This window comes from Oncorhynchus gorbuscha, linkage group LG03, assembly GCF_021184085.1.
Source record: "Oncorhynchus gorbuscha isolate QuinsamMale2020 ecotype Even-year linkage group LG03, OgorEven_v1.0, whole genome shotgun sequence".
NCBI classification, from domain to species: Eukaryota; Metazoa; Chordata; class Actinopteri; order Salmoniformes; family Salmonidae; genus Oncorhynchus; species Oncorhynchus gorbuscha.
Window position 1 is genome coordinate 50,588,429 of NC_060175.1, and position 288,358 is coordinate 50,876,786.

At 44.0% G+C, this 288,358-nt stretch overlaps 4 protein-coding genes across 9 annotated transcripts; 2 read left to right on the plus strand and 2 right to left on the minus strand.

The window, feature by feature from the left end:
• Positions 1-5,478: 5,478 nt before the first annotated feature.
• On the minus strand, positions 5,479-46,014 carry shq1 (SHQ1, H/ACA ribonucleoprotein assembly factor). The gene is given in 14 exon segments (XM_046342807.1): positions 5,479-5,931; positions 5,934-6,300; positions 6,302-6,431; positions 19,126-19,246; positions 22,236-22,359; positions 28,854-28,907; positions 30,055-30,212; positions 39,380-39,477; positions 39,611-39,723; positions 39,959-40,122; positions 41,119-41,241; positions 42,906-42,970; positions 43,162-43,350; positions 45,881-46,014. Coding segments are annotated over 13 exon segments (1,830 nt in total). The 5' UTR covers positions 43,305-43,350; positions 45,881-46,014; the 3' UTR covers positions 5,479-5,761.
• A 23,837-nt stretch (positions 46,015-69,851) lies between these two features.
• Positions 69,852-86,131, plus strand: LOC124031506 (glucoside xylosyltransferase 2-like). 2 transcript variants are annotated; one of them, XM_046342808.1, is made up of 7 exons: positions 69,852-70,254; positions 77,963-78,164; positions 80,835-80,978; positions 81,626-81,877; positions 82,325-82,448; positions 83,990-84,162; positions 84,554-86,131. In XM_046342808.1, exons 1-7 carry the CDS (start codon positions 69,989-69,991, stop codon positions 84,731-84,733), a joined length of 1,341 nt encoding a protein of 446 aa, XP_046198764.1. In that variant the 5' UTR covers positions 69,852-69,988; the 3' UTR covers positions 84,734-86,131. The 2 variants fall into 2 exon arrangements, with proteins under 2 accessions (XP_046198764.1, XP_046198765.1); XM_046342809.1 differs by having other exon boundaries at positions 80,847-80,978.
• A 3,499-nt stretch (positions 86,132-89,630) lies between these two features.
• ppp4r2b (protein phosphatase 4, regulatory subunit 2b) lies at positions 89,631-95,505 on the plus strand. 2 transcript variants are annotated; one of them, XM_046342810.1, is made up of 9 exons: positions 89,631-89,782; positions 91,223-91,304; positions 91,495-91,665; positions 92,273-92,366; positions 92,479-92,516; positions 93,438-93,512; positions 93,632-93,760; positions 93,855-94,111; positions 94,340-95,505. In XM_046342810.1, exons 1-9 carry the CDS (start codon positions 89,746-89,748, stop codon positions 94,684-94,686), a joined length of 1,230 nt encoding a protein of 409 aa, XP_046198766.1. In that variant the 5' UTR covers positions 89,631-89,745; the 3' UTR covers positions 94,687-95,505. The 2 variants fall into 2 exon arrangements, with proteins under 2 accessions (XP_046198766.1, XP_046198767.1); XM_046342811.1 differs by lacking the exon at positions 89,631-89,782 and adding an exon at positions 89,787-89,806.
• Positions 95,506-116,377: 20,872 nt separating this feature from the next.
• Positions 116,378-241,459, minus strand: LOC124031508 (E3 ubiquitin-protein ligase PDZRN3-B-like). 4 transcript variants are annotated; one of them, XM_046342813.1, is made up of 10 exons: positions 240,643-241,459; positions 236,922-237,008; positions 234,773-234,880; positions 122,686-122,939; positions 121,720-121,807; positions 120,015-120,113; positions 119,696-119,758; positions 119,505-119,606; positions 119,241-119,357; positions 116,378-118,927 (listed from the first exon to the last, which is right to left on the minus strand). In XM_046342813.1, exons 1-10 carry the CDS (start codon positions 241,354-241,356, stop codon positions 117,392-117,394), a joined length of 3,168 nt encoding a protein of 1,055 aa, XP_046198769.1. In that variant the 5' UTR covers positions 241,357-241,459; the 3' UTR covers positions 116,378-117,391. The 4 variants fall into 4 exon arrangements, with proteins under 4 accessions (XP_046198769.1, XP_046198771.1, XP_046198772.1 ...); XM_046342815.1 differs by lacking the exons at positions 234,773-234,880; positions 236,922-237,008; positions 240,643-241,459 and adding an exon at positions 163,050-163,175; XM_046342816.1 differs by lacking the exons at positions 234,773-234,880; positions 236,922-237,008; positions 240,643-241,459 and adding an exon at positions 153,017-153,147.
• Between the last annotated feature and the right edge of the window lie 46,899 nt (positions 241,460-288,358).

Here is a 288,358-nt window from a genome sequence, read left to right on the forward strand (position 1 = left end):
AACCACGTGCTACAATGATGCATGATCACTCCCTCGCTCACCCACTAAGCACTTGAGTTATATTGTAGACCACAGGAGGATGGTGGCACCTTAATTGGGGAGGACGGACTCATAGTAACGGCTGGAATGGAATAGACGGAATGCTAATCTAACTCAAACACATGGTTTCCCATGTGTTTGATATCATTCCATTCACTCCATTCCCGCCGTCCTCTTCTCAGCAGCCTCCTGTGTTGTTGACATCAAAGACCCTCTCCCATCAAAGCAGTTGTGGCCAACACTCCTCCTGGAGAGCTATACTTCTGATTGACACTGTTTTGAGCATGCCCTAGTGCTAGTACAGTATGTGGTAGATCACTGCAGAACTCGTACGCATGTGTATGAGGGCTCCTCCACATCAGTTCTGGTATGTGTATCGGTATGTAAGGAGTGTGACGGTTTGTCTCTGCCTGCTCTCTGGCCCTCCATCTATGCGCTGCTTGAGGCGCTATTATCGCTCAAACAAACAGCTCCTGTTCTCAGATCCACACAGAGCCCTGATCTATCTGCCTGACGTGATATGTGCTTCCTTGTTTGTTTTCTATCCTCACCCATGAGATGCAAGCACCTGATGATATTGAGCTGTGTAGACGACACTCCTCCACTCATGCCAAATAAATCAATCACCCCTCCTGCATGCTGCTGTGTCCCCGATTAGACACCAATCTCCTCTACTCCGCTCCGATCAATCTGATCTGGAGCTTCTGTAGGGGCTTACTGTACTGCTGCCTCTCAGAGCGAAAATAGCAAATCGCTTCCCGGCAAGGCACCCCAGCAGCTGACTGATAGAACAGAGGGGTCTTCAACCTTTTGTTGCTAAGGGACCCCCTCCGAGGGCAAACCGGCCACCCAGGGACCACCTCCCAGGCAAACCGGTCACCCAGGGACCCCCATCAAACATTAGCAAAAATGTTGTCTATCATCAGGTCAATGATCATGTCAAGGAGAAGTAATTTACATTTCAAAATTAATAGATTTGGTAGATAAGAGTTCAGGAGGGCCTTAGTGCTTCAGCAAAGAAAAGACAGCTCTAGACTGCAGCTGAATCTGGTAATGAATGATGTGGCTTTTGAACAAGTGGAGGAAACTAAATGACTTGGTGTTAACTGTCATGGTCAAAACATATAGATTAAATTGTTAGTAAAGATAGGGAGATGTGTGTCCATAAAAAAAAGAGATGCTGCGATTTTGACACCACACTCCAGAAATCAAGTCCTGCAGGCTCTAGTTTTGTCTTATCTTGATTATTGTCCAGTCATGAGGTGAAGTGCTGCAAAGAAAGACCTAGTTAAGCTGCAGCTGGCCCAGAACAGAGCGGCACATCTTGCTCTTCATTGCAATCAGAGGGCTAAAATAAATACTATGCATGCCAGTCTCTCTTAGCTAAGGGTTGAGGAAAGACTGAGGCTGAGTATAGCCCACGAAGATCTCCTCCACCACACAAGTCAGAAGAGGTGCAAAAACAGGAAGATCATGTCAGTGACTCAACCCACTCAAGTAGGGTATAACGAAAAAAGCCTGGCACGACATGATGCACCCTTCCTTGGGACGGCATGATAGTGCACTAGGAAGCTATTGACAAACCCCGTAATAGGCAGAGAATCCCAGTAGAGAAGGGAGCCGGCCAGGCAGAGACAGCAAGGGCGGTTCTTCACTCCAGTGCCTTGCCGTTTACCTTCGCACCCCTGGGCTGACCACACTCAATCAAATCAAATTTTATTGCTCACATACACATATTTATCAGATGTTTGTGTTCCTAGCTCCAACAGTCCAGTAGTATCTAAAGATTCACAACAACACAGAAATCTAAGAGTAAAAGAAAGGAATTAAGAAATATATAAATATTAGGATGAGCAATGTCTGTCTGAGTGGCATTGACTAAAATACAGTAGAATACAGTATATATATATATATATGAAATGAGTAAAACAGAATGTAAATATTATTAAAGTGACCAGTGATTCCATCTCTATGGACATTTATTTTTAAATCTTACCTTTATTTAACGAGGCAAGTCAGTTAATAACAAATTCTTATTTTCGATGACGGCCTAGGAACAGTGGATGTTCTTGTTCAGGGGCAGAACGACAGATTTTCATCTTGTCAGCTCGGGGATTTGATCTTGCAACCTTTCGGTGACAAGTCCAACGCTCTAACCACTAGGCTACCTGCCGCCCCATAGGGCAGCAACCTCTAAGGTACAGAGTTGAGTAACTGGGCGGAAGCCAGCTAGTAATAGCTATTTAACAGTCGGATGGCCTTGAGACTAAAAACAGCTTGGGTCTCTCGGTCCCAGCTTTGATGCACCTGTGCTGGCCTCGCCTTCTGTATGATAGCGGGGTGAACAGGCCATGAAAAACTTGAGTCTCCATTGATCCTAGGTCCTGGCAGTTCTGTGTAGATTTTGAGAAATACGCAGATTCAAAGGATTCCATAATTTGCTTTCTAATGATTATGATATTTAATCAAAAAAGTTAATGAATTCATCACTGCTGAAGTGAAGGCCATCCTCACTTATGGAATGCTGCTTTTTATAGTTAGCTTTGCGACAGTAACAAATAATACATTTAGGATTGTTTTTATTCTCAATGATGTTGGAAAAGTAGGCTGATCGAGCAGCAGTGAGGGCTCTTTGAAATTGCACGGTACGGTCTTTCCAAGCAAATCGAAAAACTTCCAGTTTGGTGGAGCACCATTTCCGTTTCAATTTTCTGGAAGCTTGCTTCAGGGCTCGGGTAATTTCTGTTGACCGGGGAGCTAATTTCTTGTGAAAAAAGGTTTTAGATCCTTTAGGTGGTTAACTGATTTTCATACTTCGACGTCCTTGGGTAGGTGGAGGGGGTCTGGAAAGGCATCTAGGAATACATGGGATGTCAGAATTTATAGCACGGCTTTTGACAATCCTTGGTTCGGATTTGAGCAGATTATTTGTTGCGACTGCAAACATAAAATGGTGGTCCGACAGTCCAGGATTATGGGGAAAGCCATTTAGATCCACAATATTTATTCCCAGAGACAAAACTAGATCCAGGGCATGACTGTGGCAATGCGTAGATCCGGAGACATGTTGGACAAAATCCACTGAGTTGATGATGGCTCCAAAAGCCTTTTGGTGTGGGTCTGTGGCCTTTTCCATGTGAATATTGAAGTCACCAAAAATGAGAATATTATCTGCCATGGCTACAAGGTCATATAGCAATTCAGGAAAGTCCGTGAGGAACGCTGTATACGACCCAGGAGGCCTGTAAACAGTAGCTATAAAAAGGCTGCATAGATTTCATGACAAGAAGCTCAAGACAGAAACGCAGTAATTATTTTTTTCCGTAATTTGGAAAGGTGGCAGGTTTCGGCGGCTCAGACCCAGTAACAAGTGGAGCAGACCCGAGAATGCTTGGGCTCTGACTCCGAGTCGTTGCTTAGTGGGGAAAACTGGTTTAACGTTTCGATCTATGAATGAGCAACAACGATTGAGCTGAAAGGATTTCTTTCCAGAAGTTATAAGAAAATTGTCCGGCTGAGGAAACTGTGCAGGGTGATTAACACTACAACCTGTATTTACTGGTGGCACAGACGCTGTACCATCCTTTCCTACACTTAAATTTGCCCTTGCCTAACGGCTGCTGCGTCTGAAGCAGAGCTTGCAAAGCGGCTATCCTCACCATAAGGGCGGTAGTTCTGTACTAAAGAGTACAGCGACCACAATGAGAATTATATATTTTTTTACCTTTTTAGAACTAGGCAAGTCAGTTCAGAATAAATTCTTATTTTCAATGACCGGCCTAGGAACAGTGGGTTCAGTCTATTAATGTTACGTATTGTGTCATATTTCATGTGGACCCCAGGAAGTAGCTGCTGCTTTCGCAACAGCTAATGGGAATCCTAATAAAATACCAAATATCAAGGAGCTCGACAAAAATGACAAATCATGAAACGGGCTTACCATGAAAAACATCCAAAAAGACTAATTCGAGGCAGAAAAGAGGCACTCAAAAAAAAAGTCAGAATACATTTTAGCTCACTTTAATCCATTGTTCAAGATCAGTACAGGTGACTGACATTTCTTCACTGAATAAAACTTCAGCTTGATGTCAAAACATCAGTTTCTTCATTATTTTCACCTTCCAATAATTAAGAGGAAGTGTAAACTCTAACATAGCCTATTAGCTGGAAAGGTAGTGTCAAACATATTTTTGCTAAGAGCAGCTGTTGAGCCGGATGAACAATGGTTAGCCATGTGTTGGCAAAAATGTATCTCCAAGTCAAGAAAGCTTACAAGCAGCCACTGGTAGCCTATTCGCGGGTGCTCAAAGCCTTTGTCAGATACTCCAGAGAGTGTCATTTGCTCAATATTAAGAGTTGAGAAATAAAGTTAACATATAATTATCCTCTTTTCTACTGTAGGCAGGTCATTCAAAATGGTTTATTCTGTTGTTTCTAGCGATATTCATTAATACAAAAATATGTAGATTTTCCAAGTACACATATATAGACATACAAAAGTACGTGGATATCCCCTCAAATTAGTTGAATTCGGCTATTTCAGCTACACCAGTTGCGTACAGGTGTATAAAATCGAGCACACAGCCATGCAATCTCCATAGTAAAACATTGGCAGTAGAATGGCCTTACTGAAGAGCTCAGGGATTTTCAACGTGGCATGGTCATAGAATGCCACCTTTCCAACAAGTTGGTTAGTCAAATTTCCGCCCTGCTCGAGCTGCCCCGATCAACTGTAAGTGCTGTTATTGTGAAGTGGAACGTATAGGAGCAACAACGGCTTAGCTGCGTAGTGGTAGGCCATACAAGTTCACAGAACGGGACAGCTGAACGATGAAGCGCGAAAAAATAGTCTGTCCTCGGTTGCAACACTCACTACCGAGTTCCAAACTGCTTCTGGAAGCAACGTGAGCACAATAACTGTTTGTCAGGAGCTTCATGAAATGGGTTTCCATGGCCGTGCAGCCACACACAACCCTAAGATCATCATGCACATGGCCAAGCGTCGGCTTGAGTGGTGTAAAGCTCGCTACCATCAGACTCTGGAGGGACAAATCTGGGTTTGGCGGATGCCAGGAGAATGCTATGTATCTCAATGCATAGTGCCAACCATTTTGTAATTTAAGTTCAGACAGTAACAATGTGTGAACACATTTTAAACTTAAGTTTTTAGTGTTGGCAGGGTACCATGAAGTGTACCAGTGTTGGCGGTAAAGTCACTGCATTCTACATGAGAAGTCAATGTCTCAAGAGAAATTCTGAAGCAGCAGCTGACATTTCCTGTTGGGGTCTGTCCCGTTTCTTATCTCCCAACAACCACCCCTTCTCCTTTCTTGGAAGGAAATGGTTGTGCATGAAATGCATATGCTAATCTAAGAGCCTTCAAACAAAGTGCAATGCAATGGCTGCATCCCCTTGAATAGATCTGAGTAATCTGCATAATTCATATAATCAGTTTTATTAACAAAATGCTGAGCTTGGTATGAAAAGCTTTGCACAAATACACAAAGTATGGAAGCTTTTGAAACTCCTCAAGTGAGCTATAACACTAAAATGAGCCATGCTATGTATCTATAAATTAATCAACATTTCCATTTTAGAAGTAGGAAAATACAAAAATAACAATACAGAAGTTATTATTGATTTTGGGCAAATAACCATCTGCGACATCAGCTGTCATGCATGCATGTAAAGTTCCTTAACGACATGTTTTCTGTGACATCTGCTAATAGTCATCCTCATCGATATCATCCTCATCAAGATCATCATCAGTATCTGTTTTGACAATCAGAAGAGGGTTTCTGCGAGGACTCAGCTCTAGGAAAGCCCCTGTGCGGGCAGTATCTGTTGCAGTGGCTGTGGCAGTCGCAGGCTGTGAACAGTCTCTCTCTGCCTTCCCTGTGCACTGCTCCTGGAATGCCTGCTGCCCTGAGGCTGTGCTGAAATCCACAGCCCCTTCTCCACCCTCTCTCCCAGCTCCTGGATCAGCTGTCTGGGGCAGGACACAGCAGATGGGAGGGTGCTGGGCTTCCTCTCGGATGATGTGAGAACAGCACAGGACTCCTGGTGGATGGGAGGAGCAGCAGGCCGGGGATGTATGGGGATGGCCTCGGCTCCCTCTCCTCCTCCATCTGTTCTGTCAGCACAGTCCTTCCCTTCAGCTTCAGAGTCCTCACTCTCCTCAGACGAGTCGCTGCTACTGTCGTTGCTGTCGGACTCCTCTCTGATGTGTGACAGAGGAGTTCTACTGGGGCTTTTCCCCCCCGTCCTCCACCTTCTCTTCTTCCTCTACCAGCGTCGCTGCCGTCTCCAGCACCTCCAACTCCAAATCCAGGTCTCTTTTCCGTAGGGATACTTTCCGTAAGGGATCGGCCAAAGCTGTCACCTTCCTGGACCTGACAAAGAGAGAAAAAGAGAACGGGATGAGACAGTCAGGAAAGTACAGCAAAGGTGGATCAGTTTCTCTTGTTAAACTTGGAAGCAAATATTTACAAACCCCCCCCCCCCCCCCCCAAAAAAAACTACAAAATCTATTTAAAGAGCTACTTGTCCAACACTGATGAGTAGTAGGTATTACGACTATGCTATATGTACGACTGCACTTCCTACAAAAAAAAATATAGCAACGAGATCTCAATCTACAAATCTAATATCCATTACCCAAATCCCAGCCTCATCTGAATGCTAAGTAGACAGCGATTCACAGAGGCATGAGCTCAATGAAATATGTAAATCATGTTTAATAATGTAGGAAGATGAGTGTGTCTGATATGCAGGTTCTGCCCCTCGAGTCTCCTACTGAAGCTCTCCCTGCAGGAGATAAGAGCAAGGCGGATGACAGAGTGATACATGCCTTATACATTATTCATGAAGCTAAACCAGCGCAGGATGTTGCCAAAACTCAAGTGGCTGCTATTCTTCCACGGTGCAGCCGATCGGCCTTCAATGCCATGATGATTACCAGCTGACCTCTGCGCGGCTCAGGACAGGTCCATTCAGGGAGGGATAAAGCACATGAGCCTGCGGTCATCCACAGCCATTCAGCTCCTCACACTCAGCCACACTGTGGCCCCTGCTGCCCTCCCTGGCCCAATTAACCGACTGCTGAGAGCCAAGATGGCTCCTTATTACCGCAAAGCCTTTAATTTACTCCCACCGTGGGGAGGAAACCGTTTACACAGCCAACAGAGGGATGTACTCATTTAGGACCTCGGGAGACTGTGTAAACAGACCGTATAGCTAGTTGCCGTACTCTATCAAAGAAGACATCTCTAAGGCCTACATGAATATCAAATGTCCATTCAGGAAATAAGGGGAGTAACAGTATTTGGAAAGAGACCAAACAATTAAAGGAGATCAGTTACTGACAATGAGTAAGGGATGACTAAGCATAAATACAACCCACAACACCCCCACCACCGCGTGTGCAGAGTCAGACCCCACAAGGAAACCGTCAAAAATCAGAACTTATCAAGAGTGGCCACAGTGGCTCACGGGTGTGCGTACCCATATACACACATGCAGTCATTTTTGGGGCCCATTTTTCCCCCCTTCCACACCTTGCGACCAAAACATTTTAGCAGCCCCCCTCCTGACGGCGAGCAGAAATACTTTTTTTGTTTAGGATTTCATTTCCTCCAATTGTCCACATTCTGCCATGGGACGTGGAGAAATGATTGCCATTTTAAAGCAAGTTCACTGCAATATCCCACATTCTGCCATGGGACGTGGAGAAATGATTGCCATTTTAAAGCAAGTTCACTGCAATATCCCACATTCTGCCATGGGACGTGGAGAAATGATTGCCATTTTAAAGCAAGTTCACTGCAATATCCCACATTCTGCCATGGGACGTGGAGAAATGATTGCCATTTTAAAGCAAGTTCACTGCAATATCCCACATTCTGCCATGGGACGTAGAGAAATGATTGCCATTTTAAAGCAAGTTCACTGCAATATCCCACATTCTGCCATGGGACGTGGAGAAATGATTGCCATTTTAAAGCAAGTTCACTGCAATATCCCACATTCTGCCATGGGACGTGGAGAAATGATTGCCATTTTAAAGCAAGTTCACTGCAATATCCCACATTCTGCCATGGGACGTGGAGAAATGATTGCCATTTTAAAGCAAGTTCACTGCAATATCCCACATTCTGCCATGGGACGTGGAGAAATGATTGCCATTTTAAAGCAAGTTCACTGCAATATCCCACATTCTGCCATGGGACGTGGAGAAATGATTGCCATTTTAAAGCAAGTTCACTGCAATATCCCACATTCTGCCATGGGACGTAGAGAAATGATTGCCATTTTAAAGCAAGTTCACTGCAATATCCCACATTCTGCCATGGGACGTGGAGAAATGATTGCCATTTTAAAGCAAGTTCACTGCAATATCCCACATTCTGCCATGGGACGTGGAGAAATGATTGCCATTTTTAGTATGATATCTGAGTGTGGCTAACAAAATCAAATCGGGGTCCCCCGGTCGGTAATCCGACTACGATTACAAGATTAGATAGCTGGCTAGACTAATTGACCAATCTAAAACATTTTAGCTGACATGGGCTAATTGAGTGATTTTCAGAGACTGACAAGAGAAAAACTGCTGATGCGCAACCAAATATCTGTGTTCTAAATTGCAACAGCAAATGGAGAGCCTGTGTGTATTCATTTTCACAGTACCAGTCAAAAGTTCAGACACACCTACGCATTCAAGGATTTATTTATTTGTATCATTTTCTACATTGTAGAATAATAATGAAGACAAAACGATGAAATACCACATATGGAATCATGTAGAAAACAAAAACAATGTTAAACAAATCAAAATATATCTTACATTTTAGATTCTTCAAAGAAGTCTACTCTTCAACCTTGATGACAGTTTTGCACTCTTGGCATTCTCTCAACCAGCTTCATGAGAAATGCTTTCCCAACAGTTTTGAAGGGGTTCCCACAAACATGGAGCACTTGTTGGCTGCTTTTTCTTCACTCTGTAGGCCAACTCATCCCAAACCATCTCAATTGGGTTGAGGTCGGGTGATTGTGGAGGCCAGGTCATCTGATGCAGCACTCAATCACTCTCCTTGGTCAAATAGCCCTTACACAGCCTGGAGGTGTGTTTTGGGTAATCGTCCCGTTGAAGAAAAAAAAAAAAGTGTCCCACTTAGCACAAACCAGACGGGATGGCGTATCGCTGCAGAACGCTGTGGTAGCCATGCTGGTTAAGTGTCCCTTGAATTCTAAATAAATTCACTGACAGCGTCACCAGAAAAGCACCCCACCACTTCTTCCATGCTTCACGGTGGGAACCACAGAAGACGGAGATCCGTTCACCTTCCTTCCCCGCATCTCACAGACATGGCGGTTAGAACCAAAAATCTCAAATTTGGACTCATCAGACCAAAAGGACAGATATCCAGTCTAATGCCAATTGCTTGTGTTTCTTGGCCCAAGCAAGTCTCTTATAATTGGTGTCCTTTAGTAGTGGTTTCTTTGCAGCAATTCAACCATGAAGGCCTGATTCACACAGTCTACTCTGAACAGTTGATGTTGAGATGTGTCTAACTTGAACTCTGTGAAGCATTTATTTGGGCTGCAATTTGAGGTGCAGTTAATTGGCGGAGTGCTGCAGAGATGGTTGTCCTTCTGGAAGGTTCTCTCATCTCCACAGAGGACCTCTGGAGCTCTGTCAGAGTGACCATCTGGTTCCAAGGCCCTTCTCCCCTGATTGCTCAGTGTGGGTGTGCGGCCAGCTCAAGGAAGAGTCTTGGTGGTTACAAACATCTTCCACTTAAGAATGATGAAGGCCACTGTGTTCTTGGGGACCTTCAATGCTGCAGACATTTTCATGGTACCCTTCCCCAGATCTGTGCCTTGACACAATTCTGTCTCGGAACTCTCTAGACAATTCCTTCAACCATATGGCTTGGTTTTTGCTCGGACAAAAACTGTCAACTGTGGGAGCAATTCGACCATGAAGACCTGATTCACGCAGTCTCCTCAGAACAGCAGATGTTGAGATGTAATTTCTGAGGCCGTTAACTAATGAACTTATCCTGTGAAGCAGAGGTAACTCTGGATCTTCCTTTCCTGTGGCGGTCCTCATGAGAGACAGTTTCATTATAGTGCTTGATGGTTTGTGACTGCACTTAAAGAAACGCTCAAAGTGCTTGAAATTTTCTAGACTGACCAGGTCTTAAAATAATAATGGGACTGTCATTTCTCTTTGACTATTTGAGCTATTCTTGCCATAATATGGACTTGGGTCTTTCACCAAATAGGGCTATCTTCTGTATACCACCCCTACCTTGTCACAACACAACTGATAGGCTCAAACGCATTAAGGAAAGAAAATCCACAAATTCACTCTTAACAAGGCACAACTGTTAATTGAAATGCATTCCAGGTGACTACCTTATGAAGCTGTTTGAGAGAATGCCAAAAGTGTGCAAAGCTGTCAAGGCAAAAGGGTGGCTACATTGAAGAATCTCAAATATAAAATATAGTCTGATTTGTTTAACATATGTGTTACTTCATATTGTTGATGTCTTCACTATTGTTCTACAACGTAGAAAATAGTAAAAAGAAAGAAAACTCATGAATGAGTAGGTGTCCAAACTTGACTGGAAAATTGGTTGTATAAATAAATACACACACTTCCCTGCAAAAGTTCGGGTCACTTAGAAATGTCCTTGTTTTTGAAAGAAAAGCAAGTTGTTTTGTCCATTAAAATAACATCAAATTGATCAGACATAGAGTGTAGACGTTGTTAATGTTGTAAATGACTATTATAGCTGGAAACATCTTATTTCTTAAACTGTTGTTCTGATTAAAGAAGCAATAAAACTGGCCTTCTTTAGACTAGTTGAGCATCTGGAGCATCAGCATTTGTGGATTCGATTACAGGCTCAAAATGGCCAAAAACAAAGACCTTTCTTCTGAAACTCGTCAGCCTTTAATTTCTCAGAACAAGAACAGCCTATTCCATGATGGAAATGGCCGAGAAACTGAAAATCTTGTACAATGCTGTGTACTATTCCCTTCACAGAACCGTGCAAACGGTCTCTAACCAGAATAGAAAGAGTGGGAGGCCCTAGGTTTTGGCCTTTTTAGGGAGTTTTTCCTAGCCACCGTGCTTCTACACCTGCATTGCTTGCTGTTTGGGGTTTTAGGCTGGGTTTCTGTACAGCACTTTGAGATATCAGCTGACACCTCACAAGTCCTCAACTAGCAGCCTCGTTCTCAACTAACATCAAGGCGGTGGCCCGTACCTGTAGGTTCATGCTCTACAACATCCGCAGAGTACGACCCTGCCTCACACAGGAAGCGGTGCAGGTCCTAATCCAGGCACTTGTCATCTCCCGTCTGGATTACTGCAACTCGCTGTTGGCTGGGCTCCCTGCCTGTGCCATTAAACCCCTACAACTCATCCAGAACGCCGCAGCCCGTCTAGTGTTCAACCTTCCCAAGTTCTCTCACGTCACCCCACTCCTCCGCTCTCTCCACTGGCTTCCAGTTGAAGCTTGCATCCGCTACAAGACCATGGTGCTTGCCTACGGAGCTGTGAGGGGAACGGCACCTCAGTACCTCCAGGCTCTGATCAGGCCCTACACCCAAATAAGGGCACTGCGTTCATCCACCTCTGGCCTGCTCGCCTCCCTACCACTGAGGAAGTACCGCTCAGCCCAGTCAAAACTGTTCGCTGCTCTGGCTCCCCAATGGTGGAACAAACTCCCTCACGACGCCAGGACAGCGGAGTCAATCACCACCTTCCGGAGACACCTGAAACCCCACCTCTTTAAGGAATACCTAGGATAGGATAAAGTAATCCTTCTCACCCCCCCCCTTAAAATATTTAGATGCACTATTGTAAAGTGGCTGTTCCACTGGATGTCATAAGGTGAATGCACCAATTTGTAAGTCGCTCTGGATAAGAGCGTCTGCTAAATGACTTAAAATGTAAATGTAAACAGTACCTGCAAAACACCAGTCTCAACGTCAACAGTGAAGAGGTGACTCCGAGATGCTGACCTTCTAGGCAGAGTTGCAAAATAAAAAGCCACATCTCAGACTGGCCAATAAAAATAAAATATTAATATGGGCAAAAGGACACTGGACAGAGGAACTCTGCCTAGAAGACCAGCATCCCAGAGTCACCGCTTCACTGTTGACTTTGAGAGTGGTGTTTGTGGGTACTATTTAATGAAGCTGCCAGTTGAGGACTTGTGACGCGTCTGTTGACTCATTAGTCCAGAGCACCTGCTGACATTTTTCTGAACCCCAGTTCCTGTGTTTTCATGCATAGTTTCCACGTCGGAGGTATGACTTTTGGTTCGCAAGTCTTCCATGAAGGCCACTTCTGTCTGACAGTAGATGGGTGTACCAGGGCCCCACTGTTTTCTGCCAATTCTGAGCTGATGGCACTGCTGGACATCGCCGATTGCGATGGGAAGGAAGCATGATACGTCTTATCTGCTGCAGTAAGTTTCCTTGGCCGACTACTGCATCTACGGTCCTCAACGTTGCCAGTTTCTTTGTGCTTCTTCAAAAGAGCAGCACATCTGGAAACCCCTGTCTGCCTTGACATGTCCATCTGCCTAGGAGAGACCTTGTTGATGCAGTATAACTACCTTGTGTCTTGTTGCTATGCTCAGTCTTGCCATGGTGTATGACTTTTGACAGTAAACTGGCTTCATCAATCTCACCTTGTTAGCCGAGTTTGGCTGTTCCTCAACCGGTTTTATTCCTTCTACACAGCTGTTTCTGTTTCAGTTTATTTTTTTATTTTTTTTAACTAAGCAAGTCAGTTAAGAACAAATTCTTATTTTGACGGCCTAGGAACAGTGGGTTAACTGCCTGTTCAGGGGCAGAACGACAGATTTGTACCTTGTCAGCTCGGGGGTTTAACCACTAGGCTACCCTGCCGCCCCAGTTAATGATTGTTTCAACCTACATATTGAATTGATAATCATTAGCACGTGTACTAATATATATATAGCGAGAGATAAAAAATAAAAAAAACAGACCATTTATTCTTCGGCAGATTGGCCGTACCGACTTCAAGACAACTTCTGTCTCTGGTTTACAAACAGTTTGGGCTCCACACTAATATGACCCCTCTGTGTAAAGGTGAGACTCTCACGAACATGTTGGTCACAAGAATTTCCCCACAGTACCAGATGAAAATATGAACGGAAGTATTTACTGAGAATGTTTAGTGCCTGATCCTTCTTTTCTCTCTCAGATATAGGACAGACACTTCAGACCTAACTTCCTATTGATGTTTTTTGGGGGCGACGATCTGTTGTTCCATGTAGAAAATCTGTTATACAATGCATTTGTAAGGGCTAATTGCAGTAATGCCAAACATTTTTTATTAAATCAAATAATGGTTTTATATATTTTTTATACTTCAGGGGGTCTTAAAATTCAAAATCAAATTGATAAATGATCCTTGGGAGGACCTTCTTAAAACAATTCCATATAGCTTAGTAGAACCCCTCCCCCTGCTTTGACAGGGCTTAAGCCCTTGCTGGAGTTGAGCAGGCTGGCTGACTAGCTCTGGCTGGAGAGCCTCCTGTAGCACTGCAACTTCAAAGCAGAGACCCTCCTCCATCCCCCACCTCCCGCATTCTCTTTCCCCCGTGGGAAGTCATTATTGAGTTAGCATTGGAGAGGCTACGTGCTTGTTCTCTCCCCTCGCTCCCCCTCTCCCTGCGCTGCAGTGCGAGAAGCTCAGCTTGTGGTGAGCACAAAGGCTGCTTTTGGAGGGAATAAATAACATTGTACACAGTTCAGTCATTACTAATGTCGTGGGCTCCCTTCATTAACTGAGGGGCAGCTTTTCAAGGTTGGAAAACTTCTGTCGCCACAAAGACGCTTCCATCTTTCAGACAACAAACAAGAGTCCTTGGAAGAGGACAGGGATCAGGGGGGTGGTGGGGGAGAAGGACAACTAGACAGTCAATTACAGACTTCCATTTCTACCAGCAGCCTCATGTTCAATGATGCCAGAAGACATTCGACACATGTTCCTACTCATACTTCTTAGTTAATCTTAAATGTACAAATTAATTTCACAAGATTTGTCAAGGGAGTGTATGTACATTATTCAATGGATATAGTGGATGGACAGTCAGACACTGTTTGCTAACTGTATGCCATTTGAATTTACCAACATCTCATTCAGGGAACAAAACGTAGGCGGTAGTTGTTTGTGACAAAGTTGGCTTGTTTTATAAGGCTGAAAGACTTATAAATGGATGCTTGGATTTCCTCTCTTCCTGAGTTTGATGGTTTGAGGGAGTGTGTGATGAAATGTGTTATGGAGTGTGTGACGGCGTGTGAGTAACACTGAAGACCTGTGTCCGAGGCATTAGGCCAGGGGTGTTGCAATCGGTCTTCAACGAGGTTCTGGAAAAGATTAGCCCTCCATCCATCGTTTTGGGATTTTTCAATGCTCCACGACTGTCTAGCTTTCATTTAGATGATTAGCGAGCTGGACACAATATATTTTAAAATAACTAAAACCAAAAATGTACTGAGTTTGATTCCCCCTCCCCCCAAAAAACATTTCAACCCACCTGCAGGCTGTATGTTTGACACCGCTGCATTAGGCTATATAACAGAGTAGGGACTGTAATCTAAGGAAGTGCTTTCTTGCTGTATAGAGAGACCATTAGTTAATGTGCAACATGAAGAGAGCTGGTAGAACTGCCTGCAGAGCTTGTTGTTTACCGACCCTCCTAATCAAAACAAGGACGCAAGGAGAGGAAGTTACCTCATACAAAGCCAGTCTGAATCACTCATTATTAGTGTAGCACGAATGCAACACTGTCAGTATTTCTCTCTCTCTCTGCGCGTGTGGTGAGCTGCCTGTGTAAGTACACAAAATCTGGACGTCATGCAGAGAGGAAATCTGTAGTACTTCTCCCCATTAGCTGTGAGACCGTCTTGGCTTTGTCGAGCCCAGCGGGACACAAAGACTATCTACTGTCTCTGTGGTGGGGAAGGCTCAAAACACACAGACCATATACACAGAGTACACATGGTCAGTGATTCCATGTCTATGTACATAGGGCAGCAGCCTCTAAGGTGCAGGGTAACAGTCACTTCGTGACAGGACCAGGTGAAAACTGTGATCCCCAATTGAGGTCACTTGTTAAATCCACTTCAAATCAGTGTAGATAAGAGGAGACAGGTTAAAGAATCATTTTTAAACCTCGAGACAATTGAGACATGGATTGTGTGTGTGTGCCATTCAGAGGGTGAATGGGTGAGACAAAATATTTAAGCGCCTTTGAACAGGGTGTGGTAGTAGGTCCCAGGCTCAAGAACTGCAACGCTGCTGGATTTCTCATGCTCAACAGTTTCCTGTGTGTATCAAGAATGGTCTACCACCCAAACGTGACACAAATATGGAAAGCATTAGAGTCAACATGGGCCAGCATCAATGTGGAACGCTGTTGACACCTTGAAGAGCCCATTCCCCAATGAGTTGGGGCTGCTGTGAGGGCAAAAAAAATCCCACATTAGGAAGGTATTCCTAATGTTTAGTATACTCAGTATACACCATCTACTACATCACAGGACCCAGGACCCGGTTCCAGACAGATGAGTGTGGGTAGAAATACACTAGCGGGTACATGAAAAGGATTAATACCAGAGAAAATGTATCCGAAGCTTTTTCACCTGCATTCCACCCTTTCTAAGAATAAAAAAGAGAACTGTACGATGATCAACTTACCATTCCTGCACACGCACTAGACACAGAGTTGCCAGTCCCTGGAGCATTAAAACCACCAGCAAGCCCCCACAAGGCTTTACCGACTCACTTATCTGACCACTGACCTTGTCGGGGGGGGGGGTCAGCTTGTAGGTTGTCCCTGTGGGGAGCCCGTGTCCCCTGAGGGCCTCCTGGGACTGTGGAGAAGAGAGCTCTCCTCTGGGCATTATCATGCACACAATGTGTGTAGAGGCTGAATGGATTGGTGTGAGCGAGAGAGAAAAAGATCCTCGTTTCCTCCTCCAAGACTAGCAAACCCTTGAGCTAGACACTCACAGGTTGCCATGGTTTTTTGCTCTGGAATTTAATCGACCCAATTAATTGATTGTGCGGCAGACAACGGGTAGAGGGGGTGGAATGTGTGAGCGCTGAAAGAGGAAGGGGAAGTTCGAGGCCGGCTGATTTCGCTGAGATAAAGTAACACAGATCTGATGGGATTTTTTGGACTGGTCACAGTCAATCTACATTGGTCTCCTTCCAAGCCTTTTGATGAGAGAAGAGGAAAGACTGAGAAAGAAAACGAGGAGTGGGTTTTCATTTCAGTCTAGCACCACTGCAGGGGTTCGGCATCGGATGATCATCAAAACCACCCATAGAAACTAATGGTAGAGAAGTTATTTTTATTTGATAGTGGCAATGCATCTGATGGTACAAAGATATCTGCAAATTACACAAAATTCCCTGGGTAATGTGGAAACGGTTGTAAGCGCGTTAATAATCCTCTTTGGTCAACATCCTTTATCAGGACAAATACAAAATGGTGTCAGAAGGATTTTCTCCACCCTCCTGTTGACCGGAGAGTGGACTGTCCACTTGTTTGTCTGTGTGCAGGAGTCTGTGGTGGGAGAGGGGTTCGCTGGAGTCTAAATCACTGTGAAGTCTTTATGATGCTGTAAATTTGACTCTGGTCTCAGCAGTCAGAGGGACTTTAAGAGCATGAACACATGTGGGACAGCCCAGAGAGAGCCAGACAGTATAAATCAACCCACTGAGCAACGCATTCATTAAATCGCTGTGTCCATCATGAGCAACTGATCGTGTCTGGGAGTCGACTGTGGGGACGACTGACAAGATACAGGATATAGATGACATCTTATCTTACCACAGGACTCACAGGAAGAGACGGCACAGTCACTTAGCAGGAATGACAAATGGGGGATATCTAGCAGGGGGGAGAGCAATGCTTACACAATCTGTCATCAAACCGGTCACATGCACAAACGTCTGCCACAACAAACCACAAGTGATAAGAGCACTGTCTATGCAAACCACAGCTGGCTGCTGCTTGAGTGCTGCCTGCCAGCTTTGTCATCTCCGATCTAGACTACTGCAACTCTGTTGGCTGGGCTCCCCGCTTGTGGCAGCAAACCCCTTCAACTTATCCAGAACGACGCAGCACGCCTGGTGTTCAATCTTCCAAAGCTCTCCCATGTCACCCTGGTCCTCCGCACACTCCACTGGATTCCAGTCTAAGCTCACATCATCTTCAAGACCCTGGTGCTTGCCTACAGAGCAGCGAAGGGAACTGCCCATTCCTACATTCAGACTATGATCAAACCCTACACCGCAACCCAAGCCCTCTGTTCTGCCACCTCTGGTCTCTTGGCCCTGCCACCCCTACAGGAGGGCAGTTCCCGCTCAGCCCAGTCAAAACTCTTCTTTGTCCTGGCACACCAAGTGTGGAACAAGCTTCCATCTAATGTCAAGACAGAGGAGTCCCTGCCCATCTTCCAAAAACGTCTGAACCCTATCTCTTGCTACGATTGGGATATGTTGTGGTTTCACCGTGAATGCACTGATGTAAGTCGCTCTGGGAAAAAAGTGTGCGCTAAATGACTTATGTAAATGCCTGCTAGCTCATAGAAAGACAGCTCTCCTCTCTGCTGCTTTGAATGGCAAGTGGACTGCTCGCTTTTATTCCACATTCAGAAGGGAAAGAAATGTAGTCTGTGCAGCACAACAATATAGGATAGGTATGAAATGTCAATCTGGGAATTGATTCACAGTAAAACAATGGAATGGAATGCCTGGGCTCTAGAGGTTTCCCCAGCCAGGTGCCCTGAGGCAGCATCTTCAACAGGAGAGGGTTAGTAACTCTTCCTGGATGCTGGACAGCCTCTGTCTCTATCTCTCCATCTCTCTGCTGACACCACAGCTGATATGAGCCAGGTCTCAGGGCAGAAAGAAAACAAGCTTTGCTTATCGACTGAAAAATGTAAACAGAAAAGGGAAATGTAACAATTCAATCATAGGTAAAGGTGGCGAGCACAAGGTCTAATCCATTTAATGATCGATGCAGGGTTGCAGCCAGTGGAAGCCAGCTTGTTGATAGGTCAAGCTGACATTTGGCTCCAATGTACAGCGGTGGAAGGGAAGAGAGGGAGGCGGATTGGAAAGCACTCAACCGCAGATGCCCTCCTGCCGTTTCATCTCCTTGACTGACTGAAATGAGACTGATTGAGTTTTCCAGTGGCTTGACAGTGATGCTGCTTCTGCTCAAAGCGTACGCTGAGCTGAGAGAGCACTCAAGACCAAGTCTCTCTGTTCTCTTCGTCTGCTGCAGCGAAACAGACAGACCGACCGGGACTGCAGCTCCGATCTCCACCATTGATTTTTATACATCTATTATTAATTGGCCATCGAGGCGTTTTCTTTTCCAGAGAGAAAAGCTCCATCAAACACCGGCAGAGCTTTTATCATGTCTGCATCTGGGCGCTGGGCCTACATCATCACCGGCGCACATTTTTCAAAATTCAGGCTTTTTCCAGACTAGCACACCACTCGGCTGAACCCCTGCCAAGAATCAAACAGAGCTCATTACCGAATAATGCCCTTGCAGGCTTACAACGTGTAAGTAATTGTAAAATATGTACACTGGTGAGGAAAGAGCCATGCATGCTATATCAATTAGGGAAGAAACTACACAGATCTCTCGAGAGTTGACACGCATCTTGTACTGCACAGTGCACTGTCCATCTGCTTCTTCTAATCTGTGTGTACTGTCACAGAGGCTTCAGTCTCAGTCACTGGGACTCCACTGCAGCACTGAGGGAGACAGTACAGTCCACACGCTCTCCAATGGCACCTTTGACATGGGAGAATGGATACGTCTCACAACGTCTCTGTCAGTCAAGTGGCCGTGCTGTGACAAATGACTCATCTAATCCTCTCCAGTGCAGCGCACTGAAGCAGCATGAAAGCCACTTTGCTTGGCCCCTGGACCTGGGAGGTAATTATGCTCTAGGGCTGAAGGTCCCTGCAGAGGGAGAGAGAGGATGGGGGGGTAGTGAACTTACTTGACCCTCTGGATCCAGACGCAGTAGTCTGTGATGTAGAGGTCGTTCAATATGTAGGCCGGTTCATTCTCCCGGAAGACTTTGTGAATATCCAACAAGCACTTCAGGATGCAGGCTTTCCCTGGACAGGAAAAACAGAAGGAGTAGAAATTGAAAAATGTTATTTTATGGCAATGTGAAGAATGGTAAATATAGCAGTGTTGCTAGCAGGGACTGAGGTCCCAAAAATCTCAATTGTTCCATGCAGCCTTCCTTCAAATTATAGGCTGAACAGGCTATGGAAGATCATGTGAGCATTGCAAGACTATCCTATTGCAGACTACTGACAGTCATTTACACTCATGACAGAGAGAGCAATTTATCAACTTTCAGGCCTCCTTTATCTAGTTTATATAGTCCAGAATTTTAACTCAAGTGGGCCAAGATAATGCAAAGGGTTCATTTCATACCGGTTTATGGAGAAAAAAATTGGGCCCGATTTTCCTCGAAGGGAAAGCCAAAGATTACCATTACAAAATGGGACACACCTGGAGGGAGCCACGTTTGATCCATTACATTTGCTGTCACAAGCCCCAGGTCGTATAAATAGCCCCTTTATGGGACAGAGCCGGCCCATTGCAGAGCACGGAGGTCTACAGACAATCCTTTTGTCCGGTATGCAACTTCAGGATTGGCTGGCAGCAGACAGACATTCCAGTCCATTCAAAACAAACAGCACACTCGCTCAGAGGAAAACCTTGCACAAACATTTGGTTCTCATTTAGAGCATGAGCGCTCACAGAGGACCAGGACCCTCAACTCTCCCTGCTTCCAAACTCACTGCAGACAGTAAGTCCTCCCTGCTTCCAAACTCACTGCATACACTAAGCCCTCCCTGCTTCCAAACTCACTGCAGACACAAAGCCCTCCCTGCTTCCAAACTCACTGCAGACACTAAGCCCTCCCTGCTTCCAAACTCACTGCAGACACGAAACCCTCCCTGCTTCCAAACTCACTGCAGACACTAAGCCCTCCCTGCTTCCAAACTCACCGCAGACACAAAACTCCCCCTGCTTCCAAACTCACTGCAGACACAAAGCCCTCCCTGCTTCCAAACTCACTGCAGACACAAAGCCCTCCCTGCTTCCAAACTCACTGCAGACACTAAGCCCTCCCTGCTTACAAACTCAACCCCACCAACCCCACCACATCCCTGGAGGTTTTAGATTGGGGATAGTCCAGTTGTTTCACCTCCAACAGTGCCACGTTATGAATCCTGCACTCGTCTGTTTTTCCCCGCTGATGACAAGTTGAGCCAGTTAAACACGGTGGCGAGCCGTGGCTGATCCCTGGAGAGGGGCAGACAGGCAGGCAGAGTCTGGCCCGGGTGGGGGGGGGCACAGCGACACAGCTGCCACACGGGCACTGGCCACTAACATCCATCATGGCAAGGTGACAAGACAGCATAAGCAACACATTTACACACACGTTCCAAACACTCCATGTGCATTCCTAATGCTGCGCAGAAAACATTCCATTGGCATCACTACCACACTGGACTTGGAAACAAAACACTTCAAGTGTTTCAACTACTGGGAGGGCCATGTGCACCCCAACAGTACTAGCTCATTACAGTGGAGACCCAAACCCGTTCTAGTGTCATATTTAAGTAAAGTAACTGCTCAATTATAGCCAGCTAAAATGGTACAAAGCCAAGAGACATGTACACAGGGAAATGTGAGTTAAGCTACACTGAGGAACCGCAATTCCGGAACATTTCCGGCTCGGTATAGGCTACCGAACTCCAGTGGGTCCTTCGGTCAGCTACACGACAGCGGCCATGCTAAAGCCTCCCTACCTAGGAGGCCCTGCTCTGCTCTCCCTGCCTGGCGGCCAATTGGTTCCAGCCACTTAGCAGGCAGCTGGATGAGCGCCTTGAGAAGGACCGTCCGTGATGCCAGAGGGCTGTTCAAATATTTACCCCGGATAACATTCCCTTTAAGGCCTTAACACGTGGCTCCCGCAAGGCATTAAATGGGTTTGTTTTCCTAATACCTGCCAATGTTTGCTTTCACAGCCATTTAAGTCAAGTGCCTTCAAATTAGAGCACACATTCCATTAGCCTTATCCTGACAAATGAATTAGCTGTGTGGAGTAAAGCTGTGAGGAAACGTGTCGTGCCCTCTCAAGACGTACGCCAGCCAGACTGCATTATTGTAGCTTTACAGTTCATTAACGAGAGCCCCATTACTCACTCTCACCTGATGCACGTAAATAAAGACATTTGCAGAGGCAAACTCATTGAAATGAAGAGGCACTTGCTATCGTTTGCCTGGTTAGACTAAATATCACCAATTAGGTTAGTTTGCATTTTCCAGCACATAAACAAAATGGGTATGTGACTGTTGAACAAATGTCCAGCATCAGGAGAGAGAATGAAAAGCGTCATTAGGCTACAACAGGTGAAGTTGTTTCTAGAGGATGCAGGTAGATGGTGTAGTGTATTACAGGGAAGCCCCCTTCACAGTGACAACCTGGGATTCTCGGATTCATTCAGCATGTCTGATCTAATCTGGAGTTTAAAAAGACTTAATTTGCTGTCATTTACAAGCATTCAAATCCCCACAAACCAGCTAATCTCACCCCACACACATCCTAAATATGTTTACATGGCAGAGCCTTCATCTAGCTATAAAGATGACTCTTTGCTAGGAGATAAAGTCAACAGTCCGTAAAGAACAAATCCACACTTCCTGCTTGGAGAGGTTGCTCTGCTTGTGGTGGTATAGTGATGTATGACTGTGGGTGCATGCTGGCTGTAAAGCAGTCCTTCTGTCAGTCTCCAAAGCACTGAACAGGCAAGCTGCAGCCCACAGCTACCATGCAAGCTTTGCCTTCAACCGAAATGCATCAAACCACATACGGTCCCTCAGGAGTCTCAGAAAACATTGGCCGGAGTCCAGAGACACATTAATTGGAAGGGAAACTAGGCCATATTGAGGGCTTTATAATTTGGGCATGACACGGAGGCTGCCAATACTGCTCTAACCAGCATTCACAAAGTGGCTATTGAGGTGTGGAGCTGCCTCAGGTCAGGGCGAGAGGTCACAGAGAGCATCGTCTAGACTCACCTGACTGGAAGACCCGAGCCGCATCCTGCACGGCTGCAGAGACCAGAGAAAAGTGCCTGTAGAGCGGGTAACACAACACCCTCCTCCCAAAGGACACCAAGACCTCCTGCATCGAGCTGTATGTCTGAAAGGCAACAACAAAAAAGACATGCTGCATTTTCCTCATGGCCACTCACTATAAAAAGACTAATCTTACAAAAAAGAAAAGGGACTTCACTTCCTCTTAAAATGTTTGGCAGCCTCTTGCTTTTCTCCTTCCCTCCAGCATGAAGCAGGCTAGGCCAGCCCACTCCTAATTGCAGTCATTGGTAAACTAATTACTCCTAACGACTTCCCTTTCATAGAGGGGGAAACGGGCGAGGAACTCTTAAACACCTTCTGCAGTCGCCGCCTCTTAATTGTTGCTGGTCCTTAATCACTGTGTAAACTCAAGGCTTTTCTCCGCTTTTCTCTGCACCAGTGGACAAAAGAGCTGAGAGAGAGCCCTCTGCTTTCTCTTTTTATTAATTCTCCCTAGCTTGTTAAAAGTGCACTCAGAGTGTGACTCGTTGCATGTCATCAGGGCTCATCCCCTCTCCCCCGGGGCTGTTTAGCAGCCTGCCTGTAAATAACACTCAGCCGCACAACAACCACCAACCTGGTCTGTCTGGTTAGGAGGCTGGTTAACATCGAGCAGATGGAGAGGGAGGGGAAAAGAGGGAGATAAGGGTGAGAGTGAGACGAGGGAGAGGAAGAATAAAGAGAAAGACAAAAACAGGGGGGGGGGAAACAGGGAAAGAGAGAGATGGGGGGAAGAGACCTAGTAAGGGAGAGGGTTAGAGAGAGAATGAGAGCAAAAGCGATAATGAGCAAAAGAGTGGATGAGAGCGAGTGAGACAGAGCAGACGAGAGAGAGTGAGTGGGTGGGTGGATGAGAGCGAGAGCGACTGAGAGGGCGCGTCCCGTCAGTCTCTCCCAGACAGATAGCTCTACTGACGAGGGCTTTCAGGCAGCTGCAGGATGTCATTACTACCTCCTCCATTATCACCATCATGGCCAAACTGCTACCGCTCAGACTGCGGCATCCGATTACCAGCCCTTATTGTCAGGTTCAGAGGGAAAATGCTACTGATTAAGGGGCTCGCACATCCCAAGGTATAAGACGAGCGGCACACACGCCCTGCTGCACGGTCCTCTACTGCACACACACAGTATCGATTGGCGAGCAGACGGCCATCTCACTCCCTCTCCGCCTGTCTGTCAGTTGGGAGCACACACACACACACACACACACCTGGGCCTGTTCACAGCCTTGGGGCACACCTTAATACTCCTACCTCTGACACACAAACTCACACACACAAACCTAAGAGGAACCAATTGTCATAGCTATACCCTGGCCTTCTCTTCGTCTACAAAACAATGCACTACCAGTGCACCAGATGGAGATGACAATCAGTTTGTTTATATACAGTGCATTCGGAAAGAATTCATCCCCGTTGACTTTTTCCACATTGGGTTACGTTACAGACGTATTCTACAATGGATTAAATGGATTTTTCCATCAATCTACCCACAACACCCAATAATGACAAAGCAAAAAGTGTTTAGAAAATGTTACAAATATATATATATTTGAAGTTTACACTGAAATATTACATTTACATAAGTATTCAGACCCTTTACTCAGTACTTTGTTGAAGCACCTTTGGCAGCGATTACAGCCTCTAGTCTTCTTGGGTATGACGCCACAAGCTTGGCACATCTGTATCTGTGGAGTTTCTCCCATTCTTCTCTGCAGATCCTCTCAAGCGCTGTCAGGTTGGATGGGGAGCATCATTGCACAGCCATTTCCAGGTCTCTCCAGTGATCTTTGATCGGGTTCAAGTCCAGGCTCTGGCTGGGCCACTCAAGGACATTCAGAGACTTGTCCCGAAGGCACTCCTGCGTTGTCTTGGCTGTGTTCTTTGCTCCGTTCATCTTTCCAACGGTCTTGACAAGACTCCCAGTCCCTGCCGCGGAAAAACATCCTCAAAGCATGATGCTGCCATTACCATGCTTCACCATAGGGATTGTCCCAGGTTTCCTCCAGACTTGACGCTTGTCATTGAGGCCAAATAGTTCAATCAGACCAGAGAATCTTGTTTCTCATGTTCCTTTAGGTGCCTTTTGGCAAACTCCAAGCGGTCATGTGCCTTTTACTGAGGAGTGGCTTCCATCTGGACACTCTACCATAAAGGCCTGATTGGCAGAGTGCTGCAGAGATGGTTGTCCTTCTGGAAGGTTCACCCATTGCCACAGAGGAACTCTGGAATCTGTCAGTGACCATTAGGTTCTTGGTCACCTCCCTGACAAAGGCCCTTCTCTCTCCGCTCAGTTTGGAAGGGCGGCCAGCTCTAGGAAAAGTCTTGGTGGTTCCAAACATATTTTTTTAATACTTTTCCCTCAGAGCTCTAGGGGAAATTCTTTCTACCTCATGACTTGGTTTTTTCTCTGACATGCACTGCCAACTGTGGGACCTTACATAGGCAGTTGTGTGCCTTACCAAATCATGTCCAATCATGGACAAAATGAACACCTATGTGAGAATGCTATTCATTGACTACAACTCAACATGCAACACCATAGTACCCTCAAAGCTCATCACTAAGCTAAGGAACCTGGGACTAAACACTCCACGTCCGTAGCCATGAAGTGCTTTGAAAGGCTGACAATGGCTCACATCAACACCATCATCCCAGAAACCCTAGACACACTCCAATTTGCATACTGCCCAAACAGATCCACAGATGATGCAATCTCTATTGCATTCCACACTGCCCTTTTCCACCTGGACAAAAGGAACACCTATGTGAGAATGCTATTCATTGACTACAGCTCAGCATGCAACACCATAGTACCCTCTAAGCTCATCACTAAGCTAAGGAACCTGGGACTAAACACCTCCCCCTGCAACTGGATCCTGGACTTCCTGACGGGCCACCCCCAGGTGGTGAGGGTAGGTAGCAACACATCTGCCACACAGATCCTCAACACTGGAGCCCCCCAGGGGTGCGTGCTCAGTCCCCTCCTGCTCCCTGTTCACCCACGACTGCATGGCCAGGCACGACTCCAACACCATCATTAAGTTTGCAGACGACAACAGTGGTAGGCCTGATCACAGACAACGATGAGACAGCCTATAGGGAGGTGGTCAGAGACCTGGCCGGGTGGTGCCAGAATAACAACCTATCCCTAAGCTAAGGAGAGGATTGTGGACTACAGGAAAAGGAGCACCGAGCACGCCCCCATTCTCATCGACGGGGCTGTAGTGGAGCAGCTCGAGAGCTTCAAGTTCCTTAGTGTCCACATCAACAACAAACTAGGAGTGCCAAGTCTAGGACAAAAAGGCTTCTCAACAGTTTTTACCCCCAAGCAATAAGACTCCTGAACAGGTAACCAAATGGTTACCGGGACTATCTGCATCGTTTGCCTGCCCCCCCCAACCCCTCTTTTACACTGCTGCTACTCTCTGTTTATCATATATGCATAGTCACTTTAACCATACCAACATGTACATACTACCTCAATTGGCCCGACCAACCACTGCTCCCGTACATTGGCTAACCGGGCTATCGGCATTGTATCCCACCACCACCTATTTTTATGCTACTGCTACTCTCTGTTCATCATATATGCATAGTCACTTTAACCATACCAACATGTACATACTACCTCAATAAGCCGGACTAACTGCTGTCTGTATATAGCCTTGCTACTCTTATTTTCAAATGTCTTTTTACTGTTGTTTTATTTCTTCACTTACCTACCTTCCTATACACACACCTTTTTTGGGTTAGAGCCTGTAAGTAAACATTTCACTGTAAGGTCTACACCTGTTGTATTCAGGGCATGTGACAAATAAACTTTTATTTGATTAGAGACCAATAAAGGTGTAGAAACATCTAAAGGATGATCAATGGAAACAGGATGCACCTGAGCTCAATTTTGAACCTCATAGCAAAGGGTTTGAATACTTAAGTAAATGTGAATAAAATGTAAGAAAGCTATTTTCACTTTGATGAGGAAAATGTTTTATTTAATCCATTTTAGAAGAAGGATGTAACGTAACAAAATTTGGAAAAGGTCAAGGGGTCTGAATACTTTCCGAATGCGCTGTATATACAGTACCAGTCAAAAGTTTCCACCTACTCCTTCCATGGCTTTTCTTTATTCTACAATGTAGAAAATAGTAAAAGTAATGAAGATATCAAAACTATTAAATAACACATTTAGTAACCCCCCAAAAAGTGTTAAATCAAAATATATTTTAGACTCTACAAAGTAGCCACCCTTTACCTTGATGACTGCTTTGCACAATCTTGGCATTTCTCAACCAGCTTCATATGGAATGCTTTTCCAACAGTTTTGAAAGAGTTCCCACATAATCTGAGCACCTGATGGCTGCTTCTCCTTCACTCTGCGGTCCAACTCATCCCAAACCATCTCAATTGGGTTGAGGTCAGGTGATTGTGGAGGCCAGGTCATCTGATGGAGCACTCCACCATTCTCCTTCTTGGACAAATAGCACTTACACAGCCTGGAGGTGTGTTGGGTAATTGTCATGTTGAAAAACAAATTATTGCCCCACTAAGCGCAAACCAGATGGGATGGTGTATCGCTGCAGAAAGCTGTGGTAGCCATGCTGGTTAAGTGTGCCTTGAATTCTAAATAAATCACTGACAGTGTCACCAGCAAAGCACCCCCACACCATCACACATCCTCCTCCAAGCTTCACTTTGGGAACTACACATGCAGAGATCCTCCGTTCACCTAATCTGCATCTCACAAAGACACAGAGGTTGGAACCAAAAATGTCAAATTTGGACCCATCAGATCAAAGGACAGATTTACACCGGTCTAATGTCCATTGCACGCATTTCTTGGCCCAAGCAAGTCTCTTCTTCTAATTGGTTTCCTTTAGTAGTGGTTTCTTTGCGGCAATTCGACCATGAAGGCCTGATTCACGTAGTCCCCTCTGAACAGTTGATGTTGAGATGTGTCTGTTACTTGAACTCTGTGAAGCATTTATTTGGACTGTAATTTCTGAGGCTGGTAAAGCCAATGAACTTATCAGTAGAGGTAATTCTGGGTCTTCCTTTCCTGTTTCATCATAGCGCTTGATGGTTTTTGCGACTGCACCTGAAGAAACTTTCAAAGTTCTTGAAATTTTCCAGATTGACTGACGTTCATGTCTTATAGTCGTTTCTCTTTGCTTATTTGAGCTGTTCTTGCCATAGTATGGACTTGGTCTTTTACCAAATAGGGCTACCTTCTGGACCACCCCTACCTTGTCACAACACAACTGATTGGCTCAAACGCATTAAGTAGGAAATAAATTCCACAAATTAACTTTTAACAAGGCACACCTGTTAATTGAAATGCATTCCAGGTGACTACCTCATGAAGGTGGTTGATAGAATACCAAGGGTGTGCAAAGCTGTCATCAAGGCAAAGGGTGGCTACTTTGAAGAATCTAAAAAGTAAAATGTGTTTTTGGTCACTACATGATTCCATGTGTTATTTCATAGTTTTGATGTCTTCACTAGTATTCTACAATGGAGAAAACAGTACAAATAAAGAAAAACCCTTGAATGAGTAGGTGTGTCCGAACCTTTGACTGGTACTGTGTGTGTGTGTGTGTATGTGTGTTATATAAACTGAAAATATAAACACACAAAATGCAACAATTCCAAAGATGTTACCGAGTTACAGTTCATGTAAGGAAAGCAGTCAATGTAAATAAATTAGCCCCTAATCTACAGATTTCACATGACTGGGCAGGGGTGCAGCCATGGGTGGGTATTGAACCACCCACTTCGGCTGCCAGCCACCCACCCCCCACTGGGGAGCCAGGCCCAGCCAATCATAATTTGGTTATCTCCAAAAGGGCTTTATTACTGACAGAACTACTCCTCAGCACTCCCCCTACCCCACCTCAAACAATACCGCAGGTGAAGAAGCCAGATGTGGTCTTCAGTTGTGAGGCCGGTTGGATGTACTGCCAAATTCTCTAAAATGACTTGAGGCAGATTATGGTAGAGAAATGAACATTAAATGATCTGGCAACAGCTCTGGTGGACATTCTTGCAGTCAGCATACCAATTGCACGCTTCCTCAAAACTTGAGACATCTGTGGCATTGTGTTGTGAGACAAATAGGCACATTTTAAAGTGGCCTTTTTTTGTCCCCAGCACAAGGTGCGCCTGTGTAATGATCATGCTGTTCACCTGTCAGGTGGATGGATTATCTTGGCAAAGGAGAAATTCTCACTAACAGTTTCTTGGATTTTCCTACTTCAGCTCATGGACCAACATTTTACATGTTGTGTTAATATATATTTTTTTATACAAGCTCTCCACCCAGCTGCAGCAAACTCAATCAAATGGTAATTTCCTAGGGCTGGTTGAGAGCTTTCCTCAGTCAGCGGCTGGAGCAGACACATTTAGATCAATAAAAGCCTTTAGCTCAAGATGGAGCCAGAAGCTGAAAACAGCCAGAATAGGGAAGCCGTGCCCAAGGTCATACTAAGGGATTTATTATTCCATGATAATTTGACTTTAATTGTCTTAAATAAGGGACTGCCTCCCCATTACTTACCTCAAGCCAGCAGAGAGTCCCACTTAGTTTTCTGATGGTCCACGGTGATTCAACCTGCAGTCATATAATGAGAGGACAGAGGTCAACTTCTACACGCGCTTTAGAGAATCAAGGTGGGCCTACAACACATGAGAAAGCAATGATACCAATAACAGGCAAACTCAGGCCACACTCTCTTTAACACTCCGTCCCTAGTGTCCATTACAGATACCTTACAACACGATCTCTGGAAAAGCAGCCTGCTCCTGGCTCTCTAAGGTGTATAAGGCCGTAACACCCCAGATGTTCATAGAACGTTCACAGATGACTTCACAGGTTGCTGTCTAAAGTACGTGTTTACGGCAGTACTAAGAATTACAGCTCCGGATATGACCCAATGATGTATAAAAACACATGAATGTGTGACCATGGTCTAACCTCACCATCTCCCATTGTAGACCTTAATTTAAGCAATAGGGCACAAGGAGGTGTAGTATATGGCCAATATACCACGGCGTGACGTGGAGTGCCTGGATACAGCCCTTAGCCGTGGTATTATTGGCTACACACACCACAAACCCGAGGTGTTCGAATGCTATTATAAACTGGTTACCAACGTAATTAGAGCAGTAAACATTTATTTTTTGTCATAGCTGTGGTTTACAATCTGATATTCAGGGTTCAAACGACCCAGTCTATAATCTATTTTAGAACGAGCAACTGGGTCGAGCCCATAGATATAAAACAAAAAGACTAAGACTGGGTCGCGTCTATGGCAACCTAACCGATAGGCAGCATGGGTAGCACCATAGATGTGTGCCGGGACTACATCTCGTGGAAGGATGAAATAGTATGAATTAATTCATTAGAATTAATTATTTTTTTTATAAACGCATGTCTGTCATTATTTGAATATGTTGGTAACCGGTTGTGTAAAAGTGATTATGTCCTCAAAGGAATTGTTTGGAGGATATACTGGCACGGTTTGGGAACAACACTCATGCCAATGCATCCTCCAAAACACCAGCTTCTTGGGCATTATCACTTAAACATCTATTTCCACCTGTGCAACAACAGACTGTGAGTTCTATGTATTACGGTTTAGTGACAGTAAGACAACATAAAAAAAAACTCAAGATCCCTGTAGGAACTTGGTGGAAGTCCATGTTAAAGCTTTGACCTGGAGGGAGATATAGAGGCTAACTGACGGTCGCTAACTCACGTTATGCTCTCCCTCTGTGGTGCGCAATTCGTAGCAGTATGCCAGGATGATGTCCACCAGGCTGAGCCACACCTGGAAACGGGACTTCTTGTCCAGGATGTAGGAATGGTTGGTAAACTTTCTTAGCTGCTCCTTCTCATCATCAGTGAAGGACACCGCTGAAAAACAACAGTCCACCCTTAGACTCACTGGGTTTCTACATGGGCCTAATCATGCCTGCAAACACATTCATTTCTAACAGTTCATGCACACATTCTACTATGAAGCAAAAGAGGGATCCATCATTTCTATTATGTTGCAGAGATGGCCCACGGCTTGAATTGTGTGAGGAAAACACTAGGTTATCAGTTCTTTTGGAAAGAATCAAAAGTCCCTGAGTTTTTTCCTCAGCTACTGATCAAGATACCCTCCACCCAAACTCAATTGGTAAAGTATAATGTGCAACGTTCAATGCTGAAAACAAAGATAAAGGTCTAGAAGAACAGATTCCAAGTCAGCACTTTTTCTGCAGCTTATGGAACAGCTGAAAGCAATCCTTCCCTTTGCCTATCGAGGACAGCCCCTATACTGAGCCCCTGAGTGTGTGGGCTTGACTGTGCGTGCACACACTACAGCAGCAGTTTCAAATGATCCTCTTGGCTCTGCTGGGAACTGGATTCCTGCTCCATTACATCAGGGCTAGATCCCTGCAGACGGTACCCCGATTCCCTTGCCAGTGCAGCTGCAGCAGCCCTGCCTGGCCAAGCGGAGCACACACGCACACCTCCCCCTTACCGCACCTCCCCGGGAGATCAGCCAGGACGCTGGGGAGAAACTCAGCGCCCCACTGGCCTACATCCAGCAGTCTGCCGAGTGTAGGAAACACAGACTATTGAGGGGGGGGTTTGTTACATAGCGGGATATTATTTTTAAAGATATGGTATTGTTTTGAAAATGTCGCAATAATCTTTTTGTGCTAGTTGGCTATACTTGCACAAAAACTCCAGTATTTTTCCATTATAGCTTGTTCTCCCATTATAGCTTGTTCTCCATCTTTGCAAATAGGGAGCCAATTTGTTCTCCAGAAACGGATCAAAACGTGTTCTCATGGCTCCCCTTTGTCCCTCTGCAGCAGACATACACTATATATGAAAAAGGATGTGGACACCCCTTCAAATGAGTGGATTCACCTATTTCAACATGTATGAGCACACAGCCATGCAATCTCCATAAACAAACATTGGCAGTAGAATGCGCTTACGTGGCACCCTCATAGCATGCCACCTTTCCAAAAAAGTCAGTTCGTGCTGAAGCGCATAAAAATCATCTGTCCTCAGTTAAAATTACCATGGTTGAGCAGTTGCACACAAGCCTCAGATCACCATGCGCGATGCCAAGCGTCGGCTGGAGTGGTAGAAAGCTCGCCGCCATTGGAGTCTGGAGCAGTGATGAATCACGCTTCACCATCTGGCAAGCCGACAGCTGAATCAGGGTTTGGCGGATGCCAGGAGAACGCTACCTGCTCTTAGGCATACAGTAGTGCCAACTGTAAAGTTTGGTGGTGGAGGAATACTGGGCCTGGGGCTGTTATTTATGTTTCGGGGTTGGACCATTAGTTCCAGTGAAGGGAAATATTAATGCTACAGCATACAATGACATTCTAGACGAGTCTGTGCTTCCAACTTGGCGGAAACAGTTTGGGGAAGGTCCTTTTCCAATTTGACAATGCCCCTGTGCAAAGACAGGTCCATACAGAAATGGTTTGTCGAGGTCAGTGTGGAAGAACTTGACTGGCCTGCACAGAGCCTTGACCTAAATCCCGTCGAACATCTTTGGGAACACCTTTAGGATGAATTGGAACGTCGACTGACAGCCAGGCCTAATCACTCAAAATCAGTGCCCGACCTTACTAATGCTCGTGGCTGAATGGAAGCAAGTCCCTGCAGCAATATTCCAAAATCTTGTAGGTCCAGTACATCACTGGGGTCAAGCTTCCTGCCATCCTGGACCTCTATACCAGACGGTGTCAGAGGAAGGCCCTAAACATTGTCAAAGACTCCAGCCACCATCGTCTCAAGGCAAGCAGTTCCGGAGCGCCAGGTCTAGTCTAGATCCACCTCTACCTCTAAAGCCATAAGACTCCTGAACAGCTAATCAAATGACTACCCAGACTACATGTATTGGGGATCAGGGAAAAGTGATATGGCTGCTGGCAAACAGGTTCCTTTGTTTATTTATTAGAACAGCAGTCCAGCTCTCATCAAGATGTTCCAAAAAGTGTATACAAGCGCTGTCATTCAGTGACATCTAGCGAGAGCATCAGTTGCTGTAACTCCTGTTTTTGTCCACATGTAATGGATCTAAAAATACATTTTAAAACAGGATGAACATGGGATTACTGCCAATAACAAGCTAACTGGGCCTGCATAATGCAGCCGCAGCGCTCCATTCATCCAAGAGACATCTGGATGAGATTAGAAGACCTAATGGGACAATCTGGAAGGCACTCACTGATCTCAGCTTTGATCCTAGCCAATCGAGTGTGTGTGTGTGTGTGTGTGTGTGTGTGTGTGTGTGTGTGTGTGTGTGTGTGTGTGTGTGTGTGTGTGTGTGTGTGGGGGGGGGGGGTCAGATGAATGGAGATTAATTTGTCACTTAGTTCCTCCAGTCTTCTGAGCAGTCTGCCCCCATTGTATGGCCCTACCCCAGGTACAGATGGCACAAGTGCCATGGAGCAAATATACCTCTGCTCAATGTGCACGAGGCTGGAAATTACCTACAACTCTACTTCACTCAGAGGCTTCTGACGTATGTCCTTGGTAGTACAGAACAAGGTCGTCAACACTCAATACTAAAGCGCAACTGTTTAAGATTGACATTTTCTGACGTTAAAGATCCTACGAGTCAATGCAATGAATGTAGTGATGAATCACAGACTGCCGCTGGCAGGTCAAACCAGCCATAAGAAGAGCCGCAGGCAGAGACAGGGCTGTCATGTTGGATTAACACCGCCCACTCAGTTCATGTGGACAGTTTGTGGCCTGTCAGTGCTCTGGCCTCGACCAGGGGAACACAGAGGGGGCACAAAGGTCCAGGGTGAGGTTTCTACTTAATTACCACTGGTGTCTACACCCATCTGTCAGCTGACATATACTGTATATCTCTGTCTTACGGGAGGCAAGGGGGGGAGACAAAAACAGAAAGAGGCCAAAATAGGGAAGCTTAACCTCTTGAACCTATGGGGGCGCTATTTCATTATTGGATAAAAATATTTTGTCACAAAAAGATGCTTGACTATGCATATAATTGACAGCTTTAGAAAGAAAACACTGACGTTTCAGAGTGTGAGTGCCACAGAACTGATGCTACAGGCAAAACCAAGATGAAACTTCAAACAGGAACTGAGCAGAATTTGAGGCTCTGTTTTCCATAGTCTCCTTATATGGCTGTGAATGTGCCCTGAATGAGCCTTTGCTTTCTGCCGTTTGCCCAAGGTGTCTGCAGCATTGTGATGATATTTGTAGGCATATCATTGGAAGATTGGCCATAAGAGACTACATTTACCAGGTGTCCGCCCGGTGTCCTTTGTCTAAATTGGTGCGTAATCTTCAGCTGCAGGCATTTTCCCATGGGATTCAGAAAAGAAAGCACACTTCCACGAACTATATATATCATCGAAGAGATATGTGAAAAACACCTTGAGGATTGATTCTAAACAACGTTTGCCATGTTTCAGTCGATATTATGGACTTAATTTGGAAAAAAGTTTGGCGTTTTGATGACTGAATTTTCGTTTTTTTTTTTGGTAACCAAACGTGATGTACCAAACGGAGCAATTTCTCCTATACAAAGAATATTTGTGGACAAACTGAACATTTGCTATCTAACAGAGTCTCATTGAAAACATCCGAAGTTCTTCAAAGGTAAATGATTTTTATTTGAATGCTTTTCTGGTTTTTGTGAAAATGTTGCCTGCTGAATGCTAACGCTAAATGCTACGCTAGCTATCAATACTGTTACACAAATGCTTGTTTTGCTATGGTTGAGAAGCATATTTTGAATATCTGAGATGACAGTGTTGTTAACAAAAGGCTAAGCTTGAGAGCTAGCAGATTTATTTCATTTCATTTGCGATTTTCATGAATAGCTAACGTTGCGTTATGGTAATGGGCTTGAGGCTGTAGTCACGATCCCGGATGGCTCGACGCAAGAAGTTAAGAATTTTGCTCCCACACATTATATACAGTACTAGTCAAACGTTTGGACACACCTACTCATTCAAAAGGTTCTTAATTTGGACTGTTGTCTACATTGTACAAAACTATTAAATAACACATATGGAATCATGTTGTAACCAAAAGTATTAAATAAAAATGTTATATTTTAGATTCTTCAAAGTAGCCACCGCTTGCCTTGACAGCTTTGCACACTCGTAGCATTCTCTCAACCAGCTTCATGACGAGTGCTTTTCCAACAGTCTTGAAGGAGTTCCCACATATGCTGAGCACTTGGCTGCTTTTCCTTTACTCTGCGTTCCAACTCATCCCAAACCATCTCAATTTGGATTGAGGTCGTGTGATTGTGGAGGCCAGGTCATCTGATGCAGCACTCCATCCCTCTCCTTCTTGGTCAAATAGCCCTTACACAGCCTGGAGGTGTGTTTTGGGTCATTGTCCTGATAAAAAAACAAATGATAGTTCCCCCCCCCTAAGTACAAACCAGATGGGATGGTGTATCGCTGCAGAATTCTGTGGTAGCCATGCTGGTTAAGTGTGCCTTGAATTCTAAATAAATCACTGACAGTGTCACCAGCAAAGCACCCCCACACCATCACACCTCCTCCTCCAGGCTTCACAGTGGGAACTACACACGCAGAGATCATCCATTCACCTACTCTGCGTCTCCCAAAGACACTGCGGTTGAAACCAAAAATGTCAAATTTGGACCCATCAGACCAAAGGACAGATTTCCACCGGTCTAATGCCCATTGCTCGTTGTTTCTTGGCCCGAGCAAGTCTCTTCTTCTAATTGGTGTCCTTTAGTAGTGGTTTCTTTGCAGATATCCGACCATAAAGGCCTGATTCACACAGTCTCCTCTGAACAGTTGATGTTGAGATGTGTCTATTACTTGAACTCTGAAGCATTTATATGGGCTGCAATATCTGAGGCTGGTACTCCAATTAACATATCCTCTGCAGTAGAGGTAACTCTGAGTCTTCCTTTCCTGTGGCGGTACTTATGAGAGCCTGTTTCATCATATCGCTTGTTGGTTTTTGCAACTGCACCTGAAGAAACGATCAAAGTTTTTGAAATGTTCCAGATTGACTGACCTTCATGTCTAAAAGTAATGGACTGTCGTTTATCTTTGCTTATTTGAGCTGTTCTTGCCATAGTTCTGGGACACTAAAGTCCATGGAGAACAAGAGCACCTCCTCCCAGCTGCCCACTGCACTGAGGCTAGGTAACACGGTCACCACCGATAAATCCATGATTATCGAAAACTTCCAACAAGCATTTCTCAACGGCTGGCCATGCCTTCCTCCTGGCTACTCCAACCTCGGCCAACAGCCCCCCCCCCCCCCACAGCTACTCGCCCAAGTCTCTACAGCTTCTCCTTTACCCAAATCCAGATAGCAGATGTTCTGAAAGAGCTGCAAAACCTGGACCCGTACAAATCAGCTGGGCGTGATGACAATCTGGACCCTCTATTTCTGAAACTATCCGTTGCATTGTCGCAACCCCTATTACCAGCCTGTTCAACCTCTCTTTTATATCGTCTGAGATCCCCAAGGATTGGAAAGCTGCCGCAGTCGTCCCCCTCTTCAAAGGGGGAGACATCCTGGAACAAAACTGTTACAGACTTATATCCATCCTGCCCTGCCTATCTAAGGTCTTCGAAAGCCAAGTCAACAAACAGGTCACTAACCATCTCGAATCCCATCGTACCTTCTCCGCTGTGCAATCTGGTTTCCGAGCCGGTCACGGGTGCACCTCAGCCACGCTCAAGGTACTAAACGATATCATAACAGCCATCAATAAAAGATAGTACTGTGCAGCCGTCTTCATCGACCTTGCCAAGGCTTTCGACTCTGTCAATCACCATATTCTTATCGGCAGACTCAGTAGCCTCAGTTTTTCTAATGACTGCCTTGCCTGGTTCACCAACTACATTTACATTACATTTACATTTAAGTCATTTAGCAGACGCTCTTATCCAGAGCGACTTACAAATTTCAGTGTGTCAAATCGGAGGGCATGCTGTCCGGTCCTCTGGCAGTCTCTATGGGGGCGCCACAGGGTTCAATTCTCGGGCCGACTCTTTTCTCTGTATATATCAATGATGTTGCTCTTGCTGCGGGCGATTCCCTGATCCACCTCTACGCAGACGACACCATTCTGTATACATCCGGCCCGTCCTTGGACACTGTGCTATCTAACCTCCAAACGAGCTTCAATGCCATACAACACTCCTTCCGTGGCCTCCAACTGCTCTTAAACGCTATTAAAACCAAATGCATGCTTTTCAACCATTCGCTGCCTGCACCCGCACGCCCGACTAGCATCACCACCCTGGATGGTTCCGACCTAGAATATGTGGACATCTATAAGTACCTAGGTGTCTGGCTAGACTGTAAACTCTCCTTCCAGACTCATATCAAACATCCCCAATCTAAAATCAAATCTAGAGTCGGCTTTCTATTCCGCAATAAAGCCTCCTTCACTCACGCCGCCAAACTTACCCTAGTAAAACGGACTATCCTACTGATCCTCAACTTCGGCGATGTCATCTACAAAATAGCTTCCAATACTCTACTCAGCAAACTGGATGCAGTTTATCACAGTGCCATCCGTTTTGTTACTAAAGCACCTTAGACCACCCACCACTGCGACCTGTATGCTCAAGTCGGCTGGCCCTCGCTACATATTCGTCGCCAGACCCACTGGCTCCAGGTCATCTACAAGTCCATGCTAGGTAAAGCTCCGCCTTATCTCAGTTCACTGGTCACGATGGCAACACCCACCCGTAGCACGCGCTCCAGCAGGTGTATCTCACTGATCATCCCTAAAGCCAACACCTCATTTGGCCGCCTTTCGTTCCAGTTCTCTGCTGCCTGTGACTGGAACGAATTGCAAAAATTGCTGAAGTTGAGACTTTTATCTCCCTCACCAACTTCAAACATCTGCTATCTGAGCAGCTAACCGATCGCTGCAACTGTACATATCTATCGGTAAATAGCCCACCCAATTTTACCTACCTCATCCCGATACTGTTTATATTTATTTACTTTTCTGCTCTTTTGCGCACCAATATCTCTACCTGTACATGACCATCTGATAATTTATCACTCCAGTGTTAGTCTGCAAAATTGTAATCATTCGCCTACCTCCTCATGCCTTTTGCACACAATGTATATAGACTTTTTTTCTACTGGGTTATTGACTTGTTAATTGTTTACTCCATGTGTAACTCTGTTGTCTGTTCACACTGCTGAGCTTTATCTTGGCCAGGTCGCAGTTGCAAATGAGAACTTGTTCTCAACTAGCCTACCTGGTTAAATAAAGGCGAAAAAAAATATTAAAAAATAATAATATGGAAATGGTCTTTTACCAAATAGGGCTATCTTCTGTATACCAGCCCTACCTTGTCACAACACAACTGATTGGCTCAAATGCATTAAGGAAAGAAATTCCACAAATTAACAAGGCACACCTGTTAATTGAAATGCATTCCAGGTGACTACCTCATGAAGCTGGGTGAGAGAATGCCAAGAGTGTGCAAAACGGTCATCAAGGCAAAGGGTGGCTACTTCGACGAATCTCAAATATAACACTTTTTTGGTTACTGCATGATTCCATGTGTTATTTCATAGTTGATGTCTTCACTATTATTCTTACAATGTAGAAAATAGTAACAGTAAATTAAACCTTCTCTTTCAAGGGTTGTGTCCAAACTTTTGATGGTACATATATAAAATGTGTTAAAATCATAAGCATGCTATCAAGATTTTACTACTAACGGCTACATTTGCTGACCAATACTCTTCCGACGGGCAGGAGAAGGCTAACGTGCATCCAGCTGTCAGTTAAGTCATTAGTTTAAATTTGTCCCCTTTATCTGCGCCGGGGCTCCGGCCGAGTACTCAGAATACCGAATGAGAAAAGGGAGTTCACAGAGTTGCAGGAAAACTTAATGCTGGACTCCTCCTGCCTACGGCTAATGGGCCGTGTATGAGTGCCGCGTAGTATTGACTGATGGCCGTTCGGCAGTGTGCGATCTCTCCTGTGCTAGGGCAGAGATGGGGATCCTGGCACTGTCAACCCAGCATATCCTCCTGTGATAATGTTTCATCTAAATCCTTTCCTGAGCGTACAGTACGACATCCTGTACTAACATAAGCTGTGGCTACGAGCCATGTGTTCGTTGATGCGGTGGGAGCAGAGGAATTAGCAGGCTGTTAGGAGATCTGGATGGCACAATTGAATTGTTCCATAAGCCCTTATCGCTCTCATCTGAGAGAGAAGAGAGGAAAACAAACCTGTAGAGCCCAGCCAGCCGTGGATCACACCTTTTAAATGACTCATTGATTTCTTATGTCATGGATTGATAAGAGATAAAGAAAATAAATAGGATTTGAGGGAGAGTGAGGTAATGGCGATACAAGTCTGGATGGGGGAAGGGAAATTGGGTTCAATTCTGCATTAAGGAAAGCCCTAAGAAATTATGATCTAGACTGAATATGTTCTTTAATGACCATTACAAAACTAACACTGTAGGCTTAATGCAAACTCAATCCAGTGAAATGTTAAACTAACTCCACGCCACAAACTCACAACTGACTCCACAAAACAATTCAACAATAATGGATATGTATACACACACGTTAAAACAGTAATTATTTATACATTAACACAAATGGGGTTTTCTGGGGGGTCACTTGTTTGACGCTTCTATAGCTCAGTTGGTAGAGCATGGCGTTTGTAACGCCAAGGTAGTGGGTTCGATCCCCGGGACCACCCATACGTAAAATGTATGCACACATGACTGTAAGTCGCTTTGGATAAAAGCGTCTGCTAAATGGCATATATTATTATTATTATTATTAAGTTCATTTTTTGTTGTCAGTATTTATACACCACCTGCTGGTGGAAATCTCTTACTGCTCTTTGTGTGATCTGAGCTTAAACTACAGGTTATCATTACTCTGTAATACAATGCTACTACATGAAATACATCATTTAACAGACATAAGAGCAACTTAATATCAAATTTTAGTACATGATTTGAAGATGAACTATCCCTTCATGTGTGGTAGTGATGGGATAGATAGGGAGGACTCCAGCTCACCTGCCTCTCCCTGCCGGATGGAGTCTGGGCACAGATCAGACCACCAAGGGCGGAACTTCAGCAGACCCTGGATCTCCTCGTCCTCAAACAGGTCAGCACTACAGACACAAACAGCTCAGTATCATAACAATGAAAGTGATAGAACACAATACAATAAATCTGTGACATCTGTGCATTTGTTAATATTGAACAATGATTTAATTAGTGGGTACTATTCTTTGGATAACTCACAGGTAATGGTCAGGGCAGAATATGGACGTCTCAGCATCCAGTCGTTTCCTTCTCCTCTCTGACCCTGTGGTTCTATCTGGGTTTTGGATGTCGATGACATCACTCAGCTCCTCCTGATTGGACAATACTCCATTAGATCTTCACATGCTGTACTTGATGTTATGTTTTCCTGGTCAGGTTATATGGTCAGGAAGAACTCCTGGCCCTACTTACGGGAACGATACCAATCGCATTATAAAACATAGCAATGCTTTCAAAGGATACCATTCCACTACTAATTTCTAGGAACCGTCTTCAAGAAGCACAGTGTCACTGTGCAGTACTGCCAAGGCCAATGAATGACCTTACCTGCAGTCGAGTGAACACTCCGGACCTCTGACTTCCAAAGCCATACTTCTGCAGTTCCTTCAGCTGCTCCTCTGAGGTGTCCATGTACACCTCCTGCTCAACCTGCCAGTCAAACTCCTCTTCGTCATCCTCTTCCTCACCGTCCAAAATACCACTGCACGCTTCTGTAATGTAAAGAAAGCATCAATGTCTTAATGAGAAACAAAACCATTCAGCCAAATCGTATTAAAACATAATCGATGACAAAAATCCAGTGTTTTTTTTTCTGTTCTCATTCCTTACTTCAGTGGTTTCGTTTACGAGACATATTTGAGCTTAACATGAACATCAATATGTCTTCCAGCAATATACTAGACTCTGGAGCAGTGGAAACGCCTTCTCTGGAGTGATGAATCAATCGTCACCATCTGGCAGTCCGACGGACTAATCTGGATTTGGCAGATGACAGGAGAACGCTACCTGCCCCAACGCATAGTGCCAAGTAAAAGGTTGTGGTGGAGGAATAATGTTCTTTTGCTGTTTTTCATGGTTTGGGTTTGGACCCTTAGTTCCAGTGAAGGGAAATATTAACGCTACAGAATACAATGACATTCTAGACGATTCTTTGCTTCCAACTTTGTGCCAACAGTTTGGGGAAGGCCCTTTCCTGTTTCAGCTTGACAATGCCCCCATGCACAAAGCGAGGTCCAGACAGAAATGGTTTCTCGAAAACGGTGTGGAAGAACTTCACTGGCCTGCGTAGAGCCCTGACGATTACATTTGGGATGAATTGGAACGCTGACTGCGAGCCAGGCCTAATTGCCCATCAACAGTGCCCAACCTCACTAATGCTCGTGGCTAAATGGAAGCAAGTCCCCGCAGCAATGTTCCAACATCTAGCATTCCCAGAAGATTGGAGGCTGTTATAGCAGCAAAAGGGGGACCAACTCCATATAATGATTTTGGAATGAGATGTAAGACAAGCAGGTGTCCACACATATATTTTCCTACTAGCAGACTTTGATGGCATCTACTTTAAGGGAAAATGTACTCGCTACGACTGTGATATGTGGTTGTCTCACCTAGGCATCTTAAGATGAATGCACTAATTGCAAGTCGCTTTGGATAAGAGCATCTGCTAAATGACTACAATGTAAATGTTATGGCACTTCAGTATATACCCATGTCTTCCACCAGAGGCTTGGCTGAGCGGGAGCCTTTGGGAGCCAGGAGACTAGTCAGCATCTGGAGCCCTTCAAAGTGTTCCCCTGCTGTCTCCTTAGGGACGTGCAGGGTAAAAAGACCTGGGACACACAAGAGAGAACATCAGGGAGCAGGTGAAACAATTGGCAGCGCTGCGGCAGAGATCTGCGGTTTGAGAAACGCAACAACTGAATGTGTATCTGTACAAAGAGTAGAGACGTAGACAATGTAGAAGCAAATCGGATAGCATGGTCTGCCTTTAAACAGTCCTGGAGCATTTTTCATCAAATAGACATGGCTCGTCACATGTAGAACAATGAATGCTCACGATAAATGCATGACTGTCTCTGCAGACATGTATTTAGTCAAAAGCAGAGGTTTACTTCTCTCAAAACAGCAATTAAAAGACAAAACCTATAAAATATATGACCATTCCACCTCTAGCCAAGGAGATAATTTCTAGGTCTTAATCCCTTTTAAAGACCTCATAAAACTTTCAACGCTTTGTTAGAGTATTTAACTTAAAAACGCTTTATGCTAGTTGGCTAATTGCCTTGGCTCTGGACCCCTTAAGAAGAGGCTGGCTGCCTTGGAGAGTCCAAAGGCAGTAGGGCTGGCTGATATATCGCAAAAACTGGTATATGGATTTTTACAATAGCGTCAATAACGATATGTTAACACAGTGCTGGATAAACATACAAATTTATCCAAATGGTACTACTTGAATGTGTATAAAACAAATCAGAATGGAGAAAGCCCATAAAATGTATTTGCTGCCATTCAAGGGTGATTCACTACTAATAAATAAAAAAATCTAACTTGTATAATTCAGAAGCATTAAATAGTGTCAAATAACACCGTACATGAGACAAATATGGTGATATGATATTTTGGCTATATTGCCCAGCCCCAAAAAAAGATGCATCGTAATGATTTCTAATTGAGAGTATAAACCGGGACTCCCATTAGAGAAGCTAAATTAGCAGCAGTTAGTGGCTTATTTAGACACGGTATGTCAAATAGGGTGTCGCTGATCCGAGGGCCAATGATGTGTCAGCGTGCATAAAGCGAACGCTTCACTAACCCAACATAATCAAGAGGGATAATTGGAAATTAAATTCATTAAAAGAATGATCCGAGTATTCCACTCCTAACTGAAAATAAATTGCTTTGAATCAAAGTAGCCGCATGAGAATGAGTTGGTAAATAGAATAAATACATGAATAAAAAGAGGCCAAGAGTCACTAGAAATGAGCAGAAATAAAAGTAGGGCTGCAGGAGGCACTCATTACATCACGGACGGGTCAAATGGCCCTCCATATCTAACAGCATAACCAGTAATTAAGTCTGTGTGGCCGTCTCTGTAGTGAGTGCTAAAGAGGCACCAGGGATCAATCCCACTGACTCTGCCATCAGCCCCATCACTCAGGGTCCTGCTACTCTCTGGCTAGCTGAGGTATTAACCACACACTGTGGAGTCTGGTGAGAGGATCCGCCTAACAACCAGTAATGCTGATTTGATTACTGGGAGGTCAAGAGGACACACGCACTGACAAAGATAGGGTCACATTTAGTTTCAATGAACGGGTCAATAAAGCACTATCAACAATGCATTAGGGGGTCTGTTTTCATCTGAATATGAAAGCCTGCATTATCTTTCAACCACACGCATCCATTCTAAAATGCAAAGAGTCAACTGCAAAACGACAAATGAATGATTCCTTATCAATAAAAATATGAACAAACTTTAAATAGCAAACATTACCTTTATCAATGTTGAAAGTGGCCTTTTCCCTCCCATCCTCCACTATCTTTCCAGGTAAGGTCAGTCTTGATAAGAGATACAAGTGTTAGAACTAAACAAGAAGGTAGCCTATCAGCCTGTTGACACAATTACAGCATATCATTGTGTAACTGTGTACATTTAATTACTACATATGTATATATATATATTTTAAAATATATATATATAAAATTAAATTAAAAAAAAACATGAATGAATAATGGCAGCACAAATTAACCTGAGGAAGTAAGGCTTGGCATAGAATTTGAAATCATCTCCATCGATGTAGAGATCAAACTCTGATGTTCTCGTGTAGGGCACACAGATGGTCAGGATTAGGAAAGTTGGGTCCTGGCTCAACTCAAACGCTGGAGTAATCATGATGAACAGAACACCGCAGGTGAGGATCTACAGGGGTCTGTGAGAGCTGTGGAAGTAGTGGGGGAGTTTGATTAGCCCACAAGGTATCATACACATTTTATAATGTTTAGCAGTAGCACTGCTTGACATCAAACTGATCTTCTCCTGAGCCCACTTATTTCTTCTTTACTCCTAGAATTGGGAAGTCACGGTGTTGATACTTCTGTACCAGCAGCCACTAACAGATCTGATCATCCAACTAATCAACTACCATGAACCTGATTAAATCAGGGATGCGTTCAGTATGACAGAACGGTGTTCAACGTTGAATCCAACGGAAACTGTACTGTACTGAACGACCAGTTGAAAAAAAAAAAACGATTTTGGCGGCTCAGAGTGTGATTATTACTAGAGGTGGACCGATTCTTCGGAATGGCCGATTAATTAGGGCCGATTTCAAGTTTTCATAACAATCGGTAATCGGCATTTTTGGACACCGATTGTGGCCGATTACATTGCACTCCACGAGGAGCATGCGTGGCAGACTGACTACCAGTTACGCAAGTGCAGCAAGAAGCCATGGTAAGTTGCTAGCTAGCATTAAACTTGTCTTATAAAAAACAATCAAACTACACGTGGTTCATGATATTACTAGTTTATCTAGCTTGTCCTGCGTTGCATATAATCAATGCAGTGCCTATTAATTTCTCAATTATAAATTGATTTTATTGATGTATTATATTAAGTTAAAATAAAGTTAATTCAGTATTGTTGTAATTGTCATTATTACAAATAAATAAATAACTACACAAAAACATATGATTAATCGGTATCGGCTTTTTTTGGTCCTCCAATAATCGGTATTGATGTTGAAAAATCAGTCGGTCGACCTCTAATTATTACCGTATGGTGTGTTGCACGAGTTTGGTCACACCCATATCGATCAGGACCACACATCTCAACACCACAAAACGAGAGCAAATGTACCTCAGACTGTTGAAGAACAGTGTGCACCGTTGTGAGGAAAAGTGTCGTTCAGTGCAAACATTCACACAACGTAGCAAATGTTGAGGCGGACTGAACGCACACCAGGTGTGTGAAGTACCTGACAACTATTGTCATGTAACTGACAGACATTTCCCTCCATTTCTCCCCAAATGAACTCTGTTTCCACAAAGTTTGTTACTAATGTTTGCTGACCTAACTATGCTATCGCTAGTCCCATCCAAAATTGTGATTCACTACACCGGAGTCTTGTTATCATTATAATAAAATAAAATACAAATTGAATGCTGCATTCATAACATCTAGTACCAGAATATGACAGGGAAAAATCCACTGGTAATTACTAGTGTGAAGCTCATCTACAGTCACTAAGCTATCATCTCAGAGATACAAGTTCTCCCACATGCTGAACTCTGGTGTCACATACTAAGGAAATTACCTCAATATTAGCATTTTCTGCAGTTAAAAACGTTTTTTTTCAACCTATTAATTTGGTTTATGAACCCTGCTATTTGTTTACCAGCATGAAAGCTCTACTGTTCAAACCCCCGAGCTGACAAGGTACAAATCTGTCGTTCTGCCCCTGAACAGGCAGTTAACCCACTGTTCCCAGGCCGTCATTGAAAATAAGAATTTGTTCTTAACTGACTTGCCTAGTTAAATTAAGGTAAAATAAATAAATAAAAAATAAAAAATGCCAATCAGCATTCTCAACAAATTCAAAGCATGTGAATGTACACAAGTCATTGCTCCCAGTTTACAAGAAGGATTTTCAGTTTCCAACAGTGCAATTTTAAGAAAAAAAAAATAGGTATTAGGTAAACAATAGATACGTAAAGAAATACACATTTTTAAAAGGTAGAATGACAGTAGCGAGGCTATATACAGGTGGTAGCCGTACAGAGTCAATGTACGGGTCACCGGTTAGTCGGCTAATTGAGGTGTAGGTATAGTTATAGCACCTATGCATATATTATAACCAGAGAGAAGAAGCAGCGTAAAAGAGGGAGCACTCTGGTTACACAGGCAGACCAATTTGGACCTGATCTACTGACTTGTCTCAACTGCTTCTTCAGAACCTCCTAAATAAGCTGCAGGGTCCTCTTTAACAGTCAGTACTGGGCTGGAACAAAAACCTGCGCCCCATGCCTAAATCCACAATAACACGTTTGAAAAGTGGCAAACTCCTCCACCTTGTGGTTAGTTTTGTAGCAAAGTGTACTGTGTTGTTTACCCTCCACGTGCCACTGACACACGGTCAGTAGCCTAACGCGTTAAAAAATCACGTTTAACTGTTTCAGTGGCACCCACTTAAAACGTTTCAAATACATTTCAAATGAATGGTCAAATACGACTTTGAATAGTATATAGGTAAGTGTGTTTAAGACCGAAGTAGCTTAGCTAGTTATCTAGCTACGTTTATTCAATATACTGTTATAAATTAGCTAGCTAGCTAACGGTAGGCCGATTTAATGTCTGGCCAGTTAGCCTGTAGCTTTCTACAGTACTGACACGTTAGCGATGTAGGCTGTTAGCATGCATTAACAATTTACAGTCAGTGAACTCAAAAATGTAAAAGAACACGAAATTACCTTATGAACTCGTCTCATTAGAAATCATCATGGCAAACTTGTGTGATGTGAACAGCACTTTAGCGTGGCATCATCATCAGCGGCTCGTCAGCAACACTAAAAATGTACTTCCGGGACAAGGAATTTCGAAAACGTTCAAAATTAAAGCCCCCCACGTAATTGTAGAAACGTTTCAATAACCTGTATTTATTCGTGATATATGAAAGGTAGTTGTCTAAACATGAACAATTATTCATATTTGTTCATATTCCATTGACGACCACAATGTGAATCACATATTGGCTTATAGAGCAAAAAATATTCTGGATGCTTTAGTAAAAGTATTGTAGGGAATACTCAGTAGGGTCTGTAGAATGACATATTTTTACTTTGTCAGCACAGGGATTCGATCCAGCAATCTTTCAGATACTGACCCAATGCTCTAACCACCAGGCTACCTGCCACCACAATGGCATACAAGACTACATGAGTTACATGAGTTTACATGAGTTATTGGTAAGGAAATCACTTGAAATAAGTTAAGACTTGAAGCTTGAATGATAGAGCAGACTGATGAAATTAAGTTATATGCTTAATAATGAAATATATTTATTTATAAATGTGTTATTTATTTCACATTGTGGTGGGGGCCATTATCGATAATTTGATATGATATCAATACCGTTTGATATCGATATGAGCAAGGCATATCATGATATTGGTTTATTCCTCCTGTTAACCTATACTATTATGTAAAAAAAAGCCTGCATCACTATCCCTGCATGCACAAAGCCCTCTCACAGACCTTCTTACAGGTAAAAACAAAAACAAAAACAGTCTGTTTAGCAAACTAAGGTGCCTGCTGAAGGGCCATCAATTGTGGATGGGCTTCAATTGTATTAAAACGGTTTAGGTAGGTCTATACTGTACCTACCGAAAAACACATGTCCCAATGGACAATCCGCAAGCAGATGTCTGGACTTCACAGAAAATTGATAATTCACACAATTGCAATGTATTTTCTATGAACCGATATACAGTAAAATCAAATAAAAGAATGCAACTCATATCAATCACTCATTTAATTTAGGGGGGGGGGGTGTTAGACAGCTGCACAACTGAACATATTGAACAGAAATGTGTCTTTCTCATTTAACATACCCTAATGAATCAGAGATGTGCGGGGGGCTGCCTTAATCAACATCACATCATCAATGCCCAGGGAGCAGTTGTGATTGGGGGTTAACTGTCGTGCTCAAGAACAGAGCATGTTGACTCCAAGATTCGATCCAGCAACATTCCGGTTACTGGTCCAATGCTCCTACCAGCCAGGCTACCTGCCACCCTCTGGATTCGATAAATAAGGGATTGCATCAAATTAATGTATCATAAAGTGTGTTCGACCATTCATTTTTTTTAAAGAAACATTTTATGAAATGGGGAACTGAAATAAATGAATGAATGTATTCTAGTGTGTTTTGCCCAAAAAATTGGTGACTGTGTTGACTTTTACCTGGTTGATATTATTTACGTTTAAATTGTAAATAAATACCATTTTTGTTTTGACTAGAAAGTTTGCCTTCTATGTTTGTTTTTTGAGTGTTGATAGTTTAGTGTGTGTACAGTCATTGTCTTCAGTACCATGGATAGCACCTGGTCATTTCAAGTTAGCCAATACGTAATTTATAGGCCTATAGTGTATTGCATTGGATCCAATGGAGTGGGTGGAGTAGAAAGTGCTGCTGGGCATATAGACCTCAGCCCCTGATGAAATAACACCATGTCTACATTCTACAGACCCTACTACGTATTCATAACTCCACTTTTACATTGGCACAAATAATACTTTTCCCTGTACAGTGCTATATTTTTTCCGTAATAGTGTCCAGGCACCCCATTTTAAGCTGTTTGCCAGCAACACTCAGTATTAGTCAGAGGCCCATGAAATGACACCTTATATAATTTACAGATCCTACTGAGTATTTCCTACAATACCGTTACTGCGACACCCAGAATAGTTTTTGCCCTATAATATATTGAGTCGCATTGTGGCCAATGGAATGGGCGGAGTTAAAGGCCAGCAACACCCTATATTATTCAGAGCCCTTTGAAATGACACTACATTTAGATTCTACAGACCCAACTTAGTATTCCTTACTCTACTTTTACATCTGCACATAGAATCGTTGTTTTCCTGTACAGTGCTATATTTGTACCATGTGGTGTCCAGGTACCCCTGCAAAAAAAAAAGGCCATCCTGCTCCTCTCCTCCTTACCTAATTTCCCATCACAGTCCCTTTAGTTTCCCTTAAATCTCATTAAATTGGCTGCTCAGGCTACGTAAATTAACCCTCAACCATCATAGCTTTGCCATTCACAACTAATCAGAAAGCTTGGAAATGCGCATCTGGACACTGCACCAGCCTACTCGGGTCAGAGTATTATCGTCATCCGAGGGTGGAAGACGCATTTTCCTGAGGACTTTTTAATATCGACAGAAACGCGAATGTCTGAATGTTGTGCGCGGATCTAAATGTAAATTGTAGGGGGGATTTATTTGGGATTTTAGATGCTGTAAAATAATAGGTAATTACCACGAATTACTTCATGTTACTTTGATAAGTTTCAGCCATATGTTCTACTGTATCGCTGTTAGTATTCTTTAATGTTAGAGTTTCCAATACTGCTTTGCATATTGTTTATCATATGCCATTTTATTCCATACTGCCATAAGTGCTATTATTGCATTAGTTGCACAAGTACTTTTTACAGAAGTGGTTTAATTGTTGTATTGATAAACATGGTATTTTGCATGCACATGCTAACACAGCGTTTTCCATAGTGGCCTTTATTAAGGTGTTTAGTTGCGATGCCATGGGCGAGCTTCTAGTCCTCCCAAACAGTTCTTGGAGCTTGCTCATGCGCAGAGTAACTTACGACCCTGTGGCGCCAGGGCAGATCTGATAAGGTCTTAGCCTGGCAGATTCTCTCTCACACAAGGCTGGGGCGAGAGGGTGCCATAAATCTGGACCCTTTGTCAATACAAGTGATTAGTTTATCACTCTCTCCAAGAGGTGAATGTTTAAGTTTACATTGAGGCTGTGCTTATAGACATGTTGTAAGTGTAATGCCATTTGTAATTTATTCATATACATATACAGTACCAGTCAAACGTTGACACACCTATTCATTCAAGGGTTTTCTTTATTTGTAGTGAAGACATGAAAACTATGAAATAACACATGGAATCATGTAGTAACCAAAAAAGTGCTAAACAAATCAACATATATTTTATATTTGAGATTCTTCGAAATAGCCACTCTTTGCCTTGATGACAGCTTTGCAACCTCTTGGCATTCTCTCAACAAGCTTCATGAGGTTGTCACCTGGAATGCATTTCAATTAACAGGTGTGCCTTGTTAAAATATAATTTGTGGAATTTCGTGCAGCACAAATAAATGCTTCACAGAGTTCAAGTAACAGACACATCTCAACATCAACTGTTCAGAGGAGACTCAGAATCAGGCCTTCATGGTCGAATTGCTGCAAAGAAACCACTACTAAAGGACACAAATTAGAAGAAGAGACTTTCTTGGGCCAAGAAACACAAGCAATGGACATTAGACCGGTGGAAATCTGTCCTTTGGTCTGATGAGTCCAAATTTGAGATTTTTGGTTCCAACCGCCTTGTCTTTGTGAGACACAGAGTAGGTGAACGGAGGATCTCTGCATGTGTGGTTCCCACCCCGAGGCATGAAGGAGGAGGTGTGATGGTGTGGGAGTGCTTTGCTGGTGACACTGTCAGTGATTTATTTAGAATTCAAGGCACACTTAACCAGCATTGCTACCACAGAATTCTGCAGCGATACACCATCCCATCTGGTTTGCGCTTAGTGGGACTATCATTTGTTTTTCAACAGGACACTGACCCAATACACCTCCATGCTATTTAAGGGCTATTTGACCAAGAAGGAGAGTGATGGAGTGCTACATCAGATGATCTGGCCTCCACAATCACCCGACCTCAACCCAATTGAGATGGTTTGGGATGAGTTGGACCGAGGGGTGAAGAAAAGCAGCCAACAAGTGCTCGGCATATGTGGGAACTCCTTCAAGACTGTTGGAAAAGCGTTCCACATGAAGCTGGTTGAGAGAATGCCAAGCGTGTGCAAAGCTGTCATCAAGGCAAAGGGTGGCTACTTTGAAGAATCTAAAATCTATTTTATTTTGTTTCACACTTTTTTCCTTCTATATGTGTTATTTCATAGTTTTGATGTCTTCACTATTATACTACAATGTAGAAAATGGTAAAAAGAAAATGAGTGAGTAGGGTGTGTCCCAACCTTTGACTGGTACTGTCTATATTGTATAGTTATAACTAATACTGTTTTACATGTGTGCATATCTTTGCCTTGATTACAGGAAGCCCTACACTGGCTTCCTGTCAAGGCAAGGGTTGATTTCAAGGTTTTACTGCTAACTGCATTGTTGCACAGTTAACCTACAATGCATTACATGGGCTTGCTCCTACCTATCTCTCTGATTTGTTTCTCTGATTTGGTCCTGCCGTACATACCTACACGTACGCTACGGTCACAAGACGCAGGCCTCCTAATTGTCCCTTTCTAAGCAAACAGCTGGAGGCAGGGCTTTCTCCTATAGAGCTCCATTTTTATGGAATGGTCTGCCTACCCATGTAAGAGACGCAAACTCGGTCTCAACCTTTAAGTCTTTACTGAAGACTCATCTCTTCAGTGGGTCATATGATTGAGTGTAGTCTGGCCCAGGAGTGGGAAGGTGAATGGAAAGGCTCTGGAGTAACGATCCGCCCTTGCTGTCTCTGCCTGGCCGGTTCCCCTCTTTCCACTGGGATTCTCTCCCTCTAACCCTATTACAGGGTCTGAGTCACTGGCTTACTGGGGCTCTTTCATACCGTCCCTAGGAGGGGTGCGTCACTTGAGTGGGCTGAGTCACTGATGTGATCTTCCTGTCTGGGTTGGTGCCCCCCCCCTGGGTTGTGCCATGGCGGAGATCTTTGTGGGCTATACTCGGCCTTGTCTCAGGATGGTACGTTGGTGGTTGAAGATATCCCTCTAGTGGTGTGGGGGCTGTGCTTTGGCAAAGTGGGTGGGGTTATATCCTTCCTGTTTGGCCCTGTCCGGGGGTGTTCTCGGATGGGGTCACAGTGTCTCCTGACCCTTCCTGTCTCAGCCTCCAGTATTTATGCTGCAGTAGTTTGTGTCGGGGCGCTAGGGTCAGTTTGTTATATCTGGAGTACTTCTCCTGTCCTATTCGGTGTCCTGTGTGAATTTAAGTGTGCTCTCTCTAATTCTCTCCTTCTCTCTTTCTTTCTCTCTCTCGGAGGACCTGAGCCCTAGGACCATGCCTCAGGACTACCTGACATGATGACTCCTTGCTGTCCCCAGTCCACCTGGCCGTGCTGCTGCTCCAGTTTCAACTGTTCTGCCTTATTATTATTGGACCATGCTGGTCATTTATGAACGTTTGAACATCTTGACCATGTTCTGTTATAATCTCCACCTGGGACAGCCAGAAGAGGACTGGCCACCCCACATAGCCTGGTTCCTCTCTAGGTTTCTTCCTAGGTTTTGGCCTTTCTAGGGAGTTTTTCCTAGCCACTGTGCTTCTACACCTGCATTGCTTGCTGTTTGGGGTTTTAGGCTGGGTTTCTGTACAGCACTTTGAGATATCAGCTGATGTACGAAGGGCTATATAAATACATTTGATTTGGTCTTATAGAATCACATCAGTAAGATTCCAAGTCATTCGGATTACCACAATCATATAAACAGCTTCAAATGGAAACAGCTGTGTGTGTGTGTGTGTGTGTGTGTGTGTGTGTGTGTGTGTGTGTGTGTGTGTGTGTGTGTGTGTGTGTGTGTGTGTGTGTGTGTGTGTGTGTGTGTGTGCGTGTGTGTGTGTGTGTGTGTGTGTGTGTGTGTGTGTGTGTGTGTGTGTGTGTGTGTGTGTGTGTGTGTGTGTGTGTGGTGACAATCAGGAGTACAGTGGTGGGCCTCAACATCATGTTCTAACCAGACAGCACTATAGAGAATCAAACCAATCATTTATAAGTATACAGCGGGTGAGGGCATTCACTGCCCACCGCTCAGACAGGGCATACCAGCCAACCATTTTTACATGGTCCTTCTTTAGTGACCAACAGTTTTTACAACACTATTGGTTGTAAGCTATTTGACCACAGTAAAGGTCCAGCAACAATCAGTATTATTCAATGCCCCATGAAATAACACCATATATAGATTCTACAGATCCAACGGAGTATTCACAACCTCACGTTCACATCGGCATATAGAATAGTATTTTCGCTATAAGCCAATATGTAATTTATAGACCTACAGTGTATTGCATTGGGACCAATGGAATGGGTGGATTACGGCTGCTGGGTATTTAGACCACAGTCATCTAAGAAATAACACCATAAAGACTCTAGTAGTGCTACATCTTTTGGGTCTGTGGAATATTATGTTCTTTACATTCATTTACTTAAGCTCCAACCATTTATCCTCCACCTTATAATAGAATTTTTATCATAGACTTTTATTTTTAAGACCAAAACAGAAAACCGGAAGTCTTAATGTTGCTGCCTGGACACAAATGTTTGCTGACTTGACGCTGATCTTAGCGTGTCCATGTTATACCGTAATATGTGAAATATAATAACATTAGAAAAATGTATTGTATTTGTTCTCACTAGTGACACCTGCTGAATCGGAGAGCATTTTAAAGAAGCTGGGAACAATAGCGAACAACTGCAGCCCAAAATTCGGGGCCAATGTACCAATGCAAGTATAATAGTACCAGTAAAAGTATAAAGAGGGGTAGATGCAGGAATACCCACATGCAGGAACTGACCAAATTGCAGGCCACAATTGCACCCTTCATAGCTGGGAATCCAGATGTGACCCGTTAATTATATAAGCCTACCTCAGTGGCGATACTGTCCCTCTGTTAGTTGTTATAGTGGAGTGATCTTTCATCCTCAATGATGAAGATTGCACAACCTGGCTGGGCTAGCTAGCTACAGGCATAGATAACTCGACTTCTTCTTACTTGGATATAAACTGCAACACTCACTCAACGGAGATGTGGAAGACGCACAATAACAGGTTTAACTGTGTGAATTAACGGTTTATTATCTCACTTGGGTAGACAGGCACACTAGCCCATAACACAACTGGAGGAGCATGTTAAAGCCATATGAGTGTTATATCCAGTGATATTTAGTACAACATGGTCTAAGACAGATATTTATAGAGCATCTTCACAGTTGACTGGAAGTAACACCAGTGGTGATTTTAGCATGTAAATCTTGCGGGGGCAAAAAATAATATGATTTTAGATGCATTTAATCAACACAACACTAAACAATGCATTAGTTGCACTATAATGGTGACAACCGGTTCCCACAAACTTTTAGGGCCTACATAAAGTTGTCCCAACAGCAGTCCCAACACCTTACCACTGCTCCACCTGGCCATCAGCCGAGCCTTGTCTGGCAGCAAAACAGTTAATTCAGCCTCATTTACTGCTTAAAAAAAATAGCTGATATGGCTGACTTGCTTAAATGCATGTGGTTTAAACTGACAATTAAGATGTAAAACCTATGGCATAAGGGGACGACGAGCGGATAAGAGGCAATCTGTAATTTATATTAAGACATTCATGAGCGAGTTAGGACAGACGTGATCAATATAACTATTTGTTCAGCATGTTTTAAATGTACAGTCTCAGAATTCAGAACATGGGCCGTTCTTACAGTATTCTCCCTGTACACCAAGTAAGAACCGTAGGAAAAATAAAGGGGGCATATAATCAGACAATGAAAGCTCTTATAATATTCGATGATGACATTTCTCTAAAACAAGCTATAGGTTACATGTGCACCACCAAGTCAGAACAGTATGCTGGGAGGGGGAAAAGGGACCAAATTATTAGGGTGAGGCACATAGGCTACTAACAGCTTACTACACAACATACTCTTAGTATTACTTTCTTACCTACAGTATAAATATCTCCCTTGCATATCACATAATCTATGCAGCAGCATACAAGACATTTTTTGACTCACCTTGTTTTGCTGTGCTCACTTGAACAGGAATGTTACGCGGCGGTCCTTTGTGGGCACATTTTTCATCAAACTTTGGCATCGAAGTCTGGCTTTCTCCGGATTTATGGTGCTTTCAAAACAACTGTAGCTTTCAAGACAATTTCCAACTTGTTGTGTAATGTTTATGTCCAATGCCCAATGAGCATTGATACGTTTTATCTATAATTTCTCTTCATAATTTCTCTTCATATGACACGGATTTGCCAGTAGATTGTCAACTTGATTCATGATGATGACATAGCTTGCTAGCTAAGATTTTGAAAGTATGATGTTGACATGATCAGTCCAATCAAAGCTACGGTAGATATAACGTGATTTGACGTCATTTTATCTGTGGCCAATGACCTTGAGCCTTATTGGATGGGCACTTCTAATGTAACTCTATGACAGCACCCAAGGGGCTTGAATTGTCAAGTTCTCCCCAAAGATTTTGCGGTGATGTAGTGTCCCCATGAGTGATAGAACACTTAGCCAATCACGGCGAAACTAGAGAAAATGACCAACTCCTACACTCTGTGTTTTCCACTGGCTGCCCCACCACCACAGAAAGCACTGAGCTATGCTGAAAGACCTGCATTTTGGAGCTGCCTTACTCAAGAAAGCAAAAAAGAGACCATGTTTGTATGCAGCACAATTTTTTGATAAACAGGTGGGGCTCAAAACAGGTTGGGTTCTGCGCTACCTGCCTTGAATGACAGGTCGCCACTGAGTAGCACTGTAATTACAGTAACCAAACTCTCTACAGTGCCCTCAGAAAGTATTCATACCCCTTGACTTATTCCACATTTTGTTGTGTTACAGCCTGAATTCAAAGTTGATTACATTGATTGTTTTATCACCCATCTACACACAATGCCCCATAATGACGAAGTGAAAACATGTTTTCACAAATGTATTGAAAATTAAATACAGAAATCTCATTTACATGAATATTCACAGCCTTGAGTCAACACCTTTGGCAGGGATTACAGCTGTGAATCTTTCTGGGTAAGTCTCTAAGAGCTTTGCACACCTGGATTGTACAATATGTCCACATTATTCTTTTAAAAATAAGTGAAACCCAGGCTACCTAAGTAGGATTCTCAATCAGAGACAACTAACGACACCTGCCTCTGATTGAGGTCCATACTAGGCCGAAACAGAAACCAAACATAGAAAAACAAACAGACTGCCCACCCCAACTCACTCCCTGACCATACTAAATAAAGACAAAACAAAGGAAATAAAGGTCAGAACGTGTCAGTACCCCCCTTCCCCCTCCCCTCCCCAAAGGTGCGGACTCCGGCCGCAAAACCTGAACCTATAGGGTAGGGTCTGGGTGGGCGTCTGTCCGCGGTGGCAGCTCTGGCGCGGGACGTGAACCCCACTTCACCACAGTTTTTGTCCTCCTCCTCAACCGCCCCCGTGGCCTCTTATGAGTGGCGACCCTTGCCGCCGACCTCCGACTGGCGGCTCAGGACAGACTGGCGGCTCTGGCGGCTCAGGACAGACTGGCAGCTCAGGACAGACAGGAGACTATGGCGGCTCAGGACAGACGGGAGACTCTGGGGCTCAGGACAGACGGGAGACTCTGGCAGCGCTGGAGAGGAGGAAGGCTCTAGCAGCGCTGGACAGGCGGGAACACCTGTAGGCAGAAGACAGAGAGACAGCCTGGTGCGGGGGGCTGCCACCGGAGGGCTGGTGCGTGGAGGTGGCACTGGATAGACCGGCACTGGAGCTCTTGAGCACCAAGCCTGCCCAACCTTACCTGGTTGAATGCTCCCGGTAGCCGGGCTGTGATGGCGAACCGGGGACACCATGCGTAAGGCTGGTGCCATGTACGCTGGCCGAGGAGACGCACTGGAGACCAGATGCGTAAAGCCGGCTTCATGGCACCTGGCTCGATGCCCACTCTAGCCCGGCTGATACAAGGAGCTGGAATGTACCGCACCGGGCTATGCACCGGAAGTTGGCGCTGGTCTCCTACCTGCCTTTGCCACACTCCCCGTGTGCCCTCCCCAGATGTAGAAGCACACACTCCCCATGTGCTTCTACATCTGCATTGCTTGCTGTTTGACGTTTCAGGCTGGGTTTCTGTGCAGCACTTTGTGACATCGGCTGATGTAAAAAGGGCTTTCTAAATACATTTGATTGATGACATGAGTTAAGTTCTATGCCACGTTTTTTGTAGTTTTACTTTAGTGCCTTATTGCAAACGGGATCCATGTTTTGGACATTTTGTATTCTGTACAGGCTTCCTTGTTTTCACTCTGTCATTTAGGTTGGTATTGTGGAATAGCGACAATGTCGTTGATCCATCCTCAATTTTCTCCTATCACAGCCATTAAACTCTGAAACTGTTTTAAAGTCACCATTGGTCTCATGGTGAAATACCTGAGGGGTTTCCTTATTTTCCGGCAAACGAGTTAGTAAGGACGCCTGTATCTTTGTAGTGACTGGGTGTAGTGTGTAGTGATACACCATATAAAGTGTAATTAATAACTTCACCATGCTCAACAGGATTTTCAATGCCTGCTTTTTTTTACCCATCTACCAACAGGTGCCATTCTTTGCGAGGCATTGGAAAACCGCCTTGGTCTTTATGGTTGAATCAGTGTTTGAATTTCACTGCCCGACTCAGGGACCTTAGAGATACTTCTATGTGTGGAGATGAGTAGTCATTCAAAAATCATGTTAAACACTATTATTTCACACAGAGTGAGTCCATGCAACTTCTTATGTGACTTGATAAGCAAATTTGTACTAATTGACAGTGTGAAAAGAATGAAGCCTGTACAGAATAAAGAAATATTCCAAAACATACATCATTTTTGCAACAAGGCATTCCAATGTTTCTTGCAACTATCTCCCCCTTACAAGCAATGTTTGAAATATGTTCTACCCATTTGTGGTTTTGAGTCAGTGACTCTTATCACAGAGTGAGATTTTAAATCACAGCTAAAACTGCAACAAAATGTGGCAAAGAAATTTACTTTATGTCCTGAATAAAAAAGCACTTTGTTTGGGGCAAATCCAACACAACACATCACTGAGTACCACACCTCATATTTTCAAGCATAGTGGTTGCTGCATCATGTTATAGGTATTCTTGTCATCGGCAAGGACTATGGAGTTGTTTTTCAGGATGAAAAAAGCAGAATAGAGCTAAGCACAGGATAAATCCTAGAGGAAAACCTGGTTCAGTCTGCTTTCCAACAGACACTGGGAGACAATTTCAATAACCTAAAACACAAGGCCAAATATGCACTGGAGCTGAATTTTGTAAATAATATTGTGCAAATATTGTACAATCCAGGTGTGCAAAGCTTTTATAGACTTACCCAGAAAAACACAAAGCTGTAATCTCTGCCAAATGTGATTCTAGCATGTATTGACTCAGGGGTGTGAATACTTACAGTGGAGCAAAAAAAGTATTTAGTCAGCCACCAATTGTGCAAGTTCTCCCACTTAAAAAGATGAGAGAGGCCTGTAATTTTCATCATAGATACACTATGACAGACAAAATTAGAAAAAAATCCAGAAAATCACATTGTAGGATTTTTAATGAATTTATTTGCAAATTATGGTGGACAATAAGTATTTGGATAATTTTACACGCCCAATTTTTCAGTTTTTGATTTGTTAAAAAAGTTTGAAATATCCAATAAATGTTGTTCCACTTCATGATTGTGTCCCACTTGTTGTTGATTCTTCACAAACAAATACAGTTTTATATCTTTATGTTTGAAGCCTGAAATGTGGCAAAAGGTCGCAAAGTTCAAGGGGGCCGAATACTTTCGCAAGGCACTGTATATAACAAAGTATTGAGATAAACTTTTATTATTGACCAAATACTTATTTTCCACCATAATTTGCAAATAAATTCCTAAAAAATCCTACAATGTGATTTTCTGGATTTTTTTTTCATTTTGTCTGTCATAGTTGACGTGTACCTATGATGAAAATTACAGGCCTCTCTCATCTTTTTAAGTGGGAGAACTTGAACAATTGGTGGCTGACTGAATACTTTTTTGCCCCACTGTAAATGTTTCCCCTTAAACCACTTGAGTGTTGCTTTAGCAGTATACTTAGGGTAATTATCCTGCTGGATGGTGAACCTCCGTACCAGTCTCAAATCTCTGGAAGACTGAAACAGGTTTCCCTCAAGAATTTCCCTGTATTTAGCGCCATCCATCATTCCTTCAATTCTGACCAGTTGTCCAGACCCTGCAGATGAAAAACATCTCCACAGCATGATGCTGCCACCACCCTGCTTCACTGTGGGGATGGTGTTCTCTGGGTGATGAGAGGTGTTGGGTTTGCGCCAGACATAGCATTTTCCTTGATGGCCAAAAAGCTACATTTTTGTCTCATCTGACCAGAGTACCTTCTTCCATATGTTTGGGGAGTCTCCCACGTGCCCTTTGTGAACACCAAACGTGTTTGCTTATTTTCTTCTGTAAGCAATGGCTTTTTTCTGGACAGATGCTCCGCAGCGGAGATTGGAGTTTAGCAGCTCCTTCGGGGTCATCTTTGCTCTCTTTGTTGCCTCTCTGATTAATGCCCTCCTTGCCTGGTCTGTGATGTTTGGTGGGCGGCCCTCTCTTGGCATGTTTGTTGTGGTGCCATAATCTTTACATTTTTAAATAATGGATTTAATGGTTCTCTGTGGGATGTTCAAAGTTTCAGATATTTTTTTATAACCCAACCCTGATCTGTACTTCTCCACAACTTTGTCTCTGACCGTATTAGAACCATGCGGACACCTCAGAGCGGTCGGGTAGGCTGTTTGGAGTGTTTAGATGGTTGGATTTTGGACCACGTGGACACCACACAGAGGGCCGACAGGCTGTTTGAAGACAAAGCTTCTGGAAGGCTGGATGTACCAGCATGGGAGAGTTGAACAAAGATCAGTGCGTATGTGTTGCATTCTTTCACCAAGGTGTAAAAGCAAGCAGAGCAGAAACGGGCTATTCTTTAGTTGACTGAATCAGCTGGCAAGGTAACTGCTGTTTAAAATCTCTACAGGATCAGTTACCCGAAATCGGGACAGTTGCTGCTCAGTATACGATGTGTCTAGAATGGCATTGTAAACAGCCAACTTTCAGGGACATAGACATGACTTATATCGTCAGAAAGCTTACATGATTCTTAATCTAACTGCAGTGTACAATTTACAGTAGCTATGACAGTGAAAAAATACCATGCTATTAATTGAGGATAGTGAACAACAACAAACCACTTTTATCAAGGCAACTGGTTTTATACATTCACCTCTGACACTAAATAAATGTACTTACATTCAGTAATCTTGCTCTGATTTGTCATCCTAAGGGTCACAGAGATAAAATGTAGCATAGTTTTGTTTGCTAAAATCCATTTTAATATTCTAACACGATCCATGTTGTATACAGTGTTTTGCATGAATTCCGACTCTTTCAACTTGCAACAAACAATTTACGAACTCTAATCTTCAAAAGCTTGTTAAACCCGGTCAATTTCTGTTTCTGTGCAATCCTTAGACACTCTAGAAGGCAACCAAACTTGTTTTATCCTTCTACATTACGTATTAGCTACACAGCACTTCAATTAGTCCATGAAGGTCAGCCATTATTACGCACCAATGAGATGAGAGGTGTTCTTGATTTGATTGACATTATCTTGGGCCAATGACCACTGATCGTTTTGAAGCATAGCTAGCTAGATAGTCAATAAGCTGGGTGTTCCCACAGTATGTGAGCACCCTTTGCATGACAAACAGCCATCATGCTAGAGCTCTGCGCAAAAGTGCTCCTTCTCAAGGGGAAAGCAAACAGGACACACGGTAGTTTACGTTACGCAGCGGTTTGTTCCTTTTTACAAACATATTTTTTTACAAAACTGGATAAGATTATTGCAGAAATTGACCAGGAGAGTGACACAGAATGAATGAATGAGGAGTCTGTGAGTGAACACAGTTTTGATTCCAGTGCGGAATACATTTTTTGGGAAAGAAAAGATCCACTTTTAGATAAGTAAGTAAAATATGTTTTTGCTTCTCATGCGAATGCAGTTGTTTAAATGGTTGCATATTCATTTGAGATTTTTCTTTGATATATACAGTGGGGAGAACAAGTATTTGATACACTGACGATTTTGCAGGTTTTCCTACTTACAAAGCATGTAGTCTGGAATTTTTATCATAGGTACACTTCAACCTTGAGAGACGGAATCTAAAACAAAAATCCAGAAAATCACATTGTATGATTTATAAGTAATTCATTTGCATTTTATTGCATGACATAAGTATTTGATACATCGGAAAAGCAGAACTTAATATTTGGTACAGAAACCTTTGTTTGCAATTACAGAGATCATAAGTTTCCTTTAGTTCTTGACCAGGTTTGCACAAACTGCAGCAGGGATTTTGGCCCACTCCTCCATACAGACCTTCTCCACATCCTTCAGTTTTCGGGACTGTCGCTGGGCAATACGGGCTTTCAGCTCCCTCCAAAGATGTTCTATTGGGTTTAGGTCTGGAGACTGGCTAGGCCACTCCAGGACCTTGAGATGCTTCTTACAGAGCCACTCCTTAGTTGTCCTGGCTGTGTGTTTCGGGTCGTTGTCAGGCTGGAAGACCCAGCCACAACCCATCTTCAATGCTCAAACTGAGGGAAGGACGTTGTTGGCCAAGATCTAGCGATACATGGCCCCATCCACCCTCCCCTCAATACGGTGCAGTCGTCCTGTCCCCTTTGCAGAAAAGCTTCTCCAAAGAATGATGTTTCCACCTCCATGCTTCACGGCTGGGATGGTGTTCTTGGGGTTGTACTCATCCTTCTTCTTCCTCCAAACACGGCGAGAGGAGTTTAGACCAAAAAGCTCTATTTTTGTCTCATCAGACCACATGACCTTCTCCCATTCCTCCTCTGGATCATCCAGATGGTACAGTGCCTTGCGAAAGTATTCGGCCCCATTGAACTTTGCGACCTTTTGCCACATTTCAGGCTTCAAACATAAAGATATAAAACTGTATTTTTTGTGAAGAATCAACAACAAGTGGGACACAATCATGAAGTGGAACGACATTTATTGGATATTTCAAACTTTTTTTAACAAATCAAAAACTGAAAAATTGGGCGTGCAAAATTATTCACTGGAGAGACGCTATCGGAGTCGGTGCAGCCAGCGGGTTTCTCCACGCATCGCGCCGACAGAAACAAACATCTATCTGGTAAGAAGAGGGGTGTGGGCGTATACTTTATGGTTAACGAGACGTGGTGTGGTCACAACAACATACAGGAACTCAAGTCCTTCTGTTCACCTGATTTAGAATTCCTCACAATCAAATGTCGACCGCATTATCTACCAAGGGAATTCTCTTCGATTATAATCACAGCCGTATATATTCCCCCCCAAGCAGACACATAGATGGCTCTGAACGAACTTTATTTGACTCTTTGCAAACTGGAATCCACATATCCTGAGGCTGCATTCATTGTAGCTGGGGATTTTAACAAGGCTAATCTGAAAACTCCCTAAATTGTATCAGCAATATCGATTGCGCAACCAGGGCTGGTAAAACCTTGGATCATTGCTATTCTAATTTCCGCGACGCATATAAGGCCCTCACCCGCCCTCCTTTCGGAATAGCTGACCACGACTCCATTTTGTTGCTCCCTGCCTACAGACAGAAGCTAAAACAAGAAGCTCCTGGTCCGACCAAGCTGAATATAGAACTCAACTACCCGGTCGCATTCACAGGTAGTATCACATTTTCACTTCATTTCATTACAGTACAACGGTTTGATTTGTTTGATCGTAGCTAGCTACTTAGCTAGCTACATAGCCGTCTTTGTATCAAAGATAATTGTGTAGTCTAGAGCGATTTTCTAGGTTCGCTAGCCATCTATTGTCGTTCTTTTAACGCAACGTAACGTAAACAACACTGCTAGCTAGCCTGCTAGCCCCCGAATAGCAACACTGCAGAAACTATTACACTCAACGGAACGACTTGATTAGTGTAGTGTCAACAACCCACCCACTGCCAGCTGGCCTACTTCAGCAGTACTGTATCATTTTAATCATTTTAGTCAATAAGATTCTTGCTACGTAGCTTAACTTTCTGAACATTCGAGACGTGTAGTCCACTTGTCATTCCAATCTCCTTTGCATTAGCGTAGCCTCTTCTGTAGCCTGTCAACTATGTGTCTGTTTATCCCTGTTCTCTCCTCTCTGCACAGACCATACAAACGCTCCTCACCGCGTGGCCGCGGCCACCCTACTCTGGTGGTCCCAGCGCGCACGACCCACGTGGAGTTCCAGGTCTCCGGTAGCCTCTGGAACTGCCAATCTGCGGTCAACAAGGCAGAGTTCATCTCAGCCTATGCCTCCCTCCAGTCCCTCGACTTCTTGGCACTGACGGAAACATGGATCACCACAGACAACACTGCTACTCCTACTGCTCTCTCTTCGTCCGCCCACGTGTTCTCGCACACCCCGAGAGCGTCTGGTCAGCGGGGTGGTGGCACCGGGATCCTCATCTCTCCCAAGTGGTCATTCTCTCTTTCTCCCCTTACCCATCTGTCTATCGCCTCCTTTGAATTCCATGCTGTCACAGTTACTAGCCCTTTCAAGCTTAACATCCTTATCATTTATCGCCCTCCAGGTTCCCTCGGAGAGTTCATCAATGAGCTTGATGCCTTGATAAGCTCCTTTCCTGAGGACGGCTCACCTCTCACAGTTCTGGGCGACTTTAACCTCCCCACGTCTACCTTTGACTCTTTCCTCTCTGCCTCCTTCTTTCCACTCCTCTCCTCTTTTGACCTCACCCTCTCACCTTCCCCCCTACTCACAAGGCAGGCAATACGCTCGACCTCATCTTTACTAGATGCTGTTCTTCCACTAACCTCATTGCAACTCCCCTCCAAGTCTCCGACCACTGCCTTGTATCCTTTTCCCTCTCGCTCTCATCCAACACCTCCCACACTGCCCCTACTCGGATGGTATCGCGCCGTCCCAACCTTTGCTCTCTCTCCCCCGCTACTCTCTCCTCTTCCATCCTATCATCTCTTCCCTCCGCTCAAACCTTCTCCCACCTATCTCCTGATTCTGCCTCCTCAACCCTCCTCTCCTCCCTCTCTGCATCCCTTGACTCTCTATGTCCCCTATCCTCCAGGCCGGCTCGGTCCTCCCTCCCGCTCCGTGGCTCGATGACTCATTGCGAGCTCACAGAACAGGGCTCCGGGCAGCCGAGCGGAAATGGAGGAAAACTCGCCTCCCTGCGGACCTGGCATCCTTTCACTCCCTCCTCTCTACATTTTCCTCCTCTGTCTCTGCTGCTAAAGCCACTTTCTACCACGCTAAATTCCAAGCATCTGCCTCTAACCCTAGGAAGCTCTTTGCCACCTTCTCCTCCCTCCTGAATCTTCCGCCCCCTCCCCCCCCTCCTCCCTCTCTGCAGATGACTTCGTCAACCATTTTGAAAAGAAGGTCGACGACATCCGATCCTCGTTTGCTAAGTCAAACGACACCGCTGGTTCTGCTCACACTGCCCTACCCTGTGCTCTGACCTCTTTCTCCCCTCTCTCTCCAGATGAAATCTCGCGTCTTGTGACGGCCGGCCGCCCAACAACCTGCCCGCTTGACCCTATCCCCTCCTCTCTTCTCCAGACCATTTCCGGAGACCTTCTCCCTTACCTCACCTCGCTCATCAACTCATCCCTGACCGCTGGCTACGTCCCTTCCGTCTTCAAGAGAGCGAGAGTTGCACCCCTTCTGAAAAAACCTACACTCGATCCCTCCGATGTCAACAATTACAGACCAGTATCCCTTCTTTCTTTTCTCTCCAAAACTCTTGAACGGTCCGTCCTTGGCCAGCTCTCCCGCTATCTCTCTCTGAATGACCTTCTTGATCCAAATCAGTCAGGTTTCAAGACTAGTCATTCAACTGAGACTGCTCTCCTCTGTATCACGGAGGCGCTCCGCACTGCTAAAGCTAACTCTCTCTCCTCTGCTCTCATCCTTCTAGATCTATCGGCTGCCTTCGATACTGTGAACCATCAGATCCTCCTCTCCACCCTCTCCAAGTTGGGCATCTCCGGCGCGGCCCACGCTTGGATTGCGTCCTACCTGACAGGTCGCTCCTACCAGGTGGCGTGGCGAGAATCTGTCTCCTCACCACGCGCTCTCACCACTGGTGTCCCCCAGGGCTCTGTTCTTGGCCCTCTCCTATTCTCGCTATACACCAAGTCACTTGGCTCTGTCATAACCTCACATGGTCTCTCTTATCATTGCTATGCAGACGACACACAATTAATCTTCTCCTTTCCCCCTTCTGATGACCAGGTGGCGAATCGCATCTCTGCATGTCTGGCAGACATATCAGTGTGGATGACGGATCACCACCTCAAGCTGAACCTCGGCAAGACGGAGCTGCTCTTCCTCCCGGGGAAGGACTGCCCGTTCCATGATCTCGCCATCACGGTTGACAACTCCATTGTGTCCTCCTCCCAGAGCGCCAAGAACCTTGGCGTGATCCTGGACAACACCCTGTCGTTCTCAACCAACATCAAGGCGGTGGCCCGTTCCTGTAGGTTCATGCTCTACAACATCCGCAGAGTACGACCCTGCCTCACACAGGAAGCGGCGCAGGTCCTAATCCAGGCACTTGTCATCTCCCGTCTGGATTACTGCAACTCGCTGTTGGCTGGGCTCCCTGCCTGTGCCATTAAACCCCTTCAACTCATCCAGAACGCCGCAGCCCGTCTGGTGTTCAACCTTCCCAAGTTCTCTCACGTCACCCCGCTCCTCCGTTCTCTCCACTGGCTTCCAGTTGAAGCTCGCATCCGCTACAAGACCATGGTGCTTGCCTACGGAGCTGTGAGGGGAACGGCACCTCAGTACCTCCAGGCTCTGATCAGGCCCTACACCCAAACAAGGGCACTGCGTTCATCCACCTCTGGCCTGCTCGCCTCCCTACCACTGAGGAAGTACAGCTCCCGCTCAGCCCAGTCAAAACTGTTCGCTGCCCTGGCCCCCCCAATGGTGGAACAAACTCCCTCACGACGCCAGGACAGCGGAGTCAATCACCACCTTCCGGAGACACCTGAAACCCCACCTCTTTAAGGAATACCTAGGATAGGATAAGTAATCCCTCTCACCCCACCCCCCCCCCCTAAGTTTTAGATGCACTATTGTTAAGTGACTGTCCCACTGGATGTCATAAGGTGAATGCACCAATTTGTAAGTCGCTCTGGATAAGAGCGTCTGCTAAATGACTTAAATGTAAATGTAAATGTAAAATGTAAATGAATCCACACTCCAAGACTGCTTCCATCACGTGGACTGGGATATGTTTCGTATTGCATCAGATAACAACATTGACGAATACGCTGATTCGGTGTGCGAGTTCATTAGAACTCGCACACCGTTGAATATGCGTTGAATATGTCGTTCCCATAGCAACGATTAAAACAGTCCCAAACCAGACACCGTGGATTGATGGCAGCATTCGCGTGAAACTGAAAGCGCGAACCACTGCTTTTAATCAGGGCAAGGTGACCAGAAACATGACCGAATACAAACAGTGTAGCTATTCCCTCCGCAAGGCAATCAAACAAGCTAAGCGTCAGTTTAGAGACAAAGTAGAATCGCAATTCAATGACTCAGACACAAGAGGTATGTGGCAGGGTTTACAGTCAATCACGGATTACAAAAAGAAAACCAGCCCAGTCAAGGACCAGGATGTCTTGCTCCCAGGCAGACTAAATAACTTTTTTGCCCACTTTGAGGACAATACAGTGCCACTGACACGTCCCGCAACCAAAACATGCAGACTCTCCTTCACTGCAGCCGAGGTGAGTAAAAGATTTAAACGTGTTAACCCTCGCAAGGCTGCAGGCCCAGACGGCATCCCCAGCCGCACCCTCAGAGCATGCGCAGACCAGCTGGATGGTGTGTTTACGGACATATTCAATCAATCCTTATCCCAGTCTGCTGTTCCCACATGCTTCAAGAGGGCCACCATTGTTCCCAGTCCCAAGAAAGCTAAGGTAACTGAGCTAAACGACTACCGCCCCGTAGCACTCACTTCCGTCATCATGAAGTGCTTTGAGAGACTAGTCAAGGACCATATCTCATCCACCCTACCTGACACCCTAGACCCACTCCAATTTTCTTACGCCCAAATAGGTCCACAGACGATGCAATCTCAACCACACTGCACACTGCCCTAACCCATCTGGACAAGAGGAATACCTATGTGAGAATGCTGTTCATCGACTACAGCTCAGCATTTAACACCACAGTACCCTCCAAACTCATCATTAAGCTTGAGACCCTGGGTCTCGAACCCGCCCCGTGTAACTGGGTACTGGACTTCCTGACGGGCCGCCCCCAGGTGGTGAGGGTAGGTAACAACATCTCCACCCCGCTGATCCTCAACACTGGGGCCCCACAAGGGTGCGTTCTGAGCCCTCTCCTGTACTCCTGTTCACCCACGACTGCGTGGCTACGCACGCCTCCAACTCAATCATCAAGTTTGTGGACAACACAACAGTGGTAGGCTTGATTACCAACAACGACGAGACGGCCTACAGGGAGGAGGTGAGGGCCCTCGGAGTGTGGTGTCAGAAAAATAACCTCACACTCAACGGTCAACAAAACTAAGGAGATGATTGTGGACTTCAGGAAACAGCAGAGCGAACACTATCCACATCCCCTATCCACATCGATGGGACAGTAGTGGAGAGGGTAGTAAGTTTTAAGTTCCTCGGCGTACACATCACAGAATTGGTCCATCCACACAGGATAAGAGCGTCTGCTAAATGACTTAAATGAAATGAAATGAAGAAGGAGGCTGAAGAAATTCGGCTTGTCACCAAAAGCACTCACAAACTTCTACAGATGCACAATCGAGAGCATCCTGTCGGGCTGTATCACCGCCTGGTATGGCAACTGCTCCGCCCACAACCGTAAGGCTCTCCAGAGTGTAGTGAGGTCTGCACAACGCATCACCGAGGGCAAACTACCTGCCCTCCAGGACACCTACACCACCCGATGTCACAGGAAGGCCATAAAGATCATCAAGGACAACAACCACCCGAGCCATTGCCTGTTCACCCCGCTATCATCCAGAAGGTGAGGTCAGTACAGGTGCATCAAAGCTGGGACCGAGAGACTGAAAAACAGCTTCTATCTCAAGGCCATCAGACTGTTAAAAAGCCACCGCTAACATTGAGTGGCTGCTGCCAACACACTGACTCAACTCCAGCCACTTTAATAATGGGAATTGATGGGAATTGATGCAAAATATATCACTAGCCACTTTAAACAATGCCACTTAATATAATGTTTACATACCCTACATTATTTATCTCATATGTATACGTATATACTGTACTCGATAACATCTACTGCATCTTGCCTATGCCGCTCTGTACCATCACTCATTCATATATCTTTATGTACATATTATTTATCCCTTTACACTTGTGTGTATAAGGTAGTAGTTTTGGAATTGTTAGTTAGATAACTCGTTAGTTATTACTGCATTGTCGGAACTAGAAGCACAAGCATTTTGCTACACTCGCATTAACATCTGCTAACCATGTGTATGTGACAAATACATTTGATTTGATTTGAATTCTTACTGGTTGGTAAGTGATCAAATACTTATGGCTTGCAATAAAATGCAAATTAATTACTTAAAAATCATACAGTGATTTTCTGGATTTTTGTTTTAGATTCCGTCTCTCACAGTTGAAGTGTACCTATGATAAAATTACAGACCTCTACATGCTTTGTAAGTAGGAACACCTGCAAAATCGTCAGTGTATCAGATACTTGTTCTCCCCACTGTATATGTATATATATATTCCTGAGGCATATAATGTATTAGCTTAGCCTATGTGTTGTCTATGACATGCTGTGGCTGTGGTTTGAGTGTTTTATTGCCAATTGGTCCACATATTTAATTATATTGATTGTGTTCCCCATACTCTATATAATATACAGTTGAAGATGGAAGTTTACATACACCTTAGCCAAATACATTTAAACTCAGTTTTTCACAATTCCTGACATTTTAATCCTTGACTTGTCTTAGGTCAGTTAGGATCACCCCTTTATTTTAAGAATGTGAAATGTCAGAAAAATATTAGAGATTTCTTTCTTCTTTTATTTCTTTCATTACATTCCCAAGGGGTCAGAAGTTTACAAACACTTGATTAGTATTTGGTAGCATTGCCTTTAAATTGTTTAACTTGGGTCAAACATTTCAGGGAGCCTTCCAAAAGCTTCCCACAATAATTTGGGTGAATTTTGGCCCATTCCTCCTGACTGAGCTGATGTAACTGTGTCAGGTTTGTAGGCCTCCTTGCTCACACACGCTTCTTCATGCCTTGAGATGTTGCTTCAATATATCCACATAATGCCATCTATTTTGTGAAGTGCACAAGTCCTTCTTGCAGCAAAGCACCCCACAACATGATGCTGCCACTCCATGCTTCACAGTTGGGATGGTGTTCTTCGGCTTGCATAACAATGGTCATTATGGTCAAACAGTTCTCTATTTTTGTTTCATCAGACCAGAGGACATTTCTCCAGAAAGTACGATCTTTGTCCCCATGTCCAGTTGCAAACCGTAGTCTAGCTTTTTTTATGGTGGTTTTGGAACAGTGGCTTCTTCCTTGCTGAGCGGCCTTTCAGGTTATGTCGATATAGGACATGTTTTACTGTGGATATAGATAATTTTCTACCCGTTTTCTCCAGCATCTTCACAAGGTCCTTTGCTGTTGTTCTGGGATTGATTTGCACTTTTCGCACCAAAGTACGTTCATCTCTAGGAGACAGAACACGTCTCCTTCCTGAGCGGTATGACGGCTGCGTGGTCCCGTGGTGTTAATACTTGCGTACTATTGTTTGTACAGATGAACGTGGTACCTTCAGGCATTTGGAAATTGCTCCCAAGGATGAACCAGACCTGTGGAGGTCTACAATGTTTTTTCTGATGTCTTGGCTGATTTCATTTGATTTTCCCATGATGTCAAGGAAAGAGGCACTGAGTTTGAACATCGCCCTTGAAATACATCCACAGGTACACCTCCAATTGACTCAAATGATGTCATTTAGCCTATCAGAAGCTTCTAAACCCATGACATAATTTTCTGGAATTTTCCAAGCTGTTTGAAGGCACAGTCAACTTATGTCCCCCTTACTTCTAAAACCAAAGTGGGCCCCGGACTAGATTATATGTGTTGAAAAGTTTTTTTTTCTCTCAGACGGGGTAATTCTTAACACAATTTCTGATATATTACATGTCATAACTGCTTTTATTTCCAATTAGACTGCTTTGGATTTCTTCCTGGCCACAATGGCTGCCAATTTTATACCATTCTGAAACATTGAACATTTATGACATAGCATAGCACCTCTAGTCATTTCCAGTGGTAAGTACATTATTACTGGTGTAGTGGTATTTTGACCAATCACACTATGTAGACTACAGTCACAGTAGTCCCCTGGAATTGCACTGTCCCATGAAACACAGTGATGTGTGAACATCTGAACTGTTATTCCTATCCATCACTGATGTTTTAAGATATCACAAGATGGGTGTCTCATTACTGGAAAAAACATGGCATGCTCTCCACAAGCCCCTCATTAATTCACTAAAATATATGCTCTCCCAGATCAAAGCACAATACGTGTGTTTGTCTGGTGTGGGTAGATTTTTCATCAATGCAATTTTGAAAAACCTAAATCCAGTTACTTGATGCATTGCGATGGATGAGTTCAATTTGAGACTTCAAACATCTCTTCTAGAGATTACGGTAAGAAACTATTAGACCCTCCTCCACTGAGTTCATGAATGTGCAAAGCTCCTCTTCGCTCTCTATCATCTGCAGCATAATGCAACAGAGCAGTAACGACAAAAATGTAAACTCTCGGCGTTATTGCCAATTCACAGACATGAAAGAGGAATCTTGTGCTCCTCCAAATCATTAGAACAAATTCCCACGATGAGAATTCACTGCAAAGTTGTTGTGATCACTGTCTGTTTAGGAGTTGTTCTACTTTTGTACTTTTTGGGAGGGAATGCTGCAGACGATTCGCCTTTGAAAGAAGTTGCGGAGGATTACTATTTCCCAACGTCCTCTGGGCTTGGAAACATTGTTGCATCGAAGTTAACAAAAAAGCCTCTCGATGAACTTCACATTCTACAGAAACAACCACTCACGGACCGAAAAGAAGCGAAAGTAGTCAGAGGCAATGCGATCGCAAAACGGTAAGCAATTTTCGGATCATTGCTTGTTGATGTGATTTATTAGCTTTTTCTCCACGCCTATTTTTTTCCCTTAAACCTTTTGGCACGCATTTAAAGACGTAATATGTCTCAAAAGTAATTTCTGCACTTTTAATCTACGGATTGCATTACTATCTGTTTACCGATATGTTTTTTATTGATTTTGTTCCTTTTGGAAGTTATGGAATGAGTCCACACGTATCCTTTCCCTCTTCATTCAGGAGACGTACTCCCCCATCGAAAACATACATGGGCTCAAATCTCAATTCAAGGACGTTGCCAACAAACAATGGCTTTATCTGTCACAAGAGGACCAAACATGCAATTGTCATTCAAATCGTATTTTTATTATCACATGTATTTCTCTTAATGACCGATCAATGTATTGATTGGATTTATTGCAGAGGTATTTGCACGCAGTCTCTCACCTATTCGGTGAGTTGTGTGCATATTTGATCGCATGATGAGCTCAAAATAATTGTTTGTGCTCCAATTTAAGAAAAAGGCTCGAGTGTAAAAATAATTGGAGTTTATCCCTTTTTAAGTCCTGTGGTTAACGGGTTTAAAGGTCACCTTGAGAGGTCTTCAATATGGTGTATAAATTAGTCCAAAGAGACTCACTGATTACACCGCTGGGGACTGACGAGCATAAATTTACATATCTTATAGAATTACTTGCATCCAGGACCTATGCCTTTATTGGGCAGTAGGTAGCCTAGTGGTTAGAGCTGCAAGATCGAATCCCCGAGCTGACAAGGTAAAAATCTGTCTTTCTGCCCCTGAACAAGGCAGTTAACAGACTGATCCTAGGCCGCCAATGAAAATAAGATTTGTTCTTTTAACTGACTTGCTTAGTTAAATAAAGGCAAAAAAACAAGTATTTGTCCCTTCAAAGTAAACAAGCACTTCTAGATATATAAATGAACAAAAATATAAAGGCAACATGTTGGTCCCATGTTTCATGAGTTGAAATAAAGGACCACAGAAATGTTCCATAAGTACAAAAAATGTATTTCTCTCATTTTGGCCACATTTGTTTAAATCCCTATTAGTGAGCGTTTCTCCTTTGCCAAGATAATTCATCCACCTGACGGATGTGACATGTCAAGAAACTGATTAAACGGCATGATAATTACACAGATGCACCTTGTGACGAGGACAATAAAAGGTCATTCTTAAATGTGCAGTTTTGTCACACAACGCCACAGATAAAGTTGAGGGCGCGTGCAATTAGCATGCTCACTGCAGGAATCTCCAGCAGAGCTGTTGCCAGAGTTGAATGTTAATTGATCTACCATAAGCCACCTCCAACGTCGTTTTGGAGCATCTGGCAGGCCTCACAACCGCAGACCACGTGTAACCACGCCAGCCCAGGACCTCCACATCCGGCTTCTTCACCTACGGGATCGTCTGAGACCAGCCACCTGGACAGCTGATGAAACTGTGGGTTTGCACAACCAAATAATTTCTGCACAAACTCTCATTGAACCTCATTTGCGTCCTCGTCTTGACCTGACTGCAGTTTGGTGTTGTAACCTACTTCAGTGGGCAAATGCTCACCTCTGATGACCACTGGCACGCTGGAGAAGTGTGCTCTTCACAGATGAATGCCCGGTTTTGCATCGTGTGGGCGAGTGGTTTGCTGACGTCAATGTTGTGAACAGAGTGCCCCATGGTTGCGTTGGGGTTATGGTATGGGCAAGCTACGGACAACGAACACAATTGCATTTTATCGATGAGAATTTGAATGCACAGCGATAACGTGACGAGATCCTGAGACCTATTGCCGTGCCGTTCATCCGCCGCCATCACCTCATGTTTAAGCATGATAATGCACGTCTCCATGTCGCAAGGATCTGTACACAATTCCTGGAAGCTGAAAATGTCCCAGTTCTTCCATGGCCTGCATACTCACCAGACATGTCACCCATTGAGCCTGTTTGGGATGCTCTGGATCGACGTGTACGCAGCATGTTCCAGTTCCCGCCAATATCCAGCAACCTGAAACAGCCATTAGGATTGGGACAACATTCCACAGGCCACAATCAACAGCCTGATCAACTCTATGTGATACTGACTGGTTTTCTGATCCATTCCCCTACCTTAAGTTATCTGTGATGCATACCTGTATTCCCATTGAAATGTGAAATTCATAGATTATGGCCCAATAAATGTATTTCAATGGACAGATTTTTCTTATGAACAGCAACTCAGTAAAATCTTTGAAATTGTTGCATTTTTATATTTTTTGTTCAGTGTAGATGATCTCAACTACTGGTCAAAACAATATGTCATCTCATGCTCTCACCCCCTCTTTCCTGTGCCTTCCGGATAATAACCAGGCAATGGTTTGTCGTCTTTCACCATTCCAGTCCAGGGGTGGAAACATTTAGTCTTATATTTGTCCTCTCTCAGGCAATCACGGATATGATAATATAATCCAGATTTGATAAAGGCAGTACTTTCTGTTGTAAAGCTTGCTTTCACCAACACCAGTGTTTCCCAGACTCGGTGCATGTTGTGTTTTTTGTCTTAACACTACACAGCTGATTCAAATGATCAAAGGTTGATGATTAGTTGATTATTTTAGATCAGCTGTGTAGTGTTTGGTGCAAAAACCAAAACGTGCACCACTTGGGGTCTCGAGAACCGAGTTTGGGAAATGCTGCCCTGCACTGTCCTGTTTGATCAGTGAACTGGTTGGAAGCGTTTCTAAAGCATTCAGACTGGACCATAGTGTCCTAGCAGTGACAACACCCACACACGTGTGCCCTCTACTGATAAGAGAAATGGGGTGACGGAGGAAATTGACTGAAGCAGGTTTCACCAACCATAACTCTCTGAAAAACAAAATGAAAAAAAAAAAAAGAGCCTTAGCTTTAGGCCCTTGACCATTGGTTGTGGTGAAAGAGAGGGATAGAATTGCCATAAGATATATGCTATTATGTTGTTTTGGTTACTCTTCCCTGCTCATCATTGTTTGTGGAATTTCCCCACATAGTTCTCAGTCAAGTGAAAAATGTACATATACGACACGTGTCGTCACAACACACTTTCCTTCATCATCTCGAATATTGTACAATGGTGTGCCCTGACCCAAACAAGGTATTCATTCTAATTGCAGTGACATTATGTAAAGCTAAATGTCATCTTGGATGACTAAAGACTGCTCTCTCTGTCTGCAGGTCTTGAAACATCCCTGCTTACCAAAGCATCCTGGTGAAGTTTTAAGGGACATTTTATGTGGGCCTTACCAAGGGGAAAAGCTTTTTTTTTTGCAGGAGAGTGAGCCAATGAAGGAGAAAGAGGGAGAAAGTACCTCCTGGGAGACATGGGCAGAGGCTGGCGTTGAGTAACTTGGGAAATCTGTTTATCAGAATACACATGGCAAGGGCTGATGATTCACTGAAAGAGAATGTAACTTTATTCAAATCCGTTATGCACAGGGAGGACTTTCATATTCAGAAAGGAAAGCAAGCACATTTTTGTTATTTTTTTCCAAAACCTCTGGTCAAATTCCCTTCTCACAGCCTTCATCCAAGCAAGCCTTCAGCTAATTGTAGTAGTGGGTCGTGTCTGATTCTGAATAGTGTAAGTCAATTCTGATAGATTTGTTGAACAAGGTAAGCTGTAGAACATCAGTGAAGATAGCAAAACTATGAAATAACACATGGAATCATGTAGTAAACAAAAGTGTTTCTTCAGAGTAGCCACCCTTTGCCTTGACTACAGCTTTGCACACTGTTGGCGTTCTCTCAACCAGCTTCAGGAGGTAGTCACCTGGAATGCATTTCAATTTACAGGGGGGCCTTGTTAAAAGTTAATTTGTGGAATTGATTTCCTTCTTAATGCATTTGAGCCAATCAGTTGTGTTGTGAAAAGATTAGGGGTGGTATACAGACGATAGCTCTATTTGGTAAAAGACCAAGTCCAATTTATGGCAAGAACAGAACAAATAAGTGAAATGACAGTCCATCATTACTTTTTAAGACATGAAGGTCAGTCAATCTGGAAAATGTCATGATCTTTGACAGTTTCTTCAAGTATAGTTGCAAAAACCATCAAGCGCTATGATGAAACTGGCTCTCATGAGCACCACCACAGGAGAGGAAGACCCAGAGTTACCTCTGCTGCAGAGGATACATTATTTCAAGTTAACTGCAGCTCAGATTGCAGCCCAAATAAAATGCTTCAGAGTTCAAGTAACAGACACATCTCAACATCATCTGTTCAGAGGAGACTGCGTGAATCAGGCCTTCATGGACGATTTGCTGCAAAGAAACCAGTACTAAAGGACACCAATTAGAAGAAGAGACTTGCTTGGGCCAATGAACATGAGCAATGGACAGTAAACCGGTGTAAATTTGTCCTTTGGTCTGAGGAGTCTATATTTGAGGTTTTTGGTTCCAAACGCCATGTCTTTATGAGACGCAGAGTAGGTGAATGGATGATCTCTGCATGTGTGGTTCCCACTGTGAAACATGGAGGAGGATGTGTGATGGTGTGGGGGTGCTTTGCTGGTGACACTGTCAGTGATTTATTTAGAATTCAAGGCACACTTAGCCATGCTGGTTACCACAGCACTCTGCAGCGATACCCCATCCCACCTGGTTTGTGCTTAGCGGGACTTTGGACAATGACCCAAAACACACCTCCAGGCTGTGTAAGGGCTATTTGACCAAGAAGGAGAGCGATGGAGTGCTGAATCAGATGACCTGGCCTCTATAATCACCTGACCTCAACCCAATTGAGATGGTTTGGGATGAGTTGGACCGCAGCGTGAAGAAAAAGCAGCCAACAAGTGCTCAACATGTGGGAACTCCTTCAAGACTGTTGAAAAGCATTCCTCATGAAGCTGGTTGAGAGAATGTCAAGTGTGTGCAAAGCTGTCAAGGCAAAGGGTGGCTACTTTTAAGAATCTAAAATATATAGTTTGATTTGTGTAACACTTTTTGGTTACTACATGATTCCATATGTGTTATTTCAAAGCTTTGATGTCTTCGCTATTATTCTACATTGCAATGAATAGAACGAATAAAATAAAACCCTTGAACTTTTGACTGGTATTGTCATTCTAACACTCATACTACCTCACATAAGCAGCATGTGCTTCTTAATGGGGCTTTGCTGTGTCTGTGTTCACAACATTCATTTTACTGGTCCAGGCCAGATATAAGCTCAGCAAAACAATAAGCGTCCCTTTTTCAGGACCCTGACTTTCAAAGCTAATTCGTAAAAATCCAAATAATTTCACAGAGCTTCATTTTAAAGGGTTTAAACACTGTTTCCCATGCCTGTTCAATGAACCATAAGTAATTAATGAACATGCACCTGTGGAACGGTCGTTAAGACACTAACAGCTTACAGACGGTAGGCAATTAAGCTCACAGTTATGAAAACTAAGGACAATAAAGACCCTTTCTATTGACTCTGAAAAACACCAAAAGAAAGATGCCCAGGGTCCCTGCTCATCTGTGTGAACGTGCCTTAGGCATGCTGCAAGGAGGCATGAGGACTGCAGATGTGGCCAGGGCAATAAATTGCAATGTCCGTACTGCGAGACGCCTAAAGACGGCGCTACAGGGAGACAGAACGGACAGCTGATCATCCTCGCAGTGGCAGACCACGTGTAACAACACCTGCACAGGATCGGTACATCCGAACATCACACCTGTGGGACAGGTACAGGATGGCAACAACAACTGCCCGAGTTACACCAGGAACACACAATCCCTCCATCAGTGCTCAGACTGTCCACAAAAGGCTGAGAGAGGCTGGGCTGTAGGCCTGTTGTAAGGCAGGTCCTCACCGGACATCACCGGCAACAATGTTATGCCTATGGGCACAAACCCACCGTCGCTGGACCAGACAGGACTAGCAAAAAGTGTGATTTTTTATTTATTTATTTGACCTTTATTTAACTCTGCAAGTCCGTTAAGAACAAATTCTTATTTTCAATGACGGCCTAGGAACAGTAGGTTAATTGCCTCGTTCAGCCTACATGCTACACTAGCCAAGTTATAAGTTATAGCTGTCGTCTATATTAGCCACAACTTACCGTTCTTTGTGCAGCTTCAAATGTCGAACAAAGTTCTAAATTGTTTCGCCTCCGTCTAATTTTCTTCCCGCATGTTTTGCAAGTTGCAATCCGTTTTTTTGTTGATACAGCGTCAGCGTCGTCTTTATATCCGAACATAATAATCCTGGGTATCATCTTTCCAAGGGCTCCATCTGAATTCACCCGCCTACTTTCCTCTGCACTGCCACGCGCAACTTTTTCTCAGCTGGTACAATTTGATTGGCTGCTGTCCGATTCAAACTGTAATCCGTTAAATGAAGAGTTGATGCACTGCACACTTTTTTTTTAACCGCATCATTTTTAATATTTGGGCTTGGGGAGGGTGTCAGGTCGAGTCATAAGGCTCAAGTCCAAGTTAAATCACAAGTCATTGGTGTCAAAGTCGAGTTGCAAGTCATCATATTTGTGGCTCAAGTCCAAGTGTGACTGGAGTCCACACCTCTGCCAGATCCTGACTGTTACTTTTGATTTTGACCCCTCCCCTTTGTTCAGGGACACATTATTCAATTTCTGTTAGTCACATGTCTGTGGAACTTGTTCAGTTTGTGTCTTAGTTGTTGAATCTTGTTATGTTCATACAAATATTTCCACATGTTAAGTTTGTTGAAAACAAACGCAGTTGACAGTGAGAGGACGTTTCTTTTGTTGCTGAGCTTAGTATGTATCATAGAACAACACATTTTAGGGTTAGGTTGCAGATTAAAAGAGAATATGCCTCTTCCTCAGTATTACATTCCCCCTACTAATATTGTGCACAGTACATGCTCATAAACATGAATTGTTCTTGAAAGAGCCATCAAAGACTAGAGGACCAGGTTTCTCTTGAGCCCATCAATCATAATCTGTGTTGCATGATTGTCCCTCAGCCATGCAGAAAATGAAGTGTCACGCTTGGAGACTGCCTGCAACCCACCTTTCCAAAATCCTTTCACAACTGATAGACAAAGGATGCTTTGTTCGAAAGGAGGATTTTTGTGGCCATGAGTTTGTATTCTTCCTTTGCTCATGCTAATGCCTACATTTACAGGTGTTATATAAATAAATAAAAAACACCCAGCCCATACAGTATATGCAAAGTGCAGCTCGGAGTATCTCGGTCTAGTTCTACATTGAGTTATAAAAATCATATATTTTTCAGACTTCATATTCAACTCTGCTGAATCCATTTGAATTTAATGGCAGTCTCTGCTGCTGTGCAGAGAGAATGATTTTTAAATCGGATATTGAAACTTGAGCACTAGAACAAAGCCCAGTGGATGTATACAGACCTACAGTACAGGGGGAGGGAGTTCTGCTCACTCTGAACACTCTTCAGGGACGTCTTAACGAAGGCCTTGAATATGGACGTGTTGGTTAGCTGTCTGTCAGTAGAAACAGTGTGATGTGCTGTCTGGAATGTATGTGTCTCAGGCATATCCTGTCATGTTCCTGCCGTGCCTCTTAAAAGAAAAAGCTGTAGATGTGTTCTCATGATTTTGCCGTTGATATGTCCTTGATAAAGTAGCAGCCTTGCTTTGGAGCGACATGGCTCTGCTGTTTGGATGTTATTTGATGAGGCTTCTGTAAACTGAGTCTTTAGCCTTGTTGCCCCTGTGTGTTCCCTTGTATCAGACAGAGGAGTGACATGGGACTGGGCAGGCTCTCATCGAAGCGCGCCCGAGCTGAAGAAGTCATGCACCTGGCCGTGGTGGCCTGCGGGAACCGCCTGGACGAGACGCTTACCATGGTCAAGTCGGCCCTTCTCTTCAGCATCAAGAGGATCAAGTTCCACATCTTTGCAGAGGACCCCTTGGCCTCTCAGTTTGAAAAGAAGGTAAGTACCCTCAGGCAGGTACTAGAGTACATAATCTAGGCTTTAGGTACGGTATGTTTCTGGAAAAGGAAAACACTAATTCTCAAAATATAGGCCTTATTGAATATTTTCAGAGACTCATGGTTCTCATGTATATCTTGGTTGCTGCTCAGGAATATACTACATTTACTATGAGATGTGAGCTTGTTTAAAAAATAAATTAAAAAACATGTAAGCTTTTTGAACTCCCACTTGCTTCAACATCTTACGGGCTTCAGACCCTTTTTATCTCAAGGCCGATCCTGTCACTCAGACATTTGTCTCACTGCGTTACCCAATGCAGTCATCTTTACTTTGTTTATTCACGAGCCAAGCTTTACAAAGTCAATGTGTTGGGCTACTGTGTAGCTGTAAATCTAAAGGTATACATACTGGTAAATGAAAACAGCATGCGTGTGTGAGGCTACATGCCCTTTGAGTGTTTATGGGGTATGGTCTGTGTAGCATGTGAACCTCCCCTTTTATAATTGGCTTCATGCTAGCCAGGAAGTTGAGTTAGTTAAACCCTAAAATCAGTAGCATATGTGCAGGAGATGGAACATTCCATGTCTGGCCTGCCTGCGCTGGTCAAAAAGGAGGTAGAAGAAAAGGGGTGAAAAGGGGTTCTGGCCTCGATCTATTTCTCCTAGTCGAACAGAAACCCAGCCAGCTCCGCCCACTGATCTTTGTTTTGATTTAATAATGCTGACGATTATGGAGGGCTTCAGAATCTTAACGGAGCAGAAAAGCGTAGGCCTCTCTGTGTGACAGAAGTGTTTACTTTGAGGGGGTAACCCTCAGGCTTGGACAGAATGGGCTTCAAATCGGCTACCTCTAGTTTAGGTTAGTTTCACTGGGTTAGGCGTAGTTGTAGCAACAGCTGGCAGCATTATGGTCAATGTACAACACCACTGCACTTACTGTAAAGACATGACTTCCTTAGATGTGTACAGTGCATTTGGAAAGTATTCAGACCCTTTGAATTTTTCCACATTTTGTTAGGTTACAGGCGTATTCTAAAAGTAATTTAAATAGTCCCCCCCCCCCATAATCAATTTACACAGAATACCCCATAATGACAAAGCAAAAGCAGGTATAGACATTTTCACTCATTTAAAAAAATATATTTACATAAGTATTCATATGCTTTACTCAGTACTTTGTTGAAGCACCTTTGGCAGTGATTATGGTCTCCAGACTTCTTGGGTATGACCCTACAAGCTTGGCACACCTGTATTTGGGGAGTTTCTCCCATTCTTCTCTGCAGTGAGCTTATGGGTTTTATTGACTGATCACAGGCTACCAAGTAGCCAATGGTGACTTTGAAGGAGCTTCAGGCCTTTATGACAAAGACTGGTCAATGTGTGCATGTGACCACAATATCACAAGCGCTCCACAAATCTGGCGTCTATGGGAGGGTGGCAAGAAGAAGAAGAAAAAACTCCTCAAAAAAAGCCACATTAAGTCTCATTTAAGCTTGGCCAAAAAGCACATTGTAGATTGAGGCCAAGTGGCAAAAAGTGCTGTGGTCAGATGAGACCAAAATTGAACTTTTTGGCCTTAACGCAAAACGATATGTCTGGCGAAAACCCAATACATCTTTCCAACCGAAGAACACCATGCCTACAGTAAACCACAGCGGTGGTACCATCCTGTTGTGGGTATGTTTCTCTTCAGCGGGGACTGGAGCACTTGTCAGGATAGAAGGGAAACTGGAAAGTGGAAAATACCGACAGATTCTTGAGAACCTGCAGCCCTCTGCCAGGAAGTTGAAAATGGGAAGATGGTTCACGTTTCAACATGACAATGACCCAAAGAACACCGCCAAAGCAACTGTACAGTGGCTGAAGGACAAGAAGGTGACTGTCCTTGAGTGGCCTAGTCAGAGCCCCGACCTAAATTCAGTTGAGAATCTGTGGAATGACTTGAGTGCAGTCCATGAGCGGTCACCATGCAATTTGACTGAGCTTGAAATATTCTGCAAGGAAGAATGGGCAAATACTGCACAGTCTAGGTGAGCAAAGTTTGAGACGTATTCACAGAGACTCATGGCTGTAATTCAAGCAAAAGGTGGTTCCACCAAGTATTAACTCAGGGTTGTTCACTTATCCAAATAGGGTATTTTAGTGTTTTTCATTTTCAGATTTGTTTTCTCCCACTTGCATGTTGTGGGTTACTGTAAGGCTGTAGGCAACAAAAGGTGAACATTTTGAAAGTGGGTGGTGACTTTCTATACCCACTGTAAATAAGGTATGTTTTTTATTTGTAATAAATTTGCAAAAATGTCTGAAACTGTTTTCGCTTTGTCATTTATGGGGTATTGTGTGCAGATTGCTGAGGATTATGATGATTTTTAAAATCCATTTTAGAATAAGGCTGTAACATAACAATGTGGAAAAAGTCAAGGGGTCTGAATACATTCTGAAGGCACCCGTATGTAGTCTTGAACACTCAGGAGTGTATCGTGTCAGAATAAGGAATATTTCCATTTGCTCTTTCAGTGACCTCTCTCCCATACACCTTGACTCAACCTTTCGAGTTGCAGATTTGTTACTTTGGAAGTTAGATATGTGATGATAAAGGAGACACCCTGTGATGGCTGTGCTACCTCTAACAGATGATGATGTCTGATGGTGTCTTGTAACGTTGTAGTTTCTCTTTCAGCTGAGCCAGTGGGACCGTGCTATCTCCAACAAGTTCCAGTACAGTATCTACCCAATCACGTTCTCTGTGGGGAATGCAGAGGAATGGAAAAAGCTGTTCAAGCCCTGCGCTGCCCAGAGGCTGTTTCTCCCTGTAAGGCTACAGCACATTGTCTCTCACCTCTCTGTGTACTATATCGTATTTATCAAACATATACACTGATTTAAACTGATATAGATATATATTAATCAGCAAATGTGTTTAGATAATTGTCCAGGTTATGTTTCCTATTTCTGTTCCACTCAGTGCTGCATTCTGACCCCAATGCATTTTCGATTAGATAAATAGGATGAGCTTAGTTTACGCAAGAATACGAGTGATATACCCAGAGAATAATGGTGTATCCTTTTATTATGGATTGTACTTGTATTACATTTGTATATAATCAATTACCTTAGCATGGTAATATATATGGATTTATTCATACCCATTGACCTTTACACACACACATTGCTTTATCTTCGTACACATTGCATTACACCATTGTAAAAAGTATTAAGCAATCCATGACTGCAGTTTGATTGATTGGCGGATGATTCTCTACAAACCACATACTTTGCAGGTGCCAAGTGATATTTGATTCTCATCAGGAACAGATTGCTTTGTGATTGCTCTCTTCCCTCAAGCCATTGTCAGTTTTTAGATGGCACTTACTGTATGTATGTATAAAGGTCTGTCACTGGAATAGGAAAAAATGTGGTATTCTGATTGTAACTTCCACGTGATTGTCGTGACAACAGGTGATCCTGAAGGACGTGGACTCTCTGCTCTACGTGGATACAGATGTGCTGTTCCTCAGGCCCATGGATGATATGTGGAGTTTCCTCAAGGCCTTCAACACCACCCAGCTTGCTGCTATGGCCCCAGAGCATGAGATCCCCAAGATTGGCTGGTACAGCCGCTTCGCACGCCACCCCTTCTATGGGGTCACCGGGGTCAACTCTGGAGTCATGCTGATGAACCTCACAAGGATCCGAAGAACTTTGTTCAAAGTAAGGATCATCAATCAATCAACATTTTGGTCATATTCCCCGTCCCGTGTCATTCACTACTGAGCATTTCTGCCCTGTTGTCCACCTCTGAGTTAAATCTCTAAGGAGAGTAGTTGTATCATTCAATCATATCTGTCTGAAGCCAGCCAGCTTAAGACATGGCACTTATTGACACTCCGTCTCAACAGTTGGGAGTGCTCAATGTAGCGTAAGGCAATGATTTAAGGCTCTGTGAGTGCCGCACTAACATTAGAGCAGTGCTTCAGCACACTCAAGCTCAAATTGGCATTTCCCTGCATCCAAGAAAGATCATTACAAATTGTAACTTGGGGAATACTTGGCTAAAACTCTGTAAATTCGCTCCTTTCAAATCGGGCATTTCTGTTGTGTAAGATGTGCAGCTGCTACTTGGGTTGTAGAGTAAACCAGTCCTTTTTCCTACTCCAGAACAGCATGATACCCAGTGGCCTGTCATGGGAGGACCTCCTCCACCCACTCTACCAGAAGTACAAGAACCACATCACTTGGGGCGACCAAGACCTCCTCAACATTATCTTCCACTACAACCCAGGTACACTCTACCACACCACAAATATACAAAAATGAAATGGTATATCATTTCACCGCCATTCATGTTGAAAGCAAGAGCTGTACTTAAGCTTGCATCAATTTATAATGTTTCCCCAAAACATGATTCCAAGGTTGGTTGCATAAATGTCATCTTGTATGGAATTCAATACAATTCCTTCAGGCAGGTGTCATTATTGGTTTTCCTGCTCTAATACAACCATAATAAAAAACTCCTGAATGAGGTCAATGCTGTGGAACTAAACAAGCCTGCGGCTGCAGCAAATTCAGTCACAAGTACCAAGTGTTCCAAGCCTTAAGTAGACTTGGCAGGAGCATTATTTGTCTGACAACATGAATGGAACCTGTCTGCTAAACAAGCATATCCCTAGCAGCATCCCCAAATGTTTTAAAGGGCCACGTGGAGGGAGCAGCCAGTCACTGAACGATCTGCATCCAACATGGAAAGACTTTAGTCTCTGTCATGTGTCTGATCTTTCTCCTTTTATGTCTGCCCGTTACCTGGTCTCAGAGCATTTAGTATTATTCTGTACGTAAATCCGAGACACTCCATTTAGTGTGATGTGTTACTTTTCATATGGTTCTATCAGATGGTTACTTAAGGCAAAAACGAAAGTGGGGTGGATGGATGGGATGGGTGAGTTTGAATCTCATCACGGACAACTTTAGTATTTTAGCTAATTATCAACTACTTTTGAGCAACTTTGAAACTACTTAGCTAATCCTTCCCCTAACTTTAACCATTTTAGCTAACTCTTCACCTAGGTTAAAGGGGAAGAGTTAAGGCTAACTCCTAAACTTAACCCTAACCCATCTAGCAACACAATGGTTGCGAGTTCAAATCTCATCACGGACAACTTTAGCATTTTAGCAACTAGCTACTTTTTAGCTACTTTGCAACTACTTAGCTAACCCTAGCTTTAACCCTTCACGTAACATTAACCTCGCAGCTTAACTAACGTTGGCGAGCTAGTTAACGTTAGCCACCTAGTTAGAATTAGTAACATGTTTGGCAAATTCAACATATTGTACAGTTAGCAAATTTGTAACATAATACAAAATGTAATCCGTAACATATATGAAATAGGTGATGGACATCCACAAATTAATACATACTATACAAACATCATACTAAATGTAGTGTCCCGGGTTTTACTTACAGAATAATACGAAATGCTCTGAGAGTAGGTTGCTGCCCTTGTTTCTGGATGAAGGGGATCCTCCGTTGGTGTTTTTCTCTATTCCCAAGCCAAGATTTAATGCATTTTTCAAAGGACTGGAATCATTTTAGTTGTGAAGCAAGCCATTTGATAATTGATATGTTTTGGGAACAGCAAAACATGAGTTCTGAACGATTATCATTGTTCAACCACAGGTTGAAGTAATTTGTTTTTTTTCTAAATGCTGTCTTTGGTACTAATCAGTTTATTTATTTTTTCAATACTGGTGTCACAGTATACACTATGGTAAGCTTTGAGACATTGTGAAGAGATCTGATGTAATGGTGTGTTCCTGTGTTTGCAGAGTCTCTGTACACCTTCCCATGCCAGTGGAACTACAGGCCTGATCACTGCATGTATGGGAGCAACTGTAAAGGAGCGGAACAGGAAGGCGTGTCCATTCTCCACGGGAACCGAGGAGTGTATCATGATGACAAGCAGCCAGCCTTTAAAGTAGTGTATGATGCAATACATGAGGTAAGAATAATCTATTCATTTGAGTGGATTGTTTCACTAAAAACTGCAAGTTTCGTTACTAGATTGCTACATCCTATGGGACAAAGGCAACAAAATATGAAGGGGGAGGATCTCAGAAAATGATCAACCTTGGTATTCAATCCTTCTGTCCTTTTCTCTCCTTGGAAATGCTGTGGGAAATGTTTAACATAAGGAAATCCTTGTCTCACCGCAACATCAGCCCCCTCTGCTGTCCATAGATAAGCCTTTTATTAACCAGACAATTTGATTCATATCCATCCCCTTCTACTGTACCTACTGTAAGCCACTGGCACAGTTGATTTATAAGAGGTTTGATAAGCTACCACAACTGGTGTCTAACCCTTAGGCCTGCAATGATTCTGTTTTACAGTACCCCTTTGAGGACAACATGTTCCAGTCGCTGTTCTATCCCCTCCAGACCAAGTTTCTGGACACTGTCAACACCCTGTGTGGTCGGATTCCCCAGGTGTTTCTCAAACAGGTCGAGAAGACCATGAGGACCGTGTACGAGAAGAAAGTGATCCGTCATGTGAAGCCGCCACCTAAATAACTACAGGAAACTGGATGGAGGAAGTTGTTTCTGACTATGGGAATCTTTCTGTGGAAGATGTGCAATGTCAGGAGTCCCCAGACCAGACTGCCATATTATGACTGAACTAGTGTGGAAACTGATTGATGGAATCGGAATGCGTTGCACACCACAGCGGATCACAAATGACATTCCATTTGATTGGAATGGTGGAATGGATCACGATGATCATGTAGGACAGGCATTCAGTGCTGGTCAATGATGCCGTGTGTGGGGTAAGCTTGCCTTATCACCCACTTAATTGTTTTTACAGAAACTGATTTACAGGTAAAAATGTGATTGGCTTCAAAATGAGTTTAATACCTTTTTTTAATTTTTAAAGTACAATGCTTTCTTCAGGTCGGGATTAAGTCCTGGTGGAGAGAATTAAGTGGGCATTTAAAAAAATGGCAGAGGTAATTTTGTTTCTCTTAATGTGCATGGAAGTGTCTGTCGTAACACCTTTATATCTGAGGCTTCTGGAAATGGTTTGAAATGTTCCTACTCTGCCTGGAGGTCTGCGCCTAACTGATCCTTTTCTGTCAAACAAAGCTAATGGGTCTTTGCTTAACCAGAGCTTTCTGTCAAAGACAAAAATCACTTGCATATCGGTACATGTGGGAATGAGTGGATGTGATTCAACTTGTCCAGTTCTCCAAATGCCAACGACAGTATCATGAACATATCATACACACTAGAAATTGACCATTCAGATTTTGTATTAGAAGATGTATTAGGTAAATGCCCTATTGCAGGGGCAGGCAACCCTGTTCCTGGCGTGCTGCAGGCACTTCATGTTGTTGCTTTAGCTGACCTGGAAGACTAGGTGTGTTGAATTTATGCAACGCCGAAGTGATCAGTTCGGTCAGGTGTGGTGCCTTAGTTGGAACAAAAATCCTGCAGTACTCCAGGAACAGGGTTGACTGCCCTATTGCATTGCTGTAATAGTTTGACGTGTACAAATAGAACAGGGCATGCATACCATTAGTCCTCGATTCAATTGTCAAAGCATTGCAAATCACTATATGAAAAAGCAGTGTAGTTGTCGCAGATCAAGACTACCAAAGTGCTAGTGCTTATAGTCGAACAGTATTTTCAAAACTATGTGCCATGTGAATTAATAAATGCTCTTAATTTTTTTTTATTGTTTGTGCAAGAAAAGGACAGTAAACTTAATGAAAGTGTCTTGCTATAAAGTCATACTATCAGTGAGTGATACAGTATGTGGACTCTGGGATTTATAATGTGACGTTCGTGTAGCCTATACTCCATCGGTTGTCATGTGTGTTTACCGGCAATCATTTAAACTGGAAACTCAAGATGGTTGTATTTATACATGCTTATGTTTACTCTTTTTCCAGAATAAAGAAAATGCCAACAGTTCTGTGTCTATATTAGTGGAACATGAGACATGCACAGCCTTGCAGCTATAGATTCCAGACATTTGAAATAAAACATGCAGGGGACACTCAGTGGTTTGTCAGATGTATGCCCACCCTGAAGTACATAACGTGGAGAAAGCAAGGCAATGCAATTGGAGGATTAGTATCTTATTATAGAAGAAACGCTCCAGATTGAAGGTGCTGGCATGAATGTACGGTGCGTTCGGAAAGTATTCAGACCCCTTGATTTTTTTCCACATTTTGTTACGTTACAGCCTTATTCTGAAATGGATTAAATTAATATCCTCTCTCAATCTACACACAATGCTTCATAATGACAAAGTGCAAAGTTATTTTTGCACATTTGATTTAAAGACACTTAAACTCTGATTTGCTTAAGTATTCAGACCCTTTGCGATGAGACTCAAATGAGCTCAGGTGCATCCTGTTTTCATTGATCATCCTTGATGTTTCTACAACTTGATTGGAGTCCACCTGTGGTTTATTCAATTGATTGGACATGATTTGGAAAGAAACATCTGCCTACAGTGCATTCAGAAAGTTTTCAGACCCCTTGACTTATTCCACATTTTGTTACGTTACAACCTAATACTAATGATAAAGCAAAAACATGTTTTTAGACATTTTTGCAAATGTATAAAAAATATGAAATATCATATTTGCATATGTATTCAGACCCTTTACTCAGTACTTTGTTGAAGCACCTTTGGTAGCTATTGATTACAGCCTCGTGTTCTTGGGTATGACGCTACAAGCTTAGCACCTGTATTTGGGGAGTTTCTCCCATTCTTCTCTGCAGATCCTCACAAGCTCTGTCAGGATGGATGGGGCGCGTCGCTGCACAGCTATTTTCAGGTCTCTCCAAAGATGTTCAATTGGGTTCAAGTCCAGGCTCTGGCCAGGACACACGGACATTCAGAGACTTGTCCCGAAGCCACTCCTGCGTTGTCTTTGCTGTGTGCGTAGGGTTGTTTTCCTGTTGGAAGGTGCGAAGGACCTTTCTGTACTTTGTTCTGTTCATCTTTCCCTCGATCCTGACTAGTCTCCCAGTCCCTGCAGCTGAAGAACATTCCCACAGCACGATGCTGCCACCATGGTTTACCGTGGGGATGGTGCCAGGCTTCCTCTATAAGTGAAGCTTGGCATTCAGGCCAAAGAGTTCAATATTGGTTTCATCAGACCAGAGCATCTTGTTTCTCCTAGTTAGAGTGCTTTAGGTGTCTTTTGGCAAACTCCAACCGGGCTGTCATGTGCCTTTTATTGAGGAGTGGCTTCCGACTGGCCACTCTACCGTAAAGACCTGATTGGTGGAGTGCAGCAGAGATACTTGTCCTTCTGGAATGTAGTGACAAAGATTTGTATAACTAAATCAAGATAGACCACAACTTTTCGTTTACAATGGGAACAAATGAGTCAAAGTGGGCAGAGTCAAGCACGGACTAGCGATATCCTATTGGCTCATTCTAGTAAACAGCTCCATGTCTGTTAGGGAACGCCTAATCTAAAGTGCGCGTGTGCAGTAACTCAATTCGTATTTGCACTCTTAAACGGAGCGATTTAAAAAAAAAACTTTTGCAAAGGGTAAAGTCTACAAAACTTAGTCCACTCTGTTCATATCATATTCTAGTTTTGGGAACAGACAACTGTATTGAAGTCAAATGTTTAATCGATGAGAAAAATTGCAGAATGTTGGCCAAAATCCATCTCTTTCCATCTTCTTCCACTGCCCGCCATATTTGATAGTGAGTGGAAACGCCAACCGGATGCTTCACATTTATACTTCCAGTGAAATATCTGTCTCATTATTCTAGCTGTGGTAGAGAAGCGGTATAATGCATTGAAACTATTGAACTCGACCCGAAACAATAGAATTGCCATGGAAACGTGTGGGGGGAAAGGACCGTGGGTCGAGATCCTGGGTCGCCTCATTTCCCCCAGCAAAATTGGCCTACATTTAGGTTCTTGTTTATGTGTATTTCACACTATCTTGAGGTAGAAATCGGAGTATTACGCTTGTATGGATGCCAAGTCAACCCTGATGTCTTTAACAATCGACTGCATTACAGTTAAAAACAGTATTGACTAGCACCACCGATTTCTGTATGCCAGTTTATACGAACGGAAGTTAGCATTTATCAGTCACTTCTTCTAAACCTGAAAATGGACCACTTGTATATGTTATACAGCCAAAAATAGTACATTCAAATCGGACTTTAGTAACCACATTGTGGGGTATGTTATAATACATCACAACATATTTGAAGAATATTCACTTTGTTAGATGATATGTGTTGAATGTACCCTCATCTGGTCTGCGTTCCGATTATCCTTAATGTATTTAGCAACTTGTTGAACAGCAGCGTGTACTCCCTGTACTTTCTGCATTCCAATGATCCTTTACTTAATGTATTTAGCAACTTGTTGAACAGCAGCGTGTACTCCCTGTACTTTCTGCATTCCAATGATCCTTTACTTAATGTATTTTGCAACTTGTTGAACAGCAGCGTGTACTCCCTGTACTTTCTGCATTCCAATGATCCTTTACTTAATGTATTTAGCAACTTGTTGAACAGCAGCGTGTACTCCCTGTACTTTCTGCATTCCAATGATCCTTTACTTAATGTATTTAGCAACTTGTTGAACAGCAGCGTGTACTCCCTGTACTTTCTGCATTCCAATGATCCTTTACTTAATGTATTTTGCAACTTGTTGAACAGCAGCGTGTACTCCCTGTACTTTCTGCATTCCAATGATCCTTTACTTAATGTATTTAGCAACTTGTTGAACAGCAGCGTGTACTCCCTGTACTTTCTGCATTCCAATGATCCTTTACTTAATGTATTTAGCAACTTGTTGAACAGCAGCGTGTACTCCCTGTACTTTCTGCATTCCAATGATCCTTTACTTAATGTATTTTGCAACTTGTTGAACAGCAGTGTGTACTCCTGTACTTTCTGCATTCCAATGATCCTTTACTTAATGTATTTAGCAACTTGTTGAACAGCAGCGTGTACTCCCTGTACTTTCTGCATTCCAATGATCCTTTACTTAATGTATTTAGCAACTTGTTGAACAGCAGCGTGTACTCCCTGTACTTTCTGCATTCCAATGATCCTTTACTTAATGTATTTTGCAACTTGTTGAACAGCAGCGTGTACTCCCTGTACTTTCTGCATTCCAATGATCCTTTACTTAATGTATTTTGCAACTTGTTGAACAGCAGCGTGTACTCCCTGTACTTTCTGCGTTCTGAACTGATCCGCAACGACCTCACGAGCGCCATATTAAAACGCTTCTTCTTCCCCTTACATGTTATGGGGCAGCGCTATCTGGGATGCTTTGGACGTCCATACCCTAACCAAAGATTTGTATAACTAAACCTACATCTCATTGTTATATCGCATTGTTAGAACCTTAATCCATACCATAATCCTTACATACTAACCTTAAAACCATTTTAGATTTAAACTTCAATGTGGGATATGGACGTCCCAAGGATCCCAGGGAGGACGAACCCACTATTTTTTTTGTGTTGAACGCAGCCACCACTAGTCTGCCTCTTGCTCCAAGAGATTGACAGAGGACAACAACATGATGGAAATTGACTCACTTCAAGAGGCGCTTAAAGGTTTTTGGGGTTCTTATGAATAACGTAATATTTAAAGAAAGTCAGACTTTTTGTTTTACTTTATTCTATACTACAGTGGTTATATTGCCAGAAGGTGTTGACTGTGGCTAACAATAGCTAGCTATAAGCGTATGTTAGCTAGTCAGCTAATGCTAACATTCGGAAGAATAAGCATAGTTGCTAACTAACGTTAGCGTTTCCCCTTTAGCTTAAAGGCAACTAGCTATCAATTCTCAAACCTCCAGAGGTTTATATATTTATTTCTGAATTCAACAATTTAACTAGCTAGTTAGCCATGGTGCTGTTGACAACTCCATCGCACTGCTAACGTTAGCTTAGCTAGCTAACGTTAGCAAACTAATGAACTGATTAAGTTAGCTACCGGTAGTCAGCAATGATGTATATATCATTGGTAGTTAGCTACCATTTCCAGTTAGTTGGCTTGTGAATTTTCTATTGACTACGCTAGTTAGCTAACTAGCCAGTAAGACAATATCATGAAGGTAAGCCCAACTAATTGTTGATGTTATGTAGCTAACTGACAAGTTGTCCAGCGAGCTAGCTAACATGCTAGCTTGCAAGTTTGAGTTCACTTAACTTGACCGATGACAATGGCCACACTTAGCTAGCTCGCTGGGTAGGTCGCTATAAAGGTTTATGAGAACACAATTACATTTTCAGTTGGTGTCACAGTTAGCAAGCTAGCTAAGTCGATCGGCTCTATTTGCTTTTTCCTTTCTTTCAGCTGGTGAGATAAATGGCTGAACAAATCAAATGTATTTATATAGCCCTGCTTACATCAGCAGATATATCAAAGTGATGTACAGAAACCCAGCCTAAAACCCCAAACAGCAAGCAATGCAGGTGTAGAAGCACAGTGGCTAGGAAAAACTCCCTAGAAAGGCCAAAACCTAGAGAGGAACCAGGCTATGAGGGGTGGCCAGTCCTCTTCTGGCTGTGCCAGGTGGAGATTTAAACAGAACATGGCCAAGATGTTCAAATGTTAATAAATGTCCAGCATTGACAAATAATAGTAATCACAGTGAACAGGTCAGGGTTACATAGGCGCAGGCAGAACAGTTGAAACTGGAGCAGTAGTACGGCCAGGTGGACTGGGGACAACAAGGAGTCATCATGCCAGGTAGTCCTGAGGCATGGTCCTAGGGCTCAGGTCTTCCGAGAGAAAGAGAGAATTAGAGAGAGCATACTTAAATTCACACAGGACACCGGATAAGACAGGAGAAATACTCCTGATATAAGAGACTGACCCTAGCCCACTGACACAAATTACTGCAGCATAAATAGCATGAACACACTGACAGTGTTGTAGTCACAAGTCATCATTAACGTTGTCAATGGTTTCATAATCAAGCCAATATATCCAAAGTTCCCTGCTCTGTTGTGTTGTGCTAATTGACTTGATATCACTGTTCTCTTTAGACTTTGACAATAAAGGGAAGAAAGAAGTGGCACCACTGCTCGACCAGTTTCTGTGTCATGTTGCGAAGACTGGAGAAACCATGTAAGGAATGTTCATATTGACAAGCTTGTAGCTACAGATATCATGCATGTGAGAGGATGAAGCATGCTCAGTGGGATAACTTCAACATCACTGGTTCAAATTATGAGGTGTAGTCCTAGATCATGCCTAGTCTTCTCTTCTGCATGTGCTGTATCACTTTTGTTAAGAGATCTGTGCTCTGTCTTTCCAGTGTTCAGTGGTCTCAGTTTAAAAGCTATTTCCTCTTCAAACTGGAGAAGGTGATGGACGACTTCAATGCCTCAGCACCCGATCAAAGAGGGGTAGCCAATCCCAATGTGGACTCCATTCCATTTGAGGACATGAAGGAGAGGATACTGAAGATTGTGAATGGATACAATGGGTAGGTACCAGTATAACCTTATAGAATCAACTGGTTTCTTGTGATCATGTCATGGCATCTAAAGAGTTAACGCTGCTGACTTTGTGGTGGTTGTACAAGGGCGCCATCTACTGGAGGCATTTCTAGGTGTCACATGTACTGTAGTGCTCAAATCTATTTGACATTTTTTTACCTTTATTTAACTAGGCAAGTCAGTTAAGAACAAATTCTTATTTACAATGATGTCCTAGGAACAGTGGGTTAACTACGTTGTTCAGGGGCAGAACAACATATTTTTACCTTGTCAGCTCGGTGATTCGATCTAGCAACCTTTCGGTTACTGACCCCTGGCCCAGCGCGCTAACCCCTGGCCCAGCGCGCTAACCCCTGGCCCAGCGCGCTAACCACTGGCCCAGCGCGCTAACCACTGGCCCAGCGCGCTAACCCCTGGCCCAGCGCGCTAACCCCTGGCCCAGTGCTCTAACCACTAGGCTACCTGCCTCCCCAATCACAACCATATTGTAAACACGCATGTCATTATAGTTTATTTTATATTTTATACCTTTTTTTTCTTGAGCTAGCCCTACCTCAGGTTTATTTAAATAACCTCTTGACTTACTTCCTTCAGAATTCCATTTACGATTCAGCGTTTGTGTGAGCTGCTTACAGAACCCAAGAGAAATTACACAGGGACAGAGAAATTCCTCAGAGGTGTTGAGAAGGTGAGTGGAGTAGTTGTGCAGTGTTATACTAGATTAGATGTGTATAGTCTCTATATGTTGTATAGTATTTATATTTTGAAGTGTTTGTGTTGAAGGGTTTTTCTTCTTCCAGAATGTGATGGTGGTCAGCTGTGTGCATCCTACTTCAGAGTAAGTGTTGTTTTTGTCCTTATTGTTATACGGACAATAATTATATAAATGAAACATTTTTACAAAGAGGTGATTCGTTGTATTTATACTGAACAAAAATATGAATGCAACATGCAACACTTTCAACGATTTTACTGAGTTCCAGTTCATATAAGGAAATCAGTCAATTGAAATAAATTCATTAGGCCTTAATCTATGGATTTCACAACTGGGCAGGGGCGCAGCCATGGATGGGCCTGGGAGAGCATAGGCCCACCCACCGGGGAGCTGGCCCAGCCAATCAGGATGAGTTTCCCCACATAAAATGGCTTTATTACAGACAGAAATACTCTTCGGTTTCATCAGCTGTCCGGGTGGCTGGTCTCAGATGATCCCGCAGGTGAAGAAGCTGGATGTGGATGTCCTGGGCTGGCGTGGTTACACGTGATCTGCGGTTGTGAGGCCAGTTGGAAGTACTGCCAAATTCTCGAAAATGACATTGGAGGCAGCTTATGGTAGAGAAATAAACGTTTCATTATCTGGCAACAGCTCTGGTGGATATCCTGCAGTCAGCATGCCAGTTGCATGCTCCCCCAATTTAAGACATCTGTGACATTGTGTTGTGTGCTGCACATTTTAGTGGCCTTTTATTTTACCCAGCACAAGGTGCACCTGTGGAATGATCATGCTGTTTAATCTGCTTCTTGATATGCCACACCTTTTAGGTGGATGGATTATATTGGCAAAGGAGAAATGCTTACTAACAGGGATGTAAACATTTTAGAGAAATAAGCTTTTTGTGTGTGGAACATTTCTGGTATCTTTTATTTCAGCTTATGAAACGTGGGATCAACACTTTACATGTTGCGTTTATATTTTTGTCCAGTATAGTTTATATGAAGTAAAATATTGTATTACTGTATGTTTCTCTCTGTCATGAAGGAAAAACGGATGCAGTGGTGTGAATAGAATGAATGGTGTTATGTTGCCTGGGAACGCATCTGCTTTTACAGAGAGGTAAAGCTCAAATGACAGGTTCCTATTTTCTCACCCTAGTTGCCTAAAGGTAAACCACTCACATTTCTGACACTTTTCTTACACTACATTTCTTTCACTCTTCCTCTATTTTCTTGCAGGAAAGTGAATGGCCCAGGGACCCCCAGGCCGCTGAACAGACCAAAGCTCTCTCTAGCGACAAACGGCCTACCGGACAGTACAGAAAACAAAGACCCTACCACAGAGCAGGGACATGACAAACCCTCCAGGTACTTCAGTTGCTACCTAACAGACTGTGTGATACTCACTTCCTACTTTTTTCTTTTGATGAATTGAATGTGTGATGAATCTTCGCTCTCTCAGTGAGGTGTCGGCATCAGGTACCCAGGGGAGCTCTGTGAAGAACAAGCACCATGACGACGAGGAAGAAGAGGATATGGAGGCGGAGCAACACGAGGTGAAGAGGCTCAAGTTCAGCAAAGAGGATGAGCAGGAGGGGGACACCCTCAGACACGGCAACAATGACAGTTTGTCGGAAGAGGCAGAGTCCATGGTCCAGGAGGAGGAAGACGAGAAGAGAAGTGAGGCTCCCAGTACTGCTGGGACTTGTGAAGACCACGGTAGGACTTGTTTTTCACTCTTTATTTTTGCCAATCATGCCAACATGCATTGCTGGTGCAATCCTTTGTGGATATTAGTACGTGTATGAGCAGGACCAGGAGTTGCCTGAATTGGCAGAATTCTGAGGGGTTCATCGCAGGTTCAGCTTATCTGCTTGCCAGATCTGCATCAACCCTTATGCAGCTAACATTACTAACTCTATTTCTGTGTCCTTGCCGGTCCCACAGAGCCATCGAGCACACAGTTGGAGCCATCAGCAGGGCCCGGGGAGGACGAGCAGGCAGAGAGGGAGGTTCCTTGTGGCTCCCAAGAGGAATGTAATGACATGGACCAGTCAGAACAGCAGGCCCCTGCTGGCGTCCTGGAGAGCCCCGAGGCCCGAGAAAGCGATGAGGGCAGTGACCCAGTCAGCAGCAGCAGTAGTGTCAGCAGCAGTAGCAGTGAGGAGAGTGGAGCCAGGGAAGAGAGAGCCTCTGCTCCCTCCAGCAGTACTTCTGAGCCACCTGCAGAGGGCGCCATGGAGAGCGGTAGCCTGGACACTGGGACCAGTGAGGAGCCCATGGAGCAGGACTAGGATCTCAGTATCCATCTGTTGACTATTCAGAACATCTGTCCTCAAGTCCAGCTTGAGTGTCACCGGTGAAGGGGATGCGCCATCCTGGTTCCCTAGATACTTTACGCCTTGTCTACATTTTGGGCACTCCTCAAAATGACCACCTGATGTGGGCATAAACATTTTTTTATTTTGAATCAAATACAAACTGGATTTTTTTTCCTACACTATTTAGAGTTTTCATTTTAAGGCTTGTGGTCTCTAGAGGTCTTTGTTTCAGCCTTGATCAGTCTTTGGGGTTGCAGATAATCTTTGTTGTGGCTGTGCTGATAGGTCGGGGTGTTCATCTGGCTTTTTTCCCTCATCAGTTTAAGCATTTGTCAGGAAAAGTAAATCAGGCAGTTTTTTCCCCTGTAGCCAGTTTGTCTCTGTGGATTATCACCTCTGCCACACCAGAGTCGAGACAAAGCTATCGCCGCTAATTAACTGCCTCATTATTTATGCTCAGTTAATCACTCCGGCGATGAACTAGCTAGAATCATTTCTGTTTCTGACTGAAGCACAAGCCTTAGCATCCAGCTCATACCACTGTTTTTACTCGTGCCGCCATCTTGGTTGTTGAAAAAATGTATATTTCCTTGTTTGTTTGTCCCCCCCCCCATAAATTTTCCTCGTGAGTTGGGAGTATTGAAATAGATTTTCCATATGTGTCCTTATTCTCCTTTTTAATTGCATCTATTTTCTTTGCGATGATACACTACCGACCCAACTCAGAGTAATATAACATGCTACCTTTTACCTTAAAATGTAACATATCATTTTGGGTGCATTGAACCATCATTTATATGAACATTTCAACTGAATTACTTATTTTGGAAAATATGTTTTTTGACAGCCAGTTATTTCATTTCCAAAACCAGCTGTAAGTACAAAGATGACTTCTGCTTTGTATTGTGATGTCACCAAGTTGTTTGACTGACAGATATCCAGAGCATTTACTGGTTACCAGCTTTACACCTGTTTCTGCAGCTGTACTTTTTGATATGTAGAATTTTAAATTTCTGTAAAGTAGATTTTTGTAGATTGTGATACAGTATATGTTCACTGCCTTTGTGAAACCATATATAATTGTATAGTTTGTGTATGCTCTGAATGATTGGGCTTTCAATGCGGTATTCAGATAAAGCAATAAATGTAAAAAAAATAATAATAATTGTGGTCATGCGTTCTTTCTTGAGGCCTTCCGTCTTGACATCTGCCAACTTATTCTAATAAATGTGTTGCTGAAGACGTGAGCTTCTTAATCCGGGTTAGCTATTATGTGGTCAAATGCTCAGTTCAAGGCGATCAGCAATCAACTGATTACCCTGTCAGATTTCTATGTCATGTTTGAACATGTATTTCCAGGTCCATATTGAGCTTGTATGAAATCCCGCTACGCCCTCCCAACGAATCATCAAAACAGGCGATGCGTCAATACAGGATCGAATCCTACCACACCCACTCTGATGCAGGGCTTGCAAACAGATGACAAAGGGAAACCCAGTCGGGAGCTTGCCTAGTGCCGCAAGCTTACCAGTCAAGATAAACAAACGTCTTCTACGCTCGCTTCGAGGCCAGCAACACTGCACCATGAATGAGAGCACCAGCTGGTCCTGTGATCACACTCTGTAGCCGATGTAAAACCTTTAAACATGTTAACATTCGGACAGATAACCAGGACACGAACTCGGAGCATGTGCTGACCAGCTGCCGGGTGTCTACACTGACATTTTCAACCACTCCCTGACCCAATCTGTAATACCTACATGTTTCAAGCAGACCACTATAGTCTGTCCAAGAACGACAAGGTATCCCGTCTAAATGACTATCGCCCTGCAGCATTCACATTTGTAGCCATGAAATGTTTTGAAAGGCTGGTCATGGTTCACATAAACAGCATCATTCCAGACACCCTGGACCCACCCCAATTTGCATACCACCCCAATCGATAAAAAAAATGTCTCAATCTCTTGCACTCCACACTGCCCTTTCCCACCTGGACAAGAGGAAAATCTATGTGAGAAGGCTATTCGTTGACAACAGCTCAGCGTTCAACACTGTAGTGCACTCCAAGCTCACCTCTTCAACTGGATCCTGGACTTTCTGATGGGGCGCCCCCAGCTGGTGAGGGTAGGCAACAAAACATGCACCACACTGACCCTCAAAACGGGGGCTCCCTCAGGTGCATGCTTAGTCCCTTTCTGAACTCCCTGTTCACCCACGACTCCAACACCATTAAGTTTTCCAACAACACGGCGTGTTAGGCCTGATCACCGACGACGATGAGACAGCCTTTAGGGATAAGGTCAGAGACCTTGCAGTGTGGTGGAAGGACAACAACCTCTCCCTCAATGCCACCAAGACAAATGAGCTGATCGTGGACTACAGGAAACGGAGGGCCGAGCAGGCCCCCATTCACATCAACAGAGCTGTACTGGAGCCCGTCAAGAGCTTCAAGTTCATTGGTGTCCACGTCACTAAGGATCTATCATGGTCCAAACACACCAGCAGTCGTGAAGAAGGCATGATAATGCCCCTTCCCATTCAGGAGGCTGAAAAGATTTGTCATGGTCCCTCAGATCCTCAAAAGGTTCTACAGCTGCACCATTGAGAGCACCTTAACTGGCTGCATCACCGCTTGGTATGGCATCCAACCGCAAGGCACTACAAAGGGTAGCCGAGCTCCCTGACATCCAGGACCTCTATACCAGGCGGTGTCAGAGGAAGGCCCCAAAAAATGTCATAGACTCCAGTCACAGAAGTCATAGACTGTTCTCTCTGCTATTGCACGGCAAACAATACCGATGCGCCAAGTCTGGGACAGGAACCTGAACCGCTTCTATCCCAAGCCATAAATAGTTAGTCCGGGTAGCTATTTGATTAATTAACTATCTGCATTGACCCTTTTTGCACCAACATTTTTGACTCATCACATACACTGCTGCTACTGTTTATTATTTGTCACTTTATTCCTAGTTATATGTATATCGCTACCTCAATTACCTCGCACCCCTGCACATCGACTCCGTACCCCGTGTATTTAGGCAAGTTATAATTTGTCACTGTGTATTTATTATTATGTGTTTTACTTTTCTATTATTTCTATTATTTTCGTTCTCTCTGCAAGTAACCATTTCACTGTTAGTCTACGCCGGTTGTTCATGAGACATTTGACGAATACTATTTTATTTGAATTGGCCTGAGCTCTTAAGATCGGAAGACTTAATGTCTAGGCTTTGGCTCAAAGGGCTAATGCAGTCATACATAGACAACCTGATACTTGCTCAGTTACTGTACATGATTTATGCTTTAAATCTGCAGTCAGTCTTTGAGACCATGCACAAAATGGATGAGAATTTGTGATGGTTCACTGGTGCCTTGAGTTTGTAGACCTTGACCAAACAGTAATCCAATCTGAACATAGCCTATGTCTTTCTCCCATGAGAATACAAGTAAACCAGGGGATCATAGTCTGGGGTTGGAAGAGCCTTTGTGACAACCCTGGGGCCCTCCTTTTTATACTTTAATAATGACTGATTCTCGCATGTCGTGTTTTTACAAAGGGGCAGCAAAGGTGTTTTTGTTGTTCGTCTTACAGCGTTCGACATGTCTGTCTCTTGGCTGCTGAAATTTACCCAAACTCTCTGAGGAAATAAAGAGTGGATTGTGTAAATCCGAGCAGCAGTGCTGTTCTGTGGGATGGGAGGCAGTGTTAAACTGTAGCCTTTGAAGAGACATCTCCAGGGAAATAAATGCCAGGCCACCCGGGGAATAAAGAGGTTCTTGCAATCAAATGAGCTATCATTTGATACCTCTCCAGAAATTGTAGAGTTTATAATCGAGTGACACAACACTGGTGACTCATTTGGGCTTCTTCTTTTAAAAGTTTATTCTCTTTGTTCTAAAAGTAAGTTCATGCTCAGGACTTTGCACTGAAGCTGTTACTTGCAGTAGGCCTTCCCCCCCCGTCATTCGGGGGTACTATGCCAAACTTAATTAAGTGCTGTGTTTTCTGTCTCAGTTAGATTTACACACGTCTGTTGCTGAAGGAGCCTCTCATTATTTCTCAGCTGTGTTTGAAAGCCTATCTTTAATATCAAGTGCGTATTGTTTGATCCCAGGGGACCTGGCTTCATTTCTTGGGAATAGAAGAAGGATAAGGAAGGTAAATATCCAGGCTGCTCATTGTCAGATCTGTATGTAGAGAAGCTTCATTAATCCCCTGACCCTCTGCCTCTCATAACATCACAAAGGCAACACATGGCACCAAGCCCAACAGCAAGCATTTCTTTAGGCTTTTGCCAAATTCAAGAAGTGTCGTAAACATTTTTATCGTGGCTTCCTAAGAGGAAATCACCTTGCACATGGTTGGTTTTGCGTTTTATGCATTTATAATTTTCCTTGTAAACTGGAGTTGATTGTTATTGGCACTTCTGTAGTTTAACTCAAACTGGGATGAAATGGAAATTGAGAAGCTCAATATTTGCTTTAATGAATTAATCACTAGCCAAGCGACGGTGCCAACTTTTACTCCTTGTCACTGGGCTCCAGCAAAACCCAAAGGAGTTATGTGTGTCCTTTGAATCTGAAGCAAGCTTATGGTAGTTAGGGGGGTTGTACAAATGTTTTAGATCTCTTTTTATGAATGCGACTCTGTATGTAAGTGATCTTTGTTTTCCTATTTCCTGAAAATGAAAGAAAAAAGTTTGGCTCTCTCAAGGACATCAGATAACCTGCTTTAAGACCTCAATTCACATGAACAAAGCCTTACTGTAGCCTTGCTGTTCTAGTCAAGAACAACCCTGGATGATATTTTACCCTACAGTATCTACAGTTGAAGTTGGAAGTTGATATACACTTAGGTTGGAGCCATTAAAACTCATTTTTCAACCACTCTACACATTTCTTGTTAACAAACAATAGTTTTGTCAAGTCGGTTAGGACATCTACTTTGTGCATGACACAAGTAATTTTTCCAACAATTGTTTACAGACAGTTTATATCACTTAGAATTCACTGTATCACAATTCCAGTGGGTCAGAACTTTACATACACTAAATTGACTGCCTTTAATAAACAGCTTGGAATATTCCAGAAAGTTATGTCATTGCTTTAGAAGCATCTGATCATTTGAGTCAATTGGGGGTGCATTTCAAGGCCTACATTCAAACTCAGTGCCTCTTTGCTTGACATCATGGGGAAATCAAAAGAAATCAGCCAAGACCTCAGAAAAAACATTGTAGACCGCCACAGGTCTGGTTCATCCATGGGAGCAATTTCCAAACGCCTGAAGATACAATGTTTATCTGGACAAACAATAGTATGTAAGTATTAAACACCATGGGACCCCGCAGCCGTCATACTGCTCAGGAAGGAGACGCGTTTTGTCTCCTAGAGATGAAGGTACTTTGGTGCGAAAAGTGGAAGTCAATCCCAGAACAACAGCAAAGGACCTTGTGAAGATGCTGGAGGAAACAGGTACAAAGGTATCTATATCCACAGTAAAACGAGTCCTATATCGACATAACCTCAGCAAGGAAAATGCCACTGCTCCAAAACCTCCATTAAAAAAGCCAGACTACAGTTTGCAACTGCACATGGGAACAAAGATGGTACTTTTTGGAGAAATGTCCTCTGGTCTGATGAAACAAAAATGGCCATAATGGCCATAAAGACCATTGTTATGTTCGGAGGGAAAAGGGGGAGGCTTGCAAGCCGAAGAACACCATTTCAACCGTGAAGCACAGAGGTGGCAGCATCATGTTGTGGGGGTGCTTTGCTGCAGGAGGGACTGGTGCACTTCACAAAATATAAAAATATCATGAGGCAGGAAAATTATGTGGATATATTGAAGACATCAGTCAGGAAGTTAAAGCTTGGTCGCAAATGGGTCTTCCAAATGGACAATGACCCCAAGCATACTTCCAAAGTTGTGGCAAAATGGTTTAAGGAAAACAAAGTCAAGGTATTGGAGTGGCCAACACAAAGCTCTGACCTCAAGCCTATAGAAAACTGAAAAAGCGGTGCGAGCAATGAGGCCTACAAACCTGACTCAGGAACACCAGTTCTGTCAGGAGGAATGGGCTGAAATTCACCCAACTTATTGTGGGAAGCGTGAGGGACGGCTACCCGAAACGTTTGATCCAAGTTAAACAATTTAAAGGCAATGCTACCAAATACTAATTGAGTGTATGTAAACTTCTGACCCACTGGGAATGTGATGAACTAAATAAAAGCTGAAAAATAATTATCTCTACTATTATTCTGACATTTTACATTCTTAAAATAAAGTGGTGGTCTTAACTGACCTAAAACAGGGAATTCTTACTGGGATTAAATGTCAGGAATTGTGAAAAACGGAGTTTAAATGTATTTGGCTAAGGTGTATGTAGACTTCCGACTTCAACTGTTTGTGATTTATTGGATACATTTTAAAAAGTTCCCAAATGTTCTACGGTCCAGAATGGAAGATCTGGATGTCTACTCCAGTGGCCGACTTTCAAATATCCTGACTCCTCGGTCGCATGTCACCAAACATTGATTTGAAGTACAGTAGAACTTTGACTTGCTCCAGTACATAATCAATCAAGCTAATTGCTTTTGACCTCTCTTGACAGTTTAATTATGACGAGATCCAGGACTTCTAACAGATTACAGATCGTGGCACAACAAGTGATGTTTATAATCTTGAACCAAATGCCAGCTTATGGTATATAACCAGTATATTTATCTATTGGTTGCTTGTACAGTACCATGAATCCCAAATTTACCTTGGTTGGTGTCTTTATAATGTGTCTTTAAAGTAAAGTCACGTTTTGACAGTTTCCTATATCCTATAATGTATTCTTTATACCTCAAGTTACATCATACTGTGCTTTAGTCACGTCAAGCGCTGGGAGTGGATCGAAAGTTCAGAGGCAGAGCACAGAGTTTGGACTTTAAAGGCAGCAGCATCTGAGCTATCGGTAGGATGTTCCCCTGACAGGGTCAGGCATCCCGGTGCGCAATCTCTGTGTCGTCCAATAGAGGGTACTATTTTGTTTCCATGGCAGATTTAACATGATTACCCTGGCCTGAAATGAAGATGCAGGCCCAGTACTGCCTGCAGCTGTTGATAGGAGCTGTGACACATTTCTCCCCGCCATGTTGTCACACTCTCCCACATCATAGGGACCACTCTACTTCCTGGGGCTGCTGGATCCAATGCAGTGAAGTCCTCCACAGGAACTTGTACTGAATGTGCCTCACTGTAATGTCATGTAGGCAAAGGCTAGAACCTATAATAGAATGGTTTTGAATATGCTCTAGATGTTTGTGAATTGATCTGATTCATAGGTGACTTATTTGCTCGTAATTCATGTCAATTCTGTACACCATTGTACTTATTTGATTCGAAAAAGGATAGGATTACAACAACAACAACAACAAAAACAAAACGAATCTAGGTCTTTGTTAAAAGTGTCAATTTGTCTGGTATGGTTGTACATCCCAAAGGCCCAGGATAAGTGTGTTATTTGTTGATCAATGTCAAGTTCCATTGTCTGGCATGCAGGGTCAAAGATTCTGCACTGCTCTGACAAATGGCAAGCATTACTAGTGGATGGTTGCCAGGTGATGTCCACTGTAGACAGACAGAACGGGAGTAAGAAAAGAGCTTGTTTTTCTCTCACTCCGCGGCTGGGATACTGCACCTGAATGCCCAGGGACAACAGAGGAAGAAGCACCAGACAAGTTCAACTTTACGACTTCACTAGAGCCGCCAAGTGGAGAGGAGACTAAATAGGAACACTGTGTAATGTCCTAGAATATGGACTGGAAGTCATCCTAGGCTGAGGCCCTGAGGTCTTGAGCCTGAGGTTTGGGTTGTGCTGCTTAATGCGTGGGTGTGAGTCCAAGCGGGCGCCATTCTCAGGTAACTGTTATTTGAACTGCCACTTACCTGTCAGACTGGCATCATCAGAGAGAGATGTAGAACATGGAGTTTTTCCATCTCTGTTTATTCTGGTGAAAAGAGAGAAACCAACAAAAGAGGGGGAAATGCTAAATGTATGTAAAAAAGACACAGCTATAAAGGACTCTTGACTAAATGTCAGTATAGCCTATATATCATTAATCTATGTGACACCTGCTCCTTGCCATCTGCTCTCCCATATGGACAGACAGGTGAGAGAGCATATTGGAGCATCGCTCTTAAAAGGCCCAGTGCAGTCAAAAATGTGATTTGCCTGTGTTTTATATAAAGTATGAGGTTGGATTTATACTGTGAAATTGTGAAAATGATGATACGGTTTTTTAAAGTGTAAGACTTGTCTGAAAAGACTACCTAACATTTCAGCCAGTTTTGGTGTAATGGAGGTTTTGCCTGCCTGGTGACAACACCAGGTGATAAATTAGTAAATAGACCAATAAGAAAAAGAGTTTCAAACATGTTTTCTCCTCCCCACTCAGACCACTCCTAGACAGTCCTAGCTAAAATCTTGCTGGAGAAATTGCTATTTGCTTTTTGACCATTTTAATTGTTACCCAGAAATGATGATTTTGAGATAAAAAGGGCTGCATTGGACCTTTAAACCCCAGATTCTTGGCCTTCTTCTCTATAGTCCTCAAAGGAGGTTGGTAGCGCCTTTAATTGGGAAGGATGGGCTCGTGGTAATGACTGGGGAGGATTGAGAGGAATGGGAACAAATACATCAAACACACAGTTTCCATATGTTTGACGCCATTCCATTCACTCCCTTCCAGGCATTATTATGAGCCGTCCTCCCCTCAGCAGCCTCCTGTGATAGTCATATGATACTACACCTGAATGCTTACAATGGTTTCAGAGCAATGCCTGCAGCCTTTGTCTGCTTTTAGACACTCCAGGGTCATACAATTGGTTATGGTTTATCACTGGAATAATCAGGTTTGCAATGACAACAACAAAAAAACTCAGGACCAACAAAAGCAATAAAATAATCACCATTTGTGCGATTAAAGATACGCTTACGCACAGAGTCCCAGGGGTTTTGTCTCAGAAGACTCCATATGTGTCTGGTGTGTGTGTTCGTGCGTGTGCATGCAAGTGTCTGCATGTGCAATACTGTCTACTGTCCATTCATGTTCCAGGCCATTTTACCCCCCTATTTATCTGTTCATCCCACCAATTCAACTTAAAACACCCGGTTCCTTGTTGTGGTTGATGCCTGGTGGTAGGAGGTGACGTTACAGAATCATGAAATTATAGTAATTCCTGCCCCAACCCCTGGCCTATTATAAGGCTCCTGATGAGTGTAAAACACAGTGAATGATGCAAATTGAGACGTCAATTATCTCTCGTTGCTATTTGATTAAAGCCCCTAATAAACTGCTGCCAGCATTCACTTGAAAAGAAAGGTTTCCAAAAAGGTGAGTCAGTATTAACTTCACATAAACCGTGTTGCAGCTGTTTGCCAATGAGCACGTTACTAAATAAAACATGCTTTCCTTGTTTAAAAGACAAAAAAAAACTATCTGTGAGTTTGTCTAATCGAGAATATTTTTCAGCACCAAAATCTTGGACCATTTTGAGCGGATATGAATTGCTAGTATTACCAGGGTCGCCACCAGGTTGTGGCCTGCAGCATAGGAATACTACAGTCTAATGAAGAGCACTAATTGTCTGCACATCGGTCCCTATCCGCATCTCCTCCATGCACTCCAGCTAATGGCACTGAAGGGTTTTGTTTATTATACAGACGGGGCTTTTAGGGACCATTTTGTAAGAGGCGTGCTGCTCTTCGCATTGGGTTGTAAAAAGTGTAAATGGGAGACTAATTAAATAAAGGCCAAACTTGTCCCTGACACTGGTGACAAGAGTGTGTGCGTGTGTATCCTGTTATAATTAGCCTGGCTGCCCGTTAGAATTAGACTTGGCTGAAGCCTGGCTGGCCGTTAGAATTAGCTTGGCTGCAGCCTGGCTTGGTGGCCGTTAGAATTAGCTTGGCTGTATCCTGGCTGGCTGGCTGTTAGAAGTAGCTTGGCTGTAGCCTGGCTGGCTGGTCGTTAGAATTAGCTTGGCTGTAGCCTGGCTGGCTGATCGTTAGAATTAGCGTGGCTGTAGCCTGGCTGGCTGGCCGTTAGAATAGGCTTGGCTGTAGCCTGGCTGGCCATTAGAATTAGCTTGGCTGTAGCCTGGCTGGCCGTTAGAATTAGCTTGGCTGTAGCCTGGCTGGCTGATCGTTAGAATTAGCTTGGCTGTAGCCTGGCTGGCCGTTAGAATTAGCTTGGCTGTAGCCTGGCTGGCTGATCGTTAGAATTAGCTTGGCTGTAGCCTGGCTGGCTGTTAGAATTAGCTTGGCTGTAGTCTGGCTGGCTGATCGTTAGAATTAGCTTGGCTGTAGACTGGCTGGCCGTTAGAATTAGCTTGGCTGTAGCCTGGCTGGCTGATCGTTAGAATTAGCTTGGCTGTAGCCTGGCTGGCTGATCGTTAGAATTAGCTTGGCTGTAGCCTGGCTGGCTGATTGTTAGAATTAGCTTGGCTGTAGCCTGGCTGGCCGTTAGAATTAGCTTGGCTGTAGCCTGGCTGATCGTTAGAATTAGCTTGGCTGTAGACTGGCTGGCTGGCCGTTGCATAACTATGAAGAGCACATTAGGCCACATAGACAAACGAGGCAGGGATGAGAGAACCCAAAAGGAAAACACCATTTCAACAGGAGTATATTTGGTTCTAGAAGTCTGCCTGTTACAGGGGTACTGTATGAAACACAACAAAACTAAGTAAACAGATTGTACACCACACCGTGTCCTTTATTGAAGTGCCACAATGATTCATGAGTGCCATGGTCATTTGGAGTTGAATTAGATCAAATTTGGTTGATAAAGTCCACAGAGCCATGCTGTTTTCATTTGTAGTTGTACCCTAGGCCTTTACCACATAGAAAGTAGTTTGATAAACGTATCTTTGTATACGCAGACTGACAAATTGAATGGAGTCTTTTAAGCTGGCCATTTAAGTTGTATTGATTGGACTGTTGTTGTGAGAACATGCCACGGGTGGATGGAGAATATAGCTTCATGTACTCCAGAGCTCCAAGAAGAATGTGCACAATGAGCAGTGATAATTTACTGCGACAATAGACCTTGAGTCCCATTTAGGGTTGCTGGAAGTATCCTAAATCAATGGCAGGAAATAACAATGTTTCTCCTGACTGCACACTAAGCCCATCACACCCCGCAGTTATGGGGATCAGCATATTTTGAGACTGACACCTATAATTACTGACAATACGTAATGGCAGATTTATCACAACTGTGCAGACGGGGCATTTAAGATAGTAGCTGGTTAAATGTTAAATCGATGACGTCGAAATATACCACGGACTGAATGTGCCAAACCCTGTGGATTTAGGAGTGTGTGCGGCTGTTAGAGCTGTGTCTGAGGTCTCTCTCCCGTCTCTGTGTTCCTCTGGTCAGCCTTACCTCATCCCCAGGAGGAACATTAGGACTTCTAATAGTCCATAAACTAGCCTGGGCCAGACACGCAAACCTCTGAGTCCTGCAGTTTAACAGTCAGAAATGGCAGTGACGTATAAATGGTAGACCAGTATATAGGGTCATGAGCAGGTTCTGACACAGTTTGGGATGTAACGAAGGGCTAAGTATTTGTATGTGTTATGATTCACACTATACCCGTGAAAAAACCATTTGAATATTTGATTTGACTATTGAAAGCAGTGTTTGGGTGAAGTCTTGTCACACGCTGAGATTTTAATGATTTGCTCCTGCCCCCGGCAGGGATATTCTAAAGGAGGCAAATGTGTCTCTATTTTCATGGGTATTTCCGTGTCTCGGAGGAATTTGTGGTTACTGTCATGCTGCATTTACGACCTGCCTCTCTGGACAAATATGTCCTTTGTAGCGTGGACATGGCAAGGAGCGCGAAATGATCAAGTACGAAGACAGGGAAACACCATCTAGTCGCGTATTACCTCATGGCTGAACTCCTGGATGAACCTTTAATCATTGGAAGGCTGGCTGTCTACCAGGCTCTGCAATGGTTGCAATAAATGTAATGAGATGTTCGCAACGGGCGTTGTAGAGTTGTTGTTGAAAGAGTACGCCATTCAAGGCCTTGTCATAGGGAAGTGCCAAAAGTGTCGTTTCTGTTACAACTCTTGGGAGGTGGTTATACCATTTGAAACATAAGCATATGCTGTAACTGCATTCCCCACCACAATACCTTTTAAGCTATTTTCAAGCCATTTACTGTGGGCTTAAAAGGCAGAATCTAGTCATGGTAAGCTAATCACGAGGGTTTGACACATAGCTAATTCTATGGTACGTCAGCCAATGAGTCACTGTCAGCCACTGATCCGTCCCCAAAACTTGAATTACGTATGGCTCAGTGTTGTTCCATGACAGCAATCCCTTTTATTTCCTTCTTTTTCTCTCTCAAACACACCAACACAAACAAAAGCGAGCATACACACGCACGCACGAACACACTGTCCTATTACAGCGTCCCTGTTAGTCTCTCTCTGGCTGGCTGTGTAGAGTTAGCTCAGCTCCTCAGGTCTCAGGGTAAGAAAAAGCAGAGGCAGTCTGATGACACCGCTCTGATGATATTGTCCTGGAAGATACTGCCAGGAGAGCCAGAGGAAACTACACTGGCCGTCTCACCTACCTGACAGTTCCATCACTGCCTCTCGCCGGGGGACTTGGATTGGCTCTGGGCAGTGGACTGGGTCTGCCCGGACAGTGGACTTGGACTGGCTCTGGGCAGTGGACTGGGTCTGCCCGGACAGTGGACTTGGATTGGCTCTGGGCAGTGGACTGGGTCTGCCCGGACAGTGGACTTGGATTGGCACTGGGCAATGGACTGGGTCTGCCCGGACAGTGGACTTGGATTGGCTCTGGGCAATGGACTGGGTCTGCCCGGACAGTGGACTTGGATTGGCTCTGGGCAATGGACTGGGTCTGCCCGGACAGTGGACTTGGATTGGCTCTGGGCAATGGACTGGGTCTGCCCGGACAGTGGACTTGGATTGGCTCTGGGCAGTGGACTGGGTCTGCCCGGACAGTGGACTTGGATTGGCTCTGGGCAGTGGACTGGGTCTGCCCGGACAGTGGACTTGGATTGACTCTGGGCAGTGGACTGGGTCTGCCCGGACAGTGGACTTGGATTGGCTCTGGGCAGTGGACTGGGTCTGCCCGGACAGTGGACTTGGATTGGCTCTGGGCAATGGGCGGGGCTGGCCGAAGATGGCTCACTTGGGCTGCGTTTACACAGGCAGCCCAATTCTTGCTTCCACGAAATGGTCTTTTGACCAATGACATCAGATCTTTTTCAGATCTTATTTGATTGGTCAAAAGACTAACTAGTGAAAAAAAATATCAAAATTGAGCTGCTTGTGTAAACGCAGCCTTGGCCTCGCTCTGTGTCCTGTCTGTGTGTGGGCTGTGGGAATATTCCTCGCTGCACACACTAGCTATATTGTTGATATAAGGTCATGATGACATTGTATAACTACACAATTAGTAGGCATAATGCTGCTTCATGAGCAGCGCATAAACGTCTCTCCTATCGTGGTACGTGTGTGTGTGTTTGCTTGTTTGTTTGTTATGTTGTTTGTCAGTCGTGTTTGTTCGTTTCATCAAATCACATTTCACTCTCAGGGATGATGTGGAGAGGGTATTTGAACATCAAATATTGTGAATGTTGTTGATGTTGTCAGACAAACATACCGACAGAGTGCAAATATCACAGCATTTCGGCAGACTATTCTTTTGGGACAGATTCAGACTTGGGAAATGTATGCCTTTTCTATGCACACCTTTCCTACACACTTTTGAGTAGTTTGTATTCAGACATACCTTATGCATGCGCATAAGGGCTTTGCAGGCATGGTTTCTTTGTGCACACTGAATGCATTAAATTGCAACCACTGAAAACCCTCCCAATTGCTGGCCAAAAGCTTTTCTCTTGGAGCTTTCATTCAATCGGGCTTTCAGTACATTTATCTGCATTGGAATTGTCGACAGACTCACTGGAATATATGAAGAAATATCAGAATATTAGGCATCAATGAAAGAAAGCCATGTAAATACACACATGTATGTCGTTTTCTGCATTTATTTTGCAAATAAATTCATTAAAAATCCTACAATTTGATTTTCTGGATTTTTTTGCATCTCATTTTGTCTGTCATAGTTGAAGTGTACCTATGATGAAAATTACAGGCCTCTCTCATCTTTTTAAGTGGGAGAACTTGCACAATTGGTGGCTGACTAAATACTTTTTTTGCCCCACTGTATGGTCTGCGTTCCGTAATGGCTCAAATAAGCTACATGTCCCAAATGACTGCACGGCTTGTAATACATTAGCCTGATATGATCTATTACTAGAAATCATGAATCACTTGGTAGGTTTGGCGCTATACTGTCATTTGCAGATGATTACAGAAGCCTATAGCTCGGGTCTCCACATTTCATCCTAAGTTATAAGACCAGCATTTCATAAACTTCACTCTGGAAAAGGTGATATGTTGATATGCTTCAGTTTGCTGCCATATGATTGGTTTCACCTTTGTTCCCAGCAATCATCAGGTAAAATAGTTCTAAAAAAAATTGTCATTCATATTTAAAATCCCGCTTATCCAAACGTCTTACTCATGATGAATAACAAATACGGTGGCTTTGATTAATCCTGAAAGTTGTCATATTCGAGTTCAACACACAAAATATTGGAAGGTGAAAGAAAGTGTACCAATAGGGGCCGAACAATAATCCTATAAATGCACCTTAATCCTCACTAATCACGGAACTGTATGACAACGGTCCAGCAGTCGGGAACTGCGTGCCAGGCTCCAGGTTTGACCTGCTACGTGTGGTCCAGTGGTCTGAGTTCCACAATAATTCAAATAGGCTACAGGTCCCAAAGTATTGCACAACGTTAGCCTAACATGATCCACGAATGCCAGCGACCCTCAGGAACAACGACACAGACATGACAGAGGAAAGAAAGGTCAATGGAATGGAATGCTGAAAAAAATACATGTATGTGGTTATTACTGACGGTGGCTCCCGACAGGGGCTAATATTTAACACGATACAATTTGTCAAATGAAATGGAGAAAAGCCCAGAAATATAGTCAAAACATTCTAAAGCACATACATCAACTCGGCAGGTTCAGCCCTACAGAAAAGGTTCCTTTTGGGTCTCCAAATTTCATCCATGCGAATTCTGAGGGCACACAATTAAAATGAGGGAATAATGGCACAGCTACAGTGCTTTCGTAAAGTAAAATTTTTCCACATTTTGTAACGTTACTGCTTATTCTAAATTGGATTACATCTACACACAATACCTCATAATGACAAAGCAAAAACATTTAAAAAAAAACATTTTTGGAAAATCAAAATCAAAATGAAATATCACATTGAAGCACCTTTGGCACTGATTACAGCATCGAGTCTTCTTGGGTATGGCCCTTCTCCCCTGATTGCTCAGTTTGGCCGGTCGGCCAGCTCTAGGAATAGTCTTGGTGGTTACAAATGTCTTCCATTTAAGAATGATATAGGACACTGTGTTCTTGGGGGACCTTCAATGCTGCAGAAATGTTTTGGTACCCTTCCCCAGGCCAGTGACTCGACACAATCCTGTCTGAAAAGCTCTACAGACAATTCCTTGGTTTTTGCTCTGACATGCACTGTCAACTGTGGGACCTTATATAGACAGCTGTGTGCCTTTCCAAATCATGTCCAATCAATTGAATTTACCACAGGTGGACACCAATCAAGTTGTAGAAACATCTCAAGGATGATCAATGGTAACAGGATGCACCTGAGCTCAATTCCGAGTCTCATTGCAAAGGGTATGAATACTTATGTAAATAAGGTATTTGTTTTAGATTTTTAATGAATTTGCAAATACTAAGAAAAAAAACAGTTTTCGCTTTGTCATTCAATGGGTATTGTGTGTAGATAAAAAATACATTTTGTTTTAGAATATGGCTGTAACCAAACAAAATGTGGAAAAAGTCAAGGGGTCTGAATACTTTCCGAAGGTACTGTATTTATAGCCTACTTCACTGTGGAATTGTATTTATTTAATGTAACCTTTATTTAACTAGGCAAGTCAGTTTATAACTTATTCTTATTTACAATGACGGCCTACACCTGCCAAACCCGGACGACGCTGGGACAATTGTGCGCCGCCCTACGGGACTCCCAATCACGGCCGGTTGTGATTCAGCCTGGATTCAAACCAGGGTGTCTGTAGTGACGTCTCTAGCATTGAGATGCAGTTTCTTAGACCACTGTGCCACTCAGGAGCCCCAAGGAAAAGGGCCCGAATTGCATGTGATGTTGATATGATTTTCAGTTTGCTTCCATATGGCTTGGATTCTTATTTGACTCCAGGGATCATAAGGAAAAATCATCTAAAACAATTGTTATGTGTATTTCCAATCCCCTTCTACAAACAGATTACTCATTTACCTAGCTTTTATCAATAGATCATCAATTTATAAATTATGGCGCATGGAGAATGCTGTTATTTCTATCACTTGATCAGAATTCCTCCATTTTTTTTGAAAATTCCACAGAAATTTGACAAAGAAATCCAATCCGAAGTCACATCAACTGAATCAAATATATATACACTGATTTGGTGCACACAGATGGCACGGGTTAAGTTCTAATAGCTCAGACCATAGGAAGATTACATCTGTGGAATGACAGGCACTACCCCTGCTCTCCATGCTCTGCTGCTTTCATCCAGTTGTCCTGAGCCTGCAATCTGGAAGGTCTATAATGGACGAATTAGCTGTAGCCCAATAAATCCATTCAGCAGGCCCACCGAGAGCAGTCAGAGGTCCCAGAGTAGGGGTATGTTCTAAACGGATCCACCCCTGAAATCTCCAATGTGGGAATTTGGGAGTGCTGAAGTACCAGTCTTAGACCACTGAGTTATGGCTCTGTGGCAATAAACAAAGAGACCCCTGAACTTAACAAGTCCATGGTAAGTTCAAGGGTCAAATAGGTAGTAAGAGATTTATGTCCCCTTGCCATTTTAGAGTCAGAGCCCTTTTTTCCCAGTAGTTATCTGTTTATGCACTTACGCAAAAGTGTCATTTATGACTACAATTTAACATGCTAAGGATAAAAATAACAAACATGCTCACAAATGTCATTTTAGTAATCTGTGGTTTAATTGAGCTGGAACTACCCAGAGGTTTACACAAAGAGCATAGGGAGCTCTGAATAACTCAGAATAGGCCAATTTTTGTGTGTGTGTGTGTGGGGGGGGGGGGGGGGGGTGGGTTGAATAAACCACAAAAGTCACAGTCTCTCTCTCCCTCTACCCCCCTCTCTCCCTCCCTCCCACATCCCCTCCTAGGCTATTTAGGAGAGAATCTCCGTTACATCCTCCTCGCTTCCTCTCTCCTCGCATCCTTCTCAAAACTCATTGGATGTAAGAGCCAGAGGTCCCTCCCCTCTGACCTTCTCCTCCGATGGATTTTGAGGAGGCAAGGACAGAGGACACGAGGAGTGTGTAACGGAGATTCTCCCCCAGGCGAAGGTAAAACATAGCCTCGTGGACTAGCTGGCCCTCAGGTCACTCCTCATCCCCGTTGTGGAGGTAAGGACCAGGGGCCATGTGGAACTGTGTTAGAGTTGTCAAATCCACAAGCGTCTCCTGACATTATACCTAAAGCTGCACGGAGTCGTTTTAAGATGAATCCCATACAGCCTTGTTTACAAGTTTGAGCCCTGGAATGTGAGATGTAATCCACACCAATTATTTCATTCAATTTGAGCATCATTATTTCTCGTGCCGAACTTCGAACGTGAGTGGGACTGGTCTGGCTTCGTGACATCCATCAAGAGTAGCTGCTCACTGATTCGACAGCTCCAACGCAGTTACACGTCAAACACTGCCAAAACATCAGCTCTGCGGTTGTCGGCTATCGCTGGTTAACGTTGGATCTGATTGAATCTGGGCCCTAAATAATATGGTGCTCTTCATCATGTATTTCTTTTGCTTAAAAGCTCTACTCCATCACACGAGACACGTCGTAGATGAACGCTCTCTGGGCTACAACAATGAATGATTGAAAACAAACATTTTGATATTGGCACGTCAGACTTACCCATATTCTTTTTTTTTTAGGTATATTGAAATGCCAGCAATAACAATAACTCATTGATATAATATGATGGACAGTGGTCTGTGCTGTTTGAGAATGAATTAGAGAACGTTTCAACAACCAACCACTCACTTGTACATGGTTGAGACTTGTACATATTTTTTTTTTTAAAATCTAATCTTGTGGATGTACAAGGCCCTTCATCATATTATATGAGGTCATTCATCTTGGTCATGTCTCCTGTCGCTCAAACCTCTCGTTTGTGTGAAAGCGAAATACGGTCCAGGTTGAATTATATGTATGCTGATGCATTCAGATACTGTATGTGCTCATCTATCCTCGTTGTATTGATTTGGTAAATCCATAGAAATGTTCAAAGAAAGTACACATCAACAATCCCCGGGATAAAGCTCCCTATAATTTGAAGGTTCTTTCAAGTGGGGGGGCGTTCATTTTTGGCAGACATTGTCTAGGGACAAATAGACTAATGTCTGATTCACATGGAAATAGGACATGGAAAAAGTGTTTGAATTGAAAATATGCAGCACGTGTACCTCTGCATCTCCCTACTGACTTGGACTCTCCAGTTTGCACACGTCTTTTCAAATATTACGCAGGATTTGATATCATACACTGTAGCCAGGGTAAATGGAAGGGCTCTTGAGGCATTGTAAATACTTACCTGTCAACACCACTGACAGGCAGACAATTCCACTAATAACAAGGGATTGTTTTCACTGTTTAGTAACACGTGATTCACTCAATATCAAAATAGTCCTGCTGAATGTACATTGATAATAAATATTTAATGTCAATGAAATTGAAATGGCAATTCTGCTAAAGAATCTGTTTCTCCACTGAACAGAAATCTAAACGCAACATGTATTGGTCCCATGTTCCATGAGCTGAAAAAATAAATACATCCATACACACAAAAAGCTTATTTCTCTCAAATTTTGTGCACAAATTTGATTACATCCTTATTGGTGAGCATTTCTCCTTTGCTAAGATAATCCATCCACCTGGCAGGTGTGACATATCAAGTAGCTGATTAAATAGCATGATCATTACACAGGTGCACCTTGTGCTGGTGACAATAAAAGGCCTCTTTAAATATGTGGTTTTGTCACACAACATAATGCCACAAGTTTGAGGGAGCGTGCAACTGGCATTCTGGCTGCAGGAATGTCCACAAGAGCTGTTTCCAGAGAATTCAATGTTAAGTTCTTTACCATATCCCTGTGCTAACCCCGAAGGTCAGCACCAACTGCAAAATATGCTAATTGTTTAGGTCACACTGTTTCAGCAACAGAACTCCGATAAAGATAGTGGAAAAAACAACTCCTACCTACCACAAACATTATAATTACATTGGAATGGACCAATTACATCTATATTTTAATATTTTCCAATTCACTAATGTTTAGACTGTTAAGTAGAGTTTTTACTACTCAATAGAAAACCACATAACAAAAACACACACATAATTTAATAGTTGTCCTTTTACATATCGAGGTCTCACCCAGTCAAATGCCCACCTGGGAAGGAATGACAATGTCCACGCCATTATCGCCAGACATTATTCATAGTCCTACCTGTAGTAAGTATTAAGTCAGACTGAAAAGGCCACCACACACTCCAGTATGTATTCCTCTGGCCCAGTCGCCGTTCACTAGTAAGATGTGTTCCTCTCAGCCTGAAGAATGTAAAACAGCAGCCGCCTCAACAGCAGCACCATCCAGCTAGGCAGTAAAGCTCCAGCCTTATCGGTTACACTGGTATTACACTGGAATGTCAGCCTTTCTCTGCGCTGCCCTTAAAACCAATAAGAACCACTATCCAGCCCAAACGGAGGACAGCCAGCATATTAAGAACGGACCAATTAAATTCATTCAAAGATGTAAAAATGAAATAAATAAATAATACTAGACACGGGAGCGAAAGTGTGTGATGGCCTAATCTCTCTACATCAAGGTGGGGACGGTCCAGAATTGATCGGGAGAGCTTTTTGTTTGCCCTGCGTGCCATATCGTTGCCTCCCATTAAGATAGTACGTACACAGCCTTGTACCCAGACATAAATCATAGAGCTTGGGCTCGCTGAGGCTTAAGAAGGAGCAATCAATTGCACACCAGCAGACGTAGAGGAAGTGCCTGAGCCCACTCCCTTAGCTACTCTTATTACCATAATCATCCCCCTTAAGTGATGCAGTCTGGGACACAGACACCACTGTGTGCCGCATTGAGACGCACTCACAAACATCCAAGGCAGTGTGACAATGAGGCTCATGGCAACATGGAACGACAAGAACAGAGTCAGATCAGTGTCCACAGGCTTGACTTCAGGGTCTGTACCAACATAGATACTGAACAACTATTCTATCACTGTGCTGTGAAGGTCAGGAGTATCTTACACACCAAATCATCTTGGACAAATCCGTGTAAAGTTGTATATCATCCACGCACTGATCAAGTTTGATGTGCCTCTGTCCTGTTTTCTTAACGAGACAGTGGTAGCTGAAACGATTCTGTTACCTTGTCTGAGAGTTAGGCTCTTTCTGTGAGGGGGGGGGGCAGGGTGAGTCAGTGGCCCCTGGATGGAGTGGTCAGTCAAGTGTGGACACCACTCAGCCATGATTCCACAGACTTTACGGCCCCATAGACAGGGGTGATTCAACGACATGGACAAATCCTCTTGCCAATAAATGGTTAATGACATTTCAAGAAGGGACAAAATGTAGTAGCATCACCCTAAGCACACAAGCACTGCAATTCTTCCATTTCAAAACTTGTCTCTTCCACTGAGACAAAATGGGACATCCAGCCTTTGTGTTCCCTTGAATCTGCTCAGCAGTCTGTGGAGAAGGGCAGGGCATCCCCAACAGAAGATTCAATCCACATCATGCCTATCATTAGTCATAGGGTGTTGTTAGAGTAGCGGCATAACTGCGGTGCAGTGGGAGGACAACATTGCCTTTCGGCCAATAGTTTAGCTGTATTTAAACCGGAGACAAGGATGAAAACGGGAGCCAAACATGCAGTCCTTAAAGTTCCTTTACACGTCTCACTCATTATTCTACAAAGAGAGTACGGGACAAGTGGGTCATGCAAACTGATAAAAGTGTGAGAGACCTACATGATTTGCTGGGTGTATTGAGACGCAGTGAAAAGAGATCCCCAGAGCACATACTCAATATCCTTCCTCTGTTCAAATGAACGGCGCTCCTCTTCCCGTGATTATGAGTGAGTTAGGAATTCTTTTTGGACCTCAGCTGAGATTAGTAGTGGTCAGTAGCTGAAAAAAACAACGCCATGAATTGTCAGGCTATTGTACGTTTGCTAGCTAATACTCTTTCTAAATGTTGTATTGAATTCCTGAATTTTGAATGTGGGTTAATGTTTCCCATATCACACTGGTCCTTTACTAAAGGCATCTTCAAAACATTGTGTGGAAGCTGTATACAAGTTGTGCTCTCCTTCACTCACCTGCCACCTACCAACACTGACTCAGCAGGTCTATCAAAGCACTCTTGCGAATAAAAACTAAATCCCACACCAGCGTTTTAAAGCTCATCAAATATAAAACAATAATTTATTATTTCTCTCATTTTACAAGACATCAAATTGGGTACCTAATTAAGGGTTTGTTAAGCCGTGTTATTTGGAGGCTTACAAAAGGTAAAGGCGACTACAATGTGCTCTTAAAAACAAAAAGAACACGGAAAGATTCTGATTTCAACAAATGATCTGCTCTATCCTGATACATACGCGAAGGTGGAATATGTAACAGACGATACACACTGGATGTATAACTTTTGAAAAACAGCCCCCTTTCATATCGTCAATAACGGAAGTGTTTTGTTTGCAGAGAACGAGGAGGTTTTAGTTACATTTACAAAAGTCCTCTCAGGATTATGTGTTGACCTTGAAGCTAAATATTTCTTTCAATAAGCAAAAGGTATGCATAACAGTCAAATACTGATAAGAGATACTTATTAAAAATGAAATAAAACCAAAAAAACATGTAAATGTTGGCTGCTGTTTACTTATGGCACAGTCTTTACACACTTTCAAAACCTTCCAAAACCAAAATATTGATATTGTTGTTACTATCAATATTATTCAAAAGAGTTTACAGTTGAGCAGACACTCTTATCCAGAGCGACTACAGGAGAGATTAGGGTTAAGTGTCTTGCTCCAGGGCATGTCGGCAAATTTTTCACCTAGTTGGCTCTGGGATTCAAACCAGCAACATTTAGGTTACTGGCCCAACGCTCTTAACCACTAGGCTACCTGCTGCCCCAATAGCAAGCACAAAGGTAGAAAAGTTACTTTTAGCATTTCAAAACAGTCTGATAATCATCCTTATCATGTCAATCATCTTCAAAGTCGATCCGTGGAACACTCTGTGGAGCATCTCCCAACCGCCTGCAGGGGTCAAAGGTTAATTTAGAAAAGGCTTTTCCTGTTTCATATTAACAAAATGTTGCCACATTGAACGAGGCAGGAAACTGTACCCCAATCCGCGTCCTATTATTTACAGTACATTACACCCAGGCCTGTCTTGTCTGCCTACTACACAGTGGTGACGGACAGGAGGGAGTTGTACACTCGCGTGCCGTCAGGCGACTTAGCACCGTGGGTCAAAAGTTCCTGGATAGTCATCCAATTGTCAAAGATTTTCTTGTTCCTCTTTTTCATCATCTTTTTGTGGCTCAGTTCAATGATGTTGGGCTCCTTCTTGTCATCGTCCAGGCTGGCCTGTTCCTTCAGGCAGTCGGCGCGGCTCTGCTTCATGAACTCGCGCCGCTGCCTCTGCTCCTTGGCGCGCACCGCGTGCTGCTTCCTCTCCCCCTTGCTCCAGTACCGCCCCATCTTCAGCTCGCTGATGGCGTCGTCGTCTGTGGTCATGCCGCTGCGCTCCTCGTGGATACGCAGGGCGCGCTCCTTCAGCAGCTTGTCCCTGACGGGCCTCTTGGTGATGTAGCGCGTGCCGTCGCTGCGGATCTTCACCTTCCACTCCATCTTGGGATCCAGGATGTCTTCAGGGTTCACAGGGTCACTGCGGCTGACCAGACTGACCAGGCTCATCTGGCTCTGGGCGTACTCCACGGCAGACTTCTGCTGGATCAGCTGCATGTAGCTTTGGTAGTGCTGGGCGTGGGCCGGGATGTGGGCGTGTTTGTACAGGGACCGGGGCTGGGCCAGCTTGTGAGTAGACTCTCCCAGCTTACGCTCCTTCCCCTCCGCCTGCAGGCCACACTCAGACTCCTTAGATGAGGAGGACCTGATTCTGCTGGGGCCACCGGCCTCCTGGACAGGAGACAGCAGAGGCTTGAGGATCCTGCTGTTGGGCCCTGCGCTGCTGGAGGCCCCAGACTCGACCTGGTTCTCTGCCCCCCTGCGGAGGGAGTTGTCTGGGGACAGCTCTAGGGTGAGGGGGGTGCTGCGGCAGCTCTCACCGGTGTTGTAGGCGCTGGAGCTGTCCTTGTCTGACTTCTCGGGCAGCTCCGTGATGTCGGAGAGCTCATGGCGGCGCGCGTCGATGCTGGTGTTGTAGTTGTGGAAGCCGCTGTTGTGCAGCATCCAGGACTCGCGGTACTGCTCCCTCAGCTGCTGCATCTTGTGGGCCCGGACGATGTTGAGGCACTCCAGCTCAATGCTGCGCAGCTCCTCGTTCAGCAGCTCCAGCTCCTTGTCCACCCCCTCTTCGGCACCTCTAGCCCCTGCACTCTGCTGGCAATACAGCTCCTGGGGGCCCCCCGCGCTCCTCACCTGGCACTTCAGCTCCAGGAGCTCTCGGAAGCGCTCACACTCGTCGGCGGGGATACCCAGGAAGTCAGCGTGGTCGTAGTCTGCGGAGATGAAGGACTCACCACTGAAGGGCAGGTCAATGCTTCCCAGGGTGTCCTGGCTGTAGGCCAGCTTCCTGCGGCTGCAGCTGCCCAGGGTGTTGGAGGCCGCAGTCTGGTCGTCCCCCAGGTTCTCCTGCTCAGAGCTCTCGTCGTTGCGCGTGCTCTCGTCGGTGCGGCCCACCCCGCTGTCTTTCTCGTGGTGATTGGACAACAGGGTGGCTGTGTCAGTCGTTCCACCATCCTCCTCACGCTTCTTCTGCAACACCAGACAATAGGATGAATAATTGAATCACCGGAATTGAATCTAACATTATTAGATGTGTTTTCTCTGTACTTATCATTGACTACAGTATGTGAACCTACCCGCTTCAGTACTACTAGATTTCGGTATGTAGAGTACAATGGGCCATTATGGCAACTGAGAATATTCGACTCTGTTTGGGAATTGGCTCACTGTCAGTGGACATGCAGGTGAGCATATGTGACTCTGTGAGTGATTGCTGACTCATGCTGCGTGTATGCATGTGTCTACAGTTCTGAGTGGCTCTATGCCGGCTGCTGTACACTACCTGCTGCAGCATGCTGGCGGTGAACTGCATGGCCTGGTGGTGCTGCTGCTCCAGCATGTCCATGTGGAGGTCATCCAGGAAGTCATTCCTGTCATCATCCATCCAGCCCTCATCCAGCTGGGGCACAGGGGTAGAAGAGAGGAAGAGGGAGGTCGACTTCAGTCGCTGCCAATTAAGGCTACAGTACAACTATACAGACAACTATACACAGTCTATGCATGCCTAGTACTATAAAGGATTCTAGGAGGTGGGTGGTGAGTTTACCTGGATCTCTGGTCTGGCCACCAGTAGACACACATTCGGATTCTCCTCACTGGTCAACAGAGCCACAGCATCCTCCCGGTTCTGGATCTCAATCCCATTGATCTGCAGCAAGCAGAAGGAATGGAATTAGAGATGGGCTCGGAGCCGGCAATGCATTCATTGGAAACATTGTGAGTGTTCTTTATCCTTACCTGGATAATTCTATCTCCCTCTCTGATCCTGCCATCCTTTGCAGCGATGCTGTTTGGGTCAATCTAAAGAAAGAGAGAACAGGAGAGGATTTTTCATTTCAAGCAGACCTCCGGTCGGAGACGAAAGACGCAGCAAAAAGAAAGCGAGAAAAACATCTCTGAATAGAAGTAAATGCAATTCCTATCTGCAGGTTTTGATTTTCCTAATTCAGAGGTGCGCGGTCTGTTACCATAAGATGATACGTTCTATGCATCCATTATCCCCTTTTTTTACACCCTAACAACAACAACTGGCCATTGTTGAAGGTGTGCCACATACCTCACTGACGTAGATCCCAGTCTCGTCCTCATCATCAGTCCTGTAGCAGACGGTCAACCCAAGCTTGTCCTGGATGTTGGCTCTGTACAAATCCACTTCCTGCAACAAAAACAGCAAATTAAACATCCCAGATGTGCTCTCTCCCAATGTGCGGAGGGGAGTTCCATGGTTGCTGTTGTTTTCGTAAAGACACACCCAGCAGTATATTGAGTTCAACCTAGGTCCGCACGCACGCACAATGACCCATCAATCGTAATAATGACTCCTTTAATTGCGTGCAGCCTAGGCCCTGTAACTTTTCTAGGGGACAGTGACAGGATGAGGGATGATCCACTGGCTTGCAGCTAGGCAGTGTCCCGTTTGTCACTAGTCAACATCTGTAATCTGTAAGATACCGACCCTGATAGTATACCTCGGGGCCAGGGGGTGGAGAGACGGGTTAACCCCCCCCCCCAACGTTCTCTACCACAGCAGCAGACTACTGAAATCTCCAAAACAGAACACGCAGAACACTCTGGGGTTTCAGATAGGGGGTAAAAAAAAGGGAGGGATTTTCATAAACATGTAAACAAAGAGTAAAGTGTACACAACATGAGACCTAATTTTCGCAAGACAGTGCACGTAATCGACTGCAGGGACTTTCGCTGTACCGTGTCGTTACAGTGCAATACCCCTTTAAAAAGCCCCCGGCCTTTCGTCTGGATTGATAGTCAGACTAATTCAGGCTTTTGTTGTGGACCTACATCATAAGCCGTCTAAAATGTCGCCTAAAATCACCATGCAAGTGTTTTAACGCAAGCATTCCAGTGTAAGTGTCTGTGAACACTGGGGCAGGGAGGACTGAGACAGGAACCCCTTCAAAGGATGAACAGAAGAACATCAGCGGGGTGGTGGTGGTGGTGAGCGAAGATCACCACAGGAAGGCCACTGGCTCCTTTTGGCATTGTCCACAGTATTACGAGAGCTTCATCAGATCGACCTTGGGTCCTGGACAAGGTCAGGGCAGGGAGTCTGTGTTACTGTGCATCTGCGCTTTTGGCTCGGACAGCTTGAGCTCCCTGGCTTCATGTTTGGCGATTGGTTATTAATGCACTGCAGTAGTTTTGGGAGGGGAGGAGGGAAAGAGGGGGGGGGGGCACCCTGAGACCTTGGAGTCTCTATCTCCTGGCTACATCCTTCCTCATCAGGGCCCCATCATGCCATTGTTAATGTGCATCATCAGATCCATCACTCTGGTTCCTATTATCAGTGCCATCTAATTATCCTCAGTGCATAAGCCTCTTGCAGCCCCCCTCTAAAGCAAAGACGCATTAGGCGTTGTCACAAAATAAGTAATGATGTCACCATTTAGCATCTGCTCCTGGGTACTATGGAGCAAACAAGCCACTCGATTTCCGTCTGGCCTACATACTCAGTGTCGTTACGGGGATAGAGTGGGCTCAGCTCATCGATAACGGTGATATATTGGGAGAATGGGCCTTGCGGTGACTAACAGAGCTATTGGGACGGAGACACAGTGGCTCAGTGATGGGACGGCCAGAGGAATACGGCGTCGCATGTCTGAATGTTTATCTTCATTGAGAAGAAGGGGAGAAAGGGGAGAAAGGCGGTGAGGTCGAGAGAGTGGGAGAAGAAGAGAGGGGGGATGGGTAGAGGAGGAGAAGGGGGAGAAGGAGAAGACAAGAGGGAGTCGTCTGTATTTTACCTCATATTCCAGCTCCTCTCGCTCCATCTCCTGCTGCATACCCTCCAGGAAATCATTGGGGTCAAAGTACTCGTGCCCGGGGGAATGCCTATGAAAGCAATTCAACACAATAAAGATAGTTCCTACAGGCCTTGTCATGATTAATCTGTTATTACACAGAAATACAATCACAATACATGACAGTGCGTCAGTGTTAAGTGTGTCACTGGATTGAAATGAAATTATCCCAATGTCCCTAGCGTAAATCTTATCAAGTGACATCTCACGCAACCAGAGCTTTCAGTAAATTGTGAATTACTTGAGAATGGAAAACAAGTGCCCACATTCTTTTGTAAAAGTCTAAGTTTTAAATCAAGTTAAGAATTGTTTTTGGCCTGAGGTTAATCAGAAATGGAAATGCCATGTTTTTAATTTGACTCTGAAATCAATTAAAAATAAACCACGATTGACCTAGTAAAGGCCAACTGCTCCTGACAATAATGTGTTTGAGTACCCAGACTGTGAGCTCCGGGCCACACATAGACACAGCTAGCGGACGACAGACAGGAAGTCATTTAATATGCAAACATAAATTAACAAGGCCATCTTCATTTGGCCGTGTGCCCCAGGACTTGACATCTCGCTAGTAACAGGTGTGACATTCACATCTAACTTCCGTTAGAAGGCACAAATACCAATTTGTTCGTGTGAAAACACACCAGGTTCCATTGTAATGAACTGGCAAAGTGACATTTTACAAAAAGCTGTATCAAAAATACTACATCTTTACTTAAGCCCTTTCTATACTGACCTCTGACATGGTCAAAGGACTGGGTAAGTTTTCAACAAACTAGTTTCCCCTATCAAGTCCTTAACCAATCAGTGACCATGAGGGAAAGGAAATAAGAAACCGAAGGATCTAGTCTTTTAACCCCGTCCCTCCCCTTAACCCCAACCCATCCGATGAGACAGTGTACTGTAACTCACTCCTCGGGCATGAGGTATTGCTCCAGCACGGCCACAGTGGGGGCGGCGGCAGGCAGCTTGGTGAGGGCCATGATGTGTTGGAAGGTGATGTCTGTCTGGGTGCTGATGTCCACCACCTGGGTGTCTGAGGCAGGGCTGGAGGGTTTGGGGCGGGGGGCCCGGCGAAGCACCTGGACCATGATGGGCTCCTTGGCTGTGCGGAAGGCCTCCACTGCCTGGTCATGGGTGGCCTTGGACAGGTCCTTCCCATTCACCTACACACACAGAGAGAATATGGTTACTTTGAGATTATACCTATAGCCTTCCAGCCTTTGTGCTAACGCTGGTTAGTTTTGGCTCGTGGAACTACCTCTCCCTTCCTTCGTACTGGACACAGAGACATTGAAATGGTATCCATGAGTTCATCGGACTCTGCTGGAAGTCGATTAAAGAGCCTCGTTGCCAAAATCCCGAAGTATCCCTTCAACTATAGAAGAACAGCATTAGGGCTCCCGGGTGACGCAGCGGTCTAAGGCACTGCATCTCAGTGCTCGAGGCGTCACTACAGACAACATGGTTAGATTCCAGGTTGTATCACAACCGGTCGTGATTGGGAGTCCTGTAGGCCGTCATTGTAAATAAGAATGGGTTCTTAACCGAATTTGACTTTGAAAGGTCTCTTTAGTTTCTGAGAATAGTGGCTATATGACAGTTTTCTTGTACACACTGCTGTAACAACGTGAACGCAAATAGTACATGGCGTGATGAAACCGATTTATATGACGCAGTTTCTCTCTCTCTCTCTCTCTCTCTCTCTCTCTCTCTCTCTCTCTCTCTCTCTCTCTCTCTCTCTCTCTCTTTAACAGGCTGGGGTTTATTGTAAGTAGATGGATATCGCTCCCTCATGCTACACGAGCCCTGATACCATCATAGCATAGATGATTAAACCCTCAGATCACCGGATGAGTGTGACTGTGGATTTCCACAAAACCAAGAGGAGAGTCATCCAGCCTGACAGTGGTGTGTGATAACTTTCTACTGCCTCAGTCTGTTTTTACAGGGTCACCACCCCAACGAAGCAGAATAGGACTTTAATTAAGACTGAGGGCCCTTTTTAATTAATCAAGGTCGTTAGACAGGCTGCGTCGAGGAGCCCTTATTTAGCAAAGTCATTTCTGGGAAGTGAAGAATCTACCCTCCCGTCAGAGATTAGCAGGCTGATGCAGTTTGCTAACCAGGGGAGATTAATTTGAGCAGTGGGCCGGGCTGCAGTGTCACACAGAAGAGGCTAATGACATTGGGATGAGCCACTAAAGCCAATCCCCTCTCCTTATCAACCCGTATAATGAAGAGGATGTGTCATTGGATCTCATGAGAGATTTATAGCTTGTTACACATGCATTGTTTAGGGTCATACACAATAGTCAAAATACTATAGGATACTAAATATCGTTTCATTAAAATGTGTAGCTATCCATGTTTTTACGTGACAAAAGCATGACAAAGAAAAATCCTGCAGAACTGTGGAACGTGCTGCACATGTTCACCAGAGCAAAAATCAGAGCCCAAAAAAGTAAAGCAGGAAAGTCATTACGATGCCAAGAAGACAGCACCGCAGGAGAAGAGCCCTCCTCCTGCGAGCAGTGCAGCACGGCACCCTGGGTCAGCAGACTGCCTGCCTCTACTCTCGGCTTATCAGGTCTCTCCCAGAGCCTCCGCCAGTTCCGCACTCCATCAGCGCAGCATTTGGAATTTGTTCGTTTGTGATTCCTGGACGTGTGAGAGCCTTGATAGGATCTGAGCCCGGGGGCTCTTTGCAGTTCAGAGGCTGGCCACGCTCTCCTCTTCCCCCTGCCTGCTTCTCTACACACACGGCAGCCAGGCCGGGGCAAGAGTGCACACTGTGAGCTCCCTGAGAAGACTGATAAAACCCTGTCTCAATTTAGAAAGACTCAAGTGATGCAATGGAGCTGGATGTCTAGGTTTATACCTCTGGACGTCATTAGACATGTTATTCATTGTTTGAAAACTTTGTCTCTCCCTCTCTCTCACACACACACACACACACACACACACACACACACACACACACACACACACACACACACACACACACACACACACACACACACACACACACACACACACACACACACACACACACACACACACACAGGATTAAAGTGTGTAATTGGTTGATACTGTTTCCTCTGGCCATATTTTGTCTCGTTCTAATTCACAGCTTAACTTGGATACTGTAGAACAGGGACAGCAGCAATGTCAAGGTGACTAAATGGCATGTGTGCCGCCCTGGATTCTGCTTCCAGTCTGGTTGTGCTAATGCCCACTATAATATCCACCAATCCCAAGTATTTGAGAGAACTTTCCAAATGTTTGTGGTAAATTGCAAAGTGCTCTATTGTAATATTTTAGAATGTGCTCCATTCTAAGACATTACCACCGAGCACTAAGCGTGCGTGTTTTTGGAGGGAGGATGAGGGGACATTGTGCACTTAAACTTTGAAGAGGTTATGTGCTCACTAATAACCAGAGAGGATTAATGCTAATCCCAGCCTCCAGGATAATTGGATCATCTCAAACGGGTTCAACTTCCACATCACAACTTGGCCAAAAGTAAGAGCTTCCATTTACAATTTGTATTGAATAATCGAGATAAAATGGAATGAGAAGAAATGTGCAGAATCATTACAAAATTGAAATAAAAACATTTAAAAATTAATGTGAGGACGAGTGTTGAGAAGGAGGCTTTGAACACAGACTACACACAAGGTAAAAAATGAAGTTCCGCTCTCCCCTTTTCTGTCTCTCTTTGTCCATTTCTCTGGGTTAGCAGTGTTTGTTCAGATCAGCTGCGAGGAACAATCTTGTCTGTGTCCATCCCTCTCATAGACAGGCCTGGTTGCCCTGGAATCCCACTGCTCCTTGAAGGCAGCAACCCGGAGACAATGCCAGACCCCCTCCCGGAGAGCCCAGAGAATCCCGCCTCAGCGCCCTCAATGGGGGAGTCCCCTCCAAGGCAGGAAGGGGGTCCCACAGCCCTCATTCACCACCAACACTCACCTCTGACATGGCACTGCCCAGTGCACTAAGTAAGACACGTAGTATTCACAAACACAATATGCACAGCTCGCTATATCGCTGTCCGTGCAAAACCATGTGCCGTCATAACCCTTTATCTTCACAGAGCCTAAGCATTCACATTCGGTTATTGAAATTGAATCACTGAATACTGTCAAACAGTAATGAACGGTATTTCAAGATTTGTTATCAGTTAAAAATCGACATACTTCTAAAATGTTATCAGCTGTGACGTTTGCGTCAGCATTATGCCAAGTTTTAGAAAGCAGCAGTGAGTGACATGTAGAAATGACTATGTAAACCTTTTGTACAGCCCTCCCTCAGTGAGGGGTCTCGTCAATCCAATTTTACTGACAAGAGGGCAACGAGCTCAGCTCTGGAATAGTAATGAGGTCTGAATGAGCTGCCTGGTGTATTTGTGACTATCCAGACAGATGGATTTACTTTGTCATGCCTTTCCTTCCATTAAGACAACACATCAGATCGCTGGCTCAGACTCGATATGAGTTTTGGAAGAAGTGGGACTTGGTAGGCTACATAGAAGACTAAATGTTCTGCATTTTGACATTGGTCATAAAATGAGCTGTATCTTTTAATGTTGGACCTCAGACATGTATTTATTTATTTGACCTTTATTTAACTAGGCAAGTCAGTTAAGAACAAATTCTTATTTTCAATGACGGCCTAGGAACAGTGGGTTTACTGCCCGTTCAGGGGCAGAATGACAGATTTGTACCTTGTCAGCTAGGGGATTTGAACTTGCAACCTTCCGGTTCTTAGTCCAACGCTCTAACCACTAGGCTACTCTGTTAAGCCCAGACACGTGTCCACGTCCTGGAGGTAATGAGGAACTCAAATGGAAAACCCAGCCTTCCCTTATCCTCACTCCATCGCCACACACCGCTAGAATGCAAATCAGGTCCAGATTAAGACTTTGGCATGAAGGCAGCAGGTAGGTGTGTGTGTGTGTGTGTATCAGCCTCTCCCTGATTGCTGACCTGCTGCCAAAATAGGCTTATCTGTCTGTTTGTGAGAACAGTAACTTTCCTTCTGGCACAAGGCTGTAGCCTTCAAGTCATGTGGGAAAAAAACATCAACAGTGCCAATTTGGAGGTGTATTGTTTGCTATCTTCAAAGGCCTACACATTTGAGCCAAGTCATACAATGCAACATGTTACATTTGTCTGTGCTATAGGGCCTCTTCTCACTCTGAGAGATTGCCTAGAGATTGAGGAAATTCCCTCGGCTAGACCTTTTACCGGAATGTAAACTTGCGACCTTGTCACGTCTCGACATCTACCTCCGGAGGTCCTGCACGACACTCGCCCGACAGGTGCCCTACTCCAAGCAGGGCAGTGTAAAAATGAAGTCTTGTTAAGCCCAACACTTCTACAGGACAAAAAAACGTAATAGCAGAGCATTGTTTTTGAAACAGCGGAAATGTATAGGCATATTTCTTATATTAGACTTTAATTGAGTTTTTACCTGAAATTGCAGTAAAAGCCGGTTACTCCGAAATTGACGCTGCCACTTTAAGGGAATATCAGAACACAATAAATGTTTTCAATGCAAAACCAAGCAGGAATGCAAGCAGCAACTACACCGTGAATTAACAACTTTTTCAGTCGCAATTTTTTTGTTCATGTAATGCTTTGCATGATATTGATGAAATTAAGCATGGTTTGTTCTAAGCAATCTAGAAATGGTTCCGCTATCGTTGGCTGAAGTTAGTCAGTTAGCTGTGAGGAGGATGCAGACATTGTGTTTCGCTTGCTATCTACAGGTAACTGCCAAAATAAAGGAAACACTTGAGTAAATGAGGAACACAAAGTATATTGAAAGCAGGTTGTTTCCACACAGGTGTGGTTCCCAAGTTAATGAAGCAATACACATCCCATCATGCTTAGGGGTAAGGTATAAAAATGCCCAGATGCATGAAGCTGTTCTGGTGGCTCGTGATGGCCCAACACCCTATTAAGAGACGTTGTGTTGGTTTTTTCCTTTATTTTGGCAGCTTCCTGTAGTTATGTATAATATGAACAACACTGTACGATAACGTTACTGTACATTTACATTCATATGAGGGGGTAAGCCTTCATTTTTCTCTATGATGACGTTACTTGATGAAGCGATGAAGCAAATGTTGTTAGCTAACATTAGCTTGCTAGCTAGCAGCTGTGACACTTTGGCTGTTATTGTCTTGCAGCTTAAATAAAGTTTATGGAGGAGAAAAGAAACCATTTAAATATCTGCACCTGCTTGTGAATTTTTCCATTTTTTCAAGAGTGGAATATTGACTTGTTGCATCAATCAAGATTGTAATATGGTAGATGCATGGAAAGTTTCTCGCATAGCTAGTTGAGTAGTAGTTCGCATGCTTACTGGCCAGTGGATAATGTGATATTTACGGTACATTTGATCTGCGAAGCAAGAATGTCAACCGTACTCTCTCTCGGCACGGAACATTCAATCGCTAATGCAAACGGAAAAGTTTATGTACATGTTATGTGTATTTTGTCCCAATGCCTCTCTTCTAACTTTTGTCTATCTGAATAAGCTTCTAGTTGTTCAAACTCCAACAACTCCTTTTTAAAAGAAGAGTACGTCATTAAAGACAGACTCCTTCTTGTCATTTTGATGAAGCAGACAGTGAGGTGAATGGAGTAGAAACTGCCAGGCAAAAGAAGTTGCCTTTCAACAGTGGGAAGGCTGGAAAGCCCTGGGAACCTCAGTCTATAGACACTTGTTCATAAGGGACCATGAGTGGCGATTGCTTCTCTCGCTCTCCAAAGTCTCTCTTTATGGTCCGATACACTTCTTAAGCAAATTCTTCAAAGTCTGCATTTTTCTGAAAACAGAGAGAGAGGAGGGCTGATGTGATAGAGAGAGTGAATGGAGGCTTGAGAGCTTAGTTTCAGGGGGCCTATAGCTGCTTGAGTGGAAGCGGGAGCGTTCCCAGTGTGGGTCAACCACAGTTAATACCTCTTTTATTTAACGTTGAACCATTTTTTTCAACAAAAAAAACAGTGCGAATCGAAGAGCTTGGTAATGGTCTCTCTCAGAGTGTGCGCGGCTTGTGTGTGTTTAATTCTTTTGACTGACTGTGGGGGAAGTCTTACCACACTCCGACAGTTAAAAACACAGCAGTCTTTATTTACTGCAGCAGGCAGGCTTACGGAGGATTACAGAACAAATAGCGAGAAACTTAACGCCGCTAATAAGCACGGCGGGCTGAGAAAGACACTACTGTTGCTGTCTCCTAATCTGATTTAAGCATGGGACATTCTGTTATCCACAGCAGATCGGTAAAATACTCAGAATCACTTTAGGCATTCTGCTGCCTTCCTCTGTCTTAATGAGCTCAGCGTCAGGTGCTAATCAAGAAAAAGGGGCTTTCCTAGTTTCTCACACTAATGGAACCAGCATTATATTTATATTTGACCTTTGTCATTTAGCAGACACTTTTATCCATAGCGACTTAGTTACTTCATTTGTCTTAAGATACTCTAGCTAGGTGAGACAGACACATTTCACAGTCTTAAGTACATGTTTCCTTAATAAAGTAGTCCGTGCTAGTAGAAAAAGACAAGTGGGAGTGTTAGTGTTTTTTTTTTGGGGGGGGGGGGTTCAGCTGTCCTGACATTTATGGGGAAGCCTGTTCCACCATTTGGCTGCCAGGGCAGTGAAGAGCTTTGACTTGGATGAGTGGGGGGTCCAAAAGCCCAGAGGTGAAAGAACGGAGTGCTCAGGTTGGGGCACATTTCACTTGCAATTTGAACAATAGTTTTAACTGAGAAGATGACTGAGAACTGCTATGAACCAGGTTGTGCTGTCTGGCATCCACTTACAGTGGTCAGGATTGTTAAGAGAATACTGGTTGGAATATGTTCAAAGATTAATCCACCAACACTGGGGAATATATACACCACTGTCTAAAAGTCTGGGGTCACTTAGGAATGTCCTTGTTTTTGAAAGAAAAGACAATCTGTTGTCCATTAAAATAACATCAAATTGATCAGAAATACAGTGTAGACATTGTTAATGTTGTACTATTGTAGCAGAAAACGGCAGATTTGTTTTATGGAATATCTACATAGGCCCATTATTAGCAACCATCACTCCTGTGTTCCAATGGCACATTGTGTTAGCTAATCCAAGTTTATCATTTTATAAAGGCTAATTGATCATTAGAAAACCATTTTACAATTATGTTGACCCAGCTGCAAACTGTTGTTTTGATTAAAGAGGGAATAAAACTGGCCATCTTTAGACTAGTTGAGTATCTGGAGCATCAGCATTTGTGGGTTCGATTACAGGCTCAAAATGGCCAGAAACAAAGACCTCTCATCTGAAACTCATCAGTCTATTCTTGTTCTGAGAAATAAAGGATATTCCATGAGAGAAATTGCCAAGAAACTGAAGGTCTCATACAACGCTGTGTACTACTCCCTTCACAGAACAGCGCAAACTGGCTATAACCAGAAAGGAAAGAGGAGTGGGAGGCCCCGGTGCACAACTGAGCAAGAGGACAAGTACATTAGAGTGTCTAGAAACAGACGCCTCACATGTCCTCAACTGGCAGCTTCATTAAATAGTACCCGCAAAACACCACCAGCCTTCTAGGCAGAGTTGCAAAGAAAAAGCCATATCTCAGACTGGCCAATAAAAAGATTAAGACGGGCAAAAGAACACAGACATGGACAGAGAACTCTGCCTAAAAGGCCAGCATCCAGGAGTCGCCTCTTCACGGTTGCCGTTGGAACACCGGAGTGATGGTTGCTGATAATGGGCCTCTGTGCGCCTATGTAGATATTCCATTAAAAAACACCTGCCGTTTCCAGGTACAATAGTCTTTTACAACATTAACAATGTCTACACTGTATTTCTGATCAATCTGATATTATTTTAATGGACAAAAAAAATAGCTTTTCTTTCAAAGACAAAGACATTTTTAAGTGACCACAAACTTTTGAACGGTAGTGTACATCGTCAGTCACATGCTTCATTAGGAAATGTGTTAATGATGTACCCACAATAACAATCGGGACAACCCAAAACCCTGGATGAACGGAGATATCCGTACAATGCTGAGAGCCTCTCCCAGACAAGCTCAACACATTCTGTGCTCGCTTCGAGGTAGCCAATACCGAGCCATCCACGAAGACTCTCGCTGCTCCATACAACCAGGTGATTCCACTCTCCGTGGCTGACGTGAGGAAAACTCCAGATGGCATCCCTTGTCATGCGTCTTCAGAGTGTGTGCTGACCAGCTGGCGGTGTGCTCAACCCGTCCCAGGCTGTAGTCCCCCACCTGCTTTAAGGATACCACCGTCATCCCAGTAACCAAGAAAAACAAGGTGACATGCCCAAATGACTCGCCCTGTCACGCTCACTTTAGAGTGTAGGAGTGCTTCGAGAGGTTGGTCATGGCCCACATCAAGGCCATCATGCCAGGCACACTGGACCCACTCCTAAACATTAAGAACGTCTGCTCGTTCCATGGCGTAGACTGACCAAGGTGAATCCAGGTTAATCCCTTATTGATGTCACTTGTTAAATCCACTTCAAATCAGTGGATATCATTTTTAAGCCTTGAGACATGGATTGTGTATGTGTACCATACACAATCCACGGGGAATGGAAGTAAGGGGAATGGAAGTAAGAGCCAGTCGCACTGGTTTGTGTCAAGAATTGCAACGCTGCTGGGGTTTTTTCACACTCAACAGTGTCCTGTGTGTATCAAGAATGGTCCACCACCCAAAGGACATCCAGCCAACTTGAGAGGGAGGCATTGGAGTTAAAATGCGCCAACATCCCTGTGGAACGCTTTCGACACCTTGTGGGGTCCATGCCCAGACCAACTGAGGCTGTTCTGAAGGAAAATGTTGCACTATAAATTGTGCCTTCCTGTATTATACTTATGCCAGAATGTATTATTCTATTCTACTGCCATTTACTTTATATTCATATGTTTTCTTATTGTTGTTGCATTGCCGAGAAGGAACCCGCAAGAAAACATTTCATTGGATGATGTTACCATGCGTATCCCGTACATAAGACTAATAAAAACTTGATAGAACATCTGAACGTGAGGCAGAGTCTGCGCGTTATCCTCATGGTTGCCTCTATCTGGTTCTCCACAGTGAGGGCAGGGGATGGAGACAAAAGGGGAGCGAGGGCTCGACCTGGTGGGGTACTAATCACCGGCAGTGGGGCTGAGACCCAGGGCTCTGTCACCCTTCATTAGCGCTCTTATCTCACTCCGCTGGCCCACAATCACCCAGTCTCAGAGCTGCAGCCAACCAGGCAGGCAGAGCAGCAGCACACAGGCTCATTTCTCCACACACCCTCTGTGAGGACTGACAGCAGATCCTATTTTATTCCAGCAGGCAGCAGGCAGCAGCTCCATGTCTGTTAGCGCCACCATCATTTACTCAGGACGGCACCATCACAGATATAGTAGTCTCACTAATATGTAGAGCCAGTAGAAACAGCTGCTGTGTGTGTGTAACCTAGGGCTTCCTCTCTCAATCATCTCAGAAAGCTCCCCCCATCCGCAATCAAGCACACATACTGTGGTAGACAGACGGACACACGTTACGAACACAGCCAATCAAAATAGACGTTCAAATGACAGTGACTGGTGGCACCAAGCGGACTCCTGCAGGGATCACAGCAGGGCCCGGGGCATCGTCAGCTCCTCATCTCCACACAGGGATCATAGCTCTGGGTCTCAGGTGGCCCCACAAGTCACAGTAAAACACACCCTGGTCACCACATTAACACTTAGCACCAGGGGCCTGAATGTAGCATGGGACAGTGATGGGCTCCCGGTGAATAGCAGCTCAGGGAAGGCCCTTCCTGCCTCCACATCATAATGAGCCTCCATCATCTGCATTAAAATGTCCCCCGCCACTTAAAACCCTCCCCTCTGTCGGTTCAGATGGCTTCTTCATGATGGTATATTGCAGACAGACACAGGGGACAGATTGGTGCATTCACATGGTAGGCCTACATGAAAGCAGATGATTTGTTTGGTTCTCTCTTAATCATGTCCTATCAGTATCAAATACATGACTGGTCTCTGGCTTTGTGCATAAGGCCCCAATGAAGGAGCTGTGTAACTGTAAATGAATAGTAACCACCCACACATAGCACAGGAATGGGTTTCGTTTGGATAAATGAATGCAGATCAAAGGACACTAGAACATTTCCCTGATAGCAAGAGGTGATGCTACCAAATGCATTATCATGAGTCTGAATAGTCTCTAGGTCTACAGTTGTGGCCAAAAGTTTTGAGAATGACACAAATATTAAGTTCCACAAAGTTTGCTGCTTCAGTGTCTTTAGATATTTTTGTCAGATGTTACTATGGAATACTGAGGTATAATTACAAGCATTTCATAAGTGTCAAAGGCTTTTATTGACAATTACATGAAGTTGATGCAAAGAGTCAATATTTGCAGTGTTGACCCTTCTTTTTCAAGACCTCTGCAATCCGCCTTGGCATGCTATCAATTAACTTCTGGGCCACATCCTGACTGATGGAAGCTTATTCTTGCATAATCAATGTTTGGAGTTTGTCAGAATTTGTGTGTTTTTGTTTTCCCCTTCCGCCTCTTGAGGATTGACCACAAGTTCTCAATGGGATTAAGGTCTGGGGAGTTTCCTGGCCATGGACCCAAAATATCGATGTGTTGTTCCCCGAGCCACTTAGTTATCACTTTTGCCTTACGGCAAGGTGCTCCATCATGCTGGAAAAGGCATTGTTCGTCACCAAACTGTTCCTGGATGGTTGGGAGAAGTTGCTCTTGGAGGATGTGGTGATACCATCTTTATCCATGGCTGTGTTCTTAGGCAAAATTGTGAGTGAGCCCACTCCCTTGGCTGAGAAGCAACCCCACACATGAATGGTTTCATGATGCTTTACTGTTGGCATGACACAGGACTGATGGTAGCGCTCAAGCTTTTTTCCGGATGCCCCAAACAATCGGAAAGGGGATTCATCAGAGAAAATGACTTTACCCCAGTCCTTAGCAGTCCAATCCCTGTACCTTTTGCAGAATATCAGTCTGTCCCTGATGTTTTTCCTGGAGAGAAGTGGCTTCTATGCTGCCCTTCTTGACACCAGGCCATCCTCCAAAAGTCTTCGCCTCACTGTGCGTGCAGATGCACTCACACCTGCCTGCTGCCATTCCTGAGCAAGCTCTGTACTGGTGGTGCCCCGATCCCGCATCTGAATCAACTTTAGGAGATGGTCCTGGCACTTGCTGGACTTTCTTGGGCGCCCTGAAGCCTTCGTCACAACAATTGACCCGCTCTCCTTGAAGATCTTGATAATCCGATAAATGGTTGATTTAGGTGCAATCTTACCGGCAGCAATATCCTTTCCTGTGAAGCCCCTTTTCGTGCAAAGCAATGATGACGGCACGTGTGTCCTTGCAGGTAATCATGTTTGACAGAGGAAGAACAATGATTGCAAGCACCACCCTCCTTTTGAAGATTCCAGTCTGATATGCAAACTCAATCAGCATGACAGAGTGATCTCCAGCTTTGTCCTCGTCTACACTCACACCTGTGTTAACAAGAGAATCACTGACATGATGTCAGCTGGTCCTTTTGTGGCAGGGCTGAAATGCAGTGGAAATGTTCTTTTGGGGATTCAGTTCATTTGCATGGCAAAGAGAGACTTTGCAATTAATTGCAATTCATCTGATCACTCTTCATAACAGTCTGGAGTATATGCAAATTGCCATCATACAAACTGAGGCAGCAGACTGTGAAAATTAATATTTGTGTCATTCTCAAAACTTTTGGCAACGACTGTACTGTGGGTTATTGTTTTAAACAAGACAATATAGATCTCTAAGCGAAAAAAGGTGGCTTATTCATGTTTATCGTCAAAGGAATGAGCGTTACACCGAGGCCTGTACTCAGGAGCGGGATCGATTTGGAGGTGTAGGGTCAGTCATGGTCTGAGGCTGTGTCACAGCATCATCGGACTGAGCTTGTTGTCATTGCAGGCAATCTCAATGCTGTGCGTTACAGGGAAGACATCCTCCTCCCTCATGTGGTACCCTGCCTGCAGACTCATCCTGACATGACCCTCCAGCATGACAGTGCCACCAGCCATACTGCTCATTCTGTGCGTGATTTCCTGCAAGACAGGAATGTCAGTGTTAGTGTTCTGCCATGGACAGCGAAGAGCCTGGATCTCAATCCCATTGAGCACGTCTGGGACATGTTTAATCGGAGAGTGAGTGCTAGGGCCAATCCCCCCAGAAATGTCTAGGAACTTGTAGGTGCCATGGTGGAAGAGTGGGGTAACGTCTCACAATAAGAACTGGCAAATCTGGTGCAGTCCATGAGGAGGAAATGCACTGCAGTACTTAATGCAGCTGGTGGCCACACCAGATACTGATTGTTATTTTTGATTTTGACCCCCCCATTTGTTCAGGGACACATTAGTCCATTTCTGTTAGTCACATGCCTGTGGAACTTGTTCAGTTTATGTCTCAGTTGTTGAATCTTATGTTCATACAAAAATGTACACATGTTAAGTTTGCTGAAAATAAACGCAGTTGAAACTGAGAGTTTCTTTCTTTGCTGAATTTATATCCGAAAATAGCATGCACACATGATAGAGGAAATATCATGTCATCATAAAAGGAACCGTCCCACCTGTTCGCCCGTCCTCCCACACAGTAACATCTGACCCCCATATCCATATGGGTCCAAATGATGATGTCTTTCTATTTCAGGAATCTGACGGATGTTTGTGGCAAATGTAATAATCTTTGTGTCATTGGTATAACCTTCAGTGTTGTATTTCCATCTGCCTGGTAGAATGGGGCCAGAGACCAACCCATGTCACTCCTGGCTAAGTGAAGAATAATGCTTTACAATAACCACTCAAAAAGTAGCCAGCTACTGAACAAGTACACCATAGTGGGATTTCTGTGATACTGGCCCATATCCAAATAACCATACTAGCGTACTAAATAGTTTGCAAAAAAAAATGTAGTTTTATAGTATGTGAAATACTATTAAAAAAACACTATATATATATACACACACAACAGTATGTGGAACCCATTCAAATGAGTGTATTTGGCTATTTAAGCCAAACCCATTGCTGACATGTGTATAAAATCAGGCACACGGCCATGCAATCTCCATAGACCAACATTGGCAGTAGAATGGCATTACTGAAGAGCTCAATGACCTTCGATGTGACGCAGTGTCATAGGACACCACCTTTCTAACAACTCACTTCGTCAAATGTCTGCCCTGCTAAAGCTGCCCTGGTCAACTGTAAGTGCTGTTATTGTGAAGTAGATACGTCTTGGAGCCACAACGTCTCAGCCGCGAAGTGGTACGCCACACAGGTTCACAGAACGGGACCGCAGGGTGCTGAAGCAAGTAGCGTGCAAAAATCGCCTGTCCTCGGTTGCAACACTCTTTACTGAGTTCCAAACTGCCTCTGGAAGCAAAGTTGGCACAATAACTCTTCGTCGGGGGCTGAAATGGGTTTCCATGGCCGAGCAACCGTACAGAAGCCTAAGATCACAATGCGCAATGCCAAGCGTCGGCTAGAGTGGTGTAAAGCTCGCCGCATGGGACTCTGGAGCAGTGGAAACGCGTTCTCTGGAGTGGAGAACCATGCTTCACCATCTGGCAGTCCGACGGACAAATCTGGGTTTGGCGGATGCCAGGAGAACGCTACCTGCCCCAATGCATAGTGGTGGAGGAAGAATAATGGTCTGGGGATTTTTTTCATGGTTCGGGCTAGGCCCCTTAAATCCAGTGAAGGGAAATCTTAACGCTACAGCATATAATGACATTCTAGATGATTCTGTACTTCCAAATATGTGGCAACAGTTTGGGGAAGGCTCTTTCTTGTTTCATTATGGCAATGTCCTCCTGCACAAAGCGAGGTCCATTCAGAAATGGTGTGTTGAGATCGGTGTGGAATAACAGGACTGGCCTGCACAGAGCCCTGACCTCAACCCCATCAAACATTTTTGGGATGAATTGGAATGCCGACTGCAAGCCAGGCCTAATCGCCCAACATCAGTGCCCGACCTCACTAATGCTCTTGTAGATGAATGGAAGCATGTCCCCGCAGCAATGTTCCAACATCTAGTGGAAAGACTTCCCAGAAGAGTGGAGGCTGTTATAGCAGCAAAGGGGGGACCAACAATGATTTTCGAATGAGATGTTCGACGAGCAGGTGCCCAGTAATCCAAAGGCGGCATCTAATGCTCGATTGTGTTGACACCCGTCACATGTTCATTTGGGCACATCACTGCAACGTATCTGATTATCAGCTGCTGTCAAACACGGAAATGACGAGTGAATTCTACTAGATCGAATGCCGAAATGCCGAGTATGTAGTTTAAGTACAGCATGTAGTACACTAGTACGGGTATTCGGACACGGCCACTGTGTATCAGAACAATGGTTGCACATCCATGTACTTATATCGTATCCCTCTTCTGTGGAGTGTTAGTGATTCTCCCTTTGTGTTTTGTGCATTGCATAACTTCTTTCAGAATGTGTTTGTTGCGTGTGTCTACATATAGCCTCTGTGTTGCTGTGTCTACATATGGTGTCTGTGCTCCTCAGGGCTGTCCTCGGCCTGAGGAAGGAGGGATGGGGGACAGGGGGATGGAGGATAGGAGGGACGGGGGCTGGTGAGAGGAGGAGCACTCCCCCCAGTGGCTGCTAGCCACCTGCTCCAGTGTTGAACAGATGTGGAGGCGCACCAGGGTGAACCTGCCTCTTATTAAACAGTGTAGTGGGCTCCTCAGCGCAGCCTGCTTTGTCTGCCCACCCCGCCTCTGTCAAGCCTCATTACCAGGAGAGGGGGAGAGCCGTCCAGGAGCTCCACATGTCATGATGCTTTAATGACAGGGGTCCTGACAGTGGGGGGTTGGGGCAACGGTGGACAAATATTTTCATCTCATTCTCTTCCGTCAGGCTGAAGGAAGACGTCATGCTTAAAATGTCTTTGGCCAGTTTCATGAACATTTGATGAATATCAGAATACTTTGAAGTGAAAAATCTTGCTAGCAAATAACGGGTTCAATAGTATCTCCAACAGTTAGCTCCGATCACAAATGTATCAATCTCTTTCTTTACCCCCAAACTGTCCCTCTATAACGAGCACTGTAAACGACGGCACAGTAAAGCAGCAGTGACAACGTTGTTGAGGCCAACTCCAGTCTGGATCGGAGCTTAAATGGGGGGGAGCTTGTGTTGAAGCTCTCATTAAGCCCGGGGTCTTATACAAGACACAGACCGGCGCCGCGGCTATTACAGGCCACTTGTGGAGAGATTAGGAGCCGTGGGTCAGACAGGACTGTCACACAGAGTTTCAAGCGGCCCAACCATCAGTGCCCTGACAAAAGCAGCTGAGCTTGCATCTCTGCACGGCGCTTACCTTTGAAGAGTGAGCTTGGGGTTCAGGCCTGTTCCAGGGGTCAAGTTTCTGTAGAGGGGACTGAGACAGTCCCTCCTCCCTCCCTACTGCACCTAACCTGCCCTACTCAAAGCCCTAATTATCTGGACTTCTTCTGCCTCCAGGACGCCTTTCACGCTGCTTACTAATACTCATTCCTCAACAGTGGCATTTCAAAGGGTATCTTGATTGAAATCTTTGCCATAACCGATTCTCACTTTTGGCATACCAACAATGACCGCCACGGCAACCAACAATGACCGTCACGGCAACCAACAATGACCGTCACGGCAACCAACAATGACCGCCACGGCAACCAGCTATTGCTGATTCAGCAAGGATACCTGTTGAAATGCAATTCTTATTAGAGATAACACACTCACTAGATAGGAGACTCGTATCCATAACAGCAATGTTTTCCCTGTCTGGGAGCAGCGGGTGTGTGTAAACGGTGAGATGTACAGAGAGCAGCATTGAGTGTTGTTCATCATTAAACCCTTAGGGAGCTGTGTGTGTGTGTGTGAGGGTAGAGTGGTGTGGGCAGTGGGCCAGGCAGCTTGATCAAGAGGATCTGTGTGTATCCCATCCCAGGGCTCACTGACACAGACAGACCTCCTTGATCTACCCTGATTTCTGTATACAACCATAGTCTCAGCCTCATTGGATTCATTTAACACGCGTGCGGGCAAACACAAACCTACCCTTTTGAACTCTCCCATGAGGTGGCCACATGGCACGGGGCACTGTCGGCACACGCCTGCGAGAACTTGGGCAAGCGTGCAGAGCGTAGACAGACAGATGCACGCCTGCATGCACTCACACACACACACACACACACACACACACACACACACACACACACACACACACACACACACACACACACACACACACACACACACACACACACACACACACACACACACACACACACACACACACACACACACACACACACACACACACAAAGGCTAAAAGCGGTCTAATCCACGCATGAGGATGGTGGAGAAACTGGCAGTGGGAATGTTCAGCCACACCCAACTTAACACAAGAGCGTGACAATGAAACAACCACGACAGGATGTTGTGATATTGTATTCTTTTTTTCTCCTAAAGGTATGCCGGCAGATTCACTTTTATTTTCGACATTTTGTTCACCCTGTTCATTGGACGCCTGGGCCACCCTCCCTGTCACAGTACAAGTTCTGTCGTGACAGGAAGTGACCTCACCTCAACCCTGGCCAAAAGGCACACTCTTCAGGACAGTGAGTGAGTGACCAAAATAAATCTGCACAACAACACTTCCATGGTTTATGAGCCACCGTTCCTGCGGCCACAGACGTCACGAAGATCTTCATTATGTTCCCAATTAGAGCTGGTGGAGTGGCTGACGGCATGGCTAACAGGCTCTGGACCCTTCATGAGAACAGCTCTGCTCTCTCACCATCAGCTGATGGCTATCCGGAAATTGAGCCACACAAACTGGACGGGAGCAATGTCCACTCTTCTACTGCCCGCAGACAGAGAAAAACGGTTTTAATGTGCAAGGTTAATCAAATTGCTAAGCTCTTTCCCTTTCTGGCAATGTCACATTGAGATAATGCTTCATCGTTCAGCCAACAGAGTGGCTCGGAGAAACCAAGACTGATAACATCGTTCTTTAGTGTTTTATCATTCAACGTCAAGGTGCATCAATACAAAAAGATGTATCAAGTTGAATCTCGTGATCTATGTGATCGGGGAGGAAGGAAGGGTTGCTGAATGGGCTTGTCCGAGGTTAGCTACCAGTGATGAATAGGGTTTGATGGGAAACACAGAGCAGCCGTGTCTACTACTGCCTGGCTCAGTCTGTTCAGGTGGCTCTCCCTCCTGGTAGGAGTAATGGGCAAGGCGGAGGGAGGGTGCCATAAGAGAAACAGTAGGATTCCGCCAGCTAACAGCCTGCCAATCAACAGTAATTGACAGGCAGAATAACAGCCTGGCTGTGGCTTAATAGGGAGGGGAACAAAGGGATTGCCCTTCTATAGTACCATGTTCTTTTTTAAGGGGGGGGGGGGGTAAATAGAGGAGAGGGGGCTTTCACATCAGATGTTTGATTTACCAAAACCCAGAATCCACTTAGCATCACAAAAACATACCCCTTTCCTGCCTTTTAGTCACTCTGAAGCAGACCTGGAATGATCAAAGCAGGGTGATTTGCAGACCAAATACTGTCATCTCTCGCTAATGGGACGGAACAGAACATCTTTTTGGGGAATAATGAGGAAGATGCATACAGCGCTTGTTCGTACAGTAGCTTAATCTAAACCAGCCAACACACAGCCTGCGACACCTGTCTCACTAAATGGGCTTGTCATTGACGCTAATACTCTTCCTCAAAACAACACGGAAATTTTTTGTTTCTGCTCACAAGACTAAAAACCAGCCTGTCAGAGTGAGACACTTGGAGCTTAAGCTTTGTCTGCTGACACACTGTCTAGCTGTGTTCTTATTAGTTCATGTTCAGTGATAGTGCACACCTGCTTTTAGATGACTATAGTAGGCCTACTGTACGTGAAGAAAGACTGGGGAAAAGCATGCTTTGACTACAGGGAATGGTCATGTGTTTGATCTAAAGCACCCCCTTCTGGACAGAAATCAAACTACATGCTGAATGTCTGTCAAATCAAATCAAATTGTATTTGTCAGATGTGCTGAACACAACAGGGGTGGTAGACCTTACAGTGAGACGCTTACTCACGAGCCCTTAACCAACGACACAGTTTTTAGAATAATACTCCCCAAAAAAATACGAAATAAAGTAACAAATAATTAAAGAGCAGCAGTAAAATAACAATATAAGCCTATACAGGGGGTACCGGTACAGAGTCAATGTGCGGGGGCACCGGTTTTGTCGGGGTAATTGAGGTAATATATACATGTAGGTAGAGTTATTAAAGTGACTTATGCATAGATAATAACAGAGAGTAGCAGCAGTGTAGAGAGGGGGGGGGGGGGGCAAACTGTCCAGGTAGCCATTTGATTAGATGTTCAGGAGTCTTATGGCTTGGGGGTAGGAGCTGTTTAGAAGCCTCTTGGACCTAGACTTGGCGCTCCGGTACCGCTTGCCGTGCGGTAGCAGAGGGAACAGTCTATGACTAGGGCTGTCATCCCCATTCATTCTCTTTCCCGTCATAACAAACATTTTAAAATGACAGTCAACTGAATAATAGTCCCTGACTGCTGGCTCGATCAACGTGTAATAAATGAAGCTCTTCTCGCCCGTCGAGACAGAATAACTACTGTTAATTAACATAGTAGGTTCATCTGAGGACAGAAGGGATGTAATCGACCGACTGGACTTTGACGAGCCATATGGTTCCCCACTCTACCATTCCCCTTTATTCCCGCTTTTATCCCAGGCTGTACAATGTCCAAGTGATCTTTTTCAATGTTGGAAAATATATACACTGAATCAGAAGTGCCTTTCATCCTACAACAGGAAATCCCCTGTGTGCTTGATGGGTACTAATACATTTATTTTCTGTCAGCTTGAACTATTTCATTCAAATTAAAAGGCTGCTGAATATATAAACACTGGGACAAGGGATGATGCATTCCTCACTGTTAAATAAACTTGGTGGAAAACAACAAAAAAACTACATTTGAATGAATCAAACGCCACCTATACGACACCTCTTGTCTATTATCTCAGGAGAAAATGTGCCGACTGCGCATGAGATAGTGTTAAACATAAACCTAAAGTGCGAGTCAACCAGGGGTTAAAGTCAGAAGTGGCTGAGTCAGCGGTCTGTTGACAATGAGGAGGTGGGTTGTGATCAGCACACACTAACAGACACATTCAGAGAGCTGTCAACTTCATCATCAGCCCTCCTTTAACTACACCTCCTCATCACCGCTCCCTGACCCCGCACGCAGAGTTCACACTATCCAGCCAGGCAGCAACAACACTCTACTCCCACCCTGTTAGTCAACCTGCCCTAAACACACTGAGATGAAACCAGCAGAGAAGCAAATGCAAAGAAAAAAACCCACCAAACTACAAACGCAAAGAAACCAAAATATACAACACCAGAGAAACACTTACAACCACAAACAGAAATATCACAGCGAGTGAAGAAATCAGTTCGATCACAGATGTAAAGCATTTACATAGCAGTAGACAACGAAACGTCTGCATCCTACGTCCCTTTGCAGAACCTCTACACTTTCTGAGTCGACTTCCCGTATCAAATCAAATTGTATGTGTCACATACACGTGTTTAGCAGATGTTATTGCGGTGATTTAACAGCCCTGAAAAGTTCAGCCGTTCAGGAGAAGGCAGAAGTGGTTACAGTACCTGACAGACCTCATAGAGTAGTTTGTATTGCTCCTCAGGCTTCTGCAGGGTACAGAGGCTGCATCCCATGGTGGAGGAATCTCACCATCCAGTCTTCCCCTCCAGTCAGCCAGGCAGGTTGTCTCTCTCTGGGCTACTGGCTCACATGGAGCTGATGAGCCACTGACCAGTCTGCTCTGTCTCCCACTCTCCAAGGAAATAGGTTTAGCTGGCAGGATTTATATGAAGGCTGCGCAGCCAGCCGTGCACGTGTGTCTGTGAGTGTGTGTCTGAGTAGGAGTAAGCACGCTCTGCTCTCAGTCGGTCTCGCACTAACTCGCACACACACTCCCCCACTCTCTGAGGCTCTTCCGCTCTGTTCTCAGCCTATATATACACACACCCCCCCCCGTGCAAATTAAGCAGCCACTCACTGAATATTCATGAGGTACTGCCCCAATACGACTGGGGGGGGGGGGGGGGGGTAAAAGGGGGAGGAGTGGGGGTGACCACAGACTATGCCAGCTGAAAGTTTCATTAATTAACAATCATTACATCTATTGTGTCGAGGACAAAGTGAGTGACATGGAGGCTTTTTTGTAGTCGCTGCAAACAAACATGACTTCCTCTCCTGGGGCCAGGAGAGCTCGTCAGTCTTAACCCTTCCAGACATTACATCTGAATCATTCAGTGCGGTGACAATGACCGGGGTCCCACGTGCACAGAGCCACAAAGAGGCATCCATCTCCAATGTTGGATTCGACACAAAGTCCACAGAAACGCTCTATGAAAGAGGTTGAGATAAAACAAAGGAGACATAGAGGGAATTTTTCATGTCTCCGGTTCAATCATTTTTCCCCCCCACCATGACCTTTGTCATATGCTTTCTCAGGATAAAGCCAAATTATTCTTTCCCATTTAATTATCTTAATGGGTGGGCCGACAGCCAAACAAACAGTCCAACAAAAGGAGATGACATGTTTACCCTAGCTTCCTAAAACTAGCTTCCTAAAGCTTCAGCCAATGGAGCAACTGATGGCAAGTGACATTCCATTCTCTGGGTCCTCGGTGGCGTCCCCATCCTAAGTCACAGGCTACCCTTTCCATCGCCTGAGCTGACAAAGGCTACGTCTCCAGTGTGGCAGACCTGGCATGGGCTCTGGTGCCCGCTCTGGTGCCACGCAGCCAACCAAGCCGTAATGCCAATTAGAGTTAGATAGTGGGGCACCGGGTAGCCTTGTTCATTTCGACAATGAGGGGTGGCACGGACCTCCCAGAAACAGAATGCCCCTGTCTGAGCGGCGCTGCCGTAGCCCCTCCTCCTGTCCTTCCCTGCCCTGCTCACGCAATTAGTGACACATGGGCCCATCCAGCCTGATGTCACTTGGCAGTCAGAGATCATCCAGGCCTGTGCCTGGGAGTGCTGGGAAAATGGCACCGCTATGCTCACGTCAGTACACTGCCAAAGGTTAATAACACATCAAGGCAAATGATGTGATGAAGTGACAGATGATGTGATATGTGAACCAGAACATCACAGCCATCTACTTATTCTTGACACTTACCCCTGCTCTTACTTACACAGGGCCGTCATTCCTGCGTCTGTCAGACGTGGGGGTTATCACGAAAGGAAATATTATCTCAGACACTGGTCAACGGGGCCCCGTCCCATAACCCGTGTCTGCACTGCTCTCATTCAGAAAACATTTTTTGGCTATAGATCCATACCTGTCTACATCACATGGCTGGTTGGGTCCCTGGGTGGTGGCTGGTGTTGATAGTGGTACATGAGCACAGCGTTTCCTCAGGCCAGACGTTTCCACTGATCCCTATCTGTCTGTCGACGCTGCTTCCCTATCCCTATCCCCATCTGCTTCCCTCACCGCTGCCTCCCAGGCCTGCTCCACCAATGGGATCCTCCTTCAGAGAAAGACAAACCCCAGCCAGTTCTCATTCTATAGGATCCAGCCCGGCTCCTTATCCATCTGCAGAGAACCGCTTGGGGACTGTCTATGGATATTCTCTTAATAATAAATCCCAACACTTTTGGGCAGCACACATTAACAACGGAAACTATATGATAATATGACAGAGCTGATTATAGAGTCTTATTATACGGAAAACCTGCCACGGGCAAACTGTTGTTATAATGAGTCTGATTGTGTGGAGTCCAACAGCTTGTATAGTCCCAGTGGTCAGTGTGCTGATAAACAGGCTTTACAAGGGTGGATACTCAGTGTAGTCAATGATAATACATGGGATTCAAAGCTCCGTTCTAGAAACCCAAGGACACTGTGCAGCAAGAGAGTCAAAAACAAAACAAGGATAAGACAAAGGAAAAACAGCAATGAAAGCCACTTAGCTTAAGCTGTGGACCCCAGGAAGAGTAGAGTAGCTGCTAATGGGGATCCGAATAAACTAAGCTAGTGATTAAGAGCTAACCTAAACCGAGGGGAAAGCCCAAAACAGTTTTTTGGGCTGTTTTTGAAGGTGATGATTAGAGTCAGAGTTGCGAGCGTCTGGGGTTCCAGAGTTAGATGGGCAGCGGCGCTGAAACCCCAGTCCCCTATCCAGGGCTATTCACTCTGGAGAATGAACCACATAGACTGACATAGAAACAATATGGATGGGACAAAGGAGCACGTAGACTTGATTTAAACGTCATTCATATTTTTTCCCACAAGGGATTGTGACAATGGAAATAATAGCCACGTCGGAGCACTGCATTAATCAAATGAGCAATTAATTTACAGCTGCTGTGACAACAGTATACCCCCCCACTGTGCATGGTGACGCTAAACATGAGCCCTTTTTGGGGGTTAAACAGGCTTAAAACAGCGTCTTGATATGTGGGCTCTGGAGAGGAGTCCAACACCAAGCCCCAGTCATTAGTGACTCCTGCCTCGACACAGGAACCAGTTACAAGTAGGACCAAAAGGTCATGATTTCATGTGGCTTGTCACTGTAAACATTGGGGGGGTTGGATAGAGGAAGGGGGCAGAGGTTACCCATGTCCCCTCCCTCACTAGCTATGGGGTCTTCAAAAGTGTGGGTCCCTTGTGCTGTGTAGCTCCATGCTTGACTGGGTCATTCATATTCATGGTGTCTCTGTAGCGCTCCGCTCTGCTGGGGTCCCACTGGGGCCAGTTTAACAGTTGTGTTTTTACGGAAAAAGAGGGATCAGCAGAGGAGCGCTGCTGCTTGCCTGCGATGGGTCCGGGTTCGGAGTCCCTCGGTCTTACACACATTCCCTCATTATCTGTCTATCTCTTACTTGTTCCCTGCAAGGCTCTCTCTCTCAGGATACATTTGGATTGAAGAGGTCAGAGATCACATAATATGCATGTACAGTATCTCCTGCAGTTCTCACGTGTGAGGCTTACCCTGATTGGGTGTGTCCCTCCTCAGCCTATGTGCTGTAGGCGAAAGTTACCTCCATGCTACTATGAGCCACACGGATACAGGTGGCATGTATTTACAAGCGCCAGGCTGACAGCCGCTTAAACACCCGCTCAGCTCACACTAATTGAAGGTTTACTACAGGTGCACCAGGGTTAACAGTGTATGGCTGACCCCCTCTACAGTCTCAGTGCTGATCTGTTGCGGAGCTTTAACAGTGTTTCTGCTGCAGAGCACAGCAGCATCCCTGTAGATCTACCAGGGTCTCTTCACCATGCCACTGGGTTCATTGGAGATGACAACTCTGCTTTTTATCACGCAGCGCTGGAAAACGTTAAGCTATCAGTCTCTTTATCTGACAAATCGACTGGTCTTGCAACCTGGATGAGGTTTTTATGACCTGAGGAGATCAGAGAGAAACAGGGGGTTGAGCAGAATGTTGAGACTGGCTCTGTGGAAGTGATGACATGGCAACACGTGAAGGAAACAGGAGATGATGGCAGATGATGACAAGAGTTCAGTCCTTCTCACACTCCATAATGTTCTGTCCAGATGCTAGCAGAGGTGCTAGGAGGGGGGGCAATAGCGAATAAGAGACATCTAAATGAATAAATGGCTGATGTATTCAGTGTCACCTCCGTGCAGACAAGGCATGCCTGGCCAGGCTGAGACTAGTCTGTGGCAGTCGAAAGGAGAGAGGGATCGTCATAATCCCACAGGTTCCCACAGCAGTGTGGCCCTTGATGGGGAGAGATTAGTGGCGTCTCCCCTGAGTTGACTTTGGCCATGGGGTCTGGGCTCTACACATCATCCCCTTAATCTGTAGAGGATATGTGAGAAGGAGGAACTACCCCGCTCGGCCCTGGCTTTATGAATAATGGGGACACCAGGAGGAGAAGAAGAAGTACAAGGAAAGTGAAGAAGAGTGAGAAGAGGGGATACTTTAATAACACTATTACAGTGTTGGTTTACATTTACTTTTGTTTGTAAACATTGGAGTAAAAGAAGCTTATATTTTGGTACGACAGTTTAACTAAGCTCCTGAGGCATTTCTAAGTTATATTCTTCAAGAATCAATTGGTACAACTAATACATCTATACATCTAAAAATGGATGTAGCCACTGCAGATTGCCCCAAAAAGCCAGGCCGTTAAGGCCTATGAGTGTGTGTGTGTGTGTCCAACCCTGGAACTCTAGTCTGTGTCGGGACCAAAATTCTGTAGTTGACCCTTGGATCTGTGTCGGGACCAAAATTCTGTAGTTGACCCTTGGATCTGTGTCGGGACCAAAATTCTGTAGTTGACCCTTGGATCTGGGTCGGGTCCCGTTTGGTGGCCACGGACCTTGGGTCTGTGTGAAAATATGTGAAATACCGACCGAACCCTGAAATAAGAAAGGTTTAGTTCCTAAACAACATAATTAAACTCAAACTATGTGAATGTTTTGCTTATGTTACTGTGCAAAGCATGGAATTGCGGGCATTTTGTAAAAAAGTTTGATTATAAAACAGAGCTCATCCACTCATTTAAGAGTTGTTTGGAAAAAGTAGCTGATTTGGAAACCTCCGAATCTGCTCTTTCCAATAGTATACAGAGATCAAAATGTCTTTCCTGAATGTGAATCTGTATATATATATTAGGCTATCATAATGTGTTAGCCCTGAGGTATTGAAATAGCCCACCAAAATCTATTTAAATATCTGTGTACAACACACATACAGCAATCATCGTTGGCCATCGCTGACTGTATCTACCGTCCTAAAATCACCACATAAAAATCCTCTAATCTCAAGAATTTGGTCAACAGACAAGTAAATAAACCGATAAAATAAACAGACTTACACAGCTTAGCTCTAGACCTAATACCAGTTGTTGGGAATGACATGGGAATGCAGACGGGAGACTCCATCTTTCCGTAGCCTATTCAGAATAGATTTTGAATTGGAAGCTTGCTGCTGTTCCAACAGGCTACAGAGCCTTCAGAAAGTATTCACACCCCTTGACTTACTCCACATTTTGTTGTGTTACAACCAGAATTCAAAATGGATTAAATGTATTGGTTTTCTCACCCATCTATGTTATTAGAAAATACATGTTAGAATCACATTTGGCAGCAATTACAGCTGTGAGTCGTTCTGGGTAAGTCTAAGAGCTTTGCACACCAGGATTGTACAATATTTGCACATTCTTATTTTTAAACTCTTCAAGGTCTGTCAAGTTAGTTGTTGATTATTGCTCGACAGACTTTTTTACTATATTGAAAACATGTAGGTCTATGATCACACTGGTAATTGATCATTTGTTTTATTGCTCGTGAGGCACAGCTTCTTTTTTTACTGGACTGATGGCCTACATCTGACGGTCAGTCTGAGGGAGGGAGCAGCAGCGAGGCTCACCGTCACTCCTCCCTCCCACCACTAAGAAACAGGGGGCATAATCTTCCAGCTGATGGCAGAGAACTTATAGTTGAAGTCGGAAGTTTACATACACCTTAGCCAACTATATTTCAACTCAGTTTTCACAATTCTTGACAATTAATCCTTGTAACAATTCCCTGTTTTGAGTCAGTTAGGATTTACCACTTTGTTTTAAGAATGTGAAATTTTTTATTTCAGCTTTTATTTTTTTCATTACATTCCCACTGGGTCAGAAGTTTACATACACTCAATTAGTATTTGGTAGCATTGCCTTTAAATTGTTTAACTTGGGTCAAATGTTTCAGGTAGCCTTCCACAAGCTTCCCACAATAAGTTGGGTGAACTTTGGCCCATTCCTCCTCACAGAGCAGGTGTAACTGAGTCAGGTTTGTAGGCCTCCTTGCTCGCACACACTTTTTCAGTTCTGTCCACACATTTTCTATAGGATTGAGGTCAGGGCCTTGTTTTGGCCACTCCAATACCATGACTTTGTTGTCCTTAAGTCATTTTGCCACAACTTTGGAAGTATGCTTGGGGTCATTGTCCATTTGGAAGACCCATTTGCGACCAAGCTTTAACTTCCTCGCTGATGTCTTGAGATGTTTCAATATATCTACATAATTTTCCTTCCTCATGATGCCATCTATTTTGTGTGCACAACATGATGCTGCCACCCTCCTGCTTTACGGTTGGGATGGTATTCTTCGGCTTGCAAGACTCCCCCTTTTTCCTCCAAACATAACGATGGTCATTATGGCTAAACAGTTGTATTTTTCTTTCATCAGCCCAGAGGACATTTCTCCAAAAAGTATTATCTTTGTCCCCATGTGCAGTTGCAAACCATAGCCTGGCTTTTTTTATGGTGATTTTGGAGCAGTGGCTTCTTCCTTGTTGAGCGGTCTTTCAGGTTATATCGATATAGGACTCGTTTTACTGTGGATATAGATACCTTTGTACCTGTTTCCTCCAGCATCTTCACAAGGCCCTTTGCTGTTGTTCTGGGATTGATTTGTACTTTTCGCACCAAAGTACATTCATCTCCAGGAGACAGAACGCATCTCCTTCCTGAGCGATGCGATGGCTGCGTGGTCCCATGGTGTTCATACTTGCATACTATTGTTTGTACAGATGAACGTGGTACCTTCAGGCATTTGGAAATTGCTCCCAAGGATGAACCAGACTTGTGGAGGTCTACAATTTTTTTTGAGGTTTGGCTGATTTGTTTTGATTTTCCAATGATGTCAAGCAAAGAGGCACTGAAGGTAGGCCTTGGAATACATCCACAGGTACACCTCCAATTGACTCAAATTATGTCAATTAGCCTATCAGAAGCTTCTAAAGCCATGACAGAATTTTCTGGAATTGTCCAAGCGGTTTAAAGGCAGAGTCAACTTAGTGTATGTAAACTTCTGACCCACTGGAATTGTGATACAGTGAATCTAATTGAAATAATCTGTCTGTAAACAATTGTTGGAAAAATGAATTGTGTCATGCACAAAGTAGATGTCCTCACCATCTTGCCAAAACTATAGTTTGTCAACCTAAGAGTATGTCAACTTCCGATTTCAACTGTAAGTCGCACTGCATTATTTCTGCCTCATGCACCAATTCATGTGGTTACTCCTATGACCAGAGAAGTGAAATATTCCTCGATATTAAAAAAGACAAGCCGCTAATAATAATAATAATAACGCAAGCATATGGAAACACTTTGCTATACTCCATTGCAGCTGCAGTGCTGGTTGTAGCATGAGTGGAAGTAGGGAGAACACACATTTTATAGATTTGACAGTGCTGAATAACAACATAGCCATGAACTTACTCTTTAAAAAAGCAGCTCTTCGCTGTATTCGCTGAGTCTCTCTCTAGCCATGGTTTTAAAAGTTTGGAAACCTCACCGTATCAACTTCGCTGTGCGTTCGAGAGCTATCGGATTGGCCAGCGGTAGGCCTATAGGTGCACTTGATTTGCTCTCTGGGCCTGCAGGGTAGAGTTCTACTTTCACACGCATGAAATGGTTCAAAATGGGAACACTTTGCTTTCCCAGTGCTAGGGCTGCTGAATCAAGTGCAAAAAAAAATGCAAAAAATAGGAACGCAAGGTTGACTAGATCAATGTTGTTGTTTTTTTTACAGTAAGGTTTGGTGATCGACTAGGAATGCCTTGGAGATCGACCGGTTGGCGACCACCGCTGTCCAGTACGGTAGTTTAGTTGGCTTGCATATGATAACTGTATCAATAACCAGATATGCCTTAACAAATATAACGTATAAATTAGGTTCCATTCATGGAGTACACAAACTAAGCCGTATCCCTTAGCAACTGTCATGTGAAAAAGCCAAAGACATGTTTCTGAGATACCTTCCCACTCCCAGAGGAGTTAGAAAACCAAACAGCAACAGATAGCGTTTAAGTCTCAGCTCCTCTCCATATCACTGTTTGTCTTCCATTATGTATTCGGCAGGGTCTACCTTTATATTTGCCATCTTGTGGGATATGGGAAAATGAAACAAAGTCGCTCTACAAAAAGGACAAAACCACCAAATGCCATATTTGATACGAAAATATCACATTCACTGCCAGACAGGAAAACAACAAATCCAACAGTTTCAGAGTTGGTTAGCTTTAAAAAACAGTGTTCACACACTGGAGAGTACAAGGCCCCAAGATCCTTCTAATGGAGTGATTTGGCAATAAGCTGCAGACTGTCAGAGAGAGAGAGAGAGAGAGAGAGATGGGCGTTCGCACAGGGGATAAAGATGGATTTGAATGTAAATAAATTGCTTGTGGTGATGACAGAGGGAATGGATTCTCCCTGGCCAGGGGGCTGACAGATCCAATATGACTCCAACCCTCCAACTAACACAAGACCCCTGGTCCCACAAGAATTAACGGCCATAATAGGGCCACTAGAATCGCCACCTAACCTTTGCTACAAATAGAAAGCCGGGCTGTCGATTGTCCTCAGCAAGGTATCATAAAACACTATTTTCAGCTAATTTTCCAAATGTCACGACATGCCTCCCGAAGGGAACTCGTGCAGCTTGTCAACACAGTTATCAGGCGCAATAATCAAGGAGTTCATATTTCATCCCCGTTGCCCCTCTCCTGTACTATGAGCAGAATAGAGGCTCGGTGCTACTGCTACAGTTAGGTGGGCAGTGGAGCACCTTGCAGCCTCCATAACCACAAGGACTCTCTCCTTCTCAGTTCTGGCCTGGACACGGACTCCTGTCACAAGCTCATTCCCAGACCCATCAGCATTCCTGGCTGTGTCGTTGTGTTTACAGCCAAGGTTGTGGAGTGGACAGAGCTCAATCTCTTGGGTGTGGAATGAGACAGGACCACTGAGGGGCTGAATCGGCAGGTCTGTGTCCCATGGTGTCTGTCTGTCTGTCTGTCTGTCTGTCTGTCTGTCTGTCTGTCTGTCTGTCTGTCTGTCTGTCTGTCTGTCTGTCTGTCTGTCTGTCTGTCTGTCTGTCTGTCTGTCTGTCTGTCTGTCTGTCTGTCTGTCTGTCTGTCTGTCTGTCTGTCTGTCTCAGGGGCAGTGATGGAGAGTTATTGGACAGGTCCATGTTCAGGAGTCCATCTCATTACATTACAGTGCTCTCCCAAATGAACGGTCTGATTGAGGGGTGACCTCATCGACAGGTGAGTAACTGACATGACAGTGACATCACAGGCTTCTATACTAGGACAGAGAGTTCGGCTAACGACCAACAAGTCAACAATGACGAATGAGGACTGCTGCCGAAGTAGAGAAACAATATATTTTTTCTTCTTTTTTTCAACATGCAAAGCTGCTTGTCTGTGTTACTTCACAAGATTTAATGAAATTGAAACATTAACTGGGCTAACTCAAAGACTGGGACAGTCAGTAAATCTTTAAATTAACGACCCCTCTCCCTGTTAGTCACTCAGCCAGCAGACGGACAGTGACCTCTGTGTGGCCTAGCTAGCAGTAGAGGGGATTTCCCATCCTCCCTGTTGAGTCACTGAGCAGTTTCAAAGTGAGGTAGATGTCCCTTCTCTTTAGACTGTTTTAATGTATTTTTATTGAACCTTTATATATCCAGGCGAGTCTGTTAAGGCAAATATATGATTTACAATAATGTCCTGAAATGTGTCACGCCTGACCTACAGACACATTTGAACATCACCATGAATGATGCCTGTACTGTACACAGGCTGAACGCGCCACCAAACATAAACCAACTTACAGACAGTTTCTGCTTGGTCTCTCCACAGACAATCCTAGTTTCTACATTGGTTTGAAGAATGGAAAAGCATCTGGGACCAAACAGAACATTGGAAGGCAGAGAAGCTCATCCTTAAACCTTGTCGTCTTCAGGGCAGTCACACATGTAAAGAAAAGTCATTGTTTTATTCTCCATATCTTTCCCCGAGGCTGGGAAATCATCACAGATGCATTGAATAAAAGTATATCACGTGAGCCCGTGCTTTCTGAAGATGACCCACGGCAATCTGGTTTTGCCACGCGACTGATACCTCCCCCATAATGCATTGGATTAAACTACTGTACAGTAACAGGACACAAACCTTCCATCGTAACACATACTGTCACTGGCTAGACTTCATAGGGTTATTAAGTAAACCGTTTACATCATTTCTTGTTATAATAAGTATGATACTTTACGTGTTATCCTTTCCCAGTGAGTCACATGGTGTAAGAACGGAGCTCTGGGACAAACAGTAACAGACTGGTCTATCTAATCCAGTCTCTCCACTTCTCCTCCCCGTCCCGGACCCTCTATCTAAGCCCAGACCTGCCCCGACACATCTGTTCAGCACAATGCTAACATCGTTTGGCAGATAAGTGAATTCAATAAGCAACTCGCAGAGTATCAAAGTCCAATTTATCATGACTCTACTTCCTCCCTCTCCCCCTGATCCCCCAGATAACAGAAAGGTTACTGCATTTAGAGGGAATCGACTAATCTTTTTAGTCGAAATGGGAAATGAATTTGCAACAGACGTCATTACTGAATACACTGAAAACTCTTTTCACTTACAGTGAAGGCTAATGCACTTAGTTTGTCAATGTGTAACGACTCAACTGTTAATGCCCTGGTGAACTGTTAAACAATAATGTTTGCATTCAATCGTTAATGTATGCAAATACTGTGTGGGGGGTTTATAATCCATAATAAAAATGCAAATAGGAAACAGGTGAATGCTTGCAATGTCCTTGTTCATTTCCCACATACACTTATGAATCTTAATGCTTTTTACAACACAGCTAATTTTTGCTATTCAGTCTTTCACAGGAAGTAATTTTGCCATGTGTCTTTTCAGTCCTTCGCATAATGAGTGACCATTAGCTGGTTGTGTTCCAGAGATTGGACAAACCAAGAGATGGTATTTAAATCAATACAAGATGCTGGATGAAGCCATTCCATTTCCAAGCCCCTGTATCTCAGAGAGCATTTCACTTCAGGTTGGGGATGGTAAAATTGCCATAAAGTGCAATTTTCCCCATTGAGGTGCGGTACACTTTCATGAGACCCATGTCATTAGTAAAACTGTCATTCCCTGAGTGCTATTTCCACCACAGACCCTTAGAGAGAAGTGTTTGATTGAAAATAATAAGCCCACACATTTAGCCTATGCTTTCCCCTGTTCTCTCCAAATGGATAGGAGAAAAATATGTCGGGTTTTAAAGAGCCTGGCACTACCGTTTTCATCCAATTCCGACTTCATTTTGCACTGAAGTGCTCCACAAATGCTGTCATTATAGAACACAATGCTATGGCACAGTGAAGGGGACTTGTTGGCTCCATTAAAGGGAGAGACGAGGGACTGGTCTTGTATATATTTTTAATTGACAAAGATGAGAGAGAACGAGAGATAGAGGGGGGGAGAGAGACAGTGAAAGGGGGGCGTAGGAGGGGGAAGGGGGAGAAGGAGAGGGGGGTAGAGAGAGTCCTGTTGTATAATGAGGAGTCAGTGATTTTGGAAGAGAGCAGAGAGTGATCACGGGGACGCTTTGACCTATGACCCTCAGATCCCTTGGTGCATATGACAGGTCCTAGTTTAGAGGCAGGATTAAGGTAATCAAGGGAGTAATGTGAAAAGGGCACGTTGATGTGTTCGTGTACCCGCAGAGAGCAACCATTATGCACCCCATTCTCTTTCCCCTGAGTGCATGCGTGTGTGCTTATTTGTCTGGCTCCATGTTATGGTCATGTAATCACACGCTTTCCCTTTCCTGTGGCAGTGGGTCATTTTCTGTGGGGCTTTGTGGGTCATTCACCGGTGCTCTACACACCTCATGTGTAATAGGGACATCATGACAGAAGTGGGGCATTACAGACTGATAAGGGAGGGTAGAATACTGCCCTAAAATAGATCCCCGCACCCTAAAATGTGTTTCACTAGGAAAAAAGCTTTTCAATAGGTTTGGGTTGGTGATCTATCATATAATATGGCTGAAATGAGACATTTGAGAAAGAAAAGAAGTTGAAGAAGCACTATGAAAGAAATTGCTCCGACCATTTCCTGGTTTCTAAAATTCTAATAGTTTATGTGACAAAAAAGAAATCAAGTATAGTGTAGAGAATCATTGTACCATCTATACCACTATGAAATATATTTTCCATAACAAAACATATTATATTTTCAGCAGTTTGAAGCTGGTATACAAAACTGAGATGAAAGACGCAAAAAAGTGGGAAGCATAGAAATAGCACACAGAACAGATCTACTGTCACGGCTGATTTCCTCCTCTTCGTCTGAAGAAACAGTACCATGCGGTGAAACAAACACAGCCCCAGAAACAATCACTCACAAAGTATCCACAGAATATGGCTGCCTAAATATGGTTCCCAATCAGAGACAACGATAGACAGCTGCCTCTAATTGAGAACCAATCTAGGCAACCATAGACATACAATATACCTAGAAAGGAAACAGCCCCATAAACATACAAAACCCCTCGACAAGACAAAACCACATACATCACCCATGTCACACCTTGACCTAACCAAAATAACAAGGAAAACAAAGAATACTAAGGTCAGGGTGTGACATCTACATCTTCTTTGAAAAATTTGAATGAAAGATTTATAACTCTCATTTCTATGCAAATTTTTGACAGGGTCGCCCAAAAATTTACTGCATCCTTCAGATAAGAAATCTGTGACGGAGAGAGGAATTCTATGGTGCACATGTTTGCCGAGGATTACTTGGAGCGGACGCTCAACGCACAAGACTGTGTGCTTATGTGAGAGCATTGTAAATGCTTTCCCCAAGTGATCGCCGACTGTCCACTCACCCCAAGCAGTGAGGAGAGGGGGTGGGCCTAAGTATCCTCCTACATCCCAACTGACCACTGGGAGACTTTATATTCCAGGTCCACAATGAGGTTAAGTTCTGCCTGCAGCGAACTGCCCTGAACATGACTTTACTTCTCTAGAGAATGGCACAATTCCTCCAATCACCTAAAAGCCCGCTTCAATCCAGACTTTACACCTACAAAAAGGATCACTTGAGCCCTGCGTTCAGCACCGAAAGCCAAGCCCTGATATTCACTTTTATTGGCTCCTTTCACTGACTGACTGTGTGCGCTGGAGCACATCCTCCTTTTTCCACCCTCCTCTTTTGTCACGTTTTCAATTACTCTCTGAGTACACAAAGACAACCTGTGCTGTAACTCAATAAGGAGACAAAAGAGGAGAGGGTATCGCCTTTCCCGCCCACATCATTGTCCCGGGGCGGGTGAGTGACAGGGGCGGCATCTCCGCCCCTCCCCGGGACCCCACAGCAGAGAATGGTTACTTTGTACCTGTCACTCAAGCTGTGGCCCCTGACACAGAGGTCCCGTGGGCTCGTGGTGGGGTCCGGTAAGGTGAGGGGGTCCCAGGCCACGGCCCTGTCCCTGCCAGCAGGTTACCCCAACCGTCCCTTTAAAACAATGAGAGACCTCCAGCAGCTGGTTCCTTGGGACAAGGCACCATGGACTTACAAAGATGGCTTGAGATGAGATGCTACAGTCACACAGACTCTGCCGTCGACGGGCTACACCACAACGGGAAGCCATACCCTAGGCGGGCAAAGCGCAGTTTGAAAGATTACATCCTCGCTAAAGAACTAAATCAAAATGAAACACGTATCTCCACAAGCAGATAGTTAGAATGTATTTCTGAACACAGGAGGTCGAAAGGTTGAATTAACAAGCTTGGCTTGGTGTTCTGTGAGGGGGTCACACAGGCGATTCCACCGCCATCTGCCAACCTCATGGCAGGAGCAGCACACTACCAAGTCTTCTTCATTATTCCGCTCACACTCAAGAGTGGCTCCTTATCTTTCACTGTCAGCTACCGCTAAACCATTCACACGGACTCTAACTCACCTGAAAAGGCAATGGACTGAAAAATATCAATGATAGAAGGGAGGCTTCTATTATGTGCCAATCACAGCTCAGTGTGCTGGCTGGTGAGTGAACGGCTGTAGACAGCAAGGTCAGTGGGGCCACGGAGCCTGACCAGCCACATCACTAGCCAAGATAACAGTAATGAAAGTGAACAGTTTAACTATAGGATCGCCTAGGAATTCGCAGACCACAGACGAGAGGTGTCGTCTCTGACGGCCTATCAAAGAGATCCTAAGGGATAACATCAATTATAGATACTCATGCATGAGAACCAGTGCCGTGTCTGTAAAGATCCCACGGTGTTGTAGGGCCTTGCATTTTGCCATATGGTTCTCTGTGTTATGTACTGAGGTTAGTCACTTCAGAAGCCCAGAGTGAAGAAGGACATTTTTGGTACCCGTCACCCCCCCCACTGCCTCCCTAAACCCACACCCTCTTTCTCCCTACAGGGGTCTGTGGTCCCAGTGGGGTGTCATTAGTCTTCCTGAGGGACTGGCCAGTCTGGGCTAATTGAGTTGCACAGGATGACAAGGCCTCTCATTACTGCCAGGCCACTCTGCTTTGATGCTGCTCCTTCATGCGCCATCAGACACTGGGCCCTAAATGAGGCAAACAGGTGAGCGCAGAAAGCCACGACTAAACCGCACCATAACTCAACAAGACGACTCCACTGCGGCATGGATGTGACAAAGTCAATGGATTTCCCAGAGAGTTGCCAGAACTGGGTGCGACTTTGGCCAGACTTTCATTGTCAGGCCACACAAACACAACAGAGTATGGAGATGGACCTGGCTACAAGGCTTCGATGGGACTCCAACACTGGAAAGGGCCAGCATGATAAGATGCTCATGGTAGCTCCAAACAAGCACAATCGCTGACTTCCTGTTCAAACTCAAATGAAGAACTTTCCTCTCAGACAGCTTCCTGTGTGTGTGTGTGTGTGTCTCTGGGCTTCTGAGTGGGTAGACCGACTCTGAGAAGACCGAACAATAATACTAATGTACCCTGCATGGCAGAACCAGGGAAAGTTGCCTAGGAAACATGCACTGTTACTGTCCGTCACTATGGCAACCTGGATCCTAAAAGTGCTCCGGGCCTCTTGTGACGGGGAAGACGGTCCATTGAAGATGTTCCTCTTAAGACCATGCTGTCTTCGTGGGGTTTTGTGGTCTTTTATTCTCAGAGATAAAGGCATACAGAGATGGGAGGGCAGACATTCTGAGAGAAATGAATAATATTTCATCAAAATACTCTCAGCTCAAAGCTTTTCAGTCCAATATTCAATATCAGCTCCAAATGTCTAGAATTCACCTCACCATTCGTCAGTTCACATCTTACCTTTTCTGAATGAAAACCAAAGAAATCTGGGTTGCTGGAGTGGTTAAGAAATGCCCCTACCAATGCGGAAACAGGTTAACAAAAATATTTTGTTGTTTGGAACCATGATAATAAGATGCACCCCGTCTGTCTATAAGAAATGAGTGAGCCATGGCCAGTCTGTTCAGCCCCAGCACAGTAGTGGTTCCTGCTCAACCAGCCCAGCCACTCTACTGCTCTGCTGGGCTCAGTTATGCAATGTGATTACTCCAGCCATCCACCCATTCATCCAGTGGGGTCAAATGAAGCTCTTGATGTGCACTGAGTGTGAGGGCTCAGGTGAAGTAGAGCTTTTGTTCTCTCAGTGCCCTCACTCTCCTGATGAGATTATCAGTTCAAATGGGCTCGGAGGGCTGAGGGCGAGGGTCGAGGATAGGGCTAAGGTCAACTCCAGCAGAAAGGGGGTTGTGCTGTGGCCCCTGTGGCCCTGGAGCCACTCAGCAAGCATCAGGGAACAGATTAACTCCTGATTACATCACAAATCTGCCTGGTGAGCCTTTCTCCCTCATGCCAAAACACACGTACTGTACATACACTCCTACTGTCACACAAACCAATACACACTCTTGAACTTTAGCCCACACTTATACACATCTGCAGCCACCCACCCATGTACGCTAACGCATATGCACATTGGCATTGGAAGAGGATTCATTTTGAGGTTAAAAGTGCCTTGTGGATGCTGCTCACATTCTGGAACAGAGGAGAACTGGAACAGAGCTGCTGTTCTGACAATGCCTCAACACCACACTGTGGACACAGTTCCGCAAACGTACTGGATTACATCTACAGCATGTGCAACAGTGCTACACGGGCTATCAGTTCATCTGGAGGTCTTTGTTTACACATTGACTGTGTTCTAACCCCCCCCCCCCCCCCCCCCCCCCCCCCGTTAGAGGAATTCGCTTTTCGCCGTCTGAGCAAATGATGACCCACACGCAAACAGATAATCATATGACAGCCAGCGCCTGTGACCAATGGACACCTGTTTTGAATCAATAAGGGCGTGTTCAGTCAGTCGATTATGCTCACCTAGGCGTGTTTATTATGCCACAGACGTCCTGGACACAAATGATCTCAGGCACCGAAACCTTGCATTCTACTAGTAAATAAATACTAATGTCTTTTAGACAGCAGGGGGAAAAAACAACTGTCTGGCAAATGCTTTACAGCACCCAATGGTGTATTTAAATGTGCACTGCACTAACGAGATGCCATTTGGCTGAGGGAGTCAGATCAAATGAGGGCAAGGTGAAAATATTCCCTCTGGAAACTAATAGAGGAAGCTCAGATTCTATAGGGTCATACCGCCACCTATTGGCCATGCGTGTTAGTGTGTTCACGCAGTCAACGGCTGAATGGTAATAAACAGGCAATCGAAAACAAAATAGAGCTCAACACCATTCTTTAAGCCTAATGTGTTCAAAGCATTCGATCATTTGCCTCGCTCTTTGACATTTCAAATGACACTGTGATATCAAGAGATCGGAAGAGGGAGAGGAACAGGAAAACCACAGACAGACAGGCGGACAGACAGACAGGCGGACAAGGACAGACAGACAGGTGGACGGACAGACAGGCGGACAGACAGACAGGCGGACAGACAGACAGACAGGCGGAGAGACAGGACAGACAGGCGGAAAAGAAGGACAGGCGGACCGACAGACAGACAGGCGGACAGACAGACAGGCGGACAGACAGACAGGCGGACAGACAGACAGGCGGAGAGACAGACAGACAGGCGGAAAAGAAGGACAGGCGGACAGACAGACAGACAGGCGGAAAGACAGGCGGAAAGACAGGCAGACAGGCAGACAGGCAGACAGACAGACGGGCGAACAGACAGACAGCGGACAGACAGACAGGTGGACAGACAGGCAGACTGAAAAGAAGTGAGAGTGGAAGTGGGAGTGGTGGAGAGACAGGTCCTGCCCTGCAGGATTTTGTACCGAACTGAGAATCTGTGCAAACAGCTTCAACAAGTGGCATAATCCCAGAGCCTATTCCTCTGGGGGTGGTGGGAGGGAGGAGGGCCTCCCTGGTATTTACCTGCTAGATTCAACAGCAAGCCATAAATCTACCCAGAGCCTCGCACGCTCCCCTCTTCCTCCTCCCCTTCTTCCGCCTCCTCCCTTTTCATCCTCCGCATTGCACTCCTCTCTCCATCCTCCCATCGAGTAAATCTATGTCTCTCTGTGTTTGTGTATCTCCGTAGCCCAGCTGGTTGTGTAAGCAGTGGGAGGAGAGGGAGAGAGAGACACGATGCAATGGCTCCAGTCTAGTATGACTCAGGCAGTGTGCATCCTCGCCCCTGGGGGTAAGAACACAAAACACACATCCCCTCCTCTTGTAATTAGAGCATTCAGATGCTCACTTTCCCCCCCTAACAGGCGCTCCCAGGTCCCCAGTCCCAGCACAGCCCAGCTGCACACAGCAGTAATAACCCCAATGACAGGGGGGACTGGAAACGCATTAGGAGACGCGTCTGGTTGGGCTTTTTCTTCTGGAGCCTGCCATGTGGGACGGGCTGGGACGGGAGTGGGCTGGGAGCGGGACGCCTCGCAATCACGAGAGGACTTGCAGAGCAGAAGGGGGGGGGGGGGGGGAGTGGGCCCCTGTGCTGCTCTTCTCTGTGCAGGGCCTACTCTGCTTTGCTCGTCTGTGCTGCTGGCTGGGGAATGCGATGCTGAAGAGAGGAGTCCAAAACTGGACGACATGAGTGGAGCCGGTGTCCCAGGAGGATTCCTCCACCACCTGTTCAAACAGCCGACGCTACATCCTGAGGAAATGAAAACTTCCATCTCCACAGAGCTGCGTGGATCCAGCACACCAGATCCCCTCGCTAGTCGCCACAGCTCACTGTGTGCTGTTTCCACAGCTGTTCCTGGGCCTGGCCTTGCCGGGGGGACAGTTATCTGGAGATCTGGAGCCAACACAGAGCTGAATTGAAAAGGTGAAGTGGGTGAAATTGTAAACGTGTAAAAGAAACGTATAAAATGGCCCCAAATATTTATTTGATTAAACACGTCTTTCCAATGCTGTGGGTAAACTAGAACAGCATGAGAATGGGAGACAGACGCCAGTTCCAATGCAATTGTATATTTGTCCACAACCACACGGCCAGAGGTGACCGAGAGACCATTCAGCAGAAACTGAAGTGACGCTTTCATGAACCCGTTCCGCCCGTCTATGTATGTTCTTAAGGTCATAGTCTGAAACGAGCAGTCTGGAGTGGTGACAATCGGTTTAAGGTCACCCTGGAGGACAGTGACAGCACGTGAACTGCAGTTGACCTCTGGTCTTTTACTTGTCACTCTTTCACAGAGAGGAGAGCAGGAAGTTAAGTAGAGCCACTTTAACGGGCTTCAATCTTCAATTCTCCTTCTCAAAGCAGGTCAACAGATGGGTGGGAAAAATGCTCGAGGGAACTGGCCCGAATTGAGTGGTTCAGTTGTCCTTTCAGGTTGTTTATTATACTCTTTAGACGGCGCAGCCTGGTTGGAGCAAACAGCCCTCTCTGTCCACCGGAGACAGACCCTGGCCTAACCCAACCTTTAGGAGTTCAACAGTCACCGTGAAGCGGTGGCACGCAGTCTCTTATCAGCAGCACACGCAGAAGCAGCTCTGGCTGGCGTCAGGCTAGGCAGACTAGTTGGGTATGCTGCAGACTGAAGTAAACACCACCACCTTAACTGACCCCCCATCACCATGGAAATACCCCGTCAGGACCAATCAAAACGCGAGACAACTGGGGCCAGGCTGTGAATGAGTGACATCAGCTATTTTATGAGCAGTTAGTGTACCGACGCTTGTGTCTAGCCTGCCCCAGCTAGCTAGCTAGTCCTCTACACAGCGCCAGGCCTCCTGAATGACACCAGCCCTGAAACAAACAGGTCCTGCCTGCTGTCTGTCAGACAAGTAATGTTATTCTTTTGTTCTGCCCCCTTCTTTAAAACCAGAACCAGCCAAGGTGAAAGAGTCCTTCTGGAGAGGCAAGGAGCTGGCTGAAGGGAGGATCCCAAACCAAAAGCCTGCTGTTTCCACCATGATTTGACAGCTGAGTGGCTCACTTATTCTCAAGCTTCTACTGGAGACCAAAAATAATTCCTTTCATGGTGGTCATAAATCATACCCTGTTATGTTAAAAGCTCATGTGTCAAGAGATAAAAACAATATAAGTGAGTTAAATTAACTGTGTACGGACGGGGAGAGTTAGTCAGCTGTTGTTTCGTAAATATCAGACAACACAAAAATGTAGGTAAAACGGGTACAACAATCCTCAAGACTAAGATGCCCATCCAAAAGCTTGGCTGTAATTGATTTACACTTTTTATTTCATTTTTTCGAGTCGATATAGAAGTTGTACTTTTAGAACCAGAGCCGAGCTTGAGGCTGTGAGTGCAGACTGTGGCCACTAGGAGGCTCTCTACCCCTCTGCCAATGACGTTGCTCCAGACTAGCTGGACTGATGTCCAGAATGATCCTCACACAGAGCTCAGTCTCCCATCTTCTCCCTTTGGATAAGAATCATCCCAGTGAAAAACACACGGAGCCTCAGTCGTCCTGTCAGAGCCGTTTAACAGGCGACAGCTTCAGTTACACATAAAATGCATTTTTCAGGGAGCATATAAATGTTTTACGCTACTGCCACAGCTGGCACAAAACCGCGTAAATCCCCGCTCACTTGTGAAAATATTTGCTCGAATATTCGACGCCTCGGCCTCACCTCGAGCGTGCACTCTGGACACAACTTCTACATTATGCATGTACGCTGTGTGCACAGGCATGGAAGAACCCGAGAGCTCCTTTCCAAAAACAAGAACAAGCACAGGGAGCAGAAAGGCACAGGGAACGGCAACAGAACAACACACAGACAGCACAGCCCAAGATAGGATTCATGGGTAAAATCAGCATGTCTTACCAGCATCGCAAGCAACACCTCAGCAGTAGGAAACAGCCAAACGAATAGACGGGAGAGGAGCTACAAGGATCCCCACTTAACGTTTCAGCTCACTCCCTGCACCGACGTTAGTGACAAATGTATCTGCCATCACTGATTACAAGAGAGAAAAAGAGGTAGAAAGACAGAAAAGGGAGAGAGAGAGAGAGAGAGAGAGAGAGAGAGAGAGAGAGAGAGAGAGAGAGAGAGAAAGAGAAAAAAATAGAGTTGGATATTTAAAGCCTTGTTGCCGATCCCATGGGGCTTGGAGCAGGGAGGGCGTAATGCTCATGGTTGACTTGGCCCATCATGAGCTCACTCACGCTTTTCCCAAATTGTAGACAGGAAGCACCTGGGTCCAGGGGCCTGAGATTGGCTGGCTAGCAGGCAGGGGCCCTGCAACCAACCAACACTACACATGATCAGCCCAACTGGAAGGAATATATTATGTGTCTCTGTGGCCCAACAGCCAGCCTGCCTGGGCTGTTGGTAAACAAATACCACTCCCCTCCCTTTGCACAGGGCAGATGATTATTTTGAGTTCGCAATGAGGATTTATCCCAGTGTTTTACCCAAACGACTCAGACTTCTTCTTTGACGCCGACCGGCACCCCTGTCTCACTGGGACATGGCTCTGACGGACATGGCCCTGACGGACATGGCCCTGACGGACATGGCCCTGACGGACATGGCTCTGACGGACATGGCCCTGACGGACATGGCCCTGACGGACATGGCCCTGGCGGACATGGCTCTGACGGACATGGCTCTGACGGACATGGCTCTGACGGACATGGCCCTGACGGACATGGCTCTGGCGGACATGGCTCTGGCGGACATGGCTCTGACGGACTTGGCTCTGACGGACATGGCTCTGGCGGACTTGGCTCTGGTGGACTTGGCTCTGACGGACATGGCTCTGGCGGACATGGCTCTGGCGGACTTGCCCTGACATTGAGGCCCAGGTCCAGGGTCTTTCTCAGCTTGCATTTACATAACAATGGCTAACTGTGTACTTTAACACCTTCACAAAGCAACTGTCTTGAAGGATGCAGAGGCTGTTAATTCTGCTCCCTCCAAGTCTTAGTGTCACTCTCCTGAAGGAGACACAATTACACTAGAGCTTGCAAGAAATGCATTTTACTGTACTTGTGCACGTGACATTAAAACTTAAAATAGTAGAGCTTGTTTTGACACTTGACACACTGTAGACCCACTGGTGTGGGGGAAAGTCTCAATGAAAAAACGCCACTTCATTCCTCCTCAGCCTTTGGGCAAATGGAAAACAAAATATGTGGTAGCTATGCCCGTCCAGAGCCAACTTAGTGCCTCCTCATACATCCAAACCCATTACTAAAATGAATTATGATGATGATTTTCCTCAACAAGAGTTGATGTCTTACTGTTCTAGCTACCACTACTGACAAGAGAAAGCATGGGTAGGCTGGTCATATGGACCGACGCGGTTATGGCGGTCGCGCGTTGGAAGAAGCGCGGCGGCCGTGTGGCGGCTGGGTGGGAGCCTGGATGAGCAGGGCTGGCGGGCACGCGCTTGGTTGAGTTTGGTGACTGTGTGGCTGCCCCCGCTGAGTACTATGGGGATCAGCGCTCAGCCACAGTAGCCAGAGGCAAGCGGCCCAAAGTAAACAGCTCATTCTGGGGACGGCTGAGTTGAGGAGCTAGCTGCTGTAATTATACTGGTGGTCATGAGAAGATGAATAAGACCAAGACGAGGGAAGGAGGGGAAGAGGGAGGAAAAGACTCCGACCGACAATGACATCAATCTTTATCTGCTACAGATTCCCAAAAGAGGAGTTAACTTGGGGGACCAAAGGGCTAGGGATAGGGACTGGGAGGTGAAGTCGGGTAGAGGGTGGAGAGAGTTCCGTTCACACTACTCTGTCTGCACTCTCAAGCCAAAAGTTTTTGGAACATTTTTGGGTTGACTTCCAGAGGCCCTTCGGAAATCATCTCGAACACTAGTGAGAGTAGGGTGCTGGACTGTGAAAGTTGGAGCAGGAAAAAGAGCCAACAAATACACCTTCTCTTGCTTTAAATCAGAGCTTTGTCTCCTCCACTGCTTCCTACAAATGTGAACTTGTATGGGGTCGTGAGACAGACTAGGTCACCAGTGAGGATTTCTTACACTGGACAACTTGTTACAGCTGTTGATAAGTCTTTGATATTAATCTGCAAAAAAATGTATGTCATTGCATTAAGATATACTGTAAGGTGGATCAAAGCTAATAATAATAATAATAATAATATATGCCATTTAGCAGACGCTTTTATCCAAAGCGACTTACAGTCATGTGTGCATACATTCTACGTATGGGTGGTCCCGGGGATCGAACCCACTACCCTGGCGTTACAAGCGCCATGCTCTACCAACTGAGCTACAGAAGGACCAGCTACTGTGCATTCGGAAAGTATTCAGACCCCTTGACTTTTTCCACATTAAAATTGATGAAATGTTTTTTTTTGCCCTCATCAATCTATACACAATACCCTATAACGACAAAGAGAAAACAGTTGACATTTTTGCTAATTTATTAAAAATTAAAAACTGAAATATTACATTAGGGTTAGGGTTTAGGGTATGACGCTACAAGCTTGGCACATCTGTATATGGGGAGATTCTCCCATTCTTCTCTGCAGATCCTCTCAAGCTCTGTCAGGTTGGATGGGGAGACATTCAGAGACTTGTCCCGAAGGCACTCCTGTGTTGTCTTGGCTGTGTGCTTAGGGTTGTTGTCCTGTTAGAAGGTGAACCTTCGCCCCAGTCTGAGGTCCTGAGCACTCTGGAGCAGGTTTTCAACAAGGATCTCTCTGTACTTTGCTCCGTTCATCTTTGCCTCAATCCTGACTAGTCTCACAGTCCCTGCTGCTGAAAAACATCCCCACAGCATGATCTGCCAACACCATGCTTCACCATAGGGATGTTGCCAGGTTTCCGTCAGACGTGACATCTGGCATTCAGGCCTAAGAGTTCAATCTTGTTTTCATCAGACCAGAGAATCTTGTTTCTCATGGTCGGAGAGTCTTTAGGTGCCTATTGGCAAACTCCAAGCGGGCTGTCGTGTGCCTTTTACTGAGAAGTTGCTTCTGTCTGGCCAATCTGCCACAAAGGCCTGACCTGGTGGTGCTGGAGTGATGGTTGTCCTTCTGAAAGGTTCTCCCATCTCCACAACGGACCTCTAGAGCTCTGTCAGAGTGACCATCTGGTTCTTGGTCACCACTCTGACCGATGCCCTTCTCTCCCGATTGCTCAGTTTGGTCGGGCAGCCAGCTCTAGGAAGAGTCTTGGTGGTTCCATACTTCTTCAATTCAAGAATGATAGAGGCCACTGTGTTTTGGGGGAACTTCAATGCTGCAGACTTTTTTTGGTACCCTTCCCCAGATCTGTGCCTTGACACAATCCTGTCTCGGGCGCTCTATGGACAATTCCTCGACCTCATCGCTTGGTTTTTGCTCTGGCATGCACTGTCAACTGTGGGAGCCTACATAGACAGGTGTGTGCCTTTCCAAATCATGTCAAGTCAATTTAATTTACTACAGGTGGACTCCAAACAAGTTGTAGAAACAGCTCAAGGATGATCAATGGAAACAGGATGCACCTGAGCTCAATTTTGAGTCTCATAGCAAAGGGTCTGAATATTTAGGTAAAATAAGGTATTTTGGGTTTTAATATTGAATAAATTAGCAAACATTTAAAAAAATATATGTTTTTGCTTTGTCATTATGGGGTAGTGTGTAGATTACTGAGGATATATATATATATTTTTTAAATCAATTTTAGAATAAGGCTGTTACAAAATGTGGAAAATACTTTGAGTTGAGAGTTGATTTAAAATCCTTTATCATGGTTGGTGTCTTGATGGATTTGTCCAGAATCGTGTGACATAGAACACAACTTTTCTGTCCTTGCATTCGTGGTATTGTAAGGTGTAATACCATATATTAAGCATTAAAATCAGTTAAATTAGACACTGAACTTGAACCCTGTATGAATCCTGGATCTAGTTGTCGCTTTGTTGTTTGTAATGTATGCATTGCAAAATTGAATGCTTCTAATCAAAAGAGTCACCTTACCTTGATACTTAAAACCCAAATCGATACTGTCATTAACGTGGTTCTTCAATATTTTTACATAACTCTTGTTGGATGAGCATTTGATTTTCCATCTGATTAGTTAGACCATGATATTTTCACACATCATAATCTGATCCGGAGAGGAATGTTTCAAATGACAGTCAAGTGACGAACAGCTGTTGTGATGCAACAACAACCCAAGTGCTGGAAAAAAATGTGGTCGCATGGAACGTCCACAATATTTTGGTGTCTTATTCGTTGCACCGGTGAAGATGTTGAAGATGTATGTTGATCATCTGTTGCGGTCTGCTTGATTAAGGGTCTTGTTAGATTTAACAGAGAAAGAGTCAAAGTAATGAGTTCATGCTGCTGTGCCTCTGATTGGACACAGAGTAGTCCATTTTTGATTCTCATGCTCGCTTCAATTATCCGTGATTTCATTTTTGATCGGGTTTTGTGAGGTGTGGCCAATTTCGTTTGTTTCCCGCAGTTTCAATTGAAGGGTGTTACGCTACTCTGTTGCGGTTAAACCACTTGCGGTTATTACGAGGACGACAACAGCTATTGTTGGCTTCAACTTGGCTTTCCATTCAAATCCTTCCATTGAAAAAGGAACCTGTTTTTTGGTCACTTTCTCATGATAAAAACAGCAATGGTGAGATTAATGCTACCGCTATTCGTGCCTTTATTATGTGTGCCTGCGTCGACCACATAGGCCACAGAAAATCGCCATGCATGCATCCAATCTATTTAGTCAGGCAGTGTCCACATTGTTCTCACATATTTTATAATATAATAATACTTTGAATATCAACGCGTTGGCAAGGCCTAACAAATTAATTATCTTAAAGTGACACTTTTTGCATGTTTTTTTGGGAGGGGGGGGGGGGGGTTCTATATTACAACCTATATGTACAATTATATAAATTGTAGAATTGTATAACATTTAGGTCCTTGAAAATTACAATTCCGTAATTAACACAATTCCTAAAAGTCCCTAATTTTAACTTGCCAATGTCAGTATGAACCCTGCTTAAAGGATGTATAATCCTAGACCTATGTTGTTGAATAGCTGGAGTTGTGGGCCAATTTGCATATGTTCACATCTAATTCCTCTAAGTAGACATGTGGAACTGCATGAACATCCTTTTTTTAGTTTGGTTTCAAACCATTTTGAAATGTTGATCCCAATGTCACACATTTGCCCCATTATTTATAGAAAGACCCATATGCCTTAAAGATGCTGCAAGCCAGAACACTAAAGCATGTCTGCTTTTGTACATGTGTGTTTTTCTGCTCGTCTATCTCCTTATTTTGCCAGAGAAATCCTCAAGGAACCTGCAATGCTGGCCAATTAGCAGTACAACTCTGTGCTGTTTTTTTACTCGCGCAGAGCACATACTGTATACCTTTGTTCACTCTATAGCAGCTAGACTGAAGGCACTGTATCTTTTAAAGGGCTTCTACTTGTGTTCATTAATTGTTGTTATTAAACTTCCAAGATTCTTCTTCTTTAACTTGAAGTTTGGACTAAAATGAACTAGAGTCATGACATTGTAATAACCATAGATAATGTAGTAGAACTTCCATGTTCACAATCTTACGGTGCATTCAGAAAGTATTCAGGCCCCTTCCCCTTTTCCACATTTTGTTACGTTACAGCCTTTTTCTAAAATGTATTAAATGGTTTGTTTTCCCTCATCAATCTACACACAATACCCCATAAGGACAACGTGAAAACAGGTTTTTAGAAATGTAGGGACTTGGCCTGTGTGTCACCTCATATTTATACCTCAGTGAAACAGGAAGTCATGGCTTACCACTTGAGTGTTCCTAATCACTAAGGTGAATTTGACGTAAAGTATGAATGGGAATTACTCCAGTTAGATTTTACTCATAAGAATTTCTAGGGGTACCAATAATTGTGGAACATGTTTCAGATAAAAATATTTATGTCACATACATTTTTTTCCAATCATTTTACAATTAAAGGTTCGATTTTTGTATTTTGAATGAAATACCAAGAGGATAAAACAGGAAAGGTTTTTTTTTCACAGCCCATTTAGCTATTATTTACCAACGGGTGCCAATATTAATGGAGGGCACTGTATGTAAATGTGATATAAATTTTAAAAAATGTATTTAAATGATTATTATTTTTTCTTTGTTATTATGGGGTATTTTGTGTAGATTGATGAGGGGAAAAAAACATTTAATACATTTTAGAATAAGGCTGTAACGTAACAAAATGTGGAAAAAGTCAAGGGATCTGAATACTTTCCGAATGCACTGTATGTTGAGGAAGGGGACGAGATGATTCTATTCTGAATCCCCATCTCTGGAGGCATGCTGTTTGGCTGCTGTTATTTGCATCATTTGCCACCCAATGAGCATGCCAGGAGTTGAGCTACAGTAGGAAGTAGGGATCAATGTTAAGGCCATAGGAGCTCCACCGTGAATAAATCATTCACAATGGGAGCTACAGCTCTGCTAAATACTTTATTTCTGTTCCACATGGCTTTGTAGTAACATCATTGTCTTTATAGAGCTATGGACGTGGACTTTACTTTCAACAGACTTAGCAAACTCCCAAACTGGCTTTTACTGTGCATTACCCTCTGGATGTCAAATGGGAGGGTCAACTATTGTGTTTGGCAAGCTACTCTGAAAAGATAGTTTACCAAGTTACCAAAGAAGTTCAGCTACACCAAATCTACCCCGAATAAAAAATGTGTTTACTTAACTAAAGTTATTTTGAAAAGGTAGTTATTTGATCTAATTCTGAAATGTCATAGACTACAAACTGCAAGACAGAGTCAGATGTTAGCAGAATGTGTAGCACCAAGCTACTGCAAAATGTTGTTCAATTACTAGTTGAACTACATGTAGTTCACTACTCCCAAACACTGGCCGACTGCTTCTTCAATGCTCGCCTTACATGGCCTCCATGTCCCTTGGTGTTAGCTAAGATGCCAGTCCCTGACCCCGCTCTTCCTGTGATCCACACATGGCCCTGACTGCAACCCGGCTCTGATTAACAAATTAACAAGCTCTTGAGCTGATCCTGGATCAGGTAGAGGTGCAGGAGTATGTGACCCTGACGCAGGGATTAAGTCTCCTTTATGTCCAGATTACACAGCACTTACTCCCTGAGCTGAGGGGACGTCAGGTGTGTCCCTGCAGATTAGCACAAAGCTCCTGGTAATGAAAGAAAGGATACCCGGTGCTGCCTCTGGCGCCTTTGAAGTCAGACCAGTCAGGCTGAATAGAAGGCATTTCCCTCCCTCCCTCCCCTACCCAGGATGGGAGGAGCCCCAGAAGAGCTGGAGCCAGACTCCCAGAGTCCAGTAGATAAGGCTGAGATTAGCCCAACCTGGCCCGCACCCCTCTCCCTCCTCCCCTCTACCTTTTCTCACTCCCTCTCCCTCCAAGGTCTTTATTGGCATGGGAAACACATGTTTACATTGCCAAAGCAAGTGAAATGAATCATAAGCAAAAGTGAAGTAAACAAATCAGAAACGAATAAACATTACACTCACAAACGTTGAAAAGAAATAGAGACATTTCAGATGTCATATTATGGCCATATAGAGTGTTGTAACGAGGTGCAAATACACTTTTACCCAACTTTCTCTCACACCCTTTCATCTAACGGTAGAGAGGAGTTCCAACGTCCCTGACAGACAGTTAGGGCAAAGGTGGGGAGGAGGACAGAGCCAGGGGTGTCCCTAATCTAATGGAATGTCCTCCTCTGGAAGTAGTCCAGTGATTTTTATAAGGTCAGACTGGGAGGCTGGGCCCTGGTTGAGAAAGGTGGAGGAGCATACAGGGGGGAGGGCGGCAGGGTTCTGGATGTATTATACAGAGTTGCGGGAGAGCAGAGCTTTTCTTCCACTGAGAGGGATAACCTGGCATGGAGAAAGGGTCAGAAATAGTTCTCCCTGGAACGCTCACAGACATTAAATACGGATTTAAATGAAACAGTGTTGAAAACCATAATACGCCCCCCCCCCCCCCCCCCCCCCCCCCCCGCACACAGTAGTTCTGGTTTTACTTGTGGCTGTTGAAAGAACAAGCTAAGGACAAGCGAGGTAAAAAAAAATCTGAACTCAGAAGTGATGAAACTCAAACGTAATTAAAAAGTCTGAAGCAGGACAAACAGGGAGAGCTAGTTGAAGTCCACTCCATGTCAGAGCCGAGGTTGGAGGCTTGTCACTGATGGACACACCTGACGTCGCAATAATAAGAAGGATTGAGACATTGCGCATGCATTTGCACACACACAACGCAAACTAAAGATAGGCTGTCTTGGTTCAAAACATGTAGGAGTCTCACCAACCAACCCCCACTTTCCTCTCCCCAACCCTCCTCTCTAATGCCTTTCTCTTCTATCCTCTCAAATCAAATCAAATGTTATTCATCAAATACACATTTTTAGCAGATGTTATTGCGGGTGTAGCGAAATGAATGTGTTCCTAGCTCCAATAGTGCAGTGGAATCTAACAATTCACAAGAACACACACAAATCAGTCAAATAATGGATTTAAGAAATAAATACATAAATATAAATATTAGGACGAGCAATGTCGGACTTGCATTGATTAAAATGCAGTAGAATAGAATACAGTATATACATATGAGATGAGTAAAGCAGTATTGTGAACATGATTAAAGTGACGAGTGTTCCATTATTAACGTGGCCAGTGATTACATGTCTATGTACATAGGGCAGCAGCCTCTAAGGTGCAGGGTTCAGTAACCGGGAGGTAGCTGGCTAGTGATGGCTATTTAACAGTCTGATGGCCTTGAGATGGAAGTTGTTTTTTAGTCTCTTGGTCCCAGCTTTGATGCACCTGTATGGACCTCGCCTTCTGGATGATAGTGGGGTGAACAGGCCATGGCTCAGGTGTTTGATGCCCTTGATGATCTTTTTGGCCTTCCTGTGAAATCGGGTGCTGTAGGTGTCCTGGAGGGCAGGCCGTGTGCCCGTGGTGATGCGTTAGACATACCACATGCGGGCTGTGCAGTTGCAGTACCAGGCGGTGATGCAGCCCGACAGGATGATCTCAATTGTGCTTCTGTAAAAGTTTGTGAGGGTCTTAGGGGCCAAGCCATTTCTTCAGCCTCCTGAGGTTGAAGAGGCGCTGTTGCGCCTTCTTCACCATGCTGTCTGTGTGGGTGGACCATTTCAGTTTTTCAGTGATATGTACGCTGAGGAACTTGAAGCTTTCCACCTTCTCTGCTGCAGTCCTTTCGATGTGGATGGGGGGTGCTCCCTCTGCTGTTTCCTGAAGTCCACTATCAGCTCCATTTTGTTGACATTGAGGGAGAGGTTATTTTCCTGGCACCAATCCACCAGTGCCGTCATCTCCTCCCTGTTGCCTGTCTCGTCATTGTTGGTAATCAGGCCTACAACTGTTGTGTCGTCTGCTAACATGATGATTGAGTTGGAGGCATGCATGGCCACACAGTCATGGGTGAACAGCAAGTACAGGAGGGGACTGAGCACGCACCCTTGTGGGGCCCCAGTGTTGAGGATCAGTGGATCCTCCCCCAGTGGAGGTGTTGTTTCTTACCTTCACTACCCGTCAATAAGTTCAGGACCCAGTTGCACAAGTGTTCAGATCCAGGTCCTCAAGCTTAATGATGAGCTTGGAGGGTACTATGGTGTTGAATGCTGAGATAGAGTCAAGGAACAGCCTTCATACATAGGTATTCCTCTTGTCCAGATGAGATGGGGCAGTGTGCAGTGTGATGGCATTGTCTGTGGATCTATTGGGGCGGTAAGCAAATTGAAGTGGGTCTCGGGTGTCAGGTGAGGTAGATGTGATATGATCCTTAACTAGCCTCTCAATGCACTTTATGATGACAGAAGTGAGTGCTGCGGGGCGATAGTCATTTAGTTAAGTTACCTTTGCTTTCTTGGGTACAGGAACAATGGTGTACATCTCGAAGCATGTGGGGACACTGGGATAGGGAGAGATTGAATATGTCCGTAAATATGTCCGCTCTGAGGACGCAGCTAGGGATGCCGTCTGGGCTGGGAGCCTTGCGAGGGTTAACACTCTTAAATGTCTCATTCACGTCGGCCATGGAGAATGAGAGCCCACAGTCCATGGGAGTGGGAAGCGTTGGTGGCACTGTGTTATCCTCAAAGTGGGCGAACAAGGTGTTTGTCCGGGAGCAAGACATCGGTGTCCGTGACGTGGCTGGTTTTCCATTTGTAATCCGGGATTGTCTGTAGACCCTGCCACTCCTGTTACCCTTCCATCACCTTCCCGATTCCTTCCTCTTAACTTCTTGATGCACCCATTCCGTTACCGGGATCATTTTCGTCAACATCCACTGAATTGCAGAGCGCCAAATTCAAATTACTAAAAATATAAAATGTTCATCAAATCACAAGTGCAATATAACAAAACACAGTTTAGCTTGTTGTTAATCCACCTGGCGTGTCAGATTTCAATAAAGCTTTTCGGCGAAAGCATACCAAGCGTTTTAATCAGTTCTGTTATACTCACAGTCAATATTTTGACCGTTTTGGAAAATGTAGAGTGTTTTCTATCCTAATCTGACAATTATATGCATATTCTAGATTCTGGGCCTCATTTGGGTACGTTTTTCATCCAAACATCAAAATACTGCCCCCTACACTCAACAGGCTTACATAACTCCCACCTGATTTCAAGCATTTGTCCATGGTTACAATGAATGACTTTGTTCTGGGCAAAACAAGTTTTTTAAAATCTCAACACTCGGTAAAACTAATGCTCACTGGTATCGGAGTCCCAGGGTAATCTCTGGGGAGACAGAGAATGTTCTGGCGAGGATTAATTTATTCCTAGCAGCTGTCAGTGATTCTTAAAATACTTATTGTCCACCACTTCCTATCCCATCCAGAATCTAGTGCTTGGACAGCCAGGGCTCAACTCCCTGTGTTCCCTCCATCAATGGGACCGTACTCATTAACAGTGGGAGCTGCTGAAATCTGTGTTGCCCTTACTAACCCTAACCCTTCATCAACTCTGCACTTTTCCTTCCCTACCTGGCTGTCTGTGCTGCTGCTGGAGGGACTCGGAGAGCGTGAGCGAGCGAGGGAGAGATGGGAGGGCATGGGAGAGGGTGGGAGTGCGAGATAGTCAGAGAGGGAGGATTGCTCAGAATAAACTGTGCCCATGAGGGCAGCAGATGGCATTGACTGGGTGAGGGGTGGGGGCTTATTATCTTCACTAGCTGCATTGCTTGGCACATTATCCACCTCATCCACCTCCACTCCTGTTAACAGATCACTGCTCCTCCTCACTGGTCTCCAGTACATTAGGCTGACACTGAAGACAGCATAAGACTGATCTCCCTCTGATCTACTGCTTGAAGAGGTAGGGTTTCAGATGTTTTCTGAAGATGGGCAGGGACTCTGCTGTCCTAGCTTCAAAGGGAAGATGGTTCCACCATTGGGCTGACAGGACAGAGAAGAATTTGGATTTGGCTGAGCGGGTGACAGGGCCAAGGGACCAGAGGTGGCGTACTCTGGTTGGGGTGTAGGGTTTGAGCAGAGCCTGAAGGTGGGGCAGGGAAGTTACTTTTGCTGCGCCGTAGGCAAGAACCATGGTCTTGTAGTGGATGCGAGCTTCGACTGGAGGCCAGTAGAGTGTGCGGAGGATCGGGATGATGTGGGAGAACTTGTGAAGGTTGAACACTAAGCAGATTGCAGTGTTCTGGATAAGTTGCAGGGGTTTGATGGCACTAGAGGGGGACCCAACCAACAACGAGTTGCAGTAGTCCAGACAGGAGATGACAAGTGCCTGAATTAGGACCTGCGCCGCTTCCTGTGTGCGGTGAGGTCATACTCTACGGATGTTGTAGAGCATGAACCTGCAGGAGCCGGTCATTGTTTTGATGTTTGCAGAAAATGACAGGGAGTTGTACAGGGTCACACCGTGGTTCTTTGTACTCTGGGAGGGGGGACACCGTGGCGTTGTCAACCGTGATGGAGAGGTCTTGGAGCGGGCAGGCCTTCTCTGGGAGGAAGAGCAGCTCTGTCTTCTTGAGGTGGTGCGATGAACTTCCAAGCTGAGATATCTGCCAGGGACGCAGGGATGTGTGTCGCCACCTGGGTGTCAGAAGGGGGAAAGATAAAAATGATTGAATGTCATCCGCATAGCAATGATAGGAGAGACCATATAAGGATAAGACGGAGCCAAGTGACTTGGTGTAAAGAGAGAAGAGGGCCTAGAACCGAGCCCTGTGGGACACCAGTAGTGAGAGTATGTGGTAAAGACACAGATCCTCTCCACGTCACATTGTAGGAGCAGCCTGCCAGGTAGGATGCTATCCAAGAATGTGTAGAGCCTGAAACGCCCAGCCCTGAGAGGGTGGAGAGGAGTAACTGATGGGCCACGGTGTCAAAGACAGCAGATAGATCTAGGAGGATGAGAACAGAAGAGCGAGAGTCACCTTTGGCAGGAGAGCCTCCGTGACACAGAGAAGAGCAGTCTCGGCTGAGTGACCCGTCTTGAAGCCTGACTGGTTAGGGTCAAGAAAGTCGTACAGAGAGAGATAGCGAGAGACTTGGTCAGAGACAGCACGTACAAGTATTTTGGAAAGAAAATAAAAAAGGGATACCGGCCTGTAGTTTTTTTTTTTTTACATCAGAGGGCTCAGGTGTTGGAATTACATGGATAGAGAACATACAATTATAGGTTCAAATCTCACAGATGCCTTGTCACAATTTATTTTTATTTTTATGTTTGCATTATTAATGCCTAAAGAAATGGATTTCCATGTGTCCTATCTGTGCTTGGAGTAAAACAAATGTTTTTGCCCAAAATAAGTTAGGAAGGTCATTAAAAGTGTTATTGAAACATTCAGTGAACATTTTCAGGAAGTTATTAAAAAACCTACAAATAAACCTTTAATTTCCATTCTCTGAGCATTAATAAAACCTCCCAGGAAAACTTTCAAGGAACCAGAATAAAACGTTCTCAGAACCTCCTTGCAACCTAAATGTTCCCAGGAAGGGCAAAATATTCACTTCTGTTCTCAGAACGTTTAAAAAACGTTTTACCAGTCAGGAAACCAATGTGCAACCAAAAACAAGAGTTATCACAATTTCCAAGCCACTAAATGTGCTAGCTGGGCATTGACTGAAGTGGATACATTTTTCCTGAACATTACTAAAGTCTCAATACGACGTCCATACGAAACAACGGGCTTAAACACTATGGAGTTGTCTCTCTTCTGTTCTGACTGTGCTAAATATGACCTCACCCATCACCCCCAGAGCAAACAAGCACAGACAGGCCCTATATTTACAAGAGCTGTCCCAGTCCCAGCCAGGCTACAGCCACAGTACGTACCACAGTTTGTTTTAACATGGCAGCCAGCGGGCTCCTTAGCTTTACGCCCTCCTCCTACCCAGCAGCCCCTGCAATGGCTTCCTAACCAGGTCCGCATAAACAAAATTAGGTTAGGAGGCGTTCTGCAAATTTTGTTTGCCTGACAAGTATGTTTATGTCGACCTTGTAAAAATATACACATTACAGAACATTTAGTTAAACAAATATGATCAGAGATCAGCTGCAGTATTCTGCTCAGCTGTACACTGATGAAAGTGAGTGTTTAGTTAACAGGCTAGTGAACATGAATATGATCTCTCTCACTCTCTCTCTCTCTGGTTGTGCATGAAATGAGAGAGAGTGAGCAAGAGCGAGCGAGCCGAGAGAGAGAAGAGAGCAAGAGAGCAAATGTATAAGCAAACCAACTTCAGAAATATTGGCCCTAAAGGATGTGTGGTCTGGGCAAAGTGGATGAAGGTTTGGAGCAGAAACTACGTTGAAAGTGAAGCTCTATACTTCACAATGTGTGTGCTACTCCCCAGAACTGCTGGATGTCTGGCCGGCCCCTATAAAGAACCCAGATCAGATGCACTTTTTAATACTACGGCCTAAATCAAACCTCCAACCATGGGCTCTCTCCCAGTCTCTGAGTGATGTAGCTCTTTCTTCTTAGGACATTCAGTAGGAGAAAATCTAATATGCGGTTCAACACTGTTGACGTCGAGCAAAACAACCAGAGCAAAGATAGAAAGGCCTGACTCAGTTCAGACTTCCTGGCCTTTATTTCCTGGAGTGGTAAATCAGAGGTGCACTCTGGGAATCTTAGACCTGTACCTCAGGCCCTTCAGCCCAACTGAGTTCTCCTCATGATGGAGGTCGTATTTTCTTCCTCTGCCAGACCTGGAACAGGAGTGCTCCTATCACCAGCTCCCCAACCTCCTGCTGCTTCTCTACATGCCCAGAGGCTGGGTTACATAAGGCAGGCGGGGGGGGGGGGGGGGGGGGCAGAGGAGATTGGTGTGGGGATGGGAGTGTCTGGTGGAGGAGTGTCGTCCGTCTGCATGTTCTTGAGTGGCCTGTCTGTCCAAGCCCACTCCTCCCAGTGACCTGGTGGCCCCGGGCCCCTCTGATCGACATGGCTACTGCTTTCACACCAAACACTGCCGTCATGGCCCAGCCTCACTCCTCCCTTTTGAAGGCCTCTTGAAGGTTTTACCTCCCTCCCTTCCTCTTGAAGCCCAAAGTATCCGCCACAGCAGGATTAGAGCAGCCAGCCCGCCAGTTTCCCAGGTGCTATTACCCTTGTAGTGACCACAGACACACTGGAAGTTGCTCTTTAGCCAGGATTATGCAAAGGAGTAAGTCAATACAGGTTAAGTCTCTATTATCACTAAGCCAATACTGCGAGCGCTAAATTGTGGGCAGACAATTGCTCCTTTTTCCACGGCAGCAGAATAGAGAGGAGATGGCATCACATGGCACCAGTAATCAGTGGCATGGTTTGACTGACACACTGGATTACTTCGTGATAGACAGGTTGGGGAACGCGAGCTCACCGCTAACTATTTCTCAAAAGCAGCCCGACTCAACGGGCTGTCAAAACAACAAGTAACCAAAAAGGATATCACACACATACCTGCACAGGGGGAGAGAGAGAGAGAGAGAGGATGGGGGAATCCGCACTGTGACACTCTACTTACATGGCAGATCAAAAAGGCTTTAAGGGAGGGCAGTCTTTCTTACCTGCGGAGAAAGAAAGAAAAGAGAGGGGTAGGAATACGTGAATACTTTTGCATGTTATTTGATACGGAGGCATGTGTAGTAATTGGAGTGGGCCAGGGCAGGCTGTGGATTTTGTTCATCATTTAGATGAGGCAAGATGGTGAGCTGTTGGCCTTATTTGGTGCGGAGTGTGGGTTCTCTCCGAGTCCGTCTCTGTTTAATAACACAGTGCCTGGGCTGGTCTCAGCTGGTCAGGCAGCCTGACAGGCAGCAGAGTCTCCCCCAGAGTTCACTCTTATCTACAGGCTACTCATCATCCCACACACAGATATACATTCTAACAACAGACAACCTACACTTTGTCATAGTTTTGTATGCACAAAAGTATGTGGACACCTGCTTGTCGAACATCTCATTCTAAAATCCTGGGAATTAATATGGTGTTGTTCCCCCCTTTGCTGCTATAACAGCCTCCACTCCTCTAGGAAGCCTTTCCACTAGATGTTGGAACATTGCTGCGGGGACATGCTTCCATTCAGCCACAAGAACATTAGTGAGGTCGGGCACTGATGTTTGGCGGTTAGGCCTGGCTTGCAGTTGGCGTTCCAATTCATAGCAAAAGATGTTTGATGGAGTTGAGGTCAGGGCTCTGTGTAGGCTAGTCAAGTTCTTCCATTCTTCCATCTCAACAAACCATTTCTGTATGGACCTCGCTTTGTGCACGGGAGCATTGTTATGTTGAAACAGATAAGGGTCTTCCCCAAACTCTTGCCACAAAGCTGGAAGCACAGAATCGTCTAGAATGTTAATCTTAGCGCTGTAGCATTAACATTTCCCTTCACTGGAACTGAGGGACCTAGCCCAAACCATGAAAAACAGCCCCAGACCATTATTTCTCATCCACCAAACTTTACAGTTGGCACTATGCATTATGGCAGTCCGTTGGGCGTAATTTATCACTCCAGAGAATGTGTTTCCACTGCTCCAGAGTCCATCGGTGGCGAGCCTTATACCACTCGAGCCGATGCATGGCATTGCGCATTGTGATCTTAGGCTTGTGTGTGACTCATCGCCATGGAAATCCATTTTATGAAGCTCCCGATGAACAGTTCTTGTGCTGACGTTGCTTCCAGAGGCAGTTTAGAACTCGGTAGTGAGTGTTGCAACTGAGGACAGACGGTTTTTATGCACTCGCCGGACCCCTTCTGTGAGCTTGTGTGGCTTACCACTTCATGACTGAGCCATTGTTGCTCCTAGACGTTTCCACTTCACAATAACAGCACTTACAGTTGACCGGGACAGCTCTAGCAGTGCAGAAATTTCACCAACTGACTTGTTGGAAAGGTGGCATCCTATGACGGTGCCACGTTGAAAGTCATTGAGCTCTTCAGTAAGGCCATTCTACTGCCAATGTTTGTTTATGGAGATTGCACGGCTGTGTGCTTCATTTTATACACTTGTCAGGTGTGGCTGAAATAGCTGAATCCACTAATTTGAATGGGGTGTCGACATACTTTTATATATATAGTAACATTTTCACATGACTAATGTATGCAATTATACCAGTATCACGAAACTCGTTTGTATCATGGCAAGGATCAAAATACGGTGTTGGAAACTAACATTATATTGTCATCCAGGTATAGCACACAATATTTTACATACAGTACTATTTTACATGGTTTTTAAAAGGCCAGAGAGTTTTTCTGCTTCGTGTTTTCACTTTTGCCACGGAAGAAATATTGCAATAATGGTATCATCACAGTCCTACTAAATACCATTTAATGACAGGTGAAAATCCAACGCCTGATTTACATAGGGTGAATAGTACATACGTCAGATAAGGATAGAGTAAAGTCCATCAGGTACAGAGAGCCAACTACATGTAGAATGAGATTACTTGAGGTGTAAATCAACAAGGTATTTGATTAAAACTCGGTTGCAGGAGTTATAGGAGGGAGGTAGGATGAGAGGGAAGGAAGGAGAGACATGAGTGGACAGCCTGGACTGCCACTGATGATCAGCGGCTGGGATGTATGCACTCGCTACTGGTCGCTCTGGATAAGAGCGTCTGCTAAACGACAACAACGACGAAAATGTTTTTAAAAAAAATGAATAATTGAATGAGGCAGAGGCCACAGGCTCACGATACTCATCTGTCCACAGGTTTACATTTAGACTGGATCCCAGTCCCCAGTCCTCCTCTCACTGCCAGGCCGTCAAGGCAGAGCAGCCACCGGGGACTCCGTTACCATTCCAACCATCTCACTGCTACTATACAGGACATATACTGGAGCAGAGCTGAAGCTCACAAGCATTGTGCACTTTTGCTCCTGTGATTTAAAGACTGTGGGTCAAGGAGTGTTTCAGCTATTTACAGGATGTATCCACCCTGAACAGACTTAGACCCTATATCACATATCAGACCACATAGTAAACTCAGCAGCCAGGAACAAAACGTATCTCCAGCCAACGTTCATATTCGGACACATTTGACTGCATTCGGTCAAATGTAAGTGCGACAATATTAAAGTGCCCTTATCGATGTTTCCAATGTGGAAATTCTAACAAGCCTCAAATAAACAAATACCACATGATTACAGATCAGTACGTACGGGTTCATTCTTGGAGATACTCGGGCTTCTGCATCAAAGAATAGGGGATAACATATCTGTTTTTACAAGCCATTACTCACTTCCTTTCTTACAAGCCTGTTGTCCATGTTGTCTTATCTATTCTATAATTGTGCCTTATTATACTGGCCAGATAAGGATGAGTGAAGTCGGGACGTCGCTTCTCATGTAAACATTTCCGTGTGTGTGTGAGTGAGCAGAGGAGCCCTGGTCTCGTCTTAGAGCGAGACACAACACCACAGACAGTGAGCAGGCGATGCAGCTGTTCCTCTGCGGCCACAGAGGGGAGCTTTTAATTGAATGTGAAAGCAGAGGCTTTTAATTTGGCCCTGGCTACAGAGACACGCACTGGGCCCTAAGTGGGGGAGGAGGGGCAGCTCCGGTCTCATCCAAAACCCCTTGCCACACCCCCTCACCCCTCCAATTACTATCCAGGGGAATGCTGGGAAAAACAACAACAACAACAAATCATTGACATGTTCAAAGATCTCTGCTAGTTTTGAACGACTGCCATCACATTAAGGGGATAGAGGAGGGAGCAGAGTATGTACGTGTGTGTGTAGTGTACACAGTTGTACTCTGGTGTGATGAGCGATGGCACGCCCTGTTGCTGGTTGGAGCAGGATAGGATGGGATGGGAGGCACTGTCGTCGATCTACGCTGGGTGTTTTAGGAGGCCTGTCTATTTATTTAAACAGCCGTAATTATGTGATAACTCAAATCAGTGGGCTGTGTAGACAACGTGACGTAACAGTGGGACTCAACCTCTCTGTTACCTCCCTCTCTCCCTCCGGGTACGGCCTGCAGTTCAATGGAAAACATTGCATGAGGAGGAGACGCAAAGCCAAGAGTAGGGTTATTTTTCGATTGAGTAAAGCCTGGTAGATAGCCATATGGGTTTGATTTGAGCTCTGCTGTAGGTAAGAGGCGGGGGAAAGGAGGTACACAATAATCCAGCCTTAAATAACCAGCCTTATAATCATGACTTCGAGCCCTGATTTAATGTATTTGCTGTGTGGGGATAAGGTACTTTCTTAAAGTGGTCGACAGTCTGTTGCCTGCATACACACTCTCTTACTGGGTAATATGCTGAGCGACAGTCGTGTTTTCTTTCTTTCTGAAATGTGGGACTGTTTAAAGTCGCTGATGAGCTCAGGCTGTTTCGAACACTCAGCCCCCCCCTCTACCCACATGCTCCCACACACACACACACACACCCACACCCACACCCACACACACACACACACGAGAATGCAGGGACTGTGTGCTCATCCAAGAAAAGCACACATCTCCAGTGTTCCTCGTCACTGATAGCCCTGGAGTCAGAGCACCTTTTTACAGCACTAACTCAGACTAGCAGTTTAACTGCTCTAGGCCATGGTGGTGGTGTGAGGGCCAGAGGCATGTAAACACTAGACTACAATGCACAGACTGACCAGAGTGCACGCTTCTGTCATTCAAAGCTCTTTATAACCCTGTTCCCACAAGCCACAGAGCAGTGCTGGGAAACAATATGCTGGCATCACTCACATTCAGTCAACCCCAGCTCCGTACAGCCAGACGGATAGGGCCCGACAGCACAATGAATACATGAAATCAAAAGAACACTGTCTCGTTCACTCATATAATATTGTCATGCACGTTCTTATTATACAATTGATCACATTGAATGAGAAGGAATCACGAAAAAACACACCTCAAATCTGTAAACAGTCGGAGTGGCTTTCCAGCCTGTAGTGTAACACTGCAAAAAGCCTTAAAATCGGTGCAACTTTGTTAGGCCGTTTTTGTGTTCTTTCAAATTGCATCTGGAGATGCTTAAATGTCATTAAAATATGCGCTGGGTGAATATGCGGGGCTCAAATTTCGGCCAAAAATGGCCGGAGAACCATGGATCCATTATGAGCTATTGAGCTTCGCTGTACAGAGCCTCTTATCGAGACACCTCCGCACACATTGTTATCAGTCCCCATTTACTCACCTATAGTGTTTCCGAGGAGTGACGGGACAAGGACTTTTATTCACAAATGCATGTGACAGTCAAGAGTGAAGAGAGAGGAGGTGGAAAGAGGAGAAAAAGAGGGGGAGGAAAAACACGGAAGCTTCAGAGAACTCTTGCGAGTGTCTGTGTGCGGCCCATGCCAAGAAAAATAAGGCCTGAGCAAGAGGCATGGCAGGAAACGGCCTCCACTGGGGGAGGGGTGGGGGTCCACAGGCACGCAGAGAGAGAGAGAGCGAGAAAGAGAGAGAGGAAAGAGAGAGAAACAAAAACAAAAAAAGAGAAACATGAGAGAAAGAGAGAGCGAGAGATGAAACCCCACATCTCCACCCTCTCCAATCCTCACATGGCACTCTTCACCATACTCTTATATTTGCAGACCATGGCACACATTTTGAACCATCAACACAGATTTGGGCACCAAGCAGACATCTGTGCCATCAGAAGGTCAGCTCAGGAAAATGATTTTACACTTGCTGACAGACAAATAAATTGGGAGACAGAATGGAAAAATATATTTGGATCTTCTAGAAACCCCAACGTGCCATAGAACGCCACAAAAAAACATGACATAGGTATTAGTCCATCAACATTATATGAGTTCTGCACCACAGGGGGACCTTGGTACTTTTCAGGGTGTGCTGTGGAACAGTCCGGAGGTGGTTGAATTCTGGGGGAAAGCAAACGATGTCATCTCTGTACTTAGATAAAATACTGTCATTAGATCCAATAGTGATGTTGCTTTGTGATGACTCTGATTTGCACTTGTCAGAACGCCAACGGAGGCTATGGTTGGCAGGAACCACACCTGATGAGAAAATGACTGTACAGAGTTGGATTCCTACTCATCAGTTACCATTGCAGTAATGGCTGTTCACCTTTAAGGAAATGGTAGTTACGGAGTTCTCCACTGCCAGAATCCACAGGGCCAAGGAGTCCACATGGAAAAAAAGCAGCAGTGGACATTTCTGAACTCTTAACCAACGGGTCTTTACATCCATGAACGTGTACAGTGTCAATAATGTGTCACTAGGTGATGTATTGTTCAGTAGACTTAACATATAATATTCATTTATGTGTCTTTATCTCATCTTATTTGACATGCTATCAGATTGCCTGTGTGTGTATATTGTATGAATCCTACGAACTGAACTAATAAAAACTTGATGTAAAACCTTTATTTTTATTTTTTTAAGATGAAAAGGTCAGCTCAGTTCAGGCTGCCTCTCTCTCCACTAGCAAGGCCAACATCTGCATCTGGATCACAAACTCCTCCACAACAGAGCCAGAGGAACATTACTCACCACATACGCTGGTCATTAGTGCTGGATAGGCTGTTTTGAGGCTTAAACGTACTTTCTGTAACGTACAATATGCCGCACGGTAGTGTTGCTATGCAAAGTACTTACCATCCTATGTGTTGGTGCGATTTGAATACAGTGGAGCAGTGCAATTGTAATGACAGCAGCTGCTAGTTTGCTCTCTGGACTGGGGGATAATAAACACAATCTGTTGACGCTTTTGTCTCCAGCCAGTCTCTGATGTAGCAAACAGGAAATGGAGAGACTGGACACCTGAGGAGGAAAACAACTGACTAAAAGGAACCATGTTGTACTCCAGACTCAGTGTTTGTAAAGGTTGTTCGCCTTCCCAACAGATCATAAAAAGACAGCAGCAGAGCCTGGCCACTTGGCCAGTGAACGTAAACACGGCCACGTTTCCAGGTCTTACCCACCGCCCAGCCCCCTCTAACCCCCCAGCCCCCTCTGTCCCCCCCAGCCCCCTCTGACCACCCCAGCCCCTCTGACCACCCCAGCCCCCTCTGACCACCCCAGCCCCCTCTGTCCCCCGCCTTGCTGGATGACTCAAAGGTGGAAGTAATGATGCCAGATGGAACCAAATCAGGCTGATAAAGAGAGGGTCTGCTGTGACCCAACACGCGGCTGTGGTTGCAGCTGTGCACTCCTTCAACCCTGCCTGCCTGGGCTCAGTCCTCCCTCCCTCCCTCCTAGCATAACCTTGGCCAGTATGCTTCTCCACTGCCCTCTCCTTCTCGCTCTACGCCTCCGCTCTCTCTCCATCATTCTCCTTCCCCTGAGCGCAACGCAAGTCTGCTCAACACATTAGCAAAATATCACATTCTGACAGCAGGTTTAGCCCAAATCCAGCCATCACCATGAGTTATGTCGTTCAGGCCAGTTGAGGATTTGTGAGAATGATACAAAAGCATATTCGAGAAGGGACCTGAGATTGTGAGGAACTGTGATGGAGGCCTGGAGTAGAACCTGCTGGTGGGATCTGAATCTGTCCATAATGCAGCACTTTAGGTGCTCTATTCCCATCAGAATCAGACAGCGATGAGGTGAAGGGGACACTAGTCCTGAGGGGGTCTTGGTGGGTGAGACTGTTAATATTCTCCATTGGAGGGGAGAGAGGTTTGGGCTTTAAGATATGGAGATATCTCCTCTATGACCTATGACCTGCCCCAGGTTGATGGAGGAGATTTGGGGGGGGGGGTCACAGACTCCACCCGTGGGTCTGTGAGTAATGGTGTCTGGTCAGCCTGAAGGTGTTCTTCATAAAGAGAGGACAGACAGGGGGAAGATACAGTGTGCCTCAGCGCTGCTTTCACAAACCCTTTTCCAGTTCAGAGAGATTGGAGCCACAGATAATCTCGCCGCCATTCAGATTCCCCCGATTGTTATTTACACCGTCGGATTCCAGGCTTTCTCCTCGCATAATGTCCTTTACAGAAATGTCCATAGCAGTTTCTCTGAAGCCATTTCTCTCAGAGGAGCTGACGCAGTTCCAGTCGAGCTGCACAACAGCCGCTCTGTTGCAGGGAGCCGGGCTTGCTGGAATCTGCTAGGGACCGCGGAGCCCCCGCTGGATGAATGTGGACCTTTAAGAGTGCTTATGCACACACACACACACACACACACACACACACACACACACACACACACACACACACACACACACACACACACACACACACACACACACACACACACACACACACACACACACACACACACACACACACACACACACACACACACATAATTCAAACCCCATGTCCCATGCAGGATGTTTGGACTCCAGCAGCCCGCCACTCATGAGTAACACACGCTGTAAACAAACGTTCCCTGAACCAGACCCGGGGAACACAACCACACACACTGTCCATCACACGTTCATCTCACTCAGCTCACCTGTCCTCGAACGTGAACCTACCTCAATAGGTGTCAGGAAATGATCTGAGCCAAGTTAAACATAGGACTGTGCTGCTTGCAGTGGCCCGGGTCTCAATGTCTGGGATATGACAAATCACAGTCATGTGTTGGCAGCCTGGCTATAGCCACCCAGGAGTCTTCTGGCTGGCTGACTGGCTCACATGCAAACAGAATTCCAACACCTGAGCACCACTATTAATAAAGTCTCTTGGTGAGTAGTCATCGTGCTTCTTGGATGTGTTCGTGATTTATCTGCACTCAACACCGCTGTGTTGTTGGTTATCCACTCGGAGGTATGACATCGGCCCAGATTGCATTACGCACCGGTGTGCCCTCTTCAATGCTATTAGTTTCCAGCTCTGCTGATTGCTGTTACACTTCCAACCATCCAGGCACGCTGGCACAACAGATCCGCTTCCCACGCCAAATCAAAAGGCTGATATATTACCCAACGTTGGACCTAGAAATGTTGACGCGATGAGAACGGCGCGCAGAACAAGCCACAGAATTGGGATTTCGAGAGCCACAAGGGAGAACTACCAAAAGCACAGAAGGAGTGGATTGTGTGTTATGCCTAACTATGTACAAGGCCCATCAAGATGGAAGAGTAGGCCACATAGTGAGAATACAGGTGACACCTGTTAGTGGACACACACACACACACACACACACACACACACACACACACACACACACACACACACACACACACACACACACACACACACACACACACACACACACACACACACACACACACACACACACACACACACACACACACACACACACACACACACACACACACACACACACACACAGTGAAAAAAGGATGAAGGTTAGAGGGGTCAAGCATACAGGAAATAAAGATGTAATATAATGAAGGTATGCTAAAGTGTAGACTGTGTCCTTAACCTCCTTATTCACTACTGCTTATCCAATAAACACCACACTGTACATACACGCATAAATCTGCATATAGGACCAAACTACAGTCAATGTCACTATGATCAGGGCCTAAAATGTACTTTTTGGTCCACCAGCCACTGTGGCAGCTAGATTTTTTGTTGTTGTGTTTTTTAATTTTACCCCGTTTTCTCCCCAATTTCGTGGATCCAATTGTTTTAGTAGCTACTATCTTGTCTCATCGCTACATCTCCCGTACGGGCTCGGAAGAGACGAAGGCTGAAAGTCATGCGTCTTCCGATACACAACCCAACCAAGCCGCACTGCGCGCATCCAACCCGGAAGCCAGCCGCACCAATGTGTCGGAGGGAACACCGTGCACCTGGCAACCTTGGTTAGTGCACACTGCGCCCGGCCCGCCACAGGAGTCGCTGGTGCGCGATGAGACAAGGATATCCCTACCGGCCAACCCTTCCCTAACCCGGACGAGGCTAGGCCAATTGTGCGTCGTCCCACAGACCTCCTGGTCGCGGCCGGTTACGACAGAGCCTGGGCACGAACCCAGAGTCTCTGGTGGCACAGCTGGCGCTACAGTACAGCGCCCTTAACCACTACACCACCTGGGAGGCCTCAGCCAAAATATTTTGTTGTTGCTAAAATTACAGTCAACAAAACACAAACAAACAGACTTTACAAAGTGCATACTTTGTAAGGTTTCTAAAACAAATGTATTACTAGTAAGAGGTCATTTCATTGTTTTGTATTCTTTTTTTCTACACAATTATATACATTATTATTGCATGAGTCTTTTACCAAAAATTCACAGATGAGACTATTTTTTTTACCTGCCCCTTTAAGTCAGGAGGTTACAGTGGTAACGCGACTCCAGTCATGTTTGTGCCTGTGAGAGTGACTTCTATCCGCCGTCGCCTCTCTTCCCTTAGCATTTGAAACTGCAACATTGAAAAACAACCTAGCTTGTGAACAAAACAAAATGTAAATAGCCAAGAAACACAACGACAAAGTCTCACTTCGGTAGACTTTCATTTCAAGTCAATTAGATCAACTTTTATGCCTGTGTGCGCAGCGCTTCTAAAAAATGTATCTGTCACTCAGCTCTTCACGTGCGGAGGACAGCCCCCAGCCATGCAGTGCAAGGCAAAAAATACTTTGAAAACAGCTACTGCAGAATTAATTTTGTGATCACACTTGACTTTTTATTCACAATGCGAGTGAAATGCTTGCACTGTGGAGCCCTGACCACCTGTCAACTTGGCTGTTGAAATAGTCATTTTACCCACCAATGACAAAATCTACCCGCGGGTGTTAATGTTGGATCCTGACTCAGATCAAGGGGAATACCTACCTAAGTAAGAGTTTAGGTCAGAAGATGGTATGATAGAGAGATATGTAAACGACAAGCTAAGAGAGGATTTCACCGATAACCTCCAAAAGCTGAAAGTGCATGTTGACCTCAAATCTCATCGATGCAGAGTGGCTAAGCTACATGTTTCTGTGTTTGATGAACACCTTGCTAGCTAGAGATTTAGGTCAAAACCGTAGAGTTCACTAAGCCCCTCCTCCAGCGCTGCCTCCCTGATCAGAGCTCTGATGTCTCACTCTGACAACGTGACCACCCAGGTCACACAGAGAAATAAATTATATGTCTGTTAATGCGCCTCTCCCTAACTCCCCAACGACAATCTGCTTCTCCCATTACAATGAGTCACTTTGCCTGAGTCAGTCGGTCCAGAGAGACAGAGGTCAACTCCAGCTGGACATGGAGCCAGACCCCAGGCTGTAACTCAGCCAGCCAGCCAGTCAGTCTCCCGGCAGCCCAGCACAGCCCAGCCCAGCTCACAGCTTAGCCTGGCGAAAACAGGACACAAATCAGCAAATTACTAAATAAGCCACTCAGAGGAAATATAATATTTCATTCGGGTGTCACATTTCCTTCCAAGTCGGCGGAGCCGCAGAGACTGCGACTAGCCTAGCTGGTCTGCTAATGAAATTAGAATGGGTCATCTGTGTGCACGTAAACGCGGGTACTGTATAGTACATCACATGCTTGGCCTGCTGCGGTGCATGCCTTGGCTGCCCTACAGGAGATTTATGGACTCCAGTGCATAGGGGGATTTGTGTTTGGACCTAAATCATGATTGTTACTAGGAAGGACTAATTAGGAGAGCAGAGTGGGGAGGAGAGGTACAGAGCAGCAGCCTGCCTGGGGAGCGTGTGGTGTGGTAAACGGTTTTCAGGAGGTCTCAAGGCCATGTTCTCCAGGGCCTCACTAATGTACTACCAAACATGGTAGCTAGCTGTATGTATGCATGCATGCACAGACTCCTACGGAGTCCTGAATGGCACAGTAGAGCCTCAGGCACCAGACAGGGATAAAGGTGGAGGGAGGAGACTTACTGTAGCTACAGTACAGTGGCCATCTAGGCAAAGAGCCATTAAGAATTTTGCCTGAGAGCTGATGGGAAGTGAAGTTCAGAAGTTGGTGGTTTTGTGGTGTGTTTAATGTGTTCTCTGGGACTTAACGAGCATACGCTGGGCTGCGTAATGGTAGGAGTCTCTGCGCCTATCTTGGCTATGTTCTCCACAGCAGAGACTTGTATTAGATATTGATGTGCAATGCGGTGAATCGATCCAAAAACTCTAAAAGGTTCAAGTTCAGGGCTATCAAAGTCTTTGAAATGGTCTTTTTCTGTACAGTAAATGTTGAGAAATTAGGCAACGCAAGGCATGTTGGTGTAACTTCTAAACAAGTGTATAAAACTGGAACGTTTGTAAAAAGAAGCTGAAAACACTTCCGCCAACATCATGTTAGCTTAAAACGAGCAGGTTGTATTTTGTAAGGCATGAGTCATGCCACAGAAATAACTACGTAAGTGATTGTTTCATTCCAGGCCAAACGCTCCCAGCCTGAAACCGACTCTTGTAGTTCTCTGCCATTGGTGAGCAGCATCGCGTTGGCATATCGTTTCTCCATAAGCACCGAGTGTTTCTGCTGAGGCCTTCTGCTCTAACGAGGCAGCATGTGTTGGTAATTTGCAGGCAGTTGATGTTGATTAGACAGGGCATGACACCAATGGGCCTCAGCTGTCTCAGCACATGGACACACATCCACCAATTAGGCTTGACCTGTTAAGACTATCAGATACATTTAGGCTGCGTTTACGCAGGCAGTGTGAGAAATCTAAATTATTATATGCCTGAGGTACTAAGTTTTGGTTGACTGGGTGACGTGATCAGGAATAACACTAGGTTATAGTCTATGACTAGGGCCCAGACTTTATCCTGTTCAAGTTGAGCCTTACTTATGGTTAGTGACTTACTTATGGTTGGTTAGTGACTACACACATCTATCCTTCTGTTAACCTAACAGATAACTCTCTTCTCTCACAGTCAGATGCTGTTAAATGATAGCCCGACCAGGACATTGCAGATCCAGGCCACATCTGAATGATGCTAGGTTACAGTTAGCAGAGAGGCGGCTAATCAGATCTGAGGAGTGACTCACAGAGCTCCGGTGTGCAGTCTCTCTGCCTTAACTCACTCCCACAGCATGACTGCATTATGGTGACGTTGGAAATTATGCTTGCAGAAAGGCTCGATACTTTCTGGCCGGCATTGAAGAGAGTGACAGATTTAGTGCTCTATTTGGATGCTATGGGCCTAAAATGACTTAATAAACTGGAACTGACATTTTGAGTGCTAAGGTGAAAGCTTAACTTTTGGAGAGCATGGCACGTTACTAACAGAGAGTCCAGTTCCCTATCCATATTTGCTGTACTGTATTGTTTGCACGTTAGCAGCTGGGACTATGAGAATCTGCGTTATGTCAGCACATCAAACAGGTCTGCTGCTTGTCTCTGCTTGTCTCGCGTTAGTGTGTCCGTGGAGACCTCGGTGACCCCACCCCAGTGGGCCGTCCCATCTGTCTCCTCGCCCTGGGCTTGGTCCACTTCCTCTCTGGCCTGTCTGGAGCACACTGGTCCCAAGGGAACCATGGGAAGGGTTCACACAACATAGCAGTATTAGCCTGGGGCCTCATATCAAATGTGCGCACGCCAGTTTACTTCCAAAGGTTGGTATTTATCCACTTTGAACTTGACGGAAAAGTGTGTGTATCTCCAAGTACAGCTCAGACCATGCATATCCATACCCATTGGATGCAGTGATCACAATATAGTGGCTATATCCAGGAAAGCCAAAGTTCTAACAGCTGGGCCTAAAATAGTGTATAAGAGATCACGTTTTTTAAAAACTTTCTTTCACAGATTGCTGTGATTTATGTGGATATTAACAATATTGATGATGTAATTAATGAGGAGCATCCAGACGCTGCATTTGATGAATTTATGAAATTGCTTCTTCCAATTATTGATAAACATGCACCTGTTAAGAAACTGACTGTTAGAACTGTTAAGGCTCCATGGATTGATGAGAAATTGAAAAAATTGTATGGTTGAAAGAGATGGGGCAAAAGGAGTGGCTAATAAGTCTGGCTGCACATCTGACTGGCTGACTTACTGCAAATGTGACTGAACTCAACAAAAAGAAGACGAAACTGCATTATGAAGCCATGATCAATGATATAAAGAATGATGGGAAAAAAACTTGAGTACTTTAAATGAAATTATGGGCAGAAAGACAAATTCAAACTCCATCTTTCCTCGAATCGGATGGCTTACGAAACCATTTGATGTTGCCAATTATTTTAATGATTATTTCATTGGCAAAGTAGGCAAACGTAGGCAGGATATGCCAACAACGAACAGTGAGCAATTGAATCCATGCATTAAAAAAACAAATAATGAAAGAAAAGCATTGCAAGTTTGAATTTTGTAAAGTTAGTGTGGGAGAGGTGGACAAATTATTGTTTTCAATCAATAATGACAAACCTCCTGGCATCGACAACTTAGATAGAAAGCTACTGAGGATGGTAGCTGACTCTATAGCCACTCCTATCTGTCATGTTTTTAATCTGAGCCTAGAAGAAAGTCTTCGTCCTCAGGCCTGGGGGGAAGCCAAAGTAATTCCATTATCCAAGAGAGGTAAAACATACTTTACTGGTTCTAACAGCAGACCTAGAAGCTTGCTGCCAGCTCTTAGCAAACTGTTGGAAAAAATTGTGTTTGACCAAATACAATGCTATTTCTTGGTAAACAAATTAACAACAGACTTTCAGCATGCTTATAGAGAAAGGCACTCAACATGTACCGCACAGACACAAATGACTGATGATTGGTTTAAAGAAATTGATGATAATAAGATTCTGGGAGCTGTACGGTTAGATTTCAGTGCAGCCTTTGATATTATTGACCATAATCTGTTGTTGAAAAAACTTGTGTTGTGGCTTTTCAACCTCTGCCATATTGTGGATTCAGAGATATCTATCTAATACAACTCAAAAGGGTTTTCTTTAATGAAAGCTAATCTAAATGTTAAACATGTAAAGTGTGGTGTACCGCAGGGCAGCTCTCTAGGCCCTCTACTCTTTTCTATTTTTACCAATGACCTGCCACTGGCATTAATCAAAGCATGCGTGTCCATGTACGCTGATGTATCAACCATATACGCATCAGCAACCACAGCTAATGAAGTCAATGAAACCCTTAAAGAGTTGCAGTCTGTTTTGGAATGGGTGAACAGTAATAAACTGGTCCTGAACATCTCTAAAACTAAGAGCATTGTATTTGGTACAAATCATTCCTTAAGTTCTTGACCTCAGCTGAATATGGTAATGAATTGTATGAGGAGACTAAATTACTTGGCGTTACTTTAGATTGTAAACTGTCATGGTCAAAACCAATAGATTCAATTAGGGATGCACAATATAATCGGTGAACATATCGGAATATGTTCACTGATTATATTATGCATCCCTAATTGAATCTATTTGTTTAGTTTAATGCAGATGTGCAAAACTTATGTCAAAGCTGACGTGCATACCCATATAACGTAGGCACGTGACGTAAATGACGCCACGCAAAATGTTGCCCTATTCGTGTAACACAGCATTTCTAAACTAGCCCACAATGTCTGCTGTGTGGATCGGGCAGTCATTTAAAAGAGTAACAAATGTCAACAAGACAACTCTAAGGCGAAATCCATTAAAGCCAATATAATGGAATTCATTGCCCTTGACAAATCAACCGTTCTCTGTCGTGGGTGATGTTGGCTTTCGACGACTAGTCGAGCACTGGTACACACTACCAAGTGAGCTATTTTTCAGATGTTGCCCTACCGGAATTACACAGCAATGGCGTCACTGCTATTAGCTTCACGACATACATACTATGGACCGCCGTTTGGGTCTTTGCCTGTTACAAAAGATACAGTAGCACTGTTAAAGCTGTACAAAAAAATCTGCAAACAAGCAAACACCAGCCACGAATGATGTGTTTACAGTACCATGTTGGTAATGAAGCATAATTTGTTCGACCACAACTTCTGGGGTAGCTAGCTTTAGCTTGGTACCTAGCTAGCACCAATACAACCAGCCTGAAAACAATGACTAGTAGAACCTTGCAGTCATTTTCATTATTCTTAGCAATGATTTAGGAATCCTTGTGAGTAAGTAAGTATTAGCTAGGTTGCCACTTGTTGTTCGCCTATTGAAATTGAACTCCAGTTCATGAAAATAAATAGCTAGTCAGCAACTTAACCCTGTTGCCCAAAGTTAACGTTATAATCAGCCAGCTAGCTTCATCTGGCTAGTGAGGCTCAACCGTGTGAAGCTAGCCACATTAACCACTTCAACCGCTCTGGAAATGCAAATGCACTACGCTAAATGCTAATAGTATTAGTTAAAACTCAAACGTTCATTAAAATACACATGCAGGGTATTGAATTAAAGCTACACTCGTGAATCCAGGCAACAAGTCCGATTTTTTAAATGTTTTTCGGCGAAAGCATGAGAAGCTATTATCTGATAGCATGTAACACCCCAAAAGACCCGCAGGGGACGTAAACAAAATAATTAGCATAGTCGGCGCTACACAAACCGCACAAATAAAATATAAAACATTCATTACCTTTGACCATCTTCTTTGTTGGCACTCCTAGATGTCCCATAATCACTATTGGGTCTTTTTTTTCGATTAAATCGGTCCATATATAGCCTAGATATCGATCTATGAAGATGTTGTGTTATTTGTATATTTTTTGACACGCAAAGACCCAAACGGCATTCCATAGAAATCCAGGTTGAGAATGAAACGACTGAACAAATGAACAACGAAACAGCAAGTAAGTGAAAGAAATAGGTTTTGATGATGTTTTACTGGTAATGGGGAAATACATAAATGCCAACAAAATAACTTTTTGGTCAGTGTGGTGTGTGTGTGTGTAACCTTTATTTAACGAGGCAAGTCAGTTAAGAACAAATTCTTATTTACAATGACGGCCCGGTCGACACTGGGCCAATTGTGCGGCGCACTATTATACTCCCAATCACAACCGGATGTGATACAGCCTGGATTTGAACCAGGGACCGTAGTGACGCCTCTTGCACTGAGATGCAGTGCCTTAGACAAGGCCATAGGACCAGATGGATTACCAGGACGTGTACTGCGAGCACGCGATGACCAACTGGCAAGTGTATTCACTGACATTTTCAACCTCTCCCTGTCCGAGTCTGTAATATCAACATGTTTTGAGCAGACCACCATAGTCCCTGTGCCCAAGACAACAAAGGTAACCTGCCTAAACGACTACTGACCCGTAGCACTCACGTCTGTAGCTATGAAGTGCTTTGAAAGGCTGGTCATGGCTCACATCAACACCATCATCCCAGAAACCCTAGACCCACTCCAATTTGCATATCGCCCCAAAAGATCAGCAGATGATGCAAACTCCATTGACCTCCACACTGCCCTTTCCCACCTGGACAAAAGGAGCACCTATGTGAGAATGCTATTCAATGACTACAGCTCAGCGTTCAACACCATAGTACCCTCAAAGCTCATCAATAAGTTAAGGACCCTGGGACTAAACACCTCCCTCCGCAACTGGATCCTGGACTTTCTGACAGGCCGCCCCCAGGTGGTAAGGGTAGGTAACAACACATCCGCGACTCCAATCCTCAACACAGGGTCCCCCCAGGGGTACGTGCTCAGTCCCCTCCTGTACACGCATGACTGCACGGCCAGGCACGACTCCAACACCATCATTACATTTTCCGATGACAACAGTGGTAGGCCTGATCACCGACAACGACGAGACAGCCTATAGGGAGGAGGTCAGAGACCTGGCTGTGTGGTGCCAGGACAACAACCTCTCCCTCAACGTGATCAAGACAAAGGAGATGATTGTGGACCACAGGAAAAGGCGGACTGAGCACACCCCCATTCTTATCGAAGGGGCTGTAGTGGAGCAGGTTGAGAGCTTCAAGTTCCGTGGTGTACACAACAGTAACAACCTAACATGGTCCAAGCACACCACGACAGTCGTGAAAGGGGCACGACAGAACCTATTCCTCCTCAAGAGACTGAAAAGATTTGCCATGGTTTCGCAGATCCTCAAAAGGCTCTACAGCTGCACCAGAGAGCATCCTGACTGGTTGCATCACTGCCTGGTAACAGCTCGATCTCCAACAGCAAGGCACTACAGGTAGTGCGAACGGCCCAGTACATCACTGGGGCCAAGCTTCCTGCCATCCAGAACCTCCAGCCACCTTAGTCATAGACTGTTCTCTCTGCTACCACACAGCTAGTAGTACCGGAGTGCCAAGTCTAGGTCCAAGAGGCTTCTAAACAGCTTCTACCTCCAAGCCATAAGACTCCTGAACATCTAGTCAAATGGGTATCCAGACTATTTGCAGTACCCCCCTGCCACCCCCTCTTTATACCACTGCTACTCTTTGTTGTCATCTATGCATAGTCACTTTAATAACTCTACCTGCATGTACATACAACCGCACATTGACTCTGTACCGCCATTGACTCTACCTGCATGTGGCCCCGCACATTGACTCTGTACCAATAGGCACCCCCCTGGATATAGTTTCGCTATTGTTATTTCACTGCTGCTCTTTAATTACTTGTTACTTTTATCTCTTATTCTTATCTGTATTTTTTTTAACTGAATTGTTGGTTGGGGGCTCATAAGTAAGCATTTCACTCTGTTGCATTCGGCGCATGTGACTAATAACATTTGTGTGTGTTAACTATTTAACTGTACTAGAATGTTTAAAAGGCAGCTAAAATTGTAAATATCGGTTATCGGTATCGTTTTTTTGGGGGGCAAGGAAAATACCGGATATTTGGTCATAATAAAGGGATGCTCTGATTTTTTGATAGCACACTCCAAAAAGCAAGTTCTGCAGGCTCTAGTTTCGTCTCATCTTGTTGTGTGGTCCAGTGCTGCAAGGAAAGACCTAGTTAAGCTGTAGCTGGCCCAGAACAGAGCGGCACGTTTTGCTTTTAATTGTAATCAGAGGGCTGATATAAATACTTTGCATGCCAGTCTCTCTCTTGGCTGTGAGTTGAGGAGAGAATGTTTCTTATAAAAAGAAGTGATGCCAAATTGTTTCATAGTCAACTTACGCACAGCTCTGACACACACACCTATCCCACCAGACATGCCACCATGGGTCTTTTCACAGTAAACAAATCCAGAACAAATTCAAGAAAGCGTACAGTATTATATAGAGCCCTAATTGCATGCAACTTCCTTCAATCTCATATTGCTAAAATAAAACAGCATACCTGGTTTCAAAAAACAGATAAAGCAACACCTTGCGGCACAACGCCTCTCCCCGATTTGACCTAGACAGTTTGTGTGTATGCATTGATATGTAGGCTATGTGTGACTTTTTCTAAAATGTATGTAGTTCTGTCTTTGAGCTGTTCTTGTCTATTAATGTTCTGTATTATGTCATTCCGTATTATGTTTCATGTTTTTTGTGAACCCCAGGAAGAGTACCTGCTGCTTTTGCAACAGCTAATTGGGATACTAATAAAATACCAAATACCAAATAGCCAACCATGCTCGAAAGTAAATAGACCAGTAGCCTATTTAAAATATTTGATAGAATGTAATTCTTTACTGAAGACTCATCTTTTCAGTGGGTCATATGATTGAGTGTGGTCTGGCCCAGGAGTGTGAAGGTGAACGGAAAGGCTCTGGAGCAACGAACCGCCCTTGCTGTCTCTGCCTGGCCGGTTCCCCTCTTTCCACTGGGATTCTCTGCCTCTAACCCTATTACAGGGGCTGAGTCACTGGCTTACTAGGGCTCTTTCATACCGTCCCTGGGAGGGGTGTGTCACTTGAGTGGGTTGAGTCACTGATGTGATCTTCCTGTCTGGGTTGGCGCCCCCCCTTGGGTTGTGCCGTGGCGGAGATCTTTGTGGGCTATACTCAGTCTTGTCTCAGGATGGTAAGTTGGTGGTTGAAGATATCCCTCTAGTGGTGTGGGGGGCTGTGCTTTAGCAAAGTGGGTGGGGTTATATCCTTCCTGTTTGGCCCTGTCCGGGGGTGTCATCGGATGGGGCCACAGTGTCTCCTGACCCCTCCTGTCTCAGCCTCCAGTATTTATGCTGCAGTAGTTTATATGTCGGGGGGCTAGGGTCAGTTTGTTATATCTGGAGTACTTCTCCTGTCCTATCCGGTGTCCTGTGCGAATTTAAGTATGCTTTCTCTAATTCTCTCTTTCACTCTTTCTTTCTCTCAGAGGACCTGAGCCCTAGGACCATGCCTCAGGACTACCTGACATGATGACTCCTTGCTGTCCCCAGTCCACCTGGCCGTGCTGCTGCTCCAGTTTCAACTGTTCTGCCTGTGATTATTATTATTTGACCATGTTGGTCATTTATGAACATTTGAACATCTTGGCCAACATAATCTCCACCTGGGACAGCCAGAAGAGGACTGGCCACCCCACATAGCCTGGTTCCTCTCTAGGTTTCTTCCTAGGTTTTGGCCTTTCTAGGGAGTTTTTCCTAGCCACCGCGCTTCTACACCTGCATTGCTTGCTGTTTGGGGTTTTAGGCTGGGTTTCTGTACAGCACTTTGAGATATCAGCTGATGTACGAAGGGCTATATAAATACATTTGATTTGACTATGGAACGCCGTTTGGGTCTTTGCGGGTCAAATAACACTATTTGACTTGACAAATAAGCTAGTTGACCAATCAGGACCTGAATATGACTGCATGTCATATAATAATTTAACGCGTTCATACATTTTACATTTTTTACATTGATTACACTAATCACTCGTATTTCACAACGATTCATTGATATGCATGCTATGATGCTGGTAAAGTTGTCTTGCGCACCTACAGTAATGGTCATAAAAAAGCTAGTTAGCTAGCTCATGGATGCAAACAATGTTCTTCCCCCAAAACATAGCAAAACAACTAAATCTGTTTCAGTAGCTACGTGTCAACATCTAAAATACCCTTATTTTATAAGACAGTTCTTAGTCTTGAGACTCTAGGGGCAGTATTTCATTTTTGTCTGAAAAAACGTTCCCGTTTTAAACAAGATATTTTGTCACGAAAAGATGCTCAACTATGCATATAATCGACAGCTTTAGAAAGAAAACACTCTGACGTTTCCAAAACTGCAAAGATATTATCTGTGAGTGCCACAGAACTGATGCTACAGGCGAAACCAAGATGAAACTTCAAACAGGATGTGAGCAAAAATTTAGAGGCGCTGTTTTCCATTGTCTCCTTATATGGCTGTGAATGCGCCCGGAACGAGCCTACACTTTCTGCCGTTTCCCCAAGGTGTCTGCAGCATTGTGATGATATTTGTAGGCATATCATATTTTTGAAGATTGACCATAAGAGACTACATTTACCAGGTGTCCGCCTGGTGTCTTGCGTCGAAATTGGTGCGTAATCTCCAGCTGCAAGTATTCTTCCATGTGATTCAGAGGAGAAACCAAACTTCCACGAACGATATATCATTGAAGAGATATGTGAAAAACACCTTGAGGATTGATTCTAAACAATGTTTGCCATGTTTCAGTCGATATTATGGAGTTAATTTGGAAAAAAGTTTGGTGTTTTGATGACTGAATTTTCGTTTTTTTTTTGGTAGCCAAACGTGATGAACAAAACGGAGCGATTTCTCCTACACAAAGAATCTTTTTGGAAAAACTGAACATTTTCTATCTAACTGAGCATCTCCTCATTGAAAACATCCAAAGTTCTTCAAAGGTAAATTATTTTATTTGAATGCTTTTCTTGTTTTTGTGAAAATGTTGACCGCTGAATGCTAGGCTTAATGCTATTCTAGCTATCAATACTCTTACACAAATGCTTGTTTTGCTATGGTTGGAAAGCACATTTTGAAAATCTGAGATGACAGTGTTATTAACAAAAGGCTAAGCTTGAGAGCTAGCATATTTATTTCATTTAATTTGCGATTTTCATGAATAGTTAACGTTGTGTTATGGTAATGAGCTTGAGGCTGTATTTACGATCCCGGATCCGGGATGGCTAGTATCAAAGAGGTGGTCGGACCCATCTATGTGAAGCTAGCCACAATAAGGATGAGCCACAATAGTGAATTTTGCAGTTAGCCTTCAAAATAAAAGTATGGCATAATTATACTATTTGCATTCATTTGCCTCATTGTCAACTACATACTTTTATTTTGAAGGCAAACTGCAAATTCCACTATTGTGCCTAATCCTTATTTTGGCTAGCTTCACAACACATAACCCGGTGCGGTAGAGCCTCACTAGCCAGATGAAGCTAGCTGGCTGCTTATAACATTAGCTTTGGGCAACAGAGTTAAGTAGCTTGCTAGCTATATATTTTCATGAACTGAAGTTCAATTTCAATAGGCGAACAACAAGTGGAAAACTAGCTAATACTTACTTACTCACAAGGATTCCTAAATCATTGCTAAGAATAATGCAGGTTCTACTAGTCATTGTTTTCAGGCTGGTTGTATTGGTGCTAGCTAGGTACCAAGCTAAAGCTAGCTACCCCAGAAGTTGCGGTCGAACAAATTATGCTTTATTACGAACGCGGTATTGTAAATACATTGTTCGTGGCTGGTGTTTGCTTGTTTGCAGACTTTTTTGCACAGCTTTGACAGTGCTACTGTATCTTTTGTAACAGGCAAAGACCCAAACGGCGTTCCATTGTATGCATGTCATGAAGCTAATAGCAGTGATGCTACTACTGTGTAATCCCGGTAGGGCAACATCTGAAAAATAGCGCACTTGGTAGTGTGTACCGGTGCTCGACCAGTCGTTGAAAGCCAATATCACCCACGACAGAGAACAGTTGATTGTCAAGGGCAATGAATTCCATTATCTTGGCTTTAATGGATTTCGCCCTTGAGTTGTCTCGCTGAAATGTTCTTACTCTTTCAAATGACTGCTCGACTTGTTGACTGCTCGATCCACACAGCAGACATTGTGGGCTAGTTTAGGAATGTTGTGTTGCACGTGCAGGGCAAAATTTTACGTGGCGTCATTACATAATGTACCTACGTTAGATAGGTATGCACGTCAGCTTTGACATTGGGCCGATACCGATGTTGGCATTTTTAGCTAATATCGGCCGATTTCAATATGTTCACCGATATATCGTACATCCTTAGCCAGGAATCTGCCTCCTTGTTTACTACTACACAGTATACACCTAGGAGCCCTGCCAGACTGCCAGGGCGCTGCTGAGGTTGCACACTACTCGAGAACACCACACCAGATTTGTGTTTGTAACAAGCTACTCCAATCTACTACTGGTTTCCCTCCCCCTCCCTATCCCTTCCTTCTTTCCCTCGCAGACATGCACTGATGAAGAGATAACGTGAAGGTCACCCTGAGCGAACCGAGGATCTGGGTTAGAATGTGAAGAATTACATTCACTTGTTCTTCGGACAAGGTGCATATCAGAACACTGCTGAAACGAGCATGTCATATGGGATTGTGTCATCTCATCAGAGCCGTCTGTCTGTCAGTGTGAACTGTGAGACCTGGTAATGTGATGTAGGAAGGGCACATGTGGCCCCAGTTCGCCAACACCGCAACGCATAATCAACTAGCCCTGTTCTGCAATCACTGCAAAATGCTGGGTCTTTTTTTGTGTGAGTTGTTTATGCAAATGATTGTGATTATTTTTAACACCGTGCCAAAAGGAAACACATTTACTCAATGAGGGGCAGACTGGTGTATAAAATTGTGGTGAGAAATGGGACACACTTCTAACAGCAGTTCTCCACAACAAGCCTTTTAAATCCACATTAAAACACACAATGCTTTTTAGCAAGAACCAAAGTCTAATTTTTCCTGACTAATTCCAAAACCAATTTTAGGTGAATCGAGCTTCACCATTAAAAAAAAACACTCCCTGAAATACGGAGAGCATTCTCGACATGGTTATTTATATGGGAAAAGCCAATTTTCAAATAGTCAAGATGGAACTTAGTTTCCCCTCAGACTCAGTATCAATTCCTTCCAAGCTCATTATTCAAAGTGCAAAACAGATCAAACAGTGATATGAGATCCTGTGGTAAGTCAGATCTCCATTGGCAGTGCCTTGCAAAAACACATTAGTAAAGAGCGTATGTTATGCGAGACCCACATCTGCTCTGGCCGAGGAGTGTAGAGTGGGCTCTATGGGCTCTGCTCTGAATCAGCTATCTCACTAATGAAGAAGGCTGCTCACTGCTCAGTGGCTTCTACAGCTCGGGTCTGTCATACAGCAGGATGAACTAGGTCAGCTCATTACACTAGCCTACTACCAACTGTAAAATGTGTAGGGATCATACAGTGTATCATCCCAGAGAGAACCACATTTCAACATGGCCGCCTGTATTTCTACCAGTGGTGGCTAAAGACATGTAAGGCATTAGTTACTGTTACAGTAAAATAAATAACTGGACACACTTTTTGTTGTCATTAAGTGCCCTTTCGGATTATTATGTGTGAGGCCTCTGTTGACTTTAGTGGAGAATAGAGAGGTTCTAGTATAATGTGCTGTTTTGTTTCTGTCCCTGAGTGGCCTAGCCGTCTGCTTGCCTTCCCCGGTTCCCTGTAGCTGTTCCCACTATGGTTTCTCTATTCACCTTGGTGGTCCGTATGCTGTTTGCCTGTCGCCTCACTCACAATAGACCACACATTCTGCTCAATGGGGGAACTAGGCCTTACGCTCAGCTGAAAGTGAGCAGTGGGTCAAAACTGGACCAGACTAGATGTGCTTAGATAAGCAGAACCAGGCAGGGGGATCGCCCTCTAGAACAACACACCAGACCCAGGCCAGTAGACAGCAGGCGAAGAGAAAAAAGGGCTTTACTAAACCTACGGTCAAAAAAGATTGAGTCCCCTCCTCTACATTTTTTTTTTATTTTAACTTTATTTAAGTAAGTTTAGAACAAATTCTTATTTCCAATGACGGCCTAGGAACAGTGGGTTAACTGCCTGTTCAGGGGCAGAACGACAGATTTGTACCTTGTCAGCTCGGGGGTTTGAACTTGCAACCTTCCGGTTACTAGTCCAACGCTCTCACCACTAGGCTACCCTGCCGCCTAGTTGGTTGAAACAACCAACACATAACCCCTGTGCCCATTCCACATCTGACTCTCTCCTGAACATTCCCTCTGACCAAATGTAGGCTATGCCTCCAATAAGCAATGGGGATCTATATATTTGTATGTGCCTAGTAAATGGGGATTCTGCAATATAAGTGAAGAAAATTGGACTGTTTTTATTTATCTTTAATCTATTCTGCAGTGTCTATAATGTATACATTGTAGAGTGTGTATACTGTACAGTACAATGCACTTTTCAGTGTTCATAATGTATACATTGTAAAGTACAGTACAATGTACTTTTCAGTGTTCATAATATATACATTGTAAAGTGCAGTACAATGCATGTTTCAGTGTTCATAATATATACATTGTAGAGTGCAGTACAATGCATGTTTCAGTGTTCATAATGTATACATTGTAAAGTACAGTACAATGCACTTTTCAGTGTTCATATAATATACATTGTAATGTACAGTACAATGTACTTTTCAGTGTTCATAATATATACATTGTAGAGTGTGTATATACTGTACAGTACAATGCACTTTTCAGTGTCCATAATGTATACATTGAAGAGTGTGTATACTATACAGTACAATGCACTTTTCAGTGTCCATAATGTATACATTGAAGAGTGTGTATACTATACAGTACAATGCACTTTTCAGTGTCCATAATGTATACATTGTAGAGTACAGTACAATTTACTTCACTTTCTCCATCTCCCCATTTACTTTCTTTTTCTATCTTCTAACACAATGCATTTTTTCAATATGGCCTCACAACCTTTGTATAGACTTGACAGGCTGGTGATCTCACACTTGCTAATCAGCCCGTCTCTGTGCTTTGTCAGGCGGAGACGTGGACTTTCAGGGTGGCACCTGCCCATGCAGCACCATTGCTCACTGAAAAAATGCTGCATCTCAAACAGTAGATTGTGTTGATGACTATAGCCCTAGGTCCCAGGTCAACCCATTGGTATTCAAGAGCAGAAGGACGTGAACAAAAGTGCCAGAGGTTTGAATATCCAAATAGTTGTTTTTTTTACCCTCGTCTAGTGCACGAGTCAGACTATACAAATCTTGTTTCACCCCCCCCCCAATCGAGATTTTTGGGATGTTTTGACACAGGAAAGTTTAAAAATGCTTTTATTTCAAATACATGTAGGCTAATGTTGTCTCTCCAAGGCCATCTTCACAATCCAACTGTTAAAATGAAAACCAAATGTCGGGCCTTTAAACATCCAGTACAGTGGGCATTCTGTGACTAGATGAACCAAGTACGTCACTGACATTATGGAAACACATTTGATAGAGGACTTAAAGAGATCATTTGTCTTCCAGCCAGCAGCTCTTCACTCTTCAGCAATGCACATCTCAATCTATCCCACCACTGTGCACCACGCTCCCTCAAAACTGACAAATCCTGTTGGACTACCTGATAGACATTTCCTTGTTATTATTTTCATATTTCCATAGGTTCAAATGATGTGCCTCGTTGAGCCCCGTTACACATGGTTTCCATGCAGAACTGCCTCAGGAAAGATCTAGACAAATTAATGATTACGTTTGATGTACTCCGCAACCACACATTACACATTTAAAGCTCAGAGTAGATTTCATAGTCCTCACCATCAAAGCACAATGCATCATTAAGTGCAGTGCCTCGGAGCCACTTTAAACGAGTGGGTTTCAGTGTGTGTGTGTGTGTGTGTGTGTGTGTGTGTGTGTGTGTGTGTGTGTGTGTGTGTGTGTGTGTGTGTGTGTGTGTGTGTGTGTGTGTGTGTGTGTGTGTGTGTGTGTGTGTGTGTGTGTGTGTGTGTGTGTGTGTGTGTGTGTGTGTGTGTGTGTGTGTGTGTGTGTTTAATGCACACTTTAAAAGTCTATTGTTTATTAAGTCCCTGAGGAGGGTTCTGTAGTTGTGATATAGTTGCTGGTGAATCACAGCTTCTACACCCTTAGACAAAAAGTTGCTATCTAGAACTTGAAACTGTTTTTTTGGCATTCTAGAGAGGGATCTACATTAGGGCTGTCCCCAACAACAGAACAACAATATTGGTCGACACAGTAGTCCTGTTCGTTCGATTGGTCTAAATGTTTAAACGTATTTTTCCATACATATATATACAGACACACCCTATATTTTTATAAAAATCAAACTGCATATGCACTGAACTTGTTTGATGCTTTAAGCACACTGTTTTATTAAGTAACTAATTCACACACAAATGACTCAAGAAAGACTGTCAAAAAAATGACAGCGAGTGCCTTGTGTGACTGGTGAAAATTGTCTCGACCTCCTCCCTAATGCAGCGAAAAGACACCACAGCATAGCAAGTGTTTATTGCGCTGTCTGTGCTGAAGGTGCAACATCGTTTCAATTTAGTTTCTTACTTGTATCTGACGAAACGTTCTGCTACCGAAATCCCACTTTTTTTTTTTTACAAAAATCATTCTCTACTATTCCCTCAATTCTTGCTCTCTTTACGTGAAACATGTAAGCATCACATGCATGTGACCAATAGGGCCAGATCTATAGCCTATCATAATCACATCAATAAATTGGTTATAACAAACGCCGAAACACAGTATTGTCGAGAGCAAAATGGACGTAAAAAAGAGACTTGAAACTGGTATAGGGGAAGTCAGATGTGTGTGAAGACATGTGACTTAGTTGTGGACACTACTGGATATCCAGAAAAAAGAGGGTTTCGGGGCAGCCGCTGCGTGAGTATCAGGGGTGCCAAACAGTTGTTGTTAGTTTACAATATGATTTTGGTTTTTTAACCATTTGGAACAGTGTAAACAACTAAATAAGTGCACTGGATAGTCTGTTCTAATGGAGAAAAAAATATATATATATAAAGCGTTTATTACAGCAGACTAAAGACAGTTGCATACATTCATGAATTGCAGTTTATTTATTGTTTAGGCTAATTATTCAAAGCTCCCTTTATTTAATTTTAAAACTAAAACGCTTGATTGCATTTCAAAGCATGAATGTCTCGTATGCTGTGTGATGGCATGAACTTTTAGTTACGTTACAACCTTATTCTAAAATAGATTTTTTTTAACTCATCATTCTACACACAATACCCCATAATGACAAAGCAAAAAGAGGCTTTTACAATTTTTGCTCTTTAAAAATAAAAAACAGAAATACCTTATTTACATACGTATTCAGACTTTTTGCTATGAGACTCGAAACTGAGCCCCGGTGCATCCTGTTTCCATTGATCATTCTTGAGATGTTTCTACAACTGGAGTCCACCTGTTGTGGATCAATTCAATTGATTAGATATGATTTGGAAAGGCACACAGCTGTCTATATAAGGTCCCACAGTTGACAGTGCATGTCAGAGCAAAAGCCAAGCCATGAAGTTGAAGGAATTGTCCATAGAGCTCCGAGACAGCATTGTGTCGAGGTACAGATTTGGGGAAGGGTACCAAAAAACTTCTGGAGCATTGAAGGTCCCTAAGAACACAGTGGCCTCCATCATTCTTAAAATGGAAGAAGTTTGAAACCACCAAGACTCCTAGAACTGGCCTCCCGGCCAAACTGAGCAATCGGAGGAGATGGGACTTGGTCAAGGAGGTGACCAAAAACCCGATGGTCACTCTGACAGAGCTCTAGAGTTCCTCTGTGGAGATGGAAGAACCTTCCAGGACAACCATCTCTACAGCACTCCGCCAATCAGGCCTTTATGGTAGAGTGGCCAGACGGAAGCCACTCCTCAGTAAAAGGCACATGACAGCCCGCTTGGTGTTTGCCAAAAGGCACCTAAAGGACTCTCAGACCATGAGAAACAAGATTCTCTGGTCTGATAAAACCAAGATTGAACTCTTTGGCCAAGTGCCACATCTGGAGGAAACCTGGCACCCTCCCTACGGTGAAGCATGGTGGTGGTAGCATCATGCTGTGGGGATGTTTTTCAGCGGCAGAGACTGAGAGACTAGTCATGATCGAGGGAAAGATGAACGGAGCAAAGTAGAGAGAGATCCTTGATGAAAACCTGCTCCAGAGAGTTCAGGACCTCAGACCTGGGCAAAGGTTCACCTTCCAACAGGACAACGACCCTAAGCACATAACCAAGACAATGCAGGAGAGGCTTCGGGACAAGTCTCTGAATGTCCATGAGTGGCCCAGCCAGAGCCCGGACTTAAACCCAATCTAACATTTCTGGAGAGACCTGAAAATAGCTGTGCATCCCCATCCAACCTGACAAAGCTTGAGAGGATCTGCAGAAAATAATGGGAGAAACTCCCCAAATACAGGTGTGCCAAGCTTGTTTCGTCATACCCAAGAAGACTCAAGGCTGTAGTCTCTGCCAAAGGTGCTTCAACAAGGTATTGAGTAAAGGGTCTGAATACTCATGTAAACGTGATCTGTTTCAATACATTTGCAAACATTTCTAAAAACCTGTTTTTCCTTTGTCATTATGAGGTATTGTGTGAAGATTGATGAGGGAAAAAACTATTTTAGAATATGGATGTAATGTAACAAAATGTGGAAAAAGTCAAGGTGTCTGAATACTTTCTGAATGCACTGTAGGTCTGAGTAAGTCACGGTATTAAGTCTCCACCGGATGCACTCTTAGACCTTCAGCTTGATGGTGGTTATTTAAACAAGGATACTATACAAAGCCTACTAATGATAACGACATGACATATTATTATAATGATTATCATAATTGTAATAACAATAATGAGATCAAGAAAAAAATAGTATAGCAGCTAAAGCTGCGTGCATATTATGAATGACAAACAGGCGCTGTTAGATTACAATATCATTTTCCTGCCTGTTTGGAAAAGTGTAAACACTAAATAAATGATAAAAGTAATACCAGCCTGTTAAATAAAAAAAGGTAAAGCCTTTATTACAGCATAGCAAAGATTAAAAACAGCTGAATCGGTGAAATTGCTTTAACATTTTGCCGTTGCATGAGGCTTGGTGTTCACAGAATCATTAGGCTATTAAACAAACACTCAAACGGCAACAAAAGCCAGATCTGTCTTATTTCTGTAGATATATATGGATGATTTATTAAGCCAGGCACTTTTAACAGTTAAGCTATTGACTATAGACATAAATAAAATGGGGGTTTCCTCCCTCAATTTTCTTAAACAATTAGGCTAAGGCAAGGGCTGTTTCCTCATCTCTACTGCTGCTGCCTCCCCCGCATTGTTCTCAATCCCAATATACTGGTTAACTTTGCTATTATGCACACAGCAACATAAGGAAAGGCGCCGATTCTATGGCCCACTGAAGATGATGTTTTAGGGTTCTACCTGAAACAAAAAGGGTTCTCCGATGGGGAAGAAGCCTATTTTCAAAGGGTGTAGCATCGTCCCAGAGCTCCAGAGTTCGAGACTACTCTAATGCTGCTTTTCGATTGCAACACCAGTGTTACACTAGTGTATACAGCCTTATTTTAAATGAGGGACATCCGGTTTCCATAGCTAGAGTGTCATGACTGTCCTTTGAGGATCCAAATAGGTGAAATCAGCTTTGCAATGAGTAACTTCAACCAGACCCACTCTCACACTCAGAGGTGGGGAGGAGGGAACTGGTGGGGGTTAAAACCTCACACCCTGTCCAAAGTCACCCAAGGAATGTGGTTTGTTTTTCCCCTGTCTAAACACTAACATGTTCAAAAGTAACTACTGGAACAATATTTCTAACATAGAACGCGGGTATGGTCAAAGGCAACCTAAAAAGAACACCAATGTCGTTTTGGGTGTTATTTTGTGAGATCATTAAAAATGTTACAAAGGAAATACTGTAACTTGAAAAGTATACGCACCACATGTACAAAGTTTCCATCCTCTGTATTGTGCATGAAAAAATTATGAATGTATATTGTTAAGAGAGGGATGTGATTTTAGAAACTATAAGAGGAAATTGTTTCTATAGTCACCGCTGCCTTGAGTGACGTCAGAGAGCGTGCCAGCCTGACGGAACCGCCCCTTTTGAATGAACTGTATAAAATTATGGGTTAAGAATTAACATATTAGACCAGAGAGACGTGGAGCTGCAGCTCATGTTTAAAGTGGTTTGAACTCTGAATCTCAACACGAGGTAGAGACGATAAAGTCACCTCCCGGACAATCACTGGCAAGGCTGATTAGCTGTCCTAAGTAAAGTATTTAGGAAAGTGAACTTAAGTGGGACCATTCTATTACTCTTTTTAAACCATCGTAGTACACTACTCTCATCACCCCACTGGGAACCATCGACACGGCTGGCGAGCCTATCTTCTAAGAAGCATTTACCTGAGCGAATGGAAGGACAATAAACTTGTAGTTCTGTCCAGGACTACACGACAAGTCACCGGATACCGGACTAATGCAGAGGAGAACAACAGATAAAAACCCTTTTGGACAATCAGAGCCTTACAAGCGTGCCACAAAAAGGTCCAACCTCCTTGCCAAGGAGGCCCAGTTAGTAGAGATACGCGGCAAACTAAGGCATTTTCATGTAAATAGAGTCATTATTTCTTGCTCCAAGCGGGCGGCAGTTCGTGCGCAAAGTATAAATGAGAGTAGTTTCTAAACGTACCAACGTTGTGTCTGTCCCTCTCTTTTTTCTCGCCCTCTAAATGTCTTTTGTAACAAGCAGCCATATTGTTGTCCGTCCGCTAGGGAGCCGTTTCTAATGTAAATAAATAATTAAACCAATTTGTGTAGTACTGAATCATAAGGAAGGCTCTGGTTTTTGCAGGTGCAAGTAGGTTTACAACTGTTCAGAATGATGATGGGCACCTAACAAGGTTATGATTTATAAATTGACTGTTTACAGATGTAATAAGTAAAGACCTTGAGTTTAATTTGGGTAACTCTGTAAAGAACTGCTCTCGTGGTGCCCCAAATCCTAATGAGCTAATGGTTACATGATGAATTTAAATCGGGTAACAATTAAACATGGTTCGTTTATTAGATAAATAATAGTCATCGGATTAATGTCAAAGTAAAGTCACAACAAGGGCTAACAGTGAGGACTTGTGAAGAGCAGAATCAACAACCTCTGCATAATCAAAACAGTTGCTTTGTGAGGTGTTAAAGTTCACAGTTAGCCATTATGTAACTCTGTGCTAACTATTTCACTCTCTCCGTCTCTCTCACCTCTATGGCTTGGAATGGCAGGGGCTTCAAGACCTGCTTGTTTACCGACCAAGTCTCTGGAATGAATGCCACACAAAAGCCAAGGCATCTTTGAGGAGATATAAAAATAAGCTTTGAATGAAGAGGCTAATTAACTAAGAGAATCATGTGTCTGCAGGCGAGGGTTTCTCCTCAGTTCTAGTTGAATGATTTCTACTCGTGATGAGGAGAGAAGTGGAGGGGAGAGGAGAGGGAGGTGAGGTGATGGAGGGAGAAAATTACTATTTTGGGGGGCGGTTGGGGGTGTTACTCAGTCAGCTGTGAAAGCCAATGCAACCTGTTTTTCACAGAGACTGCAACAATAAGGGAAGTGGAACAGAGAAAGGCGGAGGGAGCGGAGCGAGGCTAATCCGAGAATGGTCTCTGTCCAAGCCGACAGAACTGACCTGCAGCAGGGTCTGTGTCAGCCATATGGAGCCAGAGGCCAGTTAGCTGTCCCCGCTCCAACGATCACAATTTTCCAACAATACAAAAAACAACCTGTACTGAATGTCTGCACTGAACACAACCTCAACTCCCACTTGTGCTGGATCAGTGCCATCATCAAACATGTATTAGCATATGCAATATGAATCACAGTATGCCTCAATCGGTTAGCATAAACAATATGTATTTATGCAAGCTGTGTCATGTTCCATGTCCTGACTATGGTCCATCGTAACACTGATTGTGCAGTTTGCCTCCAATTTTAGTGGCCTGGAAACATCATCTTGATTCGTTTGGTACCATGGTACGAAAGGTTATTCATTTTCAAGAATGGCCCTAGGAATGATTTAAATGAGAGCACTACAAAGTAGCAGGCAATTTATCTACAGATGGTACTTGTAATGGGGTGGTTGCCAGACCGTCCAACTTCCAGACTTAATATTAAGCTAAAAAATAACATTTTTGGACACAGCAACCAGGAATGAAGCACTGGAGGGCCACAGAATTGCATTTTTTCCTTGAAGAGTCATACCTCATTAAATCAGATGCAGAGAAGAAAGAGAGAGTCAGTGGGAGAAAGGGAGAGAGACATAAAGAGAAAGGCAGAGTTTGAAAGAAAAGCAAAAATGAGACCTTTCAGACAGAAAGTAAGAGTGACAGTCTCAAAGTCAAAAGCTGCTACTTGTCATTTCAGCTTGATAGCACAAAAGCCTCTTGAAAAGGAAACTAGGAATTATTTCACTGCCGCTCACCACTTGGAGATTGGAGTCTCGAGTCTGCCCCCCTAGAGATTCTGCATCATGTATTTTTATTCATAAGCCACGAAACACAGCTAGTGTCCACCTACCGAGCTTGCTGACAGCCCTTGGCTCAGAAGTAGCTAAACAGAACCAACAGACACATAACCAATGGTCCCATTGCTGGAATACAGGATGACAGTGGTGGTTACTTACCATGCCAGACAAATTACTTCCACAAACCTCTGAGAAAACATTTCCAGTAATTGTAATCGCAAAGTTAGCTCTTTTAGATGCCAAACACCTCTTGGGTCATGCATGGTCCTAACTCTTTGTTTACTGTGTAAATACATGGCCTTGTGGATTACCCATTTAGATAACCACTTACTGTATGTCCTAGTGTCAGTCTTCACCACACCGGGAACAGTGGTGACTGTTAAAGAGGCTTTGACCTCATACTAACTTTATGTCCTTTAGGACTTGAGAATTTGCAACGTTGTTTTTTAATCTTGAAAAATCGTAATATGGGTATGCACATTTATTATGCATACTGCATAACAACATAAGAGAGACGTGCTATACATAGTAAACCATTAACACGTTTCCTAAATGCTCAAGTCAATGTCTACAGTACACCATGTTGTCTTAAGGCGTCAGCATGCTTATGTAAGGCTAGGCAAACCGAATGAGTGTGCTCGCATACTCCCTTAAAAGACCTTTGCTTGAAAAATGAGAAAAAGCATCAATAGTACTATTTGTCCATTTACAGATGCCGTAGACAGTATACACTTCCTCAAAATAGTGAGAATTAATGTAAGATACATTTCTTGACTTGTCATCAATTTTGAGGTTTTTGCCAAGAATATCTTAGTCGCACAATTTTAGATCTTATAAAGATATTTGGGCGAAAAAATGTGCATTAAAACAGGTCATCTCTCGTTGAATGACAACAAATACTTGATTGAATAATTGCTACAGTTGACCAATCACAGACGAAGGGGCATAGACTTTGGCTACTGCCTCGAGAAACATTTTTGTGTGCACAAACCGCTGAAAAAAGCCTTACAGAAGTCCAAAATGAACAAAAACGTCACAAAATGTCATAATATATACACACAAACTCTTCCCGAACTGTTTCGGCTGGGAAGCATGCGGACGCCTTTACAGTGCCTTCAGAAAGTATTCACGCCCCTTGACCTTTTCCACATTTTGTTGTGCTGCAAAATTTGGATTAAAATATATTTCATTGTCATTTTTGGTCAATGATCTACACAAAATCCTCTAACGTCAAGACTCCCAGTTACACAATAAATGTTCCTATTGTTCCATAAATATTATTTTTATATCCAAAATACTTCCATTTGGTTGGCGCGTTATCTTCAGTAATCCACAGGCTCGAACAGTCACGACGGGGCACACGAAAATTCCAAATAGTATCCGTAAAGTTTTTTTTATAATCACTGTTCACTGTTCACACCATGTGGAAGCCATAGGGAAAGGAATCTGGTTGATATCCCTTTAAATGGAGGGAAGGTATGGCAATGGAACAGGGAGCTTTCAAAATAAGAGGCACTTCCGAGTTGGATTTTCCTTAGGTTTTCGCCTGCAATATCAGTTATGTTATACTCAGACAATATTTTGACAGTTTTGGAAACTTTAGTGTTTTATAGCCTAATATGACAATTATATGCATATTCTAGTTTCTGCGCCTGAGCAATAGGCAGTTTTATTTGGATACGTTTTTCATCCAAACATCAAAATTCTGCCGCCTAGACTCTACAGGTTAAACAGCATGATCATTACACAGGTGCACCTTGTAGTGGGGAAAACAAAAGGCCACACAACACAATACCACAGATGTATCTAGTTGAGGGAGCATGCAATTGGCATGCTGACTGCATGAATGTCCACCAGAGCTGTTGCCAGATAATTTAAATGTTAATTTCTCTACCATATACTGCCTCCAACATAGGTTTTAGAGAATTTGGCAATATGTCCAACCGGCCTCAAAACCGCAGACCACGTGTAACCACGCCAGCACAGGACCTCCACATCCGGCTTCTTCACCTGCGGGATCGTCTGAGACCAGCCACACGGACAGCTGATGAAATTGTGGGATTGCACAACTGAAGAATTTCTGTACAAACTGTCAGAAACCGTCTCAGTGAAGCTCATCTGCAGGCTCGTCGTCCTCACCTGGGTCTTGACCTGACTGCAGTTTGGCGTTGTAACCGACATAAGTGGGCAATTTCCTCACCTTCGATGGCCATTGGCACGATGGAGAAGTGTGCTCTTCATGGATGAATCCCAGTTTCAACTGTCCTGGGCAGATGTGAGCGGTTTGTTGATGTCAGCGTTGTGAACAGAGGGCCCCATGGTGGAGGTGGGGTTATGGTATGGGCAGGCATAAGCTACGGGCAACGAACACAATTGCATTTATCTATGGCAATTTGAACACACAAAGATACAGTGATGAGATCCTGAGGCCCATTTGTCGTGCCAGTAATCCGCCACCATCACCTCATGTTTGAGCATATTAACGCACGGCCCCATGTCGCAAGGATCTGTACACAATTCCTGGAAGCCGAAAATGTCCCAGTCCTTCCAGACACCCATTGAGCATGTTTGGGATGCTCTGGACCGACGTGCACGACAGCGTGTTCCAGTTTCCCCCAATATCCAGCAACTTCGGACATTCATTGAAGAGGAGTGGGACAACATTCTACAGGCCAATAACCAAACTGATCAACTCTACGCAAAGGAGATGTGTTGCGCTGCATGAGGCAAATGGTGGTCACACCAGAAACTGACTTGGATTTTCTGATTCACGCCCCTACTTTTTTAGGTATGTGTGATCAACAGATTCATATCTGTATACCCAGTCATGTGAAATCCATAGATGAAGTATCCCCCCCTGAGTCAATACACGTTAGAAACACCATTGGCAGCGATTACAGCTGTGAGTCTTTTGGGGTAAGAGCTTTGCACACCTGGATTGTAAGATATTTTCCCATTATTATTTTTTAAATTCTTCAAGCTCTGTCAAATTGGTTGTTGATCATTGCTAGAAAGCCATTTTCAAGTTTTCCCATCGATTTTCAAGACAATCAAAACTGTAAATAGGCCACTCAGGAAAATTCAATGTCGTCTTGATAATCAACTTCAGAGCTGGTGTAACCGAGTCAGGTTTGTAGGCCTCCTTGCTCGCACATGCTTTTTCAGTTCTGCCCACAACTTTTCTATGGGGTTGAGGTCAGGGCTTTGTGATGGCCACTCAAGTACCTTGACTTTGTTGTCTTTATGCAATTTTGCCACAACTTTGGAAGTATGCTTGGGGTCATTGTCCATTTGGAAGACCCATTTGCGAAGCATTAACTTCCTGACTGATGTCTTGAGATGTTGCATCAATATGTCCACATAACTTCCCTGCCTCATGATGGCATCTATTTTGTGAAGTGCACCAGTCCCTCCTGCAGCAAAGCACCCCCACAACATGATGCTGCCACCACTGTGCTTCACGGTTGGGATGGTGTTCCTCGGCTTGCAAGCGTTCCCCTTTGTCCTCCAAACATAACAATGGTCATGATGGCCAAACAGTTGTATTTTTATTTCATCAGACCAGAGGACATTTCTCAAAAAAGTACCATCTTTGTCCCCTTGTGCTGTTGCAAACTGTAGTCTGGCTTTTTTATGGCGGTTTTGGAGCGGTGGCTTCTTCCTTGCTAAGCGGCCTTTCAGGTTATGTCGATATAGGACTCATTTTACTGTGGATTTAGATACCTTTGTACCCGTTTCCTCCAGCATCTTCACAAGGTCCTTTGCTGTTGTTCTGGGATTAATTTGTACTTCTCGCACCAAAGTACGTTAATCTCTAGGAGACAGAAGACATCTCCTACCTGAGCGGTATGACGGCTGCGTGGTCCCATGTTGTTTATACTTGCGTACTATTGTTTGTACAGATGAAAGTGGTACCTTCAGGCGTTTAGAAATTGCTCCCAAGGATGAAACCAGACTTGTGGAGGTCTACAATTTGAGGTCTTGGCTGATTTCTTTTGATTTTAAAATTATGTCAAGCAAAGAGGCACTGAATTTGAAGGTAGGCCTTGAAATACATCCACATGTACACCTCCAATTGACTCAAATGTTGTCAATCAGAAGCTTCTAAAGCCATGACATCATTTTCTGGAGTTTTCCAAGCTGTTTAAAGGCCCCAGTCAATTTAGTGTACAGTATGTAAACTTATGACCCACTAGAATTGTGATACAGTGAATTATAAGTGAAATGATCTGTCTGTAAACAATTGCTGGAAAACTTACTTGTCATACACAAAGTAGAAGTCCTAACCGACTTGCCAAAACTATAGTTTGTTAGCAAGACATTTGTGGAGTTTTAATGACTCCAACCTAAGTGTATGTAAACTTCCGGCTCCAACTGTATATTAAGTCTCGTGTTTTAGGTTATTGTCCTGCTGAAAGGTGAATTTGTCTCCAAGTGTCCGATGGACAGAAGACTGAGCCAGGTTCTCCTCTAGGATTTTGCCTGTGCTTAGCTGTATTCCGTTTCTTTTTTTATCCCCCCCAACAAACAATGCCTGTATCTTTGTAGTGACTGGGTGTACTGATACACTATCTAAAGCCCAATTAATAACTTTATCACGATCAACGGGATATTCAGTGTCATTTTTTCCCTTTACTAATCTACCAATTGGTGCCCTTCTTTACAAGGCATTGTAAAATCTCCCTGGTCTTTGTTGTTGAATCTGTGCATTTAGGGACCTTACAGATTTTGGGAGGTATTGAGATGGGGTTGTCATTCCAAAATAGTCAACCACTATTATTGAACACAGAATGAGTCCATGCAACTTACGTGATTTGTGAAGCAAATTTATACTCCTGAACTTATTTAGGCTTGGTAGAACAAAGAGGTGGAATACTTATTGACTCAAGACATTTCAGCTTTTCCACTTTGACATGATGGGGTATTGGGTGTAGATCAGTGACACAAAATCTTAATTTAATAAAATGTTCAAATCAGGCTGTAACACAACAAAATATAGAAAAAGTAAAAGGGGTGTGGATATTTCTGAAGGCAATGTAAACAATGTTCCGATCTGATAGCTGACAATCAAACGTTCCTGTAGTTCTTAGCAGATTATAACTGCTGACCATGAACATGCACTGTATATAACTTTCACCGCACCGCTGGGACTTGTCTGGGTGAACAGAACAGGTAGAGAGAGTCTGTCAGACAGCAGCTTGTGTGTGTGCGTGTGCGTGTGAGTGAGTGAGTGAGTTGATGTCTGTGAAAATCCCTGGCGAACACCCAGCCTGACATCCGATTACCCCCAGCTTCGTTAGGGGCTTTTGGGAGCCGAGTCGGAGGAAGTTCACACCACAGATAAAAGGGCCGTTTGATCAGGGCCCCAGGCCTCGGCCGTCAGCTTTCCCTAATGTACACACTTACATAAATATTGACCAGCTTTTGAGAACCATGTAAGTTGTTCTGGGGGAGAAAAGGGAGAGTGATAGACGAAACATGCTCCATGGACTACCCTTAGTCTTTGAACATGTTTGAAAGTGTTGACAATCGCCATTTGATGAATGGCCCAATCTTCAAAAGAGATCTGTCCATAATGAAAATGTTTGTCGCAAACCATCGTGTTCTCAGTGTAGTAATGGAAGTAACAACTAACTAATTAGCCTTATGAAATAAAGTCGCTGATGAGTTTATGAACAAGGAAAGCAATGCATTAATTTTAAACATATTTGAAAGTTGTTTTGTTTTCAAAAGCTGGGTTCACAAAAACGTGTATACAGTGCATTCGGAAAGTATTCAGACCCCTTTACTTTTTCTACAATTTGATACATTACAGCCTTCTAAAATGGATTAAATATGATTTTTCCCCCTATAATTGGTTAAATAATGATGAATGTATTAAAAATGAAGCAATTAAAAATCACCTTTACCTTTACAGCTTCCGTCTGGCTACTCTACCATAAAGGGCTGATTGGTAGAATGCTGCAGAGATGGTTGTCCTTTTGGAAGGTTCTCCCATCTCCACAGAGGAACTCTGGAGCTTTGTCAGAGTGACCATCGGGTTCTTGGTCACCTCCCTGACCAAGGCCCTTCTTCCCCTTCTTCAACTTTGGGACCTTATATAGACAGGTGTGTGCCTTTCCAAATCATGTCCAATCAATTGAATTTAGCACAGGTGGACTCCAATAAAGTTGTAGAAACATCAAGGATGATCAATGGATGCAGGATGCACCTGGAGGTCAATTTCAAATCTCATAGCAAAGGGTCTGAATACTTTGTTTTTCATTTTTAAATACATTTGCAAAAATGTTAAACTGTTTTTGCTTTGTCATTATGGGGGACTGTGTGTAGATTGAGAAACATTTTTGTAATCCATTTCAGAATAAGGCTGTAACGTAACAAAATGTGGAAAAAGGGAAGTGTTCTGAACACTTCCCGAATGCACTGTATATTTGTCTTAAACCTGCCTGCTGACTATCTGACAAATGAAGTCGTGTCAATAAACACACAGTGTGGATAAAGCAAGCCCTGTTACATGCAGAGTGATGTTCTTACCCAGGGAATGTTTTATAGCAACATTCGCTGAGGAAGAGCTTCGGGAAGGAAGGCAACTGTGGAAAAAAGGTAAACTTGGTAATGCTTTCAACAAAGATCGGCAAGCACGGCACATTTGGTTCAGATCAGTGGGGTCAAGACCCATACACGGTTTATTTGGACTTTTACACGAAAATAACCAAGGGACTCTGTTTCTCCTGTGATAGACATTAACGGTCTGGAACCACTTCTCTGCCGACTAGATTAAGTGAAAATAACATTGACTTTCATAATGCCTGAATTGTGAAATTGTGAACATTTCCTATTTACTGTTTGAGTTTGTTGGGTTTTTTAAGGCGGAAATGTTCCTTATTGAAAGATGATGAAATGCATTCTGGAGCACCAGGGAATTCCTGTCCTGTGATTGTGGCTGGCTTTGTCTGCTGCTTGTAGGTAAGGGACTGGTAAGAGGTCCAGGCGAAAACAGAGAAAAGCTGACATTGTTATCTTTATAACATAGCTTTATGTACAACATGTGGCCAAACATGTGCTTCTCATTTTCATAGCTAGCTTTAGCACAAGGTGTTCTTGTTTCTAAATATTACTGCAGCCATTGATTCCAAGATTTTTCTAAAAATATTTTTCTAAAAAGTTTCAAGTTATAGAAAACATAACAATTCAAGAAAGGCGAAGCGGGAGAGAAGCTCCGATTCCCTCTGGCTTTGTGCGACTGCTTGAGCTTGTTGAGCATGCAGGGTAGGTTGGCTTGGCTGGAGTCACTAGCTCGCAAACACATGGCTGTTACATTGTGTTTGCCTGTGTTGTTTGAGGAGAGCAGAGCTCCCCAGGCTCTAGTGTGACGGTTGAATAGGTTGCAGGCCACAGAGGTACTGTTCACTGTTCATGCTGCACACACTCAAACTCTCCCAAATCAGATAAAGGCCATGCCTGGATATGCCAAGGGACAGCTGGGAGAGGACTTACATTTCTTTGGCTCAGTGTCAAGGAATTTGAGTGTAGAACACAAAAGTACGCCGACTGGTCTGCCTGTTCTGTAACGTTCACCTGAGACACCTTCCTTCTCAAAAACCCACGACTCCCGAGTCACGTTGGCTAACTATTCCACATCTATTTAGACACGCATGGCCTCTCATGACAGACACAAATAAATGTTGTCATATTTCCCAGCTAATAAACATTGAGCCAGGTCTGGTTGTTATTGTAGGAGGGTCATAAGCCCCAAAATAAAAGGGCCTTGTGTAAGATCCGGTGTAGTGTGCGTGAAAGCCTAGCCCAGCTCAGGCAGGCATGCAGCATGCCTTAGCAGAGAGACAGCAGCTGCTGGCCTGATATAGCACGGCTAGAGAGGAGCACAGAGTAGAGGGGGGCAGGCAGACGGTTAAAATATGTTGTGTTCCTTCAGCCTCTCTTTTTCTCTGAACCCACTCTGACCCGACCTACAGGGCCTTCGGAAGGTATTCAGACCCCTTGACTTAAAAAAAAAACATTTTGTTAGGTTACGGCCTTATTCTCAAATTGATTAAATCGTTTTTTTCCCTGATTTACACACAATACGCCATAACGACAAAGCAATTTATTTTAATTTTAGCAAATTTACTCAGTACTTTGGGAATTTCTCCCATCCTTCTCTGCAGATCCTCTCAAGCTCTGTCAGTTTGGATGGGGAGCGTTACTGCACAACTGTTTTCAGGTCTCTCCAGAGATGTTTGATTGGGTTCTAGTCCGGGCACTGGCTGGGCCACTCAAGGACATTCAGAGACTTGTCCTGAAGCCACTCCTATGTTGTCTTAGCTCTGTGCCTAGTGTCGTGGTCCTGTTGGAAGGTGAACATTTGCCCCAGTCTGAAGTACTGAGTGCTCTGGAGCAGCTTCGTTCAGCTTTCCCTCGACCCTGACTAGTCTCCCAGTCCCTGCCGCTAAAAATCATCTCCACAGCATGATGCTGCCACTACCATGCTTCACCATAGGGAGGGTGCCAGGTTTCCTCCAGACATGGCGCTTGCCATTCAGGCCAAAGTGTTCAATCTTGGTTTCATCAGACCAGATAGAAGTTTCTCCCATCTCCACAGAGCAAATATCAGTGTGACCATCAGCTTCTTGGTCACCTTCCTTTGCTATGACAAGCATAGACAACTGTAGGACCTCATATAGACAGGCGTGTGCCTTTCCAAATCATGTCCAATCAATTGAATTTACCATAAGTGGACTCCAAGCAAGTTGTAGAAACATCTCCAGCATGATCAATGGAAACAATGGAAACACACCTGAGCTCAATTTCGAGTCTCCTAGCAAAGGATCTAAATGCTTTGTCAATTTGGGGTATTGTGTATAGATTGATGAGGAACATTTGTTATTTTAATCAATTTTATTTTTTAAAAGCCAAGGGGTCTGAATACTTTCCAAAAGCACTGTATTTACCTAAGGCCAGAGGAACAGGGAGGATTTAAATGTTTCTACTTATCTCTACTTGACAGTTATGACAGCAGAAACAGAGTGACATTAGACATGGACACAGAGGTGCAAATTCTCTTTATTAGCTTTTCTTCTAACAATACAGTGAATGTCTGCTTTCTCAATCCTTGATTTCAACTGCTGGAATACAAACAGAAGTACCTAGTATACGTAACACTACTCATGTCCTGAATTCATCTTCCTGCTTAATAAAGTGAGGATTTTGAATCCTGTCAAGGTGATGACATGTGCACTTTGCACGGCCTCGTTCCACTTGATCTACATCACAACTTCAGCTGGGCATGACATGAGCTCCTCCCAAATCATATTTTCCTTGTTGTTTCTTCCCGCTTCTAATCTTTCTTAACCCTGAGAGTACGTGTCCCGACAGAATAAGGCTAGATGACGGCATCTGATACAAAAACAAGATATCTGGCATCAACCTATATGGACGTTGGCAAGACTCTGACCTTGTGCTTAGCTATGCTAGCGAGTCAGGGAGGAGAGGAATAGCAAGATAAAGAGAAATATAGACAGAAAGAGAAAAGAAACGAGTGAGACACACACACACACACACACACACACACACACACACACACACACACACACACACACACACACGCAAACGGACTCCTTCAGCAGTCCAGAAAGGAGCACTTTGTTGTCAGACTGCCGGAGGAGCTGTCAGTAACTGAAGTCCCTCTGCAGATGTGGGGAGGTTTATTCAACATAACTTGCATTGTCCAACAACAGGACACTCCCTAAATCTGTCCCTCTTTTGGCTGTCGCCCCCCCTCCACATGCCCACCCTACTCTCCCGGGGTGATAAACAACGCCCCTTTGCCTGAGGTCCGTTTCATCTCTGACCCTGGCTCTCTGTGTCTGCTCAGAGTTTGACTCCAGCTCTGAAACATCCTGCAGTGAGTGCAGGGCATGGGGTCTGAGTGTATTAGACACCACTGTCTTGAGACTCAGTGGGAACCCAGACAGATAGTTTCAGGTTGCACTCAAGACTCTCACCAAAGCCCATGTAATCGGTGTCTACTCACCGCAGGAGAATAACATATAGTGTTAACCTTTCTTCGAGGTAGAAAAGTATTTCAAAGAGTCCTTTCTCTATTGCTTCCACTGCTTCGGTCTCCTCAGCAAATAGCATAGCAGATTGTAAACGGAGAATGGATTCACGACCATGTCAGTAAAAGAAAAAGACGTCTTTAAAAAGTGAACCTGAGCAGGCTTTGCTTGCAGTGTCTTGGCTGATGGACAGAAGGTGCAAAACGTAGCAGTTTAGTCCACAGTGGCTCATTGTCCAGCTAGAGCAGGCATGGCGTTAAACAATGTGCTTCAATTACACCGCCTTATTTTCCCCTTCTTCATTTCCTGAACTATCCTGCCTCTCAGCTCTACACTACTGTTTTCATAGGATGGCAAAGGGGGGGAAAAAAGAATAATTTTCAAGTTCGGAGGGAGCACTTCACTCATGGGGATATCGGGAAACCACCTGCACATATCAATCACATATCTGGCCTCGTGCTCGGTCTCTTTCAAACACAGCAGGGAAATTAGAGTTTTTATGGAAAATGTGATGGGAACTAAAGGAATACACCGTTTATGGCTACTTCTGTATCCCATGCTTTTTTGAATGGTCCTATGTGTCCCGATATGAGGGCTAATGAAAGCTTCCCAGTTTGTGGAGGAGGGGCGGTAAAGGCAACTTTATTGACACTCTGACCTTGACACGCTGCTCTGCTCTCCACTCGGTGGTCTCCTTGCGTCTCGCCATCTGGCCCAAGAGTTATTTTCTCTGCCTTAGCACTATCATGTGTTGTAATCTAAAGGAATTTATACTTTTTTTCAACTGCAGAGCAGGAGTGTGAGTGTCTATATGCGTGTGAAATAGATGGGTAAGGGAGAGAGAACGTGAGATGGGACCGACTTTATAGATTCTATGAGAGAGAAGTCATACTGTTTCACACGCTAAATCAAGTTAAGAAAGGAACGTATAGGGCCGCGTTCTTTTGTGCTGAGCATAGATTCAGTAAATGTGTCGCTTCACCATTTCGGTGCCTGTTGAGAAGTGTGAAAACTTCTGATTTCACCTCATTTTAAGATTCTGTCAAAAAGAGCACATGTTCAACTTCAGAGGTTCAATAACATAACGACAGTAGTGAGTTCCAAATAAAGTAACAGGGTTGACCGTAACAGGGTTGACCATAACAGGGTTGACGGTTTTATCTTAAATCAGCCATAAATCCCCTTCTGACAGGGGGAATGGAAGCTTGTTGTGTGCAATAGGAAGGGGAAATTCTGGCTAACAATTAAGTGCCTTACTGTGATTGTTTTCAATATAAATGGTCTAAAAGAAACAAAAATAGCTTTTTAGCTTGGGCAACTTATCAAGCAAGAATTTAGCTAGGACTGTCTGGGAGTGGTCTGAGTTGGGAGTGGAACATTTAAAATGAGCTGTTATTGGCAGTGAGGTTTGGATCTCTTTCTTATTGGTCTATTAACTAATTTACCGCCTGGTGAGGCAGGCCAAAACTCCATCCCAACAATACAAGCTGAGATTTCAGGCAGTCGTTTCAAACAGCTCTTGCACTAAAAGGGCATTATCATGGAATAATACTGTGTAATTATGAACAACTTCCTAGTGTGGAAACATGTATATAAAAACACAGGAAATCATGTTTTTGAGTGCATTGGACCTAAAGAAATGTCTAGCCTATCTATCTATGGATAACAGGGTTGATGTGTTATACCCGACCCACTCAGTTTTCCACCATAAAACACCAGAAAATGGCTGAAACGAGTAGAACCAACTCACCTGTTTTTACACTGTGATTTGACTATGAATGTTTCTTTTATTTAAAAAAAATGTTTAACTAATATTTTTACCATATTACAACGAGATAACTAATCTTTTGCCACTTTAGCAACTCTTTTATTCATATTGAAAATATGATTTATTCAATTCTCCATGTGGTCTACATCAAAGGGCACTTTATTTAATATATTTAATATAACACCCTTTTAATTCTATATCCGTGCACATTTTCTATTTAAAATATCAAAGGGCCGCAAAAGGCACTCATTTTGTAAAACAACCCAAATAATGAGCCAAGTGAGATTGAACATCCTTTGTGCTTGTACATCCATTTGAAACAGCAGATGACGCATCGAGAAACACTTTTCTGTGACACTCTTGTAGCTTTAACCAACACTGCAGCTTTGATAGTTAGTAGTTGGTGTAACCCAACTCAGCAACACAGACCATTTAAACACATACCATACTGGTGTATGTGGGAACATTGGCAATGACTGTGGTTTTGCTAAAAATCATGTTCCCCCAGATCTTGTAATGAAAAACCAGATATGTTTCTTGATTAAAGGTGTAATCTGCAGATCAAACAATAACAAAGCCTCGGCGGGCCCCAGCACTGTTTTGGTAAAAAGCTACGGGATGGGGCTAGAGAAATGTAACCACTCATATTAATTTATAGAGCTATGAATACAAAGACTGACCATCTGTGATGAGGCTATGTTAGTTTACAATTACAGTGGCAAGAAAAAGTATGTGAACCCTTTGGAAATACCTGGATTTCTGCATAAATTGGTCATAAGATTTGATCTGTTCTTAATCTAGGTCACAACAGACAAACACAGTCTGCTTAAACTAATAACACACGTAATTAAACGTTTTCATGTCTTTATTGAACACGCCGTGTAAACATTCAGAGTGCAGGGTGGGAAAAGTATGTGAACCCTTGGATTTAATAACTGGTTGACCCTCCTTTGGCAGCAATAACCTCAACCAAACATTTTATGTAGTTGCGGATCAGACCTGCACAAAGGGCAGGAGGAATTTTGGACCATTCCTCTTAACAAAACGGTTTCAGTTCAGCAATATTCTTGGGTGTCTGGTGTGAACTGCTCTCGAAGTCATGCCACAGCATCTCAAATCGGGTTGAGGTCAGGACTCTGACTGGGCCACTCCAGAAGGCGCATTTTCTTCTGTTGTTGATTTGCTTCTGTGTTTTGGGTCGTTGTCCTGTTGCGTCACACAACTTCTGTTGAGCTTCAATTGGCGGACAGATAGCTTAACATTCTCCTGCAAAATATCTCAATAAACTTGGGAATTCATTTTTCTGTCAATGACAGCAAGCTGTCCAGGCACTGAGGCAGCCACAAACCACGACCCTCCCTCCACCATACTTTACAGTTGGGATGAGGTTTTGATGTTGGTGTTCTGTGCCTTTTTTTCTCCACACAGTGTTGTGTGTTCCTTCCATACTACTCAACTATAGTATCATCTGTCCACAGAATATGTTGCCAGTAGCCCCTGTGGAACATCCAGGTGCACTTTTGCAAACTTTAGACTCTTTTTGGACAGCAGAGGGTTCTTCCATGGTGTCCTCCCATGAACACCATTCTTGTTTAGTGTTTTACGTATCGTTGACTCGAGAGATTTTAGCATGTTCCAGAGATTTCTGTAAGTCCTTAGCTGACACTCTAGGATTCTTCTTAACCTCATTGAGCATTCGCCACTGTGCTCTTGCAGTCATCGCAACCGTGCTGAATTCTAAATTTATAGACAATTTGTCTTACCGTGGACTGATAAACATCAAGGCTTTTAGAGATACAGTTGAAGTCGGAAGTTTACATACACCTTATCCAAATACATTTAAACTCAGTTTCACAATTGCTGAAAATGTAATCCTAGTAAAAATGATGTCTTAGGTCAGTTAGGATCATCACATTCTAATCATGTGAAATGTCAGAATAATAGTAGAGAGAATTATTTATTTCAGCTTTTATTTCTTTCATCACATTCCCAGTGAGTCAGAAATGTCTTCATGGTTGGGATGGTGATCTTCAGCTTGCAAGCCTCCCCCTGTCCTCCAAACATAACGAAACAGTTGTATTTTTATTTCATCAGACCAGAGGACATTTCTCCAAAAAGTACCATCTTTGTCCTCATGTGCAAATTGTAGTCTGGCTTTTTATGGAGGTTTTAGAGCAGTGGCTTCTTCCTTGCTGAGCGGCCGTTCAGGTTATGTTGATATAGGACTCGTTTTACTGTGGATATAGATACCTTTGTAATGGTTTCCTCCAGCATCTTCACAAGGTCCTTTGCTGTTGTTCTGGGATTGATTTGCACTTTTCGCACCAAAATACGTTCATCTCTAGGAGGCGGAACGCATCTCCTTCCTGAGCAGTATGACGGCTGCGTGGTCCCACAGTGTTTATACTTGCATACTATTGTTTATACAAGATGAACATGGTACCTTCAGGCGTTTGGAAATTGCTCTCAAGGATGAACCAGACTTGTGTAGGTCTACAATTTGAGGTCCTGGCTGATTTATTTTTATTTTCCCATGATGTCAAGCAGAGGCACTGAGTTTGAAGGTAGGCCTTGAAATACATCCACAGGTACACCTCCAATTGACTCAGATTATGTCAATTAGCCTATCAGACGCTTCTAAAGCCATGATACCATTTTCTGGAATTGTCCAAGCTACTTAAAATAAAAGGCACAGTCAACTTAGTGTATGTAAACTTCTGAGACACTGGAATTGTGATACAGTGAATTCTAAGTGAAATAATTTGTCTATAAACAATTGTTGGAAAAATTACTTGTGTCATGCACTTGTGTCATGCACAAAAACTATAGTTTTGGAGAAGCCATTAGCCTAGGGCTTCACATACTTTTCCAACCTACACTGTGAATGTTTAAATGAGGTATTCAGTATAGACAAAATACAATAATTTGTGTGTTATTAGTTTAAGCACACTGTGTTTGTCTATTGTTGTGCTTTAGATGAAGATCAGATCAAGTTATATGACCAATTTATGCAGAAATCCTGATAATTACAAAGGGTTAACATACTTTTTCTAGCCACTGTACATTGTTTACAAATAATTTTGTAAAATAAGCTTATATTTTGAGTTCTGATGGGGTACGACAGTTGAACTAAGCTCATGAGGCATTTCTAATTTATATTCTTTAAGAATCAAATGGGTAAATATCATTAATTTAAACATGTAACGCACTTTGTCGAATTCTTCTCTAGTGTGAGAGTGAGAGTGAGCGTGAGAGTGAGTGTGAGTGTGAGTGAGAGAGAGGAGAGAGAAAGCTGAAAATTTCTACTCTTCATTGATTGTGAAGGCATACAGAAGAGACATGAGTGGAGGAAGTAGGTATTTTGAGGGAGGTGCCCCCAGCCTAGCCTAACTCCCACTCCACGTGTGTGTGTGTGTGTGTGTGTGTGTGTGTGTGTGTGTGTGTGTGTGTGTGTGTGTGTGTGTGTGTGTGTGTGTGTGTGTGTGTGTGTGTGTGTGTGTGTGTGTGTGTGTGTGTGTGTGTGTGTGTGTGTGTGTGTGTGTGTGTGTGTGTGTGTGTGTGTGTGTGTGTGTGTGTGTGTGTGTGTGTGTGTGTGTGTGTGTGTGTGTGTATTCCTCAACCTCTTCCTAGTTGTGGAAGTTCTGGCAATTTCTCTCTAAAGAAAAAGGTTTAATCCAGACAGAAAGGTACCACTTGAAAGTGAAACATCCCTCTCAAGGGAGAGAGAGAAAGGAAAGACCAGCGTAATGCGTAACGAACCAAGCTAACGAACATCGTTTTTCTCTTCGCACATTTGCATCAGAAAGGTGCGCAGCAGCCGCCCGGTTACACTTTTCTTGCCAAGTCAAAGGGCGTCCATCTACAAACCCTCTTGAAAAAAAAGGCTCACGAGGATGGGAGCATTAGAATTCTAAAGCTGCCCGTGTTGTCAGGATTAGCGAATGGAAGAAGGTGTTGTACAATGGAGGCCAGGCTGCCACCATGAAGCATTGAATTTGTGCTACATCAAAGCATCCTGGGATACCGTTTCAGCATCCAATGACACGTTGTGACCCGTCCACTGTCCAGACAGGCAACAGCCTATTGAGATGTTGGAGCAGGTGTCTCTTTGTGACGTACTGCAAATGGAGGAGCATTTTCTCTGCATGACTTGCACAGTAGTTAATTTTTTTCTAAAGAAACATGCAAGGCGATGTTTTCTAATTAGCTCAGATATCACCCATCATCTGCAAGTCAGAAAAGGGAGAATTACCTGTAGCACAATGATACACGCTGTGTGTTCTTCTCCCTGAATAAAATCCAAAGACCCTTACAAAGCAAAACACGGTACAGTTACACACCCACTGGCACCTGGGAGAGCTTTGACTGTATTCCAATGGAAAAGTGAGTTTGAGTTACCAAGCAGTTTAGACAGAGGTCTGGCTGCAGTGCAGGTAGACAAAGACCTTTTATGGGGTGTTTGTTATATGTCACTCAGCAAGAAGGGTTTCCTGCCATGTATTTCAGCGTATACAGTCTAGCTCAACATAACGTATGTACCCGATTGGAAAGCACCGGTGAAAAATGGAATATTAATTAAAACAGTCACAGGAGCTCGTAGTTTCCATTTGAAGAGAACACATTGCATCCACTCGTATGCTTTATGATAGGAAATGAGACATCTGCAGAGCTGGAAATCTATACAGCCAGCTGAAGGGACTGATGTTGGAACACGAAGTGACCGTTGAAATATTGAACAAACTTTGTTCAAATTTAAAAGTATGTCTATTTCGATAGGAACAGCCACACACACAGTCTGAAGCCAACTTTAGAAGAAAGAAAAAAAACATATCCAGGAAGTAAACCAGGAAAGTACTTCCATGTTTCACTACAATGCTGGACTGTGTCATAAAAACCTCCCAGTCCCAAGTATCTTAAGGAAAATATACTTCTCTTCTTCCATCTGTTAAACTCCATATTAGGAAAGCTCCATTCCCCTAAAATTATGATCATTTTATAAATAAAACCCGACACCCAAACTTTCCACCCAAAACCACATGCATGTCAGCATTATGTGTGATTTATCCTAAAGTGTACAGCTGTGGGTTATGACAAGCAGCCTCTGTCCCATAATTGATTTTACTGCATGGAGCATTTGTTAAATCGCTGGTCCTCCCTGACTTTTGTAGTTCACATAATACACAGATGAAATCATAGAAACAGTGGTGGTTCAGACTCTGGGCTTTTTGTTGTTGTTGTAAGGATATCAATCACAGTGAAACAAGCTGGAGAACAGTGGAGCGTGAAGCTGGCCAAACCGGTCCCTGCCGAGCCCACAGAGATCACTCAAGAGTGGGCAGTGATTAACGTGCTGCAGTCTTTACACATTTCAGAGGGCCACCAGGAGGAAATGCCGGGCCAATACAGCACAACAAAGGTCTGTTAATCAGCCTATTAGCATTTAATTGGGGGTAGTTAATTAGGGAGACAGTGGGCAGTCCACAGGGGGAGTCAGGGGCCGACAGGGAGAGCAACTGGTAACCTGAGCTTATTGTTACTGAGTCGCTTACACAATACCAATGATTAATTGGCAGGAAAATCATCCTTAATTACACCTGTCTATTTCTGCCCCCTAAACCTTTCAGGGGCCATAAATTAAAGGGAGTGGGCCCTATGAATAAAGAGAGAGAGCCGAGCCAACCTTTAACTAGACTGGTGTCGGAGCAAAGCAAACACATTTACAGTAGGCCAGACAGAGTGTCTCCATGAAAATCATCAACCGTCCGTCGGCTCTCCTTTGAGGAAGGACGCCGTTTAAACACAGTGGAAAATGCTATATTTTTTTTGTGTGTGGCATTGGCGTACAGTGGCGGTGCAGAAAAAGAGGAGCTGGCCGGCACCGCCGAGGAGCGAGTTCACCTCACACCCACTCAGGGTTGTATATGTAATCACTCCACAGCTTCATAAAACCTCGCTCTCTTTTCCCTATGGAGAAGGGAAAACAAAGATGTGCCTTGTGACTGTTCCAGTCGGTGGCACTCACTGCTTAAACCACAAAGGCGGCCATTCTGTCCGTGTGTGCGCCCGGCACAGTGCAGCGGCCACCACCAGAAGCTGATTATGGCCTCTTTAAAAGTTGCATTTGATTTAATGTCCCTGCCTTAGCTTAGCCAGAGAGCCTCGGAATGTGCCTTCCTGTGCTGCTGAAACTGGCCTGCCTGCCGGGCCTGTAGACTAGAGCTCTTTAGTAGGGAGGGCCAAAGAGACTGGAGTATTGAGCAGGGAGCAAGGGCAAGAGAGAGCAATAGAGAAACAGAGAAAAACACAGACAGCGAGAGAGAGAGAGGCCAATTGCACAGGGGCCTAAATTCAATAAAGGCCCTGACAAAGGCCTGCTTCTTGCCTCGGGATGCCAAACAACATGTGATCCCCTTAGGGAAATAACTGCCATTTCTGTTCCTCATAGCCTCCGGGTCAGAAATAACACATGGGAACTTGTGACTCAGCCTGTCCAAGATGCCATGTGCTGTGACAACTTATTAGTGACAGTGGGTACGGACCGCCCACACCATACTGGCATTCTGTCCCTCTGAGGGGAATGGAAGGAGAGGGGCCCTGGTTGGGAACGGTCTAAATCTATCACAGACTCATGTACTGGAAGTACATCCAATTCTAGTCAATTCGTTCACATTGAATACTGAATTAAAACAGTTAAGCTGTAATACAAAATGACGAATATCCTTAAATCCTTTTAACCCAAGTTCTAGAGGTTCACTCGTGATTGAAATACAATTTTAGATAACATACAAAAAAATAACTTTAAGAATAATATAATAATAATATATGCCATTTAGCAGACGCTTTTATCCAAAGCGACTTACAGTCATGTGTGCATACATTCTACGTATGGGTGGTCCCGGGGATCGAACCCACTACCCTGGCGTTACAAGCGCCTTGCTCTACCAACTGAGCTACAGAAGGACCACAAGAGATTCAATATATATTTCAAAAGGTGGTGTAGGTTTAAAAAATAACATTCGCAAACTACTCTCTTTGAGCAAAACTTTAAGAAAAAAGCTTAGAATATTTCTTCCGCAGAAACTTGGGCGATCACCATGTTTCCCTATAGGGTAGGGACAGGGCCACTTTGCAACAAGTGGGAACACAGCAGAGCAGAGCTGGTTTTCCCTCAAACTGCCCAAACATCTCTGTCCCCCTAGCCTGGCCTGCCCGGGAAGTGGGAGGAATGCTAACACCAAGACTTCAAACAGAATTAGGCCTCATCAACATGCATGCTTTGGTCGCCCCTCCACTCAACTCACATTTCTAATCAGCCATCTTCCACAGATGGCTGCCATTTAGCACCGGGAGGGTCTGGCTGGTGAGTCGTCACTAAAATAACTAGGAGGAGGTATGGGGTGTTAAGTGGTGCACTGTGGGTAACCTCACAGCTCAGCGGTCACGGGAAGATAAGGAGGGACTGCTCTGGTGTGGCCAGCAGAATTCCAGACCTTAGACGAGGATGTCACCTCCTCCCTTCTCTACGGACCAGGTCACAGAATTGACATGATGAATAGTGTCCAATCCTTCAACCAATCCTAATATGGGAATTTGTGGGGGTACAAAACGGCAGTCAGTAGGTATCCTAAGCTAAATGTTACATTGTCGTTTTTGCAATAGTCAGTCGTAGCAGTTAAACATATTTCCATGAACTTATGATACACATTTCAAAGTCACTTTTTTTTAAAAGGGGAAGGGTGAGGGGTAAGTCAAATGCAATGAGGTTGATTGAGTCAAGAGGTAAATATAATATTATCATTGTCAAAATAGTGTTACTGCAGTACTGATGTGGTTGTAAACGGAGCCATTTTCCCAACACAGTCCTCCCCATGCACTTCCAAGCAGATTAGAAAAACCACAAGTCATTGCCTGAGAATAAATATTGTCATATGTTACGCCCGGTGTGTTTGTGTTGTGTAGAAACATATTGCATGCTATTTCGGTTCTATTCAGGGTGGCTAGTCAATGCACGTCTGTGGAGCCAAACTGTGAAGTCACTCTTCTAACAACAATAAACTCCATAATGCCCAAAGAAGAAAATCACATTCATTTCTGAAGAAAAAAATTACCTAAAGCACTTTCATTAAAATCAGTACCATATGACAGTGAGCTAAATAAAAATGCAGCTGATGACACCATAGAATGGACATTTACAAGAGATGTGGCCCAAAGTTGTGTTATTCCTGCTAAGCTCCATCTATCAGAACCTTGGCTTGAGCCTTCACTTCAAACACTACAGAAGAAACAGGGAGAGTCACCAAGCAAGTAAAAACAACAACAACACTAAACTGGACTCTGAACACCATTACTTTGACAGATTTGAGACAGGCTTTAGGATGACACCGCCAGCCCAGGGGGGATTCTTGACTAAAGCTTACATTGCTGCCACAATTAAAGGTAGACTTAGCGATGTAACGTAGATGCAGAAATAAAAACAGTATAGCGGGTCAATTTCCGCAACAACAGAGTGTTGAACTGCGAGGCTTAACTTCTCTGCTGTTTTGGTTCCGTGGCTACCACGCTGTGACAGCGTGAAGCGAAACCGTGCACATGAGCAGATACCGTGTGAGAGCGAAGTGTTGCATCTCACTCATCTCAATATCTCCGGCGCAGCTCGTGGCAACGTCATATCGAGTTTAACTTTCAATTTGGACACATTTCTGCTGGCAATAACATGTCCTCCAAGACTAGAACTGGCATCTCCTCAATGTCAGTTTATTTTTTAAAGTAGTTGTTGTTGTTCGCCCTCCATGACCTGAGTGTTTGCAGAGGATTTACAAGGTGACATTTACAACAGTAGTCTCAGGCTCAGCGTCCTCTTCCTGTTCTTGCACTTGGATTCCTTACAAAAACAACAACTCGATCCTGAGAGATCAGGCAGTCATTTTAGGATTGTGACATTGGTTTAGTCATTCAAACAAAGATGCTACGATTCAGCATAACATGTGAGACACGAGCAAATATCCTGCGCCATTTCCTGGAGACAAGAACCGCAAAGCACACATTTGTGTTCCATTTTTATTGGCTCTAAACAATGTTTGCGTCAGTGTGGTGTCATACGCACACAGCCCATGTGTGGATTGTCGATGTGAAGAACTTATCAATGCCTCGGAGACTGGGGCTAGGAAGACATGCTTGAACGCCATTTCTTACTTCAACACAGCTCTCTCATTTCAAAGAGAAAGTGAAAACATTATCTGAACTAAGTCCCCTTTCGAGTAGGTACATTACACTCTTCGCCCTATACCCAGCCCCGTGAGTTTAATTGAATCAAACCTATGTATTACAATTCCAGCTCTTGGAGACTGAGCAAAAGCAAACACTGCTCCAAGTTACAAGAACATGTCTGTGCTGAACAAGGAGGCATTCATGAGCAGATTCATCCCAGGCTGAAGTGTTAGCAGTGGTGCAGAGGAGGGACATCTGCCATGATCACACTCCTCCACTAAGAGTCTGTTAAGGAGGAACAATCCTGGATCATCATGGACATGTTACATCCATGTATACTTACTGGAACTAACACCTTCACAAGAGGAAGACCGAACACCACACTATGTGTGTTTGTAGTAGGGCTGGGAATTGCCAGGGACCTCGCGATGCGGTATTATCATGATACTTCCCGTGCCGATACGATATGGATTGCGATTCTATATGGATTGTGATTCGATACTGTGATTTCGTTGCGATTCGACGTTCCAAACGTGTTTGCTCACCATGCGTCTGCTGCAGAGGGACAAGAGAGCCATGAGAACTAGTTTTGATCAGTCATGGAAATGCATTTTTTTAAAGTGCGGAAAATGAATTGGCTCAGTGTTTAGAAAGTAGACGGAGAACAAGCAGGCGCGGCCAACTAGCGCAAAAACAACATTGTGATATTGTCAAAAAAAGATGCATCAAAAATAATATCCCGATAATTAACTGTATCGACCCCGCATCACTAGTTAGTATGTATGAAAGAAGGGACCCCAGTGCTTTTGCCTCCTCAGTTGAACTTGTTATTACGTCTTAGTTCCACATGTTATGTAAATGGATCCATTTAAGCCAGCTGATCACCGCAGCTGGGCAAGGCACTGGAGCTTTTTTTTGTGGCGCATGAAATGAGTGGTGATCCACATGATGGGATTTTACTTTCATATGGTGTTCATTTGAAAATCAAAGCTTTTTTCTTCTTTTTTTTAAAGGCAATAGAAATGGGTTGGGGGTGGGGAGTAAACACTGAAGCTGTTGCGTCTCACACACCTGCGCGGGCCCAACTGTAAAGGGGATAGGGACAATGAAATCAGAATATTAAAACATGACGTGCGACACCCATGTCCTGTTTGCTGTCAGGTCACGCAGTCCTTTGTTGAGAATCTGAGCAAAATAAAAAGGGGCATAATACCACAAAAATATAAATGATGTGGATTTGGACAAATTACAGTCTTCAACTTTCACTTAGCCTACATAACAAAATGCCAAGAACTTAATAAAAATGTGCCACATCCACAAACAACCATTTAAACTGCATCACGGTGATTCCAACCTCAAAGTAGAGAAAAGCTGGAGCCATTTGAGCAGCACTTAAGAAAGAAAGAAACAGAAGACATGTGGGAGAGACGAGGCAGTACCTGGAAGGGTTCCGGTGGTGCAGGTTTAAAAATGCAAGCTCCAGCTGTGCACGGCGCCCCACATAGCAGGATGAGGCTACTGTTGGTTTAGCCACACAGGGTTGAGAGTACAGTACACGGAACTGCCGGTGGGTTCTTGCTATTCATTTCCCCCCCCCTCAATGAATCACTAGGTCCCACTGAGACTTCCATCACCCCAGGTAGGAAACACAACTGAACTGACTCAATTACACATCTCTCTTCAACCAGGGAAGAATCCGTATATGACAAGGTCATTTTTACGGCTTAGCTGTAACAAAGATGGCTGCTGAGAAACTTAAACCACCTCTGATATTAGATCCCCCCCCCCCCCCCCAACTATCAAATGAAAAGCACCACGAGGATTCAGCAACGATGTCTTTTATTTGGTTCTGTTTTGTTTAGTCACCCCACTCGTCTTGAGAGAGCGTCACTGAATAGCGTCCCTAGTTCCATCCTCAATGTCCTCATTCTCTTTACGTTCTCCACCTTCCTCTCTGTGACTTCTCCCCCACTAAGTCAAAGACAATACAGAGACAAAAACACCAATGTGGGTCCAATGTCATCTTTAAAGCTGCAGTATTACACTTTTTGGATCACCTGACCAAATGAACATTGAAAGCAAGTCTAATAAACGGTACATCTGTTCCATGTGCGCCATTTCTTTCCTTCCCGTTCTTAAATGACATTTTTGCATCTTTTCCTTTCGGTTTTGTTCACCAGCTTAAACAGCTGAAAATACAATATCTTCGGCTATTGAAAATATTTTTCACAGCGGTTTAGATGGTACAATGATTCTACACACATTGGACCCAATTTCTTGTTTTGTCACACATACTGAAATTACTATTTGAATTTTAGAAACCAGGAAATGCTGGAGAGATTTCTGCATATTGCATCTTTAAGCTAAATTTGCTTTCTTTTAACTTGATTCAAGATGAATGGCTATTAACTGAGCATAACAAGAGGTGTCCTCTCATATAACCCCGTACACCGGTTCCCCCTGGTATCCCCTTCACACAGCCCTTCTCCCAGTAAGTCACACTGACACACATTCACACGGCACGTTAACTAATCTCTCCTTACAGACCAGGCGACTAGGCCACTTGGAGGCCCCAACGGTCTTAAGTCACAAGGCGCCAAGTATATTGCTGTCGGTTTTGGTGGCTCAATCTGTCTATTGTCAAGGGAGCTTATGATGAATCTGAATGAACAGCAGGATTTCAGCCACTTGTTACTGCTGCTTGAAGTGGTTACTGTTGTGTGCTAGGGTGTTGTAGAGTATCTGGTTCTCTGGTGCTAACATTACAACGTATGCATGTGAATACCAAGACTCCAGATATGGTTAAAGGGCTGCATACTGAATTGGCCTTCACATGAAACGGTACAGGTCACATACCTCCATTATTCTGTCGTGGATCTGAAGGCCTCCCTCCTTGTCTGCTGGTCCGTTCTCAACAATCTTAGATACAAAGATCCCTTCATTCGAAGGGCCATCATGGTTGTCCTGTGGGAGAAACCCTCTCAGATTACACATGGATCAAATTGGATAAGAAATCATTGAAGATGACTACATTTAAAAAAAAAAAAAAAATGAAACTAAAATACATGATAATCGACTTCAAATTCTTCCGAAAAAATAAGATCTTAAAAATATTAAACAAGTCTCTTGCTAAAACTGCCTAACCTACTTCCAAAGGACCTGAGGATCATATGCAGACAATTCTAAATGGTTTTCCCATTACCCATTCTCACCAATCAGGGTCAGAGACACCCTGCAGTCACATGTGAACACAACCACAGTCATCAACGCAGCCTGGATTAACCCAGCGATTAACCGCATGGATCAACAGCCCGCAGTGACTCACTAGTGGGTTGCAGGTGCACATTACACAGGGCTTAATATTGTGGTCCACACAACCCCAGTGCCAAAATGGCCTGCCAGTTGACATGTTTCCCAGGGCTGGAGATTGCAACTACGACCCATCCCCTTAGAGGGGCTAAATGTTGAATGGATGTGTTGGATGGGTACACTCTGCGTCCATCGGTGAGGCTGTGACCCCTGAGTTGAAAAAGCTATGATTGGCTTAACAAAACCACTGCCAACATCCATCTCAGCTCCTCTTAAAAGCACATCAATCCAACCCGCACCTCTGCCAAGTCGTGCAATACTATGCTACATTTTTATGGAATACTTAAAGGAACCTCAGAAATCAAGCTGTGAATGCTGTAATTCATTATTTCAGGTCTGCTTCCTCTTTTATCCGAGCTCATCACAGCACAGTGTTTACTGTGAAACCAACACGATGCACCCCAAAAAATGGCCCGGAGTGCCAACGGAATGTCACAACAGGGCAGTGTGAGAGGCCCGATGCTTTGCCATGAATCCCCCAGCATTTAGACCCTCTATTTTCTACAAATGCCAGCCCTTAATCATAGTTATCCTGGCGACCCAACCCATCCTGGCCTCCCCATCGTATCAACCCCAGTCAAGGATGAAAATGCCACGTGTCAAAAGCTGCAAAGCCTCTATGTTATTTCCGTTCAAATCAATCGTTTCTTGTGGAGGATTTGGTGACCTCTTTATGAATTCATCCGGAGCCTTAAAAACACTGCGAGCAAGTTGACTGTATCCTCTGGACTCTCTTTGGGTTGAGCTTGATGTATGGTTCTGTCAAGGGAACGAGAAAGGTTACAAATCAACAAGACCATTGGAATTAAGAAAAAAGAAAATCTGCTTCGGATGTTGTAATGAAACCCAGAAAAACACCCCTGAGTGGAACCCTTTGGCACACATTCTTCCCAGTGAAACAGATACTGCGAAAACCATTTCAACGGGGCCAGTTTTGCACACACAGAGAGACAGAGAGAGGCTCCATGTATGGGAGACCCAGTTCCTGAAATTTCAAAAGTATCTCAGAGTAGGAGTGCCGATCAGGTCCCTCCTGTCAAATATTATTCTATTCATTATCATCTAGAAAAAGGCCAAACTGATCCTATATCAGCACTCCTACTCTAAGAATCTTTGTGAATATGCGCTCGGATCCCAAGTCAGCAGTGACATTTTCAACACTGACACTCTTATCAGACTCCGTGGAATCATTAATGCTTGTCTGTGAGACAGCAAATACAGAAGTCATAAAAGGTCATCAGCCCAGGGCAGAGGACCCATTTCACAGCTGGTCTGTGTTAACCATGTCATTACATGTCCCCTCAATTAAAGGCGGAAAAAAACTGGAGGCACAGTCATAATCCTTCATTTAACACTCATATAAAGTCATTATAGTTTTTATCTGAAAAACCAAATCCGCTAAACCCAACCAATATACTAACACAATAAAATCTTGATTGATGCGGTCCATCCACATAGGCTCAAGAGAGAAAGGTGCAGTGTATTACTGTCTAAGCTATGTCTATGTCAGTAAAGGGGTAAAACACTAAATTAGAATTCATTGTGGTTCAAGTATGTGCCTCCATCCCGGACTTCCCATACGACATTTGGCAGACCATCAACGAGATAAAACAGTAACCGCAGAGATTCCACTTACCGCGCATGGTCGTCCTCCCACGATGTTGAAGCCCAGAGAACCGCCCTCCCGATGAAGGATGGCTGTGATGTTTTTGGTCTCCCCACCCTGTGGACAGACACAGGCAGGAGACAGGTAGTCATTAGCAACCCAAAAATGTCACTGAATAACACGAATGATTGAACAAAATCAATGACACCCCCTCCCTGAGCGATGGAGAACTGGAGCTTATTTTCACTTCTAAACGACACAAAAATAACTCTGAACGACACAGTAGAAAGGTCTGAAATAAATCTAGGAAATTGACTTGGAAGTCAGTGGTGTATTTTAGGTATAGAAATAGCCTGAGGTAAAATGGGTCAAATCCAAGACTACTCCATACACAGTAAATTGATATGTAAAAAAGTATCACAATAACCAACATGGCTGATAGCAGAGGGTAAAGATGAACCTGTTCTCACATTTTAGTACGTCGCTGGTATGGATCTACAACATGATTTTCTGTGGATCTACAACCGCTCTGAGAAAGAGCTGTTAAGTGACTGATTCAAGTAAAGGGTTCATGCTATTTTCCTTCTCTCGCTCCAGAAGACATTTGCTCCTTATATTAATACAGCAGTAGAGTTCTCAGTCAATGAAGGGATGACAAGTGAAACCAGTGCAGTCAGCTCTCCACCTTTTTAGGGAGGACAGCCGGGAGGGGGGGGGGGACATCATGTCAGCTGTCATCCCATTACGGAGTATGCCATAGCATACAGGGACTAAATATAAAAGCAAATATTAACGGTATGTACAGTGTCATGACTGAGTCTGGCTACCATATAGGCTACAGGATAGGGTACAGAGTACAGCACTGCTGCTGGACCAAGTTGTGTAGATGCATGCGAGTTCCACATTTAAAAGAAAACTATTGGCCATTTACTAAATGGATAATGGCATATGTGCAATTCCACAGTAACACTGAGACTCAACATTTTCTAAAAACACATTTATTTCAAGAACAGCGCAGATGCAAAGTTTGAGACGTCATTTTGTTACCAAACAGCACACACCATCATTCTGTTACCAAACAGCACACACCATCATTCTGTTACCAAACAGCACACACCATCATTCTGTTACCAAACAGCACACACCATCATTCTGTTACCAAACAGCACACACCATCATTCTGTTACCAAACAGCACACATCATCATTCTGTTACCAAACAGCACACACCATCATTCTGTTACCAAACAGCACACACCATCATTCTGTTACCAAACAGCACACACCATCATTCTGTTACCAAACAGCACACACCATCATTCTGTTACCAAACAGCACACACCATCATTCTGTTACCAAACAGCACACACCATCATTCTGTTACCAAACAGCACACACCATCATTCTGTTACCAAACAGCACACACCATCATTCTGTTACCAAACAGCACACACCATCATTCTGTTACCAAACAGCACACACCATCATTCTGTTACCAAACAGCACACACCATCATTCTGTTTACCAAACTCTGCATCTGCACTGTTCTTGAAGTACACGTGTTTTTGGAAAAAGGAGTTGGTTAGTGTGTTTTTTTATTTAACCAGGTAGGCCAGTTGAGAACAAGTTCAAATACAACTGCGACTTGGCCAAGATAAAGCAAAGCAGTGAGACGACAACAACAACACTGAGTTACACATGGGATAAACAAACATACAGTCAATAACACAATAGAGCTGTATGGTTTGCAAGCAAGGGTTTTTGTTTGACATATTTTTTAAGTGAAAATTCTGATTCTGTGTCACTCAACATGGAATTGAACACATCTAATATCTGGGAATATGAGCAATATGAATAGGGGGAAAAGTATAGGTTAGGAAGTTAAGTCTTTTGTACTCAGCCTTGGCCCCTACCTTTTAGACATTGTGAGGACAGCCTAGATCTGTCAGAACGGAGTAACCAAGACAACGTGTAAGGAGGACTGAGGACTTCTAAAAACCAGTTGGGTAAGCATGTCATGCCAGAAAGGTACTAAATCCCACAGGCAGACAGCAATCGTCGCAGACAGTGTTGATTTTGCTTCTCAGTCATCTAACCTACAATATGTAGCCTTATTTACAACAGGACCAAGGTGAAAGACAACATTCCCGTATCCAGCTCAGTCGTTCTAAACCAGTCTACTTATTCTGTTAAATTCTGTACATCAGAATTTGGGCCAAGCCCCAAACTCAGCAGTCAAAGGAGGATACCAGTCACTGTCTCCACTGATATTTTGGCGGTGGCTTGTGGACCAAATAAGTCACCCTGAATCTGAAACAAGTCCTACATTTCACGGGATCTGATGGCACGTGACCTGAACTAGCCCAAGAAGAAACAGAGACGCTGGCTCTCTTAAGATTTGCAACGCAGCGACAGTCACCAAATTGCCCGCCTCCAACAGTTAATTCCACCTGTGTCTTTCCGTTTGATACTGCCACATGTGCACCGAAGTTCTCCGCCAAGCAATCCTGTTCGCAGTGCTCGACTGAATCCGAAGGGAAAATTCAGAAGGGGAAAAATCCTTTAAAAAACTAACCACATCATCCACATTCAGATTTTTTTCGTTCTGGCTTCCCTCTTTTTTCATTCGCGGATCATATGAGAGACGATACCTTTGGAGATGTTTCCAGGGATTAGAGCTCCAAGGAGGAGCACAACTTTCTTTGTGCGTCCCCCCTTTCACTGAGTTTGTCCAGTGCGGTCACTTCAGAGGGTTGAATACACAGTGCTAAATAAGTAACCCGAATCTCCGTTGAAAGGGTTTCCTCTTTACCAGGCTGGGGAAAAAATGGTTAGTTATAATAACTGATAATTGGCATCTTGTGAATGTGTGGTAGTGCGGTGCAGCACACATGTTCAGTTCAAAAACACGGGGAGAAAAAAACACAACAACACTAGGTAAAGGGTCAAAAGATGTCACACTGCTGACATGTCTCTCCAGTTACCTTACATTCAGAATGCTTGTGGCCTTCTACTACTGTACCTCGCCTGCTCTTCCACTATGGGTTCATGTGGACTGACACAACATCATAAACACTTCAACCACTCCCTAGCTGACCAGAAGAGAGGCATATATCCATTTATATCCCGTGTGTTGAGTTGGCTATAGAACATGGCAAACAACTAGGCACATTTTTATCTTTTGTATTATGTTGTTATTACAATAGCACAGTCTCTCTTCCAACATCTTCAGACAGACAGTCCCTAACAACCCCGAAGAGGTTAGCTTGGTCCTTGAGGGGGAAATTGTGACCTGAGTCATGTGTACAGAACAATAGTAAATATTTGCCCCTCCCCCAGACTGCCAGCTGGCTGTACGTGCAGCTGACAGACATACACTATGGCAAGCTGAGGAGAAGAAACACTCCTGACCATTACTTGGCCCCTACAATTACTTCGTCGTTGGAAATCACATTACACGCCATTTAAGCAGTAGACTAATAAAAGCGTGTTTGACCACAGGAGACTCAAAGTCTGTCTGGTCAAGGGCTTGCAGACATCGGACCTCTAAAGTTTTCCGTTGGTTAATAATACAAGCCTCTGGTAAGTAACGGAACATGCAACAAAGTAGCGCTCGAAAACCATATGTGAAAAGAATGACAGTGCGCGCGCAGAAGACACAAAGTAACACACAATAGAACAACCGGCAATCACAAAGTAACTACCAGCATGACAAATTCCATAGCCACAAATGTCATTTGAAACGAATTTACCTTGCACGGGGGGGCAAGGGTCTTAGTCAGCGAGTCGATCCTTGCACTGTATTCAGTGAATTTCTTCTGATACTTCAGTGCTGTCATTTGTAGCTCATTATGCACCGCAGAGAGTTGAGCAAGAAGAGATTTCTCTCTTTTGCTCGATTTCAAAGATTGCTTCTTGAACTCTTTGTCCAAGCTGACCACCTTCACGTGCAATGCACTGTTGTGTGCTTTCAGGGCTTTCAAACAGCAATGGGTGTCTAGTTTTTGCTCTTTGTGAGTGAGCATCAAGCCACATCCATTTTCGCATATCCCGACCGGTCTGCAATCACACGATTCGCGCATATGTGCATCCATGTCCTTCAGATTGAGCACCTCGTTGCATCCTTTATTCCTGCATTTTGCCGGCGAGTAATCGCACATCTCGGCGTGCTCTGCCAGATGTTGCAGCTTTACCACTTTTTCACAGCCTCTGGCATGATTGTCACACTTTATGTCCAGCTTCATAATCAGGTTTTTCAGAGGGAGAACGTGGTTCAGCTCTTTCGTGGAGATCCTTTGACATTTGACGGGGCAGCTGCTTTGCTGGACAACCCAAGGTAGCACACAGCCAGCGCAGAAGACGTGACCACACGGAGTAGTGAGCGGGTCTTCTAGAACTTTATTACACAAATTACATTTAAAATCTGGGTCCACAGCCCCTTTAAACCGATCCAACTCAAATCCCATGTTTTTAAATAAATCCAAAATTCCGCCGGGATTCCCACAAATCGAAGCAAGAGCAGTGGGTGTTTTAGCTTCTCATTGGAGGAGTACTGACTTCAAGCTCTCCTTACTGTCTAAACTAATTGACCGAGACTTCCTCCGGGAAAAAAATATGTGGAGGAATTCTCTACCGTAACTGCCATAAGAGCCGCGCACCTGAGTGCAAGGCAATCATTAGACGATTGCTATGATAATTCGAAGAGGGCATTCTTTACGCTTTTTGAATGTGAGTTACAAGTTACAAAGACAGGTAGGCTGGCTACAAGTATAGGCAGATTGTAGATAGTAGTGGTTCTACTTACTAAGTGAAAATATTATGCAACAGACTACAATTAATTGTGGATCCTAGAATCATTGTTTTAGATTCTGAATGTATCTATATTGTATTTGCAAATGCCATAAACAGATATTGCACCTTGTAACAATGTGTGTGTTAGGAAGGGATGGCGCTCTGAGGATGACTTCTCATTTTGTAAAACCATGTTAGTGTGACATCGTTAGAAAGAGCTATGGCTATATGTGTTACCTGACTACTGTAGTTGTGACTGACAGTGTATGAGCTATAAAAACAAAGGCTGTGTGGTCACTAGCTGAGGAACAGAGTATAGCCACGGTGGAGGTGTCATAATACCTATAAAACCTAGCGGTCAAACAGGGAAATGGTTCAAATCCCTTTTCCACCATTAATTTTTCCCATATACGATTTTTTTAAACACTTGAAATAAGGGCTGTGTTTTGTGTAAGTTTACCCTGGCATGACATTTTTATAACCATGCAAATCTCCATCGGACAAGGTGACTTTTATCAATATATTCAGCTCTATTTACCCTCAGATTTGAAAATGCCAATTAGCATCAAAGTGGACATCATGCAAAACTACAAATCCCTGCTAGCTCCTGCATTTCATCTCAGGCTGACACCTTTGCTAACAGGTATTGTGTAAATGTAAAACTTGCACAAGTCAGTTCACAGAATTGTCCATTTAAAGAAATGTTGCCAATTTATTCATTACTACATTTAGCCAACATTAGATAGTTCATCCAGAGAATTTTACCTTTGCCTTGATTCATCAGTCTCATCTAGATCATCATGGCATCTGTAGTTCTTTATGATAGCCACATTAGCAGCTAATTAGCATTACAATTATGGGGGGGGGTAAATACAGGCAAATATAATGTTAAAAGTCATCTTGTCCTAGAGAGATTTACATGGTTATCAAAGCGTTAGGCCAGGGTAAGCCTACACGAAACACAGAGCTTATTTGATGTGTTTCTAAAATCCCCTATGGGAAAAATGAATGGGTATTATGACTCATACTGTGGTACTCTGTTGAGTTTTGATAACGGGTTTGCTAGCAACAACATTAAGTCACCATCAGTCCATACTTGTAAAAATGTGTTGGAAAAAAAGGCAATTTGGAAAATGCTTACCTGTACCTACAGTACCAGTCAAAAGTTTGGACACAACTACTCATTCAAGGGTATTCTTTTTTTGGACTACTTTCTACACTGTAGAATAATAGTGAAGACATCAAAACTATGAAGTAACACATATGGAATCATGTAGTAACCAAAAAAGTGTTCAACAAAATAAAATATATTTGAGTTTCTTCAAAGTAGCCACCATTTGCCTTGATGACAGCTTTGCACACTCTTGGCATTTTCTCAACCAGCAAATGATAGTCCCAATAAGCGCAAACCAGATGGGATGGCGTATCGCTGCAGGATGCTGTAATAGCCATGCTAGTTAAGTGTGCCTTGAATTCTTAATAAATGACTGACAGTCACCGGCAAAGCACTCCCACACCATCAAATCTCCTCCTCCATGCTTCACGGTGGTAACCACACATGCAGAGACCATCCGTTCATCTATTCTGTGTCTCACAAAGACACGGCGGTTGGAACCAAAAATCTTAACATTTGGACTCATCAGACCAAAGGACAGATATCCACCGGTCTAATGTCAATTGCTCGTTTTCTTGGCCCAAGCAAGTCTCTTCTTCTAATTGGTGTCCTTTAGTAGTGGTTTCTTTGCAGCAATTTCACCATGAACGCCTTATTCACGTAGTCTCCTCTGAACAGTTGATGTTAAGATTTGTCTGTTACTTGAACTCTGTTAAGCATTTATTTGGGTTGCAATTTCTGTGGCCGGTAACTCAAATGAATGTATCCTCTGCAGCAAAGGTAACTCTGGGTCTTCCTTTTCTGTGGCGGTCCTCATGAGAGCCAGTTTGATCACAGCGCTTGATGATTTTTACGACATTTTCCAGATTAACTGACCATGTCTTAAAGTAATTATGGACTGTCATTTCTCTTTGCTTATTTGAGCTGTTCTTGCCATAATTTGGACATGGTCTTTTACTAAATAGGGCTATCTTACACAACACAATTGATTGGCTTAAACACATTAAGAAGGAAAGAAATTCCACAAATTAACATTTAACAAGGCACACCTGTTAATTGAAATGCATTCCAGGTGACTACCTCATGAAGCTGGTTGAGAGAATGCCAAGAGTGTGCAAAGTTGTTATCAAGGCAAAGGGTGGCTACTTTGAATAATCTCAAATATACTTTAATTTGTTTAACACTTCCTTTGGTTACCACATGATTCCATGTGTCATTTCATAGTTCTGATGTCTTCACTATTATTCTACAATGTAGTAAATACTAGAAATAAAGAAAACCCCTTGAATGAGTATTGTGTCCAAATTTTGGACTGGTACTGTATGTGAAGCATGGAAAAATATGTAAAACATATTCCTTCAGCCAGGCCTTTGGTCAATTATGGTAATATAATCAGAGAGGCAGTCTACACTTGAACTCTAATAGCCAATCCCCATAAGTAAGTGTGTGTGTGTGTGTGTGTGTGTGTGTGTGTGTGTGTGTGTGTGTGTGTGTGTGTGTGTGTGTGTGTGTGTGTGTGTGTGTGTGTGTGTGTGTGTGTGTGTGTGTGTGTGTGTGTGTGTGTGTGTGTGTGTGTGTGTGTGTGTGTGTGTGTGCATGTCTGTGGCTGTTTCTCTGTCAATCTCAGCAGGAAGTATTACAGTCATTAATGCATTTGAATTGTCAATGATGGAAGGGCGACTCACAGGGAACGACAGTTGTGTGACAAGGCAAGAATGGCCAGCACGCTGGCAGCTTAACTGTCTTTTGTGAGCAGAGTCCATCTTTGTTCATCAGACTCCGTAATATTGCTGATGGGAAACACATTTCTATTGGCTGCCTACTCTCTGGGAAACCCAATAGCATGTGATGTTGTGCTTGATAAACCCATTCCACATGTGTTCCTATCAAAGACATAAACCAACGGGCTCATCAATGACTCTTGGAGGCAGAGTGACAGAAAGAGAAAGCACACTCGCAGTCAATTATAGACTGAGGTAATGCGTCAACTCTTCCACCATTGCCTTCCGTCAGATGGCTTCATCCGAACGTGACACGCAGTTGCCATCAGTGCAGACCGCTGTCATGTGTAAGACAATGCTCTTCCACATGATGAATAGGTGTCTCATGAGTCAAATGCGATGTAATTGGACACCTTGATGGTATTTATTGGCTATGTTGGAAGTAATGCAACTGTTATCTTTCAAATGTGCAAAATCATAAATGTTGTACAATATCCACAGAGGCACGTTCGACACATAGACACATCGTTGATGAGGTCATAACAACTGGGAACATTGAACTGTGATAAATGTTATTGTTCTATTGAACCCCTTTTGCCAACTGAGGTTCTCCAATTTCCAGTAGTGTGTTGCTGAGAATGATGAGATTTTCTACAGTACTGTTTGTTTGCGTTTCCTGCCCATTTTCCCTCATAATTCTGTAGTATTGTTTCCCACAGAATAACAGGCTCCCTCTAGCTGTTTTATTCTGGGGCTGATCTGTGGAGTCTCCCTCTTAGCGTCAAACTAAATTAAATATTTGTTTTTCCGGAATGTATAAAAACATGAAAACAAACATCAACAATAGCCAGCAATACCCAAACGTTCATTTGACCATCAGACATTTTATAGAATATCGCCCAGTGATTATTCAGAGTTAGGAATGGTATCTACATTTCACAAGGAGAGGCGATTCACTCTGCTATGGAATTCTCTGCAGGTGACATCTAGGACAGTTGTCCATGAACTGGGATGAGGTGGCAACATCGGGCGCAGTCAACTCTATGTTGGGTCCAGCACAAAGACAGACGGGGTCCTAGTGGAGACAACAGTTGATCCCAACTCTCCAGGCCCAGACTGCTATCGAAGGATACAAACAGACCGATGAAAGACAAAGAAAGACGTAGTGAACTTCTATTTTGGCCACATTCCATGGCAAAGGCAAGACACACTGGATGGGTCATAGTAGGGTAAATTGTGTGAATCTGTTTTTTAAAATCCTGGCTCATCAAAATGCACAGATGTAACAAACAAAAGAAAATATGTAAAAACATACAACCGAGTGCTTTTCATTTGATTACAAAGTGCACATTTCATTGTATGTGGTGAGCGATACCGCTCGGAGGCTGTAGGACTTGGTCAATGAGCCCTCTCGCTCTGTTTTCTTGACGAAACGCTACAGAGAGGTCTAGGTTTCAGCAGCGTGATGAGGGTGTCCTGGGGGGGTGTTGGAGCAAGGCCATATAGTAATCATCACCAGGCTTCTTCAGATCTGTCAGAAACATATGGGTCATGTGGGAGACTGTGAAGATGAGTTATTGCTTTTTTTTTGGGGGGGGGGGGGGGTGTTTTCATGTGGCTTTGTAACACGGTGTACTTACAAAAGCAGCACTTTCATCTATCTCAACGCTTCAGTTCCCTTTATTCATACTGCTTTTTTTTGGTCACGGTCAACTAGTGTGCGTAATGCTAACCTTGCACACGTTGCAGAAATGGCATGCTGAACTGTACATTAGTTTTGTTAGTTACATTCCTATATAATGCTGTTCATGTTAAGCTTGACTGTTCCCTCTTGGGTTAGTAAAAAAAAAAAAAAACACTGTGTCTATGGTTGAACTGAATGTTCCTGGGGTTCCCTGTTAGGGAACCGTGGGTAAAACATGTTGGTGCTGGTCTCAGGGTGACTTGTGATCGTGCTCGTTGGAGCTGCATGGGAAGGGAGGGGTCCAAACTGGGAACTGGCAAGGCAAGGCCACACTCGTCTTCCAGGGGATGCTGATGACAGATGGTTTGAGAACTAAATAACCACCCAGTACCGCTCTGTGTGTTATGACAGTGAACAGCGGCTCAACCGTCATAATGTAATCTGAGGCATAAACATGTGAGACTGGGATTGGTGATGTTCTAACGTCGCCAGTGTGGGCCTCTCATTAGTGTTGGAATTCTTGATTGCCTCAAACAACGAGGGCTCTATACATTTAGAACTACTGTGAAAGCAATTACTATATGAGCGTTGCAATATTTATGTCTTTTCACTGAGATGTTGCTCACATGACAGACTTAAGAATGGAGTGAAAACCCCTTGGGAGGTGGAGTGAAAGGATATGGGTCAGAGAGAAACCAGGAAGGACGAGCACCAAATCACGACTACACAAGAAGGGCAATCTCCATTTCAAATGAACCAAATCTAACCTTTGTCTGTTTGCCGCACACACGGTAGCTAATTGAATATGTATAGGCGTTTTATTGTGGGCCTGGGAGTAGGAAATAAACTATGTAGAAACATTATGTCTTGTGGAGCAAGATTCAGGAAAGGCAGGATGTCAGGCTTTGACAACTGCTGATTTAAGGTTCTTTAAGTCAGTACAGCTGGGAAAAAAAGATAGAAATACCAAAAATATGAGGTGTCTTTCAAGTGTTTCTATGGTGTTGGCGTGTGATTTCAAGTCGAGGGATGAATGTCATTGGTTAATTGGAACACAAAGCTGGTCTCTATGAAGTGAGGGGGGATAAATCTACCTGAAAAAAACAACTATTCTCTTCAGAATGTAATTTGCTGTAGATCTTATGTAAATCTCTCAGCCTTCTTGCGAATGGACTAACGCATGCATTAGTTACGTGGAAACAATGGGGAAACAACATTGATTCAACCAGTGTGTGCCCAGGGACAACCCACTGGGCACACACTGGTTGAATCAACGTTTTTTTCCGCATCATTTCATTTACGTGGAATAGATGTTGAATTGATGTCTGTGGCTAGTGGGAAGTGTGTAATATTAGAAACAGATGATTCATTTTGCAAAGGGACACCCGAGACGGTTAAAAACAGGATGGAGAGGGAACCAATCAGAAGTTCCACGTCGAAGCCTCAGTGTCACCACACATTGTCTGGAAGCTCTCTACACGTGAGATAGAGAGTCAACTTGGCACTTCTTATCCTTATCACTTCTTTTAAAAAACGTAGTAGAAAGAGTATTTATGTCGACCCACAGAAATGATGGCAGACCATTTAAACCCACAGGTTTGTTTTTTATGACTTCAACATTTCAATTCAGTAATTGATCACAAATGAAGAACACAGGCACTTTGTAATGTAAAGTGTTTCCCAACCAAACCCCTCAACCCCTTAACACTGCAGTCCTATCCCTCTACACACCGGTCGACTACATGATCTGGAGGATTAGAGGGACTTGCTGAAGTGTGTGAAAGGCATGTAGGTCAGTCTTGTTGGAGGAACAGTTCTTGGGAAATGGGTGACACCTGAGGTGACAACAAGGCTGGAGCTGCAGATACACTTCCTCTCTCTCTCTCTCTCTCTCTCTCTCTCTCTCTCTCTCTCTCTCTCTCTCTCTCTCTCTCTCTCTCTCTCTCTCTCTCTCTCTCTCTCTCTCTCTCTCTCTCTCTCTCTCTCTCTCTCTCTCTCTCTCTCACACACACACACTGATATAGAGGTACTGGATGGCATGGAGCTCGGCCCCAGTGATGTACTGGGCCATACGTACTATCATCAGGAGCGCCTTGCTCGGACGCCGAGCAGTTGCCATAGAAGCGGTGACTCAGCCAGTCAAGATGCTCTCAATGGTGCAGCTGAGTGTAATGTATGCAGAGAGGATGGGAAGAAGTGTGCTGTAAACATGGAAGCACACCAGTGAGTTTAGGGAGAAATGGGCTGAGTGTTGTACGTATGTCTCTAAGCAGGTGGGTAGTGGCTACATTCCTTGGACCTGTCCTTGTGTAAAGCCAGGGAACAAATGCTTAAAACGCCTCTCAAACCGTTCACGGAGAGCTGAACTGTGACTTGTTTTCTGTGGTTTATACTCCAACGAAAAACCTGCAACATGAATGATCAGATGTTTTGGGGTCAGGGGGGTTTAAACAAATCCACACAAATATTATCTTCTGGCAGACTGGGCCAGCAGAACTGACTTCGGGTTGAACCACTTTTCTCAGGTGTTCATTGGGCCTTTGCCGGAAGGGTGTCTGTGTTACAGTCTATGCAATAAGCTGTGTTCACAATTGAAACACAGACGGCCGTTAGCTACCCTCCGCTGTCCCCGATTTGACCTTCGGTGGAATAAGATGTCCGACTTATTTTGGTGAGCCAAAACTGGAACGTTGTGTCATGATACACAATGTCTTAAAAGGTGTACAAGGTTTAGGCTTGTAGCTGTTGTCTGTCCATCATACATCTACACACACTCTTAGAAAAGGGTTCCATAAAGGTTCGTCAGCTGTCCCCCTTTTTGGTTCCAGGTAGAACTCTTTCCACAGAGGGTTCTACCTAGAACCAACAATGGTTCTTCAAAGGGTTCTCCTACGGGGACAGCCGATGAGCCTTATTAGGTTCTAAGAGTGAACAGTATCAGAAGTTCAATGTCAGTGCGCAGTTATGTCTCCGTCTGTGGACCAGGGGTGGTAAACATCGGACACCTGAGAGACATCAGTGTTATGGCAAAGTCTGACCTGAATAATCAAAACACACAGACAATGTTGCTCTAACCACAGCCACCTTGTGCCAGAATTCCATCAATTCTGTTTGCATGATGCAAAACAACATTCTCAAGTGCATATCTCTATCTGCAAAACAGTCCTGAGTGCGGTACAGTACTGATTGATCACAGTCAATTAACAATAACAAAATTATTGAAAACCTTATGCATGTTACATATTGGAAATAGTCTACTGTACCTCACTTTGTAGTCACAGATTGTACTGGTAGACTATACTGGGGTTTACTATATCCACATTTTTTCCACCCCAGAAGGTGTATAATTTAGTGTTCTTAAAAATAGGTCAAGGCTGGAGGAATATTTGGAAACAGGATAGTGTGCACAGCAGTTTTCCGCTGGGATGAGAAGGCATACATAAACTGTTGGTTTTATATGGATGGTTCAATGCAGTCGTTCGGATGAATACATTTCAGTCTAATCCTGGATGTTTGGGCACAATCCTTCACAGAGTAATTCCAATTTAAACAAAGCAGTGTGAAGTAACCGCTGGCAACCTTAGTGCAACTCTGTGGGTATTTAGGAGACTGGTGTGGCACAATCAAGCATGATAAAACCATACTTACAGGATAGGGATGATTGAACTACAGTTTATGAAGAATTTACACTCAACATGCACTAAAACACAGCATGCCACGAATAAATTTAATGTGCAAAAAGGGAAGGCGGAGCTCTAGTAAAACAATGGAACCCTTTTGAAATGAAGAGACAGAGATATCCCTCCATTTTGCTCACAGACATTCGACCAATAGCTCAGCTGTGTTTAGACTTTTCCCATCCAGACGTGGCTGCAGAACCTATTTATGGGCCTTCCTTTTTTTTGAACACTTCACGTAAATGCAACAGGAATTCGACTCTTTGGGACGAGGCCGTTTGTCCTAATGAGAAGCTTTTGTTTAGTTCTTCCTGAATTGTTGCCTCACCAAATCAAATCATATCAAAGTTTATTTGTCACGTGCGCCGAATACAGCAGGTGTAGACCTTACAGTGAAATGCTTACTTACAGGCTCTAACCAATAGTGTGTGTGTGTGTGTGTGTGTGTGTGTGTGTGTGTGTGTGTGTGTGTGTGTGTGTGTGTGTGTGTGTGTGTGTGTGTGTGTGTGTGTGTGTGTGTGTGTGTGTGTGTGTGTGTGTGTGGGTAAGTAAAGAAATAAAACAACAGTAAAAAGACATCTGAAAATAACAGTAGCAGACACTTGTTCGTCAGGCTTATTGAGGTAGTATGTACATGTAGGTATGGTTAAAGTGACTATGCATACAGCTGTATATGACGAATAGAGAGTAGCAGCAGCGTAAAAAGAGGGATTGGCGGGTGGTGGGATACAATGCAAATAGTCCGGGTAGCCATTTGGCTACCTGTTCATGAGTCTTATGGCTTGGAGGGAAAAACTATTGAGAAGCCTTTTTGTCCTAGACTTGGCCATCCGGTACCACTTGCCATGCGGTAGTAGAGAGAACAGTCTATGACTGGGGTGGCTGGGGTCTTCGACAATTTTTAGGGCCTTCCTCTGACACCGCCTGGTGTAGAGGCCCTGGATGGCGGCAGCTTTGCCCCAGTGATGTACTGGGCCGTACGCACTACCCTCTGAAGTGCCTTGCAGTCGGAGGCCGAGCACTTGCCGTACCAGGCAGTGATGCAACCGGTCAGGATGCTCTCGATGTTGCAGCTGTAGAATCTTTTGAGGATCTCAGGAGCCATGCCAGATCTTTTTAGTTTCCTGAGGGGGAATAGGCTTTGTCGTGCCCTCTTCGTGACTGTCTTGGTGTGTTTGGACCATTCTAGTTTGTTGTTGATGTGGACACCAAGGAACTGGAAGCTCTCAACCACAACAGCTGTTTGGGTTTGGGATCACAACATTCCAAGATGTAATGAACCAGACATGTGGCGTAGATGTTTGAGTGATCCGGGACAAAAAACAAACAACCACATTGAATCTCAGCTGAAATACATAGTCGTACCAGGTAAAATGTCCCACAGTGCACCATCGAGAGTGGTTCATTGCAGGGTATTTGATATACACGGAAACAAGGCAATGGCCTGTGTAAGCAACATTAAGAGCTAATCGGAAACAATCCCCCTCTAATTATCCATTAGGAAAATAGCAGACTGAGATTATAGTTATTTCTATCCCTTGTGGAGAGCTAGAGAGTACCAGTCTGGGCTATGCTATATTTAAGCTACACCTCAAATTATATATTTAGACTCTGATTTCAAAGTGCACTCATTATCTGTGTCATCTGGCCACTATGTGTAATGAAATAATTGTCTAAATGTTTTCTTTGAACAGAACATACAATATATTGTACTCTGGAAAGATAGACTGTCTGTAACTGCTGAGAACAAACTGTCTCTAGGTTCCCTACCATTTTTGGTATTTTTGGTATTTGGTATTACCATGAACTTCTATAAACAATGGACTCCAAACGCAATCAAATCAAATCAAATGTATTTATAAAGCCCTTCTTACATCAGCTGATATCTCAAAGTGCTGTACAGAAACCCAGCCTAAAACCCCAAACAGCAAGCAATGCAGGTGTAGAAGCACGGTGGCTAGGAAAAACTCCCTAGAAAGGCCAGAACCTAGGAAGAAACCTAGAGAGGAACCAAAGATGCCTGGGTAATATCTGACACCCTGTCCAGTTTTACTCGGATTTCTGAGCTGTATGAATGAGTTGTCCATTCTTTCCACAGCAAACCTGAGGTTTGGGGAGCTGCTTACTGAATCATATCATCCAAGGCAGCATTTTCTTTCAGTAGCGTGACGCTTTGTAGGCAAATACCTGTCCTGAGTCCCTGATACTGAGTCTTCTCCTGCCAAAGCTTTGCAGGACCAGATGGAAGGGGAGATAGTGCCTTTGTTCATACACTCAGGATGGGTGTGAAACCAAAACCAAATTCCACAACGCAGGAGAACTCATGCTGTCCTTGCTTGTCTCGAAAAGGCTTTCCTTTCCCTGCTAGGGATTTCAACCACTTACAACACACACAAAAATGCAAGTTGTGAACGATGATGAACGTGGTGATGAGGAGAGAGAGGAAGAAGAGGAGGCAGAAGAGGCAGAGCTTCAACATGATGAGCTTTGAGAAAAGTGTGGGGTCTATAGGGTGGAAAAGGCATATCGACATAGTGTTTCAGTCTTTGAAAACACATGACAAATTGTGTGTCTCACAGATTGAAGTGAAACTATTCGCTTTGACCCAGAAAATGATTATATGTGACTCTACTGCAACTACTTCTTGCCACTCTCTTGGCTGCAGACCTAATAACATGCACACGCCTCACAGCCCTCATTCCAGAAATGAGAGTAGGCAAGAGAAGAAGTGTATGTGGGGCGGCAGGGTAGCCTAGTGGTTAGAGCGTTGGACTAGTAACCGGAAGGTTGCAAGTTCAAACCCCCGAGTTGACAAGGTACAAATCTGTCGTTCTGCCCCTGAACAGGCAGTTAACCCACTGTTCCTAGGCCGCCATTGAAAGTAAGAATTTGTTCTTAACTGACTTGCCTAGTTAAATAAAGAAAAAAGAAAAATAAATGTGTGAAGATGTAGAGCTCCTTTCTATGCATCTGGTCTTGCCATCTTTTTCAAACCACAAGCACTAGCAACACTTTACTTTGTGCCTTTACATGGGGTGTCAACCCCTGGGTCTCTGCGAACTCTCCACCTGCCCACGAGTCTGTGTGCTGCAGCACCACATGGCTTCTCTTCAGTAGGCCATGATCAGAGTGGGGTTGCATGGGAGTGGTGATAGAGATGGGAGGTTTGGCCAGCTAGTCTTCTCAGACCAGCCATGTCTTTGTCCTGGTGTGTTATATTATACACAGAAGGCTTTTATGGTCAAATAATGTACTCTTCTGCACAGACAATTGAGGCCAGACTCCAGTGAATCACATATTCTCCCATTTACATATCTGGATAGTTTCCAGCACGGAACTAAGTAACAATCATGTCATGCTTTGATATGACAATACAGAAAGCAGCACAGAGGGCCTTGTTGCAAGGAGCATATGCATCAGGATTTGTTGTCTCTGAAATAGGCCCAAACCACAAGAAAGATACGGCTTTTACATCACACGGGGTTTTACAACGTAGTGCTGTTCCTTACTCCCATTTAATCTGCTCTGTACAAATCTGCATCAATTCGTTGCCATTGCCATGCCTAGTATTTTATGTGTAACACTACAGAACCATATGGCTTGCTCACCGAACCATGGCATCTGTGGTGGATTCAAACTGTTCAGACTTCAGATGTTAAATTGCGAGCAGATGCAAATGGTTAGATAAGGCTAATTAAGAGATTAGAGGTTTTATTTCCACTGATCACGTCTTTAGGTGTGATATTACTTTCACACAGTAGAGAGAGAGAGAGGTGGGGGGGGGCATGGTACATTGTCTCCATGGTACACAGAGAGGGGGCATGGTACATTGTCTCCATGGTACACAGAGAGGGGGCATGGTACATTGTCTCCATGGTACACAGAGAGGGGGCATGGTACATTGTCTCCATGGTACACAGAGAGGGGGCATGGTACATTGTCTCCATGGTACACAGAGAGGGGGCATGGTACATTGTCTCCATGGTACACAGAGAGGGGGCATGGTACATCGTCTCCATGGTACACAGAGAGGGGGCATGGTACATCGTCTCCATGGTACACAGAGAGGGGGCATGGTACACTACATCTGTGTTATTCTGAAGCAAAGGGAAGAGGTGTGGATGTAATTGGCCATGATAAAGTATAAAGTACATGGTCCTACCAATATAAAATGTGGCCAATCACATCATACACCATCACCAAGGTAGGGGTCAATTCCAATTTAATTTGAAATTCCATTTCAATTATTGAATTCACTCATGAAGTGGAATGTTTGGACTTTTTGAATTGGAATTTAATTGGAATTGTAAAAACATTGAATCTTTGAATTTAATTGACTTATATTATATTTTTTAATTTCCAAGTTAATGGAATTAATGCACATAGTATAAAACATAGACTGTAGGATTTGTTTTTAATAATTGAATCTGTATTCCTGTATTTCCAGTATAGCTATAAGCTGTCTGAACAGTGACATGATCAGCCTGAAAGCATGGGCGAATTTAATTCAAATTGGAATTCATGGAATTGTTGGAGATAATATTTACCTAAGATGGTAATTCAGAGGAATTAAGAGGAATTAAATTATCTCTGAATTCAAAGACTGACCTGAAATTTGAATTGAATTAAATGGCATTCACAGGGAAAGATAAGTGAATTACAATTATATTTGTGTAATTGACACCAACCCTGATCTACAATATCTCAACAACACATAAACGTAGCCTAATGGAAATTGCTGAATTGGTATCATTTTGATCCAGCACTTTTGGGTTGTGGAGAACACAACTGCCCCCTTTCATACAAAAGAAACACACAAAAGTAAATAATCAGACATATTCTTAAGAGATATGTATCCATAATGATACAGTAGCTGACCAAGTTGACCAAAAATCTAAAACAAACAAGAACCACCTATATTATCGATGGATTGCACATTCGGTAAGCAAACATTTCGGTAAGATGATATGATAAAATGATCAATGCAAGAACCCTTCGATTATCATTTTCCAATTATGGGTTCAGGCTTGTAGCCTCGCTCTCAGGCGAATTGAGTACTGCCGTAATTCTGGACACTCACATCACTCCTGGGCATAAAAGGCTAAATTCACAGTAAGCTCCTTTTAGCAAGCTGCTTATATAGTGATATTTATTAATTTGAGCTTGACTTAAAAACTTGTTCCACATTCCACCCCAGTGTAGGATAATACACCTACTGTACCACAGCACAGTCATATGTAACAAAGCAGTGTATGTTGTAAAAAGAATCGGAAAGATTTAGCTTTATGAACTAGGTCATTAGTGTTCTTTCAAAAGTGCATCTGGGAAAAATGTTGCTTTTTGGCATAATGTTGAAAGTATGGTGAAGGGTGAAAAGGCTCTTGATGGAAATTAAACAAAACAACTGTTAAAAGTTTGAAGCATCACCAAAAGGCCATAGAATCCACCACAACAAAACTTTTATTCTTAAAAGATCTCTTCAGCCCAATCCTTTTATCTCTAAACCTAGAATCTCAAGAGAGATTAATGAAGCATAATTCAGTCACGCTCCAGAATCCAAGAGACAGAGGCAAAATAAGAAGGCTTCAAAACATAATGCTCTTTGATGCAGACTGCCAACTGCAATGTGTTTTTTAAGTTTGGCAATTGTACAGTTGTAGACCTATATATTTCCCCTCCTGCTTTAATCTGCTTGTGCTAAAACCACTTTAGCATGAAACCATGGAGGACAAGCAGGAACGACTGGGAGTCCCAGTGGTCAAAGCCTCATCATCAACCTTCTGGCTCTGTTCCAGCACAAACTGAACAAGGCCACTGTTGCTTAGCAATGGACAATCAACTAGAGAAAACAGACATGCAAATCATTGGAAGATGTTTGAGACATACACATGCTTATCAGCAAATTTCTTGTAGGATGATTAACAGAGAAAGTGCATTGTGATCACAACATTGTCAATGTTCGCACAATATTGTAACTTCCAATCTTCCAGGAGATTTTGTGGGGTGGACAAAGCAAAAGCAGCAACTTGTCCTTCAGTCTATATGACACTCAAACTTGAATAGAGTGAATCAACTGTATATCCTACAGTACTGCTCTGAGCCCATGGCATGCCTTCAGTCCTTACTACAGGAAATGCAAACTTCTAGTGTTCAAGGCTTAAAAAGGTTTCTAAAGCTTCACATGTCCACTTTAAAAAGCCAGACTTGATTTTCCCTAACAAAAAACGTATCAACCCCTACAAAACAAATGTCCATTAATGATAATTATAATCCACATAATAATTCACATTTCACGTTGCTGCAGGATTATTTTCCTGCTGTAGCAAACTAGCTCAAATTAAGATCCTACATATGTAATAATAGGATTCTATCAAGAGAAGGAGAGCCCCTTGAATGTCTGCCAGACCCGCCCAAGATTTTCCAAGCTAACCAGGCTGGTGAGAGGACTAAAACCTCTGACCCAACAGTTTGTAAATTATCCCAACCACACGTGTGGAGCTCAACAGCGGGTGCAGAAATGGTGGCTGTGTCATGTGCAAAACCTAAACCCAGGGGTGATAGGATAATGAAAAGGCTTCATCTGAAGGTCTGCCATACAGATTGGAAGACAACCATCCCTCACAAGTCTGCTCTGGGAAAATAGACAAACAGTCAATGGATGAAGTACAGGGCTTTTCTTCCTCTGTCAGTTCCCCGACTTTAGTTCCTTACTTTTCCACCATCTTGCAGAGAGCAGTATGTGATATCGCTGGGCTCCCAGAGGCCTTAGTAGCATGACATATGTGTTCCATTACGGCCCGTTTCAACCATTTCTCCAGGACTTGTGGTTTCACAGTCTGCTTCAGATGAGGATTACTGTAGATCCTCTTGAACTTCATTTATTTCGGCACAATAACTGTTTATTAAATATAATTGACCATCAAAGTTGTCAGAGAAAGAAAAAAATAGAACCGAAGACATTAACCACAAAAAGGAGAGTTTTGTGAAAAAAAAGCCATTTATAAATAATTCATGACTCAGTAGGAGTTTTTCTTTTCTTTTCCTCTGTATCATATTTCAACCACAAATGCCACCACCGTTGGTCTCTGTTTGATTAATTAGAGCCAAAGAAATGATAACTTTAGATCATTTCCTAATGCCAAATCTTTGAGATTTACAGTTGGCAGAATGTTAATACAGATTTATTGTATAACATATTCAAATAATAATTTCTTAAGAGCACCGCTAAGTGTTATAAAATGCATTTATCTCCTAACTTATTTGAGATATATATTTCAATGTATGGGATATGTTCCAAAACTTCAGTCTCTTGTCAAAGCTAGCTACTCTTGCAAACTTACCCTATGTTTTTCTCCCTCTGCCAGCACTATCAGTAGTCAGTCAACGGGAAAAACCTTTCAACGGACAAGCAAATCAGCAGAAAATATTTACTGGCCGATATCAGAGGTATCCCAAACCAGAGTGTGTCAACCCCAGGGTGGTCTGATTATTGCTATTTGTGTGTCTAACAGACATGTGCCTGGAATCTTTTAAAAACCAAGCACATGCCAGGCACACTAGATAGGGCATAGTTTTTTTTCTTCAGTTTGTGGCGTCAGCTCGCATAGTTTTGAGACAGCTACTCCATTCTTTGCAACACAGGCGTGATTTATTGCCATGAAGATTTGTTTTGTTTCTAATACTCAGGCAGTCCATTAAAGAGAGAAAAAAAAATCAAAGTGACAGAGGATACCCAAAATGACTGTGATGACTTTGATGTGGTAACAATTCACTCCTTTGAACATGTACCAGCATGTTATACTTCACCAAATTATGTACATTACAAGGCTGAGAAATATGTGCAATGAAGTATTAAAATGGAATATCCATATCCATTATTATTATCTGCCAAAACATTTTCAGATTTTGGTACACAGTATCCCGCTGCTGGTGTTGACACAGTAGCCGAGTAAAACTGTAAGGATCTGTGTCATTGATGAAGGCTTCCCACACGACTGTTAGTGCAAGCGATTTCTCATATCACTCACTCCAAATCATCAACAACATCTGGAGCGACTATGAAATACATAAACAAGAGGAGGGGGAAGAATTTCTAACACGACTCAGGATATTACCCAGTTGCAGACACAGGAGGCAGACAGTTAGAATCTTAGATTTTTATGACAAAACAGGGCAGGCAAACGGCAGGTCCAGGACAGGCAGATGTCGGTAATCCAAGACAACGTCAACAAGGGACAGAACGGCAGGCAGGCTCAGGGTCAGGGCAGGCAGAGGTCGGTAATCCAAGACAGCGCCAAACAGGGACAGAATAGCAGGCAGGCTCAGGGTCAGAGCAGGCAGAATGGTCAGAACCTGGAGGACTAGAAAACAAAAACTAGAGATACTGGAAAACAGGAGAACACGCCAGTAAGACTTGACAAGACAAAACGAGAGATGGCGCCAGAGGAGATGGCTGCCGTTTTACAGGCTCCTAACCAATTGTGATATTGTTTGTGTTTTTACACGTTATTTGTAACTTATTTTGTATATAATGTTTCTGCCACCGTCTCTTATGACTGAAACGAGCTACTGGATATCAGGACAGCAATTACTCACCTCGTACTGGACAAAGATATTTTCTTTAACGAGTTGGACGCAAAGGATTTACTTCAGACACTCGACAAGGCCCAAATCTCCATCATTCGCATGAAGAAGAGACGGATATCGGGGACGTAGGTCGGGGTTCTTTGTAAAGATCCGACAGCGAGTGAGTAATCCCCCTCTACTATCAGTCCTATTAGCCAACGTGCAAACATTGGATAACAAAATGGATGAGCTCCGATCAAGACTATCTTACCAACGGGACATTAATAACTGTAATTGTCATGTATTGTCATATATTGTCATGTCTTGTCCCTGTGCTTTCTCTTCTATTCGTTTCCCCCTGCTGGTCTTATTAGGTTTCTTTCTCTCTCTCTATTCCTCTCTCTCTCTATCGTTCCGTTCCTGCTCCCAGCTGTTCCTCATTCTCCTAACGACCTCGTTTATTCTTTCACACCTGTCCCCTATTTTGCCCTCTGATTAAGTCTCTATTTCTCTCTCTGTTTCTGCTTCTGTCCTTGTGGGATTCTTGTTTGCTGTTGCTGTGTTCTTGTTCCGTCCTGTCGTGTTTTGCCTTCATCAGATGCTGCGTGTGAGCAGGTGTCTCTGTCAGCTACGGCCCGCGCCTACCCGAAGGGACCTGCAGTCTGTTGCCGCTTATCCTGCAATTCCCCTCTACAACTAGAGGATTTCTGTTATCCCCGTTTGGACATTTCCTGTTAAGGATTGAGGATTATGTTATTTCTGTTTGGACTTAAATAAACTCAGTTTCTGTTAAGTCGCTTTTGGGTCCTCACTCACCTGCATAACAGAAGAATCCGACCAAGAATGGACCCAGCGACTACGGATTCTCTCTACTCTGCCGTCGAGTTCCAGGGAGCGATGCTAGGAAGACACGAACAGGAATTGTCTGCTGCTCGACATGCCGTTGAGACCCTGGCCGCCCAAGTCTCCGGCCTCTCGGAGGAGATTCACAATCTCCGCCTCGATCCACCGGTTACCTCCTGGGCTTCCGGGTCTCCGGAGCCCAGAAGTCCTCTCCCCAGGATTCAGCGTGAAACGCTACCTTTAACCCTCACTGTCTCTGGTAATCATAGTGAAACCATTTCTTTTTTGATTTTTTGTTCACCTTTTACACCTGTTGTTTTGGGCCATCCCTGGCTAGTGCGCCCCTGCGTGGATTATCGAGGGCTAAATGACATAACGGTTAAGAATCGTTATCCGCTTCCCCTTATGTCTTCAGTTTTCGAGATTCTGCAGGGAGCCAGGTTCTTTACTAAGTTGGACCTTCGTAACGCTTACCATCTCGTGCGCATCAGGAAGGGGGACGAGTGGAAAACGGCGTTTAAGACTCCGTTAGGGCATTTTGAATACCGGGTTCTGCCGTTCGGTCTCGCTAATGCTCCAGCTGTCTTTCAGGCATTAGTGAATGATGTACTGAGTGACATGCTGAACATCTTTGTTTTTGTTTACCTTGACGAGATCCTGATTTTTTTCACTGTCACTCCAGATTCATGTTCAGCACGTTCGACGTGTCCTCCAGCGCCTTTTAGAGAATTGTATTTATGTGAAGGCTGAGAAGTGCGCTTTTCATGTCTCCTCCGTCACTTTTCTCGGTTCTGTTATTTCCGCTGAAGGCATTCAGATGGATCCCGCTAGGGTCCATGCTGTCAGCGATTGGCCCGTCCCTAAGTCACGTGTCGAACTGCAGCGCTTTCTCGGTTTCGCGAATTTCTATCGGCGTTTCATTCGTAATTTCGGTCAAGTGGCAGCCCCTCTCACAGCCCTTACTTCTGTCAAGACGTGCTTTAAGTGGTCCGTTTCCGCCCAGGGAGCTTTTGATCTTCTCAAGAAGCGTTTTACATCCGCTCCTATCCTTGTTACTCCTGACGTCACTAAACAATTCATTGTCGAGGTTGACGCGTCAGAGGTGGGCGTGGGAGCCATTCTGTCCCAGCGCTCCCATTCTGACGATAAGGTTCATCCTTGCGCGTATTTTTCTCATCGCCTGTCGCCGTCGGAACGTAACTATGATGTGGGAAACCGCGAACTGCTCGCCATCCGCTTAGCCCTAGGCGAATGGCGACAGTGGTTGGAGGGGGCGACCGTTCCTTTTGTCGTTTGGACTGACCATAAGAACCTTGAGTACATCCGTTCTGCCAAACGACTCAATGCGCGTCAGGCTCGTTGGGCGTTGTTTTTCGCTCGTTTTGAGTTCGTTATTTCTTATCATCCGGGCACTAAGAACACCAAGCCTGATGCTTTATCCCGTCTCTTCAGTTCTTCTGTAGCCTCTACCGACCCCGAGGGGAGTCTCCCTGAGGGGCGTGTTGTCGGGTTGACTGTCTAGGGAATTGAGAGACAGGTAAAGCAAGCACTCACTCACACTCCGTCACCGCGCGCTTGTCCTAGGAACCTTCTTTTCGTTCCCGTTTCTACTCGTCTGGCCGTTCTTCAGTGGGCTCACTCTGCCAAGTTAGCTGGCCACCCCGGCGTTCGGGGCACGCTTGCTTCTATTCGCCAGCGTTTTTGGTGGCCTACTCTGGAGCGTGACACGCGCCGTTTCGTGGCTGCTTGTTCGGACTGCGCGCAGACTAAGTCCGGTAACTCTCTTCCTGCTTCTGCTCCTGGCCTTGCTGGGTCTCAGTCTGTCCACAGCCACCGCATCTCTCCTGCCCTTGCTGTGTCTCAGTCTGTCCCCTGCCACCGCATCTTTCCTGCCCTTGCTGTGTCTCAGTCTGTCCCCAGCCACCGCATCTCTCCTGGTCCTGCTCCTGCACTTGCTGTGTCTCAGTCTGTCCACAGCCACCGCCTCTCTCCTGTTCCTGGTCTTAGCCTTGCTGTGTCTCAGTCTGTCCATAGTTGTTACTCTCCTGGCCTGTTTGGTCCTGATTGCTCAAACTCTTACAGTTCTCTACCCATGTCTCATTTTTATAATAGTAATTGCACTAGATCCCCTCTTCATTGTTTCCCGTTACGGTCCTGAGGAGAGGATTTGGGTTCCATCTCGGGACGTGCTGGACCGTTCGTTGATCGATGATTTCCTCCGTTGCCGCCAGGGTTCCTCCTCGAGTGCGCAAGGAGGCGCTCGGTGAGTGGGGGGCTACTGTCATGTATTGTCATATATTGTCATATCTTGTCCCTGTGCTTTCTCTTCTATTCGTTTCCCCCTGCTGGTCTTATTAGGTTTCTTTCTCTCTCTCTATTCCTCTCTCTCTCTATCGTTCCGTTCCTGCTCCCAGCTGTTCCTCATTCTCCTAACGACCTCGTTTACTCTTTCACACCTGTCCCCTATTTTGCCCTCTGATTAAGTCTCTATTTCTCTCTCTGTTTCTGCTTCTGTCCTTGTCGGATTCTTGTTTTCTGTTGCTGTGTTCTTGTTCCGTCCTGTCGTGTTTTGCCTTCATCAGATGCTGCGTGTGAGCAGGTGACTCTGTCAGCTACGGCCCGCGCCTACCCGAAGGGACCTGCAGTCTGTTGCCGCTTATCCTGCAATTCCCCTCTACAACTAGAGGATTTCTGTTATCCCCGTTTGGACATTTCCTGTTAAGGATTGAGGATTATGTTATTTCTGTTTGGACTTAAATAAACTCAGTTTCTGTTAAGTCGCTTTTGGGTCCTCACTCACCTGCATAACAGTAATATCTTGTGTTTCACCGAGTCGTGGCTGAACTACAACATGGATAGCATACAGCTGGCTGGGTTTTCAGTCCATCGACAAGATAGAATCTCTGATAAGACAAGAGGTGGCGGTCTGTGTCTATTTGTAAATAACAGCTGGTGCATGAAATATAATATTAAGGAAGTCTCAAGGTTTTGCTCGACTGAGATAGAGTATCTCATGATAAGCTGTAGACCACACTATTTACCAAGAGAGTTTTCATCTATATTTTTCATAGCTGTCTATTTATCAACACAAACCAATGCTGACACTAAGACGGCACTCAACGAGCTGTATAAGACCATAAGCAAACAAGAAAATGCTCATCCAGAGGCTGCCCATCTTAGTGGCTGGGGACTTTGATGCAGGGAAACCTTTTTTCTACCAGCATGTTAAATGTGCAACCACACACAGAGACTAGTACAAAGCTCACCCTCCATTTGGCAAATCTGACCATAACTCTATCCTCCTGATTCCTGCTTACAAGCAAGAACTAAACCAGAAAGTACCAGTGACTTGCTCAATAAGGAAGTAGTCAGATGATGCAGATGCTAAGCTATAGGACTGTTAGCACAGACTGGAATATGTTCTGGGATTCTTCCGATGGCATTGAGGGGTACACAACATCAGTCACTGGCTTCATCAATAAGTGCATTGATGATGTCGTCCCCACAGTGACCATATGTACGTACATACCCCAACCAGAAGCCATTGATTACAGGCAACATCCACACCGAGCTAAAGGGTAGAGCTGCTGCTTTCAAGGAGCGGGACTCTAACCCGGACACTGATAAGAAATCCCGCTACGCCCTCCGACGAACCATCAAAAAAGCAAAGTGTCAATACAGGTCTAAGATTGAATCGTACTACACCGCCTTTGACGCCCTGTGGCAGGGTTTGTAAACTATTACAGACTACAAAGGGAAGCAGAGCCGTGAGCCTACCAGACAAGCTAAATAACTTCTATGCTTGCTATGAGGCAAGCAACACTGAAGAATTCATGAGAGCATCAGCTGTTCCGGAAGACTGTGTGATCGCACTCTCCATAGCCGATGTGAGTAAGACCTTTAAACAGGTCAACGTTCACAAGGCCGCAGGCCCAGACTGATTACCAGGACGTGTACTCTGAGCATGTGGTGACCAACTGGCAAGTGTCTTCATTGACATTTTTAACCTGCCCCTGACTGATTCTGTAATACCAACATGTTTCAAGCAGACCAAGCACACCAAGGCAACCTGCCTAAATAACTACCGACCCGTAGCACTCACGTCTGTAGCCATGAAGTGCTTTGAAAGGCTGGTCATGGCTCACATCACGCCATTATCCCAGAAACCATAGACCCACTCCAATCTGCATGCCTCCCCAACAGATCCACAGATGATGCAATATCTATTGCACTCCACACTGCCCTTTCCAACCTGGACAAAAGGAACACCTATGTGAGAATGCTATTCACTGACTACAGTTCAGCATTCAACACCATAGTGCTCTCAAAGCTCATCACTAAGCTAAGGACCCTGGGACGAAACACCTCCCTCTCTGTAACTGGATCCCGGACCTCCTGATGGGCTGCCCCCTGGTGGTAAGGGTACGTAACACATCTGCCACGCTTATCCTCAACACGGGGGCCCCTCAGGGGTGCGTGCTCAGTCTCCTCCCCTTACTCCCTGTTCACCTATGATCGCATGGCCAAGCATGACTCCAACACCATCTATACTGCCCCCGTTGGAGAAAGTGCATACCCATAGTAAACTGAAAATATTTTTCCCCAAAATTGCTAATATATGCATATAAAAATTATTATTGAATAGAAGACACTCTAAAGTTTCTAAAACCGTTTAAATTATGTCTCTATGTAAAGCAGAACTGCCAGGGCAGCCTTTCTCCCAAACTCTCTCTTGTGAAGAGAAAAGTTGGGTCAACTTTGACGTCATGGCTCCCACCCTTCCCAGGGAGCTACAGATCCAGGAACAGTCTCTATCTCTTCAGCGCGATGTCACCTTTCAAGTGGCGCGTTCATTGTGAGAATCCCACGAGCCCTGCACGTTTGGCGGGCGAAATTGCTCATGTCCCTCTGAAAATCATGCACTCTTTTGCGCGCGGCCGATTTGGAGAACGTCTTTTTCCATGATGCAGCATTTCAAGCCGGATTGTCTGTTAGCGTTGCTCTTTGTTCTACATGCTAAAAACATCATAAAGCTCGATTTTGCACATCGTTTGACCAGTTTAATCGACATATAATATGTAAATTGGAAGTTTTGATGCGCAAGAGTGCTGGACCAGAAGTCATTTTTGACGCATTTCAACTGAAGCTGTTAGCATATGCTAATACAGGGACACCTGAAACCAAACGATGTATTGGGTAAGTATGACTCCTTCTACGTTTTCTGATGGAAGAACATCAAAGGTAAGGGAATATTTATGTGGTTATTTGGGGTTTCTGTGGACTCCAAACGTAGAGGAGACATAGTGCTAATATCTGAGCGCTGACTCATAGTATAGCCCAGTGAACGATGTCTGTAACGTTAAAAATAAATGTAATACAGCGGTTGCATTAAGAAGAAGTGTATCTTTGTAAATATGTGTAGAACATGTATATTTAGTCATGTTTATTGCTTGTTATCTGAAGTTATCTTGCTATCATAATTTCTCCGGACATTTGAGAAGCATTTTTTGAAATGTCGTCATTGTAAACTGAGATTTATGGATATAAATGGCATATTATTGGAAGAAAATTAAATGTACTGTGTAACATGTAATATTACTGTCATCTGATGAAGATTTTCAAAAGGTTAGTGAATTATTCATTTTTTAATCCTACTTTTAAATTTGATTTTTTCTGTGACAAAATGGCCGCCGCTTGCCTTTTGTTTCGGTGGTGAAATATGTGCTATGTTTTCGCCGTAAAACATTTTAGAAATCTGACTTGCTGGGTAGATAAACAAGGTGTTTATCTTTCATTTGAGCCATTGGACTTGTTAATGTGTGGAGGTTAAATATTTGTATGAATATTTTTGCGTTCCATGCGCCACCTTCCAGCTGAACGTGGGGGGGGGGGGGGGAGAGTTCCCAGATTGGAACCCTAGTCCCCTTCTGGTTAAGTTTGCAGATGACGCAACAGTGGTTGACTGAAAAGATTTGGCATTGGTCCTCAGATCTTCAAAAAGATCTACAGCTGCACCATCAAGAGCATCCTGCATTCTCGTCTGGTATGGCAACTGCTCAGCCTCCGACCGCAAGGCACTGCAGAGGGTAATGGCTACGGTCTAGTACGTCACTGGGGCCAAGCTTCCTGCCATCCAGGACTTCTGTACCAGGAGATGTCAGAGGAAGGCCCTACAAATTGCCAAAGACTCCAAACACCCTAGTCATAGACTGTTCTCTCTGCTACTGCATGGCAAGCGGTACTGGAGCACCAAGTCTAGGTCCAAAAGGCTTCTTAACAGCTTCTACCACCCAAGCCATAACACCTAATCAAATGGCTACTCAGACTATTTGCATTGTCCCTACCACCCTCATATTTACGCTGCTACTATTCTCTGTTTATTATCCATGTATAGTCACTTTACCTCTACCTATATGTATATACAGTATTACCTCAATTACCTTGACTAACCAGTGCCCACGCACATTGACTCTGTACCGGTACCCTGTGTATATTCTATTTTTCTGTTTTTTTTTATTTTATTAATTTTTTACTTCAGTTTCTTTGAGTAAATACTGTCTTAAAATTGGTTTTCTTAAAGCAGCATGGTTGTTTAAGGGCAAGCATTTCACTTTCAGGTCTACACCTTTTGTATTCGGAGCATGTGACACATAAAATTTGATGTGATTTGAACTGGCAACAGGAGACATAGGGCTGTGAGACAGAGGTTTGATTCTAGACACATGAAAAGTAAAATGTATAGAGGGTGCTGGGCAACAGAAGTCGAACAGCAGAGGGGCTAAGATTCTTAGAGATGGGGAAAGGGCCGATAAAATGCAGGGAAAGTTTACGGGACTCTGCCCGGAGGGGCAGATCCCGAGTGGACAGCCATACCTTCTTTCCGAGATGATAGCGGGGAGCAGGGGTCCAGCGGCTGTCCGCCTGTCGCCGATACCTGGAGGTGGTCTTGAGAAGAGCGGACCGGGCACTCTTCCAGGTATGGCGATAGCGGCGGATGAACATCTGGGTTGAGGGTATGCTGACTTCTTCCTCTTGCTCAGGGAAGAACGGGGGCTGGTATCCCATGGAACACTTGAAAGGCGAGAGACCAGTTACCGATCAGGGAAGGGTGTTGCAGGCGTATTCCACCCACATGAGTTACTGGCTCCAGGTGATGGGGTTGGTGGAAATGAGGCAACAAAGAGCCGTCTCCAGGTCCTGATTGGCTCGCTCCAACTGGCTGTTGGACCTGGAGTGAAAACCCATTGAGGGTGCAGAACGCCTTCCAGAACCGAGAAGAGTCCTGAGGACCGCGATCAGAGACCATGTCCACCGGAAGTCCATGGATCTGGAAGACGTGCTGCACCATGAGTGGGGCCATCTCCTTGGCTAAGGGTCATTTGGCCAGGGGAATTAAATAAATGAAACCTATTCACCACTGTAAGGATAGTGGTGTTGCCATCTGATGGAGGGATACCAGCGACGATGTCCAGGGATATATGGGACCAGGGGTGGTGAGGAACAGGGAGTGGTTTAAGGAGGCCAGCTGGAGCTTGCTGTGGGGTCTTATTCTAAGCACACACAGTGCAGGTGATAACGAACGGGGAGACGTCAGGAACCATAGTGGGCCACCAAAAATGTTGTTGTACAACGGCCAGCGTCCGACGGGAGCCCAAATGGCAGGAAAGTCTGGAGGAATGAGCCCATTCCAAGACCGGGGAATAGACAGAGTCTGGGACAAACATTTGGAATGCCGCGCCTCACTGACCTAGATCTCTATACCCCAGATGAGTGCAGCCACTAGACAAGAGGTAGGGAGAATGGTCTCAGGGTCCAACAGTGTAGCAGCGGGGCTATAGAGGCGTTAGAGCTCATCAGGCTTCACATTCTTGGACCCCGGGCGGTAGGAGATGGTAAAGTTGGACCAAATGAATAGCAGGGTCCATCGAGCTTGCCTAGAGTTGAGGCACTTGGCAGTGCGGAGATTCCAGGTTCTTGTGATCAGTCCACACTATTAATGGATGTTCTGCCCCCTCTAACCAGTGCCTCTACTCCTTCAACGCGATTTCCCACATCATAATTCCTTTCAGTGGTGATAAGACGATGGGAAAGGAAAGCACAGGGATGCAGCTTTTGGTCCTGGGCAGAACGCTGGGACAGGACAGCCCCCACTCTGATGTCCGAGGCGTCGACCTCCACCATGAACTGACATGATGATCCAGATGGATTGAGATGGGAGTTGTAGTGAACCAATGCTTGAGGTATGAGAACTCCTGGTCAGCAGCTGGAGACCACGTGAACGGGACCTTGGGAGAGGTGAGTGCTGAAAAAAGGGAAGCCAGGGTGTTGTAAACCCGGATGAAACGGTGGTAGAAATGAGCAAACCCCAGGAAGCGTTGCAGCTGCACTCTGGATGTAGGTTGAAGCCAATCCACCACCTTTCTCACCGTGCCAGGATCCATCTGCATATTTCCGGCAGCAATGATGTATCCTAGGAAGGAGATGGAGATGAGGAAGGAGATGTCTGTGAGTATAACAGAACTGATATGGCAGGCGAAAACCAGAGGAAAATCCACCAAGGAAGTACTATTATTTTGAAAGGCTGTTTTTCCATTGAAAGCCTATCCACCATACAAAGACTAGGACCCAGCTCACAAGCTCTGTGTCTTCCTCTACATGTGGCCAGTCTTTAGGCATTCTTTCAGGCTTTTACTCTGAAAATGAGGGAGATACAGCACTTTCAATCAGTGGTAGTGGAAATGTTCATTCATCAGCCATGCTCCCTGATCGTAAACGCACCTTTCTTGTTTCTCCTTTCCTATTGTCGAAGCTTTTGTCCGGTTGAAATATGATTTATTATTTATGATAAATACAACTGGAGGATTGATTTTAAACATCGTTTGGCATGTTTCCATTAACATTTATTGTACTTTTTAAAAGTTATTTGTCTGGAATTAGTGCACGCACGTTCTGCATTCGGATTACTGGACAAAACGCGCAAACAAAAAGAAGGTTTTTGCTCATAAAGAGGGACATTATCGAACAAAACAAAGATTTATTGTCTAAAATGGAGACCTGGGAGTGCCAGCAGATGAAAATCATCAAAGGTAAGTGATTCATTTTAATGCTATTTCTGACTTTTTGACACTTCTCCTTGTTTGGAAAATGGCTGAATGGGTTTCTGTGGCTAGGATCTAACCTAACATAATCGCAAAGTGTGCTTTTGCCGTAAAGCATTTGTGAAATCTGACTCAGCAGTTGCATTAAGGAGAAGTTTATCTTTACTTCCATGCTTAACACTTGTATCATTTATCAATGTTTATGATGAGTATTTCTGTTATTTGATGTGGTTCTCTGCACTTTCATTGGATGTTTGTTTGAGTCAATGCATTTCTGACCATAACGTGCCAATGTAAACTGAGATTTTTGGATATAAATATGAACTTTATCGAACAAAACATACATGTATTGCGTAACATGAAGTCCTATGAGTGCCATTTGATGAAGATCATCAAAGGTTAGTGATTCATTTCATTTCTATTTCTGCTTTTTGACTCCTCTCTTTGGCTGGAAAAATGGCTGTGTTTTTCTGTGACTAGCTACTGACCTCACATAATCGTTTGGTGTGCTTTTACAGTAAAGCCTTTTTTGAAATAACTGTGGTTAGATTTACAAGAAGTTTATCTTTAAAATGGTGGATAATACTTGTATGTTTGAGGAATTTTAATTATGGGATTTTTGTTGTTTTGAATTTGGCGCCCTGCAATTTCACTGGCTGTTGTCGAGGTGGGACGCTAGCGTCCCACATGTACTAGAGAGGTTAACCAGGGCCTGGAACACTGCAGGAGTGTTGGTCAGTACGAATGGCATCACCAGGTATTTGTAGTGCCCGCTAGCCGTGTTAAAGGCTGTCTTCCGCTCGGCTCCTTCCCGTATCCGCACCAGATATTAGGCGTTCCGAAGGTCCAACTTTGAGAAGAGAGTAACCCCCTGGAGAGTCTCGAAAGCCGAAGTGATGAGTGGTAGTGGGTAACGGTTCTTAACCGGGATGTCATTAAGGCCCTGCACTGGCGGGGGAGGCAGAAGGACGGATACACCCTGCAGCCAGGGAGTCCTCAATGTACCATTCCATTACCTTGGTCTCCGGGAACTGAGGTGGTGTAGTGCCCGGGAGAAGGTCGATAACGCAATCGTAGGACCGATGTGGAGGGAGCAATGTGGCACCTGCCTTGATGAAAACCTCCCGGAGGTCCTGGTACTTCGCGGAAATGGCGGAGAGGTCCGAGGCTTTTCTCAAGCCTGCAGGAAGATGACACGGGGCAGGCTGCTTCGACTTCAGACAATGAGCGTGGCAGAACCTGCTCCAACCCTTGATAGAACCAGTCCATACGATAAGGGGATTATGCCTCTGGAGTAATGAAAACCCCAAAACCACGGGTACCTGAGAAAATTTGATGAGCAGAATTTGAACTGTTACCTGACACTCACAGGTTGATAGGAACCGTATTGTGGGTGACTCTGCCAATAGATCGCCCATCCAGCACTCTGACGTGTATGGGTATGAAGAGGGGTTGAGTGGGGATTTCCAGCTCTGACACCAGGGTAATGACCATAAAACTGTTGTCGGCCCCAGAGTCAATGTGTACCCGGAGAGACTTTGACCGGTCACTCCACAACAGGATGGCATGGAGAGGGGTAGGTGTACTGGAAGATTGGAAATTCTCTGTATGGCCCACCAGCATACTCGTACCTATTGATGAGCCTGGTGTTTTAAAGGCCTTGCTGTTCAATCTGTGTAAACGTTTGGCAGGAGACAATCTAGCTCTGCCAAGTTGCATGGGCTCCGGAGGAGGCGAGTCGGCAGACCTCAGTGATTCCAGGGGGAACTCGGGTAACCTTGCCTAATAGACAATCCGTAGAATTGCTCCAGCAATGTATTGAAAGTGTGGTCATGGCGTTCCGCTAAGGTCTGAAATCCTTCCATAAGATTTTGAAGTAACTCCTCGTGTCTTCCAATGGTGGCTCCTTGGGAGGAGACTGCATTACGGAGCTGGTCCGAGTCTGCTGGGTCAGTCATGGCCAGTTCATACTAACACGACTCAGGATAAGACTCAGATGCAGACACAGGACGCAGACAGTTCGAATCTCAGATGTTTATTACAAATCAAGGGGCAGGAAAACGACAGGTCCAGGACAGTCAGATGTCAGTAATCCAAGACAACATCAATAAGGGATAGAACGGCAGGCAGGCTCAGGGTCAGGACAGGCAGAATTGTCAGAAAAGGGAGGACAAGAAAAACGAAACTGGAGAACACGCTGGTAAGACTTGCCAAGACAAAACAAACTGGCAAAAGACCAAAAGAAAACGCGGGTATAAGTACACAGGGGATAATGGGGCAAAATGGGAGACACCTGGTGGGGGGTGGAAACAAGCCCTAGACAGGTGAAACAGATCAGGATGTGACAATTTCATCATTCAACGAAGGGACAAGAAGGGAAAATAGGGGAAGGGGGAGGGCTACAGAGAGAGAGAGAGAGAGAGTATGAGCTGGAATGTAAACAGTCCAGAGAGATGTGTCAATAAAGCAGTGGGTTGTCCTGTGAAGATCTGGTCAAGAGGTCCAGACCCCCACTACGGGGGTCTGTCTTATGTGGAAACGGAAGCAGTCCTCTGGAGGCCACATTCTTGTTCCCCTGTTGCGTGCTTGCAGTGTATCAAAGTGACATGTGAGGCTTCCCCTGATGGCTCTCTCTCTTACGCCGTGACCTATTGCCTTCCATGTTTCTGGGTTTGTAGATGTACAGTATAAACTGTGTTTAAACAGAGCATTCCTCTTTGTAAAGCCCTCACAGCCGGCCTACAGTTCTGAGACACTAAAAGGAATTGCCAACAGAAAACGTAGATACAATTGAAAGGATACAATAAATGATAGATGTATTTAGATGTGATGTTTTCAAATTTCATCATTTAACTGACAAGATAATGTAGCTGTTGATTGAATCGATATAATTTGATTTATAAAGTAACTGCATGTAGCCAAAATATGTCATTTCTAATCCGTGATTTGCCTTGATAATTGGTTAGATGTTTTATTATCATTAATGTGTTCTTCTTTTAGGATCATTAGTTCATTAGTTTAGCTAATGGCCTCACTTGATAATGTGAGCCATTTATTCTGAAGAAGTGAGACACACCCAGAATCATGAAGAAAAAAATAATAGTGAAAATTCTGTGTTTCTGAACATACATAATGAACATACACAATGCTTAGAGGATGAATTCCAACCTGTAACAGCTATCGCCCGTCTTAAATGAATCATTGCAGCAAAAATGTTAGACAGGCTTCCTTATGGAGCATGGACACTGTACATCTTTATACTAAGCTGTTTATGTGAGGGTGACTACAACATCCACGTGTCCTCCTGTGGGATACAGGGATAGTCCTGTTATATATTCAACTGATGGGAGGAACACTTTTAGCATCTAGCCCAGGAAGAGGAACACAAGCTGGGTGGAGGAATCCATGGTCGCTCTTGAATTTGTGGGTGCACCAGGAATGCGGCGGCAACATTATCACGAGGCCTTATCAAGCCAGGGGTTTGAGCAACATCAGCACTTGCTTGTTCTAAGCCCTGAAAATCAAACAGCTTATCTCACCTGACGGCACGGCATCCTCCTCACAAATGCAGCAAGAGATGGATGCATGCGGGACAATTGAGGCACGTCTGCTCATGCAGTCTGAAGGCTGCTCGTCAGGTTAGGAGATGGAACAGACAAGGAACCGTCAGTCAGGTCCTAACCTGTCTAATGGGATTTTTTTTCTGGTGTCAATGATCATATGCTAAATGAGTATGAAAGTTCAATGAACTTCACCTATAACCCTTGGCCTAAACTTTCTCCTGAAAGTGGACCTGAAGAAGTTTTACTGTTGAGACCTCCCGATTTCACACTATATTTTGGTCATAACACTTGCTAAAGAATACCACTAACATCTTCCTATTCAATGGCTTATATATTTTGTAATCTATGGAATGGATTTTTTTCACCTACAGTCTTCAAACAGAAGTTATTGTCCCACGTTATTATTGACTGTGATTAAAGAGCAGTTGCACAAGGACAAATGGATATGGACTTTTATTGAATTGATCATAAACAAAGACTAGTCATTCTGCCTCAGAACAACCATTATTCAACAAGTAGAAACTCATTATTCTTCAGTTGATTTCATCGCACTGTCTGCCTGATGTGATGCTGAAGGATGGTGATTTATACTTGATTTTATGATCTACATCTTTTTAATCGCGTCAGGTTAACTGAACATGAGACAGATCTTTGTTTTGTAAATAATGAAAACCTCCCTTGCCACACGAACAAGGTTCTACACATTATGTTATCGGTAACGAAACATAAATCAATGTAATTGCCAGAATTCATCATAGATGAATGGAAGCACTTTGAACGTCTATAAATAAATTCTCAAAAGTTTAAAAAAGGAATCCTGCCACACTGAAAAGCCATGAAGCTACATCATCCATGTTGTCTTTTCATGTATGGATGACAGCTTAGTTTGATAACCACTTAAACTATTTTCCACTAGTTTCCATTTCAGATCTTCTCAAACTGGTCCCACTCTCTGAATACATCAATACAAAAACAGCTTTACAACATTAAGGCAAAAAGAGAGCAAGTGACAAAGATTGACAAGAAACAGCTGGATAGCTTGTAAGAGAGTAAGAGGCCATGCTTTCAACTAGGTGGACAGTGTATGCAAAATATAAACACATGTGGTTCCCCGTGGCTTTTGATCATAAACTCGATTTGAAAAGTGCCATTTATAATCAACAACCTAGCAATGCAATCTCTTGCAGATGTCCTCTAATACCTTGTCACATCTCACAGCGAGAAGACATTCCCTCTTTGCACAGGCTGTTGACACTTTGACAAGGTGAAAATTGAATATTCCCTCAAACTGAGGGGCATTCCACCTCAGCCGGAAGTTTACATACACTTAGGTTGGAGTCATTAAAACTCCACAAATTTCTTGTTCACAAACAATAGTTTTGGCAAGTCGATTAGGACATCTACTTTGTGCGTGACACAAGTAATTTTTCCAACAATTGTTTACAGAGAGAATACTTCACTTATAATTCACTGTATCACAATTCCAGTGGATCAGAGTATTACATGCACTAAGTTGACTGTGACTTTAAACAGCTTGGAAAATTCCAGAAAGTTATGTCATGGCTTTAGAAGATTCTGATAGGCTAATTGACATCATTTGAGTCAATTGGAGGTGTACCTGTGGATGTATTTCAAGGCCTACCTTCAAACACAGTGCCTCTTTGCTTGACATCATGGGAAAATCAAAAGAAATCAGCCAAGACCTCATAAACAAATTGTAGACCTCCACAAGTCTGGTTCATCCTTGGGAGCAATTTCCAAACACCTGAAGGTACCACGTTTATCTGTACAAACAATAGTACGCAAGTGTAAACACCATAGGATCACACAGCCGTCATACCACTCAGGAAGGAGACTCGTTCTCCTAGAGATTAACGTGCTTTGATGTGAAAAGTGCAAATCAATCACAGAACAACAACAAAGGACCTTGTGAAGATGCTGGAGGAAACAGGTATAAAAGTATCTGTATCCACAGTAAAACGAGTCCTATATCGACATAACCTGAAAGGCCGCTCAGCAAGGAAGAAAGACGCCACTGCTCCAAAACCGCCATAAAAAAGACAGACAACGGTTTGCAACTGCACATGGGGACAACGATCATACTTTTTGGAGAAATGTCCTCTGGTCTCATGAAACTAAAGTAGAACTGTTTGGCCATAATGACCATTGTTATGTTTGGAGGAAAAAGGGGGGAGGCTTGCAAGCCGAAGAACACCATCCCAACCGTGAAGCACAGGGGTGGCAGCATCATGTTGTGGGACTGCTTTGCTGCAGGAGGGACTGGTGCACTTCACAAAATAGATGGCTTCATGAGGAGGGAAATTTACATGAATATATTGAAGCAACATCTCAAGACATCAGTCAGGAAGTTAAAGCTTGGTCGCAAATGGGTCTTCCAAATGGACAATGACCCCAAGCATACTTCCAAAGTTGTGGCAAAATGGCTTAAGGACAACAAAGTCAAGGTATTGGAGTGGCCATCACAAAGCCCTGACCTCAATCCTATAGAAAATTTGTGTGCAGCACTGAAAAAGTGTGTGAGAGCAAGGAGGCCTACAAACCTGACTCAGTTATACCAGCTCTGTCAGGAGGAATGGGCCAAAATTCACCCAACTTATTGTGGAAAGCTTTTGGAGGTCTACCCGAAACGTTTGACCCAAGTTAAACAATTCGAAGGCAATGCTACCAAATGCTAATTGAGTGTATGTAAACTTCTGACCCACTGGGAATGTGATGAAATAAATAAAAGCTGAAATAAATCGTTCTCTCTACTATCATTCTGACATTTCACATTCTTAAAATAAAGTGGTGATCCTTGGGTCCTTGGGTTAAATGTCAGGAATTGTAAAAAAACTGAGTTTCAATGTATTTGGCTAAGGTGTATGTAAACTTCCGACTTCAACTGTACATACCTATCCTTCCATCCGTATCTCTCAACAGAACCACCGGCCAGCCAGCTACATTCTGCAGGGGGGAAGAATAGAGTAGCGTGGAGGCACTTCTTCAAATTCAAAGGTCTGCCAAACCAACAAGGGTGGCACAGGGAACACATTTCTGCATGACATGTTGGTATAACTGCTTCAATACAGCCATTTAAAAAAAGGTACAGGCCTTTTCCTTAAAGAGGTACATTTTAAGGTCAATCTGTCCTAAAACAACACGCCACAGGCCAGACCACACGAGTCATACTAAAAAAAGGCAAAGAATAGGGTCATGAAGAAATGTTCCAAAATCCTATGGGCTTGATTTGAATGGGTTTCTTTTCTTGTTGATTCACTCTGTCATGCTAAGAAGTCTCAGGAGGTAAGGCTCAACGCATTGACTACTCTGCTGTCCTTTCTCCCAGACCACCTGGCCAATGACCTCACTGACACTCTGGCCTCTGGCTATACCACAGACATAGACACAGCAAGGCTAGGGATGAAGAGCCTGCCTTGCTAGCTGCATGCTTCTCTACCTACAAATAAGCTGCAGCATCATGAGGTTGAACCTATAGATGTAGGATCTTAATTTGATTCACTTTCCTGCAGCAACAGGAAATGTGAATTATTATGTGGAGAATAATGAATGGACATTTTGGTAGCGGTTGATTAAAACATTTGTAAGGGAAAATCAAGTCTGAAATTGAGAGGTGTGAATTACAAACTCCAGAAGCCCTTTTAAACCTCAAATGCAGTACAATTTTTTTTGCATCGCAGGGCAGTTCTCCTGCAATAAGGTTCAAATTAAGATCCCACATCTATAATCTGTACTCACTGACATGTAGCCTATTTAATATGTCTGGAGTCTGTGAACTTACAGGGATCTGGTTGAAAATAGCAACATTCGTCACATGCTGAACAAACCGGTCAAGAAAGTCTTTGTAGCGGTCTTATAAAGCCGAGAGAAGCTTATTCAAAGAAGCTTTGGTGTTCCTCTACGGAAGGCTGTATGTACTTGGATATCCAGGTCAAGTCAGTTTTTACATCAACCCAGCCACCCCCTCTGTGCGACTAGAATGCTAGCGAACAGAGATTGGACGGACAACAGACAGCTTAATTAGATGCTGTAGATAGCGTAAAAGGGACTTTCCCTGGGAATCAGCAGCAGGGAAACGAGAGAATCAGTCAGAGAATCAGATGGAGTAAATTAGTGGTACAGTAGCCAGCATGGCCAGTGAAGAATGTTCCTCTGATGATAATGAGTCTAGCAGGGCGTCCTACTGCACCCTCTCCATTATCCCAACCATACATAATGTTACACTCCAAGGTATTGACTTAGGCACACGGTGACCAAAACCATATCCTTCAGGAGTCGCGATGTCTCTCCTTCCTCTCCGTGTCGCAAATATTTCTGTCCTCAGTTGGAGCCAGTGAGTGAGTGAACAGGCAGGAAGGCAGACAACCAACCAAGCTGAAAGATAAGTTCGTTTTTTCAGTGTGTTGCTGTTTAAGCTCGACAGCGAAGGGACTGAAAACATCAGTGCATGTCTGAGAGAGCCAAGATTCAGATGAGATTGTGCATCTCAATAAGAGTTGAATAGAGAACTACTACTAATGTAGTACAGAGTTCATCATCATCTAGTACAGACAGTTTATCATCATCTAGTACAGACAGTTTATCATCATCTAGTACAGACAGCTTATCATCATCTAGTACAGACAGCTTATCATCATCTAGTACAGAGTTTATCATCATCTAGTACAGACAGTTTATCATCATCTAGTACAGACAGTACATCCTCATCTAGTACAGAGTTTATCATCATCTAGTACAGACAGTTTATCATCATCTAGTACAGACAGTACATCATCATCTAGTACAGACAGTACATCATCATCTAGTACAGACAGTTTATCATCATCTAGTACAGACAGTTTATCATCATCTAGTACAGACAGTTTATCATCATCATCTAGTTTATCAGATCTAGTACAGACATCATCATCTAGTACAGACAGTTTATCATCATCTAGTACAGACAGTTTATCATCATCTAGTACAGACAGTTTATCATCATCTAGTACAGACAGTTTATCACCATCTAGTACAGACATTTTATCATCATCTAGTACAGAGAGTTTATCATCATCTAGTACAGAGTTTATCATCATCTAGTACAGACAGTACATCATCATCTAGTACAGAGTTTATCATCATCTAGTACAGACAGATTATCATCATCTAGTACAGACAGTACATCATCATCTAGTACAGACATTTTATCATCATCTAGTACAGACAGTTTATCATCATCTAGTACAGAGAGTTTATCATCATATAGTACAGAGAGTTTATCATCATCTAGTAAAGACAGTTTATCATCATCTAGTACAGACAGTTTATCATCATCTAGTACAGACAGTTTATCATCATCTAGTACAGACAGTTTATCATCATCTAGTACAGACAGTTTATCACCATCTAGTACAGACATTTTATCATCATCTAGTACAGAGAGTTTATCATCATCTAGTACAGACAGATTATCATCATCTAGTACAGACAGTACATCATCATCTAGTATAGAGTTTATCATCATCTAGTACAGACAGATTATCATCATCTAGTACAGACAGTACATCATCATCTAGTACAGACATTTTATCATCATCTAGTACAGACAGTTTATCATCATCTAGTACAGAGAGTTTATCATCATATAGTACAGAGAGTTTATCATCATCTAGTAAAGAGAGTTTAGCATCATCTAGTACAGAGAGTTTAGCATCTTCCCCTGCTCAGATGTCCTCTGATTCGGACAGAAACTATTCTCTGTCCTGCTGGATCTGTCTCAAAATAAACATTTATTGACCTGAAAACTTCACCCTCCCCCCTAGATATCAGATAGCATGATCCATCAGTCCACAGACCACAAAATGACATAGCTAATATTCCCTCTGACCGCTAGGCTGTTCTATGGGAATGTGTTGTAAGTAAGTCTGAGACATACAGGCACCAGATAATTGAATGGTAACATTCAAATGAATGTCCAAGACTTGTCAGTGGAGTTCAGTATTGAGAGAAATGACAATAAAGTTTAATAGAGAAATTATAGACATCTGGAATAACTATCTCTCCTGGTTTACATACTTTTCTGTTTGTAGCTTTTGAGCTACTCAGATACACGTACATCATATACAGTGGATAACAAGTATCAGTATTGCCCTTTTTATAACCTCGTATTGTTGTTTACAAGCCTGTGCCAAAGTAACAATGGTGTATTGTGCAAGCCAACATGAGTGTGTAAGCCCCATTGCCAAATGACTGAAAGAGGAAATGTAATCATATACAGAATACAAATGATGTCCCAATTAAGATTAGGTAACAGCATGAAGAAATTAAAGCGCTGTGAAAACGGAAGGATCGCTGCAATTACACTCATTACACAACATCCATCTTTCTGACCTGACTGACTAGTCTGGAAAACACCGGGCTTGTAAAGACCAGGAGGGAAAGGGAGGATTGTGGATTGTGAGGAATGCTGGAATCCCATACTTTTTGGAGTTCGAGGAATGTGGTTAATGCATAGATTCACATCTAAGGCAGAAATTACAAACATGTCTGAACATGTCTGAACAACAGGGAGAGGAAGCCCGTGTACAGTACACAGAACCCGTAAACACACAGTTCGGGTATCACTCCTCTTTTGGCTGCAGGGCTGGAATAGAGTGGTATAATTGATATGCAGAACATTACAGACGTTATGAGGACATGTTAGGCCACAGGGTGATGTTTTGCATGATAAATTGCTAAAGGAAACAGCTGGTTTATGTAACATAGTTAAGTAAGTTTGATCCATTGCTGTATACCAGCTAGTTTCATTCACACAAATCCATATTTCTGACCACACAAAAACCATCAGTTCGAGTGGCGCATCGGTCTAAGGTGCTTTATTGCAGTGCTTGAGACGTCACTACAGACCTGGGTCACAGCCGGCTGTGACAGGGAGACCCATGAGATGGCGCACAATTGACCCAGCGTCCAGGTTAAGGGAGGGTTTGGCTGGCCGGGATTTCCTTGTCCCGTCGCGCTCTAGCGACTCCTTGTGGTGGGCCGGTCGCCTGCAAGCTGATTACGGTTGCCAGCTGGACGGTGTTACCTCCTACACATTGGTGCGGCTGGCTTCCGGGTGAAGTGAAGTGAGCAGTGTGTCAAGAAGCTGTGCGTTTGGCAGGGTCGTGTTTCAGAGGACGGATTGCTCTCGACCTTTGCCTCTCCTGAGTCCATAGGGGAGTTGCAGCGATGGGAAAAGACTGTAACTACCAATTGATGAGGAAAAAGGGATACAAGTTAAAGAGGGATGGCTCCATATGTTTGGATCATATTACAACAGGCAGGCGTCTTACTGGTCAGATTCCCATTAGACTCTCTACGTTAAGCATCTCGTAGTTGTTCCGCCCAGCCCTGTGCCCACTGGAAACTCAGAAGGCCACGCCTGCACTGATAAAAGTCCACTCGAATGCTCTATTTGTGGGTTGACTAATTCCACGCTGTGTGGGTGGGTGAGGGGAAAAAATAAAACAACCAGGCCACTGTCTTGAACTGAAGTCTCAGTCTGTGACTATGGGAGACCTTATTTGTGGGGTTAAAGCCACAGAATACCTTATTCAATGGCCATTTTGAGGTCAAGGGCTTTCTTGTTTCTCTGAATTCTGATGCATTATGTTCAGTGAAATTACTCCAGACAAAAACATGTATAATAGCATCATGGGTGTCCATCTTGGTCTGATTTGGTTGATACATTCCATTGATGCTCTTTGTAATTGTACAGGATGGTGAATACACAGCAGTACATAAAGTGTAGGGTTCAAAGCAGCATTCTCCATCAACTACAGTGGTAAAGTGAAGATTTTGGTGTTTTTAGACCACATTGAAAAAGCCATCAAGATAAGTTATTGCTGAGTGTAAAACTGACATATGTCAGGGGAGGAGTCTCCATTGAAAACCAGTCTAGATGTGTAAGGGTTAATGTTCCATTAAAAGACCACAGATCTAGAACTATCATTTCTGGTGACACAATCATTACGCCTAATGGATAAGAAATCAACGGAATATCAGCAGAAGACAGGGTTCATTTGATTGGATCGTGAGCTGCTACCACCCTGTTCAGCACGATGCCTAGGATCTATTAGCCGTCGCTGAGTCCAGTCCATGTGTGGCTGCCACACTGAGTGCACTTCCTCAGCCATACACCAACATGTCCGGGCCATTCCTTCTGAACATCTGTCGAGTCCCAGCACATTCTGTAGGTATTTCATAATTGAAAACAAGTGTTTTTTTTCCCCACATTGTTTCATGTTATGATCATGTCATATGAGCTTAATTTGATCTGGAGGGAGGTGTCTCTCTCATGTCTTTGTGTGGGTATTTTATTTTATCAGGGAATGCAGGTGATGTTCACTTGCGTCAGAGTCAGATCATCCCCCTGATAAAATAGAAGCCGGTACAGCAGGTTATGCACCAAAACACTCATTAATGAACTGACAGTCTCCAGACACAGGGACTGCTGAGAAAATGATTTGACTCGACTGCTAGTGGTATTATTCTTATTAGTAGTAGTAGTAGCAGTAGCAGTAGCAGTAGTAGTAGCAGCAGTAGCAGTAGCAGTAGTAGTAGTAGTAATAGTAGTAGCAGTAGCAGTAGCAGTAGCAGTAGTAGTAGTAGTAATAGTAGTAGTAGTTGTAGTAGTTGTAGTAGTACTGTAGTAGCAGTAGTAGTAGTAGTCCTACAAGATTCCAACCTGCAGGCTTCTGGGTGCCTGCTGATATCTCAACCTGGACTCAGAGGTAGAAATAACATAGTAAATGTAAATCTGGGACTCTCCAAATAGTATGATATGTTACGAATTGCATTTAGTACAATGTTATGAATTTGCAAAACATATGAGATGTTACGAATTCCAATTTGTTGTGGCTAAAGTTAGTTAGGTGTCTAGGTGGCTAACACTAATGTTAGCTAGGCTAGGGTTTAGGGTTAGAGGTTAAGGCTAGTGTTAAGTTTATGGTTAAGGTTAGGGTTAGGAGTTAGGTTAAAGGGTTCATGTTAAGATTAGGGTTAGGGGAAGGGTTAGCCATCATGCGAAGTATTTACAAAGAAGCTAGTTTGTCTTATTAAGTAACCTTCTGTCTTATGTAACCATACCAAACTTAACACATCATACTAATTTGAGTGTCTCAGATTTACATGACCTATATTAAGTCTTATCTATGAGACCAGGCTGAATATCTCATTTTTTCTGGAGCTCAGAGAGAGGCTGAAATCCTGGTCCCTTTACAGGTTGACTTGGCAGTACTCAGATCGAGAGGTGCAGAAATGTGGTGTCAAGAGTTTTGTTGAGTACAGGCGACAGCAGGGGGAGACGAGTGTGTTCTCTCTCTCTCTCTCTCTCTCTCTCTCTCTCTCTCTCTCTCTCTCTCTCTCTCTCTCTCTCTCTCTCTCTCTCTCTCTCTCTCTCTCTCTCTCTCTCTCTCTCTCTCTCTCTCTCTCTTTCTCTCTCTCTCTCCCCCCAACACCTTTTTAATTAACTGGGAGCCAGTTCTCTCTCTCCCTCCTCTCTCTGGCTCACAAGATGACAAATCTGTCATGGATAATGTTTAAATTGCCCTGCAATCGGCCCCATTCCTAAAGTACTGCATTGTCAGACAGATGGGTTTTTTAAGTCCCTTTTTGTTTTGCAAATGCCATGCTGTCATGCTGCTGCTGCTTTGAGTCACATAAAACGGACAGATACTCTAACTGCTTTTCATGTCGTGACCCTCTCAAGAGCCTTATCAGAGTCTCTGACACACATCTCCAAGTTCATGGTAGGAAAAGCGAAAGGAAATCTGAAAACATGACCCTCTAAAAGGATACGCGTCAACTGCCCTTTAGTGTTGGCTTCGCTTGACAGAGACCAGGTGCAGCAGAAATTCTGGAAGACCAACATCATTTAGATTGCAAAAGCTCCTCGATGGGAGAATGGTTTCCGTTTGAAGCCAGCACTGCATTATGTAAGCGACACACGCATTTTGGTACAGATGATCAAAACACTGCACCACACCAAAATGTGGATTAACTGTTCACTAAAAGAGCAAGACTGGAAAATTGAGATAGAGTTGAACGTTAAATGTTAATTTACTTTGAAAGCAGTCTGAGAAAATACACAAAATACTGCTAAAATTAATTGATAGGTTTAATATAAAAATATTTTCACACATGGGTGTACAGTAGGGTCCCATATGCACGCACACATGCACCTCTGTGCACACACACACGCACGCACGCACGCACGCACGCACGCACGCACGCACGCACGCACGCACGCACGCACACACACACACACACACACACACACACACACACACACACACACACACACACACACACACACACACACACACGCGCGCACACGCACGCACACCTCTGTGTATAAAGAGGGACTTAGTCAATGGAACAACATCTGGTGAATCTTAAGATCAGTGGAGAGAGAGAAGGGGAGAAGGATAGAAGGAGAGGTGGATGAGATTCTCCATTCCTGCACCAGAGACGATGGCTGCAGTAATAGAGCTAACTCACTTATGATTGGAAAGGACTCATTCCAAGATAGAACTTAGAATAATACAGTGCCTTCATAAAGTATTCAGACCGCTTGACTTTTTCCACATTGTTACGTTACAGCCATATTCTAAAATGGATTACATAGTTTAATTTCATCATCAATCTACACACAATACCCCAAAATGACAAAGCAAAAACTGGTTTCCAGATTTTTTTGCAAATTTATAAAAAAATCTAAAACTGAAATATAACATTTACATAAGTATTTAGACCCTTTACTCAATACTTTGTTGAAGCACCTTTGGCAGCGATTACAGCCTTTAGTCTTCTTGGGTATGACGCTACAAGCTTGGCACACCTGGCCATGCTTTCAACCTTGTTACCCCTACCCCGGTCAACTGCCCGGCACCCTCCATAGCAACCCGCCCAAGCCCCCACCATGTCTCCTTCACCCAAATCCAGATAGCTGATGTTCTGAAAGAGCTGCAAAATCTGGAACCCTACAAATCTGGACCCTCTCTTTCTTAAATTATCTGCCGAAATGTTTGCAACCCCTATCACTAGCCTGTTCAACCTCTCTTTCATATTGTCTGAGATTCCCAAAGATTGGAAAGCTACCGCGGTCATCCCCCTCTTCAAAGGGGGAGACACTCTAGACCCAAACTGCTATAGACCTATATCTATCCTACCCTGCATCTCTAAGGTCTTCGAAAGCCAAGTTAACAAACAGATTACTGACCATTTTGAATCACATCGTACCTTCTCCGCTATGCAATCTGGTTTCCGAGCTGGTCATGGGTGCACCTCAGCCACGCTCAAGGTCCTTAACGATATCATATCCACCATCGATAATAGACGTTACTGTGCAACTGTATTCATCGACCTGGCCAAGGCTTTCGACTCTGTCAATCACCACATTCTTATTGGCAGATTCAAAAGCCTTGGTTTCTCAAATGATTGCCTCGCCTGGTTCACCAACTACTTCTCTGATAGAGCTCAGTGTGTCAAATCGGAGGGCCTGTTGTCCGACCTCTGGCAGTCAATTCAATTCAATTCAATTCAAGGGCTTTATTGGCATGGGAAACATGTGTTAACATTGCCAAAGCAAGTGAGGTAGACAACGTATAAAAGTGAATATATAAAGTGAAAAACAACAAAAATTAACAGTAAACATTACACATACAGAAGTTTAAAAACAGTAAAGACATTACAAATGTCATATTATATATATATATACAATGTACAAATAGTTAAAGGACACAAGATGAAATGAATAAGCATAAATATACAATGGTGTTTGTTCTTCACTGGTTGCCCTTTTCTCGTGGCAACAGGTCACAAATCTTGCTGCTGTGATGGCACACTGTGGAATTTCACCCAAAAGATATGGGAGTTTTTCAAAATTGGATTTGTTTTCGAATTCTTTGTGGATCTGTGTAATCTGGGGGAAATATGTCTCTCTAAATATGGTCATACATTGGGCAGGAGGTTAGGAAGTGCAGCTCAGTTTCCACCTCATTTTGTGGGCAGTGAGCACATAGCCTGTCTTCTCTTGAGAGCCATGTCTGCCTATGGCGGCCTTTCTCAATAGCAAGGCTATGCTCACTGAGTCTGTACATAGTCAAAGCTTTCCTTAATTTTGGGTCAGTCAAAGTGGTCAGATATTCTGCCGCTGTGTACTCTCTGTGTAGGGCCAAATAGCATTCTAGTTTGCTCTGTTTTTTTGTTAATTCTTTCCAATGTGTTAAGTAATTATCTTTTTGTTTTCTCATGATTTGGTTGGGTCTAATTGTGCTGTTGTCCTGGGGCTCTGTAGGGTGTGTTTGTGTTTGTGAACAGAGCCCCAGGACCAGCTTGCTTAGGGGACTCTTCTCCAGGTTCATCTCTCTGTAGGTGATGGCTTTGTTATGGAAGGTTTGTGAATCGCTTCCTTTTAGGTGGTTGTAGAATTTAACGGCTCTTTTCTGGATTTTGATAATAAGTGGGTATCGGCCTACTTCTGCTCTGCATGCATTATTTGGTGTTTTACGTTGTACACGGAGGATATTTTTGCAGAATTCTGCGTGCAGAGTCTCAATTTGGTGTTTGTCCCATTTTGTGAAGTCTTGGTTGGTGAGCGGACCCCAGACCTCACAACCATAAAGGGCAATGGGCTCTATGACTGATTCAAGTATTTTTAGCCAAATCCTAATTGTCTCTATGGGGGTGCCACAGGGTTCAATTGTCGGGCCGACTCTCTTCTCTGTATACATCAATGATGTCGCTCTTGCTGTTGGTGATTCTCTAATCCACCTCTACGCAGACGACACCATTCTGTATTATTCTGGCCCCTCTTTGGACACTGTGTTAACTAACCTCCAGACGAGCTTCAATGCCATACAACTCTCCTTCCGTGGCCTCCAACTGCTCTTAAATGCAAATACAACTAAATGCATGCTATTCAACCGATCATTGCCCGCACCTGCCCACCCATCCAGCATCACTACTCTGGACGGCTCTGACTTCGAATACATGGATAACTACAAATACCTAGGTGTCTGGCTAGACTGTAAACTCTCCTTCCAGACTCACATAAGCATCTCCAATCAAATATTAAATCTAGAATCGGCTTCCTATTTCGCAAACAAAGGTTCCTTCACTCATGCTGCCAAACATACCCTCGTAAAACTGACCATCCTAACTATTCTTGACTTTGGCGATGTCATCTATAAAATAGCCTCCAACATATACTCGTCGCCAAACCCACTGGCTACAGGTTGTCTACAAGTCTAGGTAAAGCCCTGCCCTATCTCTGCTCGCTGGTCACCATAGCAGCACCCACTTGTAGCACACTCTCCAGCAGGTACATCTCACTGGTCACCCCCAAAGTGTGACGACCCTCCCACTCTGTCTGCCGTATTCTCTCTGTTATTTCCTTATTAGGATGCTGGTGGGCGGAGTTGGGAGGGTCGTCAGCTACATGGGAAACACCTGGGCCCGGTGTCTCCCAGGACAAATTCACCACTTCCCCATTCATGGAGGAGACTCTCTCCATGCAGACACCTTTATAGATTTGGTTGTTTTTCTTGGTTTGTTTTTTGGTTGTTTGCTTTGGAACCTTTCAACACCCTGCATTATCACATTCATGCAAAACACTCACTTACACTACTGACTACTGATTACAGACACCATTGTATATTATACTTAGTTACTTATTTAATAAATATATATTTTATTACTCCTTATCTCCACGTTGTCTCCCTTTTGTTACGGGCTTTGAGCCGGTTCGTGACAAAAGCCAATTCCTACTTTGGTCGCCTTTCCTTCCAGTTCTCTGCTGCCACTGACTGGAACAAACTACAAAAATCACTGAAGCTGGAGATTCCCATCATACCCTCATAAAATTCTCCCTCACTAGCTTTAAGAACCAGCTGTCAGAGCAGCTCACAGATCACTGAACCTGTTCATAGTCCATCTGTACACAGCCCATCTATCTACCTCATTCCCATACTGTATTTATTTATTTTGCTCCTCTTGCACCCCAGTATCTCTACTTGCACATCCATCTTTTGCACATCTACCATTCCAGTGTTTAATTGCCATATTTTAATTACTTCGCCACCATGTCCTATTTATTGCCTTATTTGCACTCACTGTATATATACTTTTTTTCTTTTGTTCTACTGTATTATTGACTATGTTTTGTTCATTCCATGTGTAAGTCTGTGTTGTTGTATGTGTCGAACTGCTATGCTTTATCTTAGCCAGGTCTCAGTTGCAAATGAGAACTTGTTCTCAACGAGCTTACCTGGTTAAATAAAGGTTAAATAAATAAAAAATACAAATTTGGGGAGTTTCTCCCATTCTTCTCTGCAGATCCTCTCAAACTCTGGATGGGGAGCATTGCTGCACAGCTATTTTCAGGTCTCTGCAGAGATGTTCAATCGGGTCCAAGTCTGAGCTCTGGCTGGGTCACTCAAGAACATTCAGAGACTTGTCCCAAAGTCACTCCTGCGTTGTCTTGGCTGTGTGCTTGTCCTGTTGGAAGGAGAACCTTGGCCCCAGTCTGAGGTCCTGAACGCTCTGGAGCAGGTTTTCATCAAGGATCTCTGTGTACTTTGCTCCGTTCATCTTTCCCTCGATCCTGACTAGTTTCCCAGTCCCTGCCGCTGAAAAACATCCCACAGTATGATGCTGCCACCACCATGCTTCACCGAAGGGTTGGTGCCAGTTTTTCTCCACATGCATTCAGGCCAAAGAATTCAATCTTGCTTTCATCAGACCAGTGAATCTTGATTCTCATGGTCTGAGAGTCTTTAGGTGTCTTTTGGCAAACTCCAAGCGGGCTGTCATGTGCCTTTTATTGAGGAGTGGCTTCCGTCTGGCCAATCTATCATAAAGGCCGGATTGGTGGAGTGCTGCAGAGACGGTTGTCCTTCTGAAAGGTTCTCCCATCTTCACAAAGGAACTCTAGAGCTCTATCATAGTGGCCGTCCGGTTCTTGGTCACCTCCCTGACCAAGACCTGCTCCCCCAATTGCTCAGTTTGGCCGGGTGGCCAGTTCTAGGAAGAGGCTTGGTGGTTCCAAACGTCTTCCATTTAAGAATGATGGAGGCCACTCTGTTCTTGGGGACCTTCAATGCTGCAGAAATGCTTTGGTACCATTCGCCAGATCTGTGCCTTGATACAATACTGTCTCTGACCTTTACGGACAATTCCTTCAACCTCATGGCTTGCTTTTTGCTCTGACATGCACTGTCAACTTTGGGACCTTATATAGACAGGTGTGTGCCTTTTCAAATCATGACCTAGACCAATCAATTGAATTTATCACAGGTGGACTCCAATCAAGTTGTAGAAACATCTCAAGGATGATCAATGGAAACAGGATACACCTGAGCTCAATTTCGAGTCTCATAGCAAAGGGTATAAATACTTATGTAAATAAGGTATATCTCTTTTTTATTTATAATACATTTGCAAACATTTCTAAAAACCTGTTTTTGCTTTGTCATGTGTTATGTGTAGATTGATTAGGAATTTTTGCAATTTAATCCATTTTAGAATGAGGCTGTAACGTAACAAAATGTAGAAAATGTCAAGGTGTCTGAATACTTTCCGAAGGCACTGTATGTGTCACAAATCGGATTCAATACTTTGTAGTATTTTTAGGACACGTAATCTTATTAAATTCTTAGATAAATACATTAGCTGGAATTGATTGGTGATATGAATAATCAGTTGATACATGACAGTTAATTGCATTTTTTCTCTAGTGGGAAGAACTCTTTTGGACATTTTGAATGAATCAATTAATCATTGGGTTGGTCTATTCAAAGTCTAACCAGATAAATAGTTTTGGCAAAGACAGCAAAATGTTTAACCTCAGTTGCATTTATAGGTTGGCTCTGTGCGTGTATTGCATGTAGGCCTACATGTGTGTGCATATTAGTGTGTGTGTCAGCAACCACAGACATGAAATGAAATGGCATACAGTGGGGCAAAAAAGTATTTAGTCAGCCACCAATTGTGCAAGTTCTCCCACTTAAAAAGATGAGAGAGGCCTGTAATGTTCATCATAGGTACACTTCAACTATGACAGGCAAAATTAGATTGTTTTTCTCCAGAAAATAATATTGTAGGATTTTTAATGAATTTATTTGCAAATTATGGTGGAAAATAAGTATTTGGTCAATAACAAAAGTTTATCTCAATACTTTGTTATATACCCTTTGTTGGCAATGACAGAGGTCAAACGTTTTCTGTAAGTCTTCACAAGGTTTTAACACACTGTTGCTGGTATTTTGGCCCATTCCTCCATGCAGATCTCCTCTAGAGCAGTGATGTTTTGGGGCTGTTGCTGGGCAACACGGACTTTAAACTCCCTCCAAAGATTTTCTATAGGGTTGCGATCT

Bases quoted from the DNA above. Each gene is read 5' to 3' on its own strand.
- LOC124031506 (XM_046342808.1), top strand. From the start codon at position 69,989: ATGAGAATTCACTGCAAAGTTGTTGTGATCACTGTCTGTTTAGGAGTT. The intron at 70,255-77,962 runs GTAAGCAATTTT...CCCTTGTATCAG, and splicing joins GGCAATGCGATCGCAAAACG to ACAGAGGAGTGACATGGGAC. The intron at 82,449-83,989 runs GTACACTCTACC...CTGTGTTTGCAG, and splicing joins TATCTTCCACTACAACCCAG to AGTCTCTGTACACCTTCCCA.
- ppp4r2b (XM_046342810.1), top strand. From the start codon at position 89,746: ATGATGGAAATTGACTCACTTCAAGAGGCGCTTAAAG. The intron at 91,666-92,272 runs GTAGGTACCAGT...TACTTCCTTCAG, and splicing joins ATTGTGAATGGATACAATGG to AATTCCATTTACGATTCAGC. The intron at 93,761-93,854 runs GTACTTCAGTTG...TCGCTCTCTCAG, and splicing joins GGACATGACAAACCCTCCAG to TGAGGTGTCGGCATCAGGTA.
- LOC124031508 (XM_046342813.1), bottom strand. From the start codon at position 241,356: ATGGGATTTGAGTTGGATCGGTTTAAAGGGGCTGTGGACCCAGATTTT. The intron at 120,114-121,719 runs GTAAAATACAGA...TTTTTGTTGCAG, and splicing joins GAGAGGAGCTGGAATATGAG to GAAGTGGATTTGTACAGAGC. The intron at 119,759-120,014 runs GTATGTGGCACA...CTCTTTCTTTAG, and splicing joins CTGGGATCTACGTCAGTGAG to ATTGACCCAAACAGCATCGC.